Genomic DNA, 267,333 nt, shown 5'->3' with positions numbered 1-267,333 from the left:
TTCCTTTCCTGTTATTGATTTTATTCTACGTTGAAATTCATCATTGATCTCCTCGATCTCATAACTACCAGTGGGTATTCCAACATCTATCCAGTCAGGAGTACCATCTGGTTTGTTTTTATTAGCAAATACGAGCGAATTATTTGCTGGTGTACCATTAAATGATTTTGATTTGATATTTGGCCAGCTGTAATATACCCGTAATTGCGCTAGTGCAATTTCATTAGCGTGAATTGCAGTTGGAAAATTGATATTAAATTCAGGATTAATAGAGCTTACCGAGATCATCGTTGTCTTGTGCGGGGTTGTGTTAGTCACGATCTGCTGCAGTAATTCCGTCATTATTAATACTTGTATCTTTAATACCGATACCTTCGTCGTATATTTTAGTTATCATTGAAAACTCGAAATCAGATATAATTCCATCACTGAGACTTGCTGATAACAACGATGATAATTTCGAGTATGCTACCGTCGCTGTGTGTAATTTTATTATGTAATAGGATAATTTTTCGTTCGTGCAAGTACATATTTTTTTTGCGATGATATTAAGCACACCTGCAATAGTTGTTGCTGCACAAACAGAAATAGTCACGGCTACTGGTGCCATCATTGTCACCGCTGATAATATTATTCCAGCTCCAGCAACAACAGCGGATACTGAATAAATAATCACATCAGTGATAACTAATCGTCGTCGGTATTTTTTTACTTTTACTGTATATTGTTCGACTTGATCTTTCAACGTTGCCTGCCATTCACGCGCTTGATTGTACCTGTATTGTGCACCGTCCATATATTTTTATGCAGTAACCAATTGAGGTGTTTCAGCTACAAATTCCAAACACCACCAGTAAGATGTTGCGGTTAATTTCTTATCAGCTGCTTCCAGAATAAATATTTCTTCGGTTCCGCTATTTAATATAACGGATACAACCCCGGAAAACCTGTCGGCGGAATGACACCATGGATACGTTGTGAAGATCTCAAATCGCGCAGCACTAAACACAGACAGCCTGTACACGCCAGTGACTGTTGCGGTATATTTGATAGTATTATTTTGTTGCGACCATGTTGCAAATCCCGATGATACCGTGCATACGATGTTTGTGATATGTCCGGGAGTTATTCCGGCTGGGATTTTAATCAGACTGGTTTTATTGACGATCTCAGGAATCCCCGCTACGATGTCTTGCTGTGTTTGTTTAATCGTGTCTAGGTTAGTTTTGATATCAACGAGTTTCATGTCAATGGCGTGCGGAGTGCCGAAGAATTTATCTATCGCATCATCGGTTTTTTGAAAATTTCTTCGAAATCTTCCAAAAGCGCCTGCGTGAACATCATACTCGGCCCGTAACGTGGATAATTTACCGTCTACGGTGTCGACGTATTTTTTTGTTGCTGCGTCTTCGTCGGATGTTGGATCTCTTAAAACTACTATTTTATTTCCGTTCATGCTAAGTTCACCTGTCATTGTGTCACCGGTATTTTTTACGCGATTAGCAACACTTTTTGCAATTTCATCTCTGATGGTTTTAAGTGACATACTTGAATCCCTAATTCTGCCGCTGTCAGTAAACACAGGAATATTATCCGTAACTGCACCAAGTACTCGTCGGATTATATCATTCCATTTGATATTGCTTGTTTTAGTTTACCATGTCGATCTTGAAAAATAACAACCTCATCTGGGTCAACTCCAGCCAGGTTCATAACGTCAGCGAGGTCATACTTAGTCGCGTACTTTGACAAATCAACATCGCCGGATTTTCTCTTAACGCGTGAAGAAGATCTTCCATAAATATCAACCATTATAATAAGACCTGTTGTTTAAAACGCTTTACGCGCAACGAATCGGTTGCTTGTATAATCATGCAAGACTTTATGTGGTGGTTTGGATGATTTTGATATAGCGTTAAGTACATTAATTACTTCACGGCCGCATATTGGCGGATCTGTCATTGTTTGTGTGGGTAACGTTGAATACCAAACTTTACAACTAGAGGTTGCTGCGTGGAGTGATGCAACATACTTGATAAATTCAACAGGTGGAGCTAACCCGTATGAATCAAAATAAACGATTCCACGTGGATCAACCGCGTATGATACCCAATGAGTACCAGGTCCAGAACGTTCATCGAGATTAATAATACCTGTTTCTAGTTGTTTGGTTGTTTTGGTAATTGATCTCGCATGAAAACACCTCTGAAGTTTTTTATTTTTAATCGTTTAGCAGCATCAAGTAAATCAAAATTTGATGCTGGAACGTCTAACGTGGAAGCCTCAGACCCTTTCCCCAGCGAGATCCCGGTAATCTTAGACCGCGTCCTTTTTTTTGTACCCCTTTCCTACTGCTTTCTTTAGAGCCATTCCAGCAGCTGTTCCAACAGCACCTAACGCGGCTGCCTTTGCTACGGCTGGAGCGGCAGCAGCTATGGAGAAGTGGAAATATGCCACCTATTTTAACCATGTCTTTGATGGCGCTCGGAGAAAGACGTAACTGAACTCCAGTTTTTGATTCTAGGGCTTTATTGAAATGTTTAATCTGATTATTTGTCAACGATAATTTGTTTGGACCACCACCCATCTGATCTCGTTTTAGTGATATTTTAGTTCCGCATTTGCTCGTGGTTTTTGATTGAAGCTTTTTGACCTGACCGGGAGTCAGAGTAACATTAATATGACTATACGACATTTTTATATAAATAATATTTTTCTGAATAATTAGAGATTTTCCACTGGTGCATCAACGACTCTCATTCGACCACTACCACCTTCAAGTAACATGGCTTTATCGCTAAGTATAACCGCGATTGCTCTGTAATCAACACCACCTGTATTTAATGTTGCTTTAAGATGTATATCAACGACAGATTGTTTTGATAGATCAAGATGCTCCACTGAAAAATAATAAATCGGATACAACGTCCTGAAATCATATTGTGATATTTGCAACCCAGTATCTACATTTTGATCATGTCCCATGAATGACATCAAACGATGATATGCACGTCCTATGTGATTTAGTGCATAATTTAGTTGTATATTCTCTGTTGGTTCTTGTTGTCCGTTTATCCGCAAGGAAATATTTGTAAGACCTAGTTGGTCAAATATCATATGAGAGTGAACTTGATTACCTAAACGATTATGGTTTCGAAACGCAATAAAAATATGCCGTGGTGCAGAAACACCTTGTTGTGATGCTATATGCCATGTAAACTGACCGTTAACGTTAGTTTGCATACTATCTGTGTTTGTTGTTAACCATGACAACAAGGATTTACCACCTGTGTCCATGAAAGAAATCAATTTCTGTTCTTCTGCGATCGTTGGAGTCATTACCGGCATCCACAGTGAAAGTTTCGATAATACTACTTTACCAGCATCACCAGCGGGTCTCCACAGAGCATCATTATCATCACCCTTTCTTACAAGAACAACCGTGTGTCTAGCTCCAAAAATAACCTTTTTAACATTCCTACAAAATCCAAAAATATGCGATAGTGGAATTGTACATGAAAAACTTCTATTGGCTCCTAGCAACATATTTCTACGCGCTGCAAATCCCAAGTTGAAATTTTCACCAGAACCATGAACCACCGGCCACACATCGGCATCCGCGTTATTGGCAAAATTTCTTGGTCGTCTTATATTATACGGATCGCTTTCAGGGTTATTAGAATTATCTTTCACAAACATCATTGTGGGACCTGCTGATCTTGTATAATCATCAGAATATCTTGCCAGCCCTATTATTGTTGTAGCAACGTCTACATCCTTCTCAATCGATTCAATATTTTTTCCATCAATCATATACGTGGCGCTATCAAATAATGCCATGATCCCGTTGTTGACAAAACCAACTTTTACTTGATCTAAGTAATTAGTATTATCCGTTTTTTTGATTGTACCTTCTACCTCAATAAAAGCCTCAGCGGGTAGAAAATATCTACTTGTGTCATGAACTTGTAGTTCAATTCTTCCACGTTGATCTGGTGTTCGTGCGTCATAAGAATAAAACTGATAATCACGTACCGATTCATCTTTAAGGACAGGTGCTTCCATGTCAAATGCTGTGTCGGATACGCGCTTGAACATTTTATTATAATTATTTTCGTCTAACACGTTGATTACCGCGTTCGTAAAGTTCCACCTCGGGAAGTTCCACTTCCTGATATCAAACTTGAAATATTATTTCCCGATTCACCGAGTCCCCGATCTGCTAACGCTGCTAGTTTTTGATTTGCAGCTTGATTTATTATTTTACTCACGTCTGCGGGCATAATTTCAGTACTTGCCAGTTTTACTGGTGGTTGTTGTTTTCGTCTTATTAATCGTGCTAGTCTATCTTTGATCGCCGAGAACGCCTTCTCAGCAACATTGACAATTGCACCAGGAGCTTTTTCACGAACAATATCAATAGCTTTCATCGATAATTGTTTTGCAATAGGCGCTGCTTTTGGGGCTAACCTTGTAAATAATCCCTGAATAACATCACCAAGTCCATCTCCGTAAATAACCCTATAGATTGGTAATCGTGAGTTTACCGCTCTGACCGATACGGATTTACGATGATTATTGTGTATGATCATCTTATTTTATTTACCATTTATCTAATCGCGGTGACTAATCATCAACGAGCTCGTCAATAAGCTCTCGGTAAACGCCAATATCCATGATACCACCTTGAAATAATTGCCGACAAATATCAGCTGCTTCATTGGTTATTTCTGGTGAATTATTTCCCGCACGTTTTCCTCCTATAAGAACTTCTAACCGTGATACATCATTGAGGATATTATCAGGACAAACAAAATTATTTTCCAAACCACTGCCAGTAGCTCCTTCTTCTGCTGTTTTCTTAAATAGTCTTAAGGGTGATCTTTCTTCTTTTGATTTTTTAAGATACATCTCTTTAAGTTTCGGCGAAGAAGACTGTTGTTGTTCTATTTGTCGCAGAGGTGGAGAAGATTGTTGTTGTTCTATTTGTTGCAGAGGTGGAGGAAGTTGATACTGGGCGAGTTGTTCTCGTTGTTTCAGGCTCTTTCTATAAAGTCTTTTTACTTCTTCATGAAGACTTTCGTATTCTGGACCTCTAGCTTGTTTTTTGTTGTAATATACGCGATATATCCATTTAATAAAATTATCATCATTTACTTTTTCATGACCAGTTTTTAAAATACTAGATTTATTAAATATACCAGATAATATCATTTTAGGTAAAATTTTTTTCTTCAGTATTTCTAATGTCTTCAACAATTCCTTTGTTAAATCTTGCAATCAATTCTAAGTTTTCTTCTACTGGTTTGGGTTCAGATGCAAGTTCTTTTCTCACGTCAGCGACTTCAGTACGAAGTTTTCCAATGTCTTCAAGTATTTCTTCACCGACAGGTGGAGGTTGAGCTGCAGCTATTTCCCTGGCTATGCCAGGTGGAAGATCTCGTAAAATCTTCTTTGTCTGTTTAGTTCTTCTTGCTATTTTTTCGGTTTGTTCTGCTGTTTGTTTTGATACCGGAAGAAGATCTTCCTTGATGACTGTTGTAACTTTCTCAGTAGCTGCAGTAACGGGCTTAAACAGTTTTTTAGTGTCTTCTTCGTACTCAATTTGTGCTTCTTGCTGCGCTTGTAGATTTTTTCTGAATGAATCTCTAACAGGAAGAAATTTTTTGATTGCTTCTAATCGTTCTCGAGCTATTCTTGCAGTATGAGATGCCGGATGTACCATTTTATTATAACATAATGATTTAATTATTATAGCAGCAGAGGGGGCTCGTCTACAATTATTTTGGGGACAAACAATAATCGTAGACGTGGTATTTGACCTCTATGAAGTGTCATTATTTTTTTGGTTCAAACACAAGGTGACCATTCCCTTAAGTGGTCTGTTCACCCCCTCTGCTGCTTCATATATAAATATATAATTATATATATATCATTGCTGCTGATTTTTTTTTAATAAGACGAGAATGAAGAAGGTCACACCTCTTACGTCACATGGAAGAGGACAGCTGTGATTTCTTTGGCTGGTTTTAATCATCAGCTTAGAAAGGTGTATAATTTATGCTTGCCAGCTTTTTGTGCGACATCACTTGTTCATAGACAAATACTGAAGGGTAAATGTACAGGTTATTGCAGGGTGTGCTTTCAGTGATTTTCTATCGCTCATCTTGTATGTAAACGCCGCAGAATCATTGTAAATTACAATGTTGTCGTAGTAAGAATTGTATGATTCATTACAAAGAAATGCATACTTCACACTGTGATAGTTTGATTATAATAAATTCACTTATTACCTATATTTCCACTGTGTTTATGTCAGGACTCTTGTGGCTTAGCCCATCAGCAATGTGTGTGTGTGTTTGTGTGTGTGTGAGAGAGAGAGAGAGAGAGAGAGAGAGAGAGAGAGAGAGAAATTCATTACAAAGAAATGCATACTACACACTATGATAGTTTGATTATAATAAACTTACTTATTACTTATATTTCCACTGTGTTTATGTCAGGACTCTTGTGGCTTAGCCCATCAGCAATGTGTGTGTGTGTGTGTGTGTGAGAGAGAGAGAGAGAGAGAGAGAGAGAGAGAGAGAGCTAGTTCTGTAAATGTAACCCATCTATCCCCACACCCCAAACAAATTACCCAAAGTACTTAATGACGATCAAAATTTGTTTTCTAAAATAGAACCAAAAGCATAGTAGCGCCTTCGCAGATTTGAGCAGGAACTACTAATTTTTAAAAATTCTAGTAATTTTAACTTAAAGCAAGTAGAACCAATGATCTTTTGGAAGTTGGGTACACTTATAAGTGTCATCTATCGTATGAACTCTAGTATAAGTCTAATGCAGCTGCAAACAGCATAAACCCTGATCTATCACTACCTAATATGCCAGCAGATCAGATGCAGGGACAGTTTGTTAGGAACAATCAGTAGAATACACAACTTAGATCCTGATCTCTTGGAACATTAAGAGATACAACTTATACTTGGACATATGTGGTTCATCAAATGAGATGGTCCAATGTTGATTGCAGATGGATACAACTTATACATGGACATATGTGGTACATCAAATGAGATGGTCTGATGTTGTTTCCAGTTAGATACAACTGATACGTGGACATATGTGGTACATCAAATGAGATGGTCTAATGTTGATTGCAATTGGATACAACTTATACGTGGAAAACTTACACGTGGGCATATGTGGTACATCAAATGAGATGGTCTAATGTTGCTTGCAGTTAGATACAACTTACACGTGGGCATATGTGGTACATCAAATGAGATGGTCTGATGTTGTTTGCAGTTAGATACAACTTATACGTGGACATATGTGGTACATCAAATGAGATGGTCTAATGTTGTTTGCAGTTAGATACAACTTACACGTGGACATATGTGGTACATCAAATCAATTTGAAGCTTGATTTGAACAATAACAATTCATGATGAGCTTTGACACATAAATCTAAATCTTCACATAAAAGAATGACATAACAAGCGTCATTTTATTTCTCTAAATATATGTCAAAATAACCTTTGAAGAAGTGGAAATCGCATGGCTACGATAATAATTCTTTTATAAATATATAGCCTTGCAAGGCAATATAGCATTGTATGGCTAGATTTCGCAGAATATCCAACTATCCCCATGCTCTTCTCAGTCACATTTATTTCTTCCCCTTTGTAGCCAGTTTCTAGTCATGCCACACTGTAGAAATTGTAGCTATATGACTGAAAAATTGTTAAAGCTATGTTAAAAATCACACACACACACACACACACACACCCTCGCCTACCCTGGGTCAGACCTAAGGGGTAGATAAGATCAGGAAAGTAAAGAACTCTTTATCTGAGACTGCATTGACCATACATCTAAATTAAAATATAAAATAAAAGTATTTTAAATATAAAAGAGCATATATATCATATGTACAAATACACATAAATATCTACAACTACAGAATGTGTCTTGCATTGTTAAGAATGAAATTATTTACAATTATATACGACAGTTAAAGATTAATTCTATCTATTTATCTATCTATCTATCTATCTATCTATTTAAACCAAAGACATCTATCAACATATATCAAGATTCAAGTCTTACTATTAGATATTATTGTCATCATTAAAAGCGTATTTTCACAGTACTTCTTAAAAACTTAGTACATTTTAGTCTTTTTATATAAAAAAACATATTAGAGGCTCTGCTCAGTCTTTGAAGGCTTATTAATAAATTAATCCTATTAATATAACGAATAACTTGTTTTCTTGTTATACATTCACTCAAGTTTGTAGAAATAGGAAATGCAATACATTGTGCAGCAATAAGATTTTTATATTCAAAGAACACTATCTAAATTTACGTAGACGCATGTTTGTTAAAGTTGAATCAACATTTTTAAACCGTTTTAAACATCAATACAATAACCACCGAATCATGACATTGGGTTTTCAGTCTTTACACTGCGTGTTGTAGGCTAAGTTGCTAGACAAACTGAAATATTTAAAGTACTATACATTTGTATGTATGCCCAGGTGGTTTCATCCACCAACTTCGCCCAAAGGATAATTCAAATGTCAAAAACTGTTTTGTGCGTCTACAAATATCTTCAGTTATGAACTGGAAAATGATTTAAAAATGTATTACAAATAAGCTACAAGTGACAAAAAATAATTAAGAAATAGTTTAGAAGTTATCATTAAGGTGATTATTCCAATATTTTTAGTCAGATAATGAAAAAGAAAAAGCAGATTAGAAGCTGTATGCATAGTTATTCTAACTATTCTAGCTTGCAAACGTGGAACAGAGTGCGGTTGCTAATTTAAACAGGTGATCAGCTTAAAAGATTTCATGTCTGGTAACCAACGAATTAATAGGGCAGATTCAGTCAATAAGTCAATTACTTAACCTTAGTGTCAGGAGGTGGTGGTGATATTTGATTTGCCCCCTTTTTTTCTATTTTTTTTTTTTTAATCGTTATCTAAAAGTTGATCGAAAGCGGTGTTATTGCCCGGATCGAGTAAACCATAAAAAATATTGAATTAATGGATGGAATAATAGAGATATGAGCAGAGATATATAGAATCTATGTTGGGGTTTGGGCCGAGACAAGGAAATCTCAGTCAAGGGTTTATATTATTTGTCTCCCCACGAGGCTTGTCCGAGTGGGGAGACATATAATATAAACCCTTGACTGAGATTTCCTTGTCTCGGTCCAAACCTCAACGTAGATTTTTTTCTCACCCAATATTTTCCTTTAAAGTAAAAGGAATTCTGCACTAGTGTTCACGTCCAATGTTTGCATGCGGCGCATTAATATAAATATGTTAATGAGGGCTGTGGTGTTGCCGTTGCGTCCGAAGTACACAGTTTATACGCGTGAGCAAAGAAAAATAAAAACATAAAACGTCGCATAATAATGACGTATTATCACATTTAATATATGGATGTTGTATGAAATTGACAATAAATAATTAATATTTATTACAAGAAACTGTTTTATTTTCATCAGTTCCAATTTTGAAAAGTTATATTGTAAATAATAAAACGATATTGGCTACTCATCTCTACTCTAGTTATACTTGGTACAAGCTGTAACGAAGAGTAACATCTTTCTTTAGATTATTCATGGGAAACTATCGTATATAACTATTCTTTTCTTTGGAGTAGGTGAAACTGTGTGTGACATACTTGTGTTGTCCTAAATACTGATTGTAAAATTACCTCTGTGTATAAAAATAGACCTTCCAAAAACGGGCTCTAGCGGATAACCATGTGCTAAACTTTCAAGTTCACTGATTCTTTGAAGATTTATTTTTCTGTCCTGGAAATATGGCAAGTGCTACAGTGAAATTTGCTTATGAAATTATGTGCTGATGGATAAATGATTCCTTCTGGCTGGTAAGTGTATTATTTGTCATTAAATAATGGTAGGTATCTTTTTGATTCAACCCGGGCACAATGGAGATGCTTAATAAAATTAGGGAAAAAAAGCATGTTTTATATAACACTTTTCTGACTGTTACTAAGTTTTCCATAGTTGTTAAGAGTGTTGGGAGGCTATGAAGTGTGTAGGTCTATAGTCTATATGCATGGAGCAGTGTTTCATATTATATTGTTCATTTCACACAGGACTGAGAATTTTATCCTATCTGTAGCACAGTCATTTTCAGGTCAGCGTCATTAAATGTAGCTAACAGTATATAATTTGTTTCACACGAAGTATTTAAAATTAGTTAGGCAGCTTTAGCTACATTTAATGACACTGATTTAAAACTGCACTGAGCTAGGACTGCATATAGGATAGAATTGACCATGCTGTGTGGAACGAACAAGCATAATACCAAAAAGCTCGACATCATATGCGTTAGTCTTTGTCTCTCTCTAAATGTTTTTGTAAGGTGTGTTCTCAAACATGGATTTAACTTAAATTACTATATTTTTGTTATATATTTGTTGCTGTTGTTGTTGTTGTTGATTTTAGTACAACTACGTCAGGCACAGCAGAAGACAAGAATGGTTTCTTTGTTAAAAGTAGTTCTGAGCGCGTGGACACCTTGACTGAGACGATTGGTCTGAGATGACTAGACTGAGACAGGAAAAGTAAGGTTAGCAAAACAAGCAGATTTTTCGGTTGCATGGGTGAGAAATATAATTGAACAACGAATCCCCGTATGATAAATATAACAATTTAGCGTAACAAAATTTATGCGAAATAGAATTAGCCATTCTGTCATACCGATAGAATAAATTTCATCATTCGATCGAGTTCCAGGTCGGACTCAAATTGCTGGCATGTCCATATCTCCTTGTGCTTCCGTTTTTCCAAGTCACTGCTGTGATCGGACAGCTCCCTCTCTCTCTCTCTCTCTCTCTCTCTACTAGCCTTTTAGAGTCATCAACTTCTTGGTTGCAGACTGCCCTCTTTTTTCACTGTGCAACACAGGTATGAAAATTTGTCCTTTAAAATATTGTACCATCCAAAATATGTCAAATGTATTATCCTTCTCATGATATCAACCAATATTCCCACTCTTTTGCGTCAGAAAGCGTACATCGAAATTCAACAGAACTAGCTATAATAATCTCGCAACCTAATATACACTCGCGTCCTATTAACGTGAATTTATTTCTTGTCTCCCTGCTTCCGCATCCCTACTGAGACCATGACATAAGTCGACCCTTTTAAATCATCAGACCAAATATTACTGATTGAACTATGCCACTCGGCACACATTACTCGATTCTCGGTTGAAGAGAATTCAGAACATAATTATACACGAATTAATGGAATTCACTGCTTGTCCTAACTAAGTTACGTCGCTAATTAACTTTTCACTGATGTACAATTCCAGACATAGGAAAAATCAGTCCTCAGCATAAATGAGACAAATCATTTAAAGCAAATTACGTACATTTTGACACCACCTGTATCAGAAGAAGTGCATGAAATCTTACACTACATGATTTCTTTTACATAGAAAGTATGACATTCTTACAATGCATGAATCATATAACATGCACTATTAATTCTGAACTCGAGGGAAAATTGAAGCATGAATTGAAAATGAATAAATTCAACAATTAATTACAAACTTGCATGAGTGTGTAATTGAAACTAATCTTGAGCTTTATTCGAGATTCGTACCTCCCTATGAAGTAAAATCTCTCTGCTTCTCTGTCCCTCGCCCTTCGACACGCGTCCTTTGACAGTTTAACGAGAAATCTTATATTTACCGGAACTAAAATACCTTCTCTCTTCGTAACTTTAATTAATTTCACGAGGGAAATTTCTTAAAAGCATGAATTCCGCCAGGGAAAACGCCCCTGGTTTGGCTTAGCCAATCAGAATTACTATTTTCACCACCAGACAATGTTATCACTCCCACAGAAGTCAGAATAATCCTCTCTAGTCCAACTTGAGTAATAAGTATTCTTGAAATTATCATTTTATGACACCCTAAAATTTCCCCTGGTTTGTCTCAACTCTTGTCATTTTACAGAAATTGACCTTGCCTTAGCATTGTATTCTGTTTCTAACCGTTAATCGAGCGAACCCTATTTTTAAAACTTAATTCATGCCCGAAACAGCAGATTCCGCCACTCGCTGTCAACAATTTAGGTCGAGTCTAATCCATACGTCATACTTAATGTGTAGGCTTCACGACTAACCCCGACAGAATGCACAGTTAGAATATCACTACAACATTTTGCACCATCACACTGGGCCCAAGACAAACTATTTTTTTTATTACTTTCAATTTCTTTTACCTACCTTTGAAAACAGCATCTGGAAGAGTAATGCCAGTAAGGTGCATTTCTTTATCCTAATACTTAAACGATGTTAGTTAAACTTTACCACAAGGATAAGATGTTTCTACATATTAGGCAGAACCTAATATTCCATTAGTAGGCCTTTTATTGGTGATATGAAATCAGGTATACATGAAATTTTGAAGCTATGATTCCGAAAACTTCATCTATCAACATTATGTGTCTACTACGGGCACTTTAGACCATTACACTATTATATTTTAGGCCTTGTCCACCATTAAAGAACAGGTAATGTCTTGAGCGGAATTTAATTTTGAAGACCACACTTCAACTCTGTTTCAAATAATTCCACTGTCCGTTTCATGCATGAATTCTTGCAAACAGCACATCTCTTTCAACTATTTTTCAGTGCCAAACTAACTTGTTCATTATACTGTGAAACCCCACAAACAGGTACTATGTAAAGGAACATTATGTTAGCATTTGGGAAGATCTCACTCCTCCATTCAGTAATTATCTGTGCAAATAAAAATCCACAATGAAGCAGCAGAAAAAAATGGACTCTATAAGTCAAATGCGTACATCGTTTTGGAACATAATGAATATGACCAAGAAATAGAGAAGGAAAACTCAACTGACTGAATGATTATGTTTACTGATTTAGGACACATTGAACAGATATATAGAGTAACACGCTTCCATCGAAATCCATGTAGTTTTTGCGCGTACATGTACAATCATATGTTTTTGAAAAAGCCATTGATGATAATGCTGCTGCTGCTGCTGCTGCTGCTGCTGTTGATGATGATGATGATGATCACCACCACTACCACATCAGCAGCAGCAGCAGCACATTTCCAGTGGGTAGAAAAGTAACTCTCTTCTTGAATTCACACAAACTGTTACCAATTACATCCTGGGCATTGGACGTGTCCTTGGTTAACTCTCTTCTTGAATTCACACAAACTGCTACCAATTACATCCTGAGCATTGGACGTGTCCTTGGTTAGTCATCAAATTACTCTCATAAAATAAGCACCATGAATACAATCTTACAATCAAGCAATTAACCATTAATTATTGTGTCGAATGGGAACCCGACCACTTGAAAACCCACATTTCAAATGAAAGCGGTTCTTATAATTATTTATTCAAAATATTTCTAGAGTTAAAAGAATATTAGCCAAACGTTTCGGAATTTTCGAAAATGTAATTTTGGCACAATATTGCAATTATGTTGAATTTTAAATTGTACGATATGCATATTTTTTTCACAAATTCAGTCCGACCCTGATGAATGCAATCTTACAATCAAGCAATTAACCATTAATTATTGTGTCGAATGGGAACCCGACCACTTGAAAACCCACATTTCAAGAGCATTCTTATGGTTATATTTAGTTTGAAATTTGTTAATGCCAGTGCTATAAAAGTCAATGTTAACCTATCGTTAAAATTTTCAAAATATCAAGGTTTGTTGCTATTTGGTGAATATTGCAGATGCTCGAGAGAATATGCCTTTGATATTAACAATAACGAAATTCGTATAATAATTAAATAAGAACACGTTTAACGACGTAATATAAAAGTAACAGGGAGCGTGTAGTCTTATTCTTAACAAACTTATTTCAGTTTGATTAAAATAGCTAAAGCAAACATACAGTTAGGCAATGTGCAATGTGTTTGCGTGTGTGCGTAAGAAATATAAATGTTAAAATGTATCTCCCCGAAAACGTTTAGTAAGATGTTGACATTTAAGTAAGCTCCACTCACCGAACCTAATAATTAGTCAGTTAATCTTGTGTTCTGTTTGCATGATTTTACAACAATAAAGCATTGACCAGAACATTGACACTCTTCTTCCTGGTTGTTTACAAGGTGTCAGCAGATTTGATTTGCCTTTTACTAAAGACCGAGAATCAAATTTAAAAGATCATTGACTTTTGGCGTTTATATTAACAAGTTTGCTGACACGGAGAACCTTTTGCAAGACATAGTATAGATTCCGTAAGATATTTTGCGGTTATGGGGCTCTTGACGGTCAATAACCTCGGAAAGATTCACACTTTGTTTTTTTTCTACTTCCGCCAATGATTTCCTTCCAATCTGACTCTATTCTTTTCGTATTGATGGCTATTTTTTCTCTTACACTGTTCAGGATGTTTTCTTTTTTTCCCTACATTTGATCACTTTCCTTTTTCGTTTTCGTTTATTCAACTGGTGGCTGTCCTTTTGCATAAATTTTATCTTCAGCAATTGTACTGCTCCCTGCTGGAATCATATTTCCTTCATCGTTCGGGACAAACATGAATATAAAAATGCAAAGGTTAAATGCACAATAAAGCACATTGTTGAAGGAAAATTACTCTATAAGTCAAAGGCATACATCAATTTGGCACATATAATACGGAATGAAATTAATCAAGAAATACGGAAGGAAATTTCAACTGTCATGATGAGTAACGTTTACTGCTTTAAGTTATACCCGAAACGTTAAACGAATGTCATATTTCCACTGAGATTTTAAGACACAACTCTTACTGTTAAACATTTTTGTGATCATTGAAGACATATACTATCTCATTACTTCTTCACAACTGAATACATTATAGTTTACAAACATGTTAGAGGCTCTGTTCCATCTCGGAAGGCTTAACAGAAAACGAAGACTATAAACAAAAATAACTACTTTTCTTTTCATACATTCACTAAAGCTATCCATAGATAAGTGTAACTACAATACATTGTGCAGCAATAAGATTTAAATAATCAAATTTTGATATTCAAAGAACAATATATACATTTACGTAGAAGCATGTTTGTTCGAGTTGAATATCCATAACATAACCCACAAACATATTCATTTAAATTTATGTTTAAATAAATACCAAAGGCCATCGTGATTTATACAGGAGAAAAAAAAACAACTTTATTTCATATATATTGATAAGCTAACGTTAAGATGGAAGGGAAGGATAGTTAGTAAGTCATTTACTAAAACTGTTTATTTAACCTTAATTCAATTTAAACTTATTTTTATTACTTTCCATTTCAGGTCTCTATAAACTGGATAGAAGTTATTATTCATTAGAAGCCCTTTTATTGGCATCATAAAAGCAAATATACATAAATTTTGGAAGCTATGATTCAGAAAACTTCATCAATAAATATTATGTGTCTACTATGAGACTAAAGTTCCAGTTTTATGCCAAAATGGGTATTTTTCTATCGACAATTTTTGAAAGTAGTATGTATTTAATGTAAAATCGTTTTCGAGAGACTGACTGCATAATAGTGACAAACATTCCGAAGTACCTCCTTCCTCTGATAATTGACACTTTAAACTATTCCACTGTTATATTTTAGACCTTGCCTGACATTAAAGAACAGGTAGTGTCTTGAGCGGAATCTCTTCCGGAAGATCACACATCAACTCTGTATTTAACTAAATCCTGTGCCCGTTCTTGCATGAATTCTTCCAACATTTTATTTTAGTGCCGAACTAATATGTTAGTTATACTGTGAAACTCCACAACATGTTCGTTATACTGTGAAACACCACAAACATGTTCGTTATACTGTGATACTCCACAAACATGTACGTTATACTGTGAAACTCCACAAACATGTACGTTATACTGTGAAACACCACAACATGTACGTTATACTGTGAAACACCACAAACATGTACTAAGCAAAGGAGCATTATGTTACTATTCATAAAGCTTTCACTCTCCATTCAATAATTTCTGAAGAAAAGATAAAATATACAGTGAAGCACATTTTCCAGAGAAAAGGACTATATAAATCAAAGTCATACATCGCTTTGCCACAAATAATACGGAATGAAAATAATAAAGAAATACGGACAGAAATCTCAATCATCTGAAGAGTTATGTTTACTGCTTTAAGCCATACTGCACAGATGTGTCGACTAACAAACTTTCATAATATCCATCTAGTTTTTGTGTGAACTTTCACCTATCATATGTGTGTGCAATGTTGTCAGCTCTATTTCCTTTCAAAATTCTTGACTGTCAAAAGATTGCTTTTGATATTTTCTTTTTACGCCAATATGTTATAGGTCTAGGGTAGTCATGCAAGTCTCTTGGGAATCGGGGCACATAAAAAAAAATTACTCTCGCCATCATCAAATGTCAAAAAAAAAAAAAAGCTTTGCGGTCGTCGTCGAATTCTGTGTCATTCGCGGCTGATAATCTCACACATAGTAACATATCAACAAAAGGACAAGTATGTAGTCAACTGGAAAACGTCATTAGCTCTATGTACAAAACAATGACTATCATTAGCAAATGTGTATTGCCCTGTGTCAACACACGCAAACATACTCCTAACATAATCAGCTCAAACATATTCATATAATTATGAGCGTAATTTATGCATTACATTCCACGATTCTTTAAAGTCTATATATGTAATATTAATCTAGATTAATACTTACGACATTTGCAACATCAGTGTTTGTTGCTATTTGGTGTGTATGCTAGAGAATCTTGTTTTGATATTAACAATAGAGAATTCGTAGAATAATTCATTAGGAACGCATTTAACAACGTACTATAAACGAAACGGAGAGATTGCAGTGCTAAGCTTAACAAAGTTATTACAAATTTGCTTTAAAATAGCTCGACCACACATATAATTAGTCAATATGCAATGTGTTTGAGTGAGTGTGTTTGCGTAAGAAATAGAAATGTTAAAATGTATCTTCCCCAAGAAGTTTAGAAAAACGTTGAAAATTAAGTAAGCTCGGCTCACCAAAACTGGTGATTAGTTCTTAATCGTATGCTCTGTTTGCATAATAGTACAACAATAAGGCATGGAAAGGCTAACTCATCGACCAGAACACAGACAATCTTCTTCCTGCTTGTTTACAAAGTGTTAGAGGGTTTGATTTGCCTTGTACTAAAGACCGGGAATCAAATTATAAAGCAGAGCGAAGATCATTGACTTTGTGCGTTAATATTACCGAGTTGACTGAAACGGAGAGCCTCCAGGACATAACACGGATTCCGTAAGTTATCATTTGGGGGTTATTGGGCAGGCCTTATTTAGTTTGGACTAAAAGGATTGCCGCTTTCTCATTTTTGGTCAGAAAATATTTAAATCATGCTCTTGTATGTTTCGGTGAATGACCTATTCACTAGATAGAAACTTGTGCTAAAGTTTATAAGGCGAAATTCAGAATACTCTCTGGAAACCTATAGCTTATTACTCATGAGTATTCCAACCCCTTTCCCTTAGCTGTATATGTCGATTACCCCAACCCACAATTTAACCCAAGTTTGCAAATCAGATAATATATTGTAGTTTCGTTTACAAAAGACCGAATTAACTGGTGGTCGTAATGTGTACCTACATTGTTGCAGGCGGTGCACTTTTGTAAGACCTTTGCTAAATTGACTTGCAATCAGCAACCTTTCTCTCTCTCTCTCTCTCTGTATAATATATATATATATATACATATATATATATATATATATATATATATATATATATATATATATATATATATATATATATATATATATATATATATAACAAATGCGCCAGGAAACAAAGGCGTCATAATCACACCTATTTAATAATCGCTACTTAAACAAGGCGTAACAAAGGCACACGGTAACAAAAGGTGATAACTAAATCGCATTCATGATGGGCAATTTAGAATTTCGGTTTTCTTGTTCATTACAAGTAAAGAAATACTTTGTTTTGTACTTTTGGAAAGTCTTTTAGCTATTGTTATAAAACTGAACGTTGAATAAATGCATACAGCTTCTCAAATCTTCCAAGATTTGTCTGCAACTTAGTACCCGGAGCCAGCAAGGTTCTAGATAGCGTTGCATAGATTGGACGATGCAAGCTCGAAGTGATACACACAATAGTCGTTGTCTTGCATTTGCATATCACTAAAAATCACATCAACAAAATATCTCACATTAATAAAAGAACAGATGACTATTGACAGTTTCCTTCTCTCTGGTAAATGTACATTATTTTTGACACTTTGAAAGAACTGTAACACTTCTTTGCAGCATATATGCCAACGTCATCGACCTAAACTTCAATATGCAGGGAAGTTTTAAACATAAACAGTTTAGAAAATAAACCATACATTTGGATATAACTTATCTCAGTTAAAACGTTACAAAAATCCAACTCCCGTCAAAAGTTAAAAATGTATAATGGCCGCAATTTAGAATCTTTTGTTATTTTTCCATTCGTTATAGAATAGAAAAATCGAATACTTTTAAGAAATTTTAGCAAATGTATTTTTTGTCTACACTGAGCATTTATTATTTTGCCTCGAGCGAAAATCAAATAACCGGGCATGTTACCATCTGACCATATTACGGATTGCATTAAAGAGAAGCTGTCAGAGGCGGATCAAGAAATATATTGTTTTTCTTTCTTTTTTTCTTTGGTGGGGTACATAGAGTGGAAAGAGGGTCTTTCGGATGGAATCCTTGGTGACTGATGACCCAGGGGTCGAAGCCACCGAAAGCTACTCAGTTTCAGGGTTTTCAGGGCATACTTTCGATCATTTGAATATAAAGAAAAGTTCATATTATTTTTAGAATACGCGAGAGCTTCCTCGTTTTAGATTTGTATTGTTGTTTTTGCATCTCATTGCTTTGCTTCTGTCTGTATAAGTAGAAAAGTTCTTCCTTTGTTTGACTGTCTTTCTCCTACTTACACAAAATGCTAATAATAACTGAATAATGAACCCGTCACACGTCCAGTAAATTTAGTAAAATAGCCTACAGATATAGAGTAACCATCTCTCAAAACGTCCAAGGTGCAAAACAACTTGAGTCCCTTCAGCATTCTTCGCTGAATGCAAAATGTTGAGCATGCGTATCAGAGTCTCTAAGTCGATAAATGAGCCTCACATCTGTAATGATCTTGACTGAAGATTTTGGGGTTGATATCGGTTAGTCATTAAAATGTGCAAATATTTGCATACAGTTGCGTTTGCACACATCGGTGTGCATTTTATGCACTTACTGGTATTTCTCGAGGCTGTTGAGCTATCGCTGACGGAAGAATTTTTAATATCTCCGGATCAAATCCATTGTTAGACAACTGGTAAATCCAAGTGGAATAGCACAACACCCTCTCATGTGGCCATGTTGAATTTCGTGCTTGATATAGCAATTACCAAATACCGGTAAGTGTCTTAAATGTACGCACGTGTTCCGGAAAGATTTGCATGCAGCAAAATTGTACATTTTAATAAATAGGTGACATCATACCGACAGATTGTCCGTCAGTATCACCACAGATCTGGGGTGTGTGTTTTGATTTATCGGATTGCAGAGCATCTAATAAACTGAGGTTTTCTGTTCATACTAAAATCAAAGCTATAGCTATTCCCCACAGCGGAAGTGGTGAGGTTCTATTTATTTATTGTGGACATATATAAAGAAACAGAGAAAAGAGATTCCCTTTATAAATGTGGCCAGATATTGGACTGGATTGTGTATAAACGAACATGCATCATATCACTTATGCATCATGTACCACCTTGACCTGTCACTAAACAACCACATGTATACACTTCGAAACGCAATATCAGCTCAGTAACATAACTTAGTTGATAAACGACATTAGTTCATGCCTAGCAACTACAAAATACAACTGCTGAACAACTCCACATTTACCTGCGCTCAATGCTTGATAAGCATGCCCCCCTCCAACACACACACACAACCTTTGGTCGAGTCTCTGTGAAGAAATATGCTCCATGGTACAGCAGTATAAGTGACAACCTGCGTGCTACTAAGAGGGAACGCCGTAATGCTGAGAAACAGTGGCTGTCATCTGGTCTGACAGTACTCAAGCATATTTACAAAGGTACCAATAGGAATGTCACAAATATAGTCCATGCAGCAAAATCCACCTACTTCAGTACAAAATTCACTAATAGCACCAACTGCAAACAGCTATTCTGCATCACTGCAAAATTGTTGGCGAAAGAACAAATCTACACCGCTTCAATAAAACACAGCCCCCACCCCCTCAGACAGTCTAACAGATCAGTTTGTTAATTTCTTCTGCGATAAAGCAAAAACTATCAGATCAACTCAACAGTATTATACAACCTGAGCCGTCATCACCTTACATCCATGATACAGAATTCTTCAACTTCCATTCACAACATTTCAGCCTGAATGATTGATAAACCACGACATGTATACATTTTTTATTAAAAAGAAACAAGACTTGCCGAGTTTCGCTTAGATGAAATATTTATACAACAAGTGGTATATCAAAGATACAGTACACATACTGTCATATATTTTATTGATATCACATACAAATACAACCATTTCCAATACCAACGGAGTTAAGAAGATTGACTACAGGTAACTATGTATGGGAGGAGTGAATGAACGTTTCACACACTTATTCATTGTGCCTGCTGCAAAAAGTTATTATTTGCCTTTTGCGGCTATTTACAGTCTCTTTTTCCAAATTTATAAGTTACATTTCTGTTGCGATTCTGTTTGAATTCATGTTGATTAAATAAATATAAGATAAACTTGTAATTCAACCATGAACGATGGTTTAAATGAAGAATGTTCAGCACTGCAAACATAGTATGAGTAGCGTCTTAAACAATAAACGCACAACCATTTCTTACCTGCGGGTACTTTTAAAGTAGTGGGAAACATAAACTAAGCGAAACGACGAATACACAAGAGGTAGTTCAAAGATTCAAATGTATTTATAGTTGATTTAAATCTTTATTTTGCTTTAATTAATATTTATACCAACCACACAATTGTTTCTATCTTACATTTCTATCTTTCCCCTTTCAGTTGTTTTGCTTGGCTGTGTAGGTCTAAAGACATCGTCACATGACATAGGTGAAGATCTGCTACGCATGTTTTCACCCGTATTTTCGCACGATCGTTGAGAGAGAGAGAGAGAGAGAGAGAGAGAGAGAGAGAGATGTGGTGGTGCGGGTGTGGAAACTTACCATATAGGCATTTTCTTATTGGTCATGACTGTATTTCTTTGTTAGTCGATTAGTTTGCTGTCATGCGGACAGTTTAATATTAAAACCTTCTCAAAGTATTTTTAAAAGGGGAAACAAAGCTAAGAAACAAAGTGTTAAAAAGATTACAGTATGTGTGTGCCTAACCAATAAATGTAACCATCTCGATGGACAACTGTAACTATGAATCATTGGTATTGTGAACACCATAAATACAACTGATAGAAGGTGTACACATGCCATTACGACAACCCACGTTCTTGTAGGTTACTCCATGTTATTCCAATTTAAATGGTTATATTTCTCTCTCACTCCACAGATTTCCGTGTATTTTTTCTCTTTTGCGAGAGAGAGAGAGAGAGAAGGGAAAGCAGAAAGGATTTCGATGAATTGTGTACCATATTTAAAATTCATGTAGAAAACAGGGATTATTAATATTTTTTCATTATTTTCTTACATTGCTAATGACTGATTAGTGGAAATTCATCACTGATTTAGAGAGTATAACCTGCTGTTGAAACTATGTTTTTATTTGCGTATTAATGCGCTACGGGCGGATCACAATTTGATATACCAACAATAAAATGAGCAGACAGGTAGTACAAAGATTAGCACCCCTACCACGTTGATAGGGTTACATGAGCCAGTTTGCATCAAAGGAGCAACCGGGTGTGATTCACACCTGTTGCTTTTTTAGCCAACTATCATAAATTTTTAACATGTTCCTTATAGATACTGAAGCAAATTAAATATTCGTATTATTTAACACCATACTTGCTTCATGTCATTGAATAAATACGTGTAAAATATTGTTTTCCTATTTATCTGATATTTTCTTTTGGGTTTTCCACCATATTAGTTCAAATGTTAACTACTTCCATTATTCGGCTCTCCTTTATTTCATATGCCATAAAAGACATTACTACCTTAAATGGAAACGTAAACATGTCTTAGTAAATATGTTATTCATTGTATAATGTGTCGTAGAATATCCAAATATGGCACAGAAAGCCTCTGTTTGGAAAATGAATTATCGCCAGAATCTCGTGTTGTTATTTGTCATGGTTGACAAAGTACGGTTAGTGGAAAAATACCGGTAAAATAATACCTGATATAGGTTTAAAAACTTTATTGTTAGGGAAATTTCTTGAAAAACACAGCTCTATTTAGGTACTAGATGTAAACTATAGTCATCTTTTGCCTTTGACAATAATTCTATTCGCTCCATTATAGATGATGGGTCACAAGTTCAAAGTATTATATATATATATATATATATATATATATATATATATATATATATATATATATATATATATATATATAATCCAATAAACTGACAACGAACAGTGCAAAACTAGTATCTAATTAGCCTGAGCGCTTTCGACTCTTGAATGAGTCTTTATTAAAGGCAAATACAAAACATATACGAGTCAAACAAATAAAATAGAATGTAATAAAATGTTTTATTTGTTTGTCTTGACTATGTTTCTACTATATGTCTACTATGAAACTAAAGCTTCAAATCTATGCAAGGTAAAGTTTCACAATTTATTTATTTCACAATAATTTTCTATCAAAACATTTTAAACAAAAATATGAATTATATTTAGAATACTTTCCCAAAGGCTGACTGCATACTGATGAAGAACTTTCCAAACTACATACATCCTTTGATAATCGACAATCTAAGCCATTCTACTGTTACATTTCAGATATTGTCCATCCTTAAAGGACACGTGATGTCTTGAGCTGAATCTCATCGTGAATTCACACTTCAGCTCAAAGAATTATAAATAAATCCTCAATCCGCTCCATGCATGAATTATCGTAAGCATTGTCTTCAATGCCAACCTAACATGTTCAATATACCATGAAACTTTACAAACAGCAATTAAGTAAATGAACGATATATCAGTCTTTGTTAAGCTCTCACTCATCCATTCAATGATTATATGTAAAACTAAATTTCAACAAAAATGCACATTGCTCCAGAAAGAATGACTATGCCAGTCCACGGCATACATCATTTTGGCACATATAATACAAAATTAAAATATACATGAAATACGAAAAAAATATTTCGACCTTCTGAAGAGTTATATTTACTTATTTATGCCATATTGTACAAATGTGTAGATTAACACACATTCATCGATACACATATAAATTTTTTTTGTGTGCACGTTTGCCTATGGTATGTTCGTGAGAAGCTATTTACTTCAAATAAACAAAGATAGATTCCTAGGTAACTGATTTCATCTCAAATACTCTATAGTCAAAAGTTTGATTTTGACATTTACTTCTAGAATGATTTACGCTGTGGGTCGAAAGTAGCCATGGAAATCTTTTGGAAATCGGGGCACATTGAAATGTACTCTTGCCAGCTCCTTCATGTCCCTGGCATCAAGTATCAATAGAAAAGCTTGGCGGCCATCTTCAAAATCTGTGTCATTCACGGCTGATAGTATCACACCTAGAAATTACAATTTTATGCTGTGACATGTATGTAATCAATTGTAAAATGTTATATATCTATCTGTCTACCTACCTATCTATCTATCTATCTATCTATCTATCTCTCTATCTATCTGTCTGTCTATCTATCTATCTATCTATCTATCTACCTACCTATCTATCTACCTATCTGCCTAACTACCTACCTACCTATCTATCTATCTATCTATCTATCTACCTACCTACCTACCTATCCATATATATATATATATATATCTACCTGTCTATCTATATACCTATCTATCTATCTAATCTATCTATCTACCTACCTACCTACCTACCTACATACCTATCTAGCTATATATCTATCTATATATCTATCAGTAGGAAGTGTATATCGCTCTGTGTCAACTCACACATACATATTAATTAAATAATTAGCTTAAGATAAATGCATGTAATTATGAGAGCATTTCATTTATGCATAATTTAAATACGATTCTTTAAAATCTCTAATCATGATATTACCACAGTAGTTTATTTATTGACTAACGCGATGTTATTTAGGATATTATCAAAGTGGTGTGTATATTCACAATAGTGTTCGTATTCACAATAGTGTATATATTCAAGAACCCGATCCATACTTAAGCCATATCTATTTTATACTTCCGACTATTATTCTAGACATTAGTGTTTAAATATTAAGTCTTGTTGTGTCTGTATAATTGATGATGATGATCATATGTGTGCTATATACAGAAAGACTCAGGCAAGCCAATCATCCGTGAAATGCTAACGGTTAGACCGTCCCAGCATGTAGTAAGAGAGAAGTGAAAATCACTAATTAATAACTTATTTCATGTAACTAGCCAGAAAGATCAAAAAAACAAATTCCAAAACAGTCAGTTGTCTTTGCATAATTATACACACTGAAGCAGTAACGGTGAGCAAATTGTGTATAAATTAGCCTGACACATGCAAAGTAATTCTCGATATTATCGGAATGGCAGATTGGTTATATTTATAAGTAAGGAATACCATCATCTTCCTCATCTCCATTAGGGTTCGGTACAAATATTGGTTCTGAGGGATAGCAATTGTCTTCAGCCCATTCTAAAGTCTTCTTGGTTGTCAAATCCACCTTCAGTACCTAGAAGACATTAATATGATACGTGAGGATGTTTTGCAGGGCTCAAAAATATAACCTTTTTTCAATTTTAGATGTATGATTTGTCATGTTAAAAAACGAAAAACAGCAAGCTTAATAAAATATTTGGTAAATTAATTAAAATTTCTTAAAGTATATGCTTTGGAGACAAACATTACCAATATTATTACATACGTATTTCTTTTACCTACTATGGGACGTGGTGGGTTCACCAAGAATTATATTAGATACAGCGTCAAAATAGCCAGAAGTGAGTCACATCGACCCAACAAATCTCATATCCCCAATAAGAACTTTATCGTATTGATGATCTTTTGTTAAGCATCAGTGGACCATATGGATTATCGAAATCAATAAGCCAGTCAGATATGCACTGTACTGTACATAGCATCAAACAAGACTGATGGAGTTAGCTTTGTGTTCATACACATTTTAAAGGCTATTGGTTTATTATCTTTAGTATTGTATGATTTGCTTCAATTTTTCATACTAATTTCAGAAGTGATTCCTTTCTTCAAATGCATTTGAAATAGTACTGCTTTATTTGTTTTTGTTATTGATTGCTTTATTTAAGTCAAACTGATTCATAACACAGTACTCCTATATATAATTAGATATTTAAAATTATTATTAAATTATTTTGTTTCCTTTTTCTGAGCCCATTTGCCATTAGATATTAATATTACTTTCATATCATTGTTTTCGTTTCATCACGTTAAAATAAAGAAATCATGGTACACGTGGTGCGTGCCCATATCAGGCGGATTAATATCCTAATACCTACTTTTAATTAACCAGTTTAAAAAGTTTAACAATGAGATTTTTATCTCATATAGTATTAAACAACTATAAACTGCTGATGATCTCATATGGTATGAGATAAATATACTGCATGAAATGTTGATGGTCTGATACATTATGAAACAAATAAACGACATGAGATATCGATGATCTGATTAAATAGGGCATACTTCACGATACTATTATTTTGTTTGGTTTTCCAGTTAATACACTAAGAGGAGTAAAGATGTCAGAACCAACATGACCGGGTCGGAAACCAACAAGGACGGGTCGGAAATCAATATGACCGGATTAGCCGCAGCAACCTCAAGTTCCTGGCGAATTAAAAACATACAGCATGATCAGTCCCACTCATTTCAGAAAGCTCACTCTGCCCAAGAACAGCATCCAAAATACAAAGAGTGTTCCCCCGCCGGTGAAAAACAAGCTTTACCAATAAACAATTTCATGCCCGTGAAATCGAGGTATTGCCAATTGATAAATGAAATATGCTAATGAATTGTTTTGCATTAGGCTGGGCTTCTGAAAATACTGTTTTCTTATATTATATTTTGCAAATGATGTCAATAATTTTCTCACGGTTCCTATGTGGCCATTCTACCATGCAATTTATATATATGACTTAAAATAGGCCAGCAGAAAACATACAATATAATTAATTATATATGCTACATTAATCTAATTTGCATTATATGGTAAAAGGCAATATATACAATTGTCAATAAACTGCGTTAGAATAAGCAAACTATTTGTTTGTTAGTTTCGAAAACGTCACTCAAAATAAACTAGTTCAAATTAGTTTGAAACAACCCTGTAATTGTACTGGACAGCACATTTACAAATACCAGACACACCGTATTGGCCATATATTCTAACAACAGAGGTCACCTATGACTGGTGAGTAGCCTCACCTGAAAAACAACGTATTTAAGGGATCAACTGAAAATACGAATCTGACAGTTGTACACTTCCATTTTTGGTGATGTTTTATATACTGAAAAAATAGATTCTTTGTTCAAGTGGCAGTTAATATCTTTTTAAAATAGTTATACCTATTTGTAGTTACAGTAGCGTAATCTATATACTCCTAGTATTTTCAGTTAATAATATTGATACAGTTTTCAATTAATTACAATACATAGTTTCTTGCATGTTCATTTAAAGTCATATGGCCAATTTCTGGACATTAACTTTCAAATTACACTTTTCATTACTTTAGCGTTAAGCAGGTTAAGGACTCTGGAGTATTGCTCCTGATGAATAAGTTAGGAAAACCATTTTAGGTATGAGTACACAATATTGATTTGTTATCTTTTGAAGGAGAACAATACCTCAAACAATTTTTTTTTTTACACTTCCTCTGAAAATCAGATCTTACTGTATTGAAATGCGGTCCATCGTTATGAAAACCAACACCATAAGTGTACTTGTACTTCTTTCCATTGTAGTTGGAGTAGTTGATCTGAGGAAATTCCATGCCTATAATAATAATAATAATAATAATAATAAAGCTCCTGCTGTCTGAGCTATCGAAGGCAGGAAGACTGTAACACTAAAGACCTGATCTATTGTTTCATTTTCTTTAACCGTCTATAAACTGCTTTAATTTAGAGCACTGAGAATTAATGGATCTCACATGTTCTTAAACATTAACATCTCATATAAACCTAGAGTCATTAACGGTTAAAAAGTTGAATGTATTCAACTTCTTAAGGCATATTTTCCTGTACACGAGGCAGATTACCTGATTTTCATTTCAACTTGTCCTGACTGCATACAACGTTGAGCAATGCAAGTTTACACTCTCTACTTTGAATCTACGTTAGACATCTTTCGAAATTGAGAGAGAGAGAGAGAGAGAGAGAGACCTGTGTAGACAGTTCCGCAGATTGAACGCGCTCATTTAAAAGTTTAATTTGCCTTTTCAACGTCTTCATTATGCCACATCAGTTTCACAAAATATTATTTATAGCAAAATTAGAGACAAAATATCTCTTGACTCGAGCGGTCGATTCAGAAAAGGTTTTACCTTAAGTTTTGTATAAGTTATGACTCGCGAAAATGATACTGGGCACAAAGAATACTAAAGTAGCAGATATTTATCTTAGCTGGATTCCTTATCGGAGCGGATGTTTTATTCAAACATCTGCGCCAAATGCTGCAGTGGTTGTCACTTTAATAGGTGCTCTGCATATATTATGAACTTCTGAGAGAATGACAGGTGTAAGGTGAAGTTATTTGCATTTGCAGCATGAACAATTGGCAAAATGTTTGCATACCTCTTTGTTACTTTCATACAATGTGGCTGAATTTTTTTTGGATACTATACCTGTGGAAACTGTACATGATCTAAGCACACAGCTAACCAAATGATTTCTCCCTTGTGCTCGACAAAAGCAACTGGGATTAGTCTAAAGTAGACTATAACTAGCAACTATTATAATATGGAAAATGAATTTTGCCAGACTAGACAATACCAGCTGCTGAGAGTGCAAGGAAAAACGAATTATCAAACAAAGAAAACGTAAAAAGAGTTATCGGCTCATTTGTTTTTACAGTTTACCTCTGAAGTCAAGGAAGTGAAAATGACCAAGCGAAACTACAGTCTTTTTGAAAGGTGTACATCTGAAGTAAGGCCAAGGTTTGTATTATAGAACTCAAATACGCAGATCAATCATACACCAAAATAAAGGGAAATTAAATTGCTTTGAACAATAAATAATGTAATTAATTTGGAGTATACGCATTTGGTTAAAGCGCCCCGTTTTAAGAATTCTTAGATTTTGGTGATTACTTGTCTGATTATTGGAATTCGGTACAATGGAAATATTCATTTGCCCGAAATAATTAGCCAATTACTAGAAGCAAACGTAACGGAGTAAAGTGTTATTGAGTTTCCATGAAGCCATGGTTCACTAGTAGTGAATTCAGGTCAAAACCGAATGAGTGTCAATGGAATAACAAAGTCCCTATTACAATCCAGTGTTGTACATTGGTGATGTGACTGCAGTGGCAGTATTTACGGCAGGAAACCGGTAAATTACACAAAGGAATCAATAAGAGGGGACTCGGCAGATACCGTTTATGTCGCCATGGTGGCAAATGTGATGCAGTTATACTAGCGAAATATGACTGGAAACCGTGGATTTACTGGCCTAAGGTGCAATAGCTAAAATAGTTCCCTGTGTTGGGGGACAAATGTATAGTTTCTACAGCGTGAACTGCTGATGGTACGGAAACCTAACGAAGAGAAACCATGCACATGTGCGGTTGAGGGATATTTGGCAGGCTGTGAGACCTTGCATTGATTAGAGTAAATTATGCATAGAACGGACAGTTGGGCTTTCTAATTTACAACTGAAGTTGTATGGAAGTCTTTGGAAATCTGGGGTAAACTTATGACTTTAAGCGGGAATCGCGCCAGGGCGTGACACCGCTCGGTCAAACAAAGACCCCTGGCTTGTAACAATAAGATATAGTTGGCCATCTGCAGATATTATGAACTTCTGTAATGTGGCGCGTGAATGGTGAAGTTATTTACATTTGCAACATGCAACGTGGAGAGAATGTTGGTATACCTTTATATTACTCTCGGGTACTGTGGTTGAAATTAATTTGGATATTGTACCTGTGGAAATTGTACATGATCTAAGCACGTAGGTAACTAAAATGACTGCTCCCTTGTGCTCAAAAACCAGCCTGAATTAGTCTAAAGTACACTAATATTAGCAGTTATTAAAACAGGGATGCGAAGTTTGCCAGACTAGAAAACACCAGCTTCTGAAAGTGCAATGAATGAAATACCAAATATATAAAATATAAAACAATTTCAACTCTTTCTTTTACAATTTACCTATGATGTTCAGGAAGTGAAAATGACCAAGCGGAGCTAGCATTTTCTTTGAAAGGTGCACGTCTGAAGATCAAGCTGTATACTCTACGACCCAAATTTCACACATCAATCACACATCCCCAAAAAAGGGAATTAAAAGTGGTTTGAATAATTCTTAAGATATACAAGGTCTTTTTAAATAACCAGTATAACTAGTTAGGAAAACCGGGGAAATCTTTTTTCTTTAACATTCTAACCCTAGTGAAAATATGACACTGTAGAGCGCCACCAAAAATCAGTGACGAGACATCAGACGTATTATGCATAATAATGACGTAAGATTTTAAGATTGTTTAAGATTTAAGATATAACTATTTTATTATCTGGTAAATATGCTACCCAACCCCCCATACTGCAAATAAAATGGACCTTTTTTTTAAAAAAATCGTAGAAGAAGATTGAAATCAAAGTCTGTGTACTTCGTTCTCGAGGATTGCCTAACCACAGATACATAGGATCGCTTTCACGTAGAGAAGATAAAATCAGTGATGGTAATTCTTTCTTTCCAATTTAACTTTATATCACATTCAAATGCTCACATATACATAAACAACTAAAGTCTTTTAAAATGAACATATTACAGTACCTGGAACCCAACGTTTAAAGAAATAATTTGCAGCAATCGGTCAAGGGCAAGAAAATTCATGCAGCATCTCTTCAATAATTTATGTTGACAAAGGCTTATCACCCTTGCTCTTATACTTAATTCGTATATCCACTTACTGATTCCCACTGTGTACAATATATACACTAACCTACATGCGTACTGGGCTAAGAACGTTTAGAATCGGAGGAACGGAACTAACTGATCGTTGGCCTTTGATCATTTAAACGAGATCTCTTGTGGCATGTGCCTTTTGCTTTAATATTGACCGATTGTTCATCATACGGCTGTGGATAACCTTCTCATGTCACAAACGAGATCTCTTGTGGCATGTGCCTTTTGCTTTAATATTGACAGATTGTTCATCATACGGTGGTGGATAACCTTCTCATGTCACAAACGAGATCTCTTGTGGCATGTGCCTTTTGTTTTAATATTGACAAATTGTTCATCATACGGTGGTGAATGCCCTTCAAATGTGACAAATGAGATCTCTTGTTACATGTACCCTTTGTTTTAATATTGACAGATTGTTCATCATCCTGTAGTGAATGCCCTTCACGTGTGACAAATGAGGTCACTTGTAGCATGTATCTTTTGTTTTAACATTGACAGATCGTTCATCATACTGTAGTGAATTCCTTACTCATATGACAAATGAGGTCTCTTGAAGCGTTTGATGTTTGACTATTATTGAGAGATTCTTCATCATACTGTAGGGAATGCCCTTTTCGTGTGCCGAAAATGAGGTCACTTGTACCGTTAGAATTTTAAAAAATGTAAATAAAACTTACAAATGAACAAAATTAAAATGGAGACATTTATTTTGAACTGTTCGTATCACCTTATATGGTATGTAACAAACTGTTATATTTGCAAAACCAAACCAAACATTTTAAAAACTTGTCAAATATTTGTTTAGATGTAGTTATTATTGCAGAATGTGTGTGTGTGTGTGTGTGTGTGTGTGTGTTCTTAAGATGGATATATACCACACTATCTTGATGGAAATTAAAAGCATTTACTTAAACAAGATTTTTTACTACTTACTGATAGGAGAAAATAGCTCTTGGTCACAGTGTACAGCATTTTCAGATATCTTCCTTGCGGTTGCTTTAATTCCATCAAGATTAACCAAGTTCTGACCGGTTGGAGTCTGCGTATAGAAAGGAATGGCTCTAGTGTGGTATACTATCAACAATATTGGGGAATTTTAAAACATCGATGTGATTGCTGTTCATATCATGATTGCTATTTCATATCATACGTTGTATAAAGTTTATTATTTTAACACTTTCTATTTTGTCGTAAAGGATTCAATCACAGCCGAAAATCCTATAGCAGGAAGATAATGTGTGAAACATAATGAAACCATCCAGTGCTAGAAGAATCACACACAATGATTATATAACAACAAAAGCACACCATGAATGGCAGACTGTCACCTCATGATCTCAGTCATAAAGTATAATGTAATTCAAAAAATAAATTTGTGTACCCAACACAACAAAAGGTTAAGTTAAAGCCAACTTTTGATAAAGATCAATAACATTATTTCGATATGTTTGAACAGAAGTTAATGCTATCAAAAATAATTGCAAACTCGAGCAAGATGAAATTGTGATAATAGTTTTTATCCCCATGATGTCATAACTTCATAATCTACAGCTGATAATCTCCATAGTTTCTAATTGAGGTTCTCACCTCTTTGGTGACCTTAAGCGGTAGGACGTATCTTCTACCTTTGGGACTCTCCTGCTTTCTCCAGTTCTTAACACAGTCCTCATGCTGCAAGTTTTTTAAGTAGGAATACTGCAGAGGTTTGTCCGTGGAAATGGCGCAAAGATCCAGCACTATATGTCCTTCAAGACAATGTTAAGTTATACATATCGTCTCCAAATTTTAAAAGATGAAAAATGTCACTAAGTGGTATCTTTGAAGAACCGTCACAGTCCAATAAATGTGTTGTTAGGAAATAAAATTAGGAAACTGTTGGGTTTTTTACTCTAGAGTTACGGTTCTCTTCATTGCAATATGATCTGTCCAACTATAAACAGCTACCTTTACCAAAGTAATTATTTTAATTCAATATAGTATGCAAATACAACGAAAAGAGAATATTTATCTCTTGAGAGTTATCATAATAGCAAATAATTAAACTGACGCAGCAGTTTAGAGTTACTAGTGTAATTTACTGATTGAATATATATGAAGCTGACAAAGGCATGAGACACTTCATGTTTGATCTGTCTGTCTTGGCTATCAAAACCAAAATCATTACCATTATCTTCATAAGCGTTGCCATGATGGAACACTATGAAAGCGTCAGCTTCGTAAGAAATGTCAGCATTGACTTCCTTCCCTGTCTTCTTGTCAAGAATGTGGAATTTAGCCTGGATGACAACAACAAAAAAAGAGTCTGAATTATCAGTCCAACAATACGGAGACAAGGTATACGTGAGCTTGAATGATATTATTCAGAAAGAGAAGTACAAGAAACTCTTTCATCTTGCACCAAATACAAAACAAAGGATAAGAAATTGATTGCAAAGATTTATCGGAGAAAACAATAGCAATAATTCTGGTGGGAATTAATATACACTGCAGTTTCCTTTCTAATTTGACCGTATTTTAATGAAAATAATTTTACTGTATTTTAATGAAGGTACACTAATTTAAAATGAAGAAGTACAACCTCAAATCTCCTTCGACACTATGTTTCATTAATTGATCACATTTAATACAATTTGTACTAGCAGTATGTATATTGAATATTCTGATTCCAGATTTACAATTGTTGCCAACATTGAAATTGGAAATTAGCTTCTTTTTTTCTTTTTTTAACTAATAATTTGCAAAGTTTAAATCAATCTGTTTACAACGACATGTATCAAGTAAATAAAACGAGACGTAAAAGACGGAATACTATAAATTTGAGCAAGGAAACAGACAAATAAGTAGCAATTATGTTAATACAATAAGTAGCAAGTGTTGTGAAATATGCATGAAAGCATCAGAATTGAAGAGTCAAGTTTATCATTAAACTTATGGCTAAAATATTTAAAACGTCTCTTTATGAAACTGTTTACGTTTTATCCAACGCTGAAAACCTCTCTTACCTTCAGTTCTGGCTTCCATTCCATTGCGGACAGCATTGATGTACCTGTGTATTTTGCCAGCATAATTTTCCATATATTAATGACAAGCGGCTGTTCTACAAAGACGTAATAGTTATCCGTCATGGCGTAACTGTGGATATAGTTCATTGCCATTTTGTTGGACCGAATGACAGTAGCAACTATTTCTCCTTGTGGAAAATTCTCTGCTGAACTCGCTGCAATGATATTGTAGGAGAGATATTTAATTTACCAAAGGAAATATACCAGCGATAAATAATTATGGTTTGGTATGCATTTCATGTATACTGAAAACATTTAAAACTCGGTCTGGTGAATTACAAAATGCAGCTTGAAACGGGAATTTTAAATTTGATTAATTTCACTTCTGGTCAGTTCTGAGTTCGGGAAGAATTATTTTCGTGACATTTATACCTATATAGTATCACCATATGAAACACAATAAACACTTATAATTTCTTCAAAAGTAAGTAGTTATAGGATAATAAGGCATCCATTTTAAAGAAAATAATCTTTTATGCAAAAATGATTACCCCAACTATGACTGCTGATATAATTCAACTGGCTTAAGATAGAAGGGGGTCACATATATTTTAGCACAAAATATTTTTGACGTTTATCTATTTTTGAGCTTTTATCTTTTATAAACAGAGAAAATTAAACATATTGAGGAATATTACATTTTGGCGGGAACTTTGCAATGCAGATGGCTCCCTCCTTGTATACATTCCCAATCATATGGACCGTACCATCTTTATCCCAGTGAGGATGGGCTGAGGCGTTATTAATCGCAACATACTTCGTCAAATCAACCTGAAAAGACACCCATATATCGTAAAACCAGAATTTGTTAAAAATTGTACACAGGAAGTACAAGGGATAGATCTCATGATAGCGATAATACTGTTTCATACGTTGTAAAACATTTTCATGGATGACGCCATTCTGTTGAAAGACCAACACGCCAACGAAAGACAAAATGTTGTTTTGTATTTATTTTAGCTGTCATTATTGGTGCATGGAGCTTTGATACACTGTCGTCTTTATCATATTTTAAAAACTTATTTGGTCATGTAGAATAAATGTCCTTCGGGAATTTTCGGAAATAGACCAATATTATCTTACTTTGGCTTTATCATGAACTTTTTACTCAAGCATATCGCTTTTAAACTTAGTTTCATAAAAAAAATTACATCGCTTTCTCCATTTGTCAAGTATAGTCCTAAACATTTATGTCAGATATTTAGTGCTTATTTGATCGCTTTGTTCACATAATTACTGATACAAAATTGGTTAAGAATACGTTCCGATATTTCCGATATTTTCTTATTTGCATCTAAGGAAAGTAAAGTCACCTTGAAGAAAAAAAAAGCAGGGTACATTATAAGAAATATCAGGTGTTCGAAACAGCTATCAATCAGTTAATACACACCGTGCCCATGGTGTCGAGAGTATCAGGGTCAACTCTGTGAATTATATGGGTTTCCGTAGTGGCATACAACTCGTCCCCAAGAGGATAAAACGAGACGTTGGTGTTATCTCGGGGGCTATCGTCGGCTTGAAAATAGGATAAGAACCTGACAAGAAAATAATGTACATAAGACAACGTCAGGATACATTTGCTTATAAATTATACAAATCTACGCAAAATAGATAACATATAGAACTTTGTATTTCTTTATTTATGTAATACTGCATCCAAGTTAAACAGGAATATTCGTTAGATTGCCTAACAAACTCGCCATGATACAACTGTTGCGTGGTTTGTAAAATAAAACTGGATAATATTTATTAGCTTTATCACAACATTTTACATGATTTTAAGCTTCAAACATAGAAACTGGAAGCATATGTTTGTAAAACACATATCCCGCGCTTGCCCATTTTGACCAGCAAATTTTAGTAAAGCCTATTGGTCAAGCATAAAGACCAGGACTGACACGGGAGCTAATGTTAGCTGTATACGTGCGCTTTTCTCTTTTCATGTAAAGCATGTCATTCTATTAGTCGGAATCGTGATAGTTTCAATGCATTGCCCTAAGGAATAAAGCATTACGGGATTTTTCGTTATAGATGTTTTGTTTATATCTCTCCTTTAACCTCATTTTAACCAACTGCAAGATGTTTCCCCAGACCACTGAGGGCAAGTCAGTCATATTTTGAAAGCATAGCTTTTTCATTCGGACCAACATGAAAAAAGCAGAAACTTGATCTGGGTTTTTACGACCACTGATCATTTTACTTTAAGTTGATAAATAACGAATCTATCGAAATATGATAATTTTGTTGGATGTAGATGGCGGTTGGTTGGTTGGTTTTGAACAGCGCTCTCAGCAATTATTTGTCATTATCACGCCCAGAAAATGAGTTATATGCCTTTCTCAAGGACACGATGTGGCAGCCGACTGGAGCTTTTCTGGCCTGGAATTGAACCCACAACCCTTACGAGTTACGAGTCAGACGTTATACGAACTGAGCAACTGAGGCATATATGCTGAAAAATGGACATAGAAGTAAACCAATACAAAGATTATACAGTCCCATGATCATTATTCTGTGTTTGATAATAACTGGAACCTCGCCATATCCCAAATCGTTATAAATGAGGTCAAATTAAAATCTCCTTTTCGTAATACTGTGGACAAGCAAGATATACGGTTTCCGGGGGAACAGAAAGCCCGCATCATTTATTCAGCAAAAATTGATATTTTCCTTTTCGTCCAGATACCTTTGGAAAATATTCTTGCAGGGATCAGGAAAAGCAACAGTTCCAAACTGCGAGAAGACAATTCTGTTTTCAGCCATGTTTCTTTTGTAAGTTTCACTCCTAAGGTATTTGCTCTGGTAATATGCCTTCCCATCCTCTGCAATATCAAATATACATAAATCTGACTTTAAATTCTCATGATTCCAGTTTACACATAACAAAAGAAACCAGTATTCAAGTGTTTTCACCTTTACTTTTATATTATGTCTTAAGGTACAAAGAGCTAGATTTCTCAAACTGAACCTATTTTGATCTTCGTATTTTACATGTATCCAAGTATATACTGTTACATATATCTGATTTAATTCATATTTATTTTAATTTAATTGTTTGTCAGTTTTAATTTTTTTAATTCTATTATATGCTATTATAATGTAAATTTATTCACTGGAGATAATATTTTCAGAAAATTAGTTGACCTGAATCATTCTTTCGTAAATAACAGATGTTGATCTAAATTTTGACCTTGTTTCAAAATTGTTAGCAACCTTCGTAAACAAGTTCTATTTTATTTTAAAATGATTAGTTGTCTTCAGGGTCATTTTTCGTGCACGTGACATAAACACGATCACGTCACACACACACATACACACACACACACACACACACACACACACACACACACACATACACACCTTTCAATTTCGTAATTCCGGTTGTTCCATTACTACGCATTTGTTAGTTTTAATAGAAATGCTTTGAGAGAGATTTCTCATTTTTGGGCTTTTTACATTGATGTCAAGTTATTTTGTTGTAGCCAGATTTTGAGTTATAACTTTCTTCAGATCAGTTGGATTTCAAAAGGATTAATTCTTTTTTCTCAGGAAATATTTTGAGGAGTGCTCACGCAGAAGTTTTGGAAAGACATTGTTTACAAATTTAATTTGGATTTCCAACACCGGAGTGCCATTATTTGTATTTATACAAAAAACTGTAGATAAGCACAGTACTGACTACAGCATACGTCATCGTCATCCATCTTGGATTTTCCATCAGGATTCGAACTTGAAATTATTAGAACACTCATTGCTAGGACTTTTGCAATTTAATTCGTGGATTCTTCTTAGATTATTTTTGGATTTGATTCTTGAAACCGTAAGTTCTTCTCCTTTTTTCATTTTTACAGAATTTGTCCTGGAAAATAAATTATTTTGTTAAATTTTAAAAAGCTTATTGTTTTCACTCTTTCTGTGTTACTGTTTATTAGAACCTAAACACGTAACAGTACTGTATTTCTAACACGAAAAATAAATGTAGAGAGAACAAAAACATAATTTTGTTTTATCTGTTCAGTGAGGTTAGAAGGAGGGTCACAACAATATAGGACAATTGTTTCGTAACTATGTTCCAATCCGGGCAGAGATCATTTTTATACAGTACGTGTAGGTTGGTATTCGTTTTACAATACAAGTGATGGATCCTTTGGGGGTTACACTATTTGTCAATTTTATTAAACGTTTGATTCTCTATTGTGCATATTTAAAACATTTAAAGTTAAAACCAGATAGTCAGTTTCAAATAAAACTTTAAAACTGGTGTCCAAAACCAGCAAATGTGCTAGAGCGAATCAGAAAGATTCGTTTTTGAAGATAATATATACAGGAATTTAACATTAATGTTTGAGTAGCTATAGGTTCTGTGAGAACTGAGAATGGTGTTTGAGACAGCATGGAGTTTATTGAACTTGAAGGTGAAGTTTGGGTCGGTATTGAGCTTAAATGGAATGCAGCATTACAAGCTGAGGGGTATAGCACCCTAAGGAAATGTAATAATAATATACTTAATTTAATCTCCAACCTTAAATTTTTTTTCAACATAAAACTCGATAACAACTAAGTAGAAACAAACGGATAAAAATTCAATTAATTAACCTCAACATTTAATTTTCCTGTTAGAAAAAAGGAATGTGTTAGGACGCGCGTGAAAAAGAGATGAAAACAGGTTTTATTTGTGATACACCGTTCGCGTCAAATACACAGATTTTAGGAAATGAATATTTAAGTACTTTCCATCCTTTTGATGAAAACGTATTTACTAGAGTATGTTAACGTGATTAGCCAGTGGAGGTGAAGGCGAAAGTGGACTATTAAATACAAGAGAGAGAGAGAGAGAGAGAGAGAGAGAGAGAGAGAGAGAGAACTGTATATCTGATAAACATTAACTTCGAGAGACAATTTTGTTTAAAGTGAGTCTCGGACGGACCACTGGTGAGAAGAAATTTATGTAAATGCAGAGTGAAAACATGTGATTTTTGTTAACTAGCTTTGTTAGCAAACATCATTTAAACCAATGACCCTTTTCAGGGTCAACCACGTATAACAGAAAAGGGATAATAACCATTCATTGCCATCTTGTATGTGATTGTGTGTCTGCATGTGTGTGTATCAGAGGTACGTGGTAGTAATGATGGCATATCGGTTTACTGCGTTATTCTTTTCCATGCTTATCACGGTACTTTTCGCTATACTAGTACTTAAGTAATGTCTGTAATAATCCATAGTAATCTTGTTACGAAATTAGTGATATCCACAGCATGTTTTCATATTTCATGACGAAATTAATTCAAAAAAAATATTGTTTTACAAAACAGTTGTATTTGTAACAAATCACTCTTGCATAATAAAAAATAATTATATTTATGATCCTTTAATCACATATTTGATACATGTTATATATGCCAACTTGGTGGACAAACTGGATGTTGTGAAAGATATTCGGGCCAAATCCAACTTTTGGAAAAGTTTCTGATAATAAGAAAATATGTAACATTTCAGGTATTTATTAGAGTATGTTAACGTGTTAAATATATGTATTCCATTGTAAAACTGCCAATCATCCCAAGAGTTTTAGGACAACATTTTTTTAAAGTTTGAAGTTTGCGCAATTTTTCAAGTCCATTAAATAATTTCTCATTTGCTGAGTGCGTTTTATGTTTACTGACCCACTCTAATAAATACCTTGGCCCGGTGTCAGTATCCCATACAAAGTGTCCGTGTCTTTTATATCAATAGTGTAGCTAATAAATTGTAAGCTTCATTGTCTACACTTCCGATATTTATCAACAAACTCTCTAATGCCAGTACAATGTCTTTCAAAGGGTGGCAGCTCTAGCGTAATTTTAATCATCCCAATTCAATTAGTCTCTAGGCAACAATGTATATAACAATTAACATATACATAACAAACGCATCTGCTACAAGGTACTGATCATTGAAGCTGGAGAGGAGAGTCTGCGGGTTCCTTTTGAACTGAGATATTTTATATTCATTTATCTCAAAAACAGTTTCAAATCATATAATGGCATACATTTGCTATAAATCAAAGCAAGATTTATTCCAGCTATTGACAGATAGAATTTAAAAATAAAAAAGTGTCAGGCTCCAGCCCCAGGACATTAAATGTTTGGTCCCGAATACCGTATACCGCGGTACAAATGTATTCGTGGCACCCAGCTTTAGTGTGTGCGCTTGTGTTTTGGGTGAACACAAAAAGAATGTTAAACAATATTCCCTTACCTCATCCATTTATTTATAAGTGTGGGTGATGGATTGAAATCATGTTTGTTTCCAAGAATCAACAGATCGTCTCTTCTCCCTTATAAATAGGTTAGTATAAGTGCCAGTGTATGGTTGTGACTGTATTGCAAAATACCTTTTTCCCCTTCATATTGTCATTATACGTTTGTACACATGTGAATTTTCAGTGCTTAAGAGTGCATATTAATCACCATACCCTACTCTCAGTATCCCACTTTTACATATGTGTAGGTTTATGAAACAAGTATCAGAATTTACTTTCCATTTGTATGTGTTGTTTGCATGTATACGAGAATATGACCCTTTCAATCTCTTTGTATGGGTTCACATATTGAACAGAAAGTATAAGATATATGAGTTAACTTACCCCCTCCCTTCCTTTCTATTTGTGATGGCATGTTTTATATTAAGGACATACGCGCTACTCCCGTTCTTTGTATTTGTGACAGCACGTTTTCTATTACATGAGTTATCCCCCCTTCTTCCTCTATTTTGTCAAGGTATATTTTATATTAAGTATATACGAGTTACCCCCTTCTTTTTTAATTGTGATGGCGTGTTTTACATTAAGGATAAGACTGTGAGCTATTCCCTCTCTTTGTGTATATTATGGTATGTTGGATAATGTTTGTGTACGTATAAATAATTCCCCAGCGTTTGCATGCATGATGGTGTGTTTGTACAAAAAATATCATAACCTGCAGACACACAGTACGTGTGTTTGAATGGATAAAATAAAATAATACCATGCCCACTTTTGTAATTGTTTGTATGAACAAAAGTATGCCTTACCCACTTTTTTGATTGTGCGTTTGTATATATAAAACAAAATAATACCCTGCTCTAATGTGTATGTTTGTGTGTATAAACCAAAATAATACCTCCTTCGTTTGTATGCATATCTGTGTTTATGAAAACAACAATACCCCTCCTGCTGCATGTGTATGTGTGTTCGCGGGTAAGAAATTAAATAACGCACCAACCCTTTGCATGTGTACATGTGTTTATATGGATGAAACCAAAATATTATACCTCCATTATAATATGCGTTTTTTTTTTTTTGGTCTGAACACACAACACAAATAAATACCCCCACCTTTGCAAGTGTATATGTGTTTGAATGAAAAAATATAATGCACCCCCATTCCAATGTGTAACTCTGTGTTTACATATATACACAAATAAGATACCCAACTCCCCCTCCACGCATTTTTGTGTAATTGTATGTTGGTATGAAGAACACAATGATAGGTATGAAGAACACAATGATTGGTATGAAGAACACAGTGAGTGGTATGAAAAACGTGTCTTACTACTCCAAATTTCTGTCTTTGATTATGTTTGTGTGAATAAACGCTCATATCACCTTCCCCACCACGGTGTAATATCTCATTAGTTTGCTGCTTGTTGTGTTTGGTAGTTACCTAAGTTTTTACCCCGTTTCAACAAGCTACCAGAATAAAAACGCTTTATCTAAGCTATTCGCATGTCGACAAAAACATATGGTATTTTGCTATTATTTTGTATTTTCTAGTTCCTCCCTTTCTCTTTTACCATTACACATATAAATGATGCCGAAATCAGATTATTTGGACAAAGTTGATGAAGTGTAGTAGTCTACACATGGAGTCATATAACGGAATTTCATCTTTTGCTGGTTCTATTAAGTATGTATATCTCATTATGTATATTTTTCTGAAGCTCCATCCGTTAAAAATTCCCTTAGAAGACCATACCATCCCAAAGGTATTGTTTATAAGCATCATCCCGATACCGATGTCAACGTGACGTTATATTTCCATTGACCTACTCCGTTAACGATAGGTTTATGAAGGCCCTACTTCTGACCCAAACGTAGCATATAATGTCCACCACAGACAAGTAAAATATTAATGAAAAGAAATTCACTCTCTCTCTCTCTCTCTCGATCAATCGATGTCTGTATGTATGTATGTATGTATCTATGTATGCGTGCGTGCGTGCGTGTGTGTGTTTGAATGAAGGTAGGTAGGTAGGTAGACAGACAGACAGATAGATAGATAGATAGATAGATAGATAGATAGATAGATAGGTAGACAGATATATAGACAGACAGATAGATAGACAGACAGACAGACAGATAGATAGATAGATAGATAGATAGATAGATAGATAGATAGATAGATAGATGAAAAGTTTTTTCTCGGTCTGCTGATATAACGTTTCAAAATACTTACTGACATAAAATCGATGAAACATGGCCATGGGGTCAAACCAGTGACTGTATTTATTTTCGCCCACCTCATACATTCCGGGTCCATTTCGGTATAGACTTCCACTTAACCATGATGGTATAGTACCTATAAAATTGTATGATTCCAAATCAAAATATAACGCATTTTGGAGCATTAAATTGGATAAAACAAAAACAAACACAACCATAACAAAAAATGAAACAACAACATTAATAATAAATTATTATTATTATTATTATTAGTAGTAGTAGTAGTAGTAGTAGTAGTAGTAGTAGTACAAGAGTTATCTAGAGATTACATATGTAAGGACTTCAACTGACAGAGCCCTCATGATCCAGTACTCTCAAAATCGATATACTACTATTATTTCGGTAACAAAACCAAATTTCAGAGGTATCTTCAATAGTTATGTAGTTTCAACGGAGAGATTATAGTGTGAGTAATGGAGGGAATGAAAAAAATGAAGCCATCAACGTATTTAACTATAAAATGAGAATAGGAAACAACAGATATGAAGCACTCTTCTAATGTGTCTACAACATTTCGAACGGTTTGGGAGTCATTCTCAGTGAAGTTTCGTGAAGACATCGATAACGAAGATACAACTGGACAACCAGTCATGTTTCGTGAAGATATCGTCAATGGTTTGGGAATTTGAACTTTGAAATGAGTGGATGGATGGGTAGAATAATGGACGGATGGATAGAATAATGGACGGATAGATAGAATAATGGACGAATGGATAGAATAATGGAGAAATACATGATACATTTTGAAAACTAAATAACTGAAGAATAATGAAAAAGCAAAAAGGCCAATCCAGAACACAAGTTCAATGTACGTACGAAGTTTAATATATATATCTTCAAAACGTTTGAGAAAGATGGTCTGTTAATGAATATGTGGGTAAGAAACGGCTTATGGCCAGTAAAATGGAGTAAAACTGAAATATAATAAGAATCGCATCTGGATCACTTTTCCACTGTATGTACTAAGTTTCATGCATCGTTTGAGAGTTAAGCAGCTGAAACGAAAGTGTGGATAATGGATGCATGGACAGATGGACAGATACAATGGATCAAAACATAAAAAGGAACTGAAACTGATGAATAATTATTATAACAAGAGGCGTATCTAAGTCATTGTGCCATAACTTTTGCAAGTAACAGATGTTACGACTTTATGGTCTTAAATTAAGTAACAGAAACAGTAAAACTAACATTTTTTTTAAAATCAGCAAATAATGTATTTCCCATGAATAGAAAGTGAAAATTTAAAACGAATTCACAGTATTGTGAATCAAATCACAAACAGTCCTAAAAATTATATTACAAGTCCAGATGAAAAGACTTCCAACTTAATTCCAGTGGTGTTAAATTCCAATATTGAATGTTGTGATGTACTTGTAGTCTGTAATGTGCTAATGTACGAATGGCCTGGAATGTGGCGCTATGCCAACAGTCCTTTGATGTGTCATTATAGTATGATACAAAATCTCCTTGAATGAATTCACTATAATACCAAATTAATGATTCAGTCCAAGAAATATTAAATAGCACTCTGTAATTCTATTAAAATTAATGAAATAAATCCACCTAAATTAAAACTGAGCACAACAATAAGACTGATTCCGCTTCAGATGTTAAGGCAGGAGTGAATACTTTTTTAAGTAAACAATATTCATAAAAAGCTAAGACACAATAACAGAGCGATGACGTAGGAAAGTAAACATGTTTACCTCCATTAATATTGATCTGAACATTTAATTTATAATCATAGAGATATATTAGTTACGTATTATGTTGTTTACAAAATAAATGTTACTGCTTAGGTAGACCATTAACTTGATTTTGGACTAATGTCAATTGTCAGTTACAAAATATACATAACATATAACCAGTAAGAAAACCCAACATACAATGCAAATTAAATATACATAACAGATATCTTAAACTCTTTGTGAGATATGCTACGAAAATATGAAATGGGTGGATGGATAAAACTAACATATATATATATATATATATATATATATATATATATATATATATATATATATATATATATATATATATATATATAAAACTTACCAATGTACATTTAATCGGTCTAACAGAAGCATATAATTATATGATAAAGACTTAATTGGACAAACTCATTAGAAGACACGAATAATATATTGTTTCTTGCATTTACAGTCCATATTTTAGGGTTTAAAAACCGACAATGATACTCACTCATACACATACATCTTCAACGCTAACTTATAAAACTGATAAAATTATGATTCTGTTGCATAAATTCTGTAGGGGACCTATGCTATTATTTGTAACTTATGTTTTTTTTGAAATAAAGTTTTACAAATCTGGTCAATAAGCTATTCTTATGTACTAAAGTAAAAGAGATCATCTCACTTTAACGACTGCAGGAACCATAAAGACAAGTTTCTATTAACAGCATCGTCAAATGCACGAACAGCGACTTTTTATTGGGTAATACCCAGGATAATATCAATGATTAATTTTTGATAGGATTGATATACTGGTTCTCTGTTATAGAAGAATTTGATTATATACTAAAGATTCATTCTGATAATTTTTAAGATTGGACGGTATTAAAGGAACTCAGCTCCAATTCGGACTAATATATTTTCATCCATCTCTGGAAACTTCGACAGTTGCAGCAATATTGGCTTTAGTCTTCCCATGCTGGTCATTTTACAGTCAACTCACATTTGTTTGTAGGTCTGATGTCAAAGAAAACTTTTAGACTTAAGTAAGACCCATGTGAGCACTTATTACTGACTTGAACTCCATTGTAGAACGCATACATATATACACGTGCAGACAATGCGTTTAAATATCTCCCCACCCTGGCCTTTATCATGTTTTAAAGTACAGACCTGTAATCTTTCCTTCCATCAGGTCCTCGTGCTCTTCGTGTACTGTTTGGAACAACTTATGCATTTTGTTAAATGTCCCGGCCACTTAATGAATCACACAAAATAATCTGAAAAACAAATTCAGTGTTTATCACCGTTGAAGTGAATGGTCGCAAAACGCGAAACGAGGCTCCCCATGGGGTAATAAATTTCAAATGTTAGATACGTTCTTCTGGAGTTGACTCGCTCCAATGATGCAAGGGAAACGTCAAAATGGGCTAGTTATGTTAATCCAGCTTCAATATTCATTAGGGCTTTACATTATTATCATGGTGGGTTTAATATGTAATGTCGTGGTATAATATGCATGTTATATACAGACCCTCAGCAGAATAGTAGCTACTTTGTGCCAACTAACGTTACAAAAATGTACAAATGAAGAATTGCACAAAACCTTTAGGAGCATGAATCGTTTGAAAACATTTATAAAATGAAGGACAACAATATAAAATATAAAAGGTAAGGACATTTGAAATTCTGTAAAGATACATAAAAATATGAAGATAAAGCGTGTACAATCCTTTAAAAATGAAAATTTATTAAAGTGTGTTGTATTAATCACATTTCTGGAGAGAAAAAAGTCCACGATTATCTCTGGTGGTACATTATCGTACAGTTTTTTTCCTGCATTTATTGCATATAAAAATAATTTTGTCTCAAGGACAGAAGTCGACACACTCGACAAGAATGTGTTCCACCGCTAGTGAACTGCAATATGGTAGGCATTCGTGTTGCGGTTCGCGTCCAAGGAGGTATACAAGATGGTAGGCATTCGTGTTGCGGTTCACGTCCAAGTTAGGTATGTTTTTCTTGTTGTTGTTGTTGTTCTAGGGTTTAACGTCATTTTTCAGCGCAAGATAGGCTATACGTTTCGGCCAGTATAACTGGTGGAGGAAGAACACCTGGAAAACCCAGGGAAGAACCACCGACCAACGAGAAGCTACTGGCAGGCTTTCCCACGTACCCACGCTAGCCGAGCCTTATACTCGAACCCACGCTGACAGAGGTGAGATGACAGTGATCCGGAACGGTGAGCGCTTTAGACCACTCGGCCACTCGGGGCCCCTCCAAGTTAGGTATGCAAGATGGTAGGCTTTCATGTTGCGGTTCACGTCCAAGGAGGTATACAAGATGGTAGGCATTCGTGTTGCGGTTCACATCCAAGGAGGTATGCAAGATGGTAGGCATTCGTGTTGCGCCTCACGTCCAAGGAGGTGTGGGAGATGGTAGGTATTCGTGTTCCGGTTCACGTCCGAAGAAGCATGCGAAATGGTAGGTATTCGTGCTGTTGTTCACGTCCAAGGAAGTATACGAGATGGTAGGCATTCGTGTTGCGTTTCACGTCCATGGAAGTTTGCGAGATGGTAGGCATTCGTGTTGCGATTCACGTCCAAGGAAGTATGCGAGGTGGTAGGCATTCGTGTTGCGGTTCACGTCCGTGGAGGTATGCAAGAGTCAGGAATGTGTGTCCTATACGCGATTGGCACAACACCACCACATCTCTGCGATACTATTTTAAGTCAGTACATGGAATGTCCCATTCGGAAACAAGTGACACCAGGACATCGTTGCCTGCCTCATCTGCCCTTTCATTACCCTTTCTAACAATTTAACTAGGTAGTCAAACCGTTACAGACAACCATTTTTACCAACTGTATGAGCCAATCATTTTCGTGTAAGATGTGGGATATTAACGGGTTGTTGGATTTAAGGTTTTGCAAGGTCTTCAAGGTGGAAAAAGAATAAAAAAACAGATAAAACTTATTTTAGAGAGGTTTCAATGTAGTTAAAAGCTTTGAGTATGTCTGTAATTTCAGCGCTAAAGTTTTCTCTCCTATAACCGGGCGTTGCAATGGCAGCTTCAACCTTGTCTCCATCTTTCAAAACATCTGTATACAAGAAGAATTACCACGACACGAGTCTCTGCTTTCATTGAATTAACTTCTGAATAGACCAAATATAATGGGGGTGGGGGTGGGGGGGTGGGTGTGGGGGGATGATAACCAATAGGAAAATATGGGAATACAGAAATCTGGAACAGTTCAAACACTGACTTTTGCTTTTTCGTAATGAAGACTAAATTGTATACCTAAAGGTGGAATGAAATTTTGTTTCTCCGCGTAAAATGTTTAGTAGTTGAGCCTAAGCTATACATCCTATGCAGGGTTAGATTGATTTAAAGTTTGATGGTATATTCAGGAGCTACTTTGGGTCGTCTGAGATAAAGTCGTGGTTCACTTGCCTCAACAATGAGACTTTCTGTATTGTTGTGCATTCCCCGCCTTATTAGTCCAGTGCGATAACAGTCATATATGCATGCGGAATGCACTGCCTATTCAAATGTATTGGCTTCTACAGCGGCTTTGTTTGCAAACGTGCGTGTGTGCGTGTCTCTATATGAAAATAGGCATTTCGTTAATATCTTCGCAAAGAAGTAAAAAAAATAATTTTGGTTTCTTGTGAATTATTGGGTATTTCGTTAAAATATTCGTCAAGAAAAAAAATTAGGCTCGTTGTACTGATAGACTATAATGGCTGTACCAATACCGGTCCCTGACACTATCAACCAAAGGACTAGACCCTGGTGTGTTTGTTACAATTTATCGTTATCTTTGTTATCTTCCGGTATTCCAGTACTGGGCTAAACCGGCCCAGTTAGATGCATAAATCAATAATCAATTTCGGGAATTTAAAAAAAAAATATATTTTACATGTGGGAAGAAAGTGCTACAGTCGGGAACAAAAAAAAAACAGGGACGGTCGGCTGACAGGCAACACACAATTTTGTATGTTGCCATAAAAAGGCGCACATAAAAAATACGATGCAAAACGTCACTTCTATCGATCTGGAGAATGTGCTTTATGTATACTACTAAGTAAAAGAAAAGTAGCTACTAATGAAGTTAGCTTCAAAATATCTATTAAATGCATGTTAATGCATGCAATAAAGTGTTTTGACTTGAAAGAACATGCTTTTATTATGTTCGATACATTCAACACACCTATCAATTATAAAAGAAATCCCGAGTGCACAAAAAAAAGAAATAAACAAAAGCAGTCCAAAGACAACATTATAATGATGCAACTATAATTTTCAAAGTTAAGCTTCTTTGTGTGTATATATGCGCGCGCGTGTGTGTGGGTGTGTGTGTGCTGATAATGTAAAATATGAGTAATATGCATGAATTCTTTTATCATTGTTAGTGAAGGCTGCGTAAACTTATTTCTGCTCATATCGATAGTGACATGAAATAATGATATTCAGTTTTATAAAGTTTCAATATTTGAGCTTATCGACATCATTTAGTATCATTATGATAATATAGATGATAAAGAAAAGAATGATTTCTTAATTAGAAAAATTAACAATCTTTAGAAGAATAAGTTGACGTCTCATACTCTGTGTGTGTTTGTGTGTGTGTGTGTGTATGTGTGTGTGTGTTTATGCGTGTGTTCGCATTTTTTCGTTATTATTACAGGATTTGTTGCCATAGCAAGACTAACATATACATTTCTTCTAATCCACTGAATGTTCGGCGTGTGAGTGGGAACTGTCTTGAGATATACAAGTACCGGCTACAATGAATAAAAAATCAATGCGTTTTCTTACAATTTGAATTAACTATTTGTTCTACAAAGGTTTAAAATGAATTATTGGTTCTAAACAATGTATTGTATATTAAGTACATACCTTGCCTGCCAAACAGATAATAAACTACACCAGAGTTTGTGCAATAACGTCTACTCGCCAGCTGTCTGGATGATATCAACCTTACGCCAACTGCATTTTGTAGAATAAATTGTTCGTATGGTACGTGTACATAAACCTTTGCCATGATCAAGACGAACACCAGTCAAGGCCAGTAGAGATAGGAAGAGATAAATTATATAAAAAAAATTAATAAAGCTGAGCATTCATGGGACGGTTATATAATATATGGAAGATGATAATATTCTTAACGCGCATATTTCTATATGTACAGATTAATAAAAGATATCGTTTCAGAAGCAGTACTTCCAAATAAAGATAAAGTCCGTTTAAGTAAAATTATCTTTTAATGTGATTTCGTAAAAGAATTCACAAGCGCTCAACGTTACTAGGGTTTCTTCATTCAAATTAATAGCGATAACACCCAATGTATCGTCCTAGATTTTGTCTCATCCTTAATAGCTGATCGTGTTGACAACGGTGTCAATGACCTTTAAAACCTCTTTACTGGAAGTACAATATCAGCCAAAGTCGCTAATGTTTTCCTATAATTATAACCTTACAACCTTATCGGTTAAACCTGTTGTTTAGTAAAGGTATCACCAACATATTCTTCTGTTGGAGTTATTGGGCAGAATATAACAAGAAAATGTACAGTGAAAATAATTTTGGTACCAGTCCGGATTGTTTTAGATATTTCAAGTCCCTTGCCAAAATGTATGTAAACACTCTGATTACAGTAAAACCAGGATATAATTAAACTGAATGTGTCTGACCTTAGACAGGTCCAGTGGCGGCGCGAGGGTTTGATGCCAATACATTGCTAGGGGGGACGACTTTTTATGCCAGTTAACATCGCACCTCTCCTAAACGTAAGCTCCTAAATGTAAGGATTGCCCCCGTTACACTAATGTAAAGGTGAAATATACTGAAAATGTCAGCTTCAAGAAAGAAAGAAAAGTCTCCAGAATGGCGCCCCGAGGGCAGCTACACACTCAAACCCCCTCGCGCCGCTACCGTACAATCCCAATAATGACAATATCACCTAGTTGTCTCGCCTGGTGCTATGTACGTCGGGGACAGAAACATGTAGAAAAATAAAAGAACACACACACACACACACACATGAAATTAAATGAAAGAAGATAAAGAATATGACAAACAAAGAGGTCTCTACACAATACACACTCCATTCGCAACTTCTAGGTCACACATTTGGATCATACCTCGAATGTAGGTCATAGCTGCCATTCGGACTACTTCGGCTATTTGCGAAACAAGCATCATCCGATATGTTTCGAATGATGTAACTATTGTTTTCATTCGTATCTTCTCAGTCAATCATACAGTCAATTAAATCGTAAAAATAACCACGGTGATCCAAATAGATTGGGTTTCTTTTTTGTGGAAAATTTTCCGAAAAGGAACATGTATGCTATGTTTGTAAATTACTACATCGATATACATCCAAGGCATAATTATTTCTCGCAGAAAGAGCCGAATTAGTTCCGAATGTATATACTCATTACTCCATTTATTACTACTCGTCTTCTTTATTAATTCATAATTTACAAATGAAAGGAATTTAAATTTAGGTTTGAACTCCACCAATAAATATAAGACCAATCGACACAGAGCAGAAGGCTATTTTTATCTAACATAAAGCTTGACAGTTGTAGCACAACAATATGGGATGACGAAATCTACTTTTGTGTTTGCGGATCATAAGGTATTATTTTCTTTTTTATTAATAATTAATCATTACTATCAATGCTACATGTACAATTAGTAGTAGTAGTAGTAGTAGTAGTAGTAGTAATATTCGATTGCAGAAAATGTTAGTTAGCTTGAATTTTTCCAATTAAGTTGCTCCTCTCAATGACGTTTTTGTTTCTTCTTCTTTGAGGAAACGAAAGAAGATTTAGTATTTAAAACTATCCTAGCCATTCATCGTATACAGTGAACTAACACTGTCTGATGGCTATTGATGATTGTAGTCTGTCAATAAGAGACCAAGCGAATCCTACGCTCTTTGCAAGATATAAGTGGATGTCATTCAGTACTTGAAATATTAGGTAAGAACAGGTTTTTTTTTGCTAACCATATTCTAAATTTCTGGTAAAATAACATCGAAAACACAAACTAAAACTACTTTACAGCATTGAATGCAAAGTTCACAATAATACCTCCGTATATATATATATATATATATATATATATATATATATATATATATATATATATATATATATAGCATGTACACTGTATCAATGATATACCAATATAACACAAGATGTATATATTTTTCATTAAAAGCAAACATATTTGACTCTGAATGGCGTTAGATTGACGAAATGTAGTTCTGTCTTTTTTTAGCCTTTTCACAACCACCTTTTCATACTGATAAGTTGATTGTTTTCATTTTTGAGTTTCTATTTTTATTCACATTGATTAAAAGAAAATAAGTCACACTTATGATTTATACAGGAAAGATGGTTTTAATGAAGAAAGTAGAGTACTAAGCCTGGAGTCACATTGATTCTCGAATACTTAACGCTCATCAATGCATTGACGTACTGGCGCAAGGAAACTAGCGTGGAATATAATCTAAGCGAAACGACGAACCAACAAGAGGTAATTAAAAATATTTTAAGATATTTGAAGTTGATCCAAGTCATTATTCTGCTTTAATTAATATTATTACCGATCATAAATCTCTCTCTCTCTCTCTCTCTCTCTCTGGTCGGTTTGACTTAACATTTACCATCATTCTTCATAGGTCCAGAGACGTTGTGGTATTACACAAGCGAAATCCTCTATTCTCGTCTTTTATGTATTTTCGCCATTATCTTAATACGATAGTCAACGGGGGGCAGGGGGCGGGACTCGGATTTTGGATATTTTCATAATCAATCAATAATAATCGATTTTAAGAACCTTATAATAGGTTCAAGAAACAATAACAACATCAACAAAACCTTATATACATTACATATGTGTGCCCCGTAACCAAGACATTTACCTTACTGTGTCGACCAGCAATTGCAACTTTGTAGCGTGTAAACATGCCGTTATGAAGAATGATAATGTAGGTTAGGGGTCATCCATTTAGTACGTACGCAAAACTCTGGCAAAACTTGACCTCTGCCCCCTCCCTTTATACATGCGTACATTTTTTTACACCCCCCCACCTGCTTGGCGCCCCCCACCTCCGAATTCTATAGAACGGCCTATATTTAATCCACGCATAAACGATCAAATATTAATAATATTAACGTCTTTAATAAAACAGTCCACCGACGTTGAATGTCTGGCTGCATCAAAGAAATAATATGGGTGACTTTAAAAAGTTTGTCTAGTGTCCGCTAAAATTCAAACGCCAACTGAACCCAGTCGAACAGGTTACGTATTAGACAAATTATTATCGAGGTTTCACCCCACCCCCGTTTCCTATTCGTACGTACATTATCAGTAGACCCCCACCTCATAGGCAAGCGTACACATGTGGGTTAAACTAACCTCCCCCCTCCATGCGTGCGTACTAAATGGACGGCCCCTTACTTGGTGCAATTTCAGTTTCATGGTTTTTATCCAACCCAATTTCTTTTTCTCTCTCGCTCCAGATTTCGCATATTTTATCCCTTGTGCATGAGAAGGAAGGGGGAAACGGAGTTTATTTTTATTGAAATTAAATTGTGTACCATGTTAGATTCATTTAGAAAACGGGGATTATTATTACTTTTTATCGTTATTTTTATACGCCATTAATGATTAATGAGTGGAAATTCATCATTGATCTATAGGAATAGACCCAACAGCACAGTTGGGTGTATATATTAATACAAATAATACTATCATACAGGTTATACAATTTTTACTTCGTACTAAACGGAGATTCGATCCCAGGTCTGCGAGTAATATATATATATATATATATATATATATATATATATATATATATATATACACACACACACACACACATATAGTCATAGACGCATTATTAATCAGCTGTACACCTTAATGGGGATGGGTTGGATATGTACTACTGCATGTGAAATCTCCATATGTTATTAGAGATGTTTCTTTTAAGATATTAGTGTTACATGTTTAGCTCATTGGACCTTGAGCAGTGCAAGAGCATGTAGTTGTGGCAAATTAGTTGCTTTTTGGTTTCGTGAATTTTAACGTATAGTTTCTCTCTATTTTCGATAATGCTCCACTTCAAAGGCATATTTTCAGACTTCCTGCGGTCCATGGAGTCGGATTATACTGAATTACTAGTTGGCTAATCCCATATTTATTATGCCTGTAGGAAATCTTTGTCGATAAGTTTTACCTATTACCATGTGGATCATTATATTACACTTGGCTAATCAAGGTTTGCCATTTCACATTCAGCACCATTCTTGTACAAATTACATGCCTGTGTTACCACATTTAATACCAAATGTGTTTCTCCATCATGTGGTTGTTTGGTGGGAACATCACGACACGTGTACTAAATACGAAGTTTTAGGTTGTTCGTGTTGCGCGGTAAACGAACTTTTTTTATCGATCGAGTCAAGTTTTTATGGACGCCATTTGTGTTCGTTTGTAACCCATGACCTCGATGGTTCTATATTACAGGTATGTGATTCACATACATTTACACTCAGATGAAGTCACAGTGAACTTATTGCTGAAAGTGATACCTGCCATATACTGACTTTATATAAAATCTGTAAGATTTATTGAGTAATGTAATTTGTTTTGTGCTTAGCTGCAACCTCCCTAGCAACCGCAATTCTTTTAATACCATTATACCCTGTCATTGGTTTGCCTCAGTTTATCCATTATAGAACTGTTGTTCTGCTACTGTAAACCATATAGACAAATTAGGATACAGAGGTTTTGTCTCAAAGTTTTGTACAGAGTAAGATGTAAGATGTGAGAATGTTTAATATACTGAAATATATTGAACCTTATTCATATGTGGTTGATATCGCAAGATTTGCGCTAGACTGAGGTTTGCCAGTTTGCCACATCTGATTCGTTGGCGGATTCTGCCTGGTTCAGTACTGTCACGTGGTTAAAATCCGAAGGTTATATACTGGAGTGGAAGAAGTACTTGTCAGATAACGACAGAGCGCGGTCAAATTCAAAGCTAGACGTAAAAATCGGTCAAGTCTAACACCCTTTTAAGGTAATGTCATATATAAATTGCTATAATAATAATAATAGTATAGGACTGGCAAAGTAATAATAATACTTTGAAAATATATGGACATTTGTTAGGTGAAAAGCATGTAAAATAAGCAATGCTTTGAACATTTGAACGTCCGTGTATTGAACAGTATACAGAGGCAAGCATTTTGGAAAATTACGTAGGAAATGTTTAAGTAAGTAAATTAATCTTCCAAATTATCGTTCAGTTATCTGCCGCCACATTGGTAACCTGGGTTAAACGAATACAAAGCAAATCTTAAACTTTCGTCTGTTGGGGGTCAGTCTATGATTTTCAATCATTATTTCATTAATTAACATTGAAACAGACTATTATGTGCTGAGACATTTTATTGAAATGATCAAGGAACAAGATATCGACAATTAACGTCGGTATCTAATTGTTACAATAGAAGAGTGCAAGGAACGAGTGTTTCCTTGCAGAATTATATTTGTCTTATTCCTATGAATAGTATGTACTGGTGACAACTTTCCAGTTTCTTAGTTGTGTGACTCTCATTAAACATTTTTGTTGACTTTACTTTTGAGTGGAATCTTCAATGAACCCTCGCTAGCAGAGAGGAAGTAGAGGATATATATATATATATATATATATATATATATATATATATCGGTTTGGCTGGCCAGGATTGCTTCATAATAAAAGTAACCTTTTAGTGGAAATAATCTTCCGAGAGTTTATCTTAGTTGTAACTGGAAAAATAGAGATAATGTTTTGTTGATGAAATTTCAGTCCCTTTGCAGACTTCACTTTGTAAAACTCAATTACTTTAATTAGCTACTGGCTCTATGTTGCGGACTTGAAAACATGTTTCAAACACATGTACATGTATGTCCAGAAAATGCCGCGGGTCATACGTTTTTCTCTGCACTGAAGCTGTCGTCAGAAATTTAAACACCGGAGGATAACTAACGGCAATGACAGCCACCATTGCTATTGGTAGTAGTACAAAAGTAAATAAGGACGGTATGCAATGTTTAATTTACAACCAATGCTGTTTTTAGCTTCCCTTTCAGTTGTGTTTTATATTGTTGTCACTGTCAAAATTTTGCATTAACGAGATTGCAGACTCGTGACGTTGACGTTATAAGCGAGTGGTAATGAAGTGTGCGTATAGCACACAACCAGCATGACCTGTCTTTTTGACTCGTCATTAGCATAAATATTGGGCCTAATCAACTGGGGGGGGGGGGATCAAATTAGTGGCATGTATTCAGTGTGCATGTCGTGTGCGCTTTAAAGCGGTATTCAGATGCAGTTACAAACAAGATCTATTTGACAAGTGGATTAAACCAAATTAAATATTCCACTTTAGTCAATGATGAGAGAACTCACAAAGACTTAGTTATGACAAAGAAGGACAATTCATATATCAATCAATCAATCAATCGAGAGAGAGAGAGAGAGAGAGAGAGAGAGAGTAAACCTTCAAACAACTGTCAGTTTCCACAAGAATCCGGACAGTAATCAGTCTTCTGGAATGTTATCACATTACATCAAAATCGCGTGTACATGACTTGTCCTTAGCCTACATATTAGATCTCTGCAGACACTGGTTTTATTCTATTTACCGGGTCTCCTGTGGCTGATAACATTCACTGTAGGTAAAACTGAACACTAAAGCATTCAAGTTTCATTAATGATGAACAGCTTAGCTATAACAACGCCAGATAGTCCGAAGTCGAAGAGGTTAATCTGACGTTGTGCTTGGTCAGTTGTCATTTTCAACAATACGAAAATTTAAAATATAAAGAAAAATAAAAGAAGAAAACTTGAAGAAAAAAAGCAGTCGCATCATTTTGTGAAAGTTCCACTTCCTTTTCTCCCGATGAAAAGATAATTTTCACACCGGTACACACTAACAGTTTAGCAACGCTAACATGATTGGTTGTCGGTTTTGTTTTGTATTTATGTGTTATGTAATATAAAATAATATTTAAATGTGGTCACATACTTGTATATCCACACTTTTCAGTTATGGAAATCAGCACCGGCCTTAGCAAACGCTAGGCGCTATTTCCATCATTTTTGGCGCCCCCCTCCCTGCCCCCCGTCCCCCGATGGATTTACTCCTGGGGGCCTACTGTGAGAACGTTATTTGGAAATAAAATTTTTAACAAGTTTTATATGATATTGAACTTAAATATTTCTTCCATTGCTTTAAAATTGCTTTCTCTCTGTAGATATATTTTTAAAAATTACTGTGAAAGCGGGGCCCGATTGGGCCAGATCGGTCCAATCAGCCTAAGGCTGGGCCTGATGGAAAATGTCCCTTACAGCGACATCTGTATCAACCACTTACATCGCCTACAAGGTTACAACAATCGTCCACTTATACCGTACAAAACGATTTAGTAGAAGTGATGACACTCTTCATTATAAAATATTAATTTTACAACATATTCCTTTTTGACAAAGTTTTCAAACATTATTTTTAAAAAAGCAGCGGGAAAAACAAAACACAATGTACACCTACTAATTTAACTTTCAGTCTTTTCCTTTCAAATGTTTGCTGGACGAAATAATGGTACGTGTCTTACTTTTCAATATACACCCTTTTCTGGCATAGAATTAGCAAAACAAGGAGCCACAAGGGAAATGTCAAACCTTTTAGCACATGTACACATACCACTAGTTTAACCTACGTATGTTCTGTGTGTGTGTGTGTGTGTGTGTGTCATTAGGATTTGTAACGTAGCTTTAACAATTTTTCAGTCATATCGCTACGATGTCTGCAGTGTGGCAGTTTATAGTGATGTCTAACACTGGGGCATCATGCCTCAGACATGTAGCATGATGTCCCACCCAGTCACATTATCCTGACACCAGGCCGACCAGTCCTAACACTGACACCAATGCTGATCGCCTAGCGAGGCAGCTGTTGGTACCTTTTTTGTAAGTCTTTGTTATGGCGTATGTTCAGTATATTATCATTGGAACTGGAGAGAAGTGATGTCAACATTATTTCTTTCAATTAAGTTCTAAAAATGTCCTTTGTATTCAAATTTGTTCAAGAAATGAACTAAAAATGGTAAAGAGAGAAAACTAAACCCTTCTTTTGCCTCTACAACAACAACAACAACATATTTTAGTTTCAATAAAATCCTTCAAGCATTTGAGGTGGAATAAAGACATTTATAAGCTTTTATTTGCCGACATACAGACAGACGTGCGAATACACGAACAGTTTGTTTAATGGGAACTGTCATAATATTCACCTTCTTTACTGAAGTGCAGTGATAAGAAGTTAGTAATCGATCCTACCACGTACTATTTGTTTAACTCACTGGATTAACCAACATAAGGTGTGTGTGCCTGTGTGTGTGTGTGTGTGTGTGCCTGTGTGATTTGGATTATTAACCTAGCTTTAAAATATTTTTAGTCATTTGGCTACTATGTCTGTAGTGTGGCAGTTTATAGTGATGTCTAGCACCGGGGCATCATGCCGTAGACATGTATAATCATGTCCCACCCATTCACATTATCCTTACACCAGGCCGACCAGTCCTAACACTAACCACTTAATGCTGAACGCCTAGCGAGGCAGCTGTTAGTATCATTTTTATAAGTCTTTAGTATGACTCTCGGCCGGTGTTCAAATCAGCGACCTCCCGCATCCGTGGCGGACCAAAATAAGGACTTACTACTTCCTAGCAAAGAATGTAGCTATAGTGGGGTGTGGGAACTTCATCGCAAATGGTCCAATGTGTGTGTGTGTGTGTGTGTGTGTGTGTGTGTATATATATATATATATATATATATATATATATATATATATATATATATATAAACTGACTACGAACAGTGCAAAACTAGTATCTATCTAGCCTAAGCGCTTTCGACTTTTAATGCGTCTTTTTCAATGGCAAATACAAAACATAGGTAAGACAAACAAATAAAACAGACAAGCCGTTGTCTTTGTTGTTGTTGGGTTTAACGCCATTTTTCAGCATACGATAGGCTATACATGGCAACCAGTACCAATGGTGGAGGAAGAACCCGGGAAAACCCCGGAAGAAACCACCGACCCACGAGAAGCTACTGTCAAACTTTCTCACATACCCACATTGGCTGAATCTGAGACTCGAACCGGCACAGACAGAGGTGAGATGGCAGTAATCCGTAACGGAGAGCACTTTAGACCACTCGGCCATTCGGGGCCCCCGTTGTCTTTGTAAAACTTTACATGACTATGACTTGTTTCGGATGCTGAAATATATTTTATATTGACCGAGAAATCGATGAGCCATAGTGTCATCTGTTATTTTATGTAAATGTATGTACACGCAAATTATTTCCCGGACATTTCATTGTTATAGTTGTAATTATAGGTTATTGGGTGACTAATAAGTAAATTTAGAGAATCATTGAAAAGAGAACACGCCGGCTGCAAAAAGGTAATTTTATTTGTGAATGGCTGTCGTTTTCTAGTCTTCTTGGTTTAAACCGATTGGTGTAAATATTCATAGGCAGCGTATCCAGTAAGATTCCTTTTCTTTCCTGGTTTCGGAACTCTGTTTGGGTTTGTGAGCAATTACTATAAGTGTTATATCATTGAAAGTGTGGCCATGGGATGATGGGAGGAGAAGTGTTTTGCGACTGGGCTTCTGTACAGCTTCCTTGTCATCCAATCAGATCTATGAAAGTTGATCCTTTTGTGAAGTTTTTCAGTTTCTCCGACATACTGGATGCTACAGATCTTACATGTGATGAGATAAATTACATTCTTTGTTTTGCATGTTTTGTTTGATCCATGTATGTTCAGTTTTTCTCTAGTCACTGTGCTAGAAAATGTCATAGTTTCTATCATATGTTGGCAGGTTTAGTACCTTATAGCAATTGCTCACAAGGAATCTTACTGGATACACCGCCTTAGAACACGGAAACCAAGCGGTTTAAACCAAGAAGGAATCTTACTGGATACGCCGCCTTAGTACACGGAAACCAAGCGGTTTAAACCAAGAAGACTAGGCTACTAGATACTACTTTTGCACTGTTCGTGGTCAGTTTATCACATTTATCTTAATCAATCCCTGACAAACGTGATCCCTTGCTGGATCCACTGTACTTGAAAGGACTGTTATTGGCCATATGATTTGTATTCTTTATTTATATATAAAGAGCAAATCTGCAAGCTTTACAACTGAAAGTGTCTATATATTGATTTGTGTATTGCAAAATTCAGAACGCTGTGGTATAATCTATGTAATCTACGACATTTATATACTTTGAACCTATGTAATCTACGACAGGTATGTACCATGTACCTGTGTAATCTACAACAGTTATGGACCATGTACCCATGCGGTAAGTCTTGTATAGATCACAACTACTCTGTCATGTACGTGGAGATTTCCTTCAAATTGTAAACATAATACGTTTTTGAAAAATTCTATGGTCAGAATCAAGGCTGAATTCATAACACAAACTAAGTAGAGATGTTCATTCAATATAATATTAGACATGTAAGTCCGACTCCTACCTTCGATAATGTAAAGAGGTAAACCACACAATACAAATTAAATATACATAACATAACAATCGATGAGCAAAAGCCAGCACAAAATACAACATAACAATTGTCAATTTGCAAGTTATTTGTTGGAACAAACTAACATCTTTATTATTGTTCCAATAATTTCATCAAGTTTTAATGCCCTGCATCCCACATAAACTACTGAACCGGGAAGTTTTAACTCAGAATATATATATATATATATATATATATATATATATATATATATATATATATATATATATATATATATATATATATAACAACACAGAATTTGGTTAAAGGAGATTTTATTGTTAATTACATTTTAATACTTGCAATCTAGTCGTCCATGGAGACCGAATGGTCTAAAGGGACTCGCTTTAACCAGTCACTGTCATCACACTTCTGTTCGAGTGGGCTCAAGTCTCGGGCTCAGCCTGTGTGTGTATGTGAGACATCTAGCCTGTGGCTTCGTCTGGGTTAGTGGCACATCTCGGGGTTTTCTTGGTTCTTCTTCCACAAGTAATGTATTGATAAGTGAAGCTATCTTTCTTATTATATTATACAAGTGTCTTCAATTCATCAAAGTGGGTGTGGGGAATGGAGTTGAAAACCATAGTTTGGACAATGAGGAATTTAAGATGATATAGTCTGTAATTTATATATTAGAAATGTTTAGTAAATATTGCTTTATTTCAGGTTTGTATGATCTAAGTTCTAGTTCATGGGTTTGTATTTATGTACCCATTCAGGAAAATGTCACACTGTGAATGCAAAAGTGATAGCACAGACTGTATAATTATAGCATATCTGACCAAACGCCAGTCATGTTTGTTACATAGACTACATACCTATTGCTTGTCTGGCCAAGTGCCATTGATACTGATAAATATATTCTGAAAGTAATTACCGTCTGGCAATATGCCTGAGAGATTCATTACATAGATTCTGTAATTATATATCATCTGGCCAGATGCCATTGAAGTTTATTGCAAAGAGCATAATTATAGATCATCGGACCAAATAGCATTGATGTTTATTGCTAAGACTATAACTTATGGGACCAAATAGCATTTGATGTTTATTGCAAAGACTAGAGTTCTAGCTCATCGGGCCGAATGTCATTGATGTTTATTGCAAAGATTATAATTATAACTTATCGGACCAAATAGCATTGATGTTTATTGCAAAGACAATAGTTCTAGCTCATCAGACCAAATGCCATTGATGTTTATTGCAAAGACTGTAATTATAGCTCATCGGACCAAATACCATTGAGGTTTATCAAATCACCATATGTCATTATCATTATTATTCCTCAATATTCAAAGAACAAGTATTCTAAACTGAACCAAACCTTGTATTTATCAATTTTCTTTTTCAAATCTTCAAAGCAAATTGTGATATAGTAACATAGTCAGTTACCTCTTGGTTTCGTGGATTACAATAAGCAAAGATATTTTTGATATTTTCTCCAAAACTCTTTGAATTAATTTGAACAAACCATTGATACCTATTTTTTCTAACATTTTCTGACAGCACGTTTTCATGTAACATTCACCAGAATATGTTAGCTGGTTCCTAGACTATGCTGGATACGAGGATCGGATGCAATGGAGACTTAAGAATTATGAAAACAAAACATGCATGAGTACAATCTTCGAAAAGACGATTGTTTAGAGCATATACTGTGACAAGGTCGACGACCACCGACGTTAAATAAAAGTTCTTCTAGCATGTATCTGTCTCTCACTTTTTGGACTTTCCCTAGGACAAGTACCTTGCAAGCCCGCGTTTGGCCGAACTGAATTTGAGCTTGTCCAGGGTGTCGGGCAAGTCGATTTGTAAATCCCTTCCATTTATTTGTCATGAGTAATGACCAGGAGGAAACAATATGTGCTTAATTTTCCTTTACAAATAGATTTAATCCGAACAGTACTATTTTCAAATTTTCTTTATTGTCAGAGTTGTGTTTTCAGATGCCACAATAGCACTAGCTTCTCTTGACCGATTTGACAAAAATGTTTGGGAATAACTTTTCTCATATTTTCTATCAAAGGTGTGTCTTTGGTGACCTAATTTGCAACTGTTTGGTTTCTATAGTAATCGTGAAGACATGATTCTATTCGACATTCCGTCTAAAGTGGTGTGTCAATATTTATCTCGCAATAACGAAAATATTTCCACCGATAGGTTCTACCAATTTGTGTTTTGGATTCTCCCTACTAATCGTTTGAATTCCAAGGCAACCAGGTGGAAAGTATATTTTTGGCACATTCCCCATCCACAGTATTTTTACCCGGGATAAATAAAATTGGCACGAGCATTTCATTTAACAAGCTGGTTACCGCTGTTTCGTTTAGTTATATGATAGTAGACATTAATTATTCACATCACCCACATTTTAAAAATAAATATTATTACGTATGGTGGCGCTCACCAGATAATATGTACTTTTGAGAGAGTGACGTATGTAAGGTGAAGTAGTTCGCATTTAAAACATGCACAGTGGAGAGAATGTTTGCATACCTCTATGATACATTAATGTAATGTGGATGATATTTCTTTTGAATATTGTACTTTTGGAAATTTTACATGATTTAAGCACACTGCTAACTAAAATGACTGCTCCCTTGTGTTAAAAAATCAGTCTGAATTAGTCTAAAGTACACTATACATAGCAGCTATTAAAATAGGGAAAATGAATTTTGCCAGACTAGACAATACCAGCTTCTGAAAGTGCAATGAATGAATTACCAAATATATAAAATGTAAAAAAAAGTTATCGGCTCTTTTTTATACAACTGACCTCTGAAGTTCAGGAAGTGAAAATGACCAAGTAGAGCTAGCACTTTTTTGAAAGGTGCACATTTGAAGTAAGGCCAAGCTGTATACTCTATAACCCATAGTACACCCATCAATCATACACCAAAATAAAGGGAATTAAAGGTTCTTTGCATTATACCTAAGATATACAAGGTCTTTTTTAAATAGCCAGTATAACCAGTGAGGAAAGCCGGGGACATTCTTTTTCTTTAAAATCCTAACCCTATGCAAAATGCGAAACTGTATAGCGCCACCTATGCCGAGAGAGCTCAAAATAAGCGTATATTTGTTGTTTAATCCTCTACAAGGCTTAGTCGATTTTATATACTTTGAAAAACTTTTTCGTGTTCTTAAAACTCATATTCCTGGAATGGTTCTATTATTTGAACATGATAGCTACTGCCAGTATATGTTAATTTAAAACAATCATACGGTGGTCTGATAAAATAGGTGAATGACATCCTGTTGGAGTTTGAAAGGAAACCCTATTGCAATTAGACTATTTAGTGGGCTCATTATTACAACAACATTGCGAATATAAGTTGTAGCTTCCAACTAACACGGCTGTTATTAAATAGGAAACTCGGTATATGATCGAGACGCAGCTGATCGATGTTCTGATTTATGTATGAATGAGACAGTCGATTGAACATATTCAATATATGAATGAGACTGATGCTGTGAACAGTGCATGAATTAGATTCAATTAATTGAAACCATGATCAGTCTATGAATAAGGCAGCTGACTGATGCTGTGATCAGTGTATGTTTAATACAGTGAATCGATGATATGAGCCGTATTATATTGAGACAGTTGATTGATGTCATAATCAGTGCAAGAATGAGACAGTTAACTGATATTATTGATCAGTGTATGAATCAAACAGTTAATTTATGCTTTGATCAGTGTATGAGTATGACAGCTGACTTGAGGCTACTATTAGCGCACAAATAAGACGCAATAGCTTGTACGAAAAGTATATGAATGGGACAGTTGATTTATATTCCGATCAGTGTATGAATGAAAGTTGACAGATACTCTGATCAGTGTAAGAATAAGAATCAATCGAGTAAATAATAATCAGTATATGAATTAGAAAGTTTATTGATGCTATAATCTGTGTATCAATGAGGTAGTTGATTGATACTATGATAAGTGTACAAATGAGATAGTTGATTGATGCAAACATTAGTGTATGAACGAAATAGTTGATTTATACTATAAGTGGATAAATGAGCCAGTTGATTGATACTATCATTAGTGTATGAATGAGATGCAGTTGCTTGTATGGTTAGTGTATGAATGAGACAGTTGACTGATGATGTAATCCATATATAAATTTGTTGATCGATGCTATCATCAGTATATAAATGACACAGTTGACTGAATGATCAGTGCATGCATGAGACCGTTGATTGATGCTAGTATCAGCGTCTGAAATCATCTTTACATTAATAAGAACTGTATGTACTATTAGTTCATTAAACAGAAATATACCTTTTACTACCAAATTATAATATCGATACAACAGTGAGGTATTATGCTTCTTTTATTTCTGATTTTACAATTCCATGCCTAAATTAAGGAAACAGCAATAAAAGTGTGCAATGCTTTGGTATGTATACTCATCTCACTCACATCTTGCTCTCTCACTTAAAACTGAGCTTCATAATTTACGAGATTAGTGATTTCTTGAAGCATTAAAATCGAGAACATACTTCCTTAATGGTCATGGTGAAGCCAAGGCCATCTACATATTTATGCAATTAATGTTCGATGTTGATGACTTAATCCCGTCAAAATATGAGTTCAGTTCACATAATTACAAATAATTCTGAAAAAAAACAATGAAATTTAAGTAATAAATAATAAAGCCATATTAATGTGGGTTTTCTTTTACAAATACTGTCAAAGCACACAAGATGGGCATAAGAATATAGAAGTAATTTCTTTCTAATGTTGGGAGTTAATAACTTATAGTTTTCTAGTTTTCTTCATGTAAACAATATATATATATATATATATATATATATATATATATACACACACATTGTATGAAGAAGAATTTTATTTTTTAAGCCTGCTTAACAAATTTTTGCTTACTCATAGTTAATCAAAGTAATCTTTGTCTCCCACTAAGTAACAATAGCGTTTTATTGTTTCACTTAATCAACAATGAAATAAATGAAGAAAAAAAACAGTACAATATTTCAATATTCAATTCACAACCGGTCTCTGATTTTCACATAAAGCATAACCTTGCAGATAAGGCTTTTTGCCAAAAAAAGAAACTTATACTTGGCATATGTCATAGGGGAATATGCAGTTTTCCAGTGATCATAATGATTTATCCAAAATATAAAGAAATAACACAAAGAGGTTTAGTAAACATAAGCAACTGAAAAACCTTAAACCAGATTTTAATTTACAGTTTATATGGCTGTGCCACTGAACTCAAGACCAATGGGGTAAGCAAGTGTGACCCCTATAATATACCTTAGTTTCGTGATAATTTATCCTTTGTATAAAAAAAATCATCAAGCTGTTTTAGAAATATAAGTAAACATAAAAACCTTAACCAAAACTTTAAACAAATTTTCTATGATTGTGACCTTGACTCCAAGATCAAAGAACAAGTACCCTTATTACAGAATGAATAAGTTCCATAATGATTCTACTCAAAATGAAGAAAATACCATAATGCAAACATTAATTAAAACTGAGCGCAAATTATTCTATGAAACGATAGATCATAATAACTCAAACAGGGCTTCAGTCAGAGAATGAGTGTACTGGTATGCGTTGCTGAAAAATATTAACATATACAGCAATGCAGACACTGTGAAATCAATGCTGTATATTTCCATTTACCACAAAATTAAAGCATGCCTGAATGGCAGCAAGCTGTCTCGTTTTACTCTGACCACTTTACAAAACTTAATGATTGTCCATTCTTTAAGAAATATATGGAACCAGCAATAAAACAATTTTTGATTAGTACAGAGACTCAAAACAGCAAAAGGTATCTTTGCAGACTAGATAGAGTGAGAGTGTTTCCAGTGGTAACCAAGAATTGCATTGACTCAAGAAACCAATGCTATGCACAGCCTGATTTAGAACTTTTTGTGAAAATTATCCTCAGTTACTAAAACGTTCTTGGAAGGCAATAGAATCGTCAGTTCATGCATTCCTGAAAAGTCCATGGAAGTCCCTTGGGAATCGTGGAATGTTGAAATGGACCCTGGCAAGTTCATGCATTGTCTTGGCATTCAGAATAAGCAAGAATGCCTGCTTTCCAGACTCAAAGTCGGTATCATTTACGGCAGACATGAGGACACCTGTAAGTATTTTCATCATGTCAGCATGTACTTATTCGATGCTTATGCGAAGATTACAATCTAAGATTTATCTTAATAGTTCTACCAATAGACGACCAGTTTGTCAAGTAGCATTAGTAGATTGAAATAGGTAAGATTTCACGTACAAATTGTTTCATTGTGGTAGTCATGTTGTACTGATAGCATCATTCATCTAGTAAAATATCTAAGCCAAGGTTATCACTGCGAGTACAAAAACATCACATACATTATAATTGCAGATGATCTCAGCAAGTACTGATGTGCTGTAGAGTATTTAAATATTTGTCTGAAATCAGTCAAAACCTAACACGTGACAATATTATAGCTGGCAACTGTGTGACGCATAACGCGATTTACAGACGTAGTAGAGCTTGTAGATCATTCAGGCCAAACATACTACCGCTATATATCGCATACAAATTAAAACTGCCTTACCTTATTAACCTGCAGCCATCTGTCATGTCATTTTCAGTATACACTCATATATTAACACTAATTACCATCAGGTGAGTGTCAGAACATATTCTGCTCGTACATGGCATGATGTGCTAATGCAAAAGTGTAATAATCTCCGTTACGGCAAAAGTTACGTCGAAAGTATCGAATAAGTACATGCTTTTCATAACGCATAGTTAGATTTCTTATCACCTTAGCTGCATGTTTATCATTTGTAACTTGTACTGCATCTAGTGCAATGTATTGCCTTAACTATACTTAGGGACAAAATATGCACGACCTACAGTACTTTATGTAAAACTGAGATATCAACTAAACATATCTGGATCCACACAAACTCAGATATCAACTAAACACATCTGGATCCACACAAATAGAGACGACTCTGTATCTGCATATAAGACTTGCATTTTAAATTAAAACATATAGCCACACAAGTCATTATTAAAATATAAATTCTGATTTTTAAAAAATATGTTTGAAATAAAGAATACATCAATTTAAAGTTTCCCACCATGCATGCCTGAGACCTCCTTCAATTACAAGAAAATAAACCCGCTAAAACGCATTATGTACCCGCACATGCAGTGTCTCATTTGAATAACCTCGATCATGGTTACACGCATGCATAGTGTGGAACTTTAAATCATTTCTTCATATAATCAGACTCGGCCTTACCATCATCTTCCTCGGCTCCATTCGGATCCGGTACAAAAACGGGTTCTGATGGGTACGCGTTATCCTCAGCCCATTCAAGGTAAGTCTTACTCTGAACATCAATCTTGGCCACCTGAAAGGAACGCGCATTCATTTTGGAAAGGCCCATCAATGTTAAAATGGAATTTATTGTAACGTTTTTTTTTTCTTTCTGATTTCGAGTAATATCAATTAACATCTAAAGGCAGAATGGGTCCCACTATTATAAAAAATATTCTTGCACATAAACTTAGACCAATAAACTAAAACGTTTAACTTTTGTTTCATAAATAACATCAAAATATTGAATTATAGTTTGAGCATAGGAATATATTTTTATATTCTTGTGGCTTAGTTGTATCTTCTGTACAAAAATTACTCAAATCATTGGGAAGTGCATCTGCTGGATGCCCTCTCCTGTTCTTCGTGTCTAGGGTATAAAAAAGAACTTATAACTGGTCTGATGTCACCAATAGAACATTAGCCTGGACTTGAATATATGAAGAATCCATTAAGGTGATTTGAGGACCTTAAGACTGACTTAAGTTGTACCAATCATATGTCCTAATTAGAAACTCAAGCTTTAAGATATATTGGTTAAACTGGGTCTTGACCTCAGTGGGGCCTGAGATACATAAAACGGTCTTGTTTAGTCTAGCCTTAAGTTATTTCAAATCACCCTTCAATTTCAGCTAACCACATCGCTGTAGTCTTTAAAATCTAGACTAATACACAACCTATCTTAGTAAATTACAGGCAATCAGTGTGCCTTAAGTTATATGTAAGTTGTATCATTAACATGTCTGAAGTTTAGGTTCAAATTTAAAGAATCCATGATAAATTTGAGGGATGGACGTGCTTTTGTAAATGTAATCCACTAAACAATGTATATAAACAATATATCCCGAAGTTTTCATAGGTTTTTGGTTTCAAATATATATGGTAGTAACTTTATTTATGGCCATGTTACGTAACGCCATAGCGTGAGAAATTATACATTTTATGAATGCGCAATTAACAAATAGTATATTTCACAACAACGAAACGGCAATAAATTAACCTTCAATGACATTAAGAATCTACATTGGACTTGAAACTGGAATACAATTCTTAATCAAATATTTAGGTAATTCGTTGAGACTTAGGGTCCTTTATTATTTTGACATCCTAAGGATGAACCTCTCTCTCTCTCTCTCTCTCTGACTTGTTTGAAGACAATCTATTCCAAAACCTGCTTGGGTTAACTCATACTGCAAAGAAATGTTTAAAGCAAAAGATAGACTTTTCCAAAATGATTCAATATTCTCAGTCTAAAAGTCTAAATCTTTTAAAGCTGATACGCTTTTTTTAATCCAGACATTTTAAAGCTAATAACATATGTTAAGTCCTGGCCTTTCAAAGGTGATACAATATTTAAGCCCAGATCTTTCAAAACTGATAAAACAGTTTCAGTCCAGACCAAAAGTACTGTATTTGTAACTGGACTTCTGTTTCCTTTGATCTAGAGATAGAGAAAATATAAGCTTTTTCATTACTTACTGTATTAAAGTGTCTTCCATCCTTATGCCATCCGACCCCATACAGGTAATTATATTTCTTGGTGTTATATTTTTGGTAATTAATTTGTGGAAATTCAAGACCTGAAAGAAAAGTTATTTCTTCGTTAACCAAGTTAAAGAGAGATGTGAAGTTCAAGGATTGCTCATCCCCCTTTCCATCCCCATTAGCCCAGATAGTTTTATTCATTCCAAAAGATTATACCTGCCATAAAAATCCATGTCACAAAATAACACGATTTAAACCACACAAACACGCGCGCGCGCACACACTGCCGTGTTTAAAAAAAATAGGAATCTTAGCCGCATAGTCTTTTCAACAACAATAAACAAACAATATTTCTTGACCACTGCGATATAATTATCCCTGTTATCAGTAGGTATGAACAGTACAGTCCTGCTCATAGCTCTGCTGAACCTAACCTTGGGGCATACAGTTGATACGGAGGCAAAGTAAGGTGGTCCGAGATAAATAACCACCTTTCAGATGCTACTTAAATGGCTGACAATAGGGTTGCTAGGGTGATGTGTCGAGTACAATTCTGCTGTGGGAGAGTCCACTGCACTAATTTGCATAGGTAATGTACACAAATTCGAACAAACCAATTTGTCTAGTTAAGTACAGCAAAGAGCCGTGATGAATAATCGCTGTTATTACACATCACTGCATCGAATTAAAATGTTGAAGAATTATTTTTATATAATGTTTGTGATCAGCGGCAACGTTTCCTTGAAGATGGATTTTTATTCCATATATAAAATGCAAAACATGATTCGTTCAGCTGTCCGAATAGCATTCAAGTGCGACTCATTACTGAATAGAGTAATTCTGGAAGCAATATGCTATCACTAAAGCAAGCAAAGTCCAGCAAAACTAAATTTCTAGGCCCCAGGTTGACGGAATCTTGCTTTATCAAGCAAATCAATAAGGAGGAGCATTTAATGTATTGCACATACTACATTAGTCATTCTGACATAGGTGATGTCCGTCGAAATAGGAGCACCTTCTGTATGTCGCTAATTCAACACGTTGAATTGAATATTCATATTAGATCTTTGTGTTCTCAATTCGTCATCATGCTAACTTATTAACTGACCCATGCATTTCAGGATCATTTTAGCCATGAAAGAAATTGATTGAAAGAAAATAGTAAGCGCACGCTCGTGTTTGCACATTTGATTTGTTTTGATAAAGCGTCAACACCCGAGCTGGAGAGAGGCGTGTATATCTGCTGTAACACATGTAAAGACCCCCATTAAACTTAATATATTATGTTCTCATACTTTTCCCAATACAATGGTCAGTCTGAAATGTGATATGTATTAATCTTTCTATAGAGACAAGCATATACCATGATCAAACTGCTTCAAATACAGTTCTGACAATGCTAATGGTAAGGTCAACATGAACAACTCAATTCTGACCAGGATTCGTTCTGAGAATCCAACAAGGACGTTAAAACAACCAGTATCATCTACATTAGGCTATAGGGATTGCAAAGTTGAACACTAATGACACTTGCATTGCATTCAAACCCCCTACTAAATTATTGAGAGCAGCAAAGACTGCATCCAATTAACCATATATTTTGCCATCCAACGGAATTTAAAGACAGAAATTTGATGTATGTTTTATTTAATGTTAGCGAGGTTGTGAATATATGAGTGTTTTGACCTACACATGGTGCTGATATTTGACAATGCTAAGTCTACAAAATATTTCTTTCTTTGTAATTTTAATAAATACTTTTAGAAAACATACACGTTAATCTTTTTGATCCATCTCCAAATATTTTATATAGGCTAATATGAAAATGTTTTCAAATGGACATCACAATGTTGGGTTGCGCGCACAGTCCCATCACCAACCTCAAAACGCACTTTTTGAGTCTCAAAAAACCCCAACACTTTCAGGGAATATGGCAAATATGCAAGAAGATAATTGTAATGAGTAAGAAATTGCTGGTAGAGTCACAGAAATACTTTTAAAAAGCAAGATAAATTCTGATTTTCTAAAAACCAGAAATGGAAACATAATGTGCAGTCTACATATTTGCCAACAAATTCATTAAATTTGATGTTACATAATATTCACGATATTATCCCTCGGTTGGTCTCTTTTATGCAACTTTCAGTTTCTTAGTGCGCTTGCTAGCTATGTCATGTGATTGTTGAAAACCGCTGGGTGCAAACTCCAATGTATTTTACTGCGGTGAAAGCAGATATTTACATCATCATTATATGTGCAAAATTTAAATAAATGGTGACATCACTTCCGGATGGCGTACAAGTTTTGAAAGGCAGACTTGAATGTTTGTTACAGTTCAGCTCAAGCATGGGGATGAGAAAATGCACCCTTAAAATATAATTATTGCTAATTATTTTTATTTATCGAACAATGAGGGCAATATATTATTTCCATTTATCTCATAAGGTCAATCAGGGCAATTGTGAAATAACAAGCACATCATTTAGACGTAAAATATGATTTATACAACGAAAAATGTAACTCGTAATAAATAACGCTTGAACAAAAAAGCACGATTCACATAGGTATTAACAAAATGAAATCAAGAAAAGTGTAATAAATTTCATCCCCATGGCCCCGTTTTGCTGGAATAAGAACTTACCAATTGGGGTCAATTTTTCATATTTGCAGTCGATTGTAGACTGGTTCACAAGTGTTGCAGAGGCTTCAGTGTTCGTTAGTTTCACTAGATTGCTTCGTAGCGGCATCTGGCGGTTAAATAATCATAATTGGAATGTTCATGCAAGTGATTTTTGTCTCTTCACAGTGTCATATATTATTCACTTGATAGACACAATATTGAGTTCAATATATCTTTGGGCTATGCTGAAAGCCTATTTAAAAAATTCAATCTGATGAATGAATTTCCCAAAAGGAGTTTAAAAATCCATCATTATTTTTTTCTTCATTCATTAATTTCATGATCCAAATATAGTGCCTCAAAACACTCAAGAACATTAGTTGTGTATAAATATTTTGAAACTTATAATTTCTCGAGGATCGCTTTTAATTTCCAAGTATTTGTCTTGTTTTCAAGTATTTGCTTATACTAAGCATACTGCATCACTTAGCGTTTCTACCGGGGCAGAAGCAAATTGCAAATACCCTGTACGGAACTCAAGGTCATGTGATGGAAAACCTATACAGACAAAAACTTGAAGATGGCCAACTGAATATTAAAATGTACTGCCCACGTTTCAAAAGAAGACTTAGTAGAAGCTGGACTTCCAATTAAAGAGTGACACTGCTTGCAAACAAATACTTCTATCACACTTACAGAGCAAATTTCCATTTAACGTAATGAGGCATGCCGTTCAGGACAATCAACACAAAAGCAATCTCATCAAAATGTTTACAGCCACAGTCTCTCACAGGCAGCTGTCATAAATACTTACCTTCTTATCTATATTTAGAGGTAGAATATAACGCCTTGGCTCCGGATTATCTATTTTCCTCCAATTTTCTAGATTCTGGTCGCTTTGTAAATCTTTCATATTGAAATGCTCAAACACCGCGATGCTTTTATGTGCACAGAGGTCAAGGACAATGTGATCTGAAGAAAAAAAATGACAGCTACAGTACTATGTTTCTAGCATTTGAACTGATTGTCCAATATCTTTCTGTTATATTTTAATGTAAAATAATCACGAAAGAGCACGGTATAAATGTAATTTGTATCATTTCATATATAAATATGATTCAAAAGTAAATAAAGCTATGCAACTAGGTTATGTTTAAAAATAATCCTAAATGATGTATCAACCATTCTACAGAGTTATTTTATTTTCGTGCTTACTAAATTCTTGAATAAGTGATAATATAATGAATCACCAAACTGAAGTTAATATTGGCTTTGGAATAAAATTTGCTTTAGATAAATGGGATGAATGTCTTTTATGAAACGCCAATGATTTAATACCGTTTTACATCTGATGTTGTAACGCAATGGTATGTCCAGTCATTATTGTATTATGGCGATCAGACTTAATACTTTATAAAGTTATAACGCAATAGTATGTCCAACCAGTATTGAATTCTGGCAGTCAGACTTAATACTTTATAAAGTTATAACGCAATAGTATGTCCAACCAGTATTGAATTCTGGCAGTCAGACTTAATACTTTATAAAGTTATAATGCAATAGTATGTCCAACCAGTATTGAATACTGGCAGTCAGACTTAATACTTTATAAAGTTATAACGCAATAGTATGTCCAACCAGTATTGAATTCTGGCAGTCAGACTTAATACTTTATAAAGTTATAACGCAATAGTATGTCCAACCAGTATTGAATTTTGGCGATCAGACTGAATACTTTATAAAGTTATAACGCAATAGTATGTCCAACCAGTATTGAATTCTGGCAGTCAGACTGAAGATTCATACAGAACGACCTATTTAATTTAAACCGCACTATGTCGATACTTAATGATATTTCCATGTTCTAACCAAAAACAAAAAAGAACATGGCCGTAAAAATAGCACCTATTTTTTTTTTTGGGGGTGGGTGGGTGGGTGGGAGGATTTTGATATTATCTATTGACTCGGTGCAATCAATTTTTCGTACGGATTATTAAAATTCATCTTCTAATGTGCACATAGAAAATCTAATGGCAGGGTTCATTAACCAACGAACGTCTCCCAAGTTTGGATGTGCTTTGTCTGTTCTTAGAGAAAGTAATTGTATTGTTCATCAGGTCATTTTCTTGATACATCTCTCTTGTCTTTGCAGCCATAGTTTTAATAAACAGTTTATGACGTGTCTTGGATTCTTCTACTTTGAAAGGAATGTCTCATATTCCTTGCATCACCGCATATGGCGTCAAATTTGGCTAAACCCTGTGTTTTACAAGAATTTGTAGGTTTATTATATATTTAGGAACAGAAAGACTACAAAAAGGAAGTGATGAGATTTCCAAACTTTTCCTACTTCAAATTAAAAATTACCATTGTCTTCATATGCGTTGCAGTGATGGAAAACCATGAAAGGATCTGCCTCGTAGGTCATGTCGGGACTGACCTCTTCTCCAGTACTCTTCCGGATAATACGAAACGTGGCCTTTTAAGTTAAAAAGAAATTTAAATAGTGAGAATTTATTTAATTTTGTGAATATCGAATTTCAAGTTTTGTTAAAAGCGACTGTTTCATATGTACTTACATTCGTGGATTTGAGAAGGGGGTTGTAGTGTCACTATAGTAGAGTAATTCTTGGGTCTTTAAATTAAAAATAGTCTATCATTTGACGAGAATGCGAAGCCAGTAAAATGGATATTTGTGACAGTAAACCCTCTAATAATATCCTAAAAGCCCGAAATATATAGCTGTTAACCCCATTATAAAACACACTTTTGTAAATTTGTTGAAAAATAGAAGTAGTTGTTGTTCTTTTGGGGTTTAACGCATTTTCTTAGCGCAAGTTAGACAATACATGGCGGCCAGCATAACTTGTAGAGTAAGAATCCGGGGAAATCCCATTAAGAACCACTGATCCAAGGAAACTATTGGCAGCTTTCTCACATGTCCACATTAGCAGAACCCGAGACTCGAACCCATGTGGACAGAGGTGAGATGGCAGTGATCGGTAAAGGCGGGCGCTTTAGACCACACGGACATCCGAGTCCCCGAAAAAATATTAGAAAAAGTGCAATTATCGTTAACAATGTACCGCATCACAGAAAAATATCAAGCCGTCACAATAGCTTGAAAATTTCGGATAGTTGTTGTAATGTTGTTGTAATGGGGTTTAACGCCATTTTTCAGCACAAGATAGGCTATACATGGCGGCCAGTATTAATGGTGGAGGAAGAACCCGGGAAAACCCTGGAAAGAACCACTGACCCACGAGAAGCTACCGGCAAGCTTTCTCACATACCCACATTAGCCGAGCCCGAGCCTCGAACCCACGCAGACAGAGGTGAGATGGCAGTGATCCTTAACGGCGAGCGCTTTAGACCACTCGGCCACTCGGGGCCCGAAAATGTCGGATAGAATATCGCAGTTGAAACAGGTCTTGGATTTTCTATAAAAGTTTCAAACTGCTCAGCAATTCTCTTTCTCGTTTCTCTCTAAACGCCATTGCCATCCAACGTTCTAGGTTTTATCTCATTTCTCAGTTGATTCTCATAAACTGGCGAATAATACCGACATTTTAAATTTTTTGTCAGCAACCAATAGTTGAGAACTCCGTCACACCTTACAGTAAGTGAGGCAAAAAATAAAGAGCCATGAAGAAATGCATTACGATACGTTTATGGAATTATTTACACAAGTTCAGTAACATAAAGTTCTCTACACATTGAAATAAGAATGTGTGGGCAAAGAACAAGCCATCTCAGTCGAGTTACCTCTGTGTGTGTGGTTTGGATTTTTAACGTATCTTTAACAATTTGCCAGTCATATCACTACGATGTCTGCAATGTAGCAGTTTATAGTGATGTCTAGGACTGGGGCATCATGCCGCAGACATGTAGCATGATGTCCCACCCAGTCTCATTATCCTGACAACAGGATAACCAGTCCTAACACTAACCTCTTAATGCTAAGCGCCTGGCGAGGCAACTGTTAGTACCATTTTTATTAATCTTTGGTATGACTCGGCCGGGTTCGAACCCGCATCGAGTTACCTGTAAGGAATGATATGAAGGTGTGTGTGTGGTTTTGGCTATTTCCGCCTAAGGATAGTCTGGTAAAATGCTTCACTGATTCATGTTACTGACAGAAGGCGCTTCTAACATTTATCTCAAAAATTATTTATATAGACATTGTTGAGATCACTTAAGTCAAATATCTATGCTAAGATTCAAATGACATTATTAAGGAATTATTTTGTTTTTATATAGACTGCAATGAAGGGGGCTTGTCCCTATCAGGCAATGCATTTGTCCACACTAACAAGAAAAAGGACGTCATGTGATCATCACAAAGACTTTAACGTCATATCATCTCACTAGCCAATCAAATCACATTCCTGAACACTGGGAAAGTCTCATTCTGGTATTACAAAAAAAAAAAAAATTCGTTATTTCACCCAGGACCCTTGTTTGGTAGAGATAGTATGGTTGAACCAGATTACCATGCACATAAACAAGAGCCATTTTGAACTGTCATCAAGCCTGTTTGTGTTTTTATATCTTAATAATTTTACTGACATCACAAGAATTCGATGACATATTATCACTAATAGCAACATAAGCAATAGTTTAAATCTAGCGAAACTGAATTAGTTCTTCAATACGTTTTCAAAAACTAAGTCAGTGTCGGTGTTTCTTAAAACTGATCACTTCTATTTAGACATCGTGAAAATGCAGACGACAGGTAAGATTTACCTGCCTCCTAAATCGGAAAGCTTGCCAATGTACAAAAACTAAGTACCTCTAAAACTGAAGATCTGCCAAATGAACTGCTCCAATATCCATATGGAAGTTTGAGTTTTACAAAGAAATATCTTAACATATCTTTACGATGAATTTTACTTTGTTTAATTTACGACTAAGACACATATTAGACTGACCTGAACAAATAAGCAAAATAAACAATGTGAAGGAAACAAATGTTTTGAACTCTTTTACCCGTACCATATATACATGTCCTTTGAGCTACTCGACGTAGGGATAATATCCAAATTTGAATAGTAAATCACCCCAATAGCAATGGCGCTTACTAAGCAGTGAAAATACAGATTACTTTTTCATCCAAAGATCGCATAAATTACATGAATAAAAGAAATATACAGGTACTTCGTTGACAATGCTTTAAACGTGGTCTAAAGTTATTTCCAACGTATCGCTTTCTTGATGATATTTTCTATGTACATGTGGCCATATTCATCCACCAAAATCTTACCAATATAGGAAGTATTACTGTGATTACAGTGGAGTGTTATACTCCTCACAGTGGGTTAATTCCCCTTACAGTTAACGCCACTACCACCACAAGCTGCGATCTGCAAGAAACTGGCAGAAAACCAATTTTCTTTCAATACATAATTTATCTATTTAATCCTGTTGTCAAAAGATTTAGAGAAATACAGAAAAATTAGCGCTTACGCTTGCAAATCAAGCATTAATATGCAAAATGTATCGATCGTATTATCAAAAATTAATCTTAAAAATAAAAGAAACGCGTTAAAATGAGTGATATCTCACTCAAACGATTTAAACAAGCAGCAGCGTTGTCTAGGTTGCACTCCACAGATATTACGTGCTTCTGACAGAATGACAGGTATAAGGTGAAATTTTTTGCATTTGTAATATACACAACGGAAACAATATTGACTAGTTGACATACTAACTTGCTACTTTCGCGCAATGTGACTGAAATTTCTTTACATGTTGCAAACAAAAATGAAACTATATGCAACTGCTTTTCTCTTTTTCATATCATGTATAATTTTTCCCAAGAATATGGTCCAGTAACATTGCTGTTATGTATGAAAATAGGCTACCTTGGCCTAATTTGCCTTAACGGTATGCCTCTTGACAGAACTGTGTTTGAAGTGACCTTAATTGTGGAGAAATTAGAAATCTTAAAGCACAAACGTAAAGTGAGTTTAAATTTAAAACTGTTGTATTACATGAAAGACAAATGTTTCTTTTCATTCAGGTGTAATGCTATTTAGGTAAAAATCATAACAAACACATTTACATATTGTATATGCATGTACTAGTGTTGGGTAAATTAGCAAACTTTTACCTTTTGATTTTGACCTCTGTGGACCTGATCTGTCCCATCCCTGTTCTAACTGTAAAACTGATTAGTAACATCTCAGGAGTAATTGTAATAAGTTTCATGTTCCTGTCTAGTAGTGTTGCTATGTTGGGAAAATGTAAAATGTGGATTTTTAAAATAGCTAACTTCCCATCATGGGGCAGGGGGAGTGGCAGGGATTGTGTGAGACTTTGCATCTAATATATACTGTTCCGTTGAAGAAATACGTGTGAATTATTCAAATGGACTGTTCGGATGCTTTTGGCTTAAATGTTTTAGCTATTCAATCAAATTTAAATCACACAATAATAATACATATGTGGTAGGCTGGTTGTGGGGGAGGAGCCTCCACATATATTATATACCTCTAACAGTGTAAGGCGTAAGGTGAAGTTGTTTGCATTTGCAACATGCACATTAGAAAGATTGTTGGCATACCTCATGCACAGCGGATTAAATTTCTTTACAGGTTGTAGTTGTGGACATCGTGCATGATGTAAGCACGCAGCGGATCAAAATGGCTGCTCCAGTGTGCTATCAAAATATCAGTCTGCAGTAGTCTAAAGTACACTAACTTTTAGCAGTTATTAAAATAGGGAAAACGAACCTTGCCAGAGTAGGCAATACCAGCTTTTGAAAGTGTAATTAATGAATTACCAAATATATAAAAAGTAAGAATAGTTATCGGCTTGATTTTTTTTACAAGTTACCTTGTAAGCCCAGGAAGTGAAACTGATCACGCAGAGAAAGCACATCTGATGGAAGCTGTTTACTCTATAACCAAAATTACACATGAATCATTTAACAACATAAATGGATTTGAAAGTTCTTTTAGCAATACTTCAGATAACGAAAGTATTTTAAAATAGGATAAACAGTGAGAAAAATCTGGGAAATTCATTGACTTCAAAAATTAAACCCTTTGCAAAATACGAAACTGAAAAGTGCAACATTATGACTAAATCTGTGGAGGATTTTGCTCTGAGTTTCTTTGACTAGTCTCCGGTTTCAATAAAATTTAAATCCGGGTACTGGTCTACGAGTCTCGTTCAGAGACTCAAGGTCATTCAACTCTCATCGGAATGAAACCAGGATGTTCTGTGTGGATGAAACAAACAACAACAAAAAAATATTACTGTAACCCGCTTATACACAGTGCTGATGTGAAGCTACTAACAAATCACAACCGTTCATGGTGGAGATTCAAAATAAACACTTGTGATTATGACGTCACATTCATGCAGATGACGTCACTGGCTAGCTAATAGGGAGGCAGATATTTTGCTATTTACCGTCTTATGACATGAGTTTGCCAATTCAGGCCGGGATTAGTCAAAGAACGCTTTATTTTCGCAAGCAGGTGGGGGTTAGTCTGTATCCGGACAATTGGGCTGAATTAGGACGTCCCTTATGAATCAATGTAGCCGTTGTCTGAATCGATGTAATCAAAAACGTTTTCAATTGGCAACGTAGTAATGTCTACTATTCCTCATACATCGGATTTTAAAAGATTGGGAAAAGCCTAGAAACAGACAACACCACAGTAAAAACAGTAGACATTAAACTATGTCCAAAGAAAATACAATAAATAACTAGATTCAGTTGCAATAAAATGAAACACAATTAATTGCACATGAATAAAACAAACATGTTAACAGTAATCTGTCTATAAATAAAAATGTTAACAGTAATCTGTATATAAATAAAAATGTTAACAGTAATCTGTATATAAATAAAAATGTTAACAGTAATCTATCTATAAATAAAAATGTTAACAGTAATCTGTCTATAAATAAAAATGTTAACAGTAATCTGTCTATAAATAAAAATGTTAACAGTAATCTGTCTATAAATAAAAATGGCATTCTGCTTATACAAGAAGAATACACACTGGGAGAATATATTGCTAAATATTAACAAAATCATATGGCGAGAACGTGATATATAGTCTAGGTTTATCTAGAATCCGTGGTATGTAGCTATCTTGTAATCAATGAAAATGGTACCAGTGAGTAAAAGTAAATTTAAAATCTACCACTATATTAAGTAGACCCTAGTGTTTGTTGTTTGAGAGAGAAAGAGAGAGAGAGAGAGAGAATTTCAGAAATTATCTTAATATACCTCCTATCAAACAGGTCACGTATGACAGCAATTTAAAGAGTTAGATTCGTAGCAACACGAAATATACAATTGCCTGGTCTGATTATCGATGTAATAATTTTAAGACATTAACGAAACAAAATGAAATAACAAGATATAATATGAGTAACATGAAATTGTCAAATCCAAAGACAAGCGTAATCGGCTGAGTTCTCATGGTATCACTGACTGATTTCGCGCGTAACACCATGGAGATGTATTGCAGTGCAACACGTTTGCGTTTTTATCCGTGGCAATGGCAATTATATCATGGTACATCATATATACAGTTCATAGCAGATATGTTGGGCTGTTTCGATTATATTATACGATTTATACATAAAAATTGATTATTCCAAACTGTTGGACTCACTTTAACTAGTTACACGGCATTGCTTTGCTAAAGGGAACACGGTTCTCCAATATCGTGTCCATGGAAACATCGTCACTGCACACTGATTTCTGCTAACTTCTTGCAGAATCACAAACTCTTGTTCATGCTTTATTTTATAAAAGGATTCGCAACAAGTATCGGAGAATATAGATATTTGTAGCACTTGAGCTAGCAATTCTGGCTTTGTTATTGTTCACTTTTTTTCAGGCTAAATATGAACACAAACATGTCTTAGACGACAACTCAAAAAGAAGCTGAACTCGAGATTAGTCTGTATATCCAGTGGCTTTTGCTTTAATCATTAGCTTCTTTCAGATATTTAGATTTCAAACCATGTTTTCAGGTCTTAATGAGAATACTGTAGTTGGTTACATTTGGTTTGCTAATATCACAATGCATTCTTACTTACCCAAGACAAATGACCAGAAGTCAGACGTTCTTGGATACCAGACCCGGAAATTATAATTATAAGATATGTTTGGTAAACTAGGTATACCGACAGTAATCTGACGTTAATCTGCCAAACATGTTTAACAAAAGATGAACGTACCCTCATTACAAATGTAATGGAAGGACCTAAAGAAAACTGAAAATATAACCTGAACATGCCTGTTAATAAGTAATGTTCAGGAAACAATGTAAAAGACATTAAATGTGACCAGATCATGACATTTCAGATATTATAATCTCTTCTTTGCTGCATTCATGCTACACTTTTGGTGGGTTTATGTCAGTATGTGTTGAACATATAATCTGAACATGATTTTAAGCAATATTGGGTAAAACATAATTTAAGTCCCAATGACTCAGCTAAAGAAATACATATTGATTCCAAGAGACAAGCACACTGCAAAATGAACTGCACTATAAAAAAGGTGTTGAAAATTGAGACTTGAGAGAACGGAATGTCGCCAGGATGCCAGAAACCATCAAGTAACTCGAAGTTAACTTAAAAAGTTTTCCTTTTCCAGTGCGGAGACGAAGAAAATATTTACACAGGCACATGTACGAAGAGACACCAAGCATATAGATGATACAACATATCGACGCAGATAAAGAAAGGTTATCACCACACAGGAATATAGCAACTATTGGCAGATATACAGACACACACCACCCCCACCACCCCAACAAAAAGATGAACAAAACATTAATATATTCATCCGAAATACACATACATGGATACAGAGCTACTCATGCTTACAAACATATACGTAAATACTAAGCACGTACGAAGACATGTACGTGCCGGATTACGTACATATCCACATACATACTCAGTTGCCAAGAAATTACCTTAATATCTGGCCACCATTCGATAGAGGCATTTGGAGGCACACCCCTAAAGTATCCCACTAACACCTTAAGAAGGTTGATGTACACAGGTTGTGCCACAAAGATGTAGTAGTTCTCAGTCATGGCAAAGCTGTGGAAGTAGTTGATGCTGAACTTGCTACCGGGAGGTACAGATGCCACGACCTTTCCGTGAGGAAAATCGTCCTCGGGTCTATCTAAAAGAGTAAAAAGGCTTTGTTGAGTAAATTTTCAAACCCTGCATTGCTTTTATTTATTTATTTATTTATTTATTTTTACCCATAATGAGCCAGACCACAGTGATTTATCACTTTTTCCAGCTTTTGATTCACCTCTGAACACAGTTTAATAATCTTTTGTTGATGAATGCAAAAATCATATTGTGATGGTGATAAATGGTAAAATCTGTTACTATTTGATGAGCATTTAAATTTTCATGCCTTAACTGCCTTAATTGCTCAGGTGTTTTACAACCTTACAGTATGTTGATAGGACAGGATTTTATACCTATTATTCAATATTGTCAAAATTAATCATTATATTCAAGGACATCTCTGGTAAAATATGCAGTACTTCACGCTCTTTCATTCCAACATTTTTGCCGCCTTTAACCGTGTCTTCATTATCTAGATACCAAAGACACGGATAAGTCACAGATTTCAGCTCAAAAGTGACCTCAAAAGTGACTTCAAGATTTATAAAGAGAGTATCTTCGGAAGAGTTAAAGCAGGAATTGAACTGATCTATTGCAAGTGGAAACGAGAGAAAGACAACTGATAAAAGCATAACAGACAATTCACTGGAAAAATTGGAAAAGGAAACATACAACATGAAATTTGAGTTCTTTGTTAATACTATATCTGCTAAAAGTTCCAAATCATTCTGAGATATCGGAATTTACTATAACTTCCATAGCAAGCAACATTATTTCAATCTACAACTTGAACAATCTAAAAACTTAACTAAAAGATAACGTAACGACATCAACGGAATTACATTCTTCACTGGACTAATTTAACTAAGGTTTACTTGTACCTGCACTGAACGATATTTTCAAAAGTTTCAAATATATTTATTTCAAATGGCAAACAGAAAATAAAGAAACAGAAAGCGTTGAGAAAACACTTTATGAATCAGATGTGTAATTGTTGCTTTTTGTGCAAGCATTTGTACCTTTATCCACTCTTGCTACAACGGTTATTATTACAGGAATAGCTTTGCATTATACAGTCAAAGCCTAGCATGGAAAGTATTTTGGACAATACCACAAAAAAAAAATCTCCAAATAATGAGGTCAACTAAGGACAGTGATTCATCTGTTTTCTCGTGATCATTTCGTATCTTGCCTTCAAGGAATTTTGTCATTTTCGACCTCGTCCTTTTCTTGCTATTATATATATGGTGTTTGACGGGTAAAAACAACTTCTATATTGTTCTGTGACAAAAATAAAAAGAGATTATCTATGTGAAGGCCATCATCAATAACATCATTGGTATTGTAAAGCTTAACCATCTTCGGTAAAAGTCAGTTAAAGGTACATCGAGTACATTGTTTTGTTTTAATGCTCTAAAATTATACTTCTTGCTAAGCTTGATATCATATATATTTCACAGGTGTGCTACCTTCGTTTCATGGATTTTGGTGTTACACTTTGCATCTTGTCTTTTTAAGTAAGTACATTTCAAGCTAATTTTCTCTACAGAAGGTAACATTGTAAACTGTCTTACACACAACCTTTTCAACATCTTGAATTCGTTTTAGTTAATTTTGCAAATACTTTTCTGAAATAAACTGAAAATAGCAAATACAAAAGCAAGCAAAACAAATAATTAAAATAAGGTAAACAAAGATCCAGAGAAAGTAGCGTCACAAAAAAGAAAGGATCCATGTAGATTTGCACATGGCGGACAACTTTTAAAACGTTTAAATGAACTTAAAATGGCCAAAGCCAAATGAATAAAAGAGCGAAATTATCAACACTCTGAAACGTAGAAAAGTGTTCAAAAAACATTATAAGATAATATCTTCTATGTGAAATAAGCTATATAGGCATATGCTAAATATGTTACAGTTTTGAGGTTTTGAAATATATATATATATATATATATATATATATATATATATATATATATATATATATATATATATTAGTATGTTTACTCTGATACAAGCATTGTATAACTAGGTCTCGAATGTCATCAGACTGTAGTGCAATATGGCATGTGTAAAATATTTTAGCAGTATATTTTCTTCATAAACACGTTGGCTTTCACATGCATAGCTCACAGATCAGGATTTCTTGACTTCAGACTCCAGTTATCAATAATGCGCGTTACAGTTGCATTCCTTTATTGTCTGTAACCCTAACTACAAAACGTTCACAAAATTAAAACAATGAGTAATAAGAAAACTTCACCAACCTTTGGGTGGAAATTTAATCAAACAGACGTTTGGACCCTTTGCAAAGGAGTAGCCGATGTTGTGAAGTGTTCCATCCATGTCCCAATGCGGGTGGGCAGTGGCCATATTGACAGCAACATATTTTGACATTTTTACCTAGGATATACACGTTAGATGTTGGTAAACAAGTGTGTAATAGTTACCTCCCCAAAACGCTGTTGTATGTAGAGAGGTAGCTAAACAAAAGGTGAAGTTGAAAAATAAGAAGAACAATATGTATGCAGAGGAAATTAAATTTATAAATATTTCTTGATAATTATCTATGAAAAACAGAAGGTGCTGAAGAATTGAAACTACAGTTACATGCTCTTAAGTCAGCACAGGGAAGGTTTAATGAGCAACTGACCTCACTTGAAACAGCAATTCAGACAGACTCCCAAATAGCAATAATGTCAGATGTTCAGACACAGACAACCCCAATACCAGCCAAAAGAAAATGTAAAATGACCATGCAAGTAACAACTTATACCCAAAGCAATCCTGCATTGCAAACAACAGAAAAAACCCTCTCTGTCATGTGTCACACCTTTAACAGCAATAAGTGTACACTCATAGCACTCAGTTTAGACAAGTCTGGTGCCTGCACCAACACTGCATTTCCCAGTGCTCAGACAAATGTGTCAACATCAGCTGGATTAGCTCACACAACTGAGACACCGATTTCAGCACCCCTTCTTCCACGAGATGTGTCTGAAATGTCTGAATACAAACCAGAGTCCAACATATGAAATCACAATCCAGAAAAGACAGGACTCTAATAATTGGCTCCTCAATATTGAAAAGTATAATACCAAGGAGACTTGTTAAAACAGACGTGCAGACTCGAAGAGATGCAAAAATTGACAACATCATGGACAGAATAATGAATACTGATCTAACCAAATACAACCAAATAATTATCTTAGCAGGTGGAAATGATGCCAGTGATGGAAGGTCACTAAATCAAATCAGAACAGATTTTGAAAGTTTACTGTATGCTGCTAGGTATTGCAGCCCATATACATGTAAAAAAAAAATGATATCAGGACTACCTTCTCGTATGGGCACAAGGATGAAAGAAATCAATGATCTGATAATTGACCTATGTGAAGACTACAACCTACAGTACATTCCACAATACACGTCTTCCTTTCGTCAGAACCAGGATGTCAGCCTAAGTTTTCTGCCATGGAGACAACATTCATTTAAGTAGAAAAGGAACCACTTAACTACTGAAAAATATTAACATGTATGCCCCCATTTTCATGCACTATAATGAAAAGTACGGTCTCTAGTGTGGAGAAACTGGGCATGCCATCATGGCAAACAGAATGAGTCCTCAGATGCCATCAAAACAAATTGGACACAAAGACTCTGTCAGTCAATGTATTATACATATTAGGAAGCTGGAAAAGATGAGAATGCCAGTGCTTCATTTATAAAATAATATAAATGTACCTAGTGAGACTCTTGACTCTAACTATTTAATGGACACAATTGTAAATGCAAACGTTAACGGATTTTCAGGGTCTGTATGTGATTTTGAAAACACTAATATATATATATGAACATTTAACTATGTAAATAGGATGTCATAATGATACAAGTAGTATGGAGACAATCTCAGTGAGTACCCCCATTGCATGATGACATACATGTAATTAATATGAAACTGAATACAAAATATTTTAACACAAGTCACTTAATTGTACAAGGTATTGTGGGGAAAATAGACCAGATTAAGTTAATGTTGTCTTCCAAGGAAAATCATATATATGTTTTAGGACCTACTGAAACCAAATTAAATCTAACCAGAATGATAATCTATTTCACTGTCAAGGCAACAATAAATCATTGCACAGGGAGAGAGAGACAGCAAGAGGAGGTCTTGCTGTATGCTTTAGAGAAGACGTAATGCAGAAAGGCAATTTGACTTAAAGTCACATGAAATTGAGAGTATCTGGGTGGAAGTTTCTCAAAATAATGCAAAATCATTCCTAGTTGTTTTCTTTAAATGCCACCTTCCTCCAAAGCAATTTGGAATAATAACGTTTAGAAACAAATGGAAAATGTTCCTGCACATGAGAAAGAAATATATATACTCAGCGATATAAATAAAGACCTTCTCAATACTCAAATAATGAACAACTGGATGGAATTCATTGAATCATTAGGCCTAGTCCAGCTGGCAAATGAGCCCACAAGTATAACAGAAATATCAAGTTCTCTTATTGATCACGTTCATACTGACCTACCAGATAATGTGGCTTGTGTTAATGTACCGAATGTTGGTCTTAGTGACCACTATCCTTCTTTTTTGACAAGAAAGGTTGAATGCAAGAAAAATAAGTAAAATACACAGAAAACTATCACTTACAGATCGTTCAAACTTTTTAATGAAGAACATTTTCTCAATTACCTTTATAAAGTTCCATGGAATATGATCCAAAATTTGGATGATATAGATGAAATTCTGAGAGTATGGAATGACTCATTTATGGATGTAGCCTCTAAGCATGCATCACTGAAAAATGAGACCAATTCAAGGCTATGGGAAAGCATGCACAATACAAAGTATGGAGAAATAAAATAACAAATATGATTAGAAACGCTAACTAGAACTTATTTTCAATCATTGCTTGAAAACAAAAGGAGCAACACAAACTTCATTTGGAAAGTCTTTAATGAACTCACTGGAGGAACACACAATGATCAGACAAATAAAATCACTCACTTCTGGCAAATGACACCATAGTCACTGATGACACTAACATTGCAAATGTTTTCAATGATTTCGTCACAAACATAACCACAAAGTTTAAGGAACCAGTGTTACAAAAACAACTTTAATGAACTGAAAAGTTTTGCAGCAGCAAAATCTCTAAGGAGGTATGTTTCTTTATCCCACAAGTATCAAAAAACATTGTTTAAAAAAAATGTCTCAGTGAACTTGATACTAAGAAAGCTGCAGGACTTGATCAGATTGGTCCATGACTCATTAAATCTTCTGCCTCAGCTATTTTAGATAGCATAACATTCATAATCAATATGAGTATTGCAACATCATCTGTCCTCAAAATATGGAAAACTGCAAAAGTAACTTCTATTCACGAATCTTGTTCAAGAATGACGCTAATAACTGTCGGCCAGTCTCAATATTACCAAACTTGTCCAAATTGATTGAAAAACATGTCCATGACTCAATCATGTCATATTTAACCAAACACTTGCTGTTAAACCCTAATCAATCAGGCTTTAGACAGAAACATTCATGTGAGACTGCCTTGATCTCCCTAAGTGACAAATGGCTTCAAGCAATTGACCAAGTTAGAAAAATAGGATCTGTATTTTGTGGAATTCAGGAAAGCTTTTGACATTGTGGATCATGAAATCCTTTTGAAGAAACGGAAAATCTACCAATGTGATGAAAGCACAGTTAGATGGTTTACTTCATACTTAAATGAGAGAACACAACATGTTTACATAAATATATAAATATTGTCCTGTCTGAACCTGGAAAATTAGAATTGGAGTACCACATAGCTCAATGCTAGGTTCATTACTATTTATTTTATTTATTAACGACCAACCCATTTTGCTAAGGGTCTCACCATCATCTACAGAGCTCTATGCAGATGACACAACATTGTCAGACATCCAAAATACAAAGCATTATCTCGAAATTTCTGTACAGGATGCCCTAAACAAACTAGACAACTGGTGCACATGAAATGTCATGGTGGCAAATACTGGTGAAACTAAAATATTACTTATCTCAACATGGGGAAAAAGGACAAATCTTGGCAGTGGTGAACTATGTCTGGTATGGAAGGATAAAAATTTACAAATGGTCTGTCATGGTAGACTACTTGGTATTTTGGTGGATAATAACATATCGTGGACTTATCATTTCAAACATATCAGTAACAAATGTCTATTCAAGTTTATGGCTTCTCAGTAAGATAAGACATTTTCTCTCTGAAATGCACAGGAACCTATTTTATAACAGTTACATACAATCCTACTTAGACTACTGGAGTACAGTATGGGTAATTCAAATGATAGAAATATATCAAAGCTGGCACATCTTCAAAACAAGCATTTGGGCTAATATCAATCCAGAAAGAAAGCAAGGAAAGTTTAGCTGGCAAGTTAAAAATAGTACATATTAAAGGCTGAATCCGTTTGAGAAAAGCCAATTAATGTTGTTGTTGTTGTTCTAGGGTTTAACGCCATTTTTCAGCACAAGATAGGCTAAACATGGTGGCCAGTATAACTGGTGGAGGAAGAACCATGGAAAACCCAGGGAAGAACCACCGAAGCTACTGGCAGGTTTTCCCACGTACCAACGCTAGCCGAGCCTTCGACTCGAACCCACGCAGACAGAGGTGAGATGGCAGTGATCCGGAACGGTGAGCGCTTTAGACTACTCAGCCACTCGGGGCCCCCAAATGATTTGTACAAGATATCCAATAATAGTGCTCCTGAATATTCACAATCACTATTCCAGTATAGGATACATGGCAATACTCCCCGCCTGCAATCCATTTCGACCAAACAGTATAAAATTCATAAACCAAATAACGAATTATGTTTTAACAAGTTTCCAATACTCTGGAACTTTGCCCTGGAATAGTATTCCAGTTGAGATTAGAAATGCCCACTCATTTTCCTTTTTTCAAACGCCATATATCCAGTGGTTTCAGAGATGCAGCTAAAATAAATTAATTCCTTTTTATGAGGGTCTCAAAGTAGATTAGTTCTTATCTAACTGTATTACCCTTTTTAAATAAAGTCAGTATTATTATTATTATTATTATTATTATTAAAACATTAGAAAAAGAAATTGTGGGCAGCTGTCGGGTCAAAAGGTTGCAAATATGCTAATTTAGAGCTTGAGTTGTGCAGCATTTCTATCAACTGTTACGTATTTATATCTCGTTAGGCGAGATAAACTATATAAGTCCTAACAAAACTAGAGCTGAAATCTTTTTTAGTTTAAGTTCTCTTGGGATTATTTGTTGAGAAATACATTAAGTAACTGACATTATTGTTCCTTTATTTTCGTTTATCCAACCACCATGATGTGTTTCATTATTTAAATTGCATGAGAATGGATTCGTACTTTCCCCAGTGAATCCAATGTTTCCGGATCCACTTTGTGGATGGTATCACTCTCTGTCGACGCATACAGTTCATCCTTCATTGGGTAGAATGATACGAGCGTGTTGTCACTAGGACTGTCATTAGGTTGAAAGTAGGACAAAAATCTAAAATAAACAAATATATAGTTGTTCTTTGCTTATTTGAAATATTGTACTTGCAAAAGTTGTGTAAAATATGTGACCCCTGTTAGGTTTGATCCTTATGGATTAGACCAAATAAATATTTCAGTGAACGATTCATTCATATTTTGGCTTTGGACTGAAATGTTTCACAAGCAATGGCAGATTTCTTTAGTTGTTTAATTGTATATCTTTTGTGTGTCATGCGGGTTGTTCTTATTATTGTGCAAGACGGTTTACTTAGCAATGTAACAGAGAGAGAGAGAGAGGGAGGGAGAAAGACAGTCAGAAGCATTTCATTTTGCATTCTTTACCGTGAAAAGACATTATAACTGTTGTTTTATCCAATATTTCAATATCAATTAATCCAGAAGTTAACCTTTTGGTTGGTTTCTTAAAATCTGTGTTGATTTAATAAAAAATATATTTATGTTTTGTTTGCTTTTTCTGAGAAGAAACGCCTAAAAACACCTAAAGCTCTGTCATAATGTGCTATCTGACTTGGTGGGTATTTGTTTCTTCTTCAGGAAAGTTAAAACTCGAAAGCGTTTTTATTGTGACTGGCAAATAAGATATTCTAAACTGAATCGAGAATTGAGTCATCTTTTTACGTCATCATGCAAATACAGCTAAAATTGCATTGCTGCTATAATGAGATTCATTTGATGCAAATCTTGCCTAACTGAACACTGAGACAAACTATGCTGACCGTTTGATAGAAGTGTCCAGCATATATAGGTTTCATTAGTATTAAAAAGGCATGTTTTGGACCAAGAAATCTGGCTGGTCTGCAGAGAAAGACGGGATACAGAGGGAGTCGCCGAAGTGAAATTTGAGTCAAGTTTCACTCTCCTGTTTTTGCTTGTATCATGCATTTCATATGATGGTGTGTATGACAAAACTAACAAATACTTCAGTCTTGCCCCGCTCCCCTGAAAACGGAGCTTTTCCGCGAAGCAAACGACGAATAACGCCAAGAATGTTACAGCTAATTGCGAAGTGATGCTTGATACTGTTGAGATTGTAAGAATTGGAATTTCTTTGCGGACCCAGGCCCTAGCGTAAACTGATGCAAGTAGATTTCCCCCCAGTCAATTTTTTTTATTATTAAACAACGAATGGCACTACATGCGATATCAACTGCTACAGTATATAGTATGTTGCATTATGTGCAAATGAACTTTCCAATAAATAAACTTTGGCAAAAGAGGCTAGTTTAAGCAAATACAGTCATGTGGAGAGAAAAGTGCATAAAATGCCATTTTTTAACAACCTCTGAAAGATGTTTTTACACGGATCTGGGAAGGCTACCGTCCCCACCTCTGTTACGACAATTCTGTTGGCAGCCATGTTTCTTTTGTAGGTGTCGCTTCTAAGGTAGCGGCATTGATAGTAGGCTTTACCATCAGCTGTAAGAAGACAACATCCGTTTAACAGTGTTAAATAAGCAAGACTTGGAGGTTCATTGATTATGGAATTCATTCGACTAAGGCATATGTGGGGAGATACGTTTCGGAAGTCGCAACATATTGAAATTCCAAGAAGAAAACAGTAATCAGGAAGGGAAGAATATTATGTAGCGCCGGCCATTCTGTTTTATAACTACGAGGATTTCTGATTATTTTTTATATTTATATTATCTTTATTACTGTTACAAACTTAATGCATTTGCAATTTTAACAAGTACAAAGAATATTAATGGTACTGTGTTGCTTCCATCATTTAAAACGGACTCATGAACTGACACTCTGCTTACGATTCAGTTCTAAGACCGGATAACACCGACATTGTTTTTGTCTTCAAAAAAATGACACCCGACTTTTCTGTTAGTTCATAAATGAGATTCTGTTGTAATGGATGATGTATTAGAGCGGACAAAATTTATCAAACATGTAGCTTTTGCATTGTGGTTGTATTCAGTAAAATGCATTTGTCTGAAATATTGAAGCAGTCAATACTTACAGACATGGAATCTCTGGAACATAGCCATGGGATCAAAGAGATGGTTGAATTTCGTGTCGCCCACCTCGTATTTTCCTGGGCCGTTTCGGTACAGGCTTCCTCGAATCCATGTTGGAATGGTGCCTGTGTTGTAATGGTAAAAATAATGTAATTTAAGAATCAACATCATACACTAAATAGTACCCTCGATCGATCGATTGTGTTTAATTTTCGTGTAGCCGTCTCCAACCATTTTTTCTTCTTTTGTTGCTTTTGTGGTACTGTTAATATCGAGAGAGATACAATTCACTGTTGCTTTTGAAATATATTTGTTTCACTGTTTCTTCTGGAAAATTAAAACCAAAGGGTACTATTGTCTGCAACGTTCAGTCTAATAAACCGTTCTTTAATTTTTTCAGTGTCTTCCGTTGATACAACTGAATGTATAACAATAGTTTAATGAATGACTTTATGGAACCATCAACAGAACCTGACTTGTTCTACATCATGAACCAGGATCACACTTCATGTATGGCTTGCACTTGGGGCAAGAATAAACAATTTGATTTCGGGGTATAAATGTAACTCTGAGTGAAAATGTAATGGTTTCCGATATAAAGAATTAAAAGCATACAATTAGTTTTAAAACTGTACACTTTGCATTCTTTTTAATCTTGGAAAGAGAACTCAAGAATTCTTCAAACTTTTGGAAATTCTCACAAGTTCCTCGGAAACAAAACAAAACTAATTCCAGAAAAACACATGATAAAACAAGACAAATTCAAAACACATGATAAAACAAGACTAATTTAAAACACATGATAAAGCAATACTAATTCCTGGAAAACACATGATAAAACAAGACAAATTCAAAACACATGATAAAACAAGACTAATTTAAAACACATGATAAAACAAGACTAATTCCTGGAAAACACACGATATTATTGCTATTTCAATTTCTAATTTTGCTCAACGTTCCGGGAAAAACTCAACTCGAAGCCAAACAATAACAAAGCTATTTCAAAATCTCAATTTCAATCTTAGTTAGATGTTTAGTTAAACTGGGTATTGTGTTGAATTCATGTCGATAGAATTCACATTAAAGAATGATATACTAACGCCTAGAGAGAGGACAGTCAAACACGGGCTGGGAGCATAATGTGCTGTTCATTGCACTTTTGTTACAATATGCTACGTCATAATGTATTTATTTATATTTGTTTTTGTAAGATATATTCCACAATTAAGATATACAATATATGCATGTGACTAACGACGAATCCAAGGCAAATAGATTAAGGCCGCAGAAATAATCGCTATCACGAATAACGAGAAAGATAAATCACTCGAAATTAAGCACCATAAAAACATCATGCTATATACATGTGACTAACGACGAATCCAGGGCAAATAGATTAAGGCCGCAGAAATAATCGCTATCATGAATTACGAGAGAGATAAATCACTCCAAATTAAGCACCATAAAAACATCATGCTAGCTTGGTTCCACGAAAGCCCAGCACATGACTGGAAATGTATCCGTGGCGTGACTCATGTACTTACGATGAGCATGCAGAGTGTATTGTATTTATACGATGATTGATTTATGGAGCAAGCAGTATGCAATATATTTGTACGATGATTGATTTATGGAGCATGCAGGGTATATTGTAATTATACGATGATTGATTTATGGAGCATGCAGGGTGTATTGTATTTATACGATGATTGATTTATGGAGCATGCAGGGTTTATTGTAATTATACGATGATTGATTAATGGAGAAAGCAGTATGTATTGTAATTATACGATGATTGATTAATGGAGCATGCAGGTGTATTGTAATTATACGATGATTGATTTATGGAGCATGCAGGGTGTATTGTAATTATACGATGATTGATTTATGGAGCATGCAGATGTATTGTAATTATACGATGATTGATTTATGGAGCATGCAGGGTGTATTGTAATTATACGATGATTGATTTATGGAGCATGCAGGGTGTATTGTAATTATACGATGATTGATTTATGGAGCATGCAGGGTTATTATAATTATACGGTGATTGATTTATGGAGCATGCAGTGTGTACTGGAACTTTACGATGATTAATTTATGGAGCATGCAAGGTGTATTGTAATTATACGATAATTGATTTATGGAGCATGCAGGGTGTATTGTAATTATACGATGATTGATTTATGGAGCATGCAGGGTGTATTGTAATTATACGATGATTGATTTATGGAGCATGCAGGGTTATTATAATTATACGGTGATTGATTTATGGAGTATGCAGGGTGTATTGTAATTATACGATGATTTACTTATGGAGCATGCAAGGTGTATTGTAATTATATGATAATTGATTTATGGAGCATGCAGGGTATATTGTAATTATACGATGATTGATTTATGGAGTATGCAGGGTGTATTGTAATTATACGATGATTGATTTATGGAGCATGCATGATATATTGTAATTATACGATGATTGATTTATGGAGCATGCAGGGTGTATTGTAATTATACGATGATTGATTTATGGAGCATGCATAGTGTATTGTAATTATACGATGATTGATTTATAGAGCATGCATCATATGTTGTAATTATGCGATTATTGATTTATGGAGCATGCATGATATATTGTAATCATACGATGATTGATTTATGGAGCATGCAGGGTGTATTATAATATACGACGATTGATTTATGGAGCATGCATCATATATTGTAATTATACGATGATTGATTTACGGAGCATGCAGGATGAATTATAATTATACGATGATTGATTTATGGAGCATGCATCATATATTGTAATTATACGATTATTGATTTATGGAGCATGCAGGGTGTATTGTAATTATACGATTATTGATTTATGGAGCATGCATGATATATTGTAATTATACGACGACTGATTTATGGAGCATGCAGGATGTATTATAATTATACGATGATTGATTTATGGACCGTGATTGACGTGTAAAGTTTGGCGACAATGTGCACTTTCAGAAGTGTCTGAATACATATAGCTACGACTCTTATATTAATAGAAAAGGTTTCCCTTTCATCGGTCATTTAGTACGTATAGGTAACTGCATTTGTATGGGAAAATATGAACCAGTTTTTTGGATGGAATATTGCACGACCTTGGAAGTGCAGTATATCCATCCGACAAAACGATTTCATATTTTACCATTCAAATGCAGTAACCTTTTTTATTATATGCTCATTTTCTTATTCTACCTAAGGCGTAATTATATAAACAAAATACACTATAAGAAACAACGTAAATGAATGTATGCCGTATTCCAAACTAAATACACAAGTGCAGATTCATTACACAGCAACATTCTTAATGCGCACATAACTCCGCCCAGATAAATTTGAACTTGTAGCGCGATAGACATAAGTATCAAAAGATTTGTTTACAAAGTAGTTCCTAATACACCTTTGGGCACACGTTTCCTGCGCGTGAGTGTAATATGAAGGTGTGCAATATGGTAAAATACTGATTCTGACAATGTAAAATTAACAGAGAAGAAAATTACCATATAATAAAGCTCCTTTCAGAAGTATTTAAAGATTCATTATGATACATAATACGACTGAGTCTTAATTTATATCTACATTTAAAATGCACTCCAGAATGAATGAGTATTATTTCAACCAGAAGTTAGGTACTAATGAGTTCCAGACTTGGTACCGTACTCGCGAAACTCTTGAACTTAAGCGTATACCCTAACTCAAATTTTGATAGTTTACAATAAAATAACTAACTGAAATACTTGAGCTTTCAAAGTAGCAACAACTATGGAAACAGATGCCAGTCAAATGCGTCAGATCACAATTATAAGTTCTTGTTCAGTAGTTCCAGTCTATGTTTAGAGCATTTTCCCCGTGTCCTTTGCTGGTGATACAATAGTTAGATTTTGGCATTCTTGGTATTGATTTGAAGGTAATTGTTTGTTCTTTAAGATTTAGGCATTATGGTGTGGTTGTCTTTGTGTATTTTGGCGACAGTGCACAGTGAGTAATGAGGCAGTGATAATGATCTTGTAGCGAAATCTGCCGGACAACCTACGTCAAGACCTTCGCCGTGAGATCATCTTTGAAGGTACTTAAGAGTAAGATAGGATTTATTATCATTTGAAGACAACGGAATGTTCAGTACTGAGCAACAAATGTAGAAATTATATAGAAAAAAAAGTGTGATCTGATTCCTGTCTGTAATATATCGTTAAAAGTTTAAATTGATAAAAAAAAGCTTATTATTCATAAAAGACGCGTGAAATTTTAGTATATTGTGTATATTGACTTTAAAAATAGAAGAAAGAAATTAAAAATTAAATCAATAATTTTAATATAAAAAAAAATTGATGAATATTTTCAAGAAATGAAATTTATTTTTTTCCCCAAAAGGCACATATATCATATTTATTGGGAATGATATTAAATATTATCAGCATGTATGTATTCCTACACCATGTACAAGCTGCAATGATAAATATATGTCAAATTTTGTCAAAGAAAATATCTTTGGATGTCATAACTAGACCTTTATTTAAAATGCATGTATACAGATTTATATTTGATATTGTGCCTTTGGGTCATTCAAACTATTTATAATGGGTCCAAGTTATTAATTTCCGTGTTTATGATGGGGTGAATTTCTCCGCAACACGTAGATTTCAGTAATTGTTTATAAACATACTTGTTTATAAACAGTTATATGTAATTGTTTTTAAACATAATTATATGTAATTGTTCATAAACATAATTATATGGTACTTAAAGAGAGTACAGAAATGAAAACTTTATAGTAAAACCTATTCAAGTTGTCTACGAAATAATTTTAAACTGCCACAGATTGATAAATATCAAAAGAAATACAGGTTAAAGGGATACAATATACTTTCCCCATGTATATGTACCCTTGGATGTAAGAAAACATCAAAAAGTTGAACGCAGTAAGCATTCCGTTTTATTGTTCTGTTTGGTTAAGGCATTGATTGACAGTGCAGCATTGCTAAGGCTAAGCTAATATTATGCGAAATCTAATGAACCATTTCGCTTTATGCATTATCAGTTACTAATAATGACTGTTAACTGATTCTCTAAAGATTATACAAGAAAAATACAACCAGATTACGCGAATTTAACTTTATACAACTGATCTTAACATGGTTACGCGTCCCACATGAGCAAATATCCATATATTCATGTAGGCTCTCATTATAGATATAGTGGATCTGTAAGGTACTTATCTGCCTGTAAGCATATAAAATATCCCAAAATGTTTTTTTCATCATGAATATGTTTATGTACGGTAACATATTTTAACTTAGTACTTTGACAGAGTGCGGTATTGTACCATCGGCTGATAACACATTCCAATGAATCATTCAGTTTAATAATTGTTAACCAACACTCTTAAAAACACACTAAACCTGTTCAAACAGCTCATTTGAATTATGTTTGGACAGTTGATTTTATTAAGTACATGGTACATGTCCCACGTATGCAAATGTCCATCCCCGTTTACAAGTTTGGGGATCAGAATTTCACATTTAGTTGATGATATCGGATCTATTGGTATCTACAGTTGATCTATGAGGCACATATTTGGCTGAATTCTCTTGTTATCGTTATTTCCATGACGAATAAGAGTATTAAACTAATATCGTTTAATCATGTAATGTTACATGTACTTTGCTTCCCCCGTGTTTATTGGTATGTACTAATGTGTGTACCAGTGATCAAACCTCGCCGTCCCAACATTGCCTAAAACTTTAGGACACCTAGTGTACCTAATACGTTATTTAGCCTGTAAATGTCTAAATAAACTTCTAGAAACCCCTAATATTTTTTTGATGAATTTACCACTCTAATACATGCCCATTACTTCACATTTCTGAGTGTCATTAGGTCACGTTTAATAATTTTTTCCGAGTTTGCATCCTTGATGACATTTTGAAATCTCCATAATCTAACAATGATTACCAAACATACATCGAAATGATTACTCAACAGACACCGGAAAGATTACTCAACAGACACCAGAATGATTACTCAGCTTACACCTTTAAAAAAGTGACTGAAAGAGTTACAATATTTATTCGACACGTAAATCTAGTAAGTTCTTTACATGCTGGTTGCCACACAAAATGAATGCCGTGCGGCAATCTAAATTCCCTTGGGGAGCATTCACTATTCGCGGTAAAGGTAAAACGTCACAAATTTAGAGCGCCGTCTGTTGTCATGATGCCATGCTAATACTCTAGTAGCCCATTATGACAAAAGATGGCGACACGAGTTGGACAACAAAGATGATACTGATAAAACTTTGTATTTACACTGTTTCAAGGCCAAATCTGTATGAAAACAGCAGCTGGAATGATGTAATTGTAATATGGCAAGTTTATAAATAGAATATAAAGCTTATAATAACTGACATAGCATTTGCCATATGAAAAACTACGGAATGACTTCAGTAGCTGGCAAACTGTAAGATACAATGACGCAGAAGGAAAGTAGATCTAAGCAACAGCAGCCATTTACAATAATGCAGACGGAACGTAGCACTTGCAAACTGCCACGTACAGTTTGCATCATGGAAGAATACAATATACATGCATAGAATTAAGAAAGTAGCACTTGCAAGCAGCCATTTACAATAATGCATCAAGGAAGGATAGAAAACACATGCATAGATTTATCGCGATATTACCCCTCCATTCCGTAATACCAAAATGAATGTTAGTGGTTTCTTTGCTTTTTTTTGTTGCTTTTTTTTAAAAAATATCCTACTAAAATTAAGTTCACCCGATATGCTCCTTTATCGGTGCCTAACAGATTATCCATTACGTCGCAAATCTCGATTGTAATCAGATTATAAAAAAGCACCGAATATACACAAAAAACTACCGAATATAAAATCAAATCCACAGATTATATCAACGAAATACAACATAAGACAGTTATAATTTTCCTTGTCGATGACTGAATGTTCATAACATTTTCTTTGCTTCCTAAATGGATTTGACCCATACAAGTTTTCATGAAAATGCACTACTGTTTCTTACGGGGAAAATAAATCCATGTCATACACCAATAAGAATCCACTATTGTACGACATCAGCATGTAAAATGATCATCATTTATTGAGTGTCATTAACAAAAGACGTGTGTGGAACTTTTAATGGCTTGCACAGCCAAGAACTATATATTAAACTGTCTACTTCCTACCTGTAACTTTACCCTCCACTGGTTCTTCAAACTCCCTTTCCACTGTCTGGTAAAACTTGTGCAGCTTGGACTTTATTCCGATTGTCATAAATCCTGCAATCATAGTTACTGAAATTTATATATTTTGTCGTTACGTCTACATAAGACTAAATATCTATCACACAGAGGCCACACACACACATACACGTGTGTGTGTGTGTGTGTGTGATTTCTTTCAGTTACTGTAATGATAAAATAACAGAATTTTCAGGTGTATTAGTTCAGGATAGGAACATAATATTCCACCTGTGTGTCAGAGTTTTGCATCAGACACGAGGCTTTCGGGGTTATAGCTTTGCGTCCTGCACGCAACTTTCTGGGTCAGAGTTTTGCGTCATACACGAGATTTTCTGAGAAAGAATTTTATTTTAGACACGAGGCTTTCTGGGTCAGAGTTTTGCATTAGACACGATGCTTTCTGTTTCAAGGTTACATTTTTCCTATCCTACACTAATGCAAATCGTGGATTTTGCTCACATTCAGGATCTAAAAAATCTAGTTGAATTTTAAGACGGCGTAAAGTGAATACTGGTGCAAATTTCAAAAAGCAAAACACCGATTGAAAACTATTTTCTGACCTTGAAATGGAGCGTAAAATGTTAGGGTTACACTGAATTTTGGTGTATACATGTCATTTAACACATACCAACATTCTAGTAACAATTGTCTAGACAGTCGATATAACGGTAATGTACAGCGTCTGAATTGTGTCCTCAAGGGAGCTTGCGCAATGATGCCAACGTGAATAGGTCAATAGACACTGTATAAGATCAAGCAAGACAGATAAACAAAATGACAGATGATGATTTATCTATATTTATCAAGAACTGTTTCAAGGAAACAATTTTCCTATCCTACACTAATGCAAAATTGATGATTTTTCTCACATTCAGGATCGAAAAACGCTAGCCGAATTCAAAATGGCGTATTGTCAATGCTGATGCAACTTTCAGACAGCAAAACACCGACTGAAAATTATTTATTCACTGTAAAATAGACCGATGGTTCCAATGTTAACAAGTTAATAAATGTTGTTCAAGACCAAACGAGACAAATAAAAAATGACAGATGTTGACTGAGATATGATCATATAGAACTGATCGTACTTTTATGAATAATATTTACACGATTGAGGAAAAAAATTAGCAACTTTATCGACGTTTTTTTTTTTTTTCTACACGAATCTGGATTACAGAATCTGCACCTGTGATCAATGCCAAACGTGCTGTTGGCAGGACAGTAGTCTCCGCGGCTGCATGTTGTATGACGTAAATGTGATGTAATTAAGGTTAATCTTGATTCATGTCAGAATGCTCAAGTAATGAACACGAAAATCTGGGATGTTTGTCAATTTGTGTGGATTATGATCCCAATGCTAAATCAAGTGACGAATGTCAAATCACGTGACAAAAGTTTAATAAACTCATCCCTGTTCTAACAAGGTGAACACATGTTCTCGCTGGTCATATATACAGTTCAGTTTTGAGCCTTGTGACACTTCCAAATTCAGTGCCGGATTAAACTAGTGCGGGGCCTGTAGCATATGTTATAAATATTGTCAATGTGCCAAGGCAAGGGGGGATCCTCATGGCACTACATACGTTGGGACTGGATTTCGGAAAAATTGATTGGGTACAAAATGCAGGTATCAATAAATATGTAATTTACCCTAAACACCCAACCCCCCTTCTGAACATGGCGACAATTGAAATAAAGGGGGTCACACCAACAGTAGGACCGACTGAACCCTTTCTGCGTGAAATAGAGCCTAGGGCTATCGAAGTGCATATTATAGGACTCCCACTAGAAGTATCAACAGAAGAAGTGAAAAGTTGAAACAAAATTCAATATAAAAGTGATCACGCACAAAATGGCAACAGTATGGGGCTTCGCCCCAATAAAATCCGGGGGTAGAATACTCTACATGACTAAAGAAGAAGTCAGGAAAATGCCGATATATTTCTACGTCCTTGGATTTAGAATCAAAAGCTGGTACAGGGGCGCTTAACACGATAGAAAGTGCCCAAGATGTCTGCAAACGGGCCATGCTCCCAGGGAATGCCCCCAACCACCAACAAAGCCCACAGCACAGAAAGCAGAAACATATGCAAGTAAAGCCGCTGCAATGCCAAACTACCAAAACATGGACGTACAAGACCAAGTATGCGCCCTGATAAGACAAGTCAGAACAGAGAACGGTAGCAACAACAACAACAATAACAATAACAATGAGGAAGAAGAAGACGTAATTAACCAGCTACCAGCAGTCGACATATCAGAAATCGGAGAAAATACACAAGAAACCCTGCATGGGGCAACATCCTAAGCCCAAATAAAACGGGAAAATTGAAAACTCCGGCAAGAGAGCCCTTAGTACTTAGAAACAGATTCGAGGGACTAATGGAGGAGGAAGGACAAGAGGGACCTGAAAGCCTAACAGAAAAGGGGGTCAATGATCTAATAAGCATAAAACCTTTAACATCTACCCCACTACCAAGAAGAAATAGAAAAAAACGGAAAGCAGACTCGGGCCAGGATTCACCCCAAGAGAAAGAGATGGAGAATGACAGCAGAGACAACCTTGAGTACAGAACCGGAGAAAAATGAGACCAAGGTGTCAAAAACACAGGTCAAAAAGAAAAGAGCGGAAGGAAATGAGGATGACTGTGAGATGACAAGCGAAGTAGAAAGTGAAAATGGGAATGACGGCGATGAAGATAATGATGACGACGACGATAGATTTGAAACGGAGACTGAAAACGAAAGTGACGCACGGGATTCACAGGTCACAAAGAAAACTGATAATACATTGGAAACTGTACAGGAAAACACAATAGACGGAACTAACACGCTAGGAATTACTACATCGGGGGAAGAAACCCCTCTAAGCAGCAGTTCTGGGGGAGGGGGAGACCAATGCCCCCAAATAGTAGCTACATAACAACTTCATAAACCAATTAAAGGAAATATAAGCTAGAACAATATAATTAAAAAAGGGACAATTATTATTAACCATCAAAGCGGCAACCTGGAGGAGACAAAAAATGGAGGGAAAAACTTCCAAGTTTTGTCGATAAATGTAAATGGCGTCAATAAAGACAAAATTCTTAAATTTGATAAAGATTTGACCTATGACCTATTACTGATACAGGAAACATAATGGACTCAATAATGAACTTAAAAGCCTTATGTGAAGATAGGCTAAACTGTGTATTAGTAACAAATGATTACGATGGAAAAGATGTAAAAGGTGGAGTGGCCACTTTAATAAAGAACAGAAGAGGAATAACCTGGGAAAGGAAGGAGGAAGGGAAATACTTTAAAGGCAGATTATTACACATAATCATTTGAAAAACACACTTCATTAATTTATATATGCCTGCGAGCAAATACCACAAACAAGAATTCTTGGGGAAATTAAATAAGTATTTAGAAAAATACACAATGGAAAACGTCATATTAGGGGGAGATTTCAATTGGGTGGGGGTAAATATTGACAGGGCGGGTGAATTAACAACAAACTACTTCAGGTTTAAACCAGAAATGAATAATTTAATGCGAAAAGACAAATTTATAGATGTTTATAGGGTTTTAAATATGCCGAGACAACAATATATGTATGACTATAAAACAAACAAGGGAAGTAGACTAGACAAATTTTTATGCATAAATTATGATGAACAAAAGTACAGAGAAGCAGGTATTACGGATTTTAAAATATCAGACCATAAGCTTATATATTTGAAAGTTGGACTAAAGTCAAAAAGTAAATGGGGTAAAGGAAGCTGGAAACTAAATAACAAAATACTAGAAGATCTAGAATTTGTTAAGGAAATAAAAAAAGAAATAAATAATTTTGTAAATAAAGGTAATTTAGATATAATTAAGGAATGGGACCAACTTAAAAAGAAGTTCAAAAATATAGCCATAAAATTTTCTCAAATAAGAAGTAAAAAGCTAAAATTGGAAAAGGAAGCAACAGAATTCCAACTTATGAAGAACAACACAGAGGAAGTAGACAAACAACTAAAAGACAGACTGAATAAAATAATATATAAGCGAGGGAGAGGCAGAGAAATAAGGGCAGGTAAATACACTGAAATATAAAAAATAAAAAAAGCGGAAGGATTGTACAAACGGGAGGAAATAAGGAGGAGGGGGGAACTTTGGACAGCTTCAAATTAAATGGGAATAAGAAAACTGTAGACAAAGACGAAATTTTACCACAAATAAAAAAATTCTATAGCCAACTATATGCATCGCAGGAAATTGAAGATGGTACAATAGCGGAATATCTTCAAGATATTGAATGCGAGACGATATCAACAGAACATAAAGACTTATGTGATGATTTCATCTCGCAAGAGGAAATTAGGAAAAGCATACAAACCTTCACTAAAGGGAAATCCCCAGGTGGAGATGGACTCACCCCAGACGTCTACATGAAATTCTGTGGTGAGTTGTCGCCCATATTAGAATGGTTATATAATAACATTTTGCTTAGAAATAAAACAATGACAGAAAGCACGAGGGAAGGGATCATAATATTAATATACAAAGGGAAAGGAGACAGGGAAGATCTAAGGAACTGGAGGCCCATCTCCCTTCTAAATATGGACTATAAAATTTTAAGTAAAATACTGGCAGAAAGAATCAAAAAGGGAATGGGAACAATTATAAATGATAACCAATCATGTGGAGCGAAAGGTAGGGACATACAAAATAACATACTGATTATTAAAACAATCATAGAATATATAAATGAAACCGGCCAGAAAGGTGTCATGGTACTTTTCGATCAGGAAAAATTCTTTGACAGATTGGAACAAAACTACATTCAAAAAGTGCTAGAGAAATTTGGATTTGGAAAAATCTTCCAGAAATGGACCAAAATCCTGTACAATAAAATATCCTCAAGAGTACAGGTAAATGGAGCAAAGACAGGTAAATTTGAAATTAAAAGATCGGTGAGGCAAGGTTTCCCGCTATTATACGTAAGAGCAATCGAAATTCTAAGCATAAGTATAAAACTTAATACAAATATTGAAGGTATAAAGGTTCCAAATATAAAAGATGAGGTAAAAATGCTACAACATGCGGATGGTTGCACCAACTTTATAAAGGATCCAAATTCTTTTAAACACCTGATGAAAGAATTTGAAAAGTTTGGAAAAGCGTCAGGATCCCAAATCAACCATGACAAAACTGAAATCCTAAAAATAGGCAACTGGAGGGGAAACCACTCAGGATTACCCCCACCCCACCCCCACCCCCATTTAATCAGAGAAAAAGTTAAAGCACTAGGTGTCTACTTATGAGCAGGAGACGATAAGGAAAACTGTAAGAAAATAAAAGAGGAAGTTGAGAAAAATGTGACAACCTGGGCACTAACGCCATTATGCCTCACAGAACGGGCCCAAGTGGCCAAAAATTACATGTATGTCCATATGAATTATATTTTAAAATCTATAGATATTAGTAATACTACACTAAGTAAAATTGATAACAAGATAATAGACTATATTTGGGATTTCAAAACGCATTACATTAATAAAGAAACTCTGTATAGGGCCAGGAAAAAAAAGGGGGGGGGGTAGCTCTACCAAGTCCCATATTACTAAAATAATCCAATATTTTAAATAGGTTTAAAAAAATACAGTCAGAACCCAAGGCGCCATGGGAAGGGATTTATATTTATTGGTTTGGGTTTACGTTAAGAAACAGATTAGATATTTATAAAATAAGCAACTCACTAAAAAACTAGAAATACCCAGAAAATTTAGAAGTATAAAAGAACTATTACAAAAATATAGAGACAAAAAAGAACTATAGGATCTAAGTGACAAATTAACATACAAACGTATAAGAGAGGAGATTACATCGAAAATTAAAAGTAAAATAGAAAAAGAAAATATACATGTAAACTGGAATAGATCATGGGGGCACTGGGTCAAAATACGCTCCCTAAAAATCCAAAGCCTCTGCTTCAAATACATCCACGATGCATGGTTGACAGGAGAGGTTGCAGTGAGACGGCGCATGGTCAGAGTACCGCCTAAATGTCCACTGAGTTCAGTAAACTGCACACAATGTTACAATGTGAAAAATCCAGAGTTAATAGGGATAAGATCATAGCAGAACTATGCAAAAATGACGTTTGCAAGAAACAAAATATATTATACTTGGATGGTTGTTGTTGTTTTAGGGTTTAACGCCATTTTTCAGCACAAGATAGGCTATACATGGCGGCCAGTATAATTGGTGGAGGAAGAACCCTGGAAAACCCCGGGAAGAACCACCGACCCACGAGAAGCTACTGGCAGGCTTTCTCACGTACCAACGTTAGCCGAGGCTGAGACTCGAACTCACGCTGACAGAGGTGAGATGGCAGTGATCCGTAACGGCGAGCGCTTTAGACCACTCGGCCACTCGGGGCCCCATACTTGGATGGTAACTTTAGCAAAAAAAACACAATTTATGATAATAGATTATATCATAACAACAATGGTGGCCTGTGGCCAAATAATAGTTATAGGGAAATAGCAAAAAAGGGGAAGGGTGGGGGCAGTGATAATATCCTCAGCGGATATTACCCTAAAGGGAAATAGCCCAAGCCCCCCCCCCCCCCCGGTGTTTCTTCCCCTGTTTTTTTTTTCCTCTCTCTCTCTCCCGTCACTCCCAAATTCTATTACAACCACCAACTCATGAGGGGCAGGGAATTTACATGGGGAAATTAAAAGACGAGGACATCATGGGGCTAAGTCACATGGCGCTGCGCGAAGTGGACAGGCCCACGAAAGAGCCTTGGAAAAACACCCCATGTAGAACATACGTACGTACAAAACAGTAACACAAAGAACAACTTGGGGAAACACAAATTAGGACCTTAAAAACTTTTCTCTATCCCAAAAATCATACAGCTCCCGCACTGTATGGTGGACCAATTTTAGTGGTCAAATAAACAATTTTGGAACTTTCAATAGGGAACCTAAAGCGTAATCTTTAAAAAAAAAAAAAAGGAGGCCTAATTCGATCCAGGTGAAGCACAATGGAAATAAAGGAGGGTGGAGCTTGGATCGAAAGCAACCTACCTGTTTAAAAATTTTATTAAATAAACACGAGGAACGACACACTTTATCACTCAAATAATACAACAGGATATTTTTTATTTTTTTTTAAAATTTTTATTAGCACACCGTTCCATCGTCCAAATTCTAAAACTGGAAATTAGCTATATTAACAGGAATGGGACTCCATTCCAAAATATAGGAATACAACTGGGGAAAGATTTGACTTAATTTGCTGTCTCAAATATATAGACCATATAGCACACATACAATATAGCATTATCACATATAGTAAACACTGAGACTTAGGAGACCTATAGCAAAGGCCACAAAAACTGACAAGGGAAGGAACCCCGAGCAAGGTGACAGAAACCAGGCTCGGATGACCAACCCTTTAGATAACACTAGGGAAATAAAATACCCCATCAAAAATTTCAAAATAAATTTTTGGAAAAAAATTATGTAATTAAACAACAACACACAGCATATCTGAGGGGGTACACAAAGATATAAAACACCTTCTTTTTTTTGGAATGGGGGAGGGAGCATCTGTATGGTGTCCCCACCTCCCAAAAATTTTTTTTATAAAGGGACCCTAAATTTAAAAAAAAAAAAACATGCATTTTTAACTTGCATAGTAAAGTAACTGTATTTCTGTATATGCTATACAGCCAGATAATACGACAAATATGTCTGACATTTCAGTAATATTATTATTTACATGTAGGTAATTGATAGCTTGAAAGCTTTTAGCGTGGAGCCCTTGAAAGTGCGGGGTCTGTAGCATATGCTACTTTTGCTACTTATACAACGATAAACTGGCACTGTGCAAATGCCGAACAGTGATTGCTTTCTATTGTACTACTACGATCACCGCTTAGTATGGAGATTTTGTAATGTCCTACATGTAAGAGTGAGCAGGTAGAACAATTTTCATATACAAAAATGAGTTCATTGAGAGAGAGAGAGAGAGAGAGAGAGAGATATCAGCATGCATAAAAAAATCGGCCGTCTCCAACGGTAACAAATATCACAAATATGCGTACATTATACTCACGTGCCCTGTTCATTTTCGCTTATTCACCTTGGTATAGCACATTGCTCATACTGACTGCTTTAAAAGCATGTATACAACACAGGGGAGCACATGACCGCCAAGGGCGTAACATATACACCTTGGATACAACTGTACGCTATGAAAAGTCTACTTGGCGTTGTTGTTGTTGTAGGGTTTAACGCCATTTTTCAGCACACGATAGGCTATACATGGCGGCCAGTATTAATGGTGGAGGAAGAACCCGGGAAAACCCCAGAAAGAACCACCGACCCACGAGAAGCTACTGGCAAGCTTTCTCACATACCCACATTAGCCGAATCCGAGACTCGAACCCACGCAGACAGAGGTGAGATGTCAGTGATCCGTAACGGAGAGCGCTTTAGACCACTCGGCCACTCGGGGCCCCAGGATAAATAGGATACAGGTTAGAGAATTTTTAATTTGTACTCTACGGAGATTCGAACCAAGGTCCGCAGGTAAACGGCACCCATTACCTCACGACTAAGGGGCCCCGAGTGGCCGAGTGGTCTAAAGCGCGTCTCAGTTACGGATCACTGCCATCTCACCTCTGTCTGCGTGGGTTCGAGTCTCGGATTCAGCTAATGTGGGTATGTGAGAAAGCTTGCCAGTAGCTTCTCGTGGGTCGGTGGTTCTTTCCAGGGTTTTCCCGGGTTCTTCCTCCACCATTAATACTGGCCGCCATGTATAGCCTATCGTGTGCTGAAAAATGGCGTTAAACCCAACAACAACAACAACCTCACGACTAAGCAAACATCACAAAAATGATGTTACTCCATCGGTGTTATATGCACTCGTGCGTAGCAGACACACTCGCATGACGACCTAATAATTAATGCTCATGTATCTACACAGTCAATCCTGATTCCTGTGAAAGAAATAAATGTATATAGAATTAATTTTAGAGAATTATAAATATACACCAGACAGAACGGAAAGTGCTATCTCAGGATTATATAGAAAAATGCCTGATAATAGTAGGCATAATTAATGTATAATACAAATAATACTACCATACTGGTTAGAGAATTTTTAATTTGTACCCTACAGAGATTCGAACCCATGTCCGCGGGTAAACGGCACCCATCGCCTTGCCTGCACACACGAACCCATATTCCCTCACGAATAGGCACACACCATAAAAATTATGTTACTCAGCAGACACATTCGCATGACGACCTAGTAATTAATTCTCATGTATCTACACGGTCATTCCGGATTTCTATGAAAGAAATCAAGGTATATATAATTTATTATAGAGAATTGTAAATATACACCAGACAGAACGGAAAGTGCTATCCCTGGATTCTATAGAAGAATGCTTGATAATAGTAGGCAGAACGGGAAGCTACTGGCAGCTGCTGTAATTTTAATTAAGTATATAGTGTAATAGATTGCAGTATGTTTCTTTCTCCTGACCAATAAATGTACACTGTAATCTTGAGAGACTATTGCAACTTTGTATCATTGGTATTGTAAACACTGTATTAAAATCCGCTGCAATGGAACCTGCACACCTAACCGTTACAATGCCCCAAACTTGTAGGTTACTTGGTGCAAGTTGTTTTCTTTTTCTCTCTCACTCCACAGACTTTCCAAGCAGCAGGGAAGTTTAACAGACCAGCCGTTCCAATCAAAATAAACCTTCCTACGAGAACTTTCTCCGTAGAAGCCTCAGAAAGCAGAAATAAAGCCTTCTACGGAAATTAATTTGCGTAAATCTCCCGCCGAGTGCAATTTTTGTGTGCATTCGAGCAAGTAAAAAAGGAAGATTTTTTGGGGGGGGTCTGGGATATTTTTTTTGTGTTAATGGATTGTTGCAAAGTTGGGCTGCTTTTCTCATGAATAAATTTGATCGAGACCAATTCGATACCGACTGCGTGGATCATGAAGATTGATCGTGATAAAACCATGTGGTGTTGCCTGAGCGCGGCTGAACAAATTTTTGAATTTGTTTATGTCCATGTCGCCGTTACACCAGGTCTGATGAATATTTCTCAGCGTGTGTGTGTCTACGCCGTTGAATACCGATAAAATATTACAATTGTCCCTAATCACCTTGGGAATCTGAGTATATCTCTGTGTCACGTAAATAACATCGGTGTTCTTGTGTCTGCCACGCGAAAATATCCTAGCCGGGTTGGTCTGCTTGTCCAGCATAACATCGTCGAATACAACAAGATTATTAATATCGCCGTCTAAATTTTCCACGGATGGAGCTTCATTGATGTCTGTGATAAATTCGATTGTGCCTTCGTCGGTATTGTCGCTAAATTCTTTTAACACTTGATAACATCGTTGATCGTCAACGGACGGTGCAACCAAATACAATTTGTCCCATTTCAGCCATCGCATGATCAAATTTAGCAACAACTGCGTCTTACCAGATCCAGATGGGCCAATAATTATCATTCTTATCGAATTCGGTAATATCGCATGATGTTTCACTTGCTCGCGTCGCTTCGTGCCTGAAAAATCAATTACATTCATGTTACTAAAATACATGGATCTATATTGTGTTAAGTGCCGCACGCACACAGCTACGTTAAATCCAACCGAAATCGTTACACGCAATAACAGAAACGCAATTGCAGGAGAATGCAAAGTTTGCAAGACACGCAAGTTCAGATTCGTAAAAAAAAACTAGAACCGGAGGAGACATTGCCGCCTCCTTGACAAATCTACCTGGGCTGCCCTGGGCGAAATATCCCGGAGAGAAGCATCTACCAGGATACAATTACTGCGGACCTGGAACAAGGCTTGATATAAGACTCGATGATAATAATCAACCAAATCAAGGCGAAGATCCAGTAAACGCCATCGATAGCGCTTGTTACTACCACGATCTTGCGTATCGTAGTGGAGATCTACAACAAAGGCATCTCGCTGATATCAGGCTAATTCACGCATTAGACGCAATTCCTGACAAAAATTTCAAAGAGAAATTGGCAACATGGCTGGTAAAAGGCGCGATGAAAGGTAAATTAGTATTCGGTGCTGGTAAATAATAATGGATCAGATATATTATTCTCCGCGAGGATTTTGGCGAGGAAAATCAGCGATTGCCAAACTTGCCAAAGCCGCTAAAGTAAAACAATCCATCGCTGAATCGTGGCTATCGAAGCAGGCAATCTGGCAAATATATCTCCCTCCACCTAAGAAAATACCATACGCGAGTTTCACTGTCAGCGTACCTAATGAGGTTCATCAGGCTGATCTTATGTTTCTTCCTTACGATACCGTTGACGGCGTCACATACAAATATGTTCTGACAGTCGTTGATATCGCCAGCAGGTATAAAGAAGCCGAGCCGTTATCGAATAAAACAGCAACGGAGATCGCTAAGGCGTTTAGCGAAATTTATTCACGATCCCCGTTGACATGGCCAAATCTTCTTCAGGTTGATCCGGGTCGAGAATTTCTTGGTGCGGTTACTTCACTGATGAAAAAGAATAATGTTAAAATCCGTCGCGGTATTGTAGGTGTTCATCACAATCAAGCTATCGTCGAAAGATTCAACAAAACGCTCGCAGAACGATTATTTGGATACCAATACGCGCGTGAATTTATTCAAGATAATCGATCTCACGATTGGGTATCAAGATTGCCTCATGTGATTAACGCGTTAAATAACGAGACAACTCGAACAATAGCAATGAAACCCGCAATTGCAATTACAAAATCGAATATACCCCTAAAGCGAGATTCCACAATTCAGCCTGTACTAGGTAGCGTCACAGTCGATATTTGTATAAAGAAGGTGAAGCCGAAGGAGGCAGAAAAAGAGCTACCGACCCAACCTGGAGTGTTACAACACATAAAATATCAGCCGTAACAAGATCGTCGGGAAGACCAGCTATTTATATCCTAGATTCATTGGCGCCTCAACGCGGATTTACCAAGGAAGAATTACAAATAGTACCAGAAGATACTCAACTACCGCCAGCGTCACTGATGTGATTTACTCGAATTCGTCCTAGCTGAGATAATTTTCTTACTCTCGACACGGCTAAATACACTAGATTTGACCAGGAAATTCTGTCATCGACGATCCAAACTTGTCCATCCACGGTTAATCCCTGCGATGAGTGTATCGTTGTTGCGTATCCTAGTTTCCATGGCGATTTTTCTGCGTTTATCGCGTCATTGACAAGATTAATATCAACAAAGATAATATCATTCAAGACCAAAGTCTTTTCCTCTCCGCAGGGCAAAGTAACACTGATATTTTGTTTCCTAGTATCAATGGGCCTGTAACATAGCGGCACCTGCAACGTTGGAAATTTCTCACAGTGCAGCTTGAATAACATTTCCTGGATAGTATCACGAACAATTTTCCTACTAGCGACGATTAGATGATCGGGACGCCACAAATTTAGAAAATCATCCATCGGAGTCTCGTCGATTATTCTCCTCATGACATCACACTGAATCTTATTCGGTTGTAATCGAATTAATTTCTTAAATTCGGTCAGTAAAATATCAGTCGATCTGTAATCGGCGTCGATTTCCTCGTAATAGTCAACGAAGTTTCTGAGCCATTCGTGAGGAGATTCGCCATCAATCGGATCAGGCTGACCATGATCTCCGCACATTACCACGGCGGTATTTTTTCCCTCCAGCCAGGTCAATATCGATTTTAGCGTATCTAGATTAACCGTGCAAATTTCATCAAATATAATAATCTTGTTGATATATTTATTTCCCATGGGAGCCGAATCCCATAATCCACCGCTGTACTTGAAATAACTATGATACGTGCAAGAACCAACCCCGCGTTGTTTTATTTCTCGCGCTAATCTGTGAGTTGGAGTCAACACGATCATATCGGAGTTTGCAAATAAATTTATCGCTCGCGTTGTTTTACCGCTACCACCAGGCCCATTTAGGTAGACGAATTTACTGCGTGAAATTGGGTCAAATGCAGATGCGGCTTTGGAAAAATCTTCAAATTTATCTCGATGAAATTTATCACAATCTTCAACATCGGCATCTTCGCAATAATCTAGAATATCTTCGTTTTTTATCCTCCAGGTTCCCCACAAACTACCATCGGTGATTAAATTTTCTAGCCTGTATTGGTATTTTTTATCGATATAAAACGAATCCGTCGCGACTCTTACCGCGATATCAGAAAATTTATTTATCATCGAGAGTAAATTTATACTTACATAAGCGAGCATCGACGACCGCAAATGTGTATATTGCGCTGATTCTCCGTCAAGGTAGCTAATCACGGTACCTAACTTTGTTCCGTCAATGATAATATTCTCTCTATTACAAAATATTCCTCGCGATACCGTATCGGCGATAATAAAATCCATCTCGGCGTCGTTGATAAATAATCTAGCGTGTCGATGTTTATGATCAACAGATCCACCTTGAGTAAATTTACCAATTATCTTTCTTCCGATATCTTTCGCATTGTCACAATCCGTTGGCAACCACACCTTAGTTTGTTTCCTATACGATATAATCGCCTCGCTTACTGTCAACGATACTAGCATTGACGAATCCAGCATATATCTCAACAACACCGTAGGAACCCAACGGCGCTGAGATAAATGCCTACCGAACCAAATATAGCAAATCTTATGTAAATTTTCAGCAAACTCAAACGAAGTAACACAGGCGAATCCGGTCATGACAAAATCAGGCAACGGCCCGTTAATCGCCACTCTTGTCATCTCGCTGGTAGGATGGCCAAATTTAGCAAAATAATCGGCACAATCGCCATATCCGAGGCAACTTCCAGGATAACACGCGCTCATGTCAACGGAGATCATATCTTCGAAATAATATTTGGTATTCCACAATCCGCCATGGCCGTACTCGATACAGCTAAGTTGAATATCAGCGAGATATTCGTTCCTCGTAGGTTTCCACGAATTTCTCTCTCTGGCAGCGTGAGCAGCAACAGACGGAACTGTAAAGCAGTTCGTTAGTAGTTGATCGGGATTTGACGAATATTTCACCGCGAGATTTTTCATTGATTCGTGTAATATTTCATCACGGTAAATATCGCCGCATGGCAATATAAACTGATCGTATTTTTCTTCGCTCGAGAATAACCAAATTGATATTGGATCAGACGCGGCTAATTTTTTGATATATCTAAACATGGCATCGGAATTGTCCTTCGCAGAATTTTCCGCAGATTTATTATCTGTGGGATAAAATTTAACAACACGATCTCGCGGAAATATCATCACCGATTGTGACCACGCGTGTGAATTATGATCGACAATCTCGATTGGCGCTCCTCGGGATTTATACGGCGACGAGTATAATATTTCTCCCGATAACGTTTTTACAGTAATTGGAAATTTAAGTTTTTTACTCAACGCAGCTACATCGTCCACCGATGCACCATCAGCGACGGTCTTTGCCCACGCGTTAATTTTATTCAACCTCAACTGGGTCAGACCAGATCCACGCCGAGCGTTTTTCATGTGCTCGATGACACGCTCAGCCACGCAATTTATCATCGGTGATTCTTTCATCGCAGGTAGACTTTTCACGTCCGGGTTGTTATTTAGCCGGTAAATACCATAAACAACTGCACTAGATGGATACGCCCTAGCGTAATAGGGGCCATCGATCCCCAGTAACAATCCATGCTTAGAGTTTTTATCGAGAACGACGTTTTTCTTACCGCCACGCACGGGATCTCGTTTATCGCGAATAATCCAAGTATCGTCTGGCATTTGTGCGATAAATTTTATCCCGAAGATAAATCGCTCTTCCTTATGTTCGGTTTTTATGTGCTCGATTATTTTCTTGGCTCGTTCCAGGTTCATCGTAGCATCAACGGAGTTCGTTTTCCAAGTCGACCAAGTGTGAACCGCTCCATCATCGAAAAATTCTTTCTTCGCACGATCAACCTCAGGTATAATATATTCTGCCTCATCAAGATCAAATGCATCCATGATTATATTTTAGACAAATGTTTAAATTATAATGAATCAATGCGCGTGGATACCAATCGGCTCAACAAAATTCTGCGACAAATCCTGCAGAGGTGATTATTGCGGCGCTCATATATATGCGATTCGACGTGGCAGTAAAGGACCACAACGTTGCTTAGTTTGCCAAGTTGGCACTCGAGGAAAGACACGGTTGTGTTTGGCCTGCGGAGGAAAGAATTATCGAGAATTGCGGAGATATTATGAAAAAAGATCCTCGTCGGTGATAACATGTGAAGAAGATTATATTAATCGATTCAAGGCAAATAACGATTTAGACATATAATTATTATATAATGAACTTGAAATCAGCGATTCCAAAATCAACAATTACATGCGAGTTTAAATCTCATCCTACGATCATGGGATACGAGGCATCATCGGATGGTATCGTTAGAAATATTAGAACAAAATATCAAGTCGGTAATGTTAATAATTCGGGCTATCTCATGTTCACCGTCCACAAAAACAAAACGAATTATTATAATCATAGATTTATATTCGAAGTTTTCAACGGACCGATAGAAATCGGACTTGTTATCGATCATATCGATGGAAATAAACTTAACAACAAACTATCTAACCTTCGGGCTGTAACTCAGAGTGAAAATTGCAGATCCGGCAATACCGATGGCGGACGGCGAATAGCTAAGGCGGTTAAATCAATAAATAAAGAAACAAGCGAGGAACTTGCATTTACATCGATGACCGCCGCTGCAAGATACTTCGGTATTAATATAATCTCGGTGTGGCGAGTGGCAGAAAAAAAATATAACGCAGCATTTTCCTATGAATTTGGCGAGTGGATCGAATTTTACTATATTCCGATAATATCAGACTCAGAAAGTGAAAACGAAGATTTTTGAAAATTAATTGAATATTACAAAATTTATATAATGGACGAAGAAAATGTAAACAACATCATCGAGGCCATCGAGAATTTAAAAAATAAAAACATAAATTTATCCTCAGATTTGGACGCGGGTAAAATCCGGTCCGAATTTGAGACGATTGTTCAAGGAAAGCTCGAATACAGATACACGCTACCATCAGAATACAAATTCATAAAGAAAATCCAGATTGCGATGTATCAATCACTTGCGACCGTCAGCGATAATCAAATCGAGAATTTCGTTAAATTATCGACGCTGGTAGAAAAAGTTAGATCGAGATTGTCCGACGAGTATGAGTCAAGAAAAATTACAAGCTCGCGCGTCAGGCAGCTAAAAAAGCTGGTGGATGAAAGCAGAATCAAAGATTCTGAAAATTCTTAAGATTCTTGCCACAAAAAAAAAACAAAATTTCCTGATTTTTATTATTTTTTTTTATTATTTTACTGAAATTATGCAATTTTCTTAATTTTGACGGGTATTTACCCCACCAAAAACATAAAATTATATAAATTGCACAATTTGACGGGTATTTACCCCAGCAGATTCACGAAATTATATAAATTACTCGATTTGACGGGTATTTACCCCATAAAAAACATAAAATTACGCAAATTTCTTAATTTTTCTGATTTTTATTAATTTTTTTTTATTATTTACCAAAATAATTTATTTACTGAAATTATGCAATTTTCTTAATTTTGACGGGTATTTACCCCATCAAAAACATAAAATTATATAAATTACTCAATTTGACGGGTATTTACCCCAACGGATTTACGAAATTATATAAATTACTCGATTTGACGGGTATTTACCCCATCAAAATTAAGAAATTTTACTAATTTTGAAAAATTTCCTGGTTTTTATTTATTTTTTTGGCCATTTTTCTTTGGCGGACAGATTTACGATCTCACCAACAAATTGATACTCAGTGTTTCTCCGCGTATATCAAGCAAATGTCCATTTTGATCTGTTAGTTTGAAATTTATCTTCGATAATAATCGATTGTGACATCGCAGGTAAAACGGATTTACTGGCTCTTTTATTATCAAAAAACCCGGAGAGGCGCTAGGTGAAAACGAATATAAGATAAATCCCTGCTGTGCCTGCTCTGACACAGACGAATCAACGTTGTAGCTGTTTTCAACAACATCCGCGTGAAGATAAATCGCGATAACTTCCGTTATATTGACGATACCCGGCGAGATATGCCGCCCTTGCCCGGCAGGATCATTATTATGTTTGAGAATCGATTCTGATTGTATTTTTTTAGTCCACGCGGCATGTAATTTCGGAAATAAATCATCGATGGTATCAGTGACGGATTTTCTCATTTCATCAACATCATAATCAGGAAATTTGAAATTTGGTAGCGTTTCCTCGGTTAATCCGAATACTGTCATGAATTTTTGTTTTTCTCCTGAATTTCTGATCAACTCGAATTTGCTAATAGGAAGAACATAATCGGCAATTGATATATCGTCGATTATCGCCCGAATGAACATACCGTGATAATATTCAACATCATTCGCGAGTTGATTTAAAATCTTCACGCGTTCGATAATTTCGCTACATGAACCTGATTTATTTAAGATGCATTCATGAAAGGATTCCCGCAATAAATTTAATTGTAATTTATGTTCTTGAATAAATTCGTTGAGGGTTTTTCTTACCAAGATACCGTCTATGGGGGCTATTATCCTGTTAATATTGGTAGCGTCGAAGATTTTCACACCGGGGGGAATTTTAGGAAGAGGCAACCACGAGAGAATTCTTTCGTCCCTAAAAGTAAAAGCGAACATTACCAGGTTAAATTTGTGGTTATTCATGAGGTTGATGGCACTGCTGATTAGAGGCTTGTGTTTGATATCTCCGTACCATCCTTCGTCGGTGGTAAAATCTGATTTTTTTGGCTCCGGTAGTTCTGGAGGAGCTTCTTCGTGCCAACCTGGAATAATAAAATCAGATTTTTCTGGTTTTGCCAGAGGTGCGATTTCGGGCCAACCTAGAACTGTCCTAATCGATGACTGGTAAATATCAACGATATATGGCGATTTTACTTCGGTTATCGACGACAACGTTGGATCGTGCGAGGATATTTTTATTCCTGGAGTAGCATCGCCGGTTATATTTGATATCCTACTGGTAAGTTCCTTATCTAGTTGCTCAATTTCGTAACTGCCTGTTGGTATGCCAACGACGATCCAATCGGGAGTTCCATCGGGGCGGTTTTTATTGGTAAAAACAAGCGAATTATTCGATGATAATCTACCAAATGATTTCGACCTAACATTGGGCCAGCTATTATAGACGCGTAACTGTGACAGCGCAATTTCCTTGACGCTAATTGGTATTGGAAAATCGATACTAAATTCTGGCCTGGTTGAGCTTGCCGATATTAGCGTTGTTATCGGCGGTGTCGTGTTTGTCACGATTTGGGCTAGTTCGGACATTATTAATATTCATTTGTTCAATCTCCGAGTAAATGCTTATCATCGAGGAAAATTCGAGATCGGATATAACGCCATCGTTGAGACTCTCAGAAAGCAACGACGATAATTTCGAATACGCCTCGTTGACCTGGGATAATTTACTCGTGTATAGGGACAATTTTTCGTTTGTGCATGAAGATATTTTTTTTGCGATAATATTGAGAACACCGGCGATTGTCGTTGTCGATGAGATTATTATCGTTGCTACGATTGGCGCGATTGTTGTTACCGCGGATAAGATTATTCCCGCACCGGCGATTATTGCACTTACCGCGTACACGGCGACATCGATGGCAATTAATCTGCGTTGATATTTTTTTATTTTTATCTGATACTCGTCGAGGAGTTTTTTTAGCGAATCCTGCCATGAACGCGCCTGATTGTAACGGTAATCCGATGCGGTCATTTATTAGTATCTATGTTAACAATTACGGTTTACCAACCAATTGATCCTCCGATTAAAAATTCGAAAATTACAAAATAGGGAATTGGTCCTGTGGTGGTTCTGTCTGGCGGTTCTAGCGTGAATGTATATGGAGTGAAATCATATACGGGAAATATTAAAAATCCGGGATGATATTCATAGAAGTCACGTCTGACAACTACATTGAAATTTACCGGGGAAATAACATATATTCGATATACGCCAGTAATTGGCGCGGTAAAGCTAAATGTATTATTCTCGGGTGTCCATGTACCTTTTTGTGTTTGTACCACAAATGGTACATTGCAGGGAAGATTTTTTGTTTCTGCCTCCGCTGGTATCGAAATACGCGCTAATATTCCAAGATTCATTGACGATATTTTTGTGTTAATATCGCTAATTTTTGTAGTTGCGTCAAGAAGTTTCGTGTTAAAATCTCGAATTTCTCCGCCGTACACTGATGTATCGAATTTTTGACGCGCTAATTCACGTACCACGTTAATTTCCTCGTTGATTTTAGTAATATCCTCGTTGATTTTTTTTGTTTTCTCGCTAAGATCGTCGTGTAATGTTTTATCGCTTTTCTGACTCATTACGATATTTATTTCGGTAATATCGGCGAGAATATTAGTAATATCCTCGTTGATTTTTCTTGCTCTCTCGTTGAGATCATTGTGCGATGCTTGATCGGCTTTTTTCTTTGCTAGTTCGTTTGCGGCGGAGGAAGTATCGCTGGATGTTTTTATATCTTCCTCAAATTTTTTGCTAAATTTAGCTAAGGCATCGTCGAGTTTTTTAAGGTCGTTATTTAGCCTGTTAAGTCTTTTTGTCATTCTGTCCTGAAGATCGTCGTATAATGTTTTATCGGCCTTTAGAAGCAACGTTGCTGATAGCTCGTTGTCCTTTTTTTCCACATCCGCGATATTAGCCTTCAGGGGTAACTTCGCTATAATATCGGCGATATCAGCGATGGATTTTGATACCGAATCTGACAGGCTAGTAAATTGATTGATACGATCGTTATATTCGTCTCGCTTGATTATATCAGTTATTTTGACGTTGCTGGTTTGTAATCTTCCTTCGCGGCTCTGAAAAATAGCAACTTCGCCAGGATCCACTTCTGACAGCGATAGAAGATTGTTAATATCATCCCTTGTGGCGAATTTTGATAGATCGACGTCAGTCACTTCTGCTTCCTTCTTCCTGTAGATAAATCTACCGTAAATATCAACCATGATATTTATCTATGGCATATTCAAATACGATTTTATGATACGGACCGGATGATTTTGAAATTGCATCAAGGACATTAATTGATTCAGGACCGCATATCGGTGGATCCATTAACGTCTGCGTCGGAAGTGTCGAATACCAAATTGGAATATTTAACTTTGACACGTAATTGACGAATTCTTTTGGTGGAGCTAATCCGTACGAGTCAAAATAAACAACTTCGCGTGGATTAATCGCGTAGGCGACCCAGTGTGTACCAGGGCCGGTATTTGAATCGAGATTTATTATTCCTGTCTCGGTGGGGTTTGGTTTTTCTGGTAGTTGATCCCGCATAAATACGCCTCTGAAAAATTTTATTTTTTTATTCTTTGCTTCGTTGAATAAATCTAAATTTGAGGCTGGTAGGCTAATTTCAGACCGGATCCGTACGGGGGTCGTCTTAGATAAAGGCCGGATCCGTACATGGGAGGTCGTCTTAGATAGAGGCCGCTTCCCTTTTTTTTACCGTATCGCCCTCCCATTGCTTTATGCGCTAATTTAGCACCTACGGCTCCAACCGCACCTAACCCTAACGCTTTTGCACCTGCTATTAACGCGGGAATAGCGGCTAGTAGAGGGAAAAATCCACCCGTTTTGACCATGTCTCTGATGGCGCCTATACTAAGACTCACAAGAACACCAGTATTTGCTGATTTGGCCCTGGTAAAGCGTTCACGTTGATTTTTAGTTAGCGACAGTTTGTTAGGTCCGCCCTGAATTTGATCATTTTTCAGGGTTAATTTCGTACCGCATCGCTTTGCTGTTGCTGATTGGAGCTTTTTCATCTGACCCGGGGTCAGAGTTACGCTGACGTGTTCGTATGGCATATTAATAATCGTTTAATCTAAATTTAGAAATCTTAAAATCTTCGATTTTAAAGTTACATTTTCTCGACAGGAGCGTCGATGATTCTCATTCTTCCGCTGATTCCTTCCAAGATCATTGTTCTATCGCTGAGAATCACCGCAACTGCTTTATATAAATTATTTCCTGTGCGAATTCTAGCTTTGAAATGGATATCAACGACGGATTGTTTTACCAGATCGAGATGTTCCAGGGAAAAGTAATAGATAGGATAGCGAGTATTAAAATCCAGCTGCGATATTTGCAATCCGGTATCGATATTTTGATCACGACCCATGAAACACAACAAGCGATGATACGCGCGAGCTGTCGAATAATTTTCAAAATTAATTGATATTTCCTCTGATGGTTCTTGTTGGCCATTTACTCTCAGTGATATGTTTGTTGCGTGGATACTATCAAATATCATGTGGCTGTACATTTGATGATATCTTCGCGTGTGCAAAAAAGCAATAAAGATATGCCTAGGTGCAGAGGTACCTTGCTGCGATGCAATACGCCAGGTAAAATCACCATCAATATCGGTATTTGTGGAATCTGTTGTTGTTGTCAGCCATGACATGACAGATTTACCGCCTTGGTTCATAAATGACAATAATTTTTCTTCCTCGATTATTGACGGGGTTATTGCTGGCATCCACAAAGTAAATTTGAGTAATTTTACCTGGCCGCCATTATTCGCGGCATCATTGGCATGTGGCAAGTTAGTAGCGGGATCAATAGTACCTTGTCGCCAGATAGCATCGTCGCTATTCCCTTTTCTGACAAATGTTACGGTGTGTTTTGCTCCGTAGATGGTTTTCCTGAAATGTCTGCAAAATCCAAATATGTGGGATAGCGGAATAGCACAAGAGAATCTTCTGCGACCTCCTTGCAGCATAGATTTTCGCGTGGCAAATCCGAGATTATGATCATTATTAGCACTAATAATCATATCTTCGATATTTGCAAAGGGGGCGGGATTAGCGGCACGATCATTGGGCTGTCTAACGATAAACGGCCTACTATCGGGGAGATCAGAATTATCTTTGGCAAACATCATACTAGGGCCAGCTGATCTAGTAAAATCATCTGAGTATCTGGCTAGGCCTATTATCGTCGTTGCCAAATCAACATCATTAGTAATTGACTCAATCTCTCTTCCGTCGATCATGTAAGTAGCGTTCTTGAATAATGCCATAATGCCGTTGTTAACAAATCCGACTCTAAAATCTGCTCCATAAGCGGTATTATCTGTTTTAATAACTTCCCCAACAACTTCGATATACGCCTCAGATGGAAGAAAATATCTTGTTGTGTCGTGAACTTGAATTTCCAAGCGATTAGATGTATTCGGTTCAACTGCGTCATACGAGAAATACTGGAAATCTCGCACGGATGTGTCTCTACCTACAGGCTCGTCCATGTCGAACACTTCATTTGACACTTGTGCGAACATTTATTAATAAGAATATCATCTAAAACGAAGACCGCTGCCTGAAATGAAGCTTGTATTTGCGACTTCCTGTGCTAGGTCATTTATTTTTTTATTTGCTGCGTCGTTTATAGCTTTACTGACTTCGGGGGGCATTTCACTGGTGCTAGGTAATTTGACGGGTTGTTTTTTACGCGTTAAATTTAATATTTTACTTTTGACAGCATCATAACCCTTAGTGGCCAAATTGCCGATACCAGAGATGACAGTCTCGCCGATTTTTCCTATTGCTTTTGACGCGAATTGCTTGACTGTGGGTCCGATTTTAGGTATTACTCGCGTGACGAGGCTTTTAACGATGTCACCGAGTCCATTGCCGTGAATGTATTTGTATACAGGCAATCGAGAGTTAACTATGCGGACCTGTCTGGGTCTGCGCTGATGTTTGTGAACAATCATGTTATTTCAATTGTGTTGTTTTAATCGATGAGTTCATCAACGAACTCCTTGTAAATGTGAGAGTCGATGACGCCACCGCGAAATAATCGCTGACAAATATCTGATGCCTCGTTGATTATTTCACGAGAGTTATTTCCGGCTCGTTTTCCTCCGATTAATACTTCGAGGCGAGACACATCGTTAACGACGCTGTCAGGGCAAATGGTATATCCGCTTCCTGTCTTTGTTTTTTTTTTGTTCTTTTTGTTTTTTTTGTTCTTTTAAAAGCTTTTGCAATTGCTCTACCTTCGCCAATGGTGGTTTGAGAAACGGCCCTCCCAACGACGAATCATCAAAGATATCTTCTTCTGGTGACTGCGGTGAGGGTATTTCACGATATGATGGCGATGATAATAATTTTCTTTGAGATTCTTGATATTCATCAACCTCCTTTAAAAATTTTAAAAATCCAAAATCGTAATAATTTATCGGTTTTCCTAAACTACCAAAATAAATTATCGCCGGCCAATCCACCCCTCTGACTGTATCAACAAATTGTTTATGCAAAAATAAACTTTTATTTTCCGGAGAATCATCCGCAGCGATCATTAATCTTGAATAATCACCTTCGAGTAATTTTATGCTGTCTTCTTTCAAATAAATATCAGAGGGTAAATTAGGATCAATTGATCTTGAACGAGGTACAATTTTTTTCTCACCCTCGTCCGTAGGTGGCTCATAGTCGCTTGGTTGAACTATTGGTTCCTGGTCGCTCTTATCCTTTTTCTTTGGTTTTTTCTTTTTTTCCTGAGGTGGAATCCATTCCTTTGGTCTGGCCCCTAATTCCTGCGGTTGAAATTCTTCTCCCAATTCCTGTAGTTGAATATCTTCTTCCTGTGGTTGAATATCTTCTTTTAATTTTGCTTTTCCTTTCCGTGTTTTAGCTTTTTCTTCCTTCTCCTGTTGTCTTCTTTCTTTCGCTTGTTGCTTTTCTTCCTTTACTCGTTGTTTTTCTTCTTCCGCTTGTTGCATATTATAGTTATGAGTATCCTTTGCGGCTGTTAAAAATCTTCTGTAATATGGATCCGTTTCTCTCGCCTGTGGTCTTTCCGCGTAAACTTTATATAACATACTATACAGTAAAACCTGTCATGAGCGACCTCTGCTATGAGCGACCACCTGTCATTTCCGACCACAATCGTAATGCACGGATCGATTTTACTATATAAACGCTCTGTTATGAACGACCACCTACTGAACGCGACCAGCGACCGCGATTTCTTGGCAAAATATGCATTTTGACACTGCTATGAACGACCGCATCGCCAAAAAATCAAAACAGATTGACACCACTGACCTTAACTTAATCCTTTGTAAACACTAGAGCTCGGGATAAATGTAGTATGCAAACAAAGTACACATTAAATAACACTATAGTTGAACAAGCATATATCGGGATAAACACCTCTAACCATCATTTAATCCTTTGTAACAAAGACTGCATAAATAGCAAAGATTGCTCTAATAAAGTATTTAAAAATAATTTGTCTTACTACAGTACCAGTTTTGTGAAATTTACAACTCCAGCGTACGGTGTCATTTGTAAACTGCAGTAAACCAGACTAAAGTACATGTCACTAACCGCCATTGTAGTGCCGAAGTCGTGTGAATAGCCAGTAAGAGTAACATCAAAGGGAGTAATGATGGATATACGCAGTCAATTTAGAGGTTTGTATTTTTTCTTTATCTGTATGAAAACTCACAAAACGCCGGTAGTCCTTATGTCCAAGTGAGAAATCGTTTGAAAGGGCTTCAGTGTTGGTTTGAGTACGTCGTTTGCTTTCCAGTTAATCCATAATGCCTGGAGGGTGAATGAGCTCATTGTCTTTAATACTAGTAAGTGAGAATCATTTCCGGATTTTTTTAAAATTATTTTTTATTTCTTTTGTTAGTGTTTCACCAAGCCACAATCTGTTTACGTGGGTGCAGATGGTCGGAACATTTGTTTATCGAGCTATAACGCTGTTGATTTAAACTTCGTCTCAGAATAAATGTACAGTATTGTTTCCTGATGAGTTAATTATGTCTTTTGGTTTCATTCATTGGTACATAATATATATTTATTCCACAATTCCCCAAAACCTGATCAAAACCGATAGTCTTTATAACGTCAACACTAATAACAACGGCAGAATCTCCGCTGAAAAAAAGAAAAATTTTAACACTGGAAGAAAGGATTAATGTCATTGAAAGAAATGAAAAATGGGAGACTGCTCGCACAATAGCAGTCAGCTTAAGCGTCGGTAAAACGCAAGTTCAAAATGTAATCAAAGACAAGAAGTCCATTAGAAACGAATGGCGGAAAGGTGCACAAGCACAGAGGAAATATGCCACGGCACGACGGACAGTTTACGGAGATCTGAACGAGCGAGTATGGGAGTGGTTTTGTGTCGCAAGGAGTAAAAACATACCAGTAAGTGGGAAGTTGATTCATGAAAGGGCAATAATTGAGATACATGTTCAGACCAAATAGCTGAGTAAAACATGTCAACAAAGAAGTATAATGGATTTCTTTAAAAAAAAAAACAAGTGAATAAGTGTATAAAATAAGATATATACATCATATCTAACTGTTAATTTTTTGTATATATTAATGTGATGTTGAAATATAAATTTTATTCTCGTTTGATAGATGTATATCTTTATTATATAAAGATATTTTGAGAGGAATGCATGCATTATTTAACAAGATTCATGAATAAAGGATATGATACATGTACAGTGAGTATGGGTATTATTTATTTTTCAACAATGCTAACTATTGACCCTGAAAACCAGTCCATTTTCACACACCTCTTATGAGAGACCACCTGTCTTGAGAGACCGCTTTTGGTTGGCAGAAGGGGCGGTCTCTCATAACAGGTTTTACTGTACCAATCTTTACGGTTTTTGTATTTTCCCCTTCCTTTATCAGTCAAATATTCTCCTCGACTATCAAAAAAATTTTCCGCAAATTTACCAAATTTATCTATACTATACAGCGTAGAGAGCGGTTGTGATATTATTTCCCATCCCGCCTCGGTGAAATTTTCTCTTAAATCCTCGATATTAAACTTCCTCCCTCCTGCTCCGGGTTTTCCTACTCCGGGCTTTCCTACTCCGGGCTTTCCTTTACTTATTTTATAAGCAATTGCAGGTTGTTGCCCACGTTGTTGTGCTAATATTGCTAATCGCTCCGGTAATATTCGTGATTGTTCCTCGATACCTTTCAACATGGGAAAAATTCCACGTTTCCTGGTATCTGGATCCTTTATGTCACCATATACAACTTGCTCGATTGTTCCAGTTACTGGTTTTAACCATTTCGACGATATCTCGGTAATTCCGCGTTGCGCCTCTTCGTAATTACGAACATTTCTCTTAAATAATTGTTTTGTCGGGATAAGTTTCTTTACTGCAGCTAATTGCTCTCGCGCTAATCTAGCAGAATGAGGCTCTCCAACTGTGCTAGTTTTCTGACTCATATTATTTTCAAGTATATTATTTTAATGCGACGTAAAATTGGGAAAAGCAGCCCAACTTTGCAATAATCCATTAACACAAAAAAATATCCCAGACCCCCCCAAAAAATCTTCCTTTTTTCCTTGCTCGAATGCACACAAAAATTGCACTCGGCGGGAGATTTACGCAAATTAATTTCCGTAGAAGGCTTTATTTCTGCTTTCTGAGGCTTCTACGGAGAAAAGTTCTCGTAGGAAGGTTTATTTTGATTGGAACGGCTGGTCTGTTAAACTTCCCTGCTGCTCTTTCCATATTCCCTCTCTTCTGTATGAGAGAGAGCGAGCGAGAGAGAGAGAGAGAGAGAGAGAGAGAGATCTTTTCATACCAATGTTAGTGTTATCAAACATTTTCCCGTAGGTCGGCACGTTCAGCTCGGTTTGGTGTGTGTGTGTGTATCTTCTATCTACCCCTCTCTCTCTCTCTCTCTCTCTCTCTCTCTCTCTCTCTCTCTCTATATATATATATATATATATATATATATATATATATATATATATCTTTCACACATACACATAATTCAATAGCTTCTGTCAATCTTGTTGAAACCATGCTGTGTGGTATCTTGTGTTGTATAATTCTAGCTAGAAACATATCAAAGAAATATTGTTACGCCTACTGACATAGAATTCTCGTGAGAACTACATTTTAAAGTCCCAGCGCCACCGTTACATGTAAACAGTCGTATATGCAAAACCATCTGAATAATACTATATCTTGAAAGATACTGGTTCTAAACATCCTTGGGTTCCATTAAAACCAGATAACATCGTTTCGTCACATTATGACCCTCGGCATTTCTCCCACGAACTAAAAAACCCTGCATTTTCTCGCATGTAAGTCAAATTAATCCGATGTCGATCGGCGGTCAACACCATGCTATCGGGTTGTCTCAGTCCAAGTTCGCGCTTAAAACTGCCCTCAGCTGATACCATTATTCACCCGAGTCTTATTTTTATGTAATGCACGCTTTTTCTTCGAAGATACGCCTAATGAAGAGAAAAGCGGGTTTGCCTCTCTTCGTTACCTCTCGAATTAATTTGTGCGCCACATGTGATTGTTTTGGTTACAGATAAATCACTAAAGGAAATGTTCGAATTCATCTCATCACTACCTTTGGAGCACTCCAGAAAAATAAAGGAAATACAAGCGACTTTGTTGACTGAATCAAGAAGTGGCACATCTTAATTCTTATCTGAATATTTGAATGTCGTTAAAACTAACAACTTGATCATTTCAAAGAACGGTTTATGTCAGATAGTCTTTTTAACAAATTATTTCCATCCTTCCAAACTTTAGTTAGATTAGAAAATGATGAAATTTATGATTGGGACTTTAAGACCTCTGGCAAAGCTTTAATGGCATACTATTGGAATATTTCAAGCCTTAAATGTGACATGTATATCCATACCTGATACTTTACGACGAAAGTTTTTCTTTCTTCATTTATTTGTTCTTTTGTTGTTGTTGTTGTTGTTGTTATGGGGGGGTAGCATGTTTGTTGTTTTTTTGTCTTTTGTTTACTTGTTTCCTTTTTTGTTCGAGAAATTTAATTTGTTTCTTTTATTTTCTTTGAGATTTTCGTGTCTGTGTGCTCGTATTGAGATGTACGTCTGACTGTGAGACGAGGTGGGTGGGTGAATTTCATTGTACCTGTGTCAGCTATTATATATTAGGATGATTGTTAGACAGATAAACTTTATACTCACAAAAAATCTGATATTTTAATTATTTACCCCACATCCATCTACCCACCTTCCCGAATAAGGTCATAGCGTAACACACATATTCTCATTTGTAAGACTCCAGCAATTTTCAGTCAATCTTATAAGTAGGTGGGTCATGCCAGCACAGCCAACCCCCCACCCCACCCCACCCCCCAACAACAACAAAGATATTTTGGAAGAAGAAATGCATTTTCGAAAAATTCTTTTTGGGGATCAGTATGTTATAAAATGTTTCATTTTGTTTAATATTTAAATTAATTTAGTAAAATCTTAATTTAAGTGGAAAATACAACATCATTTTTGGCACCTTGTACAGCCCATTCATTTCCGGTCTTGGTAACAACCACTAATACTCCACATAATGTGTGTCTTTTGCTATGGACCTATATAAATACAGTTTTTGTTTAAAGAATATTTGAATATGTATCAAAAATATATTTTGGGTACGTTTGACCTCTCGGGGACACAAGGAGAGGGCGCCAAAAGTTACACATTTCTCACGGATGGCGACTATGTTAACAAGAAGGAAATTAAGTTTCTGAATTGTCAACAATCAGTTTTGAAAATGTTGTTACGAATGAAGGGAGTGACATATGTACCTTATCACAATAATTCCGAATGCAATAAAGAGAAGGGATAAAAATGACGAAATGAGAATTTCCAAAATCTATTCATGTTTGCAATGGAAGAGCATCTTACTCTACAAACTGTTGAAATCGTGCAAATGAAATCATACTCGTTTGAACAATATAAAGTCTTCAGCACTTAGAATTGTATATTTGTCTGAGAATTTGAAGAAATTACAAGAAAAGGATGGCATTTGTCCGAAATTTAAAGTCTTTAAGACTGTATATGCGTGTTCATATGAACAGTCTTGATAAATTATGTGATGAGTGTAAAATGACTGGAAGGTTTTTCAGACAAGAAGTTATCGTTCCATGTGAATATCGTGAATACTGTTCAAGCATAAATCTCTCTTATTCCTCCACCCCACCCCTCCATAAGAACACAATACTTAGTAATGGTGGTTCAAGTAAACCGATAAGATCAGGTACGCCGTATCAGTAAGAGTTAAAATGGGGGTGGGGGAGTACCATAACAGTAAGAGTTATAATGGGGGAGGGGGCGGTACAATACCTGTAAGAGTTAAAATGGGCGGGGGAGGAGGGGTACCAAACCGGTAAGATTTAACATCTACTTGCATTACAGCTTAGTAATTGTATACCAACATATCAGCCGACGAAGAGAAAAAATGACATTGATTCAGAAAAAGTTTATTTTCAATCATACAAGTTAATATTTTTCCGATATTCTTAGACTTATGACAGCTAATACATGTTTTGTATTGGTGCTGATATACGTATTGAGGGACTTCTGTATAATGTTGATGGATTGTAATATTCTTACAAACGTCAGTTCATTGAAAAAACATGATTGTTATGTATATTTGATTTCATTTAATTGACTGTTTCTAAGTTTTAATTTTTTTAAAATTTCATTACTTGTCAAATTAATGTAATTTTGTTTACTAGGAATTTGATATTTTCCAGAAATTAGTTTGAATTGACTGTTTGGTTGAAAACACCTAAAAATAGAACTTTGTATCTTTTTGCTGCTCTAGTTCCTGACCTTGATTGAGAATCAAGTAAACAAATTCCTTTTTTCAAATTCATTCTTAATGAGCGAATGATTATAGTGAAATCGAGGCTGACTGGGACAACGTGACTTTAGACGTAAATACTTCTACGGTGTTCTCGAAATTCTGGAGGGTTGACCATCATCCGGAAATCTGTTATACGTCTCAAGTTACTGTATAACCTATGTCGAAAGAGAAATTAGTCAGTCAGGCTTCTAAACACTGGGACGTAAGGTATTTTGTTTTTTTTCTCTTGTGACTAGTTGAGTTGTATTTTAAATGTTATTCAAACTATTTGGATTTTAAAAGATTAATTCGTTTCACTGGGAATATTTAAGTGCTCATGCATAATTCTTGGACAAAGACTTTTATTTAAATTTTATTCGGAAATTCAAAAACCGGAATATTATTTGTGGATCAACAAAGAATTGTAGACACATCCGTAATATTAAGGTTACAGTATACGTCATCGCCTTCCATTATGGATTTTTCGTCGGGACTCGAACTTGAATTCATTAGAAAATTTCATTACTAGGACTTCTGAAATTTAATTCGTGGATTATTCTTGGATTATTTTTTAATTTGATTCCTAAAACCGTAAGTTCTTAATTTTTTGATTTTTACATTGTTTTCCAGGGAAATAAATTAATTGTTAAATTTTTCAAAGCTTGTTGCTTTCACTCTTTCTTTGTTACTGTTTATTAGAGCCTAAACACGTAAAATAAGATGATAAAAGGCTGTAGATGATATTTTTGGACGCTTCTATGAAATAAACGTGTATTTACCCCCCCCCCCCGCCCCAGTGCAAGCATAGATTACCCCCAGTGTCTGACGTAAATTTTATACATAAAAATTGACTGTAGTCAAAGTTATGTTGATATAGTTTAATTCAATTGATCTCAATGTATTTTTCAATTGCACTAATCACCAGCTTGAACGTAAATGTATGATTATCCATGTAATTGTTTCAAAAAAGTAAATGCAAATTAATAATCATAGAAATAAATTTCAAAAAACATGAACCAAATGGGAAGCTACATAAATGGGTTTAAAGTTAATAGCCTGCGCAACTAATATCACCTTAACTGAAGTTTAAGGGCAAGTTATTATCTATCAGGGGATCGGGTCCATTAAGGTAGGGTGAAGGCTTCTGTATGTCCATTATACGTATCAATACAGTGTATGATATTCTATTATTCTGGGGCCTGGTAATGGTAAATTTAAATGCAGTATGATTTGCAATTGTATCTCCACCGGCCCCAACTATGACACAATACGTATTGTGTTTCCATACACATGAAGCATGTAAAGAAATCATAATTTGCTGGATGTATGACTGCGACGTCGAAAAGAATGACATATCCGTTAGTAGTAAGGTGGGATACTTTACGGACAATGGAAATTCCAGTCAAAACACCCCTGGGACACTTTACGGACAATGGAAATTTAACATGGCGAAAAATCGTGGGAACATATACGGACAAGGGGAATTAACATGGGAATAAATCGTGGGACACTTTACGGACAAGGGGAATTTAACATGGGAATAAATCGTGGGACACTCTACGGACAAGGGGAATTTAACATGGGATTTTTTTTTAAAATTTTTTTTAAAAAAAGGGGTAGGCAATTCAAAGACTATCTCTTTTCGAGAAATATGGCTGGCCCTGAAAAGGGCCTTTGGTTTATGTTAATATTCCCTTAACATAAAGGACATTTGCGACATCTTCTTTTCCTCAAACTTCGTCTTACAGCAGGGCCATACATCAGAGTCCTTTTGAGGCAACCTTGTCTCTCTATATAGACTCTTCTTATCCACAGGCTGCTGTTGGTCCTGTAGACAACGGTCCACTTGGATCGGACATACATGAGCATGTCCGTCCTGAACATCATCGTTGACACAAGGGTTGAAGATTCAACGTCGGTCCACATGTTGAGGCTCCGAGAATAGGTGAATCAATGCAGTGAACTGCGCTTATTTATAGGGACAGAAAGGATTGAAACGGATTGAGTTCATTCACCAATCCGAACACGCGTTACAGAATTCAGTCAGCCCGCATCCAATCCGAAGAGAGCAGTCTGTGACGTCACGTAGTCAATATAGATTCGCTAGCGCTTGTGTGCAGTCAATCTATGCGACAGTGATTCAACATGACGGAAACTCAGAAAACGATCCAGTGGGGTGCACCAGCAGGGGAGACCGCCCAAGGGAACCCTGACTTACTTTCAGAAGAGGTGAATTGGGATTTTGTGGATTTTCTCTCCTCGCAAGAATTTGTTCCGGAACCTTCGTTACCTTCTTCATTACCGCAAGTGGAGAATTTTAGACAGAGACAGAAAGAAGAATTGGAGAAATTTATACAACGACAAAAGGAAGCGGAACAGGCTTTTCTCCTACAGCAACAGCAACAGCAAGAAGAAGAGGTAAGAAAAAAACAACAGCAAGAAGAAGTAGCAGCAAAGAAACAAGAGGGTGAAAATCAAACGGTCACGGTACTGTTGGACATTTTAGCGGAGTTAAGAAGTCTGAAACAAATGTATCAGACTTCTTTATCACGACCGAAGAGAATACGACCTTCCCGAGCCAAACACGTCAACCCTGTGACTAAGCCTACCGTACCACCCTTAGTGATTTCAACTCAATCATTATCATCATTACGCAGTCCAGAAGTAGGCCTTGGCCGTGGCAAAGGCTTAAGGCAGTTAAAATTGATTGCTTAAACTCACCCCTGCACCATAAAGAAAAAAGGCCCTTTTCAGGGCCACCCACATTTCTCGAAAAGAAATACAATTTCAATTTGCCAATAACTCAAAAAAAAAACCTCACCCATGTTACCCTTATAGTACGTGTCTGTGTATGAGTGCGTGAGTGTAGCTTCTTATTTTAAAATCATAACTCAAAGACTCTTACCTTATATCATTCATTTATTCTTTTCTCCATTTTTTACAATCCAATTCACAATTCACAACACAACACTTTAATAAAAAGTTCATTGATTTCTCCTTCTTTAGTCTCTCTGTTTTTTGAATTTCTTCACTGTCACACTCTTTTCCTCTTCTTCTTTCTCCTCGCTTTCTTCCCTTCTTCTTTTCTTCTCCTGTTTCTTTGCCTCATTTAAATAGAATTGTCTTTTTTCTTCCTCTTCTTCCTCTGAAGAATCCCTCTCTTCTTCTGAAGAATTCCTCTTTTCTTCTGACTCCTCTTGTTTCTTTTTGGGGCAATCTGGAGACCAATGTCCTTTTTCTTTACAATAATAACAGGTATCTTGACTTTTGTCTTTTTTATCCCCTGTTTTTTTTCTTTTTTGACGGTCTGGACACTCTGAAGACCAATGCCCTTTCTTCTGACAGATATAGCAAGTATCTTGACTTTTATCTCTAAAGGAAGGAGAGTAGTCCGTAGGCTGGTCTGAAGAGAATTTTCTAATGACCCCTCGCAAAGCTCTGACGAAACGTTCCATCTGGTTAGTCTCTTCCATCGTTGTGCTCGGCTTGAGAGTGAAATGAATAGTGAAAGGACAAGACACACACCCTTTTATATACGCTGGTCTGCTATGACTATAAAGTAGTTTATGGTGTTTGAACTTGAGTCATTTGACTTTTTGCTTTCAAGATGAAACGATCCCATTCATTCGAGAAGAAAGAAGAAGAAGAAAGTAAGAGGCAGAAACGTGATCTATCGCCTCGTACCAGGGCTGAAATCTTGGCACAAATTCATGCCAGTGATTTTGAAGAGGACATGAGTGAACCAGAATCCCAACCCTCTAAACCAAGTTCATCACCCTTAGTCAACCCTGAAAAGTATTATTCCATTCGAGAGACGGAAAAGCGCTCCTCTAGAAAATTTAGAACTACGGCTTACAAATACACGGTGAAGTTTAAATATTTCAAGGCTGAAGTGCCGTTAGAGAAAGCAGAAGTGTTCATCACCGAGGTGTGGGATTCTTTGCTCACTGCACTCAAGCGACAATGTCAACCCAAAGAAGACGATCGCTTGAGACTTTCCATACAACACGACGGTTTGAAATCCCCTGTTTGGATCGAGTTTAGCACCCCTGCAGAATTGACTGCTTCCAAAGTCATGGACAAGATTCAACACGTACAACAATCTAATGATCAGTTTGACATCACCGATGGTAAAGCCACACTGGACATGACCCACGTCTCTCCTCCTCAAGGGACAGGACGCAAGGAGATGTTATTGGTGGACGACCTTCGCAACACCAAAAAGAGTCTCGTCCGAATTAACAACCCTCAAGACCAGATGTGTTTAGCCCGTGCCATCGTGGTGGGACGAACCTATGCCAACAAGAACGACACGGTAGAATGGAAAAGAACCTGGGACACTATTCAACGTTCCGACCGAGCCAAACAACGAAACGAAGCAGAACTCCTGTTACAACAAGCCGGACTGCCCAAAGACACACCCTGTGGCATTCCTGAGATGCAAAAATTGCAAGATGCCCTAGCTCCACGCTACACCTTGAAAGTGCACCCTCAAGAAATGCGCGGGCCTCTATTGTTTCGAGGCCAAGATTTTAAGGACGGAAAATACATTCATGTTTATCATCACGATGACCATTTCGATACCATTACCAGTATCACCGGATTCCTGGGATACGGTTATTACTGTGAGAAATGTGACTATGGTTATAATAATCGAGAGCAACACAAACATTGTGGATGGAAATGCTCAGGATGTTTGGCCTCTCCACCCTGTCTGAGCGAAGAACCAGTGCCTTGTTCCACTTGTCTGCGCACGTTTGTCAGCCCTACCTGTTACCAACAACATTTGAAAACACAAGGTTCACAGAAGAAATGTGCTTGTCAACTCCTGAGATTGTGCTCTACGTGTGGACAAGGCATACTTACCAACAATGCCAAGGCACACGTATGTCGAGGAAAGAAAAAATGTCACATTTGTCACCACATCGTGGACTTGGAACACCAATGTTACGTGCAAAAATACCAACCCCCACCAGAGAAAGAGGACGGTCACAAGAAGAAAGGCAATTTCATCTTTTTCGATTTCGAATGCATGCAAGAGACTGGCATTCACATCCCTAATTTCTGCGTGGCTCATCGAGCGTGCGAGAAGTGCATTCAAGAACCTATCTTCAGTCATTGCCCTCACTGCAGCAAGATTCCTGGAGGACGTGAAAAAATCTTTCGGGGACCAAAGACGATAGACGATTTTGCCCAATGGGTCTTAGACCCCGTCGACAAGACGTGGAGCCAAGAGGACATCGAACGTTACGGAGATTGTCATCGTCATGCCACGGTGATGGCTCACAATTTTTCCGGATACGATGGACAGTTTCTTCTCAGATACTATACGGAACAAGGCACCGAGCGTCCTAAAGTGACTTTGAACGGAGCCAAAATCATTTTCATGCAAGTGGGACAAGTGCAGTTTAAAGATTCGATGAGCTATTTGGCCATGCCTTTGAGTCGAATGCCTAAAACGTTTGGAATGACAGAAATGGCTAAAGGGTACTTTCCACACTTTTTCAATACGGAAGCCAATCAACACGCCGTTCTACCCCATTTACCTGAGGCTCACTATTACGACCCCGACAACATGCGTACCGAACAACGAGAAGCTTTCTACGCTTGGTACCAGATTCACGCCTCGGACCCTTTCGACTTTCAGGAAGAAATGCTAAAGTATTGTCGTTCCGACGTGGACATTTTACGGCGTTGCTGTGGAAAATTTCGAGAACTGTTCATGGAACACGGAGGGGTCGATCCTTTGAAAGAAGCTTGCACCATTGCCAAAGCGTGTTCCTTAGTGTATCGACAACGATTCATGCCTGAAAACACCGTGGCTGTCATCAGCCCTCAAACGACCCACTTTGTCAAACGTCAATACTCGGTCAAAGCCCTACGTTGGTTACATTACTTGTGCGACAAGGAAGACAAGTGGATTCAGCATGCCCGCAACGGAGGGGGCGAAAAGACCATCGGAACGTATTCGGTCGATGGTTGGGACTTAGAAAACCCCAAGATCGTGTACGAGTTTAACGGTTGCTTATTTCACGGATGTCCCGTCTGCTACCCTGACCGTGACACTAAAAATCAGTTTTTGCAACGAACCATGGAAGACTTGTACCAGGACACTTGTCAGCGACGCCTAAAGTTAGAACAGCAAGGATACCAAGTGGTGGAAATGTGGGAACACGAGTACGATCACCGTATGAAAACCGATCCCGAGTTTAAACGCCTCGTGGAAAGTTACCAGTTCATGGACCCGCTGAACCCGAGGGATAGTTTGTACGGAGGAAGGACCAATGCCACCTGTTTGCTGTACCAAGCCGACGAAGAGATAGGAGAAGAAATCAAATACTTGGACGTGTGTTCGCTGTATCCCTACGTGTGCAAATATTGTCGCTTTCCTGTAGGGCACCCGCAATTGTTAACGGAACACATCGACCTGAAAAACATTCGACAATACGAAGGCTTGATCAAGTGTAAAGTTTTGCCTCCCACGAACCTATACCATCCCGTCTTACCTCACCATTGTCAAGGCAAATTGATGTTTCCCTTGTGCCGTACTTGTGCCGAAACGTGCAACCAAGATCAACCTTGTCAGCACAGTCAGGAAGAACGGGCCTTGACGGGAACCTGGGTCAGCGTAGAATTGTTCAAAGCTTTGGACATGGGATACCAACTGTTAGAAGTGTACGAAATTTGCCACTTTCCCAAGACACAACAGTATTGCAAGGGTGATCCCAGTCAGAAAGGCATTTTCGCAGACTACGTGGATGCCTTTTTGAAACTGAAGCAAGAAGCCAGCGGCTATCCTTCCTGGTGTCACACTCCCGAAGACCAAATACAATTCAAAGAGAAATACTACGAACAAGAAGGCATCACTTTAGACCACATCGAGAAAAACGAAGGCAGGCGATCGTTTGCCAAAGTGATGTTAAATTGCTTGTGGGGTAAAATGGCACAACGACCGTGTTTACCCAAGACGGAATATTTGACAGAACCTTCCCGCTACTTCCAGATGATTCACGACAAAACCAAATACATGAAACACGTGGACGTCGTTCGAGAGAATTTGATCTTGGTCAATTACGAAGAAGATCTGGACTTTGTGCAAGACGACCCTTTTGGAAATGTCATCATTGCGGCTTACGTGACAGCCCATGCTCGCTTAAAATTGTACGAAGCTTTAGAACTGTTAGAAGAACGCGTCCTGTACTTTGACACGGACAGTTGCATTTACATCCATCACCCGATTCAACATCACCCTAACATCGAAGGAGACCGTTTAGGAGCCTGGACAGACGAGCATCCCGACGACAAGATTCTAAGTTTTGTCAGTGGCGGTCCCAAAAATTACGGCTACGAATACCGGGACAAACAAGGAGAAGTGCACACGACGTGCAAAGTGAAAGGACTGACTCTGAATTATCGTACCAGTCGAGTGGTCAATTTTGGGGTATTGAAAGAAGCCTTGCAATCGGGAGAGGATGGAAACTTTAAAGTGACCACTTACCAACCGAACAAGATTGTACGTTTACCCACTCACCACATCGTCAGTCGACCCCTGGAAAAAGTCTATCAAATCGTGTACCAGAAGCGAGTTCGACTTCCCAATCATTTCACCTTACCTTACGGTCACATCGGTATTGGTCTGTATATAAAAAAGGAACCCTAGGCAAGATCGATAGTTCATTGGGACTACCAAGACCGAGCAAACAAGATGAATACTTTGAAAAAGACATCGTTCCAGTTTGGGGATTGTAAAAAAGCTGTATCTTCCTCTAGTGTGACTAATACTGGATGGATAAGACCCATGCATTGCGACGGAAAATGTCCGGAAGGAAACTGCGATTGTCCATGTGGTTACCATTGTAATTGCGTAACGGAGTTTGCAGACGAGTGCGATTGTGAGCCTTGCGATGGGACCGATGCTGTACGTTGTGACCTGAGCGATGCCGTAAAGCATCATGGGAACTTTGTTCTCACTACCCCTGTCATGGAAAGTGATGCTGTGCGTGTCAAACCTGAGGGATGCGAAAGCGATGCTGCTCGTCCTCTTGGACATTTTACTGGGTTTCGTTTTAAAGGGGAATGTCGACCTTCACGTTTACCTCCCTACGGATGTCATCCAGCCCTGAGCAAACTCCTGCCCATTTCACTCAACCCTCATCGAAACGAACCTGTGAAAAACGAATATTCGTTTCCTGTGCGTTTGTCGGAATACTGCGACTTTGAAAATCGTCTTCAATCGTTCAAAGGAAAATGGCCTAAGTATCTGGGAGGACCGACCCCCGAAGAATTAGCCAGAGCCGGATTTTTCTACTTGGGCGAAGGAGATAAAGTCAAGTGCTTCAGTTGCAGTGTGTCACTTCACCACTGGGAACCGCAAGATTCGGCCTACGTAGAACATGCTCGATGGTCACCGAATTGTCATTACTTACCTTTAGTGGGACCGAGACATTGAAGTAACTTTTTTACCATAATAATCTGTTCATGGATACTTTACAAGAGAACATTCGTGCTTTGCCTGTGGAGTTGAGAGAACGCATTTATCGAGAACTGGTCAAAATACAAGTGAAACGTAAAGAACAATTGCATCCGATACGTCACCGGTGTTTGAACCACTGGTACCTGAAGGCTATACAAGGACTGATTCAATTGAAAGTGTTCCATTGGACAGACATTGATCAACGACCTCCTGGTTATAAAAAGGAATGGTTTGGTATTGACGATTTTATCTACTACATTGTAAACGTACTGCATCGAATTCCAGAGGAAGAGTTAACGAATTACCAACATCTTGAACACAATGTCAACTTGGTGAAAGAGGAAACTTCTGAACGAATTGTAATGTGTAGATTAGTGACTCAACGATTTAAATTCGACACTGAAGTGAAACCATGTTTGTGCAAAGAGTACATTTCTTGTGTCAGACCAAAGAGGATTTAGTATGACCTATTCATGGATACTTTGCTAGAGAACATTCGTGCTTTGCCTGTGGAGTTGAGAGAACGCATTTACCGAGAGCTGGTGAAAATACAAGTCAAACGTAAAGAACAATTGCATCCGTTACGTCACCAGATCTTTAACCACTGGTACCTGAATGGTATAAGAGAACTGATTCGTCAGAAATTGTTTCAGTGGTCAGACCTTGTTCAACACTTTGAGTTAGTGAATGATCGAAATGTTCATTATTTTGGTTACTTCGAGATTCACCTACAGCAATACATTGAGGAAGACAAGTTAAAGGATTATCAACATATTTTACGTGGAATCTACTTAGAGGAAGAGGAAACTTCTAAACGAACTCTGAAGTTTCGGTTACAGTATGCAAGATTTAGATTCCCTACTGGAGAACGAAGATCTCTGGCTAGAAAGTACGTGTATTGTTTCCGAAACAAAGAGACTATAAAAACAGGCTGCCATGCCACGACTTATGTCACATGTCATCCAACAGATTCCGTGGAAGGAACTCAATGACCATATTCAAACCGTGGATCATTACCATCGATTATTACAAGAACTGTATCCATTCAATTTGGGACGACAAGTGGTGTGTGTCTTAGTGACTTGTTTTCTGGGATTTCGTTTACCAGCCGATTCTTTGTGGACTCTTTACGATCAGTACTTACCACCTCCATGGCCTTAAATGGTCACGAAAAACTCCTTTTGCTCAAAGCCTTGCGGTTTCATCTGGATACTTCTCGACCTCAACAGGAAAAAAAGATTCGTCAACTTTTAGCTACCCAAGACGTGTATGACGATGTGTGTGTAGCTTGTGACTTACACCCTCATTGGACAGATGTTCGTGACTGGAAAAAGGGGGGTTTTGAGGTTTGGACCCAAGAAGTGGCCCAGTATGCACAAGAGTTGTTCAAGGAAAAAAGTTACTTTTCAACCTGTGTTAGTGACGGTGCCAGAAGAACCCGTCACCGAGAACAACCACTCGCTTCAGGACAGGACTGTCATGGACATTCCTGAAAGGTCATTCCGAGAGGACACTTGTGTGACAATACCTCATGTAGAGACTGTAAGAACATTACACACTGTCCCTAGGACATCTTGGTTACCCAAAACATGTTGTACAGACACTTGTTTATATTCCACTTTGATCGCTTTGCTGTGTTTTATATTCCTGTACATCACTATTTGGGTTGTATGTATTTTTGTCTTTCGTGTTCATATTTGAAACATTCAATAAACGTGTTCTGAAAAAGTATATAAACTCTTGTCTTGTTTGTTTTCGTGTCACAAGTGACATTTCTCATACCATGGCTACCTCTGCTGTCTCTGCTCCCTCTTCCTCTACTGTCAAAGTCATCGACGAACACTTAGATCGTGCCAGTTGGGAGGCTTTGTATCTTCGCCATCCCTTTAACATGCTCATTGCTGGACCTAGCGGTTCAGGCAAAACCGAATTCGTCAAACGTTTGATCGAACATAAACATCATTTGATCGATCGGCCCCCTCAACGGATCGTGTGGTGTTACAAAGAGTGGCAATCGGCGTACAGCCTTTTGCGAGAAAGTCAAGGCGATTCCATCGTGTTTGTGGAAGGCATTCCTAAAGAAGACGACGGCATCGTCTCTGACTCCCGTCTAACCCATTTGGTCATTTTCGACGACAAGTTAGGAGAAGACGAAGAAGAAATTAAATTGTGGTTCACGCGCAAAGGGCATCACCGTAATGCCAGTGTCATTTACATCACCCAAAATTTGTTTCAACAAAGTAAAGCCCATCGCACCATCAGTCTCAATGCGCATTACGTGGTCTTGTTTAAAAGCCCTCGAGATAAATCGCAAGTGCAAGTCTTAGCCAAACAGTTAGGAACGCCTTGGCTGACTCAGGCGTACGACGATGCCACTCAAACGCCACACGCCTATTTACTCGTCGATTTGAAACCTACGACCCCCGAGGATTTGCGATTTCGTACCCACTTGTTTCACCACTGGTGCCAAGACGGAGGGCCTGTCCTGTACACGTCTCCGTCCTCGACTTCATTTCACTCCCCATCAAAAAATCTATAAAAACCTCAGACCCTTTTTCGTCTGTCTCACACAGTGTGAACATGACGTCCCTTCAGTCGCATCTTCCCGTCAAATTGATTCGTGCCTTGTATGGCATCAGTCGAGAAAAAGATCCACAAACACGAGCCCGTGTCTTAGAAGCTAGTCTCAAAGAAGTCTTACGATGGTTCACGGTGACGGCACGTCAATTACTCCAAGGAATCATTCAGATTCCTCATCAAACCCAACGCTTTTTCGATCGAAACAAAGTCGCTTTGGTCCAACTGGCCGATCCCCGCATCGACACTCAAACCAAAAAACAAATCATTTTGAAACCTGGAGGGAGCGGTACTCTAGGAGGGGTCATCATTCGCTCACTCTTAAGATGGGATCCTAATGCCCCCAAAGTTATCCCCAAGACAAAAGTCCAACGAAGCCCCAAGAAGAAAAAGAAAAAGACCAGGTCCCCAAGAAGAATAACTTCTCCAGTGGCAGGACCCTCCTCTTACCAGACACCACCCCGAAAAAAGAAAAGAAGCCCCCAGAAAAAGAAACAGAGAAAAAGTCCCCAGAAAAAGAAAAGTCCACAGAAGAAAACTAGTCGCAAGAGAGGCACTTCGGCCAGGACGCAACCTTACACTCGCAAACCACGACCTGCCACCACGGCAGTGACTGCGTCTCCGGCATCCTCACGTTCATCCACTTCTCCGTTGATGACACCCAGAACTGAAGAGTACTTGGAGACGTTGATCACACCAAGAACATCTCCGTTGATGACCCCCAAAAGAACTTCCCCAGTGGCAGGACCCTCCCATTTAGCGGCAGTGGCTGCTGCTCACAAAGTACCTTCTCCCAAAATCAAAGTCCAAGAAAGATCGGGCATGTTACAAAGTTTACTGGATTTGTCCAAGCAAGAACTGGCTCGATTTAGTCCGTTGCGTACCCCTGCACGACGTGTCATGCCTGTCCTCAAACTGATAAAACGTAAAGACAATCAGTGGCGACGCGTTCCAGTATAAAAAGAGCCTGTGACCAAGTCGGGGTATCAGTGAACTTGTAAAAAAGATGTCACCTCCAAGAAGCCACAAAAGAAAGAGACAAAGGCAGACGCGTCATCCGACAAAGCGCTTAGCCAAGCATCGACATTACCCTAAGAAAAGACACAGTCGTTCCAAGAAAAAGAGGCGTCAACAAAGGGGAGGATTCCTTGGCGATTTTGGGAAAAACATTGTCACCTTTATGACAAAGCGATAGTCCCAAAAAAAAGATAAAAGGGTGTGCGTTAAGTCATCGACGTTAGTGTCTGTTCGGTGAATGTCCCGGAACCCACAAGCAAAAATGTCACCCTCCAGAAAACCCCAAGGAAAGAAAAGGAAAGGACTGCCACCACGTTTAGCTAAACATGGGGACATGTTATCTGTCCTGTCCAAAGCTTCTCCACCCCTACGAAAAAAACTCATTCAAACGGCCTCCAAAGAGGTCATCGATACCGTGTGCGAATGTTGTTTGAACGTTTTGAAAGGTACGATCCCTTTGTCCAAACACCAGAAACAATGCTTAGGCAAACATCGTCACGTTCTTCGCCAAATGGTTCAAAAGAAAATTCCCATTCGTCAAAAAAAGAAGATGTTGGTTCAACGTGGAGGCATTTTGCCTCTCTTGCTAGGCCCCATACTGAAAGGAGTCTTGGGAACCATGTTGGGAGGACTGATGGGAGCAAGATAAAAAGGCCTTCGAAAGTCCCAAGATCTCAGAATCGACCCCTGACAACCCCATGGAAGGACGAAAACTAGCTTTAGTGCCTTACAAACGATGGATGGAATACCATCGGTGGCAAGAACAACGCACCCCGCATTTACCTCCCAATCCCAATTTGAGCGAGATGTCCCAGTTACAACACGAATTGCAATCCTTGATGGATCGCCAAGATTTGTCCGAAACAGAAAAATCGCAAAAGTACGGTCAACTCTTGCAACGACTGCAACTCTTTCACCAGAAAGCTTTAGACGAAACAGCTTTACCCACTTTGAAAGATTTTAAGACCTTGATGAAAAGTCCAGCACCATCACCAGTACCAGTACCAATTCCACCACTACCCGTGACCAAGACAGAAAAAGGAAAAGAAGAAGAAGAAGAAGGGTTTCAAACTCCACCCGAAAAAGTACGCAAGTTAACAACACCACCTACCTCCAGAATTGGATGGATTAAAAAGATGATGGCCACCCCTTCTTCATCACAAGAGAAAAAGAAAGTGAAGACAGAAGTGAAGACAGAAGTGAAACAAGAACCGATATCCCCTGCTCAGACATCCGACTCTTCGACACCTATTGCCGGTCGCACACGCAAAGCCTTGCAATCCAAGAAAATACCCCAAGAGAAAAAGAGTAGCCTCTTCCAAGAGTGGGTGCCTTATTAACACACAAACACAAAAAATGGAAAAAGTCTTAGCTAGCATTTACTACGATCCATCGCATCCTGCAGGTTACGCAGGAGTTCAAAAATTGTATCGTGCTGCCAAAACGCGACTGAAAAGTCTCCGTTTACCTCAAGTGCAACGATGGTTACAAGAACAAGCTACCTACACTTTGCACAAACCCATTCGACGCAAGTTTGCCAGAAGTCGCACCCGAGTGGAAGGCATCGATCATCAATGGCAAGCCGATTTAGCCGATGTCTCTCATTTGGCCAGCTACAATCGTGGTTACAAATATTTGTTTTGTGTCATCGACGTCTTTTCCAAATTTGCCTGGGTCGTACCCTTGACTTCCAAATCCAGCAGCGAGTTAGTGCGAGCCCTGCAACGGGTGTTGAAACAAAGTGGTCGTCGCCCTCTTCGATGGCAAACGGACAAAGGCACCGAATTTCTGAACCAAGCTTTCCAAAAAGAATTAAAGAAACGTGACATTCATTTTTTTACCACCGAGAATCCCGAAACCAAAGTCAGCATCGTGGAACGTTTTCAACGCACTTTGAAAGAACGCATGTGGAAATATTTTACGCATCACCACACTCTGAAGTACATCGACATCTTACCTCACCTGGTGCAAGCGTACAACCAATCTTACCATCGAAGCATCGGACGTGCCCCGCAAGACGTGACTCCCGACAACGAAGTGCTGGTGTTCGAGCGCCTGTTCGGTACGTCCCCGACGAGGGCTGTCCCCAAGAAAAGTGGAGAGTTGACCGTAGGAGATTGGGTGCGCATTGGCAAAACCAAACGCACTTTCGACAAAGGTTACTTACCTAACTGGACGACCGAACTGTTTCGCGTCACTGGACGAGTACATGGCCGTCATCCTGCCGTCTATAAATTGGAAGACATGAACGGAGAAGTACTCAAAGGAACGTTTTATTTGCCCGAGTTACAACGTGTGACCAAAAAAGAAGACGACGTGTACGACATCGAAAGCATTCTCGAACGCAGAACCCGTAAAGTGGGCAAACGACGTGTCAAAGAAGTCAAAGTACGTTGGAAAGGATATCCACCCAGTTTCGATTCTTGGATCGACGCTTCGCAAGTCATCGACTATAAAAAGAAGAAGTGACCATCATGCCCTTTCACACATCAGACGCAGCTACGTCGACCAGTCCTTCTTCCCCTAGTTCTTCTGTGCAAGATTTACAAAAACAACCCTTGTGGGTGTGGTGTGGAGAACGTGTGCCTAAAACGCAAATCGTCTTTTTCTGCCAAATCTTCGTGGTGTATTGTGTCATCGGGGCAGCCATCGCCAATTTGAGTTTGCAACAAGGAGACAAACAATTGTGGACCATTTTATTGAGCAGTTGCATCGGTTACCTGCTTCCCAATCCCTCCCTGAAATTCTCCTCGAACGGGAACGTTGTGTCTAGTGCCAGTGTCAGTGCCAGTCACCACTCCAACAGCCACAACCAGAACCCCATTTTGGGCGGAGACACGCCTCTGACATCCAGTAATATCCCCTCGGACAGCCACAGAACTCTGGAATTATGAGTCACCAAAACCAATTTTACTTAACCTTACCCAGTGACAGTTCCATGGAGGTGTTTCCCAACAACACGTTGTGCTGTTACACGGCCAAATTACCTCAAGCCATCCCCTTAGATCACGAAGCCCATTGGGAAGTGGCTTTAGTGGAAATGATTCACCCGACCCAAGTCCTCAATGTCATTAACAATCAAAATACTTTTAAGGTAGAAGTTCATGACCAACCATTGCAAGAGGAGTTGAATAAGACTAGTAGTAGCACATATACCAATAAAACCTATGATGAGAAAACTAAAACGTGGACCTACAACTTGTCCATTCTCCCAGGCTATTATTTCAGTGGTCATCATTTGGTCAGCGCCATAGCCTCCAAGTTTAATGGTGTGTTTGGAGAAGTTTTTAAGAAGGACAATTTCAGGAACAAAAGTGTCACCATGGAGTACCACAAAGTAGCTCGTCGCTTCTTGATGAAATTTGAGCGAAGTAAAATCGTCTCCATTATATTTTGTCCTGAATTGTTTGACATGTTGGGCGGGGACATGGAACTGAGGAAGAACTTAGAACGAAAAACACCACCCGAATTACCAGTCATTTACGACAACGTGACTTTTGGCCAGTATTTTCGTACCCCGGTAGAACTGAACCAAGGACTGAATTTGATCTTTGTGTACTCCGATGTGGTGGAATACAACGTGGTGGGACACACCTCCGTGCCGTTACTGCGTGTCATTCCTTTCAAAGTGGATTCTGCCACGAACGCTGACGAGGAAGGTGGAAACACTTACCACGTCCACCGCGAATTTGTCCATCCTCACTATTTGCCGGTCAGCAAGTCGTATCTGGACACGGTCAACATTACTATAAAAGGAGATTTGGGACAAAATATTCCATTCACCAAAGGAAAAGTCACGGTGAAACTCCATTTTCGAAAACGGTTCTCTCACGACTCGTAAGCAAGTCATGTATCCAGTGTACCGAGGGGTGGCTCGACAGCGAGGACACGGTTTAGGAGACATGTTAAAATCGGCCTTTCGTTCGGTGGCCCCAGTGTTGAAACCGATGGTGACACGCGGATTGCACGCCTTGAAAGATGCGGCACTGACACAAGGCAAAGAATTTCTCCAAAATGTCATCATCGACAAACAAAACCCTAAAGAAGCCTTCATGAGGGCTGGCAAAAATGTCTTGCTGCAAACGGGCAAAGACATTTTGGGCCGACGAGACACACCTATAAATGCCCTGCACGCTACCGAGTCAAGCATTCAGCAAGGACAAGGCAGAAAGAGACGACGAAGAAGAAAACACCCTTTCACCAGACTTCAAGCGAGAAAGGCCAAGAAAAGAAGAACCGTTCGAGACTTAGACGTTTTCGATTATTGAAACACAAAACAAAATGATGCACCGAGAGTCTTGCGCTTGTTCCAAGACGGAACTGGATCTGTTTGCCATGCCCCCCACCATGATGACGATGCAAGAATCCCAATGGGTGGAATTTAATCCCATCTCCACACTGACCGATTCCGCTCCCATCGAGTTTGAAATCAAAGGACAGCCCGAAGATTACATCGATCTGAATAGCAGTTACTTGTACTTGAAAGTCCAAGTTCTAAAAAAAGATGATAAAGGAGTAGAAGACGATGACGATATAGCTCCCGTCAACAATTTCATGCATTCCTTGTTCAGCTCAGTGGATTTGTACTTGAATAACAAACTGATCAGCAGCAGCATGGATACTTACCCTTACCGTGCCTACCTGGAAAATCTCTTGACGTACGGAACAGATGCCAAGACAAGTCATCTCAATGCCTGTGTGCTATGGGTAGATGACACACCGGACAAGTTCGACGCAATAGATAAAAGCAATGAAGGCTTTGAGGCAAGAGAAAACAAAATCCTAAATAAGAACAGTTTATAACTGATGGATCGTTTGCATTTGGACATGTGGTTGCAAGAGAAATATTTGCTGAACGGAGTCAATGTCCGCTTGAGACTGAACCGCAGCAGTACCACTTTCCATTTGCAGGCTGCTGATCTTGCTAAGGCTCCTAAAAGCATAATCCAAGAGGCCAAACTCTACGTACGACGCGTAGAAGTGTTACCTAAAGTGGCAAACGACATCAGTCAAACGTTGAGCAGAACGACCGCCAAGTATCCCATCCGACGCGTGGAAGTGAAAACGTTCACCATTCCCGCTAACCTTCAATCCATAACCCAAGATCATCTGTTTCAAGGACAGCTACCCAAGCGTTTAATCCTTGGTATGGTCGATAATGAAGCCTTCAACGGAGCCATCCATAAAAATCCTTTCAACTTTCAACACTTCGGCGTGTCCAAGATCGAAGTCAGTCGCGATGGCAAGACCTTGTGTACCCGACCCTTTGAACCTAAGTTTGGTGACAACGAGAAGAATTACTTGAGATCGTACTTGTCCCTGTACGAAGCCACGGGTCAGTTAGGAACCAACACCAGTCACGGCATTGAGTACGACGAATATGACAAAGGCTATACTTTGTGGGCTTTCGATTTCACTCCAGACCAAGGCAGCGACGAGGGACATTTCCACCCTATAAAATCTGGCCAGATTCGTGTGGAACTTCAGTTTGCAAAGCCACTGAACAAGACAGTGAACGTCATCCTGTATGCAGAATTCGATAATACCATAGAAATCAACAGTTTGAGAGAAGTCATTCTAGATTACTAGAAACCATGGAAGACTGTTATCCCTCTTTACCTAGTGGAGAAACTTTGGACATGGAATGTAAGGAGACCGTGGAAAAAGAAGAAGAAGTGATCATGATGAAGTCCCGATGGCCAGAACAAGAAGCCCATTTAGTCTCCTGTTTTGCCAAACACTTGGTCGACAAAATGACGGAATTGATCAAGAAAAATTGCTATGGATGTCAAAACGATCATCCCAGTCAAATTCAACACGATAAATGCCTGATGTTGAGTCAAGAAGAAAAATTGGACGAGTATCTGGACGAAGCTTGGAGTCTCATCTCGAACAAAGACGTGTTGCACCAGTGGTATAAAGACTTGCGTGAACATTCTTGTCCACCATTAACCACTCAAGAGATCCATCGTATCGAAGCTCTCCTAAATCAGAGTGAGGAAACAGAACGAATAACCGTTTATTCGTCAGACATTTTCAAGCAAAAAGTCAGGATCGAATTGACAACTTATTATTACCTGTGAAGAAGAAGAAAAAAACAACACAGAAATCAATGGATACCTGGGAACTTTATTACCTTTTGAACCACAGTTCGTATACAGCTTCTTGGAATCCTGTCGTCTGTGCTAAAGATGAACTCCCTCATCGCAAACCTAAAGACCATCAAGCTTACGTGATCAACACGGACGACAGTCATCTCCCAGGAACCCACTGGGTAGCCGTCTACTTTCCTCAAGAAGGATGTGTGGAATATTTCGATTCGTACGGATTGCCCCCTTTGGAAGACGATATCATTGACTTTATGAGAAGAAATGCTCAAACCACCCGATTCAATAATGTGAAATTACAAGGCACAGATTCCTTGGTGTGTGGACAATATTGTGTGTATTTTCTGCATCATCGCAGCCTGGGCTATTCCTTAGAACATTTAGTGACTCATTTCGATCCTCGTTCTTCTGCTAGAAACGATGTGAAAGTAGATCGATGGTTTTGTGACCATTATGCTTATCTTTTGTCTCAAGCTAGGAAACGTAGTGTCCATCAATGGCCTAATGATTTCCAACAGTGGAAATCACAATTTCATTCACAACGTTGTCAGCCCTGTTCTAAGTAGATTGTTAATTGAGAAAAAAATGTTTGATGTTATAGTGTTATATTATTGTTAAAAAATGTTAGAGTTGTTGTTTAGTGTTAAGTGATTTTTGAATAAAAAATGTTGTGTTTTGAAAAAATGCCTTTGTCTTTTGTTTAGCTATAAGAATGTTGAATTGATGCTCTTTCATTTCTTACTATCCCTCTCATGACAATCACTGAACGTTGCGAATCGAAAATCGTGTGGGGATGTTTTCCTTTACGTCCGCGCTTTCACTATAATAACCGGGGTTGTTTCCAGTCTAACCATCCATTGTCGACTCATCCTCCTAAGAAGATGTGCTCCAAACTAGCTAAGCTCAACGAAGCCTACGTGAATTTGCATAGGGTCAGACACAGTCTGATACCGAAGCCAGAAGAAATAGAGAATGTGAGAATGTTAAAAATCACTGAAGACCTAATAGAAGAGCTCTTCAGAGAAGAAGTGAACAGGGAAAAAGAAGAATGGACAGAGAAGTACAGACTTCAAAAACAGCAGCAACAGCAACAACAAGAACAGCAGCAGCAACCTGAACCTGACAGAGGCTTTGTCGATTGCCGTATCGACACCAAAGAGTTCTTCTTCTCTTTCCGAAGAAGCAGACCTATTGCCAGAAAGTCTATCCTCAGAGGACATCGCATTCTTAGAAACTAAAAAAGAATGCCATAGCAAAACAAAAAACAGCCCTTTTCAGGGCTACCCCAATACTCTAGAAAAGAAGTAATGATCCATTTGCCAATGTGTGTAGGTAGAGTAGTGTGAAAATAAACACTAACTCTTTCTTAAAAATTTTGAGGGTATGTGTTGGTGTGTTTGTGTTTGTAAGTGATAAAGTAGGTTGGTGTGGATAGTAGATTAAAATGATGTTTGTTTGTTTTTTTTTTTTGGGCTGCTTGAGGTGTATATTTGGGGTTAGATTGGATTGCTTTGAGTATGTGGATAGTCTATTGAAGTGATGGGTAGCATAAAAAAGTGAGCGAGTGTTTCTTTTAGGTCCGCGCGTTGTTGTTGTTTTTTTTTGGTCATGATCTAGGTAAGATGAATTTTATGTTTTTAGGGGGATGTTTTCCTTCACGTCCGCGCTTTCAGTATAAATTGAAACTCGTTCGGCAGTCCAGCTACCCTTGTTGATTGATCAACACCAAAAAATGAACACGAGACTTGAGAAACTGTTGGAGCTTCATGTGCATCTGGAATATGCCAGGCGCATATTAAATGAACTGGCCGCGGAAGCCATTGTCGAGGAGGGAAGAATAAGAGAGGAGGAAAGAAGAAACAAAGAAGAGGAGGAGAGAAGATATAAAGAAGAAGAAGAAAGAAGATATAAAGAGGAAAGAAGAAAGAAAGAAGAGGAGGAGGAAAAGGAGAGAAGAAAAAATTTCAAAATCCCAGAGAGCGAAAATTGGGATTCTGAAGCGACATATCCTGCCTCTGCTCTCTCCCCCCAAAAGGTAAAAAGTAACTGGGGGATAAGATGCGTATGTGGCGCCAGGCCTGGAAGGTGCCACCATTAACCAGGTGCCCATGAAGTTCCAAACAAAACAGCCCTTTTCAGGGCTACCCAATACTCTAGAAAAGAAATAACTATCGATTTGCCAATGTGTGTAGGTAGAGTAGTGTGAATATAAACACTAACTCTTTCTTTAAAAAATGTGAGGGTCAGTGTTTGTGTGATTGTGAGTTTGTGTTTGTAAGTGATAAAGTAGATTATGGGTTTATTTATTGTTTATTAACAAATGTGGAGAGTATAGTTAGGGTTATATTATATGAAATGAGAAAGTAGGGGGATGTTTTCCTTCATGGCCGCGCGATGTTGGGTCATCATCTAGGTAAGATCCATTTTATGTTTTAGGGGGATGTTTTCCTTCACGTTCGCGCTTTTCGTATAAGAACCCACAGTGTTCGTTGTTCAAACCATTCTGCAAAGAATACAAAGAAGATGGCGTCAAACCAAATGGACAAATTACAAACCTTGCAAGACGTTTTAGACAACTTAGGAATAATGGAACAGATGCTATTAAGACTGGTTGAAGACCATTATTCCTATAGTCCCCATCGTGTGAAGATGGAAATTAATAACTTAAGGAAAGCAAAGGACAAGATTAGTGGTGTCATGAAAGAGATCAAGGAGGAGAAGGAGGATGAAGAGGAAAGAATAAGAATACGCAATTGGAACGAAAAAATTGAAAAAGAAGAAGAAAATGAAAAGAAGAAGAAAGAAGAGGAGGAAGAGAAGAAAGAAGAGGAGAAGAAAAAAAAGAAAGAGAAGAAGAGTGTAGGAGATAAAATAAGAACTTGGGGGAGGAAAAGAAGAAATTAGAAGAAAACCCAAAGGCCCTTTTCAGGGCCAGCCATATTTCTCGAAAAGAGATAGTCTTTGAATTGCCTACCCCTTTTTTTAAAAAAAATTTTAAAAAAAAATCCCATGTTAAATTCCCCTTGTCCGTAGAGTGTCCCACGATTTATTCCCATGTTAAATTCCCCTTGTCCGTAAAGTGTCCCACGATTTATTCCCATGTTAATTCCCCTTGTCCGTATATGTTCCCACGATTTTTCGCCATGTTAAATTTCCATTGTCCGTAAAGTGTCCCAGGGGTGTTTTGACTGGAATTTCCATTGTCCGTAAAGTATCCCACCTTACTACTTCCGTTGTACCTTACACAGTAATGTTCGTTAAGGTCTTGTCCACTCGCAAAATAGGCATTGGTTTTGGTCGTATCGTCTGGACTAATTATGTTGCACACATCCAGCATGCAGAATTAATGCATACGACTATATCATTTTTCTAAGTGGACTGGGATGCAATATCTCTGCTAATGTATGGTCAAATAGACAGGTCATTCTTTTCGGACTATACAAGGCAGAAAACAATTTAGCACTATCATTGTATGATATACAAAGGTCAATGTCGTTAAAACCGTTGTGTTCCAATACTGCTGAATTATATTTGTTTATGAACAGTTTGTAAGGTTTGCTGGAAATGACAAGGTATCAACCAAAGCTCAGTAAAAGAAAAACAATCCAGACAATGACATAACTCTGTACAATATCTTTTGTGTGACTAGTGGAGTTCCCTCCCTTGATAAAAAAAAAAAAAAAAAAAAAAACAAAACAGAATGCTAGCACATACCATCTTAGTCCGATAAATCAACCCCACTAATCTGTGTTGATACTGATGGACGATGTTGTGGGTACTGTGTCACCTGTTATTAAAATATGCAATTTTGCTGCATGCCAATCATTCCGGAACAAACACGCGTACGCTTTAGACACGTACAGGTAATTGGTAGCAGCCATATATAGCGCCAAATTCAAAATGGCCACAGGACAGATAGTTGTGCTATTCCAGGTGGATTTACAAGTCACCAAATATATGATTTGCTCAGGAAATATAATCTACATGTCATCAAAAGAACCCTTCAGCCGACGGTATCTGCACAGCCACGAGAAATACCGGTAAGTGTGTGTGTGTGTGTGTGTGTGATTTGGATTTTTAACATGTCTGCAGTGTGGCAGTTTATAGTGATCCCTAGCACTGGAGCATCATGTCGCAGACATGCAGCATGATATCCCACCCAGTCACATTATCCTGAAACCTAGCCGACCAGTCCGAACAATAACATGTTAATGCTGAGCGACAAGCGAGGCAGCTGTTAGTACCATTTTTGTAAGTCTTTGGTATGACTCAGCCGGGGATCGAACCCACGACCTCACGTATCCGAGGCGGACGCTCTAATCACTAGGTATAAAATATACATCAATGTGTGCAGCCAAATTTGGATGCAGATAATTGCAGCTTTGAATAAATACGTGATATCAGCTCTTCTCCCGAAAATCATTATCATCACGGGTGAAGGGCTGATTTATCGGTCTAATACAAATTGACAATGAATTGCTAATTTTGTAATCTATGTTCAATGTTGATGCACAAATGATTAAATACGCAAGGAATATTCAAATCTGGTGATGTCATCAAACTTTACCCATTAACTCATTAACCCCTGGAGATTTTGATCATTTTCGCCGGAAATATGAGTGGGAAACACATTTTGTGGGGCTGCTTCTGAATACATCTAAATAAATCTGCGTCCAAAAGTTTCCGTTTCCGTGCCTAGTTGTGTTAGAAACCTCGTTTTTCATTTGCTATTTCGTTCGCGAATGGTCAGAAGGGTAAAAGTTGGAGTTGTTTTTTTTGGGGGGGGGGGATTGTTTGTTTGTTTGTTGTTATTGCACCCATCATTTTCCTGTCCTGGCCACTTTTTACTTGAAATCCCCAACTTATCCTACTTTTTGCAAAGGTTCCCCTGTCTATGTGCAGTTCAGACCGGTCTGCCTTAGATCTGAGGCCAAAAAGTCTAAAATCCGGTAACACAATCCGATTCCGACAAGGGGTGAATTTTTGGTGTAAAAATATCGGGTCTTAAAAACTTTTCCCTCTTTATTTTGTAATGCGAGTAGAATGTCCAGACTTTATGGGTTCCTTGTAGAGCTACGTCTGTCTACTTTTCTGTAATAAACCCAGTTTGGTGTTTCTTAAATAACTTTGACGCTATAGAGCTCGGAAGTAGGGTACTACCTCCTGACGCACAAACGTGGCGCCAGGAGTTAGTGAGTTAACTCGTAAGCCATCTTGCGATTAGCCAATTTACAGATTGTTTAAGATTTATATAAATGACAGATTTTCCTTGTAATTCTGATTTTAAGATATGGAACACAAAGAACAAAAATTAAAACAAGTTAGAATAAAAAACCTAAAAAGGTTACTTAACAAATATGAAAAGATTAAAGTTGAGTTGAAAGTGATGGATTTTCAGAGAAACGTTAACAGGAAGTTGGAAAGGCCAATACTGAATGATTACAAAAGGAACAGTAAAAGACTACAAACTCACAGCATGATAAAGTTCCAACACGTAAACGAAATTAAATAAAATCACATTGGTAGAACAAAATATATTATGTCATAGGTAGTGACGTACCAATTTTGGCCATCTTGTTCATTTGATCACAAAGTAAAGATTTTTTACCGCTTCCAAAGCTGATGAAATAACAAAGCCAGTACAAAGCAAATCATTATGGACCTCGAAAATCAAAACAAAATAAAGAACAACGGCAAAAGATCTACCTGTGCCTTCGGCGTACGTGGAAAGCACGGCTTAAGAATGAAGTGTTAATACTCTTTACACGTATAACTGCGAAACCAATCCAGTTTCTAAAATGTTTTAACTTTCTTTGAAAATTAACAAATAATGTCGACTAAAACAAAATAAAAAGATCGACAGAGATTGACATGCAACACTGTGTGCTTTCGGAAAAGGTTATTGCAGTTTACACTTGAATCATCCGTTCCAACTTCTAAATGCTAAAGAATTGTTTAACAATCGTCGCGGAAGGTCATTTACTCTAGAGCAATAACGTGTCAAAGACAATCGTTATTCAAGGTACAGTAAGAAATTCACCGGTAATGCCAGAAGGTTCTGCAGAGTTAAAACAACAACAACAGCCCCCCCCCCCCAAGACTACAACTTCAAAGTTAATCTCTCTCTCTCTCTCTCTCTCTCTCTCTCTCTCTCTCTTATATATATAATCGAGTTAAAATACACAAAATTTTCCACCGCTATATCACACCACCTACAGACAGCAATGTTGAAAATTTTAAGTTTACAAAATTAAAGAGATTAGAAAGGATTCGAACACTATAGATGTTTGGTATAGAAAACAAATTATCATGCAAAGTTTTTGAATTGGGTGGAATTAAATGTGGCAACAGTTTCAGTCCATAGAGGTGCTTCTACGCATGGTTTGGATTTAGTGGGATTAGTACAGAAAATTAGAGGTAAGCAGGATTAGTACAGAAACTTAGATGTAAGCATGATACAAGTAGAAACTGTATAGTATTTGGTGTTTGTGTAGGACATAACACAGTTACTGTCTCCACGTGAAGTAGATCAATTTTACAAATATAATTCACGAGAGAAATGGTAAAATATTGAGAACGTTGCCTAGAATAACTTTTGTTTATTGATATTACAATATTTTCAATGAACTCAAAAATAATATTTCCATTAGATAAATGAATATAATGAAATAAGTGGGTTTTTTTATTTTTGATGGTTTATGAAATCTTAAATATATGTTAACAACGTTCAAAAGGAAATAATTGCACATACATTGTGACAACGAGGAAAGTATATTTGTTCAATGTCTGAAACAATATCAACCCAAAAAGGGCTGTAGGTATTGCTGACAAAAGTAACATCTAAAGTAATGCATACACAAGTTTTATATCAAATCAACAGATTATATTTTCCATTAACCCCCAAGTAAAAGCATGGCTGAAAGGCAGCAAGATCACTGGTCTTAGTTCGTTCACTGTACAAAACTGAATGACTTCATTCCGTTAGAGATATATGGAACCAGAAATAAAATAATTTATGATTGGTACAACAGGTGTAGTAAAATAAAGATTCGAAACAGCATTAGGTCTTATTGCAAAGTAGATAGAGCGAGAGTGTTTCCAGTGGTAACCAAGAATACCTTTGACTAAAGAAACCAATGCTATACCAAGCCTTATTTAGAATTTTTTCTTAAAATTATTGTCCATTACTAAACAGATTTTGTGGCAATGAAAACCTCAATTCATGCATTCCTGAAAAGTCCATGGAAGTCCCTTGGGAATCGTGGAATATTGAAATGGACCCTGGCAAGTTCGTGCATCGTCTTGGCATTTAGAATAAGCAAGAATGCCTGCTTTCCGGACTCAAAATCGGTATCATTTACGGCAGACATGAGGACACCTGAAAGTATTTTCATGACATCAGTATGAACCTCTTTGATGCCTGTTGGAAGGTTACAATGTAAGATTTCTTTTACCAGTTCAACCAACAGACAGTTTTTCAAGTAGTAGTAGATTGCACTATATAAGATTTCAGGTACAGAATGTTTCAATTTGATACTGGCACAGTACTGATAACATCGTTCTAGTAAAATATCTAACTACTGCGAGTACAAAAAGATCACATACATTTTAATAGCAGATACTCTCAGCAAGTACTGATGTACTGTACAGTATTTAAATATTTGTCTTGTATTAGTCAAAACCTAACACGTGCCAATATTATTGGTGGCAAATGTGTGACGCATCACGTGTTTTACAGGATTACTAAAAGCTTGTGGGACATTCAAGTATAATGTCAGTAACCAAACCCACTGCAGCTGTATATCATCATTACAAATTAAAACTTTGATACCTTCAACAGTCTGCAACCGTTTGGAATGAAACTTGTAGTATGCAGAGTAATATATTAACACTAATTACCACCAGGAGAGTGTCGGAATAAAATATTCTGCTTGTATATGGTATCATATGCGATTGTAAAGGTGTGATCATCTCCGTTCCGGCGAAAGTCAACTTTTTGATAGCGAATGGTTAGATTTAGTATCACCATGGCTACATGTTTAACATACGCAACGTATATTGTACTTTGTGAAATGTGTTGCCTTAACTATAATGAGGGAATTATGACTTGCACAAAATATGCACGACCTACAGTACTTTATGTAAAACTGAGATATCAACTAAACATATCTGGATCCACACAAACTCAGATATCAACTAAACATATCTGGATTCACACAAATAGAGATATCAACTAAACATATCTGGATCCACACAAATAGAGATGACTATGTATCTGCATATAAGACTTGCATTTTAAAGTAAAACATATAGCCACAAAAGTCATAGAGAACATAGCTTTGTTAGAGAACGCTTTCTTAAAAGTATTTTGACGGTTCGATTTTTTGAAAGTCTTATTAATTGCACTTTTACTCTGTTGTGATGCAGAAGGTCTTAATTTCAGAGGCAAATTATTTCAAGAATCGTTTTCCGCTGTTCCTACTTAAGCAACTATGGGTATCTCACAGTGAGCTTGTTGAACGTGTGCTTGCGTAATGTGTGTTTATGTGTGCGTGCATAGATGCATGATATCAATGTTTATGTGGGGTTCTGGTGCGTACATTTAGTATGTTTTATAAAGGACTGAGTATCAAATTATTATGTATATACGTATGATGGCCCTGAATCTGAAGATGTATGATAAAAACAAACGTGTTTTCTTTACCATAAAACGTAGAACGTGTCAAATATCTTGTTGATTGAAAAATCCGATAAAAAAAAACATTTAAGATGTAAAGAATATAACAATTTAAAGTTCCCACTATGCATGTCTGAGACGACTTTGAATTACAAGTACATGTAACTAACCTGCTAAAATGCATTATCTACCCGCACCACAGTGCCACATTATAATGACCTAGATCACTTCGCGCATACGTAGTGTGGAACTTTTAGATCATCTCTTCCTATAATTAGACTCACTCTACCTTACCATCATCTTCCTCGGCTCCATTTGGATCCGGTACAAAAACTGGTTCTGATGGGTAGGCGTTATCCTCAGCCCATTCAAGGTAGGTCTTACTCTGAACATCAATCTTGGCTAACTGAAAAGAAATTGCATTCATTTAGGAAAGGCCCATCAATATTAAAATGAAATGTATAGTAACGGTTTCTTCTGGTTTTGAATAGGATCGTTTCACCTCTAAATGTAGAATGGGTCTAAAGATTTATAAAATGTTCTGACACAAACTCGAACCATTAAACTAAAAATTATTACTTTAGATTTACAAGTGACGTCAAAATAGTCCGTAGTGGAGCATAGGAGTATATATGTATATTCTTGTGGTCTAGATTGTATCTTCTGCACGAAAGTTACACATCCTTAAGAAGAACTGCTGCTGGACCATCTGCTCTCTTCTTCATATCTTAAGCTTTTAAACAGAAGTTATACATGGCCTGATTTCACTAACATAACAATAGCCTGGACTTAAACCTGTGAAGAATCCATCCAGGTGATATGAGGAAACTTAAGGCTGGCTTAAGTTTGACATCTATAGGTCCTAAATAGAAACTCAAGCTTTAAGACATATTGGTGAAATTAGGCCTGAGCAAACTTAAGACAGGCTTAAGTTTGACATCTATAGGTCCTAAATAGAAACTCAAGCTTTAAGACATATTGGTGAAATTAGGCCTGAGGAAACTTAAGACTGGCTTAAGTTTTGACAATCTATATGTCCTAAATAGAAACTCAAGCTTAAGACATATTGGTGAAATTAGGCCTGAGCAAACTTAAGACTGATTTAAGTTTGACAATCTATAGGTCCTAAATAGAAACTCAAGCTTTAAGACATATTGCTGAAATTAGGCTTGAGGAAAATTCAGACTGGCTTAAGTTTGACATTCTCTAGGTCTTAAATAGAAACTCAAGTTTTAAGACATATTGGTGAAATTAGGCCTGAGGAAACTTAAGACTGGCTTAAGTTTCACAATCTATAGGTCCTAAATAGAAACTCAAGCTTTAAGACATATTGGTGACATTGGGCCTTGACCTCAATTCTGGTCCAGACCCGGAGTTACCTACAAAATTCTTGTTAAATCTAGCCTTAAGATATTTTTAATCACCCTTTAATTTCAGCCAATCGGATCGCTGTATTCTTAAAAATTTAGTATTGGCTGTGTTGGTGAAATAGTGTGACTTAAGCTTGTACCATTAAAATGTCTAGGCTCAAACTTCAAGACATGGTGATAAAATTGGGGTTTGGACGTGCTTTCATAAATTTACTGCGTATGCACCACAAACGTCTATAAAAACAATCCATAAGTTTTCATGGGTTATTGGTTTGAAATATATAGGGGAGTAACTTTAGTTATTGCCCGGTTATAGTCCGTGTGTGAGAAATTATACATTTACAATTAGCTTTCAATGACATGTAAAGAGTCTGCGCTAGATTTAAATCTGGATAAACGCCTAATTAAGCAGTTAGATTATTTGTCGAGACGTATGGTCCTTCTTATTGTGACACTGCAAGGATTAACTGTGGTATGAAAAGATCTCTCTCTCGCGCGCGCGCGCCGAGTTGCTCATATTACAGAGAAATTTTTAAAGCTAAAAGAGCACCTTTCAAATCTGATGCAACATTCCCAGTCAAAACTTTCGAAATCGATACACTGTTTTCAATCAAGATCTTTCAAAGCTGATACACTAGCAGCAGAGGGGGCGAATCGGACATTTGGCTAAAACGTCATTTGGTTTAATTGATACTTTCTGCACTCAGCGGATCCAGCGTCGTCAGCGCCTGGTAAAAAAAAAACGACGACGTCCACGGGGGGGGGGGGGGGGTAAATCGACAATTGTCCGGAACGTCATTTAGTTTAATATACTTTCTGCATTTTCGATCCAGCGTCGTCAGCGTCCGGTAAAAAAGCGCGACGACCGCGTTGATGTCATCGCCCCCTCTGCTGCTAGGAGTTACAATGAAAATCTTTATGATCTCACAAACAGACTAATCACCAACTCTTCACCTTGTAAATCAATTAGATTATTTGACTGATCAGTTAGTTTAAAATTAATTCTTGTTAACAATTTATTATGGCATCTCATATAGACTGGATTAATTGGACTCTCAACGATTAAAAACCCGGGAGGAGCTGTTGGTGAAAATGAATAAAGAATATATCCCTGTTGAGCCTGATTTGATTGCTCTAGATTAATTTGATAGCTTCCTTCAATTGCATCACATACTAAATTGAGCGCAACCACCGATGATATATTTACGTTGTACGGGGCAATATGTCTGCCGCTCTCATCTGGGTCATTATTGTGAGTCAAAATTGTTGTTTGTGATAGCTGTTTTGGTTTTTTTACCCATTTATCATGTATTTTTTGAAAACCCTTGTCGATGGCTTCGTTGAGAAGTTTTTTCATCGTTGGGATATTATAGTAGGTCAATTTGTACGTAGAAATATCTTCCACGGGTATATTAAATTGTTTGGCAAACTCTACTCTTGTTTGGGGATTATTATTTAATATTTCCTGAATAATTTTCAAATGAAATGTTTCCGCGTCGTCAATAATTTTATTGCATGTCGCTACCACGCTGATAAATTCATCTCGGGTGAGAGTACCGGATCTGAGAGATATCAACAGCAGTGAAAGATCGTTCATCATCGCTTTAAAATTTCTAGCAATTTCATTGTTGCGAACTATGATATATTTCTGTTCAGACCATACTGCTGATTGAAAATTTCCTATAAAAAACTTCAATTTATCATAATTGTCATAGCTCTGTGTTGGATTACTGGGTGCTATCTTGTCGGTGGTATAATCAGATTTTTTAGGTTCGGGTATATCAACTACTTCTTCCTGAGGTTTTTCAGGCTATCCTAGCACTGTTCTTATCGAGCTGTTATAAATATCAACCATGTATCCCTCCGTTGATATCTCAATGGACGATGATAGCGTCGGCTCATGAACTTTAATATCTATCTTTGATTCCTTTCCGGTGATTGATTTTCTTCTACGCTGAAATTCGGCACTGATTTGTTCTATTTGGTAGGACCCAGTTGGTATGGAAACCATTTCCCAGTCCGGGGTGCCATCGGGTTTTTTTTTCCACGCGAACACCAGCGAGTTATTCGGTTGCTGACCATTAAATGCTACCGATAGGATATTGGGCCAACTGTGATATACCCGTAATTTTGCCAGCGCGATCTCGTGAACAGGAATCGGAGAAGGGAAGTTTACACTGAATTCGGGTTTTTTTGAGGTTATTGATATCATGCTTGTTTGCACCGGGGCGGTGTTTTCCACGATTCGTTGGAGTAATTCCATCGACATTATTATTATTCGCTGTTTCTAGTGTTCAATTTCAACACCGAATATTAACAACCTGCTTGTTTTCAGGAGAATGTTTTAAGCCCATTGAAGTGGTTTCAGCTTCCAGTTGAAAATCTTCAATTTTTGACATCGCGGAGTCATATAACCGGACCATTGTGGAGAATTCAACATCGGATATAAACGAGTTATCAATTGACGACGAGATCAACTCGGATAATTTCGAGTACGCGTCGGATATTATTTGATGTTTTACTGTATACTCGTCGAGTTTTTTATGAAAACACGATGATATCTTTCTAGTGATTGCGTTGGCAACTCCAGCAATTGTTGTCGCCGCGGAGATAGCGATTGGAACAGCGATCGGGGCCATCATGGTCACCGTGGATAAAATGACACCGGTACCAGCTACTATACCTGACACCGAGTACACGGCCACGTCGATGGCGGTTATTTTTCGACGGTATTTTTTTATTTTTACACGGTATTGTTCGGAGAGCGTTTTCAAGTTCGCGGAGAATTCTTTTACGGTATCGAATCGATATTGATGTGACGTCGGTGATACCTCTGATTCAATTACCCTGGTGGTCATTTTATTTTAAAAGAGCTAGTGTTTTCAATTACTTACTTAAATTATCACCACGAATTCCACATACCATGTAATGTTTGTCCTAATTAGACTGCTATCAACGGCTCTAATTATAAACCGTTCAGTTGCATCCTTGTCAATGATTGTTGATATTGTACTGTTAAACCCGGATGAACTCGATGATGATATATTAAACTGGATCGGTGAAATCAATGTCAATCGATAAATACCCTTGACAGTTGCGGTGATCATTATAATATTCTGTGTAGGAGTCCAGGTAAATGATCCGTGTTGAACCGTGTATACGCTATTGCCGATGCCCCCATGAGGTGTTTTCATTTTTTCAAGTTGCTCTGTCATTTTCGGTAGTCTGTCTTTAATCGCTGTAATATCAGTTTTGACTGCTCTTATTTCCCGTTCATGCACGTCTATATTAGTCCTGATCGCTGTAATAATAGTGTTGACTGCTTTTATTTCCCGTCCATGTGTGTCTATATTATTTCTGATCACTGCAGCATTAGTGTTGATTGTTTCTATTATCCGTCCATTCGCGTCTATACTAGTCCTGATCGCTGTAATATCAGTGTGGACTGCTCTTATTTCCCGTTCATGCACGTTTATATTAGTCCTGATCGCTGTAATATCAGTTTTGACTGCTCTTATTTCCCGTTCATGCACGTCTATGTTAGTCCTGATCGCTGTAACATTAGTGTTGATTGTTTCTATTCTCCGTCCATGTGCGTCTATATTATTTATGATCGTTGCAACATTAGTGCTGATTGTTTCTATTTCCTGCTCATGCGCGTCTACATTATTCTTGTTCGCTGCAACATCAGTTTTGATTGTTCCTATTTCCTGTCCATACGCAGTGATATCATTTATAGTTGTTGTAATTTCATCCGGCTTGACATTTTTTCTACCAAAGAATTTATCAACGGCGTCATCGATCCTGTTAACATTTTTTCGTAACGAGGTAAATTGGCCCGACAGCGTTGTAAACTCCAAAATAATATTTTTTATCCCTGTAAGATTCGGTTCGGTTACCGTCGGGGTCCCAAAAAAACTAGCAGTAGTGAGTTGTATATCGGTGACAGACTTTTGTATCCCCTCGAACTGATTTACTTGCGCGTTAAATCTATCATAGAAATTTTTTAACGAATTCGACATGGATATATAATTGTCGCCCAGTGTATTTATTTTTCCATTTATCGTCAAGATGGATTCACCTGATTTAAGTCGTCCGTCGCTGGAATACAGCGCTATACTGTTTTCAGCGACATCGCTCTTCCGTGTTAAAACGTCATCCAGCGACACATTACTGGATTTCAATTTACCCTGGCGATCTTGAAATACAACTATTTCACCTGGGTCAACACTTGTTAGGTTCAACGTCTCAGCGATTTCATCCTCAATTAGTTTTTTTACATCGGTTTCAGGCGCTTCCGTGGCTGGTTTTTGTAGCATTGAAATAGATCGTCCCCAGATATCAATCATTGTTATTGTAAAAAACACTAGTGTTTTCAATTTAATTATCTAAAACCCGCTGGGCTTCTGCGACCCCACTCGTATATTCATTTACAACCACATGAGGTGGTTTTCGCGATGATGAAATCGCCGCGAGTACGTTTAATACCTCACGGCCGCATATCGGTGGATCATTTAATCGCTGTGTTGGCAGCGTGGAATGAAAAATCGGGGGTCGAAAATCAGAAATTTTTCGTCGTTGTATATACCGCATGAACTCGCTCGGCGGTGCTAACCCGTATGAATCAAAATAAACAATCGCGCGTGGATCAATCGCGTATGCAACCCAATGAGTCCCTGATCCGCTACTGTCATCGAGATTAATAATGCCGGTTTCAACGTGTTTTGGTTGTGCCGGTAATTTATCTCTCATAAAGACCCCTCTGAAGTTTTTTAACGACAACGCGCGGGCAGCATCGATTAAATCAAAATTGGACAACGGGGCTATAGACTCCTCAACCACAGGTTTCTGGGTCATTGACGAGTCAATTAAACCGTTCCTGGCAATCTTAAGCCCTTTCCGCTGTACCACGAATACGGGGTTCCTGGCAATCTTAAGCCCTTTCCTTTTTTTATGCCTGGATCCACGAGCGGATCCACCGGTTGCTTTTTTCAGTGCCATTCCCGCCGCGGTACCAACGGCCCCCAACGCCGCCGCCTTCGCCACTGCTGGTGCGGCCGCGGCAATCAACGCCGGAATCGCAGCAAACAACGGAAATATCCCACCGGTCTTTTCTATGTTTTTGATTGCTGCGGCTGAAAAATTTACTTGAATACCTCGTTGTTTCTTCATTGCATCATTGAAATGTTTTATTTGACGTGTCGTCAATGATATTTTATGCCTGCCACCAGTCATCTGTGACGGCTTTAACGTTATTGTGGTTCCACATTGTTTAGGGGACTTTGATTGTAATTTCTTGACTTGACCATCGGTCAACTCTACACTAACAACACTATACGACATTTTTATTGTAAAACATTTATGTTTTTAATTACATATTTTCCACTGGTGCATCAACGATTCTCATTCGTCCACCAACACCTTCCAACAGCATTGATTTATCGCTGAGAATGACAGCAACCGCTCTATAATTAACACCACCCGGGGCTATACGAGCTCGGAAGTGTATATCAACGACGGATTGTCTCGTTAAATCAAGATGTTCCAACGAAAAATAATAAATCGGATACAGGTTTTTAAAATCAAGTTGTGATATTTGCAAACCAGTGTCGACGTTTTGATCACGACCCATATATGACAATATACGATGGTACACACGTGCGATATGGTTGTTGTCGTAATCAAGCTGTATATCCTCGGATGGTTCCTGTTGTCCGTTTATTCTCAGCGAAACCTCCCTGACTCTTAATCGATCAAATATCATATGGCTGCGTTCTTGATTACCCAATCGATCCCTATTCTGTAGCGCTATAAATATATGACGTGGAGCTGAAACGCCTTGTTTTGATGCCAAGTGCCATGTAAATGTATCAGCGACATTATCCTCTTTAGCATCAGTCGTTGTTGTTAGCCAACTCAATAATGATTTTCCCCCCTGTTCCATAAATGATAACAATCGTGCTTCCGTGGTAACTGATGGAGTCAACACCGGCATCCACAATGCTATTTTAGTTAAAACGACTTTACCGTCAGCGACGCCAGCAGCACGCCATATTGCATTGTCATCATCGCCCCTTCGCGTTAATGCGATTGTGTGTTTGGCTCCATAGATAACTTTTCTGACATTTCTACAGAATCCAAATATGTGATGGAGTGGAATCGCGCATGAAAAATGTCGGCGTGGTCCTTGCAACATCCCTACTCGTGTTGCAAATCCTAGATTGTAATTACCGTTAATACTTTTTATAATAGTGAAATCAGCGCCTGGTCTTGCTCTGCGGTCTGGATTAGCTGCTTCAGCTTGTGGGTCAACTGCGTTATCTCTTCCCGTCAGCACGTTAATGTACTGAAGGTGGTCAGCGTTATCAGTAACGTCCTTTGCGAACATCATAGATGGGCCCGCCGATCTTGTATAATCATCGGAATATCTTGATAGCCCAATTATCGTCGTTGCAACATCAACCTCGCGTTCTATTGATTCAATTTCTCGCCCGTCAATAAGATATCTAGCACTCTCAAATAACGCCATGATACCGTTGTTGACGAAGCCAACTCGAACACGAGAGTCATCTGCGTATGGTGTATTAGCGGCAACATTTGTCACGAGTTCTCCCTCGATTTCGATAAACGCTTCACACGGCAAAAAGTATTTACTGGTATCATGGACTTGAAGTTCAATTCGCGAGCGTAGGTCGGATTGTGGTGGTTGATAGGAATAAAATTGATAATCACGGACAGAATCATCCTTGCGCACTGGGGCATCCATATCAAACGCCGGATCGACTGTTCGTTTAAACATTTTATTATTTATCATGTTGATGTTTTCAATTGCAAACTCAAAGAGTGAAAATCTACGATTTTCAACGTCGTCTTCGTTTCGGTTTAAGACCACTTCCCGCTATCGCGTTCATAATAGCGCTGGTTGTTGCATTGGTGGATGGCGAAGCCATCAATGGCGGGGTCGCCAACGACTGAGACGTCATTGACGCTAGTTTTTTTTCCACCGCGTTATTTATTACCCTGCTGACATTTGCAGGCATCACTGTTGTAGAACGCAGCGGCGTTTGTTTTTTTCTTCTCACCAACGACATTAGTTTGTCCTTTGCTGCAGAAAACGCCTTTCCGGCAACATCTCCAATAGCGCTGATTCCTTTATCACGAATAACATCAATGGTTTTCATAGATAATTGTTTAGCTAACGGCGCCACCTTTGGAGCCATTCTTGTAAATAACCCCGCAATGGTATCACCGAGACCATCTCCGTACCACGCGCGGTATACAGGCAATCGTGAGTTTACCACGTAGACGCTGACTGGTTTATCATGGTTGTAGTGTATGATCATCTTTATTATAAAAACACCAGTGTTTTCCAATTAGTGATTGATCACCAGTGATTGATCAATCGCTGTGATAACCGTCCACGAATTCGTCAATGAGTTCTCGATATACATTAATGTCCATGATACCGCCTGCAAATAAACGCCTGCAAATATCAGCGGCCTCATTGATTATTTCCGGAGAGTTATTTCCGGCTCGTTTTCCTCCGATTAGTACTTCCAGCCGTGACATATCACTGAGAACATTACCAGGACAAGTAACACTAGCGTTTTCAACTACGCCGCTACCCGAAACAGAGTATCCTTTTCCTCTTTTTGGTTTCCTACTTTCAACATTCTCGTAGAATATTACATAATTATTATCACGCGGTGGTAGTACATTTTTATATTTACTTGCTAAATACACTATTCTTGTCCAATCCTTTAACGACTTTATATTTTTCTCGTAACCGCTATTGATATACATCTTTCGTGAACCCTTAGCAAAATTTGTAACAGTAAAATTAATCAATTTTTCATCGCTGTCGAAGGCTCTAATTTGATCTATTGCGGACTTTGTAAGTACTTTGGAGGGTATATTCTCCCTTATCTCTTCTTGTTCTTGTAGTATTTCTTGTATTTCTTCCTGTATTTCTTCTTCTGGTGCTCTTGCAGTAGCACCTAGTTCTTCTTCATCAGCCATTGTAACATAAGGTTCTTGTGGGTCCGAGGTTGATGTTACAGCGAGTGGTGGTGGTCTTTCCCCCCGTTGGTATGTTGTAGCAACTGCTATTTCCGCAGGAAGTGTTTCCAGAGACTTTTTTGTTTGTTCGGGCTGAGCTGCTATCTTTTCAAGCGCACCGAGGACGGGCACAGTTGCGCTTTTTACCGGGGCAAAGAGTTGTTCACTTCCAACAGCAAAATCAGTTTGTAGTTGTTGCCGCGTTTGAAGTTGTTTTCGGACCCTGTCTCGTAACGGTATGAAATTTTTAAGCGCTGCTAGCCGCTCTTTGGCTAGCCGAGTAGTAAGTGATTCACCTACCATTATTATAAACAATTTCCCGCCGAGTCTTCAATTTTCAATCCTGTGGCAGGAATATACCCGAACACCTGTCGCGTCAGATCATAGATATTGAAACGCAATCGTCTTACTATTTCAGTATTACAGTAGCTGGCCGTGGACTATTGTAATTAAAACGTTACCACGATCAGTAGTACGACCTATCGGGGGAAAAAAAATGTATACAACGTAAAAATTCATTCAATGTGCCACTCCCGTACGCTACGTGAACAGGTATGCCATTAAATTTCACTAGGCAACTGGGGCTCCACGGGGTTTTCGTCTATAATCTTTCTAATGTTTTTAATCTTACTAGAAATCTCCCGCTGTCGTTCATAAACACGTCCAAGTTTTTTTCGTATTGTTTCAACGGCAGTGAATAACCCAATGAATGCATTTACGTCATTGCGGTACAGGTTCTCATTAATCGTATGTTGTAATCGTTTTACAAGAGCGTACTCGCGGGCCAGGGTAAAACGCCCCCGTTTCGATTGTTCGTTAATAATTTCATAATCGGATAATATTCTTTCGCTGTTGAGACTATCAGATAATTCAATTCCTTGATTTTTCAATTTTGAAATCTCGGTTAATATATTATTGATGTCTTCGATATTCATATTCTTATAAACATCTTATTTTTAATATAAAAAAAATTATTTTTACAAAATGAACTCTGCGTATCAATCCCGAGGTGTGTTATTCATTTACTTAAAAAACGTTAAACAACACTGAATACTTCGATGAAACTGTAAAGATAATTCGTTTTCTTTGAAACAGACAATTAATTGTAACGTTCCCACTATCATGGTGACTTCGTCATGGTGACTTCGTCACTCGCTGATATAATTGGAGGATTTATTTCCCCTGATGTTATATATGAAAATCGAATTCTGTGTCCGGTCTTTTTTGAGATCGCTGTTTGATATACTCGTTCTGCTACTTTTCGTACTGAGGCGCTACAAATGTCGAAATATTTTCCTGCCTCATTCATTGACTGAAATATTTTTTCCTCGTGCGTTGATGTATCAAACGATTTGACACCCCTTGCTTTTTTTGAGCACTTACCAGTTTGGCCTTTTTTACTATTTTCACTCTGAGAGATAGCTTGCAGATTACACAGTCTGTTATTTTGATAATTAGAATCAATGTGATCAATAACGAGACTATCTTTGATCAATCCGTGGAAACATTCATAGATGATTCTGTGACAGAGATATTTTTCCCCTCCAGCAGTAAACATCAAATACCCGAGATTATTTTTCCATCCAACTGGTTTCTTCAGTCTGCGGTTTCTAATAACACCATCACGAGATGCTTCATAATTAACGAGCACAGGATGCGGCTGAAATTCTTGATTCATTTGTATAACAATACTATTTGTTTAATTCATTACTTGGTTTAATTATAAACCTCTGGATATAGTCCTGAGGGGTTTTTATAATCCTGTCGTTGTTGGGGTCAACAGTGGAGTTTTTAATTCGTTTATCGTAATAACGTTTTAACTCTCTGTATCGTTTTCCACCGCAACTGATACACAACTATGATTTTCCTCTTACACCAACGTGGCAAACCAAGCACGGGAGGGGGCCAAGGGACCCGTTGCGAACGCTTTGTAAATGATACCCGCAGAATTCACCTCTGCATGATTTATTGCACGGGGCTGTCGACCCAATCATCAACCATTTGCAGTGATTCATTATACCATATTCTTTCATTTAAATACTTGTTTTAATTATATGGAGGAGGAGTTCGAGAGATTATCAGCAATTAAGCGTTACAAGAATATTAAGTTTAATCTCGATAGAACCCTCAAGGACGCACCAAAAGCGTTAATAAACGATAGAACCCTGTTAAATAAAATCCGTGATTGTATCAATGAATTCAAGCGTGATGGTGCATCTCATAGTTGGTCAACATTTCGAATTGATGGCGTTGTTGATGCTACCATGAACGACAAACGCGCAGTAACGATAATATCACACCTTGGCAGTAAAAAGTATTTTTTCAGAGTAAAATTCATTGTCCGGGTGGAATCAGGTAATTGGATCATACGTGATAAATTTGAACCAGTTCTCAGCGACAAAAAAAAAGTCATTGTCAGCCACGATTCCAAGCCGAGGCTGTTAACTGGAATTGACAAACCATACTATGAACGAGCATATCCTGAAACAGCAGTTGTTTATGGGATATACCCGTTAAATAAGAAATCTGACATTGTATTACTGAAACCAATGAAACAATCAACGGGGATAAATTGTGTAGCAGAACGAATAATAGAGCATTTTACAAATGCATGTCGAGGAAATAAACTGACTGATCTACGGCGTAGCAAAATAAACCAGTGGGAACTAACCGTAAAAGAGCGAGGAGCTACTATCAGCGACATAGCGAGATTAGAAACATCGCTGAGATTTCCAATGACCGTTACAACGATAACCGGTGAAGTATTATACGAATCAAAGTATAAATCAAAGGGAGCCCCAATCAAAATTATTGATCATAACGAACACGCATGGACGTCCGCGGTCACAATATTTCCACGGGATAGAACAGTAAAGTATATACCTGAAGAATTCCTGGGAGAACAATTCTCCAAGGATGGGTTTCTCGCGGAGGTGAAATTATTTGATGCTATTGCCTGCTTGTGTAAAAACGACCCTGTGTCAGTGTGGTTACTTCGCAGCGCTGAAAACGATACGGATACCTTTGATCAGTTTGTACGACCAAATGGCGAGTTATATCGCACTGAAGCGTTTCACAGCAAGATGAAAAAACTAGCCATGGAATTTGGAGAGCATGATGAACAATTATTAACAAACTGTTTTACAGTTCCATCGGTTGCAGCTCATTTTGCAGCAAGGAAAAATGCGTGGAGACCAACACGCAAGGAATTTCTACCGGATGTACAATCCAGTTGTTTGGAATACTATCACGGTGGATTATGGAACACTAGATACAACCGCGACGCTATGATTTCCGTTGATATGGTTGCTTGTTATCCAGCGAGTTTTCTCGGGTATGGATCCGCCGCTGAGTATTTCAAACGATTTGGACACCCCAGACATGAAATGACTCGTGTTGCTATTAATGGACCACTGCCTGATTTTGATTTAACCGGATTCGCTCGCATAGTATCATTTGAATTCGCAGCAGGACTCCATCCGTGTTGTTATGTTTGGATTGGTAGACACATGACTGAAAAAACGTGGTTGCCAATAGCGCTGCTACGGTATATGATTGATTGTAAAATGCTAATTTCGTTGATTGTCAGCGACGCGATTATATCATATCGAGCGCAGACTGAAGTCTGGTTACCAGAACCAGAGCGTCTAGATAGTATAATTCACGAATCCAGAAAACAGATTGATGCCGACGAGGAATATGTCGTCGAATGGTCCAAAAAGATATTCAACCAACGAAACATAGAGGCAAAAGATCTCGGTAGAAGAATAATTGGTAAGTTCACACAAGGTGGAAAAAACTGCGACTACAAACGATATTGCTCACGGCTGATTATAGATGACGCAGAATATGATTTCGTAATCAAGGACGCAGTGGCGAAAAATAGATACGTGAACTGCAAAACAGATTTCTTGTCCAATGGAACAAGGTTGGGTACAGTTGTTACTTACAGCGATGGAGACAGCCCAGCATATCCACATTTGAGGGCGTCTATGCTGGGTTATGCTTGTATAAATTTATTTTCAATGTTAAATAGATTTCCCGACACCGCAGTTAGAGTTGCGATTGATTCAATGTACATGGACGTAAAGTATAAAAGCAACGTAGCTGTGCTTACTAATCCAAATGAGAGTTGGGGTACATGGAGAATTAAAAATGAAATACAACGCGATTATTCCCCGTCAGCAGATGTTACAATTGAAAACAATTACTTACGCGGTGATAAATTGTCAGAGTGGTCTAATGCACCACCGATATCCGACCCAATCTGTAGATACAAGACGGTTTATTTAAATGGCTGTGGCGGGTCAGGAAAAACGACTCGGGCAATTGAATTATTTCGAACGCGGGCAAGTATGATCGTGCTTACACCAACCCATAGACTAGCGCGAGAGATAAAACAACGAAATGTTGACGCCGTTACTTATCACAGCTTTTTTTCGATACAGCGGCGGTGCGTGGATCGAATGGGTGAAAAATTTATTCCTGAGGTTATCATTTGGGATGAGATATGTACTGTTTCGTTAGATGTTTTACAAATGTTTCTTGAGTGGTTGCTGCGCGCGAATACAGCAGTGATAATGTGCGGGGATCATGGCCAACCACCACCATTTGTCGGCGAGGGTCCACATGATTGGTTAAAGGGTTTTGTGGACTATTATGAAGAAACCGATACTGATTACCGAGCACTTGATGAACAACTGCGCGAGGTTAAAAAATTAATCAGATTACAGCCGGATAGAATTCAATGTGAAATAATCCGCAAGGTGATTCCGGAAACGCCGTTAAATGAATTCTGGGAAACATGGAGACCAAACGATTTAATAACAGCAAGTAGAAAGATAGTCAGAGACACACTTCAGCAAAAGTTGTTTACGTTGCATAAGGAAAAGTTTCCAACGCGCCCAGTGCCGTTATGTTATAGACCCGCGGATACACGGCGGCAGAACATTGAAGTTGAAATTCCAGGACGGACAGAAAAACAAATACTGGTGCTGAATGATATCGTGCTCGTTGATATCAGCGTCGTCGAGGACGCGCTACGTGCTGATAAATCCCCGTGGACGTTAGGATACGCAACAACAATACATTCCTCGCAGGGATTGACTATCACGGATACAATTGTTTGGATAGTTGATAATCGCATCGAATGGTCAAATCTAGTCTATCTTGCAGTGTCCAGAGTACGGAGGATAAATCAGCTTCGAAGAATTGTTATTGATGAAGCCAGTGACGACGACATCATCGATGCAAGCGTCATTGATAGAAAACTCTCTGGTTATAAACAACAGGATAAAAAAAAACAGCGGCGTTTTGATATTGATGCCGAATTAATAATTGCACTACGACAACAACAGAATAATCACTGCGCGAGTTGTAATTGTATAATGCGTTGGCGTTATTCGGATAAAGACGCTCGCCAATTTACCGTGGACAGGATTGATAACAATCTCGGTCATGTCAAAAACAATGTGAGGTTGACCTGTCTTGAGTGCAATAGACGCAACGGCGCTAGTTAAGACCACGCGGGGGTAATTGAGTATCGTCAGGTATCACTTGTAGTTGCTCGCGTGTAAACCCCCGCTGTGGGGCAGTTGAATCCAGTCTATAGATCGGTGGTCTATCAGTTGATCGTGTTATCGTTGATATGTTATGTGTGGTAACACTCCAAATAGGATCAGTAGCTCTTTTTTTACCGCCCTCAAGCTCTCCTGGTTCATATAGATATCTAACAGTGACATCGCCGAGAATCGGCTTGGAAACGCTATCTATTTTTGATCTTTTGGGTATATACTTTTTTTTAATCGCGTCGCTGGGCTTCATGTTGATTGCTCGGGTAATCTCGTTATTTAACGCTGCAATTACGCCTGGCAACCTTTTGACCCATTCACGAGATCGTTTTTCTTGGATGAATTCTTTTGCGTATTGATATCCAAATAACCGTTCAGCAAGAGTCCGATTGAATCGTTCAACAATTGCCTGATCACGATGTAGCCCAGTATGACCTCGTCGTACCGCGACGCTATGATGTTTCAGCGTTGATAAAACAGCGCCGCGAAATTCACTACCAGGATCAACTTGTAATAGATTTGGCCAGCGCAGAGGACCTCTTCGATAAATCCGCTCAAACGCATCGGCTACTTCGGTTGCCGACTTTGTTTTTAACGGTTCCGCTTGTTTGTATCGACTCGCAACATCAACTACGGTTAGCGCGTATTTGTAACCGTTGTCATGCGGCAGAAATAGTATATCAGCCTGATGAACTTCATTGGGTACGCTGACATCAAAGCGCGAAAAATTGATTTGTTTAGGCGGTGGTAGATAGATTTGCCATATAGCCTGTTTGGATAACCAATTAGCCGCAGTGGCCCTTGTTACTTTTGCAGCGCTTGCGAGTTTATCAATTGCGGCCTTCCCTTTCCAGTATCCTCTCGGAGAATAATAGATGGATTCCATGTTGTTATTAATTACCAGCGCCCATCATTAATTTACCTTTCATAGCCGATTTTACCAACCATGAAGCCAATTTTTCTTCGAATGATTTATCAGGAATGGTATTTAACGCGTGAATTAATTTTACATCCGCGATATGACGCTGTTGCAGATCGCTACTTTTATAAGCAACATCATGAGCATGACACGCCTTATCGATAGCGTTTATTGGATACTCACCGGGTTTGGGTTGATTTTGATCATCGAGTCTGATATCTAATCGTGTTCCGGGGCCACAGTAGCTATATCCTGGAAGGTGCTTTTCTCCTGGATACTTTCCCCATGGTGTTCCCGGGAGTTTTGATAACTTGGCTGCAATATCACCTCCTCGCTTTTTTTTAAAACATCCCCGGGTCTAATAGAAATAAATCTAAATTTCTTTATACCGCATTGTACACACTTACCAGTAAGTGCTGATCTGTTATTTCTTGTTGTAACGGTTGTCATATCATTTGTGCCAGTACGCACTCTACACTTCACACAATATAGATCCATAATTTATGTATAGAGATATGAATATAATTGATTTTTCGGCGACTAAAACAAGAGAACCAGTTAAGCATATTGCAGCGTTACCAAACTCGATCCGGATGATTATCATCGGACCATCTGGATCCGGCAAGACGCAATTGTTACTTAATTTAATAATGAGATGGATGAAGTGGGACAAGTTGTATTTAATCGCCCCTAGCGTAGATGATCAACGATGCTACGAGGTGTTGAAAGATTTTAACGAGAATGCATCAGCGATCACTGAAAAAAATGTTATTGAGTTTATTACAGATATCAATGATGCACCAGGTATTGATGATATTGATGGCGACGTTAACAATCTAGTCGTGTACGATGATGTTATGTTAGACAATCAAAAAAACCCAGCTAGGATATTTTCCAGAGGCAGGCATAAAAACACTGACGTGATATATGTCACTCAACGATACACTCAGATTCCAAAAGTAATCAGAGATAACTGTAATATTCTTGCTGTATTCAACGGCGTTGATACACACACGCTACGAAATATTTGGCAGACATGGTGCGGCGGTGACATGGACTTTAATGTTTTTCGAAACTTTTTTAGTCATGCTCAGTCGACCCCACATGGATTTGTAACGATAAATTTACATGATCCTCGGACACGATATCGTATCGGACTTGACCAAATATTCGGTTAAATTGTAAATAATTTTCATTGTAACTTCTAGCAGCAGAGGGGGCGATGACATCAACGCGGTCGTCGCGCTTTTTTACCGGACGCTGACGACGCTGGATCGAAAATGCAGAAAGTATATTAAACTAAATGACGTTCCGGACAATTGTCGGATTACCCCCCCCCCCCCCCCGGTGGACGTCGTCCTTTTTTTTTTACCAGGCGCTGACGACGCTGGATCCGCTGAGTGCAGAAAGTATCAATTAAACCAAATGACGTTTTAGCCAAATGTCCGATTCGCCCCCTCTGCTGCCCCTCTGCAGATTTAAATCTGGATAAACGCCTAATTAAGCAGTTAGATTATTTGTCGAGACGTATGGTCCTTCTTATTGTGACACTGCAAGGATTAACTGTGGTATGAAAAGATCTCTCTCTCGCGCGCGCGCGCCGAGTTGCTCATATTACAGAGAAATTTTTAAAGCTAAAAGAGCACCTTTCAAATCTGATGCAACATTCCCAGTCAAAACTTTCCAAATCGATACACTGTTTTCAATCAAGATCTTTCAAAGCTGATACACTATATTCCGTCCTGACTTTCAAAGGTGATAAAACCTTTCAGTCTAGACCATTCAATAGAGATGGACATTTTTAAAGTAAATTAAGTTTCTCCGAGAATACTTAACCACTCATATTATGCTACGAATGCTAGCCGCCTACCTTGGGAATAAAGCCTTACTAAAAGATTAAATTGTCTTTTCCTGTCTATCTCATATATACAACGAGCAATAATCCTTGCCCATTACCTCTTCTTGCACCACCTGGTATATCTAGTTTGTAGCTGAGCGATATACTAGTGAAGATGCATTCATGGCAGAGTGATTGTTTTAATTGGGTCTAGTGGTCGTCTGGGTTTTTGCACCGTTCCTACCAGATGCAAAGTTTACCTCTGAGAAGCTATCTGTCGGAGATACAAACTTGAGAAGGTTGGCTTTGCATGGGAGCCAACAGCCACAATGATATCTCGGATCAAAACGTTACGTTCAAACGCGAGGCTCGCAGAGATTGCTCTCATCTTATGAGGCAACTCTGATCTTGTGAGACTTTCGAGTACACCGAGGATGTAACCCATTTCAGCAATCAAGCAAATGCTTGAGTTGTGATGTCCTGTTTCCCGACATTCGCCTGATGAAATAGGCGTTTGCACTTTCCACGACTTGACTCTGTACGTCTCAAATAGCGTCTGAGTGAGCGAACAAGTTCTTGCATGGCCGCTGCTCTCGACCTGTCTATGGAAGAAAGCGATCGAATGACGACACTTTGATTACCGACAGACGGTAACCTATTTTCGGCTACAGAGCCTACTTGAGTGAAGAGGACCACCGAACCATCAGATCTGAACTGAAGATAGGTCGGGTCTACAGGAAGGGTAAGTAGCTCCCTTACCCTGCATGAGAAAGCTAAAACTATCAGGAAACATGTTTTATACGATAGTAGCTTAAGCAAAGTGTGCGCTATTTGTATTGAGCCATGTTATAACAAATGACAGATTCCAGTTTGGAAACAGATTGAGAGCTTTTGGTTGATTCAGATCAAAATTGGTTACAATATCTGGTAGGATTTTATCATGCCCAATATCACGTCTACCCTTATGCCAGAATGTGTCCATGCCCAATATCACGTCTACCCTTATGCCAGAATGTGTCCGATATCTTGGAGCGATAGCTTTGATAGCAGTTGGGGACAACTGTTTCTCCTGGAAGAGCATGAGAAAAAGTCATACCAGGTGGAATCTATCACTCAATTCAAGCCTCTTTGAAAATGTCACTATCTCTTCCCAGTGGATAAGCAGTAAGATACGGAAGTCCGGAACTGTCAGCTGGTTCGCCTGGCGTATGGTCGGCCTGGATGCTAGCGGTATATAAGACGGTCCCGCTATTACCGGTACCGGCCACTCCAATGGCCTGGCTTGACAGATACATTTCTCACTGAAATCTCCCTCATAATAAGGGTATGTCGCCGAAGCTACGGCTAGATGGACGGATCTGTAACTAATATGCCCGTAAATCGTTGTTGTCTGGCTCGTTTCAGCGAAAAGGTCAAGGGTAGGATGGCTGGACTGCAGGCAACGGTGCGGTTGTATTATGCAATAGATCCAAAGGATCCAGTACAAACCTAATTCGTCCTGACTTACAGGCCAAAGGTCATACTCGGACATGCGGGGCGATTTTTGACCACTTGGGCTGCCTAAAATTGAGGGACACTCCCTCAATGAGTCGGAAAGAGTGCAGAAGTAAGCGAGGAAAATAGAGGTAATATTTGGCGTTATGTCAGTAATTGCGTTGTCGTCTCCTGAATCAGATAACACATCTGTTCTAAGGCGAACGACTGTACCATTTCCAAATTATCCTCCTCCCCCGCCGCTCATGTTACTGTGGCTAATGGCTGAAAACGAAGAACTTTTTTGCGGGTGGGGTGTCCTAGCGTCCCACACAAAGCTCGCAATGGAGGTTGGTTTGGGATGAATGCTGAGGACGTCAACGCTATCTTTCTTCCATTTATTCTGTCTTCCCTTCCTTTCATAGCTGCCTTTTAGACTATTGTAGTCCACACATCCTCAGACCACGTATTACATACGCCGCGTGGCATCGACGGTGTACATTTAGTACATACAATGCTGGAGTAATGATTGTCTTCCTATACTTTGAACTGTTTGCATGATAGTCTCATTGAAACAACACAAGAACACCAAAAGAAAGCATCAATTAGTAACGCAGTATATAACTAACTCACTGACCGCTCCGGTGACCTAAGAGGTTAGAGTGTCCGCCTCGGATGCGGGAGGTCACAGGTTTTAACCCGAGTCATACCAAAGACTTATCAAAATGGTGTTAGCTTACTAACTCGCTAATATGACGCACGTTATTAACGGAAAAAACAAAACAGTTTGAATTGTACATGCCCTCTAGAGTATGCTTTGAACTTAGGCATTGATGCATCGAGTTAACTTTTCTATCAAAACGATACAAGATAAAAAAAATAATCATAAATTAGCAACGCAGCATGTTATTAACTCGCGAATACCTCTCCGTTAAGTAAGCGAAAATAGTCAAAGTCGCGTTAATTCATAAATGACAATATGAGGTTAACAATGGCGTGGTGTAACGTGGTCTGAAATAGGCGAACTCCATAAAGGTGACAAAATCACTCTAATTTAGCCGAGGTTGTAAACATATTGTACACAACCTGCAGCAGAATGATTATTCCACACAATAAACCCAAAGAGAACGTTGGATGGTCCAGTTCGAACACAAAATGTGCTTGGACTGTCGGAGGTAAACTGCACGATATTATTAATACAGCAGCGAAGCTAAAACAAGCGGCACATGGCGGTGGCAAGTGAACGTAAAAGGCAAGAGCTATTGTCCTTTGTCTGTATGAAATAGACAGAAAAATACGATTTACTAGGGCAAGATTCATGCCGTAGCAGGCTGGTACTCCTAACGTAATGTGATTTGGGAACTTGTGTGAAGGAGAGACAATAACTTCAGTCCAGAACTTTCAAAGCCGATACATTTTTCTCAGTCCTGACCTTTCAAAGCTGATACAATATTTTTAGTCCAGACCTTTCAAAGCTGGAACAGAAGTTTCAGCCAAGAACGAAAGTATTGTATTTGAAACTGGGTTTATGCTTACTTTGATCTAGTGATAGAGAAAATATATAAGAAAAATAGTTGTTGCTTTCTTTATTACTTACTGTATTAAAATGTTTTCCATCCTTATGCCATCCGACCCCATACAGGTATTTGTATTTCTTTGTATTATACTTTTGGTAATGAATTTGTGGAAATTCAAGACCTGAAAGAAAAGTTGGCTCTTCGTTAACCTAAGTTCAAAGAGTGCCCTTCCACCCTCATATCAATTCAACCATTATATTTTAATTTGAAAAAAATGAATATTGTAATCAGAAAGACACTTTACGTAGGGTCACATGAAAAAGTTTGAAAGTATGATATATTCTGATTTTCTTCAGAAGAAACAATCAAAGCACAATGTACAGTCTATATATTTGCGAACAAAATTACTAAGTGTTGATGTTACGCAATATTCATGATATTATCTTATGATTGGTAGCTGCCTGTTATCCACGTCATGTGATGTGATTCTTGCGAAACGGGGGGGGGGGGGGGGATAACTCTAATGTATCTGCATAGCAGCGAAAGCATAGACTGACATATTAAATGAGCAATATTTAACTAAATGGGCAATGGGCAATATTTAACTAAATGGGCAAAATTTAATCATGACAAGCATTTACTGACAGCCTTGCTAGTATGTTAAAGTCCATTTAAAACTTATAACATGGGGAGGGGGGAAATGAACACTTACGATTAACTAATTACTATTTAATTTTGTTTATCTCACAATTAGGGCAATCTATTATTTCTATTTATTTCACAAGGTCAGCGAGTGGAACTGTGAAATAACAAGCATGCCAATCATACAAAAATAAGGTTCACGTAAAGAAAAATTGAATAAAACAAATCTCGAAAACAGCAACATGCACAGAGCAATTAAGAAAACGATGAAATTAGGAAAAGTGTAATACGTTTCATCCCCGTGACCCCTGTTTGCCGGAATAAGAACTTACCAATTGAGGCCAGCTTTTCATATTTGCAGTTGATTGTTGTCTGGTTCACAAGTGTTGCAGAGGCATCTGTGTTCGTTAGTTTGACTAGATTGCTTTGTAGCGGCATCTGGTGATTACATAATCAAAATTGAAATGTACATATACGTGATTTTTGTTTCTTCACAACGTCGTAAATTATTCACCAAGTAAAAAATTATTAAGTTCAGTATCTCTTTGGGTTTTGCTGAACGTTGCTAGAAATCATCACGAGAACTGAATTTGTCAAATTTAGTTTAAAAACCCATCTTAATTAATTCATTTCATGTTCCAAATATTGTGCTACACGGTCAATTAATAACATTAGTTGCGTATGAATAATTTGTCACTAATAATTTAACGAGTCACTTTTATCACGTACGATTATTTCTCAATTTGTCCAACTAACTGCTGAATCGAAATGTCATTGGTGACTCAGCATAAGTGCTGGGTTAATCTAAGTCCACCTACTATATGCTGACCATGACGCACCCCTTAGTGTTCCCAACGGGGCGAATCAAGTAGCGTGATGAGATCTAACAACAAAACGTGAATTGCAAACGCCATTTCAAAACCTGTGGCCATGTGGTGAAAATACTTAAACGCACACACAAAACTGGGCAGTTGGTCAAAAGGAGGCCAACTGAATATTAAATGTGTTGACCGTTTTTCAGATTGGGAGTTATGAAAAAGCTTTAGTAGAAGTTAACCTTCAACCAGAGAGATCGACACTACTTCAAACAAATACCGCTTGCACACTTACAGTATAAATTTCCGTTTAAACGACTTTCAAGAGTCATCAAATGGCATACTCCAAAAGTTTCTCATAGACAGCAGGAAAACATACTTACCTTCTTATCTATATTTAGAGGTAGAATATAACGCCTTGCCTCCGGATTATCTATTTTCCTCCAGTTTTCTAGACACTGGTCGCTTTGCAAATCTTTCAGCTTCACATACTCGTATGCATCCTTGTTCTTAAATGCACAGAGGTCAATCACAATATGTTCTGAAACAAATTATGTATATAGTAGCATATTTCTGTAATTTGGATTTATTTTCTGATATGCCTTTTTGTGTTATATTTTAATGATAATTAAATATGAAAGAGCATGGTACAAATGTAATTTTGTATCCTTTCATATTTATATCTGCTTAAAGGACTCACGGTACTAATTCAGTTCCCATAGTATACCTATGCCAACACTATGATATTAAAAATTCAATAACTTTAAATTTCTAAGTGCTCATGATCAAACCTACATTTATCAGTATAGATGAAACCTAGATATCAGCTTCTGTGTAGAGAAAAGAATATGCGCCTCAGCATTATCTGGAACTACATGTGTTTGAAACATGTGCTTTCAATTCCGCACCAGAATCCGGTGCTAATTTCAAAAATGAATGTTTCTAACTCAGGATTGTTAAAGGACTGAAATTCCGTCAATAAAACAATGTCTCTATATTTTTCTGTTACAACTAGTATAAGCTCTCAAAAGAGAATTTTCCCTAAAAAAATATAACTTACATTATTAACCAATCCTGGCCAGCCAAACCCATATATACTATATTTTATCTTTCACCCATTTTCAGGCTGGTTCCCATTTTTCCATACAATTAGTACCGTGTGTCCTATATTCACCTCTGATTTTCTTGATAGGCCAGGGAATAGTAGTAGTTCAATGCATAACTAAGCAATGTGCATAGTTCTGCTTGTCAAAGATTACATTAGTGAATATTTAATTATACTGCAAGTTCATCTTCACCTATATAGCAATGGTGCATTTCAGGCAACATTTAAGTATTTGAGCTTTATTTAAGAAAATCAGAAAAATATTAAAATAAAAATAAAGCTGTCTAATAAAAGTCACCTTTCCTAATATCACCATTTATGTCTCTTCAATTTAATACTGACATATATTGCCAGCCTTGTCATATTATACAGTTCATGAGCAAAAGGTCAGGGTCTATATGTACATGTATAATTACAGAAAAAGATACTTAAATGACAGAAATTACCTATAATTCCCCCTAGAAGACATACAATTTAAAACTAAAGTAAGGTAGGCATAAGTCCATTAAAATACAAGATATGAAGTTTCAAATCATCCACTGGAAAAAAAAATTAGTGGGATGCAAAGTCATGAGAGGTCATCACCATTAAGCATGGTGGATCATACCTGAAGCATGATATCTCAAAACACAACCAGGAAATATCATATTGTTCAACATAATTATTTTATACATTGTAAGTTGTATAAACTTTATGTAATTATATATATAAATATATATATATATATATATATATATATATATATATATATATATATATATATATATATATATATATATATATAAACCAAAGGGCAAAACACTCCACCTAACATAGTGAAATCTACACATTCTACACAATGCACCCATCCCCCTTTTTGGTAATAGTTGATATATCTGAATGTGTTTAATATAACACTGAAATTCACTCTGTTATTTACAAAGAGTATTAATTTTGCTTGTTATCCACAAATATAACAATATGATTGCATTTATAATAAAATTAATAGCACCTGCATATGTGGAGTCACTGTATTGTTATAACTGTTTATAGGACTCATGGTACTAATTCGGTTCTCGTACTATACCTTTGCCAACACCATGATATTAAAAATTCAATAACTTAAATGTTTTAGTACTCATGATTAAACCTATTTTTATCAGTATAGATGAAACCTGGATGTCAGCTTCTTTGAAAAGGAAAGGATATGAGCCGCGGCATTTTCTGCACCTACATGTGTTTGAAACATGCGCTTTCAATTGCGCACCAAAGAGTCAGGTGCTAATTTCAGTAATGAGTGTTTCAAATTCAAGACTGTTAGAAGACTGAAATTCATCAATAAAAAATGTCTCTATTTTTTGAGTTACACCTAGGATAAGCTCTGAAACGAGTCTTTTTCCTAAAAATAACTTACATTATTAACCAACCCTGGCCAGCCAAACCCATATATACTCTATTTTATGTTCACCCATTTTCAGCCTGGTTCCCATTTTCCATGCAATTAGTACCGTGTGTCCTGAAGATTAATGTTAAGGAGTAAATAGAGCAATGGAAGTATGCTATTATATAAAAATATTCTTAGATGATGTATGACCTATTGTGCAGAGTGCAGCATCTGAGATTCATTGATATTTTCGTAATAAAAAAAGCTTTAAATTTCATTGATAATAAGATGAATACAGAGTTTATATCAGTTTTGGAATAGGAATTGCCATCGAAACATGCGGCCGAGGACTACCTTTTGTGAAACATCAATGATTAAATGCCCTGTTTGCATATGGTGTTGTAACGCAAGAGTATATGGTGTTGTAACGCAAGAGTATATCCTGTTGTAACGCAAGAGTATATGGTGTTGTATTGTAACGCAAGAGTATATGGTGTTGTAACGCAAGGGTACATGGTGTTGTAACGCAAGGGTATATGGTGTTGTAACGCAAGAGTATATGGTGTTGTAACGCAAGAGTATATGCAGTCATCATTGAATACTGTCAGTCAGACTGAAGACTTCATGTAAATGTAACGCAATATGTCCAGTCATTGGTGTGTGCGTGTGTGTGTGCGTGTGTGTGTGTGTGTGTGTGTGTGTGTGTGTGTGTGTGTTTCTAACGTGGCTGTAATAATTTATCAGTCACATAACTGTGATGTCTGCAGTGTGATAGTTTATAGTGATGTCTAGCACTTGGGTATCATGCCGCAGACATATAGCATGATGTCCCCACCCCCAGTCACATTATCCTGACACCAGGCCGACCAGTCCTAACAATTACCTCTTAAAGCTGAGCGCCAAGCAAGGCAGCTGTTAGTACAATTTTTATAAGTCTTTGGTATGACTCGGCCAGGGTTCGAAACATAATAAATTATTGTATCCAGGCAGTGAGACTGAAGACGTGATACAGTATAACCTATTTAGATTTACGCACCATATGTCACAAAATGCCTGTCTAAATTGTACAATTTAGGTACTTAACATATGATTTCCATGTTCAAAACGACAAAACATGGCCGCGAAAATAGCACCTATGTATTGGTGGTGGGAAGGTTGATAGTATCTGTTAATTTACTGTAATTACAGACTAATAAAATGTATCTTTTAACGTGTACATAGGACATAGTAACGAAAGGGTTCAACAACCTATGAATGTCTGCCAAGTCTGAATGTGCTTTACATGTTCTGAGAGAATGTATCCACATTGTTCATATATTAATTTTTTTGATACCGCACTATTGCCTTAGCAGGCAAAATTGTAATATCATATATTAATTTTATTCATACCGCACTATTGCCTTAGCAGGCAAAATTGTAATATCATATATTAATTTTATTGATACCGCACTATTGCCTTAGCAGGCAAAATTGTAATATCATATATTAATTTTATTGATACCACACTATTGCCTTAGCAGGCAAAATTGTAATATACCTTTTGATGCATTATTGATTCATCTACTTAAAACGATTTTCTCATATTCATTAGATCACTGCATATGATTGTTGTCAAATTTGGTCAGATCCTACTGAGTTGTATATATATATATATATATATATATATATATATATATATATATATATATATATATATATATATATATATATATATATATATATATATATATATATATATATATTGTGTAACAGCAGCTATATCTGCTGGTGAATAAGCATGATTTGTATACAAGAGTCCAAATTTGTTCAAAATGGATGAGCGACAGAAAAAGTGGTGGCAAGACAACTTTAAGGCGCGGACATGCATGGGATTTTGAAATTCCCAATAGGTAGTAGATAACAGGGAATGATGGAGATAGTTAGTTGTAAAGTCATCGGTGTCCCCCCAACGACCTCTTGGTTAAGGGATTGATGACGATAATGATGATGATGATAATGTAGATGATGATGATGATGATAAGCGCACCCATTCTTGGCATAATTGTGTATGAATTTGATCTATGTGATATTTGATCGAATTCTGTTTATCAGTTTTTGAGACGAGGTCCCTTTTAATTGTTGTTCTATTGTTAGTAACGGCAAACTTATTTGACGGGAGATGGCCCATCATTATAGAAATTGTAATAGTTCCTTAAACAAAAACTGTTATGTAAAATTTAGTCTTACTCTGCTAAGAGTTTTTCGAAAAGTCATTTAAAACTAAAATTCTATTTGTAGTAATGGCGGTCATTTTGATGACAAATTGGTGTTGTCTTTACAAGTCTGAAAGCCCTTTATTTATTTTTTATGATGCAGTCTAAAAGATGCGGTCAGTTTCTGTTCAACGGCTTTTAATAATACGCCATTTAAAGTTCTTTTTTGTTTCTTCTCTGCTCTGTCATAGGTCCATAAATGATGGAAGATCGACATTGTTTACATAAGATTGAAATCCCTCTATGGCATGATGATATTTCAGATTTTAAAACATTTTATATTTTTTGCAGTTGTGGCCATCTTTGATGGAAGGCCGACATCATTTATATATATAAGAAAGCACGACATGTCCGACTGATCTCTGCCAAATATGATTGAAATTTGTCCAGTGGTTTTTGAGTGAAAGTTGACGGACGACACACGTAAGACGTCGAGATACACCATAGCTTACGAGCAAGTATTTTTTAAATGCAGTTTCGAATTTTTTATGTTGTGCAATAATGTTCGTTAATTTAAAGAGTTAAACCTACCATTAAACGGAACTCCTGAAATAATATTTGCAAAGGGCCAGATCAATGTAAATACCCCAAAGAAGAAGATATTAGTTTTCAAAAGTTTTCATTCTGTCAATTGCATGACTGCTAAAATATTTATTTTGACTGTAGAAATTACCATTGTCCTCGTATGCGTTGCAGTGATGGAAAATCATGAAAGGATCTGCCTCATAGGTCATGTCTGGACTGACCTCTTCTCCAGTACTCTTCCGGATTATACGAAACGTGGCCTTTTCATTTAAAGAGAAATTCAGATATTAAAATTCATTTATTTTTGTGAGTATCAAATTTCAAGTTTTGTAAACAGCGACTATTTCATAGGTACTTAAATTCGTGGATTTGAGAAGGGGGTTCTAGTGTCATTATAGTAGAATATTTCCCCTTGGGTCTTTACGAATAATGGTCTTTCATGCAAGAATTTGATGAGCCAGCGGATCCGGTAAAATGGATATTTGCAACAATAAACCCTCAAATAACATTGTAAAGGTTGATAATATGTGGCTGTTAACCCCATTCTAGCACAAACATTTTAAACATTTAGCTGAAAAATAGAAAGAAATGAAAATGCAAGTTATCGTCTAAAAGGCACTACGTTACAGAAAAAGGTCAAGACGTCACAATAGCAACATAAGCAATAGTTTAAGTCTATCGAAACTTAATGAGTTCTTCAATACATTTTCACAAACTACATACGTTCGGTGTTTTTTAAAACGGATTACTTATATTTAGGCATTACGGGAATGCGGACTGCTATTAAGATCTACTTGCCTCCGAAATTGAAAAGCTTGACAACGTACAAAACTACGCACCTCCAATGTGAAGATTTAACAAAGGAAGTGCTCGAATATCCACTGGAAACTTTAAGTTTAACAAAGAAAAATGCAAACACATTTTAACGATGAATTTTACTTAGTTTAATTTACAAATAAGACATATATTAGACTGACCTGAACAAGTAATCACAATAAACAATGTAAGGGACACAAATGTTTAGAACTAATTTCTTTGACCATTACCATACATACGTGTACTCTAAGCTAGTCGACGTAGGAATATTATCCAAAAATCGATTGTAAATTGCCTAACAGCTGAGGCGCTTACTTCGCGGTGATAATGAAGAGTGTATTTTTGTTCATTCATCGGTCGCAGGAATTACGCGTGAAATATTGTATCGATGATGTTTCAAACGTGGTCTAATGCTATATCCAACGTCTCTCGTTCTTGAGGATATTTTCTCAGCACATGTGGCCATATTCGTCCACCAAACTGTTATCAGTTTGGTAAGTATTACTGTGATTACGACAGAGTCTCATACTCCTCACAGTGGGACCGCTCCGGTGGCCTAGTGGTTAGAGCGTCCGCCTCTGAAGCGGGAACTCGTGGGTTCGAACCCCGGCCGAGTCATACCAAAGACTTACAAAAATGGTACTAACAGCTACCTCGCTTGGCGCTCATCATTAAGAGGTTAGTGTTAGGACTAGTCAGCCTGGTGTCAGGATAATGTGACTGGGTGGGACAGCATGCTACGTGTCTGCGGCACGATGCCCCAGTGCTAGACATCACTGTAAACTACCACACTGCAGACATCGTACCGATATGACTGAAAAATTGTTAAAAGCTACGTTAAAAATCCTAATCACACACTCACACATTCTCCTCACAGTGGGTTAATTCCCCTTAAAGCTAACGCCACTGCCACCACAAGCTGAGATATGCAAGAAACTGGCAGAAAACGTAATTTTTTATAATATTTTATAGACTTAACCTTGCTGTCGAAAGAATTTGCCAAATATAGAAAATCTAGCTTTTCAACAAGAAGATCTAGCACTGATATGTTAAATTTATCATCTTTTCGAGGAAAAGCAATCTTTAAAATAAAAGGTTATGTTATAAAACGAGAGTGTCAAACGGTTTGTGAAGGTAGCGGCACTGTATAGGTTGTGTTCCACAGACATTACTTACGTCTGACAGAGTGATAGGTGAAAGATGAAGTTGCTCGCATTTGTAATATGCCCAATGAAGAGAATGTTGGCATACCTCTTTGCTACTTTCATGCACTGTGGTTGAAATTTCTTTACATGTTATAAACAATTATAAACATTTGTGCAATCGTTTTTCTATTTTCCTTATCATATATGACTTTCTCAACAAAATGGTACAGTTACATTGTTGCTATGTATGAAAATAAGCTAATTATGCATGCTTTCCCTTAACAGTACGCACTGCGGCAGAATTGTGCTTGAAATGACCTTAATTATGGGGAAATTAGAAGCCTTAGTAAAGAGGAGTAAAGTCAACTTCAATTCAAAGCTATTGTATTAGATGAAAGAACAAATGTTGCTAAAATGTTATGTTATTTTTTCATTCTAGTGTAAAACAATTTAGGACAAAATGATGACAAAGCAGATTCGCTTTTTTTTCCATATTCATGAACTATTGTTAGACAAATCAGCACATTTTTATCCTTAACTTTTGACCTATGTGAACCTATTCTCTTCCATTGTAAATTATAAAACTGATTAGTGACATCTCATGTATAATTGGTAGGTTTCGTGTTCCTCTCTTTTAGCATAACATTGTTGCTATGTTGAAAAATGCAATTTGAATTTTTAAAATAGCTAACTTTCTATCATTGGAGGGGGGGAGGGGCTGGAGTAGCTGAGCTTGTGTGCGACTTTGCTATTAACGAATACTCGTCTGTTGAAGAAATACACGAGAATTATTCAAAAGGACTGCTTAGATGTTTGCGACTGAAATGTTTTAGCTCTACAGATATTACGTACTTCTGAAAGAGTGGCAGGTGTAAGGTGAAGTTTTTTGCATTTGCAACATGCAACAGTGGAGGGAATCTCACCATGTCTCTATGCTATTTTTATGCATCGTGGTTGAAATTTATTTACATGTCATAGTTGGGCATGATCTAAGCACGCAGCTAATCAAAATGGCTTCTTCCATGGCCAAGCCAGTGTCATAAGGTAATGACTAATCAAAGAACGCTTTATATTCGCAAACAGGTGTGGGTTAGTCTGTATCCGGTTGGGATGAATAAATACGCCCCTTATGAATCAATGTAGCTGTAGTTCTGAATGGATGCATACAAAAACGTTTTCAATTGGCAACGAAATAATATTTACTGATCCTCATACATCGGATTTAAATAGATAGGGAAAAGCCTAGAAACAGACAAACCATAGCGAAAACAGTAGACATGAAACTGCGTTCAAAGGAAATATAATAAATAACTATACTCAGTTTCAATAAAATGAGAAACAAATAATTTCACATGAATAAAACAAAGATTTTGACATTAATCTGTTTATAATAAGAGTACACATTGGGAGAAAATATTGCTTAAAAAATTAATCAGCGATATGGCACAATGGTGGTAACGGTCTCCTTCCATCTGCGAGTTCGGGGTATGTAGTCTAGGACTAGCTAGAATTCGTGGCATGTAGCAATTTTGGAATGCAAGATATTGGTACCAATGACTAAAAATAAATTTAAAATCTACGAAATTTGCTGTATACCCTCGTGAGAGAGAGAGCGAGAGCATTTATTTTAGAAGTTATATTAATATCATTCCAATTATAAAAAGAGGTCAAGTTTTACATCAATCTAAAGGATCTCATTTATGTCAAAGGCTGAGATAAAACTGTCCGATTAGATTATTGATGTAATCATTTTAAAACAAGTAAGACACACACAAAAAAAACGAAACGAAAATGACAAGCTATAATATAAGTAATATAAAATAGTAAAATCTCTAGATGACCGCAGTCAGCTGAGTTCCCGTGATATCACTGACTGATTTGTGTGTAACGCTATGAGGATGTGCATTGCAATGCAACACGTTTGCGTTCTTAGCAATGTCAATGAAAATTATGCCATGCTTATTATATATATATATATATATATATATATATATATATATATATATATATATATATATATTGCACAGTAGCTACCTTGTCTTTTTCTCCGATTATATTATCCAGTTTTGTACGTACAAATATAGTTTATTCCAAACTATTAGACTGGCTTTAACACGTTACACATCACTGTTTTGCTAAGGAGAAAACAGCTCTCCAATATCACGTTTAAGGTAACACCACTATCACAACAAGCCGATTTATGACTGTTTCCTGCAGTATCCCAGACTCGCTTTTATACCTGACTTATAAAGGGATTTGCAACAAATATTGGAAAATATAGATTATTTTAAGTCACGAGCTAGCAGTTCTAACGCAGTTATTGTTAACATTTTTTTCAGGCCAAACTTCAATGCAAAAATTACTGAGCTGTTGAACTCGAAATTAGTATGTACATTCAGTCGCTTTGATTTAAGCATTCGCAGCTTTCAGCTAGTTAGATTTTAAACCATGCTTTCAGGTTGTATTGAGAGCACTGTCATTGGTTCCGTAAAATACATTTGGCTTGCTAATACTGCTATATATACTTACTTAGCCATGACTGGTGACCATGGGTCATACGTTCTTAGAAATAAGACCCCGAGATTATTATTGTAAGCTATTTTTTACGAATACCGGGTATACTGAGAGTAACAAGATTTCAGTATGCAAAACATTTTTATCAACAATGCACGAAACCCAGTTGCAAATTTTGTCACGGGGCTACAGAAAGTTGAAAATACAACATGGACATGTCTGTTTATAAGTGATGTTTAGGAAGCAAAATAAAAGAAGTTAACTGTGACCTAATTTTGGCATTTCTGGTACAATCCTTTCTAAGGTGCATTCACACTGTGTGTTTGGTGGGTTTATGTATGATTCAAAACCACATTAACTCCAAGATGCACGCCCACTGCAAATGTGACTACATGAAAAAGAACGGTATTAAAAACCATACAGAATGGAAAGTTGCTAGAACACAGGAATAGATCAAGTAACTCAAATTTAACTTCGATTTTTTTTCTTTTTCCCAAGCGGAGGTTATGTGAAGAAAGTATTTACACAGGCACATGTGCAATGAGACAACAGACGTGCAAATGATACAAGCATAGCGATGCAGATAGAGAAACATATCACCACACAGGAATACAGCAACTGTTGGCAGGTATACATATCCCCCTCAAGGAAAGAGATGAATAGGTTATCAACGTATTAATAATAAAAAACATTTAAATGACTACAGAGCTACTCATGCTTACAAGCATATATGTAAATACCTAAGCACGTGCGAAGTCATGTAGCTGCAGGATTACGTACATATCCACATACATACTCAAATGCCAATAAAATACCTTAACATCTGGCCACCATTCAATAGCGGTATTTGGAGGTACACCCCTAAAGGGTGCTGCCAACACCTTCAGTAGGTTGATGTACATGGGTTGTGCCACAAAGATATAGTAGTTCTCAGTCATGGCAAAGCTGTGGAAGTAGTTGATGCTGAACTTGCTAGAGGGTGGTAGAGATGCCACGACTTTTCCGTGAGGGAAATCGTCCTCGGGTCTGTCTAAAGAATGTTAAAGAGCTTAGTTGATTAAATGTTATTTTTTTAAAAACCTGCTTTATTTTTATTTATTCGTTTATTTATTTCATTTTCTTCATTGTATACCCCTACAAAGACAAACCACAACACATTGCACTTTCTTCCATCTTCTGTTTTATCTCAGACCACACTCAGAATGTTTTGTTTATGAATGGATAACTCATACTGTCATATTGAATGAATGGTAAAATCTTGTATTATTTGATGAGCATTTATATGTTTAAGTCTAGATTGCTCAGGAGTTGTACAACCTTGCGGAATGTATATACATTAGGTTCATATACGTAGTAGTCAGTATTGTCAGAATTAATCACTATATTCATGGATATCTTTAGTATAATCTCCAGTACTTCATGATCATCCATTTCACCTTTTTTGCCGCCCTCAGCCATGTATTCGTTATCTTTGTAGCGAAGACATCATTAAGTCACATCATTACAGCATGAACAAAGTCTAACAAGAAAACGAACTGGGATTTCATTTCAAGCGACTATTCCAGATTTATAAAAAGAATGATTTGGAAGAGTGTTTGCAGGAATTAAACATATCTATTGCATGTTGAATCTAGAGAAAGATAACAGGTAAAATGTTCCAAACAATAATGTTAACCATCATCATTGATTCAACCGTCTTTTTTTTTCCTAATCAGTTTAGATTTTGTCTTAAAGGCAATTTATCATTTTAGATCTCGTTTTTTCTTCCTATTATATATATATAGTGTTTAACGGGTAAAAACAAATTCAGTTTTTGTTCAGGGTCACAAATCAAGAGATTATTGATGTCAAGGTCATCATCAGTAATATTATTTCTGTTGTAAAGCTTAATCATCTTCGGTAACAGTTAGTTTATGGTAGATTGAGCATGCTATCTTGTCTTCATACTGATCAAGTTATACTTCTTGTTAAGTTTGATATTATGTAGTTTTCACTGGTGTGCTACATTTGTTCCATGGATTTTGGTGTTACACTTGGCTGTATTCTCTTTTCTTCTCTCCGTTCGTTTGTTCTATTCTTTGCTATATTCTCTATTTTGTTCCTTCCATTTCTTTCCCTGTATTATACGTTTCTCATTTTAGCAAGGTTTACAATAACACTAAATCATTTTTAAGAAATCGGTTGTCTTACTCTTCGGCTCATTTTGAACATGTCTTAAAATCCATTTTGTTTATTTAAGTCAATAAATTTCAAAAAAATATCACTATACAAAGTAACTCATAATTTATATTACAACCATCCTTTCCAATATTTTGAAATCGTTTTAGTTAACTATTTATACAGTATGTCTAATAAATGGAAGATAGCAAAAACAAAAAATATAAACTCAGGGTATAGAGCCAGAAAACGTAACAGCATGAAATCCAAACGACCCAAGTAGAGCTGACCATGAAAGACAATTTTGAAAACATTTACAAGAATGTTTTAAAAAAAACAATGAATAAAAATAAAACATGAACATCCTCAGACATCAAATACTGTGCAAAGAACAGTATAAGATATCTCACTACGTGGAAGAAATTAAGCAAACTCAAACTACACACTGTATTACTATATAAATGGTGGTGTATCTGTTTAGTCTCCATTTTTTGCTTTTGGTAAAAATGTAAAGACATTTCTTTACAGAGGCTTCGTTTCGTTCTTAGAGGTATCCCATACTGTTGATAAAGATGTTGGATTTAGGAATGAACAATCAGCCAATGTACAGATATATGAAGAGGTGACAAGAGTTTGTTTACATATAATCAAATAACAGAAATACTTAAGAAAGAAATGTATGTCTGTGGTAGATTTTACTACCTGTTTCGCTAGGTAAGGAAAGGAATGTCGTGCGCCTACGACATGGCCTTTATAGTCCTTTTCTAAACAATAAACATTGAGCAAAACAACAGGTATTTTTAACTCCGTTTACCGTGTAGCCTTGAATATGTTCTAACAGTTCAGCACATCATCCTTACTAATGCTTACTGCAATATTTGCGATGAACTCAAAAACAACATCGTTTACTACATAATAACAATAATCAAACATGGATTATATTAATTCATCAAGGTTATTGCGAGTTGAAATGTATATGAAAATCTAAAAGACGGTGTAACAAATAGTGATGTTGATGAAAATACTGATGTCGAAAGTTTCAAATACAACTTCAATGTTCAAATCACTGCTGCTAATATTTACACGCTCCAATTACCCAAATTTTATTTAAAATTGTTAGGTTTCAATAGCCATAGAACTATACAGGCATATGTTGAATATCATACAGTTTTGAGGTTTTGAAATTGCAACATTTATATTTATTCCAGGGATAAAATAATTAACACCAAATATTACTCAGATGGCTAATAAAGTGTGTGTCAGTTAAAACTATTTGCGTGGAGACTTTGTTTCTTATAATTCTAATAGGCATTACAAGCAATTACAGAAAGGTCCGACTAATAGATTGAATATCAGCATCAGAGATGGTGACATAAAAGTGAATTTCACAGTATGGCTATAATGTACGCTCTCCGGGTAAAGTAAATCATCAGATTTTGCATGGAGAAATATCGCATAGAGGTCCTGGTGTGTTTTGATGTTGCTCAAGTTTAAAAATAGATTGAAATAAACGATCCAATACATGAAACAATTAACACTGAGATAAACCTCTGAAATATAGCATTACAAATTTAGCAGTTCCTGTAGACAACTACGATGTGGCTAATAAAATCTTTGTACCAAACGAATCAATTGCGTAACACTTTTGGACGGTAACAATTTAAAACATCACTTGTAGTTTACGAGTTGACAAGAAATATTTGCTGCTATTCAAAAACGTTGTACTTAAAGAGCTAGAAATATCTAAAAGACACAAAAGGTAATTTATAATGACAAAATTAAGATTTTCGATGCACGGGAATTTTGTAGAGACTCATACTTTATCCATTGTTATTGAAGGAAAACAGAAAGAGAAATATCAGACAGTTTACCTAACATCCGACAATATTTGCGACACGTCGAAGAAAAGATAAACAAAAGGATAGATCCCAAATGGAAGCGACATGGAGACGATTTAGAAATCTCCGGAAAACTATGGAATTTTCTATTATCAACTAGGAAAATAACAAAAGATTTTAATACTGAATTCCAAAGAAGCGATCAAAAATATAAAAGACAATCTATCTTTATCGTACAATTATCGTAGAATTTATCGATCTCATCAGTACAATAGCTAATACTACATCAGAGTTGCAGAAAAAAGAAATGACTTAAGAGAGATCCCCAAAAATATATGACGCTGAAAGAAAACGAATGTCAATGAAAGAAACGGCTGTATACGCGAGAACAACTTACGATTTAAATATTAGAGATGTGAGTGATTGCATCAAAGCATCAGAAGAAGCTGAATTCACTGGGTTTCTACAGCAAGTTATATGCTGAGGTTCAACTAGCGAAAAACACTAAATCATTTTTTATGAAAAACTTGTTCAAAACTATTGACGTGGTACACAGCAATATTGCCAAAATAGATAATGGGATAAAACTAAGGAGAAATTATTTAACTATGCTGCAAACATCGGATATAATAAATGTTGGTGCACTCATGACTCATGTTATAAAGAAGTATATTTAAATAAGTGGTAGCTATGACACAGGTATACATGAAATAAACGAAAGTATTAAAGCATTTAAAACGTAATTCAACATGGCAATGGAAGTAAATAATATTGCGTTATTTGATACAATTATAACCCTGAAAGATGAAATAAATAAATACAAAAGGAAATATATGATAACTAAATTAATGGCAGGATGAATAATGCTTTACGATTTAAGGATTACGCCAATAATCTGGAGTATGTAAATGTTATTTTATTTATATATCAAACTGGGCAATTAACGAAAAACGAGGTGAATAAATTACATGGTGGTTTTATGTATCTTTAGAGACGAAACTACAGCAACTGGTTAACAGTCATTGATTAAACTATACTCCATCACGTTTTGCTTATTACACACAACTCATAAATAATAGATATTTTAGATCAAGCAGTCATTCGCATAACAAAAGAAATCTATGTTACACGATTTTTATCAGCATTAATATATTGTACAGTTAGTTTTGAAGAATATCTTGAATTTTTCATTCCATTAGAACCACGTGGAAGATAAAAACTGACAATAGTATCAAAACATCTTACACATAAATACAACAAATAGAGACAGCAACCGCTATTATTGGACAAGCAATAACGAACTGTCTTGCATTTGCAGGAAGCAATGTACTGTTTCAAATTTTTATCCTCGTAAAACTGATAAAGAAAGAAGACATGACAACAGTTAGTAACGTACCAAACAAAAACCTCATACTTCAAAGAAACCAGATCAAGGCACTTGAATAGCTGAATGAAAGTTTAAGAGAACAACTTTAGTGACTCAGTACCCCAACAACCAGGACGACATTTTTTCTCCCTGCTCATCAAGTTACGATGCTGACGACATATACGGTTCCAGGGACCCGGTAACACTTGAAAAGCAAGACAACCAAAAAGTCAACGATTCCAATAGCCAATTAAAATACAAATATATTTTACATTTTCATTGCTCTTGCGATGGATGTTAGTGTGTATATCAGGTACAATGAGATACATACCTCAATCAAAGACATCGTTGTATTATATTCTTCCCAAACAGCTTTAGTACTAAGCAAATGTTGGTGGTTTGCAAACCGAAACTAAGTGCAAATATTATGATCGTACTTGGTACTTTTTTCGTTCCCTTTGACATAGAGATGAATGGCCCAGTTAATAATAATCTGAGTAACATGCCTGTGAAAGACATTACCATATCATACAGGAGCAATGTTCGTAAAAGGTATAACATTTACACGACATATAAAGATTAGAGATTATCTGTATCGGTTGGAACAAACAGGATTGAAGAAAGTGCAGAATACTACTGCTAAAACTGTGCATTTTGTAGTTTATAGAATGAAGTTTAGAATAGATCTGACTGGTAGATACTAACATATAAATGTGGTCTTCGTTAGGATTACATATTTAACATAATACGTGCAAAATCAGCTAAATTGATAGAAAGTATCAATCAAAGTACCGACCTCAAAAATATCTGCTTACAATAAGATATTATTAACTCTTCGTCTATGACTACATCACGAAAGAATTCGTGACATAGGAAACAATACAGATTTTACAAAGTTTACACTTGATTCTTTCAGAATGTGTTTCAAGGGTGTTTTTATATTGAAAACATGAAGCGAGAAAATGATCCTGAACAGTTTTACAACTCAACAATTAAGATGATCTCGGTAACTGCTTAATATGATTTATTCGTTGGATTTTCTTCTTTTTTTCTTCAGTAATTTATAGAATCCACAAAAGTATAAGTCAGCGATGTCATATAGACCCATTTGCTCATATTACAATAAATAATAATTGTTCTAATATTAACTACTAATAGAGTTTAACCAAAGCCTATTCAAGGGTGATTGTTAAGCGATCTGCACCTTAAATGTCATCAACACACTTCGAGACGAAAAGTATTGACCGCTATGGACTTTTACAAAGGTGTTCTGGAACTAAACTAAGTCAAGAAAAGAAGATGTCGGTTCTAATCATAAACATGTTTAATTATTTTGCACTGATATTCATTGGATCTGGCTTGATTTGAGACGCATATATGATAACTATTTTCAAATCAACCGAAAAATGAAAATGTTCATGTCCACAAAATGTATATTTACTTGTGTATGATGGTCAGGACAGTATTCAAAATAATCATGCCAAATCAATTGACTCTTACGGATGTATATCTCTTTTTTTAAATCAATTGGTGGTGTAATTGATTGTATACTCTTTACTACCTGGGCAATGTTAATTTATTATTTTCATTCTTTTTAAATAACCATCTGTATACATCTCGAATATTACATTAAATGTAATCAAGTGTTGTTTTCTGTTTTTGTGTGCAAACTTCACTGTTTCCGTTATTAGTTAAGAATAGATTCTATTTTGCTTGTACCCACATAAATACGTTAATGGTGTACCATTTAGTTCATCCTTGAATAATCAATCCAAAACCTGTTTTATTAGCTTCATGGATGCCATGGATGGTGTCCTTATATAGTCATTTTATTAGCTTGAGGGATGCCATAGATGTTGCGCTTTGATAGTAACTATTGTAGTAAAACTTTACTAAAGTATGCATGTCTTCATAGAAAGTGTTTGCCTCAAGACTGATAAAAGAAATCGTTTTATCTGTCATCTAAACTTTCATGTTTTCACTGTAATTTAGTTTTGGCTTGTTTTCAAGCATTGGATAGTTAAAGTACTGTAAGTCAACGAGATATAGAATTTGGGAGTAATCATTTTTGTTTTTTATATCACGCAGCACAAACTCATCATCATCAATTGTTCTCCCGGCATAGGATAATTCGTCTTAATTTTTTTATATACATATTTTCATAATTGTCCTGTTTCCGACGTTTTCCGTCTGTTTCCCGAATACGTGTTATTCATCAGTTTAATCGTTTTCTTTCTCAAACTGAATAACCCAAATCACTGTCAGTAATTTTTCTCCCGGCGAATATAACATATTGTTCAAATTTTAAATAATTTATTTTCATCTGTACATATTTTACAGCTGTCTAATGTCTGAGGTTTTCCAGCTGGTTACGGAATATTACGATATTAAGGAGCTTTTAAACAGTCTTTTTCAAGCTAAATTATTGCTTTTTGCCTCAAACTCGTATTCAGTACAATGTATGCTTTATGACAGGGTTCTTAGTCAAATAATACATATCTGTGCATTTTCGTTATGTTAACTCTAAATTTCATGTTTAGCTTAGGTTACCGTAATGTTTCTCTTTATTTGTCAGTGTGGTCATCAACTTAGGATGAGTTGGTTTAGTACCCTTGTATTTATATATCAAGTTTTCGTCCAGTGGAGATCGATCATTTTTATCATAAATTAATTTCTCAGAAGCAAGGTGTTTGTCTTTAAATCAGTAACCTAAATTTATTGCTATTTCCACGTCAAGTATGCAAGCAGTATCACTACGATCAGGTATTTGGAACACATTTTCTTTGAACCATCTTTTATGTTTAATCATTTGCCCATTTGATATATTTTTATTATTATAAATAAATGTTGACACATTGCCTAACACCGTAAGTTATTAGGCCCTATGTATGAAACGAATGACTTAGAAATTATTTTATCGAATTCACATGTACATTTAAAATTTCCGTCTGTATAGAATTCATAATTTGCTTTCTCATAATGTTTGTGGCATCATGCTGATCCCTCCAGAAGTCCAAATATCAAGCATACATATATATATATATATATATATATATATATATATATATATATATATATATATATATATATATATATATATATATATATATATATATATATATATATATAACGTAAGCTGCATGTCTTAATTTCTTAAAATTTGCCAAATGAATCCTGCAAATTATTAATGTCTGAACTTATATAAACTGTTGCTATTAGATATATTTTGTCGCTAATATAATGTGCATTCTACGAGAAACGAACACATTTTTAGGAAACATTCTTGGCTAAATATAATAGCATTGTTTCAGTAGCGATTCAACCTCTTAACAACATCATAAGCATGTTGGAAATCGAGCGATAAATCAGGAATTAATGAGTGTTGATTGCCAATCGATATTATCTGATAATCGAAATATGGGTGCAGTGGCTGTTACCTAACTTGACTGCAAAGTTAAGGCCAACCATTCACATTTTAATGCAGAAAGGCACAAAATAAAGAACCCAACTCCATGCAGGTAAACGCACAATCATTAAAAATCTTTTATTTAAAGATGTTATGCTCTAAACGTTTTCGGATGCGACTACTACGTGATATTTATTTTTATACATTATACATACACCACAACAATGTTCATTGTAACAATCCGCGCAGGAAATTTGTTAAACAAAATTTTAAAAAATCTCTTTTTTCGTTTGACTACATGGCAATACAATCTTTAACAATTAACTCGTGACATACTTCCTTATATCAAATCAAAACACTTAAACATACCTCTCTCTCTCTCTCTCTCTCATATATATATATATATATATATATATATATATATATATATATATATATATATATATATATATATATATATATATTCTATCCGGCAAAACAACCATTTCGTGTTTTCGCTTTCGCTTTTTCCTGTCCAAATTCGGTTTGCGCAAATCAGATATAAACGTACTTTGGTATCCTTCATTGCACCGCTATATATTATATTCATAGGTTTTGTTCGGTGGTAAAATGCTCTGCACTCAATTTACTCCTTGAGTAAACTATTCATAAGTCAAATTGTTAAATTCAACTGTATTTTCACAGAACCAAATTATCTAATGTTCCGATTTATTATTTTTGTTGTGAGTCCTATTTGAAGATGTTTTAAGCGAGCGTTAAATTTTCTTCCCACCAGCTTTGGAATCGGTAAATCAGGTAATGAAGTCTCTATCACTGATTTGTGCTAATATCGTATCAATATATATTCAACAAGTATTGCTAATGAAAACAATATATGTAGTATAGTTTTCTAGATCTTTAAAATTGGTTTTTAAGTTAGGATAACAATTTCATTTTTGAACTAAGCAAAAATGAAAACTAAAAAATTAAAATTGTTTTAAAAAATTAACATTTGAACAACTTTTTCTTAAAATACTTTAAAGACTAAATAGAAAAACAAACCACAAATTAAAAACGAAAATTATATTAAAAATTTTGAAACTATTTTCAAAAGTCTTAGAAAACACTTGCAAAGAAAAGCCTGACAAAGTAATATTAAACAATAAAATCAAATTTCAAAACATTTATCCCACAAATACACAATAAAATCTGTTAATTAAAAAAATCTGGAAATACATTTTTTTTAAAAATAAAATATTTTACAAAATAATTAAAATTGTAAATAATTTTTTTATATTTTAAGCATAATATAAATGGAACAATTAAAAAAATTATTAATACATTTTTGCAAATTTATGGAATCACACACACAGATATATATATATATATATATATATATATATATATATATATATATATATATATATATATATATATATATATATATATATATATATATATATATATATATATATATAATATAAGGCTTATAAGAGAAAGAGAATTAAAAAACAGAAGCAAAACAGAACCCTATTTTAGTTGTCTCCAAATAGTGTAATATAATCCGATTACCATTAAAATCTGCCCCATAATGGTCTACTCGCAGAAACCGATAAAAATGCATGTTCTGGTGACGTCTGGAACTATGTAGCCTATCAGATAAAATGTTCCATTTCGTGTCAGTGACGTTAATAATGATATGTTCCAAATGACGTATTCACTTTAAGAATATGGAAGCAGTCATTTTATTGGTGGATTAAAAGGGTCAGCAAAGCATGACCTCAGAGCGGTGTCCAGAACGTCTGCTTATTATTGGTTGATCTAAGGATTTTAATCAGATTGCGATGCAATATGAAATGCCTCAACAAAATTGGCTTAAGTACATATGTAAAATGCTTTAACTGTATAGTTCATACTCATACACGTTAGCTTTCACATGCGCAGCTAACACTTTTCAGGATTTCCTGACGTTAGATTTGCGTTATCGATGTTATGCATTTCAATGGTAATCCTTCAATAGCTTTAACTATATGACAAAACGTTCAAAAAATTAAAATTATGAGGAACAAGAAAACGTCACTTACCTTTTGGTGGAAATTTAATCAAACAGACGTTTGGACCCTTTGCAAAGGAGTAGCCGATGTTGTGAAGTGTCCCATCCATGTCCCAATGTGGGTGGGCAGTGGCCATGTTGACAGCAACATATTTTGACATTTCCACCTAGGATATACACGTTAGCTGTTGGTAAACATGTATCAACGGCTACCTCCTCAAAATGTTGTTGTATGCAGAGAAGTAACAACAACAATGTGGAGTTTAAAAAAAGAATAATATCTATGCAATAGATTTTGAATTTATAACTATTACTTGATGATTACATCTGATAAACTTAACTTCGTAAAAGCATTAGAAAAAGCACCTGCTGCGAGCTGAACACAAATATGTAGGTTTGGCTGAAAGGCTCCAAATATACTGATTTAAAGTTTGAGTTATGCACCATTGGATAGTTTTCTCTCAACTGTATTTTTTAATAAATATTTTGGCGAGAAAAGCAACATAAGTCCTGACAAAACTACAGCTGAAATCAGATTCGGCTTAAGCATTTTAGAGACTATTCGTTGAGAAAAATCCAGTACACTTAAAGGCATTTTTTAAAATTCAGACATTTTTGTTTATTTATTTATTTTCGTTTATCCAACCACCGTCATGTCTTTGATAATCGAAGTTGCATGAAATTCTGCCCATATGACATACTTTTCCCAGTGAATCCAAAGTTTCCGGATCCACTTTATGTATGGTATCAGTCTCTGTCGATGCATACAGCTCATCCTTCATTGGGTAGAATGATACGAGTGTGTTGTCTTTAGGTTTGTCATTTGGTTGAAAGTAGGACAAAAATCTAAAACAAATAAATACATAGTTACTGTTTGCTTATCTTCAATATTTTATAATTGCAAGTGTTGGGTGGTATCTGCTACTCCTATTAGGCTAAATTCCTTATGGACTAGACCAAACAATATTTTATTATTTACTTTAAGACTGAAATGTTACACAAGCTATCGCAGATTTCTTTAGTTGCTTAATCGTGTGTATCATGGTGAGTTGTTGTTATTGTTCCTCAAGAAGATTTACTTGACAAAGAAACAGACAGACAGAAAGAAAGGGTTTTCTTGACCACTGACCTTTTACTTTGCATTTTTTACAACGAAGAGACATTGTAATTTATGTTTAATCAGATATTTTAATACCAAAATAAAGACTAAGTCTACTGTTCTGTCTTATTCTTTAAATCGGTGTTGACTTAAAGAAAATTATTTATGACATTTTCTTTTACCTAGAAAAATAGTTCAATCGCAATGCCATTTTTGACTATATGTGTATTTTGTGTTTTTGATATGACAGACAAATAAAAGATTCAAAAGAGAATTGAAAAATGAAATATTTTGTATTCTACTAGTGCAAATACGTCTAAAAATACTTTGCTACTCTGATGAAATCCGATTTTATAGCAAAACGTGCCTAACCGGACAATGAGACCAAATATTTTGGCCGTTTAATAGAGGTGTCAGTACACAGTCATTGCATTAAAATTAATAAGGCATGATGTGGACCAAGAACTTTGGCTCGTCTGTAAAATGAGACGGGCTACATCAAGAGAAGAGGGATGCCGTTTTGATGAAGTTTCACTCTCCCATTGTTTATCTGTATCACGTACTTCGTGTGATAGCATGTATTACAACACTAACCGAATTTTCATCTTTTTCCTCATTGCCCTGAAAACAGCTTCCGTCAATATCACTAGTAATTTTACATCTAATTGTGAAATGGCGCTTAATACTATTGAGATTCTAAGAATTGGAATGTCTTTGCTGACCAAAGCACTAGCACAAACCGATGCAGGTATATTTTCCCACTGACTAAAAGACTATTAAAAACAATGAAGGCACCAAAGGCGGTTTAAACTGCTACAGTCTACTGTAAGTTAAATTAAGCGTCCAGAAACGTTCCCAAACACATAAACTTTCCCAAACCAGACAATTTTAATGAATATCAGTTTTCTATCTAGTTCCCACCATGTACCAGGTGATACTTTCAATTTCCATCAACGTATGGAGAATTTTTTTTTATAAAAGGCAACATTTTGTTAATAACCTCTGAAAGATGGTTTTACAAGGATCTGGGAAGGCTACCGTCCCCACTTGTGTTACGACGATTCTATTGGCAGCCATGTTTCTTTTGTAGGTGTCGCTTCTAAGGTAGCGGCATTGATAGTAGGCTTTACCATCAGCTGTAAGAAGACAACATCCGTTTAACAGTGTTAAGTAAGTAAGAATTGAAGGTTCATTGATACTTGAATTCATTCGATGAAGACATATTTGGGAAAATACTTTTTCGAAGCCGCAACATATTGAAATTCCAAGCTGACAAAGGCAATCAAGAAGGTAAGAAGATTATATAGCATCGGTCATTTATTTTTAAGTATCAGAGTTTCCAAATTTTTTAAAATCTTAATACTGTCTTTATCACTAATATAGCTTTATGTATTTGCAATTTTAACAACTACAGCGAATATTCTTTGGTATTTTGTTGTTTCTATTATTTTCAACTGACTCATGGCCTGAGACACTGCTACGTTGACCACGATTAAACGTTTTCTAAGACCGGATTACACTGACATTGTTTTTGTCTTCAAAAACGTAAGAAACCCGACTTTTGTGTTATTTCATCAATGAGATTCCGTTATAATGGACGATGTATTAGAGGGAACAAAATTCTCCATATGTAGCTTGTGCGTTATGGTTGTACTCAGTATAATATATTTGTCTGAAATATTGAAACAGTCAATACTTACAGACATGGAATCTCTGGAACATAGCCATGGGATCAAAGAGATGATTGAATTTGGTGTCGCCCACCTCGTACATTCCCGGGCCGTTTCGGTATAGGCTTCCTCGAATCCATCGTGGAATGGTGCCTGTGTTAAAACGTAACGTGATTTATGAGACAACATCAAGAGCATGCACTAAAAATGACACCAACCTCTCTCTCTCTCTCTCTCTCTCTTTAATTTTCGTACAGCCGTCTCAAACCATTTCAGCTTCAAATGTTGCTTTTGTGTTATAGATAATTTCAGAAGAGATAGGTTTCATTGTTTTTTCTGGTCAATTAAAGCCAAAGGGTGTTATTATCTATTACTTTTGGTCCAATAACCATCCCTCTCATTTTTTTCAATGTCTTCAGCGAATTTAACTGAAAGTATAAGACAATCGTTTCATAAATGACTCTATGGAATCATCAATAGAAACTGATTTGTTCTGCATCATAAACTAGGTCCACGCATTTGTGGATGGCTTGCACGCGTGGCACGAAAAAGCAATTTGATTTGGGGGTATAACTGTAACTGTTAGTAAAACGGTAATGGTTTCCAGAACAAAAACATTAGTTATACTTTACAGACAAGACCTAAACGTTGTGGACGGCTAGCATTGTGGGTGAAAAGGTCCAGGGTGAAGGTTACTGGTACTGAAAGAAGTACAAAGGTTTGTTGACAAAAATTCCATTCCTCTACATGTGAATAACTTGCACGTTAGGTAAGAAAGAAGCCTATCGATTTAGTGGTCAAAAGGTGAAAGGTCATGTTAAGTATATCTGATTTATTTCATATTTATTTTAATTTAATTGTTTGTCAGTTTTAATTTTTTATTCTATTATATCCTATTTTATAATGTAAATTTATTCACTGGAGGTGATATTTTTTTCGGAAAATTGTTTGACCTTGACTGTTAATTTGTAAACACCAGGTGTTGATCTAAATTCTAACCTTGTTTCAGAACTTGTAGCTACTTTCATAAACAAGTTCTATTTTATTTTAAAATGATTGGTTATTTCCAAGATCATGATGGAACTACATGGAAAACATTTTTTTTTTTATTATTTGGAGTAGAATGATTGGTTGTCGTCATGGTCATTTTTGGTGTACATGACATAAACACGATCACGTGACCCCCCTTTCGATTTCGCAATTCCGGTTTTTCCATCACGCGCATTTGTTAGTTTTAATTGAGATGCTTTGAGAGAGATTTCTCAGTTTGGGGCTTTTTACACTGATGTCAAGTTATTCTTTTGTAGCCAGATTTATAGTTCTAATTTTCTTCAGATCAGTTTTATTTTCAAAAGGATTGATTCTTTTTCCTCTGGAAATATTTTGAGGAGTGCTTACACAGAAATTTTGGAAAGACATTGCTAACAAATATAATTTTGGATTTCCAACACCGGAGTGCCATTATTTGTATTTCTACAAGGAACTGTAGATAAGCACAATACTGACTACAGCATACGTCATCGTCATCCATCTTGAATTTTCCATCAGGATTCGAACTTGAAATTATTAAAACATTTATTACTAGGACTCTTGCAATTTAATTCGTGGATTCTTCTTAGATTATTTTTGGATTTGATTCTAGAAACCGTAGGTTCTTCTCCTTTTTTCAGTTTTACAGAATTGTTTTAGGAAAATAAATTAATTTTTAAATTTTAAAAAGCTTGTTGTTTTCACTCTTTCTGTGTTGCTGTTTATTCGAACCTAAACACATAACCGTCAAGGTCACTGTAGACCTTTCCTGTAGACAGTGCCTATCTCCTCCTCGCCAATAGGTGTCAGCAATAGCGTCGGCCATTAAAGTACTGATTAAGTCTGGTTATCGAGTATGCAAACTTTACTATGTTTGCCTATTTATGATAACAGATCTGCTAACCTTACACATTCATTTTAAATTATTTCATCTCATGAAACTAACACAAGCAATTCGATCCGTGCGTCGTTGAAAAGCAAATTTGTTATACATTGTTAAACACGGGCCGAGAGTATAATGTGCTTTTCACGGCACTCGTGTTACAATATGCTATCGCATAATTTATTTATTTACATCTGTTTTTAAAAAATATATATGCCGACATTAACAAATATAAAATATGCATATTAATGACAATGAATCCAAGTCAAATAGTTAAGGCTGTAGAAATAATTGTTATCATAAATGGTGAAAGATAAATCACTCAAAATTAAGCATCGTAAAAACAATCACGCTTGCTTTGTTCCACGAAGCCCAGCAAATAAACTGGAAATGTATTCAGTGACGTGGCTAATGTATTTATGATGAGCATGCAGGGTGTATTATAATTACACGATGATTGATTTATGGAGCAAGTAGTATGTATTATATTTATACGATGATTGATTTATGGACCGTGATTCACATTCAAAATTGGCAACAATGTGCACTTTCACAAATATCAGAATACGTACAGCTACGCCACTGATATTATTATACAAGGAAAACTTTTATCGGCCATTTAATGCAACTCCTTTCAGGATAGATTTTACAGATTTATGAAAATACATAATCAGATTGCATCTTAACTGCACGTCTACATTTTAAAAGCATTCCACAGTTACTGTGTATTATTGCAACCGGAAGTTTCGTACTAATGTTTGTAGCAGACTTGGCAACGTATTCACGAAACTCTTAAGCTTGAGTGTATAATCTAACTCAAATTTTGATAGTTTACAATAATTAAACTAATTGAAATACTAGCGCTTTCAACGCAACAACAACATTAGACGCAGATGCCACTTAAATAGGCCAAGTTTAGTTTTAACATTAAAATTAAGACATTTGTCAAACGCAATTTTCAGTTCGAATGATACTCAGTCTGAGACGTTTGTGAATACATAGCTAGACCCAGTTGTCATAGACATTTGCACAATAGAATCTTGCTCGAAATCGACAAATGTAACCTTCTGATAAAAGAAGTATGTGTTGCAACGCACGGCTTTTAAAGGACGCAGCTTTGCGCCCCATTGGTTCAAAATTTTGTTTGCGAGATTAGAATATGTACCACAAGAAACAGGCGCCGAAATCTTGTTTCAAAACTCTCTGCACATAAAATTGGATGACCTCATAGTTGTATGCTAATGTTAGACCGACCTTCAAAATCTTCTTGAATGAACAATCAGTTATATAAATATAAACTCTGAAAGGAATGTGTTGTTTGTTTGTTTGGGGTTTTTTTTTAGGTGATGGGTGTTTGTTTGTTGTTTCTATGGCTTGGGGCTTTTTGGGCATTTCTTTTGTATTATTGTAATACACTTCAACCAAATAAGTGCGTCGGATTTACTCCTTTATCCGTGCCTGACAGATTCTTTATTATATCGCAAGTCTTGATTTTAATCAGACTGGAAAAAGCACCGAATATAAACACAGAACAATCGAACATAAAGTCAAATTAACGAATATAACAATGAAATACTAAATAAGGCAGTTATAACGTTCCTTATCGATGACGGAATGTACATAACATTTTCTATCGCTTCCTAAATGGATCCGGTCCATGAAAACTTGTCATGAAAATGCATTACTATTTGTTAGGGGAAAAAAACTCATTTCTTACACAGATAAGAATGCATTGAAAAATTATCCTCACTTACGAAGTGCCATTAACACAAGACGTGTATAGAAGTTTTAATTACTTGCACAGCCAAGAACTATATACTAAATTGTCCATTTTCTACCTGTAACTTTACCCTCCATTGGTTCATCGTACTCCCTCTCCACTGTCTGGTAGAACTTGTGCATCTTGCACTATACTCCGAGTGTCATAAATCCTGCAATCATAGTTACTAAAATCAATGTACGTATTACGTTGGTATGTCGATCTAAGACTAAATATACAGGCATATTGTACGTCTAGCGACGTGTCTTTGACTAGATATACATCATAAGTTGGCACTTATACTGAATTATGAATGATTTACTTATTGTAATAATAAAATAACAGAATCTTTTATATGTTATGAGCCTGCTCTTAAAATAAGTAACAGAAAATAGTGAAATGCAGGGGCTTCTTTATAAAATTCAACGAATAATTTTTTCCCTAGAATCAGAGGTGACAATGAAAAGAAGAAAAAAGAACTTACGGTGTTGGGAATGAAAAAGTTCTGAAAAATACGTTAGTAGAAATCAAAATTAATTCCAACGTTGAAGTATTGTGGTGTCTGTGATGGCTTGTAAAGTATTGATGTGCCAAGAATATTTTGTTGAAACACAGTAATATAATTCCAGATTTGTTTTCACCATAAATCCCATTAAATGTCTCTGTCCTTGAATATTATGTTTTTTTTCATGAGCACTCTATATTTCCAGAGAAAAGAATCACTCAATTAAATAATTTGAAGAAATAAATTCCAGCCCAAGTGAACACTGAACACAACAAATATACAAACTGATTCTGCTAGATCTTCAGCATGAATTAATAAACTTTCCAGTGACAAGATTATATAGTCCTCTACTTGAACTCAGGTCTTTATTAACATTTTTCTAAATTACCTAATGGAAAATAACCTTCTGGAAAGTTCTTGATGTTTACAAAATAAAATGTAAGTTATTATTAAAATGTCTGTTTATGAAATTATAATAAATAACCAGGACAATGTCAGGTACACCAAGTAAATTGTAGAAAAATCCCAATAACCTAGACCCAGACCCAAATATACATATTTGCTTATATTAATAATGATCCTGATAATAAACCCATACACAGAGAATATGTCAGATATTAGTTGTTTACAGAATAAAGTTTTAAAAAATCTTTTAAAAATCAATAATTCAAATCAAGTAGAAAATTAACTTGACTTTGGATAAGGTTAAGACCAGCATAATGTTAAATGACAGTAGCATATAATGAAATAAACAAAATTAAAAATATATCCAACAATTATTGAAAAATAAAAATATACATAACACAGATGTGTCAGTTTAGGATAGGAACTTAATATTCTATAGGTTGGTCACGAGGCACGAGGCTTTCTTAGTCAGAGTTTTGTGTCAGACACGAGGCTTTCTGTTTTCAAGATACAATTTCCTCTACTAAACTAATGCAAAATAAGATTTTTCTCCCTATCAGGATCAAAAAAAGATGGTCGAGTTAAAGAGGGCATATTGTGAATACTGATACAACTTTCAAACAGCAAAACAAAGATGGCAAATTATTTACACGCCTTAAAATAGAGCGTAAAATTCTAGGATTATACTGACTTGCTGTATATAAATGTCATTTAACACATACCAACATTCAAATAACATCGGTCTAAGAAACTTGCGCAAAGATATCAATGTAAATAGATAAACAAATATTTTCCAAGATCAAACGAGACATAAAAAACGACAAATATCGATTCGGCTATGTTCAGCTAGAACTGTTTGAAAGATTCAAAATTCCTATCCTACACTGATGCAAAATTGGTAATTTTTCTCACGTTCAGTATGGAAAAACTCTCGTCGAATTCAAGATGGCGTATTGTAATAGCTGATACAACTTTCAAAGAGCAAAATACTGAATGAAAATTGTTTACTCACCTTTAAAAAAAGGCAATGATACCAAGGAGAACAGATCGATTGATCCAAAATCAAACGACATATGAAAAAATGCTTGCGTTGAATGGTACCACTATGACTATCACTTATCATGGAGATAATGTTGGTGCGTGACATATTCTGACCTCAAGTGTCATTTACTACTTTAGAATGGAACATGTATTTATATCATACAGGGAACAGTGAGGGTAGGATAATGTTATATACATGAATGAGATAAGGGGTGGGGTGGAGAGAAAGAGCAGTATATACAAATAAAAAATTCGTTGCTTATATGATATATTCACATGCTCTGTTTATATATTTTTATTCACCTTGTTATCGCTCGCTGATTACATTGACTTCGATTTAAAGTACGTCTACAACACGTATAGCACATGATCGTCAAGGGAGTAACATATACACTTTGGGTACAACAGTACACGGTAAGAATAAAGTCTGATTGTCCTGAATTGGACTATAAATAGCCTGTGACATTGCAGACAGATATGTTTAAGCTGGGAATACAATTCCCTTAGAACGTCGTGTAATTCAGGCGCGAATGAATTTACTTTACATTGTTCAGAATATTGATCGATACCTTGCTTAACAAATCTTTTTATTTAGGAACTATGACCTCAAGCAGTATTTTCTTGTGTCAGAAGATTCGGACACGCACACACGCATATATATATATATATATATATATATATATATATATATATATATATATATATATATATATATATATATATATATATATATGTGTGGGGGTGTGGGTGTGGGTGTGGGTGGGTGGGTGGTGTTTGTGAGTGCGTGCGTGCGTGTGTGTGTGAGTGTGTGTGTTAGCCAGTAAAACGGGTAGAGAAAAAACCCGGAAAAAACCTCGGTACGATCCATCCACCAAAGGGAAGCTACTGGCATTTGCTGTAATTTTAATGAATTATGAAGTGTATGCATCTTTCTCCTGACCAATAAATGTACACTGTAATCTTGAGAGGCTATTGCAACTTTGTATCATTGGTATTGTAAACACTGTATTAAAATCCCATGGAACGTGTACACCAAACCGTTACCATGTTCCATGTTCTTATTGGTTATTTGCTTCAAGTTCCTTTTTCTGTCTCAGCCCAAAGTTTTCTCTGTATTATCTCAGTGTGTGTGTGTGTGTGTGTGTGTGTGTGTGTGTGTGTGTGTGTGAGAGAGAGAGAGAGAGAGAGAGAGAGCAGATGCGATTTTGACGAAATTGTGTATCATGTTTAATTACTTTAGAAGTCGGGGATTCTTAATATGTTGTATCGTTATTTTATTACATCGCAAATGATTAATCGGTGGAAATTCATTACAGATTGAGAGAACAGTTTTTTCAAGCAGTTACCCTCGTGTAACGTCACGCATCATTCGTTATTTCAAATCTAAAAAGATAATCTAGCTGCAGTTTCGGACAAACAGATGGCGCGCCTGTACCATTACTTAAATTATCAAATGCCTCACATTGAGAAAATGGATAAGGCAAATTAAGCAATACGATGACGCTTTTGTTTCTTCATCTTTCTGTTCTTTTGTTGTTCAAGTGGGTGAGGGGAGGTGGAAGCATGATTTGTTGTTGGAATTTTATTGTCATTTGTTTGTTTGTTTTGTTTATTTGTCAAAGAAACTTATTTTTTTATAATTTAATTTCGTTGGAAGCTTTTGTGTATGTTTGCTTGTATTGAGATGTACGTCGGACCTTCATATGTAGGGGTAAAATTCCATTGTACCTGTCTCAGCTATCATATATTAGGATGATTGTTAGACAAATAAAATTTCTACTTACCCAAAAATGATTTTGATAGTTTAATTATTTATCCCCACATCCATCAATACGCTTTCCTGAAAAAATGTTAATAGCGTAATACATCTATTCTCATTTGGAAGACTCCAGCAAGTTTCAATCTTAGAAATAGATCGGGTGCGGGTGTCATGTTTACCCCGACCCAGAGTAGCCCAGTTTGAAACATGTATAATCAAGGTAATTCTGACGGGCCATTGTTTGATGTCGAACATTGCCGAAGGCTAGCACTAATCCGTTACGTAAGACTGTTGTGGCTAGAATCGAAAAACCGGACATCGGAGTTGCGAGGCGCCCGATAGCCAGTTATCACCTAGGTGTCGAAATGTTCCCAGATCAAAAGAAATTGCATGAAGAAGTGGGAGTGTCCTAACTTCTTTCCCCTGCAAACAGACAGACAGGTTGAACTGGCCGCTAAGACAATTGGACAGGGGCACAGCGCCACCCAATCAGAATCGAGATAGGGGGGAGACCTTGATTTGGGTAGAATGATATCCCTGAGTTTTCCGGCAAAGGTTAGTTCGCTGAGAGAAATTACCCAGAGAAGAGGTTAGCGTAACTCCGAATAGCCATTCGTTATTGGCGGGAAAATCTTAGAGCGGGAAATTCTAAGTACAGAAAGCTTCAAAAGGTCAGTAGATATTTGTTCGGTCTTTGTGGAATGCGACTGCATTTTAATTGTAGGTCGTATGTATACTTTATTATTACTAGAATCGTAGTACGAAGAATTACTTTGTTTTGTTAATATGTTTGCATATTTTGAAGAAATGAGTTGATATTTGTAAAGAATTATATAGCTTGCCAGCCGTCGTAAGAGTTAATATTGTAATTTACTATGTGGGTATTTTATAGTAGACTAACACATATGTTCATATGATTATAGATTTTGCCATTGTTGAATATTTGTAATGTACAGACATGCGTCTGATTTTGTCAGATTGTAGTACGATGAGATTAAATATATATGTGTATATACTGACGTGACGCAATGTATTGATGTCTGTATAACAATTCGCTGATCCTGTGTTATTACGCCATTTTTTACCCTGCAAGAAGTGTGTGGGAATTTCGATGTGTATGCATGCGTGGCCGAAACAGTGACAGCTATCTGATGGTTAATTGTCGTTATAGTGTGAGGTGAGGTTCGATAAAACATTTGTTAACGCCTTGTGGTTTTTCACAGGAAGCTTTGAGGGACAGACCAGTTTCAGTTTGGTCCAGTAGTCTCAGATAGAGAGACGGAGGAAAAGAGAAGAAAGGAGAGAACTCAGGACAAGTTGAAGTCTAGGAGCGAATTGGAGGAGGAGATAATAGAGAGGGAAAGGAGAAGAAAGGAGAAGTTGAAGTCTGGAGTGAAGCTGGAGGAGATAGTAGAGAGGAAACAGAGACAAAGAAGGAGTTAGAGGAACGGAAAGAAGGAAGAATCAGCGGGAAGAAATAGATGAGTAGATGCAAGGACAGGGGGAAAATCGAACTCGCACTGTAAATCACGGGATGAATTAGGCTGTCACTTGGTCGAGGGAAAGACGAGTGATTGGAAGTTATCGTTTTTAAATTATCATATTTATTAAATTGTTATTGATTGAATTTCATCTTCGTGTTCTCTGTAATTTAACCGTCGGCATTGCTGACTGGGGGCTCAGAGCTGTAAATCTACATCATCACTAATTTAACTTTCTAACCTAACGAGCCAGGGTGGAACTTTCAATTTAATTTAATTAAATTATATTGGGAGAACCCCACCCCAATACGACAGAACGTCACAGCGGGAGGTCGAGGTTTCGAATCCCAGCCGAGTCATACTTTAAAAAAAAATTGCTAACAGCTATCTCGCTAAGCGCTCAAAATTAAGAGGTTACTGTTAGAACTAGTCGGCCTGGTGTCAGGATAATGTGACTGGGTGGGACATGATATTACATGTTTACGGCAAGATACACCAGTGCTAGACATCAATATAAACTGCCATACTGGAGACATCGTAGCGATATGACTGAAAAAGTGTTAAAGCAGCGTTAAAAGCCCAAATCACACACACACACACACCAGCGTGCCCCCCCCCCCCCCAATATTTTAGAAGAAATACATTTTTCAAAAAGATGCATTTCTTTTTCTATTTTTGGGGCGAAGGTTCAGCTTGTTATAAATTGTTTCATTTTGGTTGATATTTAAACTAATTTAGTAAAATTTTAATTTAAATAGAAAATACAACACTATTTTTGTCACCTTTTATAGCCCACTCATTTTCGGTCTTTGTAATAACCCATGATTCTCAACATAATGTGTATATTTGCTATTAACTTATATAAAAACAGTTTTTTTAAGAATAATTAATATGTCTCAAAATTATATTTGGATGCCATTGTCCTCTCCAGGGACACAAGGAGATGGCGCCAAAAGTTAAACATAGCTCACAAATGGCGACTATGTGAACAAGTTAGCAAATTAAGTTACTAAATTGTCAACCTTCACTTTTGATGATGTTGTTACGAACGAACGGATGAACAGAGTGACATATGGAGGGTATGATAATAATTCCGAATGCAATAAAGCGCAGGGATAAAAATGACGAAATGAGAATTTCCAAAATCTATTCATGTTTGCAATGGAAGAGCATCTTACTCTGCAAACTATTCAAATCGTGGAAATGAAATCATACTTGTTTGAACAATATAAAGTCTTCAACACTTAGAATTGTATAATTCTCTGAGAATTTGAAGAAATTGCAAGAAAAGGTTAATATTTCTCTGAAAATTAAAGTCTTTAAGACTATATGACCACTGTTGATAATTTCAGTTATGAGTGTAAAATGACTGGAAGGTTAGTCAAACAAGATGTTATCGTTCCATGTGAACATGTAGATGCTGTTCAGGAATAAATTTCTCTTATTCCCACCCAATCCCCACTCATTTACAGGAACACATTACTTAATAACGGTGGCAAATGTAAGACGGTAAGAAAAGGTACGCCGTAACGGTAAGACATTTATTACCGGTATGGTCGTACCGGAAAGACGATGTCAGGGGTTGGGGGTAACGGGTTGGGGAAGGTACCATACCAGCAAGAGTTCAAATCGACTTGCACCACAGTTTAATAATTTTACACATGGATATCGACCGGAAAAAAGAAGAATGACGCTGATTCAGAAACAGTTTCTTTTTAATAAATCCTATAAGTTAATATGTTCCACATATACTTATGACAGACAATATTAGATTTGCGTGCGTACTGATATATTTATGGAAGGAATTCTATACACTGTTGATACAGTGGATTAATATGGCTATAATTATCAGTTGACTGATAACAGACCGTCATAAAAGGCTGGAGATCATATTTCGGTACGACCCTGTGAAGTATATGTATATTACAAAACTCTCTCTCTCTCTCTCTCTCTCTCTCTCTCTCTCTCTCTCTGTACATGCATAGTTTACACCCAGTATCTAACACAAATTTTAAAGAAATGACTGCAGTCAAATTTATGCTGATATAGGTTAATTAAATTGTTATCACGGTATTTTTCAGTTTCACAAATATATCTTGAACGTGAATGTATCATTGACCATATACTTTTTTTCGGAAATGTTTTAAAAAAAGCAATAAACATAGAAATAATTTCATTTTAAAAATGAACAAAAAATGGAAAAATGGGAAGTTAGATAAATGGTTTGAAGTTAATAACATGTACAATTAATCTCATTTTAATTTAAGTTTCTGAAGGTTATTATTTACTGAGAGACAGGATATATTAAGGTAGAGAGAATCCTTCTGTATGTTCATTATACGTCTCAATAAAGTATGTTGATGGGTTTGCAAATGATAAATTCCAATGCAATATGATTTGCAACTTATTTCCACCAACCTCAACCACGGACAATACGTATTGTTTTCCCATACTCATGAAATATATTTTTAAAAATCATAACTTGCTGGATGTATGACCACGACGTCGACAAAAATGACACTGTACCTTACACAGCAATGATCGTTATGGTCTTGTCCACTCACAAAATAGGCATTGGTTTTTCATGAATCCTGAACATACGGTCTGGACTATTTATGTAGTACACATCAAGCATGCAGAATTAATGCATACGACTATTTCAATTCATATAGTGAACTGGGATGGAATATCTCTTTTAATCCATGGACAAATGAGCATGTCTTTTCGAGCTATACAAGGTAGAAAACAATTTGGCATGGACATTGTATGCTTTACAAATCACAAGGCATCAGTTAAAGCTCGGTGAAAGAAAACATTCCAGACGATGACATAACTCTGTACCAATATCTTCTGAGTGACTTGTGGAGTTTCCTCCCTTGAAAATTGACGACAAGCACAACACTGTCTCGTTGAAGAGCAAGATAATACCTTGGTGAGTGTACAACAACATCACTGAAAAAAACTGAAAGATATCATATGGAGGAAATGGCCTAGAGGTCATATTCTTACTTTTCACATGAATATTTGCGACATATTTCATTTTATTTAACTGAAGACCCCCCCCCCCACATGGGGCTTGTTTTTACGAACGAATACATAAAATTGAACTGATAAGTGGAAGGTGACGTCATCATTTAAAGCATGACGACACAAATTTAATACAAAAGTATCTGTGTTGCTCATGACGTTTTAAACGTTGTTTGGTTAGCTGAGCAGATGCATTAGGAACATTTTACCTCTTTCTCTCTCTTCAACTTAAAATATATTTTTAAAAATGTACAGTTAAAAGTAAAATGAAGCTGGTCACCCGGTTCTTGTTTGTCATCCTGAGGGCAGAACCTCTCAGACATATTACACAGAAAAATCGAACTCTTCCTGAAGTTTATGACTGCTACAACAAATTTGATACCAAATGGCGTTAGCAAGTCTGGTTGAAGTAAAATTATAGGTTTGTACTAAACCAAATTCATTTTCAACATTCTATAATTGATGCACTTATATTTAGTTGAAAGTTCATCTTTCTATTACTGTACAAATCTATCCTATAAATTGTGGGTGACCTTTGATATATTTACATTTATATTTAAATAGTGTTTGATCCCATAATCCCATCAGTCCACAATCAATAAGAATATCCATAATAAACATCTGGAATGAAAAATATCTACAATACAGCTCGTAAAAGATATCAAATAGAATGTGTGCTGTTTATTATTTCTTGATACAAACAATTGTATTCGAAAAGCCAGTTGTTCTAGCTTTGCCATTTATGCTGACTGGGACTCTGTTGCATAAGGTAATGTTGGCAAATCGTAGTATCAAAAGATGCAACTGAAGATCTAATAGACAAATCAACGCTCTAGATTTTGTCAAAGCAATGACCAAAGGCTAAATTTCCTGTCTTCCTGAACCAGATTGCTTTTTGCTTTCTTAATGTTAGCTTAACCTGAAAAATAAGTCATATATACTCAATATAACTTATAATGCCAAAATTTTCATCATTGTTTGTAGAATTTAACATTTTGTTCTTTCTTGAGTTGGAAAATACTATTATGTTTTTGATACATTTATATAAAATCTCCAGGTTTGATAGTATAACATCAATATTATTTTAAGATGTTTCCAGCCCAGGACCGGATTGAGCAACTATTACTGTATCACCAGCATAATGTAAAAAATACAATTTGACACAAACTTCAACATCTAAATTACCCAGTGAACCACATCACTAATATACGTCAAACCATCATATACTTGAGTAATACGACCTACAAAATCAATAAAATTCAGAATAAAATAGGAAAACAAAATCTCCCCTGACGTACACCAATTATTAGAGGTTAAATATTTGAGCAAGCAGTACAAAGAACTTGGCATTCATGTATAAACCTTCAATACTTTAACATTAATGATTTACAACGTATCTTCACAATAAAGTGTCTCTACGGCGTCGAAAGCCATTATATTGTCAATAAATGCACAAAATAATTTATTCGTCATATATACCATATAGAACATGAATTAATCTTATAGATTGAAAATGTGGTCACCAATAACATAACATTTTCTAAAGCCTGGCTACTAATCATATGACAAATCAGTACCTTCTAGATAATGAGTTTAATCTATTATTTACAACATAAGTGAAATGTTTGCCAAAACAGACCAGGGCAGTTATTTCTCTATATTTAAGAGTATTACAAAGATAATCTTTATTTAAATAGAGAACCAGTATAGCTTACATGCCAGCTATTATGCATACTACCGGTGTCAAGCACTGTGCTAAAACGTTAACAAAGAGGCACGTGTTTATCCACAAATTGCTTGAAAAATTAATGTACTGTTCTATCACCATCACAAGTTTTGTTACTTTGAGAGATCACAATGACTTTTAACATGTCACATTCAGTAATATATATGGTTAGTTTATTGCATTTCTAAGCCATAAGACAGGTGTACATTGTCAACTTAATTAACTACAGTGTTTATATATTTTTAATGATAATAAAATACCTTCAGTGCCACCGTATGTACAACAGATTTACTACATCTATCCCTTCTATTCGGGAGAGACCAGTATATTCTTGTATCATCTGTTCAAAGACTGAGTTTGTCAATAACTGTTTTTTGATAATATTTAAATTGAAGACTTCACCCGTTCTGTATCCATGAAAATGCAGACATAGAACTTCGACACTATTCCTAAAACCTATAGCCCAATGTCATTCTGTTTTCAAGAGGATGAGTGCATTGATGATTTTTAAATATGAAAACAAATATTATCTAAATGTGACTATTTAATAGTCAGGTATGGCTGCAAATACGTAAAGAACATCACGTGATCATTCAATGAAAAGCGTCCAAATGCTTATTCAATAAAACATCTACACTTCTGGACTGTCTTGTTTGCTTGGTCTTGTGAACAGACATTTTATTGCACTGTATGCTCTTGTGCAGTAGTCCAGTCTGTTTTCCAGTTTAACTGGCAGCTCCTCTGGTTTTTCCGTTGCCATAGTAGCAGGTGCCATCAAAGTCTTTCGAGCCTGTACAGATCCTAATTGAACCGCTAACCAATCCATGGCTTCTGTTAAACCTTCCCCAGTCACGGCACTGGCATGCATAATGGCTGAAAGTTTTAAATGATTGTTGTTCATAATGCAGACCTTCTCTTCAAGGAATAATAAATACGAAAATGCTCCCACCTTAAACTTGATGCGAAATACTTAAACTTGTTTCGTAAACTACGTTAGCCCTCAAAAACCAAGTAAGATGCGTATGCTTGGGTCTGTATGAAGTTTATTTCATTTAATACCATTTTTATTTAGCTTATTTAAGAATTTTTTGTGCAACTACGGACACATGATATTTGAACATTTCAAATATTAACGTAAGGTAGTCAATAAGGTGAATGAAATCAGAAATATGTGCAGAGCCGACCTGGAAGGGGCTACTCTTGACCCCTGCACGTGCAAATCTGAGTATCGAACCAAGGGTCTTAGGTGTGTAGAGCTATTACTTCCTCCATTATTGGCTATCTGGGCCCTTCTGTATTAAAAGTTTACTCGATATCCAGAGTAAACGATTTTATTCGAGATTGATAAATGCAGCCATATGATTGGTAATAATATTTTCATGCAGTTGAAAAAGGTTTTTGGGCGGAGTATAGTGTATTTCTGAAGTGAATGTATACTTACTGCAATTATGTTTGACTGCTTTTAAATTAAGTCTGTCAGCTATCTCCTGGGAGCTCATTGTATTCGGCAAGTCACATTTATTGGCAAGAAATAGGAACACAGAATTAGACAGTTCGTCTGCTCCGAGCGCTGGCTTGATGACGTCATAATTTAGCTCGTCCAATCTCTCGCTGTCTGTGCTATCAATGATTATCACCACTGCATCCATCCCTTTGTAGTAATGGCGGAATAGAGGTCGCTACAACATAAAAAAAACAAGGCTGTTGTTAATACAATCACTCAGAAAGTATTTCCAAATTAGCAGTAATAGAGTATTCATCTCCATTATGAAGAATAATTCTAGCAAAGAAACTTTTAAACCTACATTTAGAACACCAAAATGAACAGTGCAGAAAAACACGAGTTATTCTGAATAACCTTTCTACAGAATTAATCTGAAATTCCCCATCATCAACCGAATTTATTTCCTATCACATTAGCAGCCCAGTAATTGGAGATGACTGTTATATCGGCGCGTGGGAACTATATTAAGTACTCATGACAAACCTGACTGACAGAGTAAAACATGATTTGCGCTTATTCATGAATAAAGTTGGCACAATACAATGCGTATTTCACGAAACACTACGATCCGTATTTCTACATAGGATGCGGCTTCTCGTGGGTCGGTGGTTCTTTCCGGGGTTTTCCCGGGTTCTTCCTCCACCGTCAATACTGGCCGCCATATATAGCCTATCGTGTACTGAAAAACGGCGTTAAACCCTACAACAACAACAACAATAAAGAACGAATTGTTTACACTTGATCGACCAACTATGGATGTTGAAAGAGTTACCTTACAAGTCCAGTTTTTTTAACTTTTTTCATTACCAGGCGACAATCTCATAGCACGCAGACTTTTACAAGAAAGAACTGTTACTCAAATGAACGTTTTGCAAGGCCAAAATTACGGTTTGATAAATAGCATAGGATCTATACATTGCATTAGTACTTCTAGAGCAAAGAAAATTACATTATAATTTCCAAAAGCAAAATAATTGTTTACCAATCGTCGCAGAAGATGAGGTATTCTCGAGCAATAACGTGTCAAAGACAACCGTTATTCAAAGTACACTAATAATTAAAACATTACATCTTAACGGTTCTGCTGAATTAAAAACAACAACAACAAAAAGCTAAAAGACTACCACTTCAAAGTTAAGCTATATCGCTTTCCTTTATATAAATGAGTTAAAATACACAAAACGTTCCACCGCTATGGCCCACAAATATCAAAAGTAATGTTCAAAATTGTAACTTGCTAATATTAAAGAGATTAAAAAGGATTTAATAAGAGAGATCGAACACTATAGATGTTTGGCAAAGAAAACAAATTATCTACAATGTTTTGAACTGAGTAGAGATAGTTGTGGCAACAGTTTCAGTCCGTAGAAGTGCTTCTGCAGCTGGTTTGCGTTTAGCGGGATTAATACAGAAGCTTACAGGTATGTAGGTTAAAAATAAATCTATAGTGTTTGATGCTTGTGCATTGACTGTCCCAATTTCGCTTATAATAGGCTTTGTTCCTTGGTATTTAAATGCTTCCAGTGAACTCAAAAATAATATTTCTATTACATAAACGAATGTAATGAAACAAGACAATCATTTCTGATGGTTTATAGAACATTAAATGCATGTGAATAAAGTTCAAGAGGAAATGATTGCAAATTGTGACAACAAAGAAAATATATTTGTTCAAAGACTGAAACACAACTTAATAGTTGAATGATTCCGTGTTGGATAAATAATGATCGTAGGTTTTTTAAAACCTGACTTTACAAGTTTTTTTTTTTTCTATTAAGTTCATTAACAATAAACATTATTGCAAAAAGAAATGTATTTCCAACTGACTCTATCTGTCAAAAAATAGGTCGACATTGTTAAATACAGCGGAAATAACTATTACATAACAAGCAATTACAATTCACTCTGCCTGTAAAAACGTTTTAGGTTCACATTGTTAAATACAGTGGACTTGACTATTACATTACTAGACCTGTAAAAACGTTTTAGGTTCACATTGTTAAATATAGTGGACTTGACTATTACATTACTAGACCTGTAAAAACGTTTTAGGTTCACATTGTTAAATACAGTGGACTTGACTATTACAGTACTAGACCTGTAAAAACGTTTTAGGTTCACATTGTTAAATACAGTGGACTTGACTATTACATTACTAGACCTGTAAAAACGTTTTAGGTTCACATTGTTAAATATAGTGGAATTGACTATTACATTATTCGACCTGTAAAAACGTTTTAGGTTGACTGTTAAATACAGTGGAATTGACTATTACATTACTAGACCTGTAAAAACGTTTTAGGTTCACATTGTTAAATACAGTGGACTTGACTATTACATTACTAGACCTGTAAAAACGTTTTAGGTTCACATTGTTAAATATAGTGGAATTCACTATTACATTACTCGACCTGTAAAAACGTTAAAGGTTGAATGTTAAATACAGTGGACTTGACTATTACATTACTCGACCTGTAAAAACGTTTTAGGTTGAATGTTAAATACAGTGGACTTGACTATTACATTACTAGACCTGTAAAAACGTTTTAGGTTGAATGTTAAATACAGTGGACTTGACTATTACATTACTAGACCTGTAAAAACGTTTTAGGTTCACATTGTTAAATACAGTGGAATTGACTATTACATTATTCGACCTGTAAAAACGTTTTAGGTTGACTGTTAAATACAGTGGACTTGACTATTACATTACTCGACCTGTAAAAACGTTAAAGGTTGAATGTTAAATACAGTGGACTTGACTATTACATTACTCGACCTGTAAAAACGTTTTAGGTTGAATGTTAAATACAGTGGACTTGACTATTACATTACTAGACCTGTAAAAACGTTTTAGGTTGAATGTTAAATACAGTGGACTTGACTATTACATTACTAGACCTGTAAAAACGTTTTAGGTTCACATTGTTAAATACAGTGGAATTGACTATTACATTGTTCGACCTGTAAAAACGTTTTAGGTTGACTGTTAAATACAGTGGAATTGACTATTGCATTACTCGACCTGTAAAAACGTTTATGGTTGACTGTTAAATACAGTTGAATTGACTATTACATTACTCGACCTGTAAAAACGTTTATGGTTGACTGTTAAATATAGTGGAATTGACTATTACATTAATCGACCTGTAAAAACGTTTTAGGTTGACTGTTAAATACAGTGGAATTCACTATTACATTACTCGACCTGTCAAAACGTTAAAGGTTGACTGTTAAATACAGTAGAATTGACTATTACATTACTCGACCTGTACAAACGTTAAAGGTTGACTGTTAAATACAGTAGAATTGACTACTGCATTACGCGACATGTAAAAACGTTAAAGGTTGACTGTTAAATATAGTGGAATTGACTATTACATTACTCGATCTGTAAAAACGTTTTAGGTTGAATGTTAAATACAGTGGAATTGACTATTACATTGCTCGACCTGTAAAAACTTTTTAGGTTGACTGTTAAATACAGTAGAATTGACTATTACATTACTCGACCTGTACAAACGTTAAAGGTTGACATTGTTAGAAACAGTGATATTGACTATTACATCACAAACAATTACAAGAGACTCGAACTGTCAAAACGTTTTAGGTTGATGATTTAAATCCCATAGAAATGATTATTATATTACAAGAAAGTACAAGAGGTCCAATTAACAGATTGAATGTCAGCATAATAGATGAAAATGGAAAAGTGACAACTTTTGCACTGTATGCTTTAACATTTGGCTTTTAATGTTGGTAGAAATCATGTCATTGATCACTGTGGTGTTTCAGCGATTCTCCTTTGGATTTGCTAACCTACACAAGTTAGATCATTAAATAAACACTGCGACAAACACATAAACAAGAGGTGCATAAATTAACATAGACTTAAACTATAACAGTTTTAGCTGTTAACAAAACGATGGGGCGAATAATTTGTAATAAGCCAGTATACGTAAACGTTTGGAGGATGGATAACAAGTTTAAATGATATAAAGTCATGCAGGAAACGAGCTGACAATAAATTAACTGATACTGGATATAGTGGTGTTGAATGACCTAAAAAAAAATCTCGGATCTTAAAAAAAAACAACAGATTGATGAAAAGAGAAAATAAGAAATTAAATGCACGGTATTTGTGTGTGTGTGTGTGTGTGTGTGTGTGTGTGTGTGTGTGTGTGATTAGATTTTTAACGTAGCTTTAACAATTTGTCCGTCATATCTCTACGATGTCTGCAGTGTGACAGTTTATAGTGAAGTCTAGCACTGTGGCATCATGCCGCAGACATGCAGCATTATGTCCCACCCAGTCATGTTATTCTGACACCAGGCCGACCAGTCCTAACACTAACCTCTTCAAGCTGAGCGCCTAGCGAGGCAGCTGTTAGAACCATTTATATTAGTCTTTGGTATGACTTGACCGGGGTTCGAACCAGCGACCTCCCGCATCCGAGGCGGACGCTCTAACCATTAGGTCAACGGAGCGATCCTAGATGCAAAGAAATTGTTCATGCAGAAATTTAGAACCGTATTTACTAACTGGATTAACTGGCATCATTCGGATTAACTAGTACCACTCACGCAGTCAAACCTAATCGGATTAAATGGTACCACACGAATTAACTGGTACAGTTGATGCAGTCTAAACCTAAATGCAAAACATAGACAACCAAACTGAACTAAATCCGGAAATGTGTGCAAATAAATACAGGACTACTTAGCTGTCATTCCTGTTACATTAAGTCAGTAGTACTCGGATGTTATTCGTATTGAAACAAGTCAGGAGTACTGTTTTTCCTATTAAATAAAGTCAGGAGTACTCAGTGTTGTTCGTGTTGCATCAAATCAGGAATACTCAGATACTATTCGTATTGAATAAAGTCGGGAGTACACATTTTACTTGTATTGCATCAAGTCGGGAGTACACATAAGTTACTTGTATTGCATAAAGTCGGGAGTATACATATGTTACTTGTATTGCATAAAGTCGGGAGTATGCATATGTTACTTGTATTGCATCAAGTCGAGAGTACACATATGTTACTTGTATTGCATAAAGTCGGGAGTATACATATGTTACTTGTATTGCATCAAGTCTGGAGTACTCGGATGTTATTCTCATTGCATTAAGTCAGGAGTAAAAAGATGATATTCAAACAGATGTGAGCTTTAAAGATCAAGTATTAATTCTAAAAAAAAGACAAGCTCACGTGATCGTAATAATTTTTAATACATTTAAAGAATACAGTTGTATGACATTTTAAAGTCTGAAGACATACAGGAGATATATGTCAACTTTGCTGAATCAAGTCTGCAGCATACAAACTACATCCAGTATATTCGTCAGGAAAATATGTCATTAAAAAAAACTGTGGTTTGCATGCAACTCAGCTACGAAGACAGGTTCATCACCATTGATATTTGGCCTCAAGGGCTAACAGTGCATAACCCCCCAGTTCACGAGAATGAGGAATTAGGAATGATAAAAAAAATGAGATGTAAAAGCGTGAATGCGATGAGTTATTGAGTTATGAAAGAAAAGGCAATTCAATTAGCCCACATAATTACCACTTTATCACGGCTTCCGATGTCCCAAGTCGTAAAATGAATATCTCTGTACTGTATAGTTTCCACATTGAAACCTAAAAGGAAAATAATATATTCTGTAAAAAGTAAACTAACTCTCTCTCTCTCTCTCTCTCTCTCTCTCTCTCTCTCTCTCTCTCTCTCTCTCTCTCGGAGAAGGAAGTGAGACAAATCAATCGACTTTCTTATTATACAGTCATTTTAATAGCGACCTCTTGTAAAACATCCTCTGATGACAGCACGTTGTGTCCATATAGTGATCCAACTGAAAAACCTTTTTCTGGTTTCTTATTATTTTACCATACATAAATATTTTGACAATGAATGCAGAATATAACTCATGCAAAACATTTCCACGATATCACGCTATAATTATCGTTAACGGCAAGGAGAACCGCCATGTCAGAACACACTTTTTATTTTTTGAGTGGGTGGGAGTAGGCGGGTGGGAGGCGTGAATGGGGAATTGAAGATTTCAAGCCGATTGAATTTACGTCAGATTACGCCGTTATTATACGAGATAAAACAGGTGTACATACATATATACAGACACGCACGCATGTATGCATACATACCACGGAGCGTTACTTATATTTTGAATGGACTCGTCATTGGATAATCACAGCCGACAAACTCGGTATCCAACATTCATCATCACTAGGAACTTTAAAAAGTTAACTATCATGGCTCCTGCGATATGACTGAAACTGATACAAAATGTACTGAATTTTCTTTTAGTTTATTCCTTGCCTACGTAATGACGCTATAAAAGATTGTGAAAATGCATGTAAATCAGATTTGTTCCTTAAAAGAAAATAACCACATGTTGATTAGTTAATGCTAATATGTCTGTGCATAAAGAGGCAATTGATTTGTTTTCTTTTCTGTCATAAAAGAATTAATCTAGGTACAAAATAGATAACTGATTAATCGAACTTTTACTTGTATGAATGTCTACATAAACCGAGATATTGCCTGCCAATGAAACCAGCACAGTGGAATGTAAAGCAGCAGAGGTCTTGATCAATATATATCCGACGATTGAGTGGGACCGTATTCTCACGACTTCGAAGTGGAAGATCATGTGTTTGCAACTTCGTCGAAGATATGTTGATGTATGTGCAGACTACGAAGTGGATATACTCATGTATTTGCTGAATTCGAAGTGAACATATTCATGTATTTATAACTTCGAAGATGGTAAACTTATGTATGTGTGGACTTCAAAGTGGATATACTCATTTATTTGCTGACTTCAGTGTGGTCATTCTCATGTATTTGCTAAATTCGAAGTGCGTATACTTATGTATTTGCTGACTTCAAAGTCGATATACTGACTTCGAGGTAGATAGACTCACGGATTTGCTGACTTCGAAGTGGATATACTCATTATTTGCTGACTTCGTTGTGGATATACCCACGGATTTGCTGACTTGGAAGTGGATATACTTGTGTATTTGCACACACAGATAACTTTTTCAATCATCTTCTGACAGTGAAATAGTTTTCTTTTCATTTGGCGAAATACTTACTATTAATTATCGTCTACTTTCATGTCAACATTTAAAACAATTTCCAAAACTCTATTTAATAAAACGTCTTGGTCTGTGTTTCAACGTTTGAAACGAATATCGTATATTGTGAAATTTCTGCAAGGTCCAACTTTCTGCGATTTTGTGAGTGTTTGTAAAATTTTAACCATGAAGAATGAATAAAATTTAATTTAAAAGAGAAATTTAAAAAAATCTCCAAAATGTAATTTTTTCAAAATCAGAAAATTCGTTATAAAGTAACGTACACAAATTTCAGTTCATGATAATGGATAATCTGGAATGCGGCTGCGAGGTTGGCCGATGTTTGTTTTTTATTTTTTTTGGGGGGGGGGGCATATTTTTTATTAATTGTGTTTTCACAGGGAGATGCAGTTAGCTTGCCGAACTTGTATGACAGGCCACATATTCTTGTACGCGCAGGGAGAAAGGCCCAAGACCAGGACTGCATTTTGGCACTGAGTGTGCATTTCTGCAGCTCTATCCAGGCCCCTAAATAATCAATAACCGCAGCATAACAGTAAAAATAAGCATTTGGAACACACCTAGGTTTCTGCAGCTGCCACAATCTGTTCACAGAAAACCTCGACGTGCTCAGAACGTACCGGGGAGCATACTGTTTCTTACCTATTGTTGGAACTGTGTGTGAAATGACTTCACCCAGCTTCAGTTTATACAATAGTGTAGTTTTCCCAACCGCGTCTAAGCCTGGAAGCAACAGAAAAGCAAAATAATTAGCTGTTCGTAAACGTGGTTTATTTGTAAAGAGTAGGACTCCCTCTGTTCTTGTGGTTATTGTATCACTAAGACAAAAACCTAATTAACTAGACCCATTAGCCATGATTTACAGGTATAGCAAAACACATTATCCGGTGAATGTATCTATGTGTGGTTAAATGAATGTATGTATGTGTGGGAAAAGTAATCATCGTATGCAGAAAACGATCGATAACAAGGAAGATGGGGGGTGGGGGTAACCAGGCTACTGCCAGCGCATTGTGAAGTACGTGTGCTTATAATCTCATTTGTAACGTGGGTTTTTTTTCTTGTTATTTTTTATTTTCGTTGTTTTGTTGTTGTTTCTTATTCTGCTATTACAGTCACCCTTAACCTTTATTTAACATCGAACTGAAGTGGACAGGGCTTCTACCATAAGCAATCCTTAAATTCCCATTTTATAAAAATTGTAATTGAGAGCACTGGGGTAATTTATAAAGATGCGGTTGGCCCTGGTCTCATTGTTAAACGTAAACCAAGACACGAAATTAGCTCGCTTAAAGGACTGCTCCGGTGGCCTAATGGTTAGAGCGAACCTCGGCCGAGTCATACCAAAGACTTACAAAACTGTGCGGCCTGGTGTAAAGATAATGTGACTGGGTGGGACATCATGGTACGTGTCTGCAGCATGATGCCCCAATGTTAGACATCACTATAAACTGCCGCACTACAGACATCGTAGTGATATGACTGAAAAATTGTTAAATCTACGTTACACATCCAAATCACACACACGCACACATAGACACATGATCCTCATAAGGGACAAACAGCTATTACAGGTCTTTTCAAGACAGGGGCATTACTTGCACACAGCATGATAATCGAATAATGAGTAAAATTGTAATGTTTAGTAAAAGAATACAGAGTCAAATTATATGTCTGATAAATGAATAAGGGGTCAACCTCCAATATCGGATAAATGAATAAGGAGTCAACCTAAAATGTTTGATCAATGAATAAGAAGTCACATTATATGTCTGATAAATCAATGAGGAGTCAAATTATCTGTCTGATAAATCAGTAATGAGTCAAATTATGTCTGATAAATCAATACGGAGCCAAATTATATGTCTGATAAATCAATAAGAAGTCACAGTATATGTCTGATAAATCAGTAAGGAGTTCAATTATATGTCTGATAAATCAATAAGGAGTCAAATTATGTCTGATAAATAAAAAAGGAGTCAACTTATATCTCTGATAAATCAATAAGGAGTCAAATTATACTGTCTGATTAATGAGTGTCAGGTAAAATGAATAAGGAGACAAATTCTAAATCTGGCGTGAATTACTATACTTTTTTCATTAAATTCAAAATCTCTCCTACAAATGGTTTGTTTTTGTATTTTCTTTCCTTAAATACCTCTGGTAATTATGGGAATTTTTTCGTCATTGGTGGAAAAAGAATGTGATTAAAAATTAACTCAATTTCTTTTTAATTTCAGAAACCCCAAGAATCGAGGAATTCTTGAAATTTTATCAAAAAATATAATAAAATATTTCCTGAGTAGAATTTGAAATATTATCACTGTATTTAAATTCTTGACCCGGGTTAAATATTCACGGAAAGGAATGTTGATGTAAACCAAGATATAGGAAAGATCTCAATCTCAGGAAGAAAAAAAAATGAGGTGTTTAGTGAAAATGGAATCCCAGTGAAGCCGGAACCAGAGCTTTCAGCTTAAGATCTAAAGACAGTCAGATTTGTTTTCAACGCAGTCTATTCAAGCAGTCTGATCGACATAATGATGTCTGGAATTCATACGAATTTAAAGTAAAATTTTACAAAAAAAAACGCATTTGTTAAATACAGTATCGTAAATTTTCTCAAGCGGAAGCTATTAAAAATTTGTAGAACTATTTAATACAAGAAAAGTAGCTACCATTGAAATATCAGTGTTGACTTTTTTATAACCGGGGGTCAACTGACTATTTGATTTAATGTGATTTTCGCACTACTGTGCATGTATCACGGTTTATTCCTGCACTGCACTGCAGGACGTTTAATTGTTCCTGGGGGTAAGGAATTAGTGCCTCATTCCCCAGGCATTTATGTGTTCACAGAACACTGTTTATTTGAACCATCAGGTCGAAAGACTATTTTAAGTCCCTAACGACCTGAATGTAAGGCTAACACGAGTGGGAATAGACCCAACAAACGCACCCATGTATAAAAATAAATAATACAGTCTGCCATCAATTGAGCAGGGTGTCAACCAAAGCAGTATGTGACACCTGTAGCGATTGGTCGCCACTATGATGTCACATCGGAACACCCAGGTTTAGACGGGTGGAAATGGTTCCACATCTCCGCCAATGTACGAATGTCCGGCAGAGGCAAGGAACCGGAAAAAATGGCGCGAACGCACAAGAGCCCTCAAACGCCAGCCCGTACTTGATCAAATCGCGTCCAGTTATTTTAATGCACAAATAAATAACGTCAATAATGTATAAGCCTGCTGTGCAATTATTCTAATCAATTAAGTTATATAAAAACTTAAAATGATTCATTCATTAATAAGCTTGGAATTGTGTGTACACAGTGTACATATAATAAACTAATAAATACCAATCAGCGAGGTCAAAATTAATTATACGTAGTTTGTATCACGCATAGGAAAAAATAAAAGGATAACAATTTTAATGGCAGTTCAAAGCAGATCAGATTAGGTTATTAAAATAGATATTATCAAAAATGGTTCTCTAGCCAAAATGAGAACCATATGTATTCGACCAGGCAACTTTGAAAGTAACTCGGCTTGTACACCTCGAGTTTCATGTAACGTCTAAGCTTGATATGGTCTCCACTGGTGTTCGGTCTGGCATATTCTTCACTTGTGGGCAGCACCCACCCCTAAGTGTCCTCTTCAAATAAAGTCTGCAATCTTTTCCTAGTCATGGTATTTTTCAGTCAACGCCGTCTGCGACATAAAGTCCAAGCTCTTTGTCCTTAGACTCGACGAGGTAAGTAGACAGGTTTCCGCGAGCGGCTTGCGCATACATATGCCACGCTTCCTTTTCTTATTTTTGTTGGTTCGTCATGACCCATGTGTGTAGGGTTTGTGCTCGCCCCCTTTCGAATGATGGTCAGCGTTCCGGATAATTTCTTAAGACGTCTCCTGTGGTGATATGGATCGGTTCAGTTGAACAAGCAGTATGCAATGCAACCACTGCACTCTAATGTCATTGCATGGCCCGTGCCATTCTTCTCCATTCCAAATGGTAATTCCTGGCGGCTTGTAGTTGCATGATTTTCCCACCCTTCAGCCGCCTTCCTCACTCACGAAGTGCTCTCGTCGACATCATCTTGACGAAATATATGATGCAGGGGTCGAGCTATCATCTTGAACCATTTATTCTGTAGAGCTTGTTGTGATCTTAAGCTATTACGCATTGACATATGACCCATTTACCTAAAAATAGCAGCTAGGTTTTGTGCTCGCCCCCATTGTGATATCATCCACAACTTTTATTATTATTAAATCCTATAATTATACAAATCAAATTGAAGGAATGAATTTTAAAAAGCGTAAGAGAAACAAATTTAACGAGTGGTGAAGGTATACTTTTGACAGTGGAAAATTCAGTACTGGTACTTGACGTATGTTTAACATATGGCGAAAGGAATGTCTGAACTAATTTGTTACAAAATCGGTAAAGGTATGGATATTTTGAACCTTTTCCTTTCTTTCAAATATCTATTATATGAAATGCTTCACAAATAAATTTTAGCTGAAATACATGTGTTTAATATTACAAGGTGACATTTTAATTCACTTAAATATAAATGGTTTGTTCCAGAGGTATTTTTTAATTATGTATCAAAGTAAGCTAGCAAATACTGCACACACCACACTCAGCACTACCCAGACGTTATGTATCAAGGCCCCGAGTGGGCGCGTGGTCTAAGGCGCTCAGCGTTCTGAATCACTGCCATCTCACCGCTGTCTGCATGGGTTCGAGTCTCAGGCTCGGCAAACGTTGGTACATGAGAAAGCTTGCCAGTAGCTTCTCGTGGGTCGGTGGTTCTTCCCGGGGTTTTCCAGGGTTCTTCCTCTACTAGTTAAACTGGCCGCCATGTACAGCCTATCTTGTGCTGAAAAATAGCGTTAAACCCAACAACAACAACGTTATGCATCTTTTAACGCATGCGCCTTGACTTTGAAGGGTTCCTGATCATGGGTAGATAACAACCCTTTTCGGAAAGGCCTAAATCACGACAATAAAATGACGACATAGTGTGCAATAAATTCCACAGAAATTTAAAGAAAAATGTATTCAACATCCCAGCCAATAAAAGCTTTTAGCGAAATGAACTGTAAGATACATGGGTGCTGGCAATACACACACACACACACAAACATGTGTGTGTGTGTGTGTGTGTGTGTGTGTGTGTGTGTGTGTGTGTCTGGATAGTATCCTGCTCTTATGTCGACCTCACTAGAATAGCATTCAGTGTTGTGAGTATTTGTAGATGCAGGCGACATTCCATGCATTTATGAAACTTAGGACCACACAAAATGCCTGACATATATTTATACAAGACTAAAATACTATCAGGTCCTTGATTCAGATAATGCTGCAACGTGTATGAAATTTGTGAAATTTGTACCATATCAACCGATCTGAAAACCATATGTTTAGATATACCCTAGATATATAAGCGCTTTGTTTATGTACATAGTATGTTTCGTAAGTGACGTTTTAGTTTTTTTCTTCTTTTTTTTTTCTTCTTATGATTGGGAGTTTGCAGTCTTTGGAGCATTCGTATGTCTCAGTATGGAAGCCCAACATCTGCCGGTTGATGCAAAATCTCACACGCTAAGAAACAGAAATAACCCTATCGTTAGAAAGGAGTGTATTCCACGCAGTAAATTTTACATAAAAGCCAACTAATGTGAATAAAGCGGATGCACATGTTTCAAAAGATATTAAAAACGCTGACCAAATCTATTTTTAACATGATTTTGTATACAAAGCAGGGACCATGGTTGTAACATGTAACAAATTAGAAGGATGTAAAGCATTTATTATTAGCCATTACCGGCCCCAAATTGATACCAAGATGAGATACGCAACTTACGATAAATAAGCTATCAAACCCTTCTTGCTCTCTGAGAGGCACGTGCTGCTTTCTCGCTCGAAAAGTGTATTGATAAATTTCCCGATATCTAATACAGCTACCCAATTAAACTGAAAAGTATGCGTTTGCACCATTTTATCAAGCTACGAGTGGTTTAATACTGTCTTAAAGTTCGTGTTGCTCATGTTGTCTTTCGTCTCTCTTTTTGAGACCTAGAGTACTGATGGTACTCCAAGAGGATGGATTTTATCAGAGGTTAAATTATTTGATGGTCCTAATGTCATAGAAATACATTTTTCTACTTTTGGAAAATGTATGTGATGAATGTTTAGCAGCACATCAGCACGTGAGAATCTATTTATTGACGAGGTATTACAGTAAAGTGCTTCTCCCAGAGACACATGTCAGTCGATCCATGTCGGTTTGGATAGGATTCGAATCTCTGACCCAACAACAGATTGCGAGTCGGCACGCTATCTAAATGCGAGTCAGGCACGCGAACTACTGACCATCCCTGCTGTCAGAGATAATTTTAATCTGAAATAAGCAGCATGCAAAATCCAAAACAATATCCAACTTGTAACAAGCAATACTTCTTGTTCTGGTACGGTCAGAATTTAAAAGCAAATCCGTTTTCAACGTCATTGCTCGATTGCAGTTTTCATAAATTCTAATTTCATATGTTTCATCGTTTTACTGTACAGATTTTCGAGACATGTATTAAGTCTAGTGGAAATTATCCACATACTTATCGTCTGGAAAATTTACAAAATTCAGTATGTGGCATTTATGTGTTTTCACGCTTCGCAGCCACGCCACGCAGATGGGATAATTTGGCCACCTGCCAACAAAGCTACACATTCGTCTGCTCGTCACAAACAATATGAATGTTGACTGCTGAAGCTTATGTATGACATGCGCATACACTAGGTCTTCCTTATATATGGCAATGTGTACAGGAGGTCTACATTATGCATGGTATTGTGTACACTAGGTCTACACAGTGGCGTCACTCGGGTTGGTGTCACCCAGTGCGGTAGCTCATGGTGTCACCCCCATGGTCCTCCTTCCGTAACAGACCATACAGAATCCTTAGTAATGTCATTTTGGTGTCACCCCCTCTGATGGTGTCATCCGGTGCAGTCCGCACCCCCCGCATCCTCCTAGCGATGCCACTGCTGTGCCAGCTAGTCATGTATTTAACTATGATCGGGGGGCCCCGAGTGGCAGAGTGGTCTAAAGCGCTGTACGTTACGGATCACTGCCATCTCACCTGTCTGCGTGGGTTCGAGTCTCGGATTCAGCCAACGTGGGTATGTGAGAAAGCTTGCCAGTAGCTTCTCGTGGGTCGGTGGTTCTTTCCGAGGTTTTCCTGGGTTCTTCCTCCACCATTAATACTGGCCGCCATGTATAGCCTATCGCGTGCTGAAAAGTGGCGTTAAACCCTACAACAACAACAACAACAACTATGATCGGTTATCCGCTTATGAAATCCGACTAGACCGAGCAGTGTGTGCTCTGTAAATTTGCAATTTTTCATTTTGGTGTCACCCCTCTGAGATGGTGTCACCCGGTGCGGTCCGCACCCCCCTAGCGACGCCACTGGGTCTACATAATGTATGGCATACGCATACACTAGGTCTACATTATGTATGGCAATGTATACACTAGGTCTACATTATGTATGGCATAGTGTACACTATCTCTACATTATATATGGCAATGTGTACACTGGGTCTACATTATGTATGACACTGTGTATAATATCTCTACATTATGTATGTAGAAGATGTACACTAGGTCTACATTATGTATGGCAATGTGTAAATTTATCTCTATATTATATATGGCAATGTGTACACTAGGTCAACATTATGTATGGCAATGCATACACTAGGTCTAAAATATCTATGTGCTTTCTTACCCATGTTAAGTCTAAATGATACAGATTAATGTGTGTGTGTGTGTGTGTGTGTGAGATTTGGATTTTTAACGTGGCTTTAACAATTTTCAGTCATAACGCTACGATGTCCGCAGTGTGGCAGTTTATAGTGATGTCTAGCACTGAGGCATTATGCCGCAAACATGTAACATGATATCCCACCCAGTCACATTATCCTGACACCAGGCCCACCACTCCTAACACTAACCTCTTAATGCCGAGCGCATAGCGAGGCATCTGTGAGAACCATTTTTATAAGTCGGTGGTATGACTCGGCCGGGGTTCGAACCCGCGACCTCACACATCCGAGGCGGACGCTCTAACCCCTAGGCCACGGGAACAGTCCTGATTAATGCTCTGACAATGAAAAAAAATTGCCTTCCATTATGATTTTGTTTATGTTAAAATAGCAATGGCATATCCACCCTTTAAGATAAAAATAGTACAGCCTTCCGTTTAAAAGTCGGGGTAAAGTAATAATCTCCAAGGTTTAATAGTAGAAGTAATAATAGTAGTATAAGTAATAATAGTAGTAGAAGTAATAATAGTAGTATAAGTAATACTAGTAGTATAAGTAATACTAGTAGTATAAGTAATAATAGTAGTACAAGTAATACTAGTAGTATAAGTAATAATAGTAGTATAAGTAATAATAGTAGTACAAGTAATACTAGTAGTACAAGTAATAATAGTAGTATAAGTAATAATAGTAGTACAAGTAATAATAGTAGTATAAGTAATAATAGTAGTACAAGTAATACTAGTAGTACAAGTAATAATAGTAGTATAAGTAATACTAGTAGTACAAGTAATAATAGTAGTACAAGTAATAATAGTAGTATAAGTAATAATAGTAGTACAAGTAATAATAGTAGTATAAGTAATAATAGTAGTACAAGTAATAATAGTAGTATAAGTAATAATAGTAGTACAAGTAATAATAGTAGTATAAGTAATAATAGCAGTACAAGTAATAATAGTAGTACAAGTAATAATAGTAGTACAAGTAATACTAGTAGTACAAGTAATACTAGTAGTACAAGTAATAATAGTAGTATAAGTAATAATAGTAGTATAAGTAATAATAGTAGTATAAGTAGCTATGCCACAGAATGAAGATGAATGTGGGACCAACATCATTCATAAAATCAGCACTGTTAGTCGATCATAATCCTTGTCGCAAAACGTTTGGTCTCATAGTGACTTTGTCTTCATACAAGATATTAAATATTGCCGGAAATTGTATGTATTTTTAAGACTATCTGCACCTTAACACTGACTGCCAATAACTACCGTTCGTCGCAGGCATTTGGGTGAATTTTCGGATGACTCAGATTTTTTTTTGTTCTACGTATGTCGTCTGTATCTAAAAATAGTCATCATATTAAATGCCAGACCTTTTGATCGGAGAAGTGGAGTACTAGAAGTGCATTCCATCCTCAACCTCTCCTCCATTCTGAATAAACTACTTATGGAGTTCCTTAAGGCTTATCGCTTGTTAAATGTTGCCGTATATTTTTTATTTTTTTTATTTTTACTTTTACATATTTATGGGTCCAAAACAATGATAAAATCATTACCAGATTTATAAGTTGGTTCGGGGGCCCCGAGTGGCCGAATGGTCTAAAGCGCTCTCTGTTACGGATCACTGCCATCTCACCTCTGTCTGCGTGGGTTCGAGTCTCGGATTCGGCTAATGTGGGCATGTGAGAAAGCTTGCCAGTAGCTTCTCGTGGGTCAGTGGTTCTTTCAGGGGTTTTCCCGGGTTCTTCCTACACCATTAATACTGGCCGCCATGTATAGCCTATCGTGTGCTGAAAAATGGAGTTAAACCCTACAAAAACAACAACTACAACAACAACATAGGTTGGTTCGCATTTCTAGCACTATTTGTTGAATTTCTTAGCTGAATATCTGATTCTTAGCATGGGTTATTACACAGAAAAGTCCTGGAAAATTACCCAGTCGCTACTTGTCTATAAAACAACAGCTGAATGAGTATTAGAAATTCATATAATTTCTTCATGTTGAAAATCCAGTATTTCTCTTATTAAATACGCAAACAAAAGTATGTTGATGAGTGATTCGTTTTAATATGACACAAATTAATGACATCATATCGGCAATCGCAAATGAAAATCATTCGTAACTTCAAGGTGAATCCTACGGACTATACCTAGAATGTATGCCGTTAGCTGCCATTTGCTGCAATTCGGACCATCTTGGTTATTTACCACGCCAGTACTGACCGAGAAGTTGCTAATGCATCGAACTAGTTTTTCGTTCGCAACTCCTTAATCAATCCTGCCGGCTATCCGTCAGTAGATATATTTGTTGTGATCCGAATAGTTTGCAGTTTCTTTTTTGGGAATAAATTTCCAGCGAACAATAGGTATGATTTTTCTGTAATTCAGTTTCTGTGTATTGAAGCCTTATCTCGTTTATGACGGAATGAACATTATTATGTGACCGAAATGCATCAACCTGATGCATATGTTCAGCAGAAGTGGGGGGGGGGGGGGCGAAGTGTTTGCTGTTTATTCCCAAAACTGATCTCTGCAAATTCTCTATGCAGATAGAGGGAGCTGGCGTAGCTCAGTTGGTTGAGATCGGACTCCAACGATTGCCGGTACCCTAACTATGTCCCTAGGAAAGGCACTTAACACCTATTTCCTTGACATGATATATGCCTCTAATGTGTTAAATGAACCGTTAAAGCCAACAAAAACGAAACCAAATCTACGCAGATACAACCAGGACAGGTCGAGACTAGAGTTGTTCATAGATAAAATCCTCCTTGCTTGTTGCATTCGGCTTAAACACATACATAATCTAATCAAGAATATAAGTCGTCAATAAAGTCAGATCTGATCTGATGCACCTAAAGACGCAGCATTAAATGCGACAATATGCGATCGATTGTACAATGCGATTGAAAAATATCCACTTGTCGTGGATACCGTATTTCCATATTGAGCCATACCGGATACATGCCTACAAACATAAAACAGGCGTCATCCCCAGTTTTAGACTTCACACAAGTAGATTTGTTTGTTAATAATGGAGTGCGATGACTTTAAAGCAGTTAGTGCTATACAAAATACATAATGTATGTACAGCATGAAGAGATAAAACAACAACTGAGCTAGCTGGTCCCTTCAACAAAGTGTCTGACCTACAAAAAGATTAAAGTGGACGAGAAGCGTTTAGACTCTCTCTCTCTCTCTCTCTCTCTCTCTCTCTGATGAGTGGGACTGGACGACAAACGAAACTAATGAATCTGTCGTTGCTGTCCTATTTGTTTCAACACAATTTAAATGAAGTCGAAGGTAAATTTAATTTCATCTATATCTGCCCAGCGTATCGTGAATTAAAATGCAGAGCATAAAATATATTTACTATTTCCTTCCTACTGAAGAAAAATCTATGCCGATAATTACCTGTAACAATCCAATAACAATACATGTACTTCAGTTCTCTAATTATTTGCATTATACATTTGGCCCAGAAAAATAGTGACATCAATGCCTCGTCGTATGTGACGAGTCTGACATTGTTTATGTTGCAGTAACATATAAATCTCTGTATAAAAATGTATAATAGCTCATTTCTGTAAAATTGTATATTGTTAACATGTTGGCATATTATGGACAGGTGCTCTAAATTATAAATAAAACCTCTCTCTCACTCACATCCTACACCCCCAACTCAAAAGCCTCTTACCGCAGACTGTAATGTCTGTGGAAATGTTATTTTCTTTATAAAATAATGTGTCCTGCAGTGTGTCATTAGAATATAGCTAAGCAAGGAAGATTTGTTTTGTGGAGTTTTTCTTTCTTCACCATTTGCCTTCTGAATTTTTGAAAAATATTTAACACTAGCATATGGCGCGTTGAAGACATGGGTGCAATCTTGTCCATGTCCTTGGCGAGTTGTGCAGGGTCTTACCAAGATAAACAACATGGATGATTCTGTAACGGTAGTAGCTAGCCTAAAACATACGGTGCACGAGTAACATATGTTCATTGCACGCAAACTTAAAGCATTTTGCAGACACTAAGTCGTTCGCTCCGCAGTAGTTTTGCAGTTCCAAGTATTCTCCTTTTGCTTTACAACCAAACTCCCAAACGTGGCGTTCAAATGTTAAAGGCTAGCCTCAGACAAAAGAAGTAAACCACCCAATTTTAGCTACGAGGCACATCACGCACTCACTATGAATATAATGTTCCAGTTGGAATTAAAACTTTTGTGTCGTTTCTATGACATGAAAAAAATTGCAACTTTGCCAAAACCTGGGACTAAGACTATTTTCGTAAATAGTCGATAATGAAAATGATCTAAACCTTGTATTATGGGCTATTAAAAGACTATGTACAAAGTCTAAGTATATATATATATATATATATATATATATATATATATATATATATATATATATATATATATGGTCATTTTTAAGATTCCCTCGGTGCAATTCTTTAGTATCTCCTCAATAAATATCCCATCCCCCCCCCCGCCTTTCTTCGGGGTTATGACATGATCATATATAGCACTTAGCAAGACTGTTTGAAATCCGAAACAAAAGTCACCTGTAGCTGTAGATGTGTTAGATTTTGTCCCTAGAACTTGTACAACTTATAAGACCAGGTAACATCTGTTAAAAAGAAAACTTCCTCCTTGAACAAAGTACACCTAATCTGACCACCTGTTAAAAAGCGGTGGTAGGAGTTATTTTTATAGAAAAAAAGAAAAATTATAACCAACCCCTCTTCTAAAACAAAATTATTTCCCTAAGCATGCGTTTTTCCAAACTTCATTTAAAATGGCCATGTTAATGAAGTGAATACGTATAACGAGTAAACACTTGCATTGTCTTAGCCTTTACATCCAGAGTCCAAAAATATTTGCATCGCCATACTAAGTCAACGTAGGCAGTCATGTTTAGAAATAATTTACCTAACTTTCTAATTAACTTTTTGTATTTCTCAATGAAACGTGCAATGACGTTGGCCTAGACAAGACAAACTGATTTATGACTTCCTTCATGGTAGTCTAGGAAAATAAATATTTATTTTATCTTTTTCAAACTTCAAAAAACATACATTTATAACGATTCGAAGCTCACCTTGGTCGGGCTATAGTCGTACTAAAGCATAATAATTTATCATGTTGTTTGGAGTTATAAAAATATGTACCGTAGCTGTTAACGTAGGTATTACAACTAATGAAATAGTTTCAGCACATAAATCGGACACACTCGGCTGTCAGTGCTTTTTGAGAAAAGACGAGTAAATAGCATCTTAAACAGTTGACTGGTAAAAGAAGGAGCCTTAAGAATGACGGTCATACCATTAAATGATCAGATTAACTGGCATGAAACCTTAGAATTCTAAAAATAGTATTGATTTCCTGAACATATTTATTGTTTTCAGTTTATAAAGGTCTTCCATATAGAAAGTAAATGTGCTTGAATGCCTTATAATGAATGTAAGTGTATTGGAATGACATATAGAGAATGTAAATGCATTTTGAATGACATAGAGAGAATGTAAATTTATTTGAACACCATACAGGGAGTGTAAATGTATTTGAACACCTTATCCAAGCATAATCTGAGAAGAGTACAGTGAACGGCAAAGTTTCGTTTAATAGTAAACATTGTAGGCACCAGAAGGGCATGGATTGCTGTGAAGATTATTGACTAACGGGTCTCAGTGACCTGGATCTTTGTACAAGGTATGAGGTTCTGAACTAAACTTATTGCGTTGAAACCATTATTTTCTTTTAGTTTGATATGACCTTGACCTTTGACAATTAGGCGCCAAACGTTTTCTTCCTTACCCAATGCGAAAGCCACCAACAAGTTCTTCCTTAACAAATACGTATTCGTCAACAAATTTCGGTCAACGAATTTACTGTAGAATAAACTTTATTCTGCGAAAATAATTGTTATTTTAGTTACAATGACCCTGACCTTTGACCATTTGTCCGCAAGATCAATAGCCATCTTCCATAACTTAAATGCTAGCGCTCACAAAGTTTCGTTCAGGAATATCGTGTAGAACTAAAGTCATTGTGCGGACAATATTTTTGTTCTTTCTCAGTCACCCTGACATTTGACCTTTTCACAGCGAAATCAGTCAGCTTCATCCGTACTCAGAGTGTACGTTATCCACAAAGTTTGATAAATTTGTGGAGTACTCGAATTATTGTGTGCAAGTGAAACTGGCCACAGACTGACGGAAAACACCATAACATAATACAATGGGCGCATACAAAACTACGACGGAGACCTATACAGAAGTTAAGACCTTCAGGGGTTAAACATTAGTGATATTATTATATCAGTCATAAAAAAAAAATTGTGACACTGCAGGTGGCAGACGAATTTTAATTTCGTGGAAATTCTTGCACTCAAACGTAAGTCGATGCCTGGAAACTAAAGGCGGCGAGTTGAAAAAAAGATCAGAGAAAATGGCATACAAACTAGCCCAATTAGAAAAGAAGAAAAAAAAGCGCTGGAGTTTACAGTTACGCCAGCAGCAGTTATCGATAAAGTGCTTTTAAATGCACTTTTTTGCGGAAACCAAAATATGGATGGCAGCTGGTAAGACGAATTTGTTGAGGCACGGTGCATATTTTAGTTTTATGAATCGATTGGTCCTAAGTTAAAATGAGTTTTAGTTTGTTTAAGACCGTCCTTTTAGAATTACTGGAATCCTCATTCGAAATATCCTGTTATATGAAACAAATTTTGAGCAATATTTTGAAAGCTATTTTGTTTGCTGAGTCCGACTATTCATATCAATTATCTTGTTTGACATAATAATGCTTTATTGTATTTATTCACTTCCTTAACATAAGTGGATTTTGGCAAAATATGGCTTTTGCTCATACACGTCATATTAGTTGCTCATGAATACCAAATACGCTCATTTCATCTAATTTTTCATCCATGTTCTTCAGCATCAAATACGCTCGTCTTGTCTGCGTTTTCATCGAGTCTACTACCCATTATCCATGTAACATGACAGGTTTTGTCGTTACTTTTAAGCCCTTACAAAATCTGATAAATTCAGTGGCGGACGTTTTTCATGTGAAGTAATTTTACAATAAAAACCTAGAGTACCGGAAGAACTAATTGAAATTACTCAGTGGCTAGGCCAGGTACTGCATTACATTATTCTACGCACACAAAAAAGTTTTACATGGGCGCTGTTGTTACTTGTTGATGACCCCCAACATTTCTCCAGAGCTCTATTCCTCCAATTAAAACGTTGCAAGGTATCGCGCCGTATGTTTTATGTTATCTTTATTTATTCACTTCAGCTGGTTAACTCCTACTGAACATGAAGTTTAAATTGTCCCAAACAAAATAATTCGAATGCAATTTCGTTGGGGTAAACTTTAAATTGGTGGTCTCGCATACAACAAATGACATTTCTCCATCCACCCTCCAAACCCTTTACGTTTTTTGTTTTTTTTCCACATGTGTCCAAATGCATTGTTATTTTTTAAAAAATATAATTTGGGGAATTTAAATACTTTTTCACTTTATAAGAAATATAATACGATATTGCAAATAAACTGAATAAAGAAAATTAAAAAAGTGAACGACGAAAACGTGCACGAAAGTACAACGAAATATTCTATCTCTAATTTTCGACTTTTATCTTAGATGTAAAACTAAAACTAGTTTTGGAAGAAAAATAATGCTTTCTTTATAGTGCTTCCACTGCTACAACTGTCCTTTGGCCCTCGATAATTAACTCAAAGAGTGCTTATCACGACGATCAACTCCCATTCTTTATCTTGCCCAGTAACCATGAAACTGCATACAGCGAACACGTTTTCAGACCATGTTTTTTTTTCGTAGTAATTTCTTTATTGAAAAACAGTAGGAACGTGCAACTTTGATTCCACGTGTTTATACTTGCGCTAACATCCACAAGAAATGTTGCGAAGAGATTACAAACAAACAAAAAACATTGAGCTGGCTTGATCCAAAATAAAAACCCGGGCACCTTATTTACGGATAATACAATGAACTTAGTTAACGCATGCATATCAAGTGCAGAAATTATCAACCTTATTGACTTATTGGCAATCATAACCCCTCCTTTCTAATTGGTATATTCTACTGCACGCGGAGTACACTTCCGGACGATTCATAATAATATGATAAATACGGGATTGTCTACACTGTAATGTGGTTTGGTATTAGGAAGTATATAGTTTGATGTCTCAAGCGAAATGCGTGCTGGTAGTCGATAATCTAATAGCTCGATATGTCGTCTGCCTGTTTCTTGTTACACAACAAAGAAACAAAAGAAATAAACTTGCGGTCGATTCGTGGCGTGGGTTAAAAGAGAATATCCAGTTTTATCAAGCTGAGCAATTCGAATGCATCTAATAAAAAACATGTTCATAGACAACATATATGCATTTATTTATGACCTTAAACTGTGTTGCGGTTTTGTAAGAACAACCTACGAATTTAAATTGCAAAACAAAAAACAATATATAAAACAATCGAAGCAGTAAATGCTATTTTATTGGACAATTTAATCTATTATCAATCATTGTCACTGACAGACGTTTATGACATTAGTCCAAGATGGTTACAATACTTGTAATGGAAATTAAAGAAACATCGAAGTACTTAGAAAAGAAAGCTGAGGAAGGCGTAAATTGACTTTCATTTGGGAAAATAAAGAAAAAGGTAAGTCCGAGTTTACTATTGGTACCGTACATTTGCATGCAACGCATGAAATGAAAACTCTGGACATATATTGTTCCATGAAATACGTCAACCACATGGAACTGTTACCTATTTCATTGCATTTTGGCCACATAAAGCTAGAAAATAGAATAGAAAATGGCGTGTAATTCTTTACATTATATCCGGGGGTTTGTGTTAATGACAAGTGTCCTTAAAATTAGATGAGATAAAAACTTTAACCGATGTTTTTCACAGACGAGGACATGTTTAAATGAGTCAGAGAGAACTAACAAACTAGCATGTGTATTGTTAAAAACAAACAATATTAGACCCCACTCCGGTGGCCTAAGTGGTTAGAGCGTCCACCTCGGATGCATGACGTCGCGGGTTCGAACCCCAGCCGATTCATACCAAAGACTTATAAAAATGGTACTAGCAAATGCCTCGCTCGGCGGTCAGCATTAAGAGGTGAGTGTTAGAACAGGTCGGTCTGCTGTCAGGCGAGGTGCCCCAGTGCTAGACATCATTACAAATTGCCACACTGCAGACATCATAGCGATATGACTACAATTGTTAAAGCAACATTAAGAACCTAAATTACATACATTCACACATGCACAATATTATCGTTTATCTTTAGTCAGAAGAGTATGCAGTTATTTTATTGCACAGAAACGAATAATTTCAATGGATTTTGAGCCATGGTCGTACAAAACATAATCATGTACATTTCCATAACTGATCGTGAAGATGAAATAGATCACGTGCGCTATACGGCTAAACATGTATTTACAATTAACGTAAGTAAAGGCATGCGTGAACTATTTGTTTTCCATCTTCTCAGAAGCAGATCTCTGCCATGATATAATTTACAGTCGTATAACTAACTAGTCTAAAACTGTTGTGTTTTCAATTGCACATTTTTTCAAAACTTGTCTCGGAATACGTAAACAGTCTCTTTAATTCTTAGGCGAATATCCTGTTTGGAATCCAGAAGATAGTTACATTAGGAACTACGACAAGAAACGTTCCGCTTCAGCTCCCAGATCGTGCTTTATAATTTGTTCATACTATTCGTAATCAAGTGGTGAGATCCTAATTTAGTAAATAAAAGGACTCAGTCTGCATTGCTTTTAAATCAGCTCCAATCATTTATTGCGAAAAAGGCAGAGGATGACCGCTTCCAGTTTAATGGAACTACTTCAAACGGCGACTAAGATATTTATGTAAATTTTTAAACTACGTCCTTTACAATTTGCGTCACTACATGGCAGCGTAAGTTCAGACTGCTGTTAAGCTAAATGGGTTATCGTATCTGCACAATCGAACGAGAGGAAGACAGGAAAAGTGTAAAACCCAAAGAGACGATCACCATCCAGTAACCATGGTTTTTGAAACAGGAAGTTAAGGACGTATTTAAGAATTCAGCGGTTTAAATGTTACAAAAGAAAATGCCTCATCTGGAAATAATGAAGATGGCATGTTTGAGGGTTTCATCAACTGGAGTGACATTAACTTTACAAGGCTTCAAATATTGCAAGACTGATTTTTCCCCCTCACATTTTAGTTTAAAGCGGACTGTACTGCGCATGCGTTTGAGAAAGCTTCCAAAAGTGAGACCTTTTAGTCGTTTCAAAGAGATATTTTGCCCTTGTTTGCGGTAAAAGAACCAGATTGCCAAAAGAAAAGTTCTGCCTCCGCCTTGCGTTGAGTTGTAGGAAATCTTGAGGACTATGGGTAATTTGGAATATTGTAAGTGATAAATTAATAGAAGTGGGAGTAATGTTGGAATATTTGTATAGAAATTCTCTGTAAAGGCCTAAATAGTCTGTCATTAGGTGTTACGATCTTTGTATATATTCGCCTGTAAGTCGAATCCAACTGCAAAGAAATAAAAAAAGATAGATCTTGATCTGACGTTGCATCATGAGCCGGCAGATCAGAGTCTATTTTATTTGTTTTACCGGCTACTCCTAGCAAACTGCTTTGAATCAGATCTGTCAGGGCATTATGCGACAACAGATCTGTTTCGGTACAGCTTGCAGTTGGGGTCGACTTATCAGCGATTACATACGATGCTGGTTTTGACGGATGGGACACCATGTGTACTGAAAATCCGTGACCTAATTTTGTCAAAGGCACTTAAAATATTTAAAATAGTATCAGGCCCTTATATTAATTGCTGCTGATGTAATGACATTTTTAAAATATTCATCACGTTACCTAATAGAAGAAATAAATGCCGACACAAACACCGGTTATTTGCCGACCATGCAAATGGTTATAAGCAAACTATGAATAAGGTTGCTGTATGGCTTGAAGATGTAACAGGCTTCTAGTGGAAGTTCTTTTCTATCATGTTCGAATAGCAATTTCCACGTACAGATTTTTTTAGGATTCGATGGCGTATTGAAAGAAAATCTGACAAAGCGTTGGGTTCGCAATCTAGGTGTCGCCAGTTCGGTACCCGTCCAGGCCAACCAGGGGCAGTTGCCTCGGTGTGTCCTTTGGAAAATCGCTTAGTTCACATTTCTGCAGCATGATATGGCCAATAATGTGTTTATAGTGCCATGAACCAACCACCACCCATCCCGCCTCAAAACCTTACAAAAATAAAGAAAAAGACTAGTCTCTCCAGTTAGTCAATAAGTACATCATGAATTATATATGTATTCTGCATATATATCTAGACAAATAGAGAACTACTCAACTGCATTGAAAGTTGGTGTCTCGTGTCAGATATATAAACGCTGACCGTGCCAATTTTATCGCTGCGATAGCATGCATGGCGGAAACCATGGTCGCAAATCATCAATCGTTAAAACGAGCTAAATCATATATGCAAGTCAGTTATCAACCACTGATATGTACATCTGATTTCTACAAAGGAAATATATTACTCCCTTCCTTCACAATAGTACACGTATACAATTCTAGTTCTAAACATACTGAGCTGCTTTTCCCGAAACACAATTTGGTTCTAAACATACTTAGCTGCTTTTTGAAACACAATGATTTTATTTCCAAATAAATACATATCTTATTTAAATCAACATTTAGATGTTTAGTTTATTAATCATAAATAGTACTTCTCATCTGCCTTTGAAATCATGGCATAAACAAATATATAACACTTAGCACGTGGAATATGTACCTTTTTAAATACCTTAAGTGTTATCAGTACCATTTCACTCTCCGTGCCTGTTTCAGATTCTAGATGTTAGTAGTGACAGTTGGCCAGAACATTAATCCCAGCATTCTGGATATTTGATACCAGAGACTGTCAACAGGTTCAGTTATATTGTTTATCTTCCCATGGCTAACTGAGCCTGGATCAATTCATGCCCTTGGATAAGACACAAATGTTAAATTAATTCAATTCCCTTATCTCTTACCCTTACTAAAAAAAAGAGCAGAGTAGGAGAGCAGAAAGTTATGTAGCTGGTCTTGGTACTGTAGGCAAAACTTGTTTATGGTTTTTGTGACGATATTAGTCTTATTTTACATAAAGTTGTAGGTCCCATACTTGGTGTTTGTGTGTCCTTTGAACCCGAATGTAACATTTTGGTGACAACGGTGCGATTCCAATAATTATGTGTAAATTATTTGGAATTGTTCAATACGTTAGAATTGTATTCAACAATTCTGGAATCTGTGGATTCAGCGGATCTGTGTGCAAGATTAGCAGTGACTGGTTATACTGTGTGCATAACTTACAGTTGTTAACTGCTAAGTGCAAAGTGTGTATCATTGTAACGAGTGGAAAAGAAAAACTAGTCCAGTTATTATGAATACAGTGATAGACCGTACAGTATGTGCATATAGTTTGTCAGTATGTGGGTTGCTGGTGACGTCGAAGTTGAGGGAGAAAAGTTTGCTTTAGGACGACCTCGAAGAAAAGCGGCAGTACAGAATTTAACTCAAAGAGGAATGAAAGAGAATTCGAGTTAAGACAGAAAGAACTTGAATGGAAAATGGAACGTCAAAAGGTGAAACCAAAAAGAGAGAAATTAAGATTAGAAATGAAGCGTTTGGAAATTGATTTAGAAAGAATAAAACATAAAGAAAATCTCCTTGCGATCCTGATCCAATAAAATATTACCGTTCGCGAAAGGAGGGATAGAAGGTAGGGAGGAATCGAATGTTCATATCACTTCCATCTACCTATGAAATCATAAAGGTCTATTTATAGTGTCCATAAGAAAAATTCGCAGGTGCAAACAATAATAAAATTAAACAAATATCGCAAACAACCGTCAACGAGAACATTATTTGCTGAGCGACATGCAAGCGGGTGATTCTGGCTGTGCCTTATTGCGGCTTTATGACAAGCAAAAATTAAAACATATTGAAAAAAGGGAAATGGATTGAACCCATTCCATGAGGCGTGAGGTACATCGCAAGCATCCCGATCCTGGTGTTCTTCTTTGTAAAACACACACACACATATATATATATATATATATATATATATATATATATATATATATATATATATATATATATATATATATATATATATATATATATAACACATAACAATTTTTTTCTATCATCACGATAAAACTTAGTAGCCATGTTTACGTACGGTTACACAACAATGGCTTGTCCAAAACAAAACAGTCATTGTTTACGAGTTTTCCAATTCAACGAGCCAAGAAATAAGACTTGTTAGAAAACAAAACAAAGTACATTTAACAAAAATATTGATGAGACTATAAGTTATATACAGAAAATTCTATTAAATTTTTTAATAAGTAATTTATCCTATTTGAAAAGAAAATGAAAAATCAGTGTGCTGTTTTCAACTCCATGTTGCACATTTCCGCGCACCATTTACTCAAGGCTGATTGCTGCCAACATGAAAACTAGGTATGTTTATCTTCGTAGCAAAATCATTAAACATGCCACTGACAAATGGGGAAGTGATACCCATTATTCGCCATATGCTAGTGTCAAATAATAAAACTAGTCTCAAGTGGGAGATAGTGAAGACAGAGGAAACTACATCATCAAAGCTTTTCCCCCGTCTTTATTCTCATACCATGGTGCGGGCCACGCACGTTACTCTAAACAATTGTTTAGTTTTATGGATATTCCATCCAGGAGAATTGCATGGGTCTGAGCAAGAAAGGGGAATGGGATTTTTAAATTAGTCCGGTCAGAGAATATGGAGCCCTAAATTCTAAACGGTCACAATACACAATAATGACACATGAAATAGGGGTCTAATGAGAGAAATTATATATATATATATATATATATATATATATATATATATATATATATATATATATATATATATATATATATATATATATATATATATACCATTCGTAAGCTCACTTAATGAGAAATCCTATATTTAACTAGGGATTCCCTCGTGCTGAAGTTTCTATAATCACTATCAAGTAAATCATAGTTTTCTCCAAAGAGCATTAAAAACAGATTTATATGACTATCATCGATCGAGAGTATTGACTACTGGAACAAAACTTTCTAATTGCGATACGCAGTGACTGTTTCTGAAAAGTTGTGGACAAAAGAGCCATGGTCGAAATCGAACAAGATGAGACTGAGAGACAGGTATGCTAGTCTCACAATATCATCTTGATACTAACAGACAGGCATGTTAGTCGCATGAAATCGAACAAGATTAAACTAACGGTCATGTATGTTAGTCGCATGAAATCGAACAAGATTAAACTTACGGTCATGTATGTTAGTCTCATGAAATCGAACAAGATGAGACTGACAGACAGGCATGTCAGTTAGTCCCAAGAACAAGACTTCATTTTGAATGCTGTAATGTGTTTCGATATTAGGAGTCTTGGTTGAATGGTTTATTGGTTGGTTTGTTGGTTGTTTGACTTATTGGATGGTTGACTGATTTGTTGGTTGGTCGGTTGGATAGTTGGTATTGACGTTTTTTTATAACATTAAAGGCTATATCATGCTAAGAAAATAGGCGCTAAGAGCCAACGATACGCCTAGGCAGTCAACCCTTGCCGGCTTGGGCGAGTGTTGAGCTCACTACCCATGGATTACGAGTCAGTTATAGACTGAGAAGTCTCCTGTCTATGTCATGATCAAGAAAAACACTGCGCTCGCCAAGTGGAACAGTTCTCCTTTTTTTATTCCTTTGTTTCTTAACTTAACAATAAATAGTCTCGTGTTGTTATGGTGGGTAATTGTATTTTTTTTTTGTTGTTGTTGTTTTTTTGTTGTTGTTTTCTTTTTCTTCTTTTCATTTAATCAAATGATGCATCAGTGGCCACAGGGGCTTGTATTGTTGCTTACAATTTACATGTCATACATGTATGATATAATAACTACAAGGGAGGACACCTCTTTCCTTTCTCGCCACTCTTTTAAGAATAAACGCTGTTATTTCAAGCTACATTTTGCGTAGCGTAATAAATTTGGTACCGATGTTTAGCTCAGGCGTTCGACTTTGTATACGTATCCAAAGTTTGGCTTAAAAGCATACCTTTAAGGAATGCCAGACCATCTTCCCACGCTACTGCTCGACATGGCCGTCATCGCGCCCGCTTAGTATGCAAGTGCAATCCCGCTGAATGGAATACTGTCCTCTCATTGGTTAAAAGAAAATGACGTTCTGCATTTATTTATAACTTATTTTCAGTTGGCCAATGAGAAGGCAACATTCCATTCAGCGCGTTGTTCTTGCCTATTAAGCGGGCTCAATCATGCCCATGTCGAGCAATAGCGTGGAAAAATGGTCTGGCATTCCTTAAAGGTATGATAATAAGCCAAACTTCGGACACGCATACAAAGTCGAATGTCTGAGCTAAACATCGGTACAAAATTTATTACGCTACGCGAAATGTAGCTTGAAATATCGGCGTTTATTCTTAAATGGGTCGCACGAGAAAGGAGAGAAGTGTCGTCCCTTGTAGTTATTATATAGTACATGTATGACAGGTAAATTGTAAGCAACGATACGAGCCCCTGTGTCAATGACGACATACAAGCATAATGTTGCTTGGTTTATTTACGGTTTTTAAACCGAGTAGAGATCCCAAGAGAATAACCCACGTACTTTAGTTTTAAACAAAATCTAAAAGTAATGAATGCCATGGGTATGTAGTAATCAATAATTTTACTTGTAGGCATTGATATCATGTATACAATACATTTTTGACATAAAGCAATATGTCTACAGGATATTGCATTCAAATAGAGACATGCGCGTTATAACCGAAGAAAAAGTGACAGAAAGGCACAGGGAGCACTTTGAAAACAAGGAATAAGGAAAACCAATAATCAGGGGAGTCCGAATTTTGTTTGGGTTATGTGTATTCGCATGCACAACGCGAACTTAAAACACAGCAATATTTTGTTCCGTGAATATGTCAAGATTATTCTTATTCGACGATTTTGACTGAGCCGTCCGAAGAATAAATGTCGCGTCATGCGTGTGATGCAATGATCTCTATGACGACATAACACATGAATTCATTTAAGTATTAATAACAATTTTGATAAATTAAAATATTTTAAAGCAAATGATGGTGTAGATAAAAATAGTTTTCTTTTACAAATCATAAATAGTGACCCCCCCCAAAAAAAAAAAAAGATCGGTAAAGTATCTTATTATGATCAGAACTTGGATTTTTGAAAAACGAAATAGAGACTTCGTGAAAAAGGACCTTTAATCTTGTGGCGGTTTATCTAGAACTCACCGGATTAGGATTTCTGGAATCTCGATATGCAATTTCCTCCATAGTTTCTGTATATCGTCTTTACTCTCGTATATGCCGTATCTAACTGCAAATCCATATATCTTGGTCTATGCAGTTTGTTAGAATGACATATCTGTGTCTATGTTGTTTGCTGTTTGACCCGACGTAAAAGCGAGTATATAAGGTAACTACATTTCTTACAATTTTATGCTATTCACAGTCAACTCCGTGTGTGTGTGTGTGTGTGTGTGTGTGTTGGTTTTTTTTAACGTAGCTTTAACAATTGTGCAGTCATATCGCTACGATGTCTGCAGTATGGCAGTTTATAGTGATGTCTAGTACTGGGACATCATGCCGCAGACATGTAGTAATGCTGAGAGCCTAGCGAGGCAACTGTTAGTACCATTTTTATGTCTTTGGTATGATTTGGTCGGGGTTCGAACCCACTATCTCCCACAGCCGAGGCGGACGCTCTAACCACTAGGCCACCTGAGTGGTCGTCACAGTCAACTAAAGAAACAAAATCTTATTTTCTGCATAAGATGACGACGTTCTAATTTTAGTTCAGTATGCTCTATTTTTTAAAAAATCTCAACTGATGACGGCTGCCATATATAATTGAAAACAAGATCTTAAATCATCCATTATTTATTTTAAAAAAAACAGTAAAAAAAAACCCCAAGCATTTATTACAGGCAAGCAGTAGACATTGATTGATTTGTGCAACTGCTAATTTACATGAAGAAATCTCAGATCAGCGAACATGAAAAGGACATTCTTTCTCGCTGTAATCATAATTTAATATGTTCACGAAAAGCAATGCATGTTATCTTTATTTTTAAAGACCCTTTCCTATTTAAAATCCATTTTATTTGTAAATCATAAACCAATCACGCTGCCGCAATGGTTAAGGTGGCGCTATACAGTTTCGCATTTTGCATAGGGTTAGGAATTTAAAGAAAAAGAATGTCCCCGGCTTTCCTCACTGGTTATACTGGCTATTTAAAAAAGACCTTGTATATCTTAGGTATAATGCAAAGAACCTTTAATTCCCTTTATTTTGGTGTATGATTGATGGGTGTACTATGGGTTATAGAGTATACAGCTTGGCCTTACTTCAAATGTGCACCTTTCAAAAAAGTGCTAGCTCTACTTGGTCATTTTCACTTCCTGAACTTCAGGGGTCAATTGTATAAAAAAGAGCCGATAACTTTTTTTACATTTTATATATTTGGTAATTCATTCATTGCACTTTCAGAAGCTGGTATTGTCTAGTCTGGCAAAATTCATTTTCCCTATTTTAATAGCTGCTATGTATAGTGTACTTTAGACTAATTCAGACTGATTTTTTAACACAAGGGAGCAGTCATTTTAGTTAGCAGTGTGCTTAAATCATGTAAAATTTCCAAAAGTACAATATCCAAAAGAAATATCATCCACATTACATTAATGTAGCATAGAGGTATGCAAACATTCTCTCCACTGTGCATGTTTTAAATGCGAACTACTTCACCTTACATACGTCACTCTCTCAAAAGCACATATTATCTGGTGAGCGCCACCATAAAGAAGATGTAGGTATTATTTTTTTATGATTTAATTATGTTTATATGGCTGAAACATTTAAGTCGCAAGCATCAAAACAATCCTTATGAATAATTCTCCTGCCTTTTTCCCCACAGAACAGTATTTATGAGTGTCAGAGTCTCTAACAAGTCCAGCCTACCCCCCCCCCATGATAAAAGTGAGCTATTTTAAGAATGCACATTACATTTTGTAAACATAGCAACCAATGTTATGCTGAATGATAGGAACATGAAACTAGCCAGAATTATTTCTGAGATATCAACAATGAATTTTACAATTAGAAAAGGGAGGTAACTCATCAGCTTCATAAAGGTCAAAGGTCAAAGTGTAAAATATTTGCCTATTGTTTAATATGGAAGAAGCGAATTCACTTTCTCATCATTTATTTTTTTATTTCATTGCAAATAAATGAAAAGAAACATTTTCACCATATATTTCTGTCACTTATTGCAACAGTTTTAAATTTAAGTTGACTCTATTCCTATATTCTAAGTCTTCTAATTTCCCCATAATTAAGGTCACTACTCACACAAACATACCTCATGGCAAATTATGTAAGCAAGAGAAAAACGATCATAATTAGCTTATTTTCATGCTTAAATGCAATATGAATGTACCATTTTATTCAGAACATCATACATAATTATATGAAAATAAAAAAAAATAATTGCAAACATTTTTTTATTTTCTTTAAGGTGGCGCTATACAGTTTCGCATTTTGCATAGGGTTAGGAATTTAAAGAAAAAGAATGTCCCCGGCTTTCCTCACTGGTTATACTGGCTATTTAAAAAAGACCTTGTATATCTTAGGTATAATGCAAAGAACCTTTAATTCCCTTTATTTTGGTGTATGATTGATGGGTGTACTATGGGTTATAGAGTATACAGCTTGGCCTTACTTCAAATGTGCACCTTTCAAAAAAGTGCTAGCTCTACTTGGTCATTTTCACTTCCTGAACTTCAGGGGTCAATTGTATAAAAAAGAGCCGATAACTTTTTTTACATTTTATATATTTGGTAATTCATTCATTGCACTTTCAGAAGCTGGTATTGTCTAGTCTGGCAAAATTCATTTTCCCTATTTTAATAGCTGCTATGTATAGTGTACTTTAGACTAATTCAGACTGATTTTTTAACACAAGGGAGCAGTCATTTTAGTTAGCAGTGTGCTTAAATCATGTAAAATTTCCAAAAGTACAATATCCAAAAGAAATATCATCCACATTACATTAATGTAGCATAGAGGTATGCAAACATTCTCTCCACTGTGCATGTTTTAAATGCGAACTACTTCACCTTACATACGTCACTCTCTCAAAAGCACATATTATCTGGTGAGCGCCACCATAAAGAAGATGTAGGTATTATTTTTTTATGATTTAATTATGTTTATATGGCTGAAACATTTAAGTCGCAAGCATCAAAACAATCCTTATGAATAATTCTCCTGCCTTTTTCCCCACAGAACAGTATTTATGAGTGTCAGAGTCTCTAACAAGTCCAGCCTACCCCCCCCCCCATGATAAAAGTGAGCTATTTTAAGAATGCACATTACATTTTGTAAACATAGCAACCAATGTTATGCTGAATGATAGGAACATGAAACTAGCCAGAATTATTTCTGAGATATCAACAATGAATTTTACAATTAGAAAAGGGAGGTAACTCATCAGCTTCATAAAGGTCAAAGGTCAAAGTGTAAAATATTTGCCTATTGTTTAATATGGAAGAAGCGAATTCACTTTCTCATCATTTATTTTTTTATTTCATTGCAAATAGATGAAAAGAAACATTTTCACCATATATTTCTGTCACTTATTGCAACAGTTTTAAATTTAAGTTGACTCTATTCCTATATTCTAAGTCTTCTAATTTCCCCATAATTAAGGTCACTACTCACACAAACATACCTCATGGCAAATTATGTAAGCAAGAGAAAAACGATCATAATTAGCTTATTTTCATGCTTAAATGCAATATGAATGTACCATTTTATTCAGAACATCATACATAATTATATGAAAATAAAAAAAAATAATTGCAAACATTTTTTTATTTTCTTTAAGGTGGCGCTATACAGTTTCGCATTTTGCATAGGGTTAGGAATTTAAAGAAAAAGAATGTCCCCGGCTTTCCTCACTGGTTATACTGGCTATTTAAAAAAGACCTTGTATATCTTAGGTATAATGCAAAGAACCTTTAATTCCCTTTATTTTGGTGTATGATTGATGGGTGTACTATGGGTTATAGAGTATACAGCTTGGCCTTACTTCAAATGTGCACCTTTCAAAAAAGTGCTAGCTCTACTTGGTCATTTTCACTTCCTGAACTTCAGGGGTCAATTGTATAAAAAAGAGCCGATAACTTTTTTTACATTTTATATATTTGGTAATTCATTCATTGCACTTTCAGAAGCTGGTATTGTCTAGTCTGGCAAAATTCATTTTCCCTATTTTAATAGCTGCTATGTATAGTGTACTTTAGACTAATTCAGACTGATTTTTTAACACAAGGGAGCAGTCATTTTAGTTAGCAGTGTGCTTAAATCATGTAAAATTTCCAAAAGTACAATATCCAAAAGAAATATCATCCACATTACATTAATGTAGCATAGAGGTATGCAAACATTCTCTCCACTGTGCATGTTTTAAATGCGAACTACTTCACCTTACATACGTCACTCTCTCAAAAGCACATATTATCTGGTGAGCGCCACCTAAGTAGGAACTGTGGCGGATTGGAGATCGGGTTCGGGGTTTCGAATGTAAACAGCATATTTATGCTCATAAATATCAAACGCATTCAGTTTTGCTAACTATTTTAGATGCTCCTGTCGGTTTGAATCTTGTTAGAAGTTATCTCAGACTTCCCAAGCTTACTTAAGCGTACTTATGATAGCATAATGTATGTGTGTGTGAGTGATTTTGGATTTTTAACGTAGCCTTAACAATTTTCCAGTCATATCGCTACGACGTCTGCAGTGTGGCAGTTTATAGTGATGTCTAGCACTGGGGCATCATGCCACAGACACGTAACATCATATCCCACCCAGCCACATTATCCTGACACCAGGCCCACCAGTCCTAGCACAGACCTCTTAATGCTGAGCGCCAAGCTAGTACCATTTTTATAAATCTTTGGTATGACTCGGCCGGGTTTCGAACCCGCGACCTCCCGCATTTGAGGCGGAAGCTTTAAGTATTTATTCCACAGAAGCATTCATAAGATAATGTACATTTTCTTAAAAGTTGGTTTTTGACAGAAGAAAAAAAAAAACCAGCCACACTCTGTCAAGACCAAGTCTCAATAAGATAACGTAAAATGTATTAAGAGTTCGTCTTGAGATAGTGTGTCTGTTTGTTTTTGTGGTTTTTTTGGTGGGGATGGGTGGGGTGGGGGATAGATCTGATATGATATTTATATTCTCAGTGCATTTGCTTTTAGAACAAAGATTTATATCACGGTATTTATGATGATCAAGCTATGCAATATCGATTTCATGAAAAATCAAATTTGGAAACAAATCGCTTTTCCGAAAAATAAAAACAAAGAATAAATTATGGAACTTAGAAAAGACTGATTAGCAAATAACATTGCCAAACTAGTGATATTTTCCTCAGTATCATTCATATCATTTAAAAATGAAAGTGGCCCCAGTACGGATCCTTGCGGAACACCGGTAACAATAGTTTTTAATTCATTTATACAAATTCTTTTTTGTCTTTCATCAAGATTAGTGTATCAAACAAGTAAGTAACCTCTTATACAGTAGGTAGGTAGTTTATGAAATAGATCTCTATTGATGATTATAACTGGAACGCTTTAAAAATATCGTCAAAAAGCCACTCCATCCCCACCCCAATCATACACACAATCAAATGTTTAGCATCAGGACCTTTCTAAACGATATCGTACGTTTTAATCAGCTGATGAACCGCTTAATATATACGGATAAAACCAGATTGAAAATGTGCTAAGAGTCTACCGACGACACTCAATAGTAATACTGGTCTGTAATTAGAAGGAGGCAATATGTAACCTTTTAGGAAAATTCGGATGATATTTGCCATTTTCCACTCAATGGGAAAAGTGCTTGAATGTAGAAACTGTTGATAGAGGGGGGTGATCCCTCTTTTTTTAGAAATGTTTCTCAATACTGTATTACAAACGTGAGCATGTCCTTTTGCTTTAATCATATCAATGTATACAATTTCATCAAAGCTGTCGTTGCACATTTTCACTAACTTCCTTACGACGAGATTCAATACCAGCAAATTTAAAGGTGGGAACTATCTCATAATGAGACTTGATTCTAGAGAGAGAAAAAATCCTGAAAATAGTTTTTAAAAGAGAGTTTGAGATGCACCAGTAATTCAGTTTTACAAGAATGTTATTCTATTCTTTGTTACAAATTACCGGGAAATACTCTCCAAGAATAAAATCTCGTATTTGTTCAAGGTATCACACGATATTATAATTTTTATTGCAACCGTGCAATAGATTTTTTTTTTAAAAATTGCCTACGATCCGTTAGATTCCATTTTTAATATTCCTTTTTTCACATGTGTGCTCTTATTGTTCAATTACACTGAGGTGTTAGTTCAACCGTAATTCTATTTTTCTTTTGTCGAAAGACTGGTCATCGTTTGTCAGATTCCTATAAATGCATATTCACAGTGACTTCGAGGAGCAAATATAGATCTTGTAAGTGCTAAAATGCTTTTTCCTGTTTAGTGTCCTCGCTGTTTTCACTTGCACTGATTAAATTTATTCTTCAGTCAATTTGAGTCCTACAGACGATCACCGTTGGAGAAAATGCAAATAGTATATGCTCGCATGCAACGAGAGTCGCGTTATGACTTAGGTCATATACCTTGAACCATTAACATTATACAATAATTATTCGAATTTTCTAGAAAGTTAACTTTGGTAACGTGTATAACAAAAATACACATCTGTAAACAAGTGCCAACAAAGAAATATGTATGCAGAAGGTTAGTAAAACATTAAAGATGGATCACGGACGAGAGGACGCGTTCTGCCTTATTTGCAACATTTATTTGCGCAAGAAACGACCTTTCGTTTAAAGTTACCATTCATGTAAATTATTTCACTTTCAAAAACGTTGTTTTATTTTTTGTTGTTGTTGTTGTGGGGTTTAACGCCATTTTTCAGCACACGAAAGGCTATGCATGGCGGCCAGTATTAATGGTGGAGGAAGAACCCGGAAAAACCATGGGAAGAACCACCGATCCACGAGAAGCTACTGGCAAGCTTTCTCACATACCCACATTGGCCGAATCCGTTTTATTTGTCAAACTGTATAAGATTACATTTAAAGATGAAAGTAAGGCGTATTTAAATTACGGAAAGAGATATGCGGAATTTTAATTTCTTGGAAGACGAGAACTGTACATGTTTTATTTATTTAATTGTTTTATTTAAATTCTGTCCGTTGAGTTTCGACATCAAGGTAAACTGTGTTCGGTAATGAGTAACAATTTATGTACATCAATTTTTTGAAGGGTGTTGTTTTGTTTGTTTGTTTGTTTTGGGGGGTTTGTGTGATTGAGGGGTTCGAGTGCTTGTTGTTGATGTCTTGATGAATACATGTATGAAGAATTACTAATGGCGAACATGACTATGTTATTGGCATGAATACTTACGCAGGCCCTTGCGGTCCACAAGCGGTATTTCCAGATCATATTTTTTCTAGGAGCAATTTATTACTTGTGAAATATGGTGGGAAAGCTCTGAGTAGATTCCACGTGTTTATACCTATATGACACCCAACACCTCCCTAACGGCATCATGATAACATCAACAAGGAATGTTTCCTAGAGATTACTCAAACCGTAAGCTGGCGTGATCCAAAATAAAATACAGTCATTGTGTGCTAAATTTACATCTGTATGCGCCAAGAAGTGATAATTGTTTTCACGAGAGAAGATGCATTCCTCAATATTTAATTAAGTTCAAATCTATCAAAAATAACATTCCAAAATTTTATTTATACTAGATATAATTTTATCGCCAACAGAAATTCACGTTTTCTCGTGCAGCTAGTACTACCCGGTTATCACCTTTATAATACAATATTATCAGTGTTATGAAATGCCGCCAACCCCCAAACCCTCCTTCCGACTTTATTTTACGTGACACTTTTAAACTTCGAAACTAATCATTTTGTTCGTTTCTTTATACCCTGGTTAATTTTCCTTGATTTATATCATTTATATATTCGGTAAACTGACTTGACTTGTAGTATGTTTAAGTGTTTTTTTTTTTTTTTTTTTTTTTTTTTAAATGATGTTATATCCCTGTAAACAGATAGATAGTGAATAGATAAATTGATAAATAAACTATTTATTAGTTGATGTGGATATACTGCACTATGGCAGGGGATTTCACCTAATTTAAGTACCATTCTGTACATCTGCGTGCAAGAAAACTGTTTTACTTGTGCACCATATGTTCTCCGACCGACCAGAATCCATAAAATCTGTTTATCTAGGTAAAACAACCACTAAAACTGCCACGCACATATGTGGAAGTTGCATCGATTTTTTCCACACACTATATATCGTAGTCTTAAATAAAGAAAACAAGCTCCAAGTGAAATGGTTTAGAACGCAGACACGCCACTTACAAAGCATCACTAATTATAAACACACTAATCCGGAAAATAAAAGAATGAAAGAAGATATATATATATATATATATATATATATATATATATATATATATATATATATATATATATATATATATATATATCAAAGTCTCTAGAGGGAGGAGGGGTCCAGTTAAGGTCAAGTGGGGTTAGGCTACTGGTAGATGAATACGCTTGTTTCACACGGCATTAACCGTCAACGAAAGATTAAATTCTGCATGATTCATCAAAATTTACTTTCAGCTGTCTGAGCGGACAATCATCTGTTATCGACACATTTTTATACCTTCGCACAAGTGTGACACATACATACAGGCATGCACGCACGCACGCACGCACACACGCACGCACGCATTCATACATACATACATACATACATACATACATACATACATACATACATACATACTCTGTCTAAAGCAGTTTGAAATATCCTATCAGATCATCTACGTGCTTAGATAAATCTGGGTATGGAATTCATCTTTGCGTGTCAAGCAATGTTGATACAATCCCTGTTTCGAAATCAAAGCCAAACACAAGAAAAAAGTAGTGAAAATTGCAAACGTTATTAGAAAAATTTGAAGAGCTTTAGAAATGTCATAAATATTTCATATCTAATTGGTTTGGTTACGGGTGTTTATCACATGATACAGATTTTATCAGACTATACCGGTCTTATCACACTGTACAGATCTTATAACAGTCTACTTTTTTTCGCACTATACGGGTCTTTTCAGACTATACGGGTCTTTTCATGCTATATGCGGCTTTTTCACACCATACGGGCCATTTCACATTTTACGAGGGTTTATTTCTTCTTCACACTATACGGGTCTTTTCAGACTATACGGGTTGTATCGCACTATACGGGTCTTTTCAGACTATACGGGTTGTATCGCACTATACGGATCTTATCACGCAATGTTTTTTTTTCTTTTTTCTCCACAATATACGGGTCTGAATAGTCTCACAGAGAAATAGTGAGAAATGATAAGTTATATTTTACTTTTTGAAAGCTGCATCGTCTAAAGAAAACCGCAGAAGCATATGTAGCCTGTGGTCCTTTTTCTCCTTTATCTTGCAGGCCTACATCTTTACGTTTAAATCATGCACGCCAAGAAAGAATCTAAAAGTACTGTTAAAAACTGGTATTAATTTTCCAATGATAAAAATGTTGAGTTATCTTGATTATTTAGACTACATGTTCACGACAATGTTAGAAGTTCACATGCTGTGAAGTAATATTTGTTTTTCGTGATTATGTTCAACAGTAAGAAAATAAACCTTTCCTGGTCAAACACAGGAGAAACTTCTCAATAATTTAATTTATTAAAACTGCTGTTTATAATTTTAACGTGTAACCATTTCTTATCAGCTTTGTCTTTCAATTTTATTCCATGCGTCTGAGAATTCTACCGCAGAATTGTCGTGTACTGAATTAGAGAACCCAAACACTCCATACAACAAGCAAATAAATGGAATATGATTTATACGTTATGAACCTCGGCACAGAAAATTCAAGCTATATGACTTGGATCGATTGGAATTATCGACCTCTAAAAAGCATGAACTTCTACTGATAAACTGCGGTACAAGCGCTGCATGTTGACAGAATGTTTTTGTTGGTGCGATATGCAGTAACCAAGGATCGAACAGCGCTTGCTGTAGACCAAGATTTTTATTTCAACGTAATGAATTTTGTATTAGAGCTTTTCTTTATCACCCAATTTCAAGCGAAAGATTCGAACCATGATCACTACTGTATCAAATCTATTGTTCGAAACGAAGGCTGTTTGTGAGCTTGCTAAATTTTGTTAGAACAGTAAGACTGGCACGTTGATTTATTTGTGTTTAACGTCATGTCAATACATTAAAGGTTATATCGTGCTAGGCAATAGGAGTAAAGTGCCTTTCCCAGGGACACATCAAGGCAGCCAAACCAGCCTGATATGGGCAGGATTCGAATCCGTACCCTTTTAGTCGCAAGTCAGGCAGGCAAACCACTAATCTGTTGCGGTTCCTTGATGAAGTAAGAAATGTAAAAGCGTGGCACTCGTAACGAGTGGAATACAATACTAATTTATAACTTAATGATTATTTTGTTTTGGTACATCGATTCATGAAGAGAGAATAATTATTGCTAACATTTATTGTCATTTATTTAAAACCTTTAAATATATATATATATATATATATATATATATATATATATATATATATATATATATATATATATATATATATATATATATATATATATATATATTTGCCACATAAAGAGACCTATAATTGTGTACCCACAGCCCACTTCCGTGTATTCTGTGTAGCGACCCATAAGTTGAGGACCTATGTTCTATATAAGTGGTTCCCAACCTTTTGGAGTATGAGGACATCTTCTTAACTTCCAAACATTTTGCGGACTATTATGAACTCGGTAAACGCTGCAAGTGAATTCACATATCATTCATCATAACAACAAATTGATACATTCCGGAAAAAAGTAGCATATGTACGAGACATATTTAGTCAGTTTCTCGCGGACCCCTTAGAATAACCCTGTGGCCCAATCACCGGGGTCCTCGACCCACAGGTTGGGAGCCACTGTTCTTTGTCATAAGAAATCACGCTCTCCCCACCCACACCTCAACATATATTGACCTCTTATATATTTCATCCATTACGTATTGATTAGATCAGTAACATGTTACAGAGTTTGGTAGAAAACTCAAGTCAAGTCAAACTGTATTCTGTTCCGCCTGAAAAAGATTCACAATGTACTGTAAGACATGTTCTTTGTTCGTAATACCGATCAATACATATGTGCTATATGTGTATGTACCTACCCAGAAATACCACGCGGACGTCTCTATGTCTGAATATCTTGGTCCAAAATTGACCCATCTGGTCCGATCTTGGAGTTATTCACATGTTCGAATATGGCTGTATATTAGCACCAATCTTTACACATTGAAAAACCTTCAGCAACCGCTATGAATACATAAAACATGCCTTCAATACACTGAGCAATGACGCTAATTCTCCCACATGCTTGGCAGGTTATTTTAGATGCTTGTTCTTAGTCATCAGGTTGTGTGTAGTATGCTGACATACAGGTAGGCGAGGAGAAAAGGTTCAGGCTTCATTGGTAGCTAATAACCATGCTGGGGAAAAGTGCTTGTCTAATTAAGTGAAATGCTATCGATCCTCTTGTTACCAGATCCAGAGAGAGAGAGAGAGAGAGAGAGAGAGAGAGAGAGAATGGGCGCCCTAGGGGTTAGGGGCAGGGGAGGGCAAAGGGGTACTTGCTAATCGCCCCTCCCCGTATTTCACCTCTAAACGTGTTTTGGTTTAATCTGTAAAACTTAATAGCTGACCACTACATGTTTGCCCCTCTCCCCCAAGCCCCAGCTGAAAATAATTCTGCGAGAGAGAGAGAGAGAGAGACCTTGACCTTGTGGTTGGGTGGTCTTGGCGCTCACTATTTACTGAAAACATGTTTTATTTTTGTTTCTTCTAAATATAAAATCAAAGATAACATACAAATGTTTCCAAACGTTTGCACATACCTACCGCGTTTCTTTGGAAATAGTAACTTTTCTTTCTTCCAACAAAAATCGTGGTTACCTTAACAGGAAGCCAGTATGGTCTGCGAACTCGTTTCCCTGAAATAAGTGGGAGCTTTTCGCTCGATGTTTGGCGTATATACTGAGTAATCATTTTTGTCTCTTTGAAAACAATAATGATCCTTTGTTCCAGGAAAGCAAAAAGCCCTGTTACTTTATACACAATCCACCACCCACCACCCCGTCATCCCCCATGTGGTCTGAGAGAGACAGAGAGACAGACAGAGACAGATAGACAATATCATCTGACCAAACCTTCGTCGAATTTGCATGGGAAGATGCACGACAGGTTGATAAGTGGTGCCCGTCTATAAAGATTAAACTAGACAACTCATTTGAAGAGTTCAAGAATTCCATCCATAGTAATATTAAGACCTACCCTGATGAGAAAAAGGTGGAAACTTTGGAGGAGGCTGCGCGTACAACTGACTATTATTCTTTGACTCATAAAGTTTCTTTGTCAGTAAGTCATCCACTCAGCAGTCTATTGGTAAGAAGCCACTTCAGTCTCATACGAGCACTTCCAAATCTCATACTAACACAACTTCTAGAAATATAATTTGTATTTAATTCGTAATACTTTAATTTCTTTTTAAAATTTCTTTTTGTATTCAAGGGAAATAATTATTTGTTTAATTTGACAAAACTTGTTGGCTTTCACTCTTTGTAATTTAAGACCATATTGTCGTACTACCATAAATATACTAAATTACCGCTCCGGTGGCCTAAGTGGTTAGAACGTCCGCCTCGGATGCGGGAGGTCGTGGGTTCGAACACCGGTCGCGTCATACCAAAGACATAAAATGGTACTAGCAGCTGCCTCGCTTGGCTCTCATCACTGAGAGGTTAGTGTTAGGACTGGTCGGCCTGTTGTCAGGATAATGTCACTGGGTTTGACATGATGCTACATGTCTGCAGCATGATGCCCCAGTGCTAGACATCACTATAACTGCCACACTGTAGACATCGTAGCGATATGACCGGAAATTTGTTCAAGCTAAGTTAAAAATCAAAATAACACACCCCACCCCACCCTACCCCACACACTGAATGACTTAAGTAAGTGGTCAAGGCACACGTGATCTGCTGACAGTTTATGGAGAAAAATATATTGTTAAACATAAGTACACATAAGCATCTGTTTAACAAGGATTTTTACATTCTATACGCCGTTTCTCGTTCGTTGGTTTTGATATTTTGATCAACACTTGCAAATTAAAATATAAAACTAATGAAATAAAAACTTGTCACGTTTCTAGCACCATGATTCGATTATTTGTTAGGATAAATCAATTAAATACAGTGTGATAATCATTTGTGTGAGATTGCATCTAGTATATTGTCTTTAATATGGAAAGTCGCCATGAATAAACATTAGCATACATTCTATTACATTTGAGATAATTGTCATGACAAGCATATCACCTTTCATTTTTCTTTCCTTTCTCATTGTATTATTACGTCTTGTGTACAGCCTAACGAGAGAGACAATTCACGCCAGTAAAATGCCCAAATCTATACACTGGCATGTCGGACATAACGACAGAACTTCTTGTAACCAAGTCTGTCTTAGCAACTATTTGATTCATATTAAAAGTGTACAAATCTTTGACTTTTATGTGTGGCTAAATATATATCATTAATGCAGACCTTTGTTTGTACCTAACTAAGTATCATCAATACGGACCTTTGTTTGTATCTAAATACGTATCATTAATGTAGACCTTTATTTCTTCCTAAATAATTATCATCAATGTAGACCTCTATTAGTGCCTAAATAAGTATCAATAATGTAGACCTTTTCTTTGTGCCTAAATTAGTATCATCAATGTAGACCTCAGTTTATACCTAATTAATTAGCATCACTTTTGACCTTTTTTTGTGCCTAAGTATGTATCATCAATGTAGACCTCTATATGTGCCTAAATAAGTATTATCAATGTAGACCTTTATTTGTGCCAAAATAAGTATCATAAATGAAGACCTTCATTTGTGCCTAAATAAGTATCATAAATGTAGACCTTTATTTGTGCCTAAATAAGTATCATAAATGAAGACCTTCATTTGTGCCTAAATAAGTATCATAAATGTAGACCTTTATTTGTGCCTAAATAAGTATCATAAATGAAGACCTTTATTTGTGCCTAAATAAGTATCATAAATGTAGACCTTTATTTGTGCCTAAATAAGTATCATAAATGAAGACCTTTATTTGTGCCTAAATAAGTATCATAAATGTAGACCTTTATTTGTGCCTAAATAAGTATCATAAATGTAGACCTTTATTTGTGCCTAAATAAGTATCATAAATGAAGACCTTCATTTGTGCCAAAATAAGTATCATAAATGTAGACCTTTATTTGTGCCTAAATAAGTATCATCAATTTAGACCTTCATTTGTGAACCAATCACATTAATCCATATCTTTCGTAAAGCAATTTCCATTATTTATACAAAGTTAGACAAAAGTGCAAACGTTTCAGGCGGTATAATAGCATAATAGGAACAGCATGCATCATCGAAATCACCAGAGGATTAAGCTCAGACATACGTACAATGCAACACAGAATGGATAAAGTGTTACGTAAATAAGTGGTAAGGCTAAAGAAACAAAATGGGAACTAAAAGAACGCGCGACACTGGCAGAAGAACGAAGAACTTTTTTGTAAATAAACATATCCGCCTTTTGAAAAATAATTAATAAACACACGATTAATAAAATTGTGGAGCAATATTAGTCACTTAGTGAACATGAATTGCATTACTATACAGCGTAAACAGTATCAAAGAAAAGATGTTAAACCTGAATCCTGCTTGAACCAATGTCTGCCTATATGTATGTCACACTTTGGCTGTTCGTGTCTGTCTGTCTCTTATATATATATATATATATATATATATATATATATATATATATATATATATATATATATATATATATATATATATATATATATATATCAGACAGACAGACAGATAGAGATAGAGACAAAGAGACACAGAGAGTGTCACAGAGAGTCAGACAGAGAGTGAGAGTTTCCTTCTGCCCACTAAGTAATGTAATTATTCTCGTTTCCTACGTCAGTAACTAACCGGTCCCTTTCAGGATGAATGTATGATTTACGCTTCTGGCCGTGTCTGTGCAGAAAGAAAAAAATATGTATTATAAAAAAAATCCACATTAAATAAATGTTGTAAAAAAGCCAAGAACTGTTTAGAACCTTATATTACCAACTCATTCGCTATTTTACAGCACTGTTTCCAGGTTTTATTTACTTGACGGCTTTAGCTGTTACAGTAATCAAATAAGACTTCAGGCCTCAAGTGTATATTCAACATAAGTGACGATTTGTTCATGTAAATGATACTTTGTTCACCAGGTATCTAACAGTGAAGATATGTGTCGATTTGTTTTTGTATATGGTACTACACCTGACATCAAACTGTGTACTTAAGTGTCGATGACTTCATGTATAGGGTACTACACCCGGAATCAAATTGTATATACGATGATAGTCTGTTGTAAGATTAGCTTTATAAACTAGTAAAAGTAATTTGAGAACCTCCTCGGTGGACATTGTTTGAAACTTACTAATCTTCAAGCAACGTGCTATTGATATCAAACCTGCTTCTAACAATACTCAGGAAATAATGTTTATGTTGACCTATGCCTCAGAGGCGTGTGTGTGTGTGATATATATATATATATATATATATATATATATATATATATATATATATATATATATATATATATATATAGAGAGAGAGAGAGAGAGAGAGAGAGAGAGAGAGAGAGAGAGAGAGTAAGATTTTTAACGTAGCTTTAACAATTTTTCAGTCATATCGCTACGATGTCTGCAGCGTGGCAGTATATAGTGATGTCTAGCACTGGGGCATCATGCCGCAGACACGTAGCATGATGTCCCACCCAGTGACATTATCCTGACACCAGGCCGACCAGTCCTAACACTAACCTCTTAACGCTGAATGCCAAGCGAGGCAGCTGTTAGTACCATTTTTGTAAGTCTTTGGTATGACTCGGCTGGGGTTCAAACCCACGACCTTCCGCTTTTGAGGCGGGCACTCTGATCACTAGGCCACCAGAGCGGAGAGAGAGATCGAGATCTGGATTTTTAACGTAGCTTTAAAAAATGTTCGGGCATATCGCTACGATGTCTGCAGTGAGGCAGTTTATATTGATATCTAGCATTGGGGAATCATGCCGCAGACATTTAGCATCATGTCCCACCCAGTCACATTATCCTGACACCAGGCTGACCAGTCCTAACACTAATGCTGAGCGCCAAGCAACGTAGCTGTTAGCACCATTTTTATAAGTCTTTGGTATGACTCGGCCGTGGATCGAACTGGCGACGCCCGCATCCTAGGCGGACGCTCTAATCACTAGGCCACCGGAGCGGTGCCTCCACAAAAATGGATATGGATATGCTGCGAGAGTACTGTTATGCTTAAATTGTCGTTATTTGTGTTTAGGTATAATTATCAAACTACACTATTTCACGGACGTGATAATTAATATCATAATTTGCAGTTTGACTGCATTAACTTGGCTTGTAGTTTTTCTTTTTCTTAGCTGTAGTTTAAATAGATAACTAATTGTAGCATGTTTGAAGTTTGAAAATGATAATAATATACTAACAAAAACACGAAATCTGACATACGAAGTCTTTAAGCAAAAAAAATTACTTTTTTAATTTGATTTTTAACGCTCTCTTCAAACCACTCCGGTGACATAAGTGGTCAGAGCGTCCGCCTCGGATGCAGGAGGTCGCGGGTTCGAGCCATACAAAAGAATTATAAAAATAGTACTAGCAGCTGCCTCGCTTGGCGCTCGTCATTAAGAGGTTAGTGTTAGGACTGGTCGACCTGGTGTCAGGATAATGTGACTGGGTGGAACATGATGCTACGTATCTGCCTCATTATGCCCCAGTGCTAGACATCACTATAAACTGCCACACTGCAGACATCGTAGCGATGTGATTGGCAAATTGTTAAAGCTACGTTAAAATCGCAAATCACACACACACACACACGCGCGCGCGCGCGCGCGCGTTATGTTCAATTTGTTTGAAATCGTACTTCATACGCATGCATTGTGAATGAGAGTGATTCACATGTATCTATTCTGCATGATTCTCCGTTTCGCTGTGTTGTCCATCGGCCACAAATATTTTCTTTTGTACAAAAAGAATTTGTTTAAACACTTCCTTCTATTAGAAGATTTAACGTGTTTTGTAGCAAAGTGTAGATCTCCTTTTGAAGTCTTGGCTTCTTTGGTGCATTTGGTGCAAAGGTGATGGCTTCCTCTTTAAATTTTTACTTGTTAGGTAGTAAATGTATTCATCCTCTTGAAGTTTTGACTTGTTTGGTGGAAAGTGACGGCCTCCTTTTGAAGTCTTGACTTGTTTGGTGTAACGTGAAGGCCGCCTCTTTAAATGTTTACTTGTTATGTAGTAAATGAAGGCTTCCTCATGAGGTTTTGACATTTCTGGTAAAGTGTATGCCTCCTCTTGAAGTTTGACTTGTTTGATAATCAAGTGTAGACCTCCTCAGTAGTAATTTCATTGTCTCTGCTTTTACAGGACTTTCCACTACAAAATATTTCAAAGTAACAGGCACTGTTGTGTACGAATTGATTTTATATTTTGTCTTTCCTTCAATGCGCGTGCGTGCGTGCGCGCGCGCGCGTGTGTGTGTGTGTGTGTGTGTGTGATATGGATTTTTAACGTAGATTTTTGTAAACAAAATTATGTCGTATTGCTACGATGTCTGCATTGTGGCAACGTAAAGTGATGTCTAGCACTAGATCAATGGGGCATCATGCCGCAGACATGTGGCGTCATTTCTCACCCAAGCGACAGAGAAATCTATCTGTTTTGCTAACCTTACTTTTCCTATCTCAGTCTGGTTGTCTCAGACCTGTCGTCTCAGTCATCGTGTCCACGCGTTAGGAACCAATTTTAAAAAGAAACCCTTAATGTCTTATGCAGTGCCTCATGGAGTTCTTATAAAATCCAACAACAGCAACAGGTATATAACAAAAAGAAATTTACTCACAAAACATATTAAGGTCTCTCCAACTTTGATAATACCATACGGAACATTTTGAGAGTGACTCACACAAAACACATACATACGTCGAGTTATTTGACAGAGTTCCAGACACAAAGGCAATACACATCACTGACCACACAAAACCAAACTCTCTCAAGTGCTACTGTAAAGCCGTCAAAAAACAGAATATGTTATGTTAAGCTGATTTCTTCTAACTCTGTCGAATACCCACAATCCACTCCAGTTGAATTGAATATAATAATACGATTGCAAACAAAAACTCCTACACTAACCAACCTGAGTATTCCATTCATCAGTCCACCTGAAATTCCACAAAAAGAGTTCCATGTTGTGTATCATTGCACTAGTGATAGCAACACTTGCCATATTTCCTGGACAGAAAATATACATTTGCAAGAAAGTCATGAATTAGAAATTTCGTGATGTCGCCAGACACTTCGTTAGAACTGTATCCTGTAGGCATATTCACATTGTATGCCTGCTGCACAGTATCGTACTGCTGCCTACCATAGAACGTTCTCGTAATTAGGACTGATGAAGGTTAAAACTTAACCAATAAAAGATTAATTATTTATTGGCATCCATCGATTAAACGTGATAATACAATAATAATATCAAATAAATGTATGTGTCTATTTTCTGATGCGTAGAACTTGGGTGCTCAAGGTCGACAGGTCACCCCCTTTGCCCTCATTAACATATTCGTCTTAATGCTAGTATTTGGAAAAACAAAAGCATGTGGCTCGAGACGCTCATTGCGCAATACTTTCACCACATAAGAATTATACCAGTAGTTAAGTGGGCCACATTAGGGACAATGGGACTTAGCATTAAAAACACCCCTGGGCCACTTTAGGGACAATGGAAATTTAACATGGAGAAAAACGCTGGGCCACTTTAGGGACAATGGGAATTTAACATAGAGTTTGGGTCTGTCTAGGGACAAGGGAAATTAACATGGGAATAGAGTTTGGGTTTGTCTAGGGACAAGGGGAATTGAATATGGGATTTTTTTTTTTTTTTAAAGTTTTTTTAAATTTAAATTTAAATTTAGAAAAGGGGTAGGCAATGGAAAGGCTATCTCTTTTCGAGAAATATGGCTGGCCTTGAAAAGGGCCTTTGGGTTTTTTCTTCTTCTTCTTCTTTTAACTTCTTAACTTTTTCCACCATCCTCTTATTTTGTCCATCATTCCTTTCTTCTTTTTCTTTTCTGTTTCTGGTATCCAGTCCGGGTGACCCATGGCTCGGAACTTGGCCTGTATTTTCATCCAGTTGTTATTCAGTTGGTCGAATTCTAATTTCTTCTTCTTATTCTGTTCTTCCTTTTTTTCTTTAGTCCACCTTTCCTTTATGTTTTCTACTTCTTGGGTCATCACTTGTTTCATTATTTCTTCTCCTTTTTTCAACCTGTTCAGTCCCCTCTTCATATATGACAACTCCGTCCAATACACTATATGTTCTAGGAAGCACCGGACTTGGATGACATAATCCAGTGCTTCCTTCAAACTCCCCACTCTTACATAAGGTGGGTCAATAAATCCTCTTGATTTGTTGACTTCATCTTCTATCATTCCTTCTATTATATGTCTGGCGGCCTTTATACGTTCGACTTGACTGGTTACCAAGTGTTCTTTATCTTCATACTCCCATTCCTTTTGTATCCTTTCTATAGCATATTCTGCATCTATTATCCAGAAATAGATATGCCTCAATTGATTAAATAAATCAGTCACTTGCGTCATCTTGTCTAGATTATTCTTTGTAGAATGGTTTGAACGACGAATACTGTGGGTTCTTATACGAAAAGCGCGGACGTGAAGGAAAACATCCCCCTACTTTTTCATTTCATATAATAAAACCCAAACTATACTCTCCACATACGCTAAGAAACAATAAACAAATCCATAATCTACTATCCACACAATCGTACGTGAGCGGGTACAAACACAAACACACAAACACAAACACACAAACACATACGCTAAGAAACAATAAACAAATCCATAATCTACTATCCACACAATCGTACGTGAGCGGGTACAAACACAAACACACAAACACATACCCTCACACTATCTTAAAAAGAGTTAGTGTTTATATTCACACTACTCTACCTACACATTGGCAAATTGATGGTTATTTCTTTTCTAGAGTATTGGGTAGCCCTGAAAAGGGCTGTTTTTTTTTGTTTTTTTTTGGAACTTCATGGACACCTGGTTAATGGTGGCACCTTCCAGGCCTGGCGCCACATACACATCTTATCCCCCAGTTACTTTTTACTTTTTTGGGGGAGAGAGCAGAGGCAGGATATGTCGCTTCAGAATCCCAATTTTCGCTCTCTGGGATTCTGAAATTTATTATTCTTCTCTTCTTTTTCCTTCTCCTCCTCCTCTTCTTTGTTTCTTCTCTCCTCCTCTTTGTATCTTCTTTCCTCTTCTTCTTCTTCTTTATATCTTCTTTCCTCCTCTTCTTTTTTTCTTCTTTCCTCCTCCTCTCTTATCCTTCCCTCCTCCACAATGGCTTCCGCGGCCAGTTCATTCAACAGGCGCCTGGCATATTCCAGATGCACATGAAGTTCCAACAGTTTAGACAGTCTCGTGTTCATTTTTGGTGTTGATCAATCAACAAGGGTAGCTAGACTGCCCAGCGAGTTTCAATTTATAGTGAAAGCGCGGACGTGAAGGAAAACATCCCCCTAAAAAAACATAAAATTGATGTTACCTACATCATGACCAAAAACAACAACGCGCGGACCTAAAAGAAACACTCACTCACTTTTTTATGCTACCCATCACTATTTTAAAATTTTTTATAAATCACTTCAATAGACTATCCACATACGCAAAGCAATCCAATCTAACTCCAAATATACACCTCAAACACCAAAAAAACATGATTTTAATCTACTATTCATACCAACTTACTTAAGCACTTACTAACACACAAACACATACCCTCACATTTTT

The 267,333-nt window shown here is 36.5% G+C and overlaps 4 protein-coding genes across 9 annotated transcripts; all 4 read right to left on the bottom strand.

The window, feature by feature from the left end:
* Window positions 1-22,841: 22,841 nt before the first annotated feature.
* Window positions 22,842-55,342, bottom strand: LOC149782033 (carotenoid-cleaving dioxygenase, mitochondrial-like). Of its 3 annotated transcripts, none has more exons than XM_089933440.1 (14): window positions 55,207-55,342; window positions 48,536-48,671; window positions 44,806-44,912; window positions 41,886-42,008; window positions 36,095-36,230; window positions 34,799-34,943; window positions 34,047-34,179; window positions 33,349-33,563; window positions 32,511-32,622; window positions 31,934-32,091; window positions 31,280-31,385; window positions 27,112-27,212; window positions 24,803-24,914; window positions 22,842-23,780 (listed from the first exon to the last, which is right to left on the bottom strand). In XM_089933440.1, exons 3-14 carry the CDS (start codon window positions 44,867-44,869, stop codon window positions 23,620-23,622), a joined length of 1,566 nt encoding a protein of 521 aa, XP_089789566.1. In that variant the 5' UTR covers window positions 44,870-44,912; window positions 48,536-48,671; window positions 55,207-55,342; the 3' UTR covers window positions 22,842-23,619. The 3 variants fall into 3 exon arrangements, with proteins under 3 accessions (XP_089789566.1, XP_089789567.1, XP_089789568.1); XM_089933441.1 differs by lacking the exon at window positions 55,207-55,342 and adding an exon at window positions 49,780-49,837; XM_089933442.1 differs by lacking the exon at window positions 48,536-48,671 and having other exon boundaries at window positions 55,207-55,326.
* An 8,293-nt stretch (window positions 55,343-63,635) lies between these two features.
* On the bottom strand, window positions 63,636-106,187 carry LOC149782032 (beta,beta-carotene 15,15'-dioxygenase-like). Of its 3 annotated transcripts, none has more exons than XM_089933437.1 (13): window positions 105,837-106,187; window positions 97,685-97,777; window positions 90,442-90,564; window positions 89,753-89,888; window positions 88,320-88,464; window positions 83,176-83,311; window positions 80,737-80,951; window positions 73,148-73,259; window positions 71,595-71,752; window positions 70,802-70,907; window positions 68,155-68,255; window positions 66,598-66,709; window positions 63,636-65,442 (listed from the first exon to the last, which is right to left on the bottom strand). In XM_089933437.1, the coding sequence occupies exons 2-13, from the start codon at window positions 97,770-97,772 to the stop codon at window positions 65,285-65,287; spliced, it is 1,590 nt and encodes a 529-aa protein (XP_089789563.1). In that variant the 5' UTR covers window positions 97,773-97,777; window positions 105,837-106,187; the 3' UTR covers window positions 63,636-65,284. The 3 variants fall into 3 exon arrangements, with proteins under 3 accessions (XP_089789563.1, XP_089789562.1, XP_089789564.1); XM_089933436.1 differs by having other exon boundaries at window positions 105,848-106,187; XM_089933438.1 differs by lacking the exon at window positions 105,837-106,187 and adding an exon at window positions 98,370-98,388.
* A 46,131-nt stretch (window positions 106,188-152,318) lies between these two features.
* On the bottom strand, window positions 152,319-205,624 carry LOC149782031 (beta,beta-carotene 15,15'-dioxygenase-like). The gene is made up of 14 exons (XM_089934821.1): window positions 205,488-205,624; window positions 204,050-204,070; window positions 203,645-203,737; window positions 199,925-200,047; window positions 199,225-199,360; window positions 197,827-197,971; window positions 197,157-197,292; window positions 187,142-187,356; window positions 182,000-182,111; window positions 176,990-177,147; window positions 176,124-176,229; window positions 175,230-175,330; window positions 154,700-154,811; window positions 152,319-153,106 (listed from the first exon to the last, which is right to left on the bottom strand). The coding sequence occupies exons 3-14, from the start codon at window positions 203,706-203,708 to the stop codon at window positions 152,949-152,951; spliced, it is 1,566 nt and encodes a 521-aa protein (XP_089790947.1). The 5' UTR covers window positions 203,709-203,737; window positions 204,050-204,070; window positions 205,488-205,624; the 3' UTR covers window positions 152,319-152,948.
* Window positions 205,625-213,966: 8,342 nt separating this feature from the next.
* LOC149782030 (ADP-ribosylation factor 1-like) lies at window positions 213,967-257,804 on the bottom strand. 2 transcript variants are annotated; one of them, XM_089933434.1, is made up of 5 exons: window positions 257,489-257,800; window positions 222,780-222,860; window positions 220,585-220,658; window positions 214,951-215,188; window positions 213,967-214,382 (listed from the first exon to the last, which is right to left on the bottom strand). In XM_089933434.1, the coding sequence occupies exons 1-5, from the start codon at window positions 257,544-257,546 to the stop codon at window positions 214,141-214,143; spliced, it is 693 nt and encodes a 230-aa protein (XP_089789560.1). In that variant the 5' UTR covers window positions 257,547-257,800; the 3' UTR covers window positions 213,967-214,140. The 2 variants fall into 2 exon arrangements, with proteins under 2 accessions (XP_089789560.1, XP_089789561.1); XM_089933435.1 differs by lacking the exon at window positions 222,780-222,860 and having other exon boundaries at window positions 257,489-257,804.
* Window positions 257,805-267,333: the final 9,529 nt, after the last annotated feature.

The sequence above is a fragment of the Sinohyriopsis cumingii genome, chromosome 15, assembly GCF_028554795.1.
Source record: "Sinohyriopsis cumingii isolate HCF-2022 chromosome 15, ASM2855479v2, whole genome shotgun sequence".
NCBI lineage: Eukaryota > Metazoa > Mollusca > Bivalvia > Unionida > Unionidae > Sinohyriopsis > Sinohyriopsis cumingii.
This window is presented reverse-complemented; position numbering and strand designations above follow the sequence as displayed.

Bases quoted from the DNA above. Each gene is read 5' to 3' on its own strand.
- LOC149782033 (XM_089933440.1), bottom strand. From the start codon at position 44,869: ATGCATAAGTTGTTCCAAACAGTACACGAAGAGCACGAGGACCTGATG. The intron at 42,009-44,805 runs GTCTGTACTTTA...ACAATTTTATAG, and splicing joins GATGGAAGGAAAGATTACAG to GTACTATACCATCATGGTTA. The intron at 27,213-31,279 runs GTAAGTAGTAAA...TTATTATTATAG, and splicing joins AGAGCTATTTTCTCCTATCA to GCATGGAATTTCCTCAGATC.
- LOC149782032 (XM_089933436.1), bottom strand. The intron at 73,260-80,736 runs GTAATTTCTTGG...TTAACTTAAAAG, and splicing joins AATGGTGGCCAGATATTAAG to GCCACGTTTCGTATTATCCG. The intron at 71,753-73,147 runs GTAATTTTTAAT...TTTTTTCTTCAG, and splicing joins CAACGCATATGAAGACAATG to ATCACATTGTCCTTGACCTC.
- LOC149782031 (XM_089934821.1), bottom strand. From the start codon at position 203,708: ATGCACAAGTTCTACCAGACAGTGGAGAGGGAGTACGATGAACCAATG. The intron at 197,972-199,224 runs GTTATTAACAAA...TATTTGTTTTAG, and splicing joins TGTAAAACCATCTTTCAGAG to ATTTTTGTCCTACTTTCAAC. The intron at 182,112-187,141 runs GTATTTTATTGG...TTAAATGAAAAG, and splicing joins AATGGTGGCCAGATGTTAAG to GCCACGTTTCGTATAATCCG.
- LOC149782030 (XM_089933434.1), bottom strand. From the start codon at position 257,546: ATGGGTCAATTTTGGACCAAGATATTCAGACATAGAGACGTCCGCGTG. The intron at 220,659-222,779 runs GTAAGAAACAGT...TTTTCCTTTTAG, and splicing joins ACACACAGTTCCAACAATAG to GTTTCAATGTGGAAACTATA. The intron at 215,189-220,584 runs GTAATTATGTGG...TTTATGTTGTAG, and splicing joins TCGGAAGCCGTGATAAAGTG to CGACCTCTATTCCGCCATTA.